Genomic DNA, 216569 nt, shown 5'->3' with positions numbered 1-216569 from the left:
TCAGTTACCCCACATCCCCTTGCCAATGCTTAGCGCTGCCCTGCTATTTATTTCCAGCCATACTCCCTGTCTGAAGGGCTTTGTCATTCGGATTTTAATTTGTATTTCCCTAGAGACTAATGACATGGAGCATCTTTTCATGTGTTTATTGGCCATTTGTACATTTTCTTTGGTGAACTGTCTATTCAAGTCTTTCGGATTTTTGTTTCCCCCCCCACCTCCTAACCCACAGCCCCTCCCCCTGCCATCTACACCCGTAGCACCCTCTTGTTTTAACTCTGTTCTAAATTAAGTCTGCTTCTCTCCAGGGAGGCTACCAGTCAGCCCCAGCCCATGGGGATTCTTTGCTCCTCTGAGCTCCTCTAATACTTGTCCGCCTCTGCTCCTGTTCGACACAGCATTTGCCTCCTTCCAGCACCACTTAGAGGTCCAGAGGGCAGCCCAGGCCTGGAGAGGGGCTTCCTGGTACCAGGAAGTTCCCCAGTCTATAGAATAAAAGCAGTAGGATTCTGCCCTTATAGAATTACAATGTTGCATGTTAATATCAAATATCCTTTTAAAAATTGTAGGTATCGGGCTTCCCTGGTGGCGCAGTGGTTAAGAATCCGCCTGCCAGTGCAGGGAACACGGGTTCTAGCCCTGGTCCAGGAAGATCGCACATGCCGCGGAGCAACTAAGCCTGTGTGCCACAACTACTGAGCCCACGTGCCACAACTACTGAGGCTGCACACTACAACTACTGAAGCCCGTGCTCCTAGAGTCCGTGCTCCACAACAAGAGAAGCCAGCACAATGAGAAGCCTGCACACCGCAACGAAGAGTAGCCCCTGCTTGCCGCAACTAGAGAAAGCCCGCACACAGCAACAAAGACCCAGTGCAGCCAAAAATACAAAAATAAAATTAATTAATTAAAAAACAAATTGTAGGTATCCCCTCCCTGAAAATGCTAGTACGTTTGAGAAGGAAGAATTTCTGATAAAAACAAAAGATGATTGGATTTAGAGGAGACTTCCTGGATTTGAGTGCTAGCTTTGCCATTTAATAACTGTGGGGTGACTGTGGGCAGATCCGGGCCCCCATCAATTAAATGGGGATGACGTCATCCTCACAGAGTTGTGGGGGATACACCAAGCCTAATAAGTACCTGGAAGTCAGTGGTAAACTGTACGGAGCCAGACATGTGTGTGGTGAGAACTGGCCTATTAAATCGTAAGCCCTTTTGAATAGCAACCTGGTAAAGAAATCTTGCCATTTTATAAAACACTGGAGGGATAAACTCATAAGAAATCGTGAAGGAAAACGCCAAGGAAGACCGAGGAATCAAAGTCTTTAAGTGTTCCTGATCCTCTTTCACAGACTTCTCCTCCATCTCTTCCCTCCCGCCACCTTCCCCTCTTCCCCCTCCCCCTCCCCCTCTCCAAAGGTCTCCTGAGGCCATTGCTGCTGCCCTCACCATCCCAGACCTCATTTTTAAAGGGACTTCAATATAAAACCAGGGGGAAAGTTAAACAAAAAAGAAAAAGGAGAAAGGACCCTCAGGAGCCGAGAAGGGTGTTTGCAGAACACAGTGTCTCGTGCTCCTTGGGGCCAAGGCCAGCCTCCAGCAGCGCTGGGTTGGGGCCTCGGCTGATGGGAAGGGCTAGGACGGGTGCTGCTCCCAAGTCTTGGGGGCTGTTTGCCTTGGCCTTCAGACCCGGGCACCGCCCCCGAGTGAGCGGCCCTGCAGAGGGACCCCACCTGGAATGGTGAGCTCGGAACGTGTTTTCCCTATAGCTATCCCTTCTCACCCCCAAAGCCACTGGGCTGGGAAGCCAACCCTCCACGGGTCACCGCTGCTAAAGCCGGATTCAAAGGGGTGCCCCCACTCCCCCACTGGTCTGGGTAGAGTGAGGCCTTGAAGTTTCGGTCCCATGAATTCAAAAATATTTTCGTGCACTGTTTAAAGTACTGGAGATACAGCTTGAGCAAAATCGGCAAAGTGAGGCCTGGTGGCACCAGCGTCCAGTCGGTCGGTGGAGACAGGGAACAAATGTCCGTGTCTTGTGTGGGAGAGTCCGCTAAGTGCTACTGAGAAAAATACTTAAGCTATGGGATAAAAATGGTACCACAAACCCGAGCGGGGTGCGGGGTCCGGGAGAACGCGAGGGAGTTATTTGAGATCAGGCAATCAGGGAAGGCCCTCGGGGGTCTCCCCTGAGGTCTCTGTGCCCCCGCCCCGCCCGCGCCGGGGCCCCTGGACCGCGAGCTGCTTCTGGCTCCGGATGGCCTCCCCACCCCCGCGCATCTGCGCGCTCCTCCTGCGGCGATTCTGGTCCTGCCCGCCGGGAGGGTGGCCCCGGGCCGGGACGCCGCAGCGCGCGGCTGCAGGAGCCCTGGCGCCCGGCACGCGCCCTGACACCAGGGGGCGGGGGATCCCAGCCGCGCGCGTGACTCCGCCCCGCCCCGCCCCGCCCCGGCTCGCGCTCTGCGCCTATAGTCCGCCCGGCGCCGCAGACGCTCCGCGTCTTCGGAGTCCTCCGCGGGCGCCGAGCCCGCCGCTCGGAGCCCATGGAACCGGCGCGGGGCGCGCTCCGTGCGAACGGCGGGGCCGAGGCGCTGCTGGGCGAGCTGGAGGTGCGGGTCCAGGACGTGGTGAGGGTGAGCTCGTGGTGGGAGCGCCACGGCGTGGACTGCGCCATCCTCGCGCTCAGCCTCCTCGCCTTGCCACCCGGTGAGGGACACGGGGCCAGGGCGATCAGGGGTCCGGCTGGGATGGGGGCGGTGGGAGGCGGGGGAGGGAGACGGAGAGGGCTGGGGGGCCCGGGACCCCAGGACAGAGGGTCAACCCCGAAAGTCTAGTCGGGGTGTCCTGCCTGTATCCCCAGAGGAGCCCTGATGGTACGAAGGGCAGTGGAGGAGAAAGTTGAGCCGAGTCAGGGAGAGGCAGGGAAGGATGAGGTGGCCTGGGAAAGGAGAGGATGCTCCAGGGGGACACCAGGGATGGGGTGAGGGGAGTGAGAGGGAGGATGGGAGCGTTCCCTGGACTTCTCCTGGCCTGGACCCCCCACCATGCCCTGCACACCATCACTCCTCTGGCTGGGGCGCAGAAGCAAGACTCCCAGCGTCTCCTTGGTGAGTCAGTGGGGCTGTTTTGTCCCAAATCCGGTAGAGAGAGCCAACCCATGCCCCTCAGGCCATCATGGGACTTGCCCCACCGCTGTCTGTGGCAGTCCTCAGGACTGGGCCCGCTTTGGCATGGGCTCCCAGGGATGCGGGCTGGGTTGTTTGGGCCCAGATCTCCAAGAACCAGAGAAAGGCCCTGTCCTTACCGCTCCCCCTACACCCACTCTCCCTTCTCCATGCAGGGTTCCTGTGCCTGCGCTCTGAGAATCTCCTGGTCTTTGCCCTGGGCATCACCATCCTGGGTGTGTGCCACTACACGCTCACTGTCAAGGGCAGCCACCTTGCCACTCATGGTGCCCTCACCGAGTCCAAACGCTGGAGCAAGATCTTGGTGCTTTTCTTTGTGGAGGTGAGCCTGGGACTGGGTGGGAGCAGCTGCTGGTACTGTGTGTGAGAATCCAGGTGTGTGCAGTTGTGTGTGCCCTCGAGGGCCGGCAGCTACAGCTGTGGTCTGTGGGCCCAAGTGTGCAGCCTTCACTACGGTGGGTGTTCGTGCACGTCCCCAAGCCCTTGAGAGGGTAGAGGGCTGCATGAGGAATGATGAGTATTTGTGGCAGCCGATGTGGTCTGAGCACCCGTTTCTCCTGGGGGCACCGGCTCGCCTCTGCAGCCCTGGGCCAAGGGTGGTAGAGCTTCCTCCTCCCACCAGGATGCCTGTGGTTGGCAGGTCCTGGCTACACCTTCGGGGCCTCCTGGTTTTGCAATCAGGGTTTAGGATGTGAACCACGGACCAAAGGGCAGGGAAGCAGGGGACTGGTGTCACAGCACCCCAGCTCTGCCATCTCCCGACACCTGACAATGGCCAAGCCATCCAGAAGCCCCCTGCTTCCCCAGGGCTGTACCAGGAAGGTGCCTCCTCTCTCCTGACCCTTGGCCCCCCTGCTTCCACCCTCTCCCTCTGCTGCCTCAACCTATGGGCACAGTCAGGAAGGCAAAGGTTTCTGGCCAGGTTGCCCTTCTCTCTGCACTCGTCTCAGGCCTCCCAGTTCTTCTGAGAGCCCCTTCCCTCCTTTCCAGGCGGCCTCTCCTGTGGCCACCCAGGTCCCTTATGAACTAATATGAAAGCTGGTACCAGAAACAGCCCTTTTTTGCCAGGAACTGGTTACCATGACCAGTTAACTCAATTATTAACTTTTTAAAAGAGCTTTTATTTATTTATTGGCCACGCCTCGTGGCATGCGGGATCTTAGTTCCCCGACTAGGGATCAAACCCGTGGCCCCTGCAGTGGAAGTGCGGAGTCTTAACCACTGGACTACCAGGGAAGTCCCTCAGTTATTAACTTTTAATAAAGTTATATAACTTTATAACTTTATAAAACTCTACGTAACTGTACATACACACACACATGACGTTTTATAAAATTATACTGCATCGGTTGGGTGAGAGGAAGCATTTCCTACCCAGAACTCTCCATTGCCCTCATTTTCCCCAAACCCATCTCTCCCACCTGCACACATTTCTTTTTCTTTTCTTTTCTTTTTTTAGTATTTATTTATTTACTTGGCTGCACGGGTCTTAGTTGCCACTTGCAGGATCTTTTTTATTTCAGTTGGGGCGTGGGAACTCCTATCAGTTGTGGCGTGTGGGATCTAGTTCCCTGACCAGGGATTGAACCCAGGCCCCCTGCATTGGGAGTGTGGAGTCTTAGCCACTGAACCACCAGAGAAGTCCCTTGCACACATTTCTAAAGTGCCAAGGACAAGGGGGAACCAGTGGGTCCTCAGGGTCCATTTCAAGACACTCTCCTTCCCGGGGACCCCTGGGCACTGGTCCCAGCCAGACTCTAAGGTGCAGGCCCAACCGTGGAGCCAGGGTCAGATGCCCCCTAAGTTTGTCATTACAGGCAGGGGAGGAACTGGGCATGTTAGGCAGTCACATGGGACACGAGAGGGAGGGTTAGCTCTGTGTGGATTTGACAAAGCTGTACTGAGTTCCAGGGGCCTGGGGGTAGCTGAGAAGGAGGAGTCTTCCCAGGCTCCCCAGCTGGAGGGCTCCAGGCGAACCAGAGCACGTGGCCCACCCTGAAGGACCTAGGCAGCCTGGTGGCTGCACCTCCTCTTGTCCCCGGGGACCCAGGACGGTGGCCTCATCTTTGCCTCTTTGTCCCTTTAGCTCCTGGCACAGGGCTGAACTCAATATTTGTTGATGATGACCCTGCAGGTGATGGGGGGACAAGGTCCAGGGAAGAGCCAGCTGCTGGAAGGTCACAGCCTAGAGGTGGGTGAGCCCCCCCATAGTGGGGGGGGTTTGGCTGTCACCCCCATGTTGTGACAGAGGCTGCTGTGCTGCAATCAGCTGCGGGCAGGTCACAAGTTTCTCAGCTGGCCAACCTGAGTGGGAGGCCTCCACTTTTCCACACCCCCATCAAGGCATGGCTCTGGCCACCCTCTGGGGAAGATCCAGCTCTCAGTGAGGAGGAGGGGTGGCTTCACCTCCTCAGCCCATGGCATGGTGGGGCGAGTGGAGTCCTGGGTCTTGTCCGCCAGGCAGGGGACAGCGTCAGGGGCACTTTGGACACAATGGCTGCCTTTGGACCAGCATCTAAGTGTTAGTTTCCTCACCTAATAAATGAGAATAATGTTACCTCCCTCGTGAAGCCAGCATGAGGATTAAACGAGACATCCTAGATCTTCATTTAGGGTTTGGGCCTGACTCTTCAATGTTTGCTTCGAAGTAACAAGTTTCTTTCTTTTTTTTTCCTCTGGAGGGAACACAGTCAACTGCAAGGAAAGGGTTAGTAATTTAAAAGAAAAAATTACTTACTTATTTAGTTATTTTGGCTGCGCGGGGTCTTAGTTGTGGCACTCAGGATCTTAGCTGAAGCATGCGGACTCTTAGTTGCAGCGTGCAGGATCTAGTTCCCCGACCAGGGATTGAACCCGGGCCCCCTGCATTGGGAGCGCAGAGTCTTATCCACCAGACCACCAGGCTAGTCCCAGGGTTAGTGATTTTTGTTGTTATTTGTTTTGTTTTGTCTGTTAGCAGTTTATTTTTAACTGAAAAGTTGACCAACTTATGCAAAGCTCAGTGGAGCTGTGTGTGTGTGTGTGTGTGTATGTGTTGAGGGGGTTGTTTGTTCAGGCCCTGGACCACCACCTGTCCTTTGCATCACGCAAAGGACTAGCTCTCGATATGCAGGATCTCAGCGGGTGACCTGGGACCCTCTTGGATCCCTGACTCTCCCCGTCCGCCACGTCCTGTTTGTCTCTCTGTAATCCTCCTCTTGTTGGCTGCCTGAGCTCTTCCCGAACCGAGACCCTCGGGAGGCAACATCACTATAGAAGAATCTAGTCCACTAGTTGCAGCCTCAGGTGTCAGCTGAATGTCACTGGCTTTCCTGGGGCACCCAGCCTTTGCCTGGTTTGTCTGAAGGTCTGCTGTCAAGAGCTGGGGGTGAGACAGGTCACTCTGACCCATCAGATCTGAGGGGAGGAGCTGGCAGGATGGAGGCGGTGGCTGACATCCAGGTTGCTGTTGTTTCTCTGCAAAAGTATCCAAAGTCATACACCAGGAGGTTCACCCACACCAGGATGAACTTCCCTCTGAAGACCCATTTCCAGTCTACACCAGAATGTTCCATTTCCTCTACTAGTGTACTTCTGACCCTCTACCTTGCCCACTGATCACCCTGGCCTGGGCTATGTCATAGGGACTACTAGTTATATTCTTGGGGACTGTCAGTCATATCCTTGGGGACTGCCAGTCAAAGGCCACAGGAATGTGGGGGGCAGGCTGGGGCAGGCAGGCCCCCATGGTTTAAGTACTGAAGCTTGGGAAAGATTTTTTTAAAATTTATTTTATTGAAGTATAGTTGATTTACAATGTTGTGTTAATTTCTACTATACAGCAAAGTGATTCAGTTTTCCATATATATATATGTATATATATGTATACATACACACATTCTTTTTCATATTCTTTTCCATTATGGTTTATCACAGGATACTGAATATAGTTCCCAGTGCTATACAGGAGGACCTTGTTGTTTATCCATGCTATGTATAATAGTTTGCAGGTGTTAATCGCTAACTCCCAGTCTATCCTTCCCTCATTTCCCCCTCCCCCTTGGCAACCACAAGTCTGTTCTCTATGTCTGTGAGTCTGTTTCTGTTTCGTAGATAAGTTCATTTGTGTCACAGTTTAGGTTCCACATATAAGTGATATCGTATAGTATTTGTCTTTCTCATTCTGACTTCCTTCACTTAGTATGATAATCTCTAGGTCCATCCACGTGGCTGCAAATGGCATTATTTCATTCTTTTTTATGGCTGAGTAGTATTTCATAGTATGTATATACCACATCTTCTTTATCCATTCATGTGTCACTGGGCATTTAGGTTGTTACCCTGTTTTGACTATTGTAAATAGTGCTGCAATGAACATTGGAGTGCATGTATCTTTTCAAATTATAGTTTTCTCCAGACACATGCCCAGGAATGGGATTGCAGGATCATATGACAACTCTATTTTTAGTTGGGAAAGATTAACTCCTGCAGTCAAGAGGGCTTTAGGGACTCCCTTGCAAGTCACTCACTATCAAGATGTTCCCCTGAGTAGGAGGGAACAGGCTGTACCAGTTACTAAGCTCCACTGTGTCTCAACTTCAAACCCTCCTTCTGAAGTTGGCTTTGTGCTACGGGGGTGGAGTCACAGATGGTCCACAGAGAGCACAGGCCAGCTCTGCCGTGGGGGAGGGGTGTCACCCAGGGAAATGCCGTCACCTTCGTTCCAGTCCCGTGTGGTGGTGGTGGTGGAAACAGAGCCGAGAACCCCCAGCCGGGTCATGATGCTCGAACGTTCTCTTGCCACGAGTTCAGGGTGGCCGTTATCCTCTGATCTTCTGTTCGGCCCCTCCTGCCCCCCGAGGGGTGGTAATCTGAGTTTGCGCCACTGTGATTTTTAAGTTTTTTAATTAAAAGAATTATTTAGCAGGCAAACGCAGATCTGCAGTACAAAATATACTTAAAAAAATAAAACCTTTTTATTTTTGAAAAAATTAGATTCATAGGACATTGCAAAAATAGATCAGAGAGGACAGAGGTCCAGTGGATCCTTCACCCAGTTTCCCCCAATAGTTACATTTATGTAAATGTCATTCAACAGCAAACCCAGGACGTTGACATTGGTGTGTGTGTGTGTGTGTGTGTGTGTGTGTGTTTGTGCCATTTTATCACGTGCAGATTTGCAAAATGTACTTTTAAGGGTTCTCGTGGTGATTCCAACTCCTGAGGGTCTCTAAAAGCCTGCCTCTGGGTGGGCTTGCCCACTGGCCCCCAGAGGCCGAGGACCCAGGAGCAGATCAGGTGGTTGTCTGTGGGTGGCAGCACTTAGTCTGAGGAGTGTCCCTAGGGGGAGGGGCTTGGAGGGAAAAGGGTGGGGCTGCTCCCAGGGGCCCAGTGGCTGCCCAGTTGTGAAGGGAGATTGGAGGGAGACTGGGTTTGCTGCGGAGCTTGGGGGGCTGAGACAGTGTTGGTCCCAAATGTCAATAGTGCTGAGAACCCCTGGTGAGAGTGTCCAGAGGAGACACTGCCAGGACAGGGATCCTGATCCCAGGCCCAGAAGCGGGAAGGTGGCTGCAGGCTGAGCAGAGGTACAGATAAAGGCATGGATCTGGGAAGAGCATAGTGCATGAGGGACCCACAGAAACCTGGAGTCACTAGAATCTCATGGGGACTCTGGAGAAAAGGGGAAAAGGAGGCCCATGGGCCAAGCAGAGGAGCTGGGAGTTTCTAGGGACAAGGCCTGAAAAGGGAAAGAATTTCATGAGAGCCGCTTGATAGGATCAGCCCCGACCACATCCTGCTCCCAGCAGGATGAGGCACTCCAGGCTCCTCTGGCTTCCGCCCTCACCGCGGCCCCTCTGTTATCCAAAGGCGCTAACACATCAGTGTTAGTGGGAGAGCCCGCGTGGTACCTGAGGACTCGCGCTCAGTGACTTGTGTTCTCACTGAGTAGGGCTGCCAGATGTAGCAAATAAAAATCCAGGATGCGGGACTTCCCTGGTGGCGCTGTGGTTAAGAATCTGCCTGCCAATGCAGGGGACCATGGGTTAGAGCCCTGGTCCTGGAAGATCCCACATGCCATGGAGCAACTAAGCCCATGTGCCACAACTACTGAGCCCGCGAGCCACAACTACTGAAGCCTGCGCGCCTAGAGCCCATGCTGTGCAACAAAGAGAAGCCACTACAATGAGAAGCCCGTGCACCTCAACAAAGAGTAGCCCCCATTCGCCACAACTACAGAAAGCCCGTGCACAGCAATGAAGACCCAACATAGCCAAAAAAAAAAAAAAAAAAAAAAAAATCCAGGATGCCCAGTGAACTCTGGTCTTCAGATAAACAAGAAATGCAGGCAGTGTTTGGGATATATGTCTATAAAAAACGGTTGTTTATCTGAGATTCTAATTTATGTGGGTGCACTATACTTTATCTGACAAACCAATTGCTGAGGCCTGTGGAGCCTCAGAAGCACCCCACCACCCCGCAAACGCTGAAGCCAGTGTGAAGGGGTTGCTCAGCCCTGGGATCAGTGAGAGAGGGTCTGGAGGGAGGAATGGAAGCTGGGCAGACTCCAGCCTGGAGTCCCTCCTGCCTGAGGGATGCTGCCGCTGTGACAGCCCCCAGCCCCTCTCTCTCAGCTGGTCCATGCCTGTGGCCCTCTTATCCTGCCCCATCTCTGGAGTGACCCCACCATGCGCCAGGCCTCGAGCTGGAAATTTGGCCCTTTTGTCTTGATGCCTCCTCCTCCGCCCACTCCTCACCCTTCCCCCAGATCCCACCCTCCATCCCTGCTCTCCCACTCCTCACCTCTCCCAGTGGCCACACCTACAGCCTCCGGCCCATCACCTGCCTCGTCCTGCCCCTCCCCTTCCAATCCGGTAAAGTGACCTATTTGAAACCCAACTTCGTGTCATACTCTTAAAATGATGGTTTTTAATCCTGCAAAGTATTGTTTGTGTAAAAAATAAAAGAGGAGAATATTAGATAACTACCTTTGGCTGCTGGCAGAGGTCTGAGGATGCTTAAGTGAAAAAACAACTAAATGAGTGAATGAGAGGTCTGGGGCCTCTGATTTTAGCTGAGAGGGGATGTCCAGAGGAATTATACTGACGTCCGCCCCGCACACACTCTGGCCACTTGCAGAGCCTGAGTGCGGCTAAGAGGCCTAGGCTCTTAAGTCTTCCTGAGGGTACAGAGGGTAGCGATATCAAGAAGCTTCTGGAACTTTCTCTGGGTCTGGATGGGAAATCCTCTTGGGTAAGACCTGTAAATAATCCTGTACGGCAGGATCGTCTGTAGCACGTGGCTACATCCTCCCGCCCCTTGATGGGTGCAAGTGAGACACACCGCAGTCCACGTCCAATCTCTCCTTCTCCCAAACCCCCCGCGTTCCTTCTTCTTCTGGAAAGAACATCTAGCTGGGAGGGAGAATTCCAGTCTTATAGAAACAGCCTCAAATCTCTTCTTAGTTATATAAAAAGGCAAAGCACACAGACTCTGGAAGCCTGTTCTAAGTCCCAAATCATGTGTTATGTCGGACCACACAGGTGGTTCATCCCCGCCCCCGCCCCCCATTCCCGGGTCTGGGCACGTGGCTGAGCACCTGGCCCTACCAGGCCCCTGAGGGTCAAGTTCTTACCAGGCTTGGTAGGGTTCAGGCCCCAGGTCGTTTCTGGCCTTGCTACTCAAACTGCGGTCAGTGAGGAGACGTGGAGCTTGGGCCAGAAGGAAGAGCAGATTGCTGCATTCAGCTGACGTTTCTTGAAGAAAGAAGCAATGCAGACAGGATCAGCCCTCAGAGCAGAAGTACGAGGAAGGAGCAGTTAAAAACAGTCGCTTCTTCTGGTTACAGAACCGTGAGATTCAAAACACACTTGCAGGCCTTGGACAGAGGCAGGCTGGCCTCTGAGGAGGTCCTGGCAGACCCCGGCGGAGGCCCCTCTGTTGAACCAACTGCCTGGCCCTCTTGAGCAGCAGGTCCTTCCAGACCAGCAGGCCTGGAAGAGACATCACTTTAATTGACAGGTTACCTGCCCACCTTCTGCAGCCTCCCCCAGGTTCTGTCCCTTTGCAAGGTTACGAAACCAGAGAGCAGACCCACCCCTCTGTGGGTTACATCATCTGAGAGCGAAGCACCTCTCCTGTTTCTGTGAACTCCACAGGCACACTGTCGCTGAATCAACATTTACCTTCACATCCTCTGCCTTGAGAGGGGCCCGTACAGTGTTGGTTTGACTATCTTCCCCTGTCTGTTGTGAAACTGCCGTTGTGACATCATATCCTACTTTTCGGCTTCATTTCGTTCCAAGGGAGAGAGTCTCTGCAGAGAGTGGGAAGACAGTGTCGTTCGTTATCTGTCTTCTCGCGGTCTTGTCTCTGCTGCCTGGACTCCAAGCCTGGGTTCATACTCTGTTGCAGCGACTCATCCCAGGGGTTTTATGCCTTATCTTGGATGGAACCAGGGTTGAAATCCCACTTCTGCCACCTACTTAGCTGAGTGAGCTGGGGTGGGCACGTGGCCTCTATCTCAGTTTCTGCTTGTGTCAGCTGTGAATAATAACAGCACTGATAATAATAATAATAATAATAATAACCCTCCCCCACCCCACCAGGCTTAAGATTAATGAGTTACATGTATAATGTGCAGAATGCTGAACACTCAACTGAGTGTGTTCTGCTGTCTGTATGGGGCTCACAGTGACTGGCATTGGGAAACCCTTCACGTCCTCCTGGAAACAGGCAGGCAGCACCTTCAGTAAAATTAGCAACATCTTCTGGCTTGGATAAAATATTGGAAGAGGCTGATGGCTGCATGTTCATTTGCATATATTTGCATAAGAAACACCTTAGCACCTCTTTTACATTCAGAATGACTGCTCTTGGAGTCAGAGCTGCTGCTGCTCACTGCCAGCTTCAGAGAATCCCACAGGGGGTCACGCCAGAGAAGAGTCACCCCTAGGAAGAAGTGAACTCTTGGTCCCCACCAGGGCACCCTCATGGACAGTTCAGAAGATGGCCTTTCTTCGCCCCCAGACCACTCCTGCACCCCTCCCCCCACTGCTGTGGGCCCAGAATGCAAAGCAGTGCTATGAAGGTACAGATGTTTCAAAGATAAACACTCACAAAATAATTGGCAACACATGCCAGGAGCTTTACCTGCAGTGTGTCCAATCCTCAGGCTTGCAGGCTGCAATCACGGGGGGCTGTGCCCGCCCACTGCTTTGCACGCCAAGTGGACGCGGTTGCTTTGACTGGCTGCCGCTCTGTGGTCGTGGATCCCTGAGAGTTGATGGTCAAGGCTGACGAGCTGTGGGTGGAAGGCAGGAAGGCCCTGGAAATGCGTGGTCTGGGGAGGGAGGGTGTTTTCAAGGCTCCGAAGATCCTGCTTTGCTCTCCTGTGCCTGATACAGACCCCAGCGCCCTTTCTGGCTCCCTCCTCTAGGTATGCACGTCCTTCACTGCAGAGCACGCCAGGTACGGACACGTCAAGATGCACCATGGCTACACCAACGTGCTGGGCCTGGGGGACTCAAGCACGTGGAAGCTGCCTTGCCTCAACCGCTACGTCTACATGTTCCTCGCTCCTTTCTTGATCCCCATCCTAACCCCGCTGGTGGCTGTCGGTGAGTATGCCAGGGCTGGGCCCTGCAAAGATCTGGTTCCCCCTTTCCTTCCTTCCTTTCCTGGCTTCATGGAAGAAGTGAGAAGCCCTGAGTTAAGACCAGACAGAAACTTTCTGAGACAGCCAGGCAGGGTGGAAAGAACCTTGGTCCTGGGGCCAAGTCTGGCTCTGCCACTTACCGGCTGGTGACCACAGGCAGGTAACTTAACCTCTCTGGACCTCAGGTTCTTACCTGCTCCTCAAAGAGGGTGTGAAACAATTCCACTTATTATATGAGGTATCTAAAGTAGTCAGACTCATTGAAGCAAAGAACAGAATGGTGGTACCAGGGGCTGAGGGGAGGGGAAAATGCAAAGTCCCTGTTCAATGAGCATAAAGTTTCAGTTATGCAAAATGAATAAATTCTAGAGATTTGCTATATAACACTGTGCCCATAGACAACAGTACTGTATCGCACACTTTAAAACCTATGTGGATAAATCTCATGTTAAGTTTTCTTAACCACAGTAAAATAAAATAAAAATTTAAAAAGCTCTGTGGCTATCTGAGAAGACTAGAACGTTGCATGGGAAGGCATCAAATGCCTAAATAAATAAATGAATAACCTTTACTCTTTATATTTGGTATACAAGCCTCATTTACCATCATCTTGTTGTCTATTTAATAATCCCTGATCATGTTATAAACATTCACTTGTGTTACTGTTTATTAAATGTTTTTTTCTAAAAAAAAAAGGATGGTGTGAAGGCATAATGAGATCATAGATGTAAAAATGCTTTCTAAATGCCTCACACTCTATTGCATGTTATGATTTTTAGTATCATAGGAGCAATAGCATACGGTGGAAAGAGCATGGGCTAGGGGACAACCAGACCTGGGCTCAAGTCCCGGGCCGCCACTTACTATCAGACTGACCTTGGTCAGGTTGCTTAATGCTCTGTTTTCTCATCCATTAAATGGGTGAGAACCAAAAAAACCCCCCAAAAACAAAAGGGAATTCCCTGGAGGCCCAGTGCTTAGGACTCGGTGCTTTCACTGCTGGGGCCTGAGTTTGATCCCTGGTCAGGGAACTAAGATCCTGCAAGCCGCGCGGCCAAAAAAATAAGAAAAGAAAAGAAAATGGGTGAACCTACTTTTCAGGGCTGTGTATGGATGAACTGAACACCTAGGTCACCCTAGTTTGCACTATTGAGCCACCAGGGAGCCAACTCATGTTGGATCGGAACCTTGCCAACCCCTCCCTCTATTTCTTGCCTCTTCTGGCAGAACGGCTGAGAGAGGTGGAGCTCAGGACAGCCCTGCGGACGCTTAGCCTGATTTCCCTGGGCCTTTATTCTCACTACTGGCTGCTGCTGAATGTGTCTGGCTTCCAGAGCCCCAGCTCAGCCCTGGTCTGCATGCTCATCACCAGATCCCTGCTGGCCCACCCTTACCTTCATGTCAACATCTTCCAGGTGAGGCCTCCCCCACCCTGAGTGCTGGGGGGCTACAGGGATCACTCTCCAGGGTGCCTGGCGCAGGCTGGACTCTAGGTTCCGGGGGAGAGAGAGGCCACCTGAGGAAGCATCCCTCCACCTCCCCTGCCCACCCTCTCTCTTCCTTTCTCTCTGTGGGTCATCACAGAGAGTTTTGGTCCCAGGTAAGGAGCTCTCTTCAACACTGGCTGCCATTCACACACAGATCAGAGATTTATTAAGAAGCTTCTATGTGTAGGTTACTAGATTAAGCTCTGTGGGGACACAAGTGAATAGGACCCCAGCTCCTACCTCCAGGGCTCTTACTGTGATAAGCCCAAGGGCCATCGCAGAGGTCCCAGCACACACGTGTCGAGGCAGGCGGATGCAGGAGCTGGAGACGAAGGTCTTCATGGGAGGCCAGCAGCTCAGCACTCAGTTCTGGGCCATTTCCAGGGATGGTCACCTCCCTGCTCCCGGCACAAGTGAAGACCCCGGGTTAGAGCATCCTGCATATGACCATCCCAGCACTTACCACACTGCCATTAATGACTGAATCCCATGACATAATCCCATAGTTGTGTCCCATCTGCTTGTCCTGCTAGAGCAGAAGCTCCCGTTCACTTCCACATCCTCTAGACCGAGGACAGTGCCTGGCAGAGCAGGCGTTTATACATCTTTTTTTTTTTTTTAAATACATTTATTTATTTATTTATTTTTGGCTGCATTGGGTCCTCGTTGCTGCGTGTGGGCTTTCTCTAGTTGTGGTGAGCGGGGGCTACTCTTTGTTGTGGTGCATGGGCTTCTCATTGCGGTGGCTTCTCTTGTTGCAGAGCACGAGCTCTAGGCACGCGGGCTCAGTAGTTGTGGCGCACGGGCTTAGTTGCTCCGCGGCATGTGGGATCATCCCGGACCAGGGCTCAAACCCGTGCTCCCTGCATTGGCAGGTGGATTCTTAACCACTGCACCACCAGGGAAGCCCTGTACATCCTTGGTGAATGAAAAAATACACAAGGATGTGCACACTTGATCTTGAACCATGAGCAGGATTTTGACTGGTCAAAAGAAGCAGAGAAGGGTCTCTTTGGGATGCAGGCACAGGGACATGAGGGACAGTGGTGGGCAGTCGTGGGCTTAGAGGACCACGAGATCAGAGAGGCACCCAGGCCAAGCCCTTCATTGCACAGATAGGGAGAGGGACCCAGAGACGGGCGAGACTCAGCGAGGGGCACAGACAGGGTCGCATTGGAGCTGGGTGGAAGACCTCAGCTTCCTCCCGCCTCTACTGGTCCTGCTGGAGTGGGAGGTGAGGAAGGCAGAAGAACCCAAGGGTCCCCGGGTGCTAGCTGAGGATGCCTGAGGCGGGGTGGGGAGGCACAGGGCTGCCCGGCCCAGCCCCAGGGCGTGACCCTTGTGTCTGTCACAGCACATCGGGCTGCCCATGTTCTCCCGGGACAAGAAGCCCCAACGGATCCACATGATGAGCCTGGGGGTGCTTAACCTGCCCCGGCTGCCCGTGCTGGACTGGGCATTCGGCCACTCCCTCATCAGCTGCCACGTGGAGCACCACCTCTTCCCCAGGCTCTCCGACAACATGTGCCTGAAGGTAGATGAGGGTCAGGCTTGGGGGGGCTTGGATGAAGAAACTATCTCAGGGTGGAGGGGGAGTCACCTTCGGGGTTCTCTAACCAACTGGTTAGAGGTTCCCAGGAAGGTCAGTCCAGGGTACAGGCAGCAGTGTGGGTTTGTGATCAGAGACACCTGGTTTTCTTACTAGCCGTGTGGCTCTGGGCAAGTTAACTGAATGTCTCTGAGCCTCGGCTTCCTCATCTGTAAAATGGGACTAAGTAGTGCTTACGTTGACAGGCTTTGAGGATGAAATGAAGAAATGGATCTGAAATGTTGGGCCCACCGTAGGTGCTTGGTGAAAAGGAGCTGTGGTTTATCCCCCTATGCAAAGGAGGACTGTCACAGATTCGGGAGCTCCAGAGAAGGGTGCTGGGGAGAAGCCCTCCCTTTCCCTTGCCTGCTGGAAATGGGAGGCGGGAATTCTCCAAACCCCTCAGCTCCTCCGGAGCATCACGGGACAAAGCAGACAGGAGTGGGGGGCTGGGCAGAGGAAGGGTCCTAGTGGCAATGGGCCTGCCCACAGCCCCGGCTCAGCGGCCCCTCCTCCCGCCCACCTTCTGGCAGGTGAAGCCCGTGGTGTCCCAGTTCCTCCGTGAGAAGCAGCTGCCGTACAACGAGGACTCCTACCTGGCTCGCTTCCGGCTGTTTCTCCACCACTACGAGGAGCTCATGGTGCAGACCCCTCCCATCACAGAGCTGGTGGGGCTGCAGTGAGGGGCGGGCCGGCGCAGTCGCCCCGCTCTCCCTTCCGGGCCCACCCCCCGGCTCTCCTGCTGGCCATCCCTGGGGCTGGGAGGGTGTGGGCCCTTGCCCAGTGGGTGTGGCTCGGTTGCCTGGAGTGTGGAGGCGCGGGGTGGGCAGTGAGACGGGGAGCTCATGCTGGGGGGCCTGGGGGTCACCTGCCCTGCTTGCTTTTCCGGGTTTTGAGGGATATCTGGAGGAAAGGAATAAAGGTGGCTGGGCATTCCGGTCAATCTGGACCTCAGTCAACTTCATCTCAGGACTGAACAGCTGGGTTCCTCCCCTGCTGGCTCTGAGCCTTGGTAGGGCTATGGGACGGGGGTAAGGAGGGGCCCTATGTAGGGGGCAGGCTAGGAGGGGACACCGAGAGAGAAGGGTCCGCTCCCTGGTGCCAGGGAGCCCCACACTCGGCCACTGCTTCTTCCTGTGCCCTTGAGGTTCTGGCCCCTAAGAAGCCCTCTCCCCAGGGACCACAGGGAGAGGTTACCTGTGGCAGACCTTCCTAAGCTTTCAGCCCGGAAGCCTGTGCAAGACACTGGCTCAGCAGCTCCCAAGACGCACAGCATCTGTGAGATCAAAGTGTGTGTTTTGTGGGGAGGGCACTCCAGGCGAAATAAGGGGAGAAAGGGTATAAATAGCTTTGAGCGTGACCTTGGCTAGCTCTAGAAGTCTGCTTTGTTTCATGATGTTTACAAGGGGTGGAAGAATTCTCAATTGGAAGAGAGAGAAAATTACTGGGAGGGTCGCTGAGGCTGGAGAGGGGTTCCGGGAACAGGGTCTGGAGGGCAGATGGCCTTAGAGAGGAGAGGAAGGAGGGGAAGGAGAGTGTGTGGGGGGTGCGGATACAAGAGCTGGGGGTCCAGGGCTCGGCTCGGCTGTGAAACGATGGTCTGCAGCCTGGGAGCGAGGTGGGAATATAAGAGAACTACTGGTGCCAGCCGGAGGAAGAGGTCCAGGTACTGGGGACACCACTGACATTCAGCCCAAAGCGGGCAGCCTTGATTTGAGAGAGGGCTGGGAGCTGCCCTGGCTGGAGGCTGGATTAGAGGGTGGGAGGAGGGGCCCGGCTGGAGGCTGATGGAGAAACAGAGAGGGAGGCCCAGCCTGTGACAGGAGGCCAGAGCAGTTAGTTTAAAACACGGTTTCTCACCTCAGCACCATGACATATTGGCCAGATAGTGCTTTGTCGCTGGGGGCCTGTCCTGTGCATTCTAGGGTGTTTAGCAGCATCCCCAGCTTCTATCCACTAGGTTCCAGGAACCCAAGTTGTGACCATCAAAAATGTCTACAGACACTGCCAAATGTCCCCTGGGGGGCAAAAATCATCTCTGGTCGAAGACATGCAAGTCTATTCTGAGCACACAATTGCCTTGTTTTTCAGTGAAGTCCTTGGACGAGGTGAAGGGTGTGGTGACCCTGAAGATGGGGAGGCTAAATGCCAGCAAATGGGATGGGCTGAGGGGTCAGAGGGCAGGTGAAGGCATTCTCTAAGCCGGGTCCTGTTAGGGAACCCATCTCTGGTGTGGCTTTAGGTGGCTCTGCTGGGTAGCTGCCACTTGCCCGTCCAGAGCCATTACTTTCTCCTCCACCCTGCGCTCCTGTCCCAAAGCCCACACCTCCTGTCCGGCGCCCTCTCCTACAGCTACAATTCTCACTACTTCTGAAACAGTCCCTCCTTTTGCTCCTTCCGGGCCTGAGGTGGTACTGGCTTTCAGCTATTGCTAGCCCTGGAGGTGCTTCACCACATCCTGCATCCTGCTACACCTCTGCACAGAGTTCCTTCATTAAACTCTCTTCAGTCAGACCCTCTAAGCATGCCGTCTGTTTCCTCCTGGAAGGCTGACTGATAGAGCAGAGGTTTGGATCCAAGCAGTCCTCTTGGTATGAGGCTGGCTCTTTTGAAATGCATTAGTGACTCAGACGTGGCCTTAAGAACTGGGAATGCGATTAATCAAACTGCTTATTCTCCATGTGAAAAATGCAACATCAGAAAAGGCCCCATTGCACAGTCCTGGCTAATGATTAAAACCATCCTAGGGCTTCCCTGGTGGTGCAGTGGTTAAGAACCCGCCTGCCAACGCAGGGGACACGGGTTCGAGCCCTGGTCCGGGAAGATCCCACGTGCCGCGGAGCAACTAAGCCCGTGCGCCACAACTACTGAGCCTGCGCTCTAGAGCCCGCGAGCCACAACTACTGAAGCCCGCGCGCCTAGAGCCCGTGCTCCGCAACAAGAGAAGCCACCGCAATGAGAAGCCTGCGCACCGCAACCAAGAGTAGCCCCAGATCTCAGCAACTAGAGAAAACCTGTGTGCAGCAGCGAAGACCCAATGCAGCCAAAAACTAAATAAATGAATAAATAAATTTATTAAAAAAATAAAACCATCCTAATACAACAGTGACTCATTGTTATTGATCTGGGCCTGAGTGGGGAATGTGCTGCAGCTGGAGGCCCTGGTACCAGACTTGGCTGTACGATAAGCACCCAAGAACACTCCATCACTTTGAAGCTTGATTTTCTGTTACGCTGGGATTGTGGCTGGGATTGCTTGGGGCTTGAGAAATGAGGGGAGATGACAGGAGTGAATGAAGCCCTTCTAGGGCTCTGCAGAGACCTATGGTCGAACTAACAGGTGTATCGGAGGTGATGTTTACAATGATGATGATAGCTAACGTCAATTCAGAACTTGCAGCACATTTTTACCTATGCTATCTAACTTTAATCTTTACAAGAAATTGGTACTATTTTCCCCTCACGTTACATATTGTGAAGATAAGCCATAAAGAGATTAAACTTATCAATGTCATATAGCTAGTAAGTGGACGAAGAAAGATTCAAACCTGGTGTGTCCAACTCCAGAATTCCTGCTCTTAACCACCAGACATACTACCTCTGGGTAGGGAGCCCTATAGGGCTTTCTGGGGTGTCAGATCCTGAATCTCCTCTTCCTCCCGTCTTAATAAATGTATCGTTAAGACAAATTCTTTATGAACATCCATTATGTGCCAGGCACTGTGCAAAGCTCTGGGGATAAAAGTGAATGCGATTGGGCCCCAATCTTCTGGAGCTTACCATCTAGTGCAGGAATTGACAAACTTTTTCAGTAAAAGGCAAAATGGTAAATATTTTGGGCTTTGTGGATGATATGGTCTCTGTCACAACTACTCAACTGTGCCATCAGATGCAGGGGACACGGGTTCGTGCCCCGGTCCGGGAGGATCCCGCATGCCGCGGAACAGCTGGGCCCGTGAGCCATGGCCGCTGAGCCTGCGCGTCTGGAGCCTGTGCTCCGCAATGGGAGAGGCCACAACAGTGAGAGGCCCGTGTACCGCAAACAAACAAACAAACTGTGCCATCAAAGTGCAAAAACAGCCAGAGACAATATGTAAAGAAATGAGCATCACTGTGTTTTATATATATATACATATACATATATATATATATATATATATATATATATATATATATATATATATATATATATATGTATATATATATAGGCCATGCCGTGCGGCTTGCAGGATCTTAGTTCCCCAACCAAGGATCGAACCCGGGCCCCGGCAGTGAAAGCTCTGACTCCTAACCACTGGACTGCCAGGGAAGTCCCTAAAAGAATTTTTTTTTTAACTTTATGTAGTTTTCACATGTCGCAGAACATTATTCTTTACAGTTTTAGAAAAACTATTTAAGAATGTAACAGCCATGAACTTGTGGGTTATACAAAAACAGGTGGTGGGCAGGATTTGGGCTGCAAACAGTAGTTTGCCTACTCCTGGTCTAGTGGGATGAGCACAAAACACAATGACTTATTAGAAATCAGAGCAGTATTTACCTCTGAGTACGAGGGAGGGGAAGTGACTAGAAGGGGCACAAGGAACTCCTGGGGGTGCTGGCCATGTTCTACTTGATCTGAGTGGTGATTACATGGTTATATTTTGTGGTGACTCATCAAATAGTACCCTTATGGTTTGTGCACTTTTCTGTTCATTGTACTTTGTAAAGAAAAAAATGTTGCCTGCCATTCCAGTTCTACAAGTATCAAGCCATTAGCTACTGCAGTCACCCACTGACAATGATCCCTAAGGGGAGTTCAGGATGGGGAAAAACAGAAAGCATTCTGTGCTTTGGATATACTGGCCCCTAGATAGTTAATTTATATATCTAAGGAAAAATTTCAGTGACCCCATATTCTTGCATCTTACATGGAAAAGCACTAAAAGCATTAACTCGAGATGTCTGTTCTTTGTGATTAGCGATAATCTTTTTTTGCTTGACTACATGTTTTTCCCAGCAAAAAAAAGTTCATATATATCCTGGCTCCTCCCTTACCTCTTTGGAGCAGTTTCTCAGAGTAATCTGAGAGGCTGTCTCCTGGGCTACAGTCCTTAGTAAGGTCCCGGAATAAAACTGAACTCACGATGTGTACATTGTGCATTTTTCTTTCAGTGGACAACTTCAGTAAAAAAATAATTTAAGAACGATAGGGACTTCCCTGGTGGCGCAGTGATTAAGAATCCGCCTGTTGGGGCCTCCCTGGTGGCGCAGTGGTTGAGAGTCCGCCTGCCGATGCAGGGGATACGGGTTCGTGCCCCGGTCTGGGAGGATCCCATATGCCGCGGAGCGGCTGGGCCCGTGAGCCATGGCCGCTGGGCCTGCGCATCCGGAGCCTGTGCTCCGCAACGGGAGAGGCCACAACAGTGGGAGGCCCGCATACCGCAAAAAGAAAAAAAAAAGAAAAAAAAAAAGAATCCGCCTGCCAATGAAGGGGACACGGGTTCTAGCCCTGGTCCAGGAAGATCCCACATGCCGCGGAGCAACTAAGCCCGTGCGCCACAACTACTGAAGCCCGCGAGCCACAACTACTGAAGCCCACGTGCCTAGAGCCCATGCGCCACAACAAGAGAAGCCACTGCAATGAGAAGCCTGTGCACCGCAACGAATAGTAGCCCCCATTCGCCACAACTAGAGAAAGCCTGCGTGCAGCAACAAAGACCCAACGCAGCCAAAAATAAATAAATAAAATTTAAAAAATTTATTAAAAAAAAAGAATGATAAAGCAGTGTAATAGGTAATGATGGGCTGGAGTGCTGCAGGGACAAAAAGGGGCCCTAACCCAGCTTGGGAGAGGAAGGGGCAGGAAAGGCTTCACCAAGGATGTGCTTCACAAGAAGGCCCTTGGGGGAAGGGTGGGGGAGGCAGCATCAGGATCACTGGGTCAGATGTGACTACGGACCTGTCATTTAAAAATACATCTCGTATTACCATATGGTCCAGCAATCCCACTACTGGGCATATACCCAGAGAAAAACATAATTCAAAAAGACACGTGCACCCCAACGTTCACTGCAGCACTATTTACAATAGCCAGGTCACGGAAGCAACCTAAATGCCCACTGACAGACGAATGGATAAAGAAGATGTGGTACATATATACAATGGAATATTACTCAGCCATAAAAAGGAACGAAATTGGGTCATTTGTAGAGTTGTGGATGGACCTAGACACTGTCATACAGAATGAAGTAAGTCAGAAAGAGAAAAACAAATATCGTATATTAACGCAAGTATGTGGAATCTAGAAAAATGGTACAGAGAAACCAGTTTGCAAGGCAGAAATAGAGACACAGATGTGGAGAACAAACGTATGGACACCAAGGGGGGAAAGTCGAGGGGGAGATAGTGGTGGTGGTGGGATGAATTGGGAGATTGGGATTGACATATATACACTGATATGTATAAAATAGATAATTAATAAGAACCTGCTGTATAAAAAATAAATTAAAAAAATAAAAATACATCGTTTATTGTGGATTTTTTTGCCTTAATTTTGATCTTCTGAAACATTGCATTACAAGATTATTACTTTGATTACTGAGGTTTTTGGCGCCCCCTTAAATTTTGCACTCCAGGCCATTGCCTCATTCGCCTCACCCTATTCCAGCCTGCTGGACAAGGGTGGGAGATCTGGCTCTGCCCTTGGTACAGAGGGCAAGACGCTCCTCTCTGTTCCCTCACCTATGTAAAGGGGAGGACGATTAAGCAACAAGATCTCCAAGGTTTAAAATTCTCTCTGGCCCGACCTGGACAGCATCTTATCGGGGTCAAACCTGTGTAACGCCAGGCGCCGGAGAAAGAAATGCCCGAAGTCCTGCCTGGAGACCCTTTTTCCAGACTTCCGGACTCTTGTGGTTATTACCCAATGGGCCGGGAGGCTCGCTTGAACCTGGCTTGTGATTGGCTGAGACGGAAACGAGCCGGGGTACGCTATCAAATAGGAAAGGCGTCTGCGTCATCAGCGAGCAACGACAGCTTCCGGGGGTGGGGTAAGTAAAGTAAGCTCCTTTCTAATTGGCTCCTTCTTTCAGGCGGCATTGAAACAGCAATGAGGATTTGCTCTCCTCCAACTCTAGGCTCCAGATAATTGGAGGGAGGGTAAAGATTACGGAGCAATTTATTGAGTCACATACGGCCCGGAAGCCCTGGGGGGCGGGCCCTCAGCGGAAGGGGGTGGACCGGGGGGCGGGCTTTTCATTAGGGCGGTGGGATTCTTTTGGGTGTGGGGGTGGAGCCGCCACGCTGTGCTTTCCTGGAGCGTGGAAGGCGGGATTTGGGGCGGGGCCGCGATTATGGGCGGGGTCACAGGAAGGACGGGGGCGGGGCCGGAGCCGGCGCGGGAGATCAGGGCGGGGTCGGGTCCGCTGGCTAGTTGCTCTTTCCAGGCATGGCTCCGCGCTGTTGGCGCTGGTGGCCCTGGTCGGCGTGGCCTCGGACCCGGCCGCCTCCTTCCGAGAGCACCCAGAGTAGGAGCAGGGCACCTGTAGGGCTGAATGGGAGCGCGGGGAGGCCTGCGAGCGCTATGTATAGGAATAGGAGCCAAGCTGGTTGCAGGGCTGGAGAGGGGAGAGAGAGGGGACCAGGGGCGAGACTGGAGGGGTCCACTCATGCAGATGAGATGGGGGTGGTGTACAGGGGCAGATGGCGGCCTGTGCGGTAATATGTGAGGCTCCTGAGGTGAGACAGGGGTCAACAAAAGTGAGAAGGGGAGACCATGATGTGCACAGAAGTGTGAAGGAGTGAATGGGGGTGATAGGAGGTCTGTGGGGCAAGAGGGAAGTCTGAGGCGAAACAGGGGCCTCTATGGGCAATAGAGGGCTCTGTGGAGAGAGAGGTAAGAAGAGGTAAAATGGGGCCTTGTGGGGAGATCCACAGGGGCGATATGGGGTCTGTTGGAAGGATGTGGTATTCTAGCTGGGTGGGTTGGGAACCCGGTGAGAAAAATTTAGAAGTGCTGAGCAGGGAAGCTTCAGGGGTGATGGGGATTGTCGAGTAGGCCATCTTCAGCGGCATAGTAAGTTCATGGGTGAGATGAGGGCTCTGGATGAAGACACAGCCTTTGGGAATTCAGATGAAGTAAGGGACCCTGCAAACGCCAAAGCTTTGAGGAAAAAGAGAAGGAGGGCACAGATGAGGGTGAAGCCTGGGAAACTCCGTTTTCTGTTGGACACTGAAGTTGGGGTTTGGGAGGGGGAGGGAGTCTTTTTTTAATTTTTATTTATTTTATTTTATTTTATTTATTTTTGGCTGCGTTGGGTCTTCGTTGCTGAGTGCAGGCTTTCTCTAAGTCGCGGCTAGTGGGGGCTACTCTTCACTGCAGTGCGCAGGCTTCTCATTGCTGGGGCTTCTCTTGTTGCCGAGCACAGGCTCCAGGTGCACAGGCTTCAGTAGGTGTGGCACATGGGCTCAGTAGTTGTGGCTCGTGAGCTGTAGAGCGCAGGCTCAGTAGTTGTGGCGCACAGGCTTAGATACTCTGCAGCATGTGGGATCTTCCCAGACCAGGGCTCGAACCCGTGTCCCCTGCATTGGCAGGCAGATTCTTAACCACTGTTCCACCAGGGAAGTCCCGGGGAGGGAGTCTTGAACTGACCTTCCTCCCCGGTCCCCCCTGCCCTAGGCTTCCGCCAGCAGTTCTCCACACAGGAGCAGACCCCCCAGATCTGTGTGGTGGGCAGTGGCCCAGCTGGCTTTTACACCGCCCAACACCTGCTAAAGGTAAGCCGCTTCCTCCTGGTTCCTTTTCCCATGATTCACCTGCTGCTCCAATCCTAAGGGCAAGCTCCACTCCTTTGGGTTTTAAAAGCACTCCTGGATCCCTGAAGGGGAAGGGGCTCCCAGCCCATCTAGACGGGACATTTCCTGCATGCTTTGTCACCTGGGGCTCCCCACTCTAGGTCCTCAGCTAGAAGAGAAGTGTGTTTGCCTCATGGGTGATGGTCAGTGGTCTGTGGCGGACGGTCAGCTATGCCTTCTTGGCCAAGTACTCCAGGGAGCTGATGCAGACCTGCGTGATGACTTTGTCCTGCCCCTCATCTTCCCTTCTTTCTCCTCTGTCTCCACTCTGTCCCGAACATCCTGCATCTTGAGGCCACCCCCTCTTCTCAGGCATTTCTGTAACTTTAGGCACCTCACTGCACTCTCCTCGCCAATAGCTCCAGCCCTCCCCATGCCGTGCTGGTGCTGGTGCTGGTCTTCCGGCCTGCTCTCTACCCTCCATTCCACGCCTTCCCCCCCCACCACCCCATGGCTGGGGTCTCAAGGTTTATAGTATAAGCCTTGGCAGGCGGGGCCCCAAGGTTGCTGGTTACCCTTGAAACTTCGGCAGACCTTGGCGGGAGGGAGGAAGGAGGGAGAATCATGGGTTGGCGTGAGTTGGTGGGGGTGGGGGAGGGATGCGGGAGACCTAGGCTGACTGAGACATAGGACAATGACCTTGCTGTGGAGAGAGAGGAGAAAGGATGTATATATTAATTACATGCACACACACACACACACACACATATACGGATATTAATACTTAAAAAGTAGGGTGATCGACCTGCTCATTTTGTCCAGGATGTAAGGCTTTCAGTGTTAAAACTGGGAGGGTCTTGGGGAGGCCAGGATGAGTCGGTCACCCTGCCAAAAAGTGACCTAAGCATGGCTTCCAAGCAGCACAGGGGAAAGAGCTAATTACGATGAAGTGACCAGCTTGAGCCCAGTTGGGTGGAGTCGGTCAGACAGTGCTTCCTGGAGAAGTGAGTTGAAGGAGGCCTCAGGCTCTGGAGAGGGCCTCCTGCACGGGCGCTGGCAGGGAGACCAGGGATCTCCCAGGGGCTGGGGAGGTCCTGGAGGGCTCTGTGTAAGGGGCACTGTGCGAGCTGAGCCTGAAATTTGGAGGGGGAGGAGGGTAGGCCTCCCAGGCAGGATTCTCAATGTCCCCAGTGTGAACAAAGGCTCTAGCCTGCACATACTTTCCCTGGGGGAGGTGCTGGGGGATGGGCACCGAGGCCAGTTACAAGCTGGTCCTGGCCCACTGGGAGCTCCAAGCGACTGGCTGTGCTCCCGTGGCGGGAACACGCGCAGCCCATTTGGGACAGTGGCACTTAGCCGAGTCAGGCACTGTCTGCACAGCATCTCATCGCATCCCCAAGACAAGTTGCGAAGCAGGTGGCATGGCTCTTGCTTCACAGGTGAGAACTGAGCGAGGCTGCCCAAGGCCCCACCTCTGAGCAGGGAAGGCCTGGGTTCTGACCGTGGGCACTCCGATAGCAGAGCCCGCTCTTAAGCTCCACGCTGAGCCATTCAGTAATCAACCACTGGACACTGACATGATCCAGGCACAGCTTGGCACTGGGAACGTGGGTGTGAGCAGGACAGACGTGGTCCCCATGCTCAAGGACCTGACAGTCTATTGTGGGAGTTTGTGGAGTGGTGGGAAGAGGGTTTATGCAGTATTCTAGGGCCCTGATGCCGGGGGCGGCGTACAGGAGGGGTACCTAACCCAGCCTGGAGGAGGTGACGTCCAGATTGCTGTCTCAAGGACAGAAGGAGCAGCCCGGTGGGGCAGGGGAATGGGTAAGAGGCCAGAGGGCCCCAGGCACAGAGAACCATGTGACAAAGACCCAGAGGAAAGAGAATGCGGGTTTGGGGACCGTTGAGTTCAGGAAGGTGGGCGTGTGCAGTGAGGGTGGAGGGGTGAGAGCAGAGGCTGGAGGAGGTAGGTGGGCACAGATCCTTGTGGCTGGGAAGCCACTGACCAGCTTGGACTCAGGCAGTTTCTCTTGGTGCTGGCCACCCCCTTCCCTCCATCAGAGTCCCCTGGGGGACTTGTGAAAATACACATTTCTGGGCCTAGTCCCCACCTAATCAAACTGTGTCTGGGGCCCAGGAATCAACATTTGAAAACAAACCCCTGCCTGCTGCTATAGGTGGTTGGCTTCAGTGAAGGGTTTTAGGCAAGGGTCTGGAAGCACCCGGTTTTTGATCTGGAGCCCTCTCTCTGCCTGCAGGGCAGACAGCAGAGCGAGAGGCAGGGCTGGTGGCCGGAGGAGCAGTGGGGAGGATGGGGGTCTGATTGGACAGGGTAGAGGGGAGTCAGGGAGGAGCCCCAGCTTCTGACCCCGGAGCTGAGAGGGAGAGGTTTGGGGGAGGGGAGGACTGACTTTCATCCCAATGGGTGTGAGGTGTGTGAGGTGAGCTGTTCAGGGGTCTCAGGCTTGGTGGGAGGTCTGGGCAGAAGAGAGAGAGTAGAATGTCATCAGTAAGTCCAAGGGAATTTGAGGTCACAGGAGGGAGCGGATGACAATTCCCCAGAGAATGTGTGCGGGGGCAAGGGAACGGGGGGTCTCAGATTGGAAGAACCTCAGAGAATATTCTTGTTAGAGGGGGGACAGAAAAAGGGGCCTGGAAAAGAGCAGCCAGAGGGATTGGAGGGACCTGTGAGAGCTAGGGAGGAGGGGCATCCTGGAAGATGAGGCCAGTCCTGTGAGAGAACCAGTAAACAGGCCCAGCGGATTGAGCCTTGCGGAGGTGGCCTTGGAGAGAGCCTTGTGAGCTGGAGGGAAGCCTCCACAGCTGGAAAGAAGGGAAGATAAGATGGAAAGGCGGGTAGCGTCCGGTATTGACCTCCAGCCTCAGCAGTTTGAACTTTGCCCCACGGCAGGACAGCCAGGGAAGGTTTGTGAGCCAGGTGGTGACATACAACTACCACGAAAACCACAGTGACGGTAATGACAGCTTTTGATTGAACACTCACAGCAGGTCACTCCCTGGGCTAAGGGTGTAGGCTTTGCTCATTTCATCCAGAACCCCACACCAGAAGGAATGTTCTGTGGTCCAGTAAGGAACATTCCAGCGGCACAGAGTCAGATAGCAGTGGGGCTGGGTTGGCCCCGCGGCTGTTGACTCCAAAGCTGCAGCTCTTCAAGGGCCCAGCGACGTCAGCGGGGCTTGAGGGGGATGGGGAGAGTCGGGAGGCACGATGGGCGCGTGGGGAGCCGGGACTTGGGTGCCCGCAGTGGGATGTGGACAAAGGCGAGGAGCTGAGCGTGAGGCTTTGCTGGCGGGAGGGCTGCTGGAGGGCAGGAGCTCGTTTGCCTCGAGTCCCACTGAATCGGGAGTGTGGAATCGCGCAAGAGCCTGATCGGGGCGCGAGGCAGGGTAGTGTCATCCACGGGAGCCCCATCTGCTTGACCCTGAACCTGCTGGTGGCCCAGAGTCTCACCATCCCGACCTCCGGGATGGTTCCCAACAACCCTGAGAGGGGCGTGTCATCTGTCCCGGTTTACAGAGGAAGAGACTGAGACCCAGGCGGACGCTGGGACTTGCCGGGGCCATGCGGCTGTTCGGTGGCAGAGCTACACCACACTTGTCTGCCCGACCCCCAAACCTGAGCCTTCCCCACGGCCCCTCTGGGTGCCCCGGGGTGAGGGGCAGGCAGTGTGGAACCAACATACGAGTGAGATTGTTTTTTCTACGACTAGGAGTAGGGCCACTTCCATCCCCCTCGGCTCCCCTCATGCCCCAGCTGTGCCTCGAAGTCTCTGTCCTGCTGGTCCGCTTTCCAACAGGATGGTCTTGGAGGCTAGAGCTAAAGCAGGTATGAGTTTCCAAGGGTGGTTCTCAGGTCATGTATGGGCTGGGCATTTCTAGAAGTGTCCGCGGGTTCTAGGGCAGGGCTGTGTGTCACGTCTGTCCCAAGTAGACGAAGAAGCTCCCCTGACACAACTCCAGTGGAGGGAAAGCTGCCGTCTTCCTCGGTTGGCCAGAGTTCTCGCCATCTCAGTGGGCCGGCAGTCCTTGAAGTCTGGCCTCGGCTGCCCTGGCCCCACTCCTCTAGCCCGGCTCTCTAGGCAGATGGGGAGTCGTGGGCCTTTCTCTCTCCTTGCAGAGGGTCAAGGCCACCTTGTTAGCCCACTGAGCTGGGCTCTCCTGCTTTGTCCTGGGAAGGGCAGGACCCACAGGGGCCCGCCTCGGCCCCACCAGCCATTGCCTTCTCCCCCAGCACCACTCCCAGGCCCATGTGGACATCTACGAGAAGCAGCTGGTGCCCTTCGGCCTGGTGCGCTTTGGCGTGGCGCCCGACCACCCCGAGGTGAAGGTGGGTCTCTCTGGGCTCGGAGCAGGGCTTTGGAGACTTTGGTCCAGGTGAGGAGGGAAGGGAGGCTCCCTGACCGCATGGAATGACCCCAGGCCCTCTGGGGGGATGCCACCCCGGACATTGTGGGGTGAGGGTGGCACAGCCACGGGCCCTGGAGCTGCCCCACCCTCTAACCCCTCCCACTCCGGGCCCCGGCAGAATGTCATCAACACTTTTACCCGGACGGCCCACTCTGACCGCTGTGCCTTCCACGGCAACGTGGTGGTGGGCAGGGATGTGACCGTGCAGGAGCTGCGGGACGCCTACCACGCCGTGGTGCTGGTGAGCGCAGACGGCGGGGGGTGGGGGGGGTGGGGCAGGGCTGCCGCAGTGCTTGGTGGCAGCGGGTAGAAGACCTAGGGGTGAGGGCCACAGCGGAGGCTGTGGAGGAGGAGCAGGAAGGAGGCCACTGGGAGCCCGGCGGGGGCTGCCTGGCCCCTTTGCCGCTGCTGAGGCCTCTGGGTCTTTCCTCAGAGCTACGGGGCAGAGGACCATAAGGCCCTGGAGATCCCCGGAGAGGAGCTGCCTGGTGTGTTCTCAGCCCGGGCCTTTGTGGGCTGGTACAATGGGCTTCCTGAGAACCGGGAGGTGAGTTTGGGGAGCACTCCCCCTGCCTCTTCCTCCCCACTCCTCAGCCGGGGCCAGGGGCAGCTCTTGGCTGCCGCAGCTCGGGGAAGAGGGAGCCACAGGCCTGGGAAGCTCGCAGTGAGATGAGATGTGAAACATCAGGCTGACCGAGGCGGGAGGCCTCTGGGAAGAGGGGGTGCTGGGTCGGGGTGGAGGGACCTGAGCTGAAGCTCAGGGCAGGTGGACTTTCCGAGAGTAGGGGAGCCTGAGGGTGCGGCCGGGGACTGGGCATGAGGCTGAGATTAGCCTGACTGGGGCCGAGGTTAGGGGACCCCTATCCAGACCTCTGTCCTCCAGCTGGCGCCGGACCTGAGCTGTGACACGGCCGTGGTTCTGGGGCAGGGGAATGTGGCTCTGGATGTGGCCCGGATCCTGCTGACACCACCTGAGCACCTGGAGGTGAGTGGGTAGGTCAAGGGCTGGAGGGGTGGAGGGCAGGTCACACCAAGGAGAGGGTGCCCCTGCCTGCAGGGTTTGGGCCTCGTCCCTCCACACTGAGCCTCTGTTTCCCCTTGGTGCTGGGCAGAGGCCTTCTAGAAGGCAGCCTGTGAGCTTCGTCTCATACCATTTCCCCCTTCATTTTCTGCAGCTACATAGGCTTTTTTTTTTTTTTTTTTTTTGCATGGTACGCGGGCCTCTCACTGCTGTGGCCTCTCCCTTTGCGGAGCACAGGCTCCGGACGCGCAGGCTCAGCGGCCATGGCTCACGGGCCCAGCCGCTCCGCGGCATGTGGGATCTTCCCGGACCGGGGCACGAACCCGTGTCCCCTGCATCGGCAGGCGGACTCTCAACCACTGCGACACCAGGGAAGCCCCATAGGCTTTTTTAAAAAAAGTTTTCAGTATACAGACACCATTCCTCTTGCTCAGAACCCTCTCAGCTCACCTTCTGCCCGTTAACCTGTTTGCATCTTTTAGTTCTTGGTTCAGTTGTCCCTTCCTCCAGGAAGCCTCCATGGACCTGAATAGGTCCATTTCCCTGTAATACTCTCCTCCCATAGACTTGGCTACTTCTGTTTCAAAGCATGTTGTCACCACTGCAATTTTATACTTTTTATTGAATATTCGATAAGTCTCTTTCTCCATCAGATCAGAAGCTCTGTGAAGGCCGGTACCATGTCTCTTTTGCTCACCATTGACACCCCGCCACCCATGCCCTTTGCACAGTGTCTGGCACGTGGTAAACACTCAGTAGACACTTGTTGAATGAAGAGCGTGGGCCTGGTTTGCTACTACTTGGAGCCATTTGCAGAATTGGCAGCAGTGCTCCATCTGGCCACCGGGGGGGTGGGCAGTGGTGCCATTTCAGGCTGCCAACCTTCTCACGGCCCAGCTAATGGAGAGGTCCCTTCTGCTGTCAGTGTCCAACGACTTTAAGGTCCTCCTTTTGTGCCAGAAAACGGATATCACGGAGGCTGCCCTGGGGGCACTGAGACAGAATCAGGTGAAGACGGTGTGGATAGTGGGCCGACGTGGAGCCCTGCAAGTGGCCTTCACCATTAAGGTGCTGGGGCCTGAGGGAGAGGGGCCAGGGTCCCAAGTAGATGGTCTGCTCCTTGGGGGGGTGTGGCAGGGCAGAGCTGCCTGGGGTGGAAGAGAGAGAGCCAGGCAGGCCCCCCTGGGGCGCAGTGCCTTCCGTGCTGGTGGGAGCTGGTGGTGTCTCCCACCTGGGCTGGGTTCTGGGGTGGGCTCAAGAGTGGACAGCGCTCTGGGCCTGACTCCTCCCCCACTCCCCGCCCACACCGCCAAGGAGCTTCGGGAGATGATTCAGTTACCAGGAACTCGGCCCATTTTGGATCCTGCGGATTTCTTGGGCCTTCAGGACAGAATCAAGGGTGAGGGGCCCTGGCCCGGCCCCCCGGCCCACTAGGGAGGGGATGGTATAGGTCAGAGAGGGCTCGGGGGAGGGCATTAGGGGAGAGGGCTGTAACCCGGACACCGCCCTGAGATGTTCTGTGTTGCTAACAGAGGTCCCTCGCCCGAGGAAGCGGCTGATGGAACTACTGCTTCGAGCAGCCACGGAGAAGCCAGGGGTGGCGGAGGCTGCCCGCTGGGCATCAGCCTCCCGCGCCTGGGGCCTCCGTTTTTTCCGAAGCCCTCAGCAGGTGCTGCCCTCGCCAGATGGGCGGCGAGCGGCAGGCATCCGCCTGGCAGTCACCAGACTGGAGGTGAGTCTCCTGTTACCCAAAGACACCCCCGTTCTCAAATCTCCCCAGCCCCAGCCTGGTGTTTCCCACCCTCTCCCCATAGGGTGTTGGTGAGGCCACCCGGGCAGTGCCCACTGGAGATGTGGAAGACCTCCCCTGTGGGCTGGTGCTGAGCAGCATTGGGTATAAGAGCCGCCCCATCGACCCCAGTGTGCCCTTCGACCCCAAACTTGGGGTCATCCCCAATATGGAGGGCCGGGTTGTGGATGTGCCAGGTGAGAGGGTGTAGTAGGGGACAGGGAGGCTGGTGTCTCCCGGGGCCATTCACATTCATTTATTCATCTGGTGACATGCACTGAGAACCTGCTCTGAGCCAGGCCCTGTCCCAAGACCCTGCCCCTGCCCCAGCCTCCTTCTGGCCCTAGAGGAAGCTCCCAGTCTAGCTGAGATGCCCACACATATATCTGGTTATTAAGTCATTCAATTTACTGAGGCCTGCTCTGGGCTAGGCCTAGTGCTGGGACTGGAGATGAAGCAGCAGCCCCTTGGCCTCAGCGAGCTTCCAGCCTGATTTAATATCCACATACCTGTTTAGTCATTAATTAATTCATTCAGTGTTTACTGAGAGCCTGTTGAAACAAGGTGGGCAGAACCCAGCTCCTACAGGGAGCTCCTGGTCTACAGGGACACTGAGGTGTAAGGGGGGATGGCATGGTAAATACAGGTTGGGAAGCATTGAGGGCAGTGGGCCAGCGGCCAGAGTGGGCCCAGCTGATGGATGCTGGGAGGCCGTGGGGTGTATGGAGGTGTGTGCATATGTGTGTGTACTGAGGCCCAGGCTTTCCAGGGGTGTCCAGCCAACTCCCCATTCCTTACCCCCTTGTTACCCCTCTCCAAGGCCTCTACTGCAGTGGCTGGGTGAAGCGGGGGCCCACAGGTGTCATCACCACTACCATGACTGACAGCTTCGTCACCGGCCAGATTCTGCTGCAGGACCTGAAAGCGGGGCTGCTGCCGTCTGGCCCCAGGCCTGGCTATGCGGCCGTCAAGGCCCTGCTCGGCAGCCGAGGTCTGGGCCCTGTGTGAGCTCCTGGGAGGTGGGGTGGGAGGGGTCCCTGGGCCTTTCACTGTTTGGAAGGGGGCTGCTCTGGGCTGGGGTAGAGGAGGAGGTGAAGGCAGTGACCCGTGTTCCCTCTGCCGCAGGGGTCTGGCCTGTGTCTTTCTCGGACTGGGAGAAGCTGGATGCTGAGGAGGTGTCCCGGGGCCAGGGTGCGGGGAAGCCCAGGGAGAAGCTGCTGGATCCTCAGGAGATGCTGCGGCTGCTGGGACGCTGAGACCAGATCCCAGGCAGGCACGGAGGGGAGGAGTGCTGTGCGGGGGAGAGGGATCGGGGTCAGTCTGAGCAGGACCCTGCACCACAGCTGCATCGCCTGGCCGTCCTGGCATGGGGCCTTGGCTGCCCCTTTTCCAGGGGCCTCTGAGCACTTCCTCGTGCCAGAAGGTCGCTCTTGCCTCTGTGGGTAACTCTCAGCAAGGAGATAACCTTAGTTAGGGATGGGTGCAGGTGCAGGCTGACCTTCCTCCCTCCTGCCTATCTCCTGCTGGACTGTGGAGGGTCACCAGGTCAGAAATATGCTGGAAATAAAACACCTGCAACCGAGGGACAGTGGTTGATGTGCGACTTCTTCTGGGACCCGGGGTCACCTTCCAGCTGCAGCTCCCCTCCAGTCACCAGGTGGCGCTGCAGAGCCAGCTCCCTGCTCAGGGGCCTCTTGGGGGCTTGAGGGGTTTTGGCAGCCAGTCCTGGCACCCACCGTCTTTTTCTCAGCTTGGCCCTGCTGCTGCAGCCTACCTGCCTTCTGCCCACACGGCAGGCACACTGCCTGCTCTGCTGGCTCTACTGCTGGGTCCCCTCCCTGGTTAGTCCCCAGTACAACCCAAACAAGAAAAGAACAAGAGGGAGCTGGGCAGCAGCTTGCCCCATCTGCGCCCTGTGGCCCCTCTGTCTTGTGCGGGTCCCCCACTCTGTCCTTCCCGCCTTTGTTGGTTTCCAGCCAGATTGACAAGCCTTTAAAAAATAGTACCTCAATGTCCCTAGCCTGTTCACCATCTTTTACACCAGGCCCCAAGATGCTGTCCTCACTTTATAGACTGGGGGATTCTCGGAATTAACCGGCCCAAGGTCACACACCCAGTGAGCTTCGGGCTCGAACCCAGGGTTCCGGGCAGCCTGTTTTCTCCGAGGTTGCACTTGGCCCCGAGTATCCTGTCGGGTCTGGGGACACAGTCGTGGAGAGGGGAGAAGGGACGCGAGGGCGGGCAACAAGAGTCCTAGAGCAGCACGGGAGCGGGCGGCGGGGTGGGCCGGCCGAGGCGGGCCGGGGCGGGGCGGAGGCTGCGGGCGGCGGGCCCGCGCGGGTGGCGGCGGCGGCAAGCGCTCCGCCACAGCCGGTTGGTGAGCCCTGGAAGCCTGGGCGCGGCGAGCTGCCCAGCCCGGGACAGAGCCGGGCGCCGAGCGGGCCACTAGAAGGGCACGGGGGGCGGGCCCGGTCCAGCCCGCCAGAGCGCGCCACGGGCACCGGCCCCGCGGCGCCCTAGCTCAGGCGCCCGCCGGGCTAGGACAGCACGCGCCAGCGCGCTGAGCCGAGGCGCGGGGACATGCAGCGCGCGGGAGGCGGCCGGCGCGGGCTCTGGGCGCGGGCGCAGCGCCCCTTCCCCCCGGTGAGTGGCGGGCGCCGAGCCGGGGGCGCCAACTTCGCCGCCAACTTGGGGCTGGGCTCAGGCGCCGCGCGGGCAAGGACGGCGGAGACAGATAGCGCGGCACCGGGGAGAGTCTGGTGGGCGCAGGGAACCCCAGGAAGGGGGCGCCGGGGGACCGGGACCCTCGGGGACCGGGCCTGGGGTTTGGACCCGGGCGGGCGGAGAGGAGGTGAGGGAGAGGCCGAGGTGACAGGCGCGCGGCGGGCGCGAGGGAAGGACGCGGGCGAGGCGCCCAAGACGTTCGTCTCCTGGGTCGCCGAGCCTTCCAGCTCTTTCGCCCGGCACCGCGGCACCGCAGGGGAGGGTGCGGTGCGGGGACGTGGGAGTCTGGGCTGCGGGCCCCGCAACTGTTGCTGCTGGAAGCCGGGCGGGGGCTGGGGAGCGGGGCTGGGTTCGGCCAGAGCGGAGGGGGCTGGAGAGGGCACGGAGCAGAGAGGACGAAAGGGGGCTGTCGGTGGCTCCAGGAGCCCGGCCCCCTGCTCCCGGAGGTCTGCTGAGCACCTACCGCGCGCATCTGCCTTCACACTCCCGCCCCTTCACCGGCTGTAAGTCCTCCAGGTCCTCCCCTCCCAGCTCTTCCTTCGGTAGAGCGCTCCCTCCTCTGACCTCAGGAAATCAGCGTGGGCTTTCACCGGGTGGTGGGCTCTTCCCAAATGCTGGCCCCGCGCCCTGCGGACCCAGGCTCCGAGGAGGGGAAAGGAAGGGTGGGCGAAGAGGACCTGGGAGAGCCGAGAGCCCGGGTGCGCTGGGCCCTGGCTGCCCCACCAGCGTGTTGCTCTGGTCCCCCGGGGCTTCGACCAGGATCCCCGACGGCAGGGAAGGGGAGCCACTGAGCCTCCTGCGGCAGAAGGCGGTTCGTGCCAGGCCTAGGTGAGCAGGGCCAGGGCCAAACGAAGGCAAAAGACCCAGTGGCCAGAAAATCGCCAAGGGTGCGTCCCACGACCCATCCCAAGGTCCTGCTGGGTGAGCGAAGGGGGAATTCCTGCGGGGCCCTGACGCTCACCCCACTTGTCCTAGTCCTGCTCACCCGTCGGGACTTCGGACTCAGTCCCCAGCCCTCTGATAGTGGCACCGCCCTGGCTCGATCCGACCCGGGCTTTGGAGAAACTGAGGAAAGGAACTTGGGCGGGGTGGCGGGGGAGCTCGTCTGCTCAGTCTCAGAGCCCGTCTAGTTTCTGGCTGCGCCAGTCCGTTTCCAACCTGCTCCTAAACCCCGTTAGGAATTCGAAGAGGAACGTGAAGGGGACTGGGTAGGTCGGGAACCGGACTCCTGGGTTCTCCCTAGGGCAGGGCTGGGCTGGTACCCGCCTACAGCCCCGCCTGCCAGGCGAACTCGGCGTCCCCCACCCGCGGGGCTTGGGGTGGCGACGCAGCTTGGGGCAGTGGCTATGGGGGCCTGGGAGCCGGGACCCCCGCAGAGGGTAGCAGCGAGGCGGGGGGGCGCGGAGTGCGTGGTGCCCAGTTTGGCCGCCAGGAGGCGTGGCGCGGGTCCCCGCGCCCGGAGTTGCCGCCGCTGCTGCCGCCGCATGGCGAGTGTCCTTGAGCCGCGGGTGACGGTGGCTCTCGCCGCTCGCGCCCCCTCCTCCCGCGGGGGGAGCCCGATGCCACGTTCCCTATGAATTATTTATCGCTGGCCTAAAAATACCCCGAACTTCACAGCCCGAGTGTAAGAGATTCCCCCGGGGGTTCCGGGAGGAATCAGCTGGGGTGGGGGGGCGGGTTCGTCTTGGAGGAGGGAGACCTCGGTGACCGCGCCAGTGGGGGCAAGGTGGAGGGATGGTCTTCTCCCCTGGCGCCTGGGTTCAGGTTTTAGCTCGGCAAAATGGAGGGAGGGAAACCCGACGGCAAAGCTGAGGCCGCTCACTCGGAGGGCAGTGGATCCAGAGGAGCCGCGCAGCCGGGGTCCCTGGGCGTCCGGGAAACAGCGCGGTTGGTGGGTTAGGCCGACTCCTGGGACCGAGGCTCCCGGCTTAGAAGAGGGGGCGGCCATCAGATGCCTGGAGTGTGAGTGCGTGTGCACGTCCGTGTGCGGGAGCCTGCCTGGGATTGGGGGAGCAGGGGGAAGAGAAGAGCCCTAAGCTCGTGGAGGTGCTCAGGCCGTTCAAGGTGATGCTGAGTGTCCCCACTGCCACTCTCCGCCGGGCTTTTTGGGGGTCCGGGTGTTCATCAAATATTACCAGCACGTTTGTGAAAGGTGCGGGCGGCAAGTGGGTGGGCAGAGGTCCTTAAGATAACAGTCCAGTATGGGGCGGGGGCATCATGGAGTGGGCAAATTCCTGCAACAGGGAGCAGAATGATGAGGGAGACATCGCAGAGGCATAGCCAGGAGCTCCCCAACCCGGGGGGTGGGGGCTGGTGAGGGGGAGAAGGGCAACTGGCCTAGAGCCAGACCCAGACCCTGTGTCTTCTCACCCGTATTTCCAGAGCCGCCAGGCACTAAGGCAGGTGCTCTGTGGGAGAGGGATTTAGGTGGGGCTCTGAAAATTCTGGAATTTGTCCTGTAGACAAGAGAGAGGCAGTGGGAAGAGGACATTGTAACCCGAGGGAACAGCAGAGCAAAGGCCTGGAGATGATGACAGCGGGAGCTGTCTGGCCACCAGACTGGAGGAAGTGTGGGGTGCACGGAGGGGAGGACAGTTAGGGTGCGTGGGGCTCTGTCCACGGGACCCAGGTGTCTGGACTTCATTTGTGGGCACCAGGGAGCAGCTGTGCTCTTTGAGGAGGGGTGCAGTGGCCAGAGGACTGTTTCAGGCCAGTGGGGCAGGCGGGGGTGGGTGGATGGGAGGCGGAGACGGGGGAGGCCAGGGGGAGGCAAGTGGGAGGTTGGATCAGGCCAGGGCTCGGGGATGACCTCCTGCCTTGCGGAGGAGGCTGGATGCCACGTGGTGCTGAGACTCTGGAGCCTGAATCTCTTGGAATCTGCCCATTGCTATTTGAAGCTCAGAGACTGGCCTGATTGAGGCCCCTCCCTCCAGGAGCATTCCGCAATCCCTCCTGGGGAGAGGCAAGACCCGCACCAACTCCCTCTCCTCCTCCTCTCCAGTCCTGGAGGACACCTTCCCAGCAGAGAGAGTTTCTAGGGGCAGTGCCCCCTCAGAGTTGAGGGAGGACCTGGGTCCTTCATCTAGAGTCACGTGGTCCAAAAGGAACAAAACGAGAGCCACAGGTAGGCACATTAGAAAAAGGAAAAAGAAAAGTGAAATGAATTCTAACACTGTTGTTTAACTCAATGTAGCTAAAATATTTCTTCAACATGTAATCCATATAAAAATCTTAGTGAGAGATTTTCTTTTTGTAATACAAAGTCTTCACTCTCCAGCGTGCATGTTACACTTCGCAGCACACCTCAGTTTGGACAAGCCACATTTAAGTGCCCAGTCATCATACGTGACGGGTGGCTGCTGTATTTGACAGCACGGTTCTAGAGCTCAGAGCTGGGAGGCATAAGTGGGGGAAGCTTCGGGCTTCCCAGAGGATGGGGAAGCTACAGAGGTGGGCAGAGATGAGCACAGAGAGGACTCGCAAAGGAAGAAATGAGCCCGACAGTGCTCTTTGCAGGTGTGATTTGAAATCCCTCATTGGAGGTAGAGGTGGGCATGGCACACTTAGCTTCCCACCCTAGAATCACACGCCTCCAAACTGACGTTCTAAGTCAGTGTACTGGGAAACCATACACAGGGGGAGATTTCAAGGGCACAAAAATGAGCACAGTGTGCCCTCCCCTGCCAAAAATCCTGTCTTCTCATTTTGAAATGAGACCAAGCCCAGCCTGGTCACCATTTGGCTCTCCCCTGTTCAGAAGTTTCACTGGGGATGTGATGGAGATGGAGAGGGTGGCAAAGCTGTGGCCGATGGCCAGCCGGGAGGGAGAGCTGCATCCGTGGGCACCACTCACCGGTGTGGCTGTTTGTCCAAAAGCAATGATGTTTGTTTCGCAGGGATACACGTCAGGCCCTTGGGGTAGGTTAAAAAATCCCTCACACCAGCGATGGCCTAGGGTGGCAGGTCATGTGTGAGATAAACCCGAGCCCTGAACAAATCACTGGTGACACACTCCTGCTGTGGAAGAGCTGCTACTAATTGAGGCCACAGAGGGTAGAGTAGGGATATCCAGTGCCCAGGAGGAGGGGGCTTTGTGCCAGGTAGGATTATGAAGAGCAGGGCCCTTGGGGATGTTAGATTCAGTTTAGGATGGAGAAGGGGTGTGTGTGTGTGTGTGTGTGTGTGTGTGTGTGTGTGTTTGTTACAAGAGCTGCCTTCCTTTACCTGGCTGTGGGGCTGTCACCTATAGGATAAGGATACTGACAACAGTGGGTAGCCCTCCCACTGCTGTGAAGTAGGTCCTGTGATTACTGCAGGCAAGAAATCATGGCTCAGAGAGGCTAAGCAACTTCCCCAAGATCACACAGTTAGTAAGTGTCAGAACTGGGACTTGAACTCAGGTCTCTCTGACTCATATCCATGCACTTGGTACCAGGTTAGCATTTAAAAAAAAATAAATTTATTTATTTTTGGCTGCGTTGGGTCTTCATTGCTGTGCCCGGGCTTTCTCTAGTTGTGGCGATCGGGGGCTACTCTTTGTTGTGGTGTGCGGGCTTCTCATTGCGGTGGCTTCTCTTGTTGCGGAGCACAGGCTCTAGGCGCACAGGCTTCAGTAGTTGTGGCTAGCGGGCTCAGAAGTTGTGGCTCACAGGTTCTAGAGCGCAGGCTCAGTAGTTGTGGTGCACGGGCTTAGTTGCTCCACGGCATGTGGGATCTCGCCTGACCAAGGCACGAACCTGTGTCCCCTGCATTGGCAGGCGTATTCCCAACCACTGCGCCACCAGGGAAGTCCCACCAGATTAGCATTTGCTGTGAATCTGCCTGGGGCAGAACCCAGATGGATGAGTTTCCAAAGCTCTGGCCTTTCTAGCCAAGCCTGATGTTCAACAGTAGAATGGAAGTAGTGAGCACCTATTCTGGTCACGTTCTTCCCGGGTCCTGCCCTCTGGGCTGCGCTTGGACGCTCAGCTAACCTCTCTGTCTCTTTCTCTTTGTCTGTCTGTGTCTGTCTGTCTCCCCCTCTCTCTGCCTCTCTTTGTGGAGGGAGGTTTCTCCCTCTTCTCTTTCAGCCTCTGGGTGTGTGTCCCTCTGACTCTGGCCTTTGCCTCCTCTCTGTCATTCATCTTTTCTCTCCGTGCCTCTGTCCCCCTCCCTGTGCCTATCGTGGTCTCTCCGCAGGACCCTCCAGTGGACATGGGTGGGGCCCTGGGGCCGGCCCTGCTGCTCACCTCACTCCTCGGTGCCTGGGCAGGGCTGGGCCTGGGTCAGGGCGAGCAGGCTGTGACGGTGGCCGTGGTGTTTGGCAGCTCGGGGCCACCGCAGGCCCAGGCCCGTACCCGCCTCACCCCCCAGAGCTTCCTGGACCTGCCCATGGAGGTCCAGCCACTCACCGTGCGTGTCAACAACACCAACCCCAGCAGTCTTCTCACCCAGATCTGCGGGCTCCTGGGCACTGCCCGAGTCCATGGCATCGTCTTTGAAGACAACGTGGACACCGAGGCCGTGGCCCAGATCCTCGACTTCATCTCCTTCCAGACCCACGTGCCTATCCTCAGCATCAGTGGGGGCTCTGCTGTGGTCCTCACCCCCAAGGTGCCCATTCAAAGTCATGTCCCTACATCCCATGAGCCTGGAGCCAGGCTGGGGCTGGGGGAGAGGGGCTGAGTCTGGGCCAGGGAGACACTTAGGTCCTGGGAAACTGGGATTGGGTGGGCCCAGCAAGGGGGTGAGGGCTGAGGGAGGCATGGGTGAGGGAGGAGAAGGCTGTGGGAATGATGTTCCTATGTTCTAGAAGATAAACTTTCTGAGCTGCTTTCACATGTGTGTCTGGATGAGGGATGGGCAGGTACCAAACCCACCTCTAGTTCTGGGGCAGCCCTTGCCCACCTTCTCCCTGTTTTTCTGGCCTTCCGTGGTCAGGCTCCAGACCCAGAAGTGCAGGGCCAGGGTGGGTGTGGGATCTGATGTAGCTGGCCTGCAGCGGAGAGCATCCAAGGGCAGGTCATGCCCTTGCTGTCCTGTGGGGAGAAAGTTCTAAACACACATTCACCAGCAATCACAGCTGGGATCCTAGTCCTGAAGGAAAAAGACAGGATGCCCCGAGGGAGTCCAGTAGGACCCCTTCTGGGTCTGGGGTTGGTCAGAGAAGGTCTCCTAAGAAATGACACCTAAGCCGAGACCTGAAGGATGAGGGGGGGTTGACAAGGTATGTGTGTGTGGTGGACTGGGGGAGAGCGTTCCAGGCGGAGGGAGCAGGTGGTGTGAACACCCAGAGGTGAGAAGGAGCACAGAGTGTCTGAGGAACAGACAGGAGCCTGGAGAGGGAGGTGAGGTCCCAACCACACGGGAGGACATTCAGGTTTTACTCAAAGTAAGTGAGGAGCTGAAGAAGGTGTTGAGGGGAGACTGATCTGATTTGCCTTTCTTTTATGATTATATTTTTATTATGGGGAATTTGGAGCATACGTAAAAGTAGAAGAGTATAATGACCCCATGTAGCCCCTATCCATCCCAGGCCAACCCTGCCTCAGCCTTACCCCCACCCACTTCTCCTCTTCTGTTTTTTTTTTTTTTTTTTGCGGTACGCGGGCCTCTCAGTGCTGTGGCCTCTCCCGTTGTGGAGCACAGGCTCCGGACGCGCAGGCTCAGCGGCCATGGCTCACGAGCCCAGCCGCTTCGCGGCATGTGGGATCTTCCCGGACCCGGGCACGAACCCGTGTCCCCTGCATCGGCAGGCGGACTCTCAACCACTGCGCCACCAGGGAAGCCCATCTCTCTCTTTTTTCCTTGCAAATTTGTTTGTTGAAGGAACTGGGTTACTTGTCCTGTAGAGTTTTCTCGGAGTTGCTTTTTTAAAAGATTGGGACAGTCGCAGTGTGGCGAAATCTTGGAGGGGCTGCAGTGGCAGCAGGGAACCCACAGCTAGGAGAGGCTTGCGCTAGCCCAGGCTCGATCTTGCAGTGTCCTGGGCGTTTGTGGTGGCAGAGGCAGTAGAGAGGAAGGACATTCTCATCCCCAGGGCTCCATAGAGGATGGTGCTTTCCCAGTTACCTGTGGGCCTGACATTAGCTCTCAGCACGGTGGTTCTCCACCCTCACAGTGCTTTAGAAAAATACAGACACCCAGTGTACCATTTCTAAGATTCCCATTCAGTTGGTCTGGACTAGTGGGCTCAAGAGTCACCTAAAGAGCTTGTTGAAATACAGATTCCCGGGCGCCATCCTCAGGGATTCTGATCCAGCAGGTGAGCACTGCGCCCGAGAATTTGCATTTCCTACAAGCTCCCAGCTGACGCTGCTGCTGCTGGTTTGCGGTCCAGCCTTGGTCAGGCACGAATATTTAAAAAATCTCTCCAGGGCATTCTAATGGGCGGCAGGGGCTGGGAACCACGTGCGGGGCGGGCGGGAGGGAGGTTATCGCGAGACTAGGGCTCCCGGGACATCCAGCACCTTCCGACGCAAGGGTGTGTGGGGGTTGCCGGAGGGAGTGGAAGTTGGGGCGGGGCGGGACTCGGCTCGCCCTACCCTCCGCTCAGGCCCCACCCCTCCCCCTAGGAGCCGGGCTCCGCCTTCCTGCAGCTGGGCGTGTCCCTGGAGCAGCAGCTGCAGGTGCTGTTCAAGGTGCTGGAGGAGTACGACTGGAGCGCGTTCGCCGTGATCACCAGCCTGCACCCGGGCCACGCCCTCTTCCTCGAGATCGTGCGCGCCGTCGCCGACGCCAGCTACGTGGGCTGGCGGCTGCTGGACGTGCTCACGCTGGAGCTGGACCCCGGCGGGACGCGCGCCCACACCCAGCGCCTGCTGCGCCAGCTCGACGCCCCGGTGCTGGTGGCCTACTGCTCGCGCGAGGAGGCCGAGGTGCTCTTTGCCGAGGCGGCCCAGGCCGGCCTGGTGGGGCCCGGGCACGTGTGGCTGGTGCCCAACCTGGCGCTGGGCAGCACCGACGCGCCCCCTGCCGCCTTCCCCGTGGGCCTCATCAGCGTCGTCACCGAGAGCTGGCGCCTCAGCTTGCGCCAGAAAGTCCGCGACGGCGTGGCCATCCTGGCCCTCGGCGCCCACGGCTACCGGCGCCAGCACGGCGCCCTGCCTGCCCCGGCTGAGGAGTGCCGCGGCCATCCTGGGCCTGTCAGCCCTGCCCGGAAGGCCTTCTACAGGTGGGGACCTGCCCAGGGCATAGGATGGCCACGAGTGGCCGTGAGTTTGGGCTCACTGGTCACACCTCCCACTAGGTGTGTGCCTGGAGCCAAGTGACCTCACCTCTCTGGGCCATTGTTTCTTCATCTGAGAAAAGAGCGGGGTGTGAGGGTGTGGTGAGGATCTCGGGGGTCAACACAGGGAAACAGAACAATAATTACACAAATGCTACCTGCTGCTGGCGGTGATGCGGCAGAAGGTGGGGGAGGGCACATCTGGTCCTGATCGGGGCTAAGGGGACCCTGGCTTCTCCCCCCTCGCAGGCACCTACTGAATGTCACCTGGGAGGGCCGGGACTTCTCCTTCAGCCCTGGTGGGTACCTGGTCCAGCCCACCATGGTGGTGATCGCCCTCAACCGGCACCGCCTCTGGGAGATGGTGAGAAGGGGGTGAGCCCAGGGGCCCTCGGTACCCTTTCATTTTATCCCCCCCTCTTGTCCCACAGCTGAGCAGAGAGGTCCTTCTGTCCCTCATCCAGCCCCTCATCCTTCAGGTCTCAGCTGAAACATTTCCACTGAGAAGCCTTCCAGGTCCCCCAGGGGGTCTGAGGCAGGTCTACTCCGGGCTCCCACAACACCCTTCACTGTAGAACTTATCAAGCACTCTTATTACACAGTCCTGCCCCTGGAGGAGTAACCCACAGCTGTGCTGGCTAGACGGACACGTAAACAAATAGAGTTTGGGGAGGTCAGTGCTTAAGAAAAAATGTTTGCAAAGCATTATGGGAATCGAGAGGAGGGGCAGAAATTAGTTCTGTCTTCAAAGGAGGAAACTGGGGAAGGCTTCACAGAAGTTGGGACATTTGGGCTGGGCTATGGATGGTTGAGTAGGAGCCCGTCGGGAAGGGATAGTAGCCTGGTATAGACTGAGGGGAAGGAGGGTTTAGTTTTTTGGTTTTGGTTTGGTTTTGGTTTTGGTTTTTGCCATGCCACGCAGCTTGTGGGATCTTAGTTCCCTGACCAGGGATTGAACCAGGGCCCATGGCAGTGAAAGCGCCGAGTCTTAACCACCGGACTGCCAGGGAATTCCCCTGGAGCATTTTTAAGTGATGCGTTTGGAGGTGTGGGGACTGGGGAAGAAGGGTAGGGTGATGGAGATAAATTGGACCCGTGAAGGGCCTTGAGTGCTGGGCTAAGGACTTTATGTGAAGCTTGGGGGAATGAGTGCGGTGTGACAGGCTCGGGTCTGGGCTTTAGGAAGAGGCCGTGAGCCAGCAGCAGTGTGGAGGCTGACCTGGAAAGTGCAGGGACCAGAAGCCGGGGAGGCTGCAGGGAGCCCTCCCCTCGCCCAGCCCCTTGCCCCGACGCTCCTGTTCGCCAGATGCTCCCGCCCCAGGCCCTGCTTCGTCCTGCCCCAAGTGACCTTAGGTGTGGTAGGGGGATTCTTGGTCCTGGCAGGCCTCGCGCAGAGGCCCCACCTATAGTGTGGGCTTAGTGGGGCTGAAGGTCCTGGGCTGAGGCCGGTCACCCTCTGCAGGTGGGGCGCTGGGACCATGGTGTCCTCCACATGAAGTACCCGGTATGGCCTCGCTACAGTGCCTCCCTGCAGCCCGTGGTGGACAGCCGGCACCTGACGGTGGCCACGCTGGAAGAGCGACCCTTTGTCATCGTGGAGAGCCCCGACCCTGGCACAGGCGGCTGCGTGCCCAACACTGTGCCCTGCCGCCGGCATGGCAACCACACCTTCAGGTCCGCGAGAACACCCGGGAGGCCCGGTGTGAGCCGTGTGCCGCCGTGCGATGGCGGGCGTTGTGTGTGTCTTATGCTTGGGCATAGGGGTGGGCGTCCACCCACCAGGCTGGGAGGAGCCGCTGGCTCTGACCCCTGCTGGTCTCTTGGTGGCAGCAGTGGTGACACGGCCCCCTACACCAAGCTTTGCTGTAAGGGCTTCTGCATCGACATCCTCAAGAAGCTGGCCAAGGTGGTCAAGTTCTCCTACAACCTGTACCTGGTGACCAACGGCAAGCATGGCAAGAGGGTGCGCGGCGTGTGGAACGGCATGATCGGGGAGGTAGGCCCGCCCCCAGGCCACCTGCGCCCGCCCACCTGCCCGCCTGCTGCCCTGGGCCCCATCCATCCGTCAGCCACGCCCCGATGTTCCTTAGGTGTTTCCTCCTGTTCTGGGGATCAGTCAGGGTGGGACCCAGGCCCAGCTCCTAAGGGTCTCCAAACTGGCAGGGGCACTGTGCTGGCACCAATGATGACCCCTGGGGTCAGTACTGAAAGTGGAGCTCTGAGGACCCAAGTGGGAACAACTGACTCAGCTGGTGGGTGCTGGCTGCGGGGCTGGGAGGGGAGCGGGGGAGTCCTCCAGCCTGCGGGAGCCCCTCCTCTGATCTGGGCCTGACCCCCAGGTGTACTACAAGCGGGCAGACATGGCCATCGGCTCCCTCACCATCAATGAGGAGCGCTCCGAGATCGTGGACTTCTCTGTGCCCTTTGTGGAGACGGGCATCAGCGTGATGGTGGCTCGCAGCAACGGCACCGTCTCCCCCTCGGCCTTCCTGGGTGCGGCTCGGGGTGGGCAGGGATAGCGCAGAGGGGCCCACGAAGTGGACGTGTGGAGCATGGGTGGAGATGGGGAGCTTGGGGTGGACCCCAGAGGGCAGCAATGCAGCCTTGGGTCCTTGGAGGTTAGCCAGAGGCCTGAGCTACAATAGGTGGGTAGACGGAGAGGGAAGAGGTGACGTCCAGGTTCAGTCCTGAGCCCAGGTGCTCGGTAAGGGCGGGGTAAAATGTGGTGCCCTCGTGAGGGACAGGAAAACCAGGAAGGCAGGCTGACTTCAGGAGGTGCCTGGTGGGCTGGGACATTGTTTTTTGTTTCATTTTTTGGCCTCATGGCTTGCGGGATCTTAGTTCCCTGACCAGGGATTGAACCCGCACCCTCAGCAGTGAAAGCACAGAGTCCTAACCACTGGACCGCCTGGGAACTCCTGGGCTGGGACACTGGGACAAAGGGAGAAGATTCACGGGGGGTTGGAGGAGCCAAGCCAGAGCATGGGAAGCCAGGCTAGTTTCTGACTTGATTAGGAATTCAGCTTTTCTTGGGCAGCTCCCTTGTGCCAGGTCCCATGCTAGGTGCTGGGATCCGGCCATAGTCCTGGCCTTCCCAGAGCACCCAGTCAGAAGCTCAGGTGGGACTTGCAGTGTGGGATGGTTCAAAGAGCCCTGAGGACAGGTGAGCCTCTTGACCAGGAGCAGAAGAGGGAATCCCAGGTCTGCCTCTTCCTGCTGTGTGACCTTGGGCAAGTCACTGAACCTCTCTGACCAGGGTTCCTCAGCCACAGGGAAGGCAACAAACTCCACTTCGTAGGATGGGCATTGTATCAAAGGAGCAAATGCTTTGGGCAGTAATGACTTCTCACTCAGGGAGACTGAAATGATTTTGTCAGAAACCTCAGGTCGGTCTCCCCAGCCCCTCAGGCCTCGGTTTCTGTGTCAGTAGGATGAGGGGTAAGACTTGGCTTCAGAGCTCTGATTCCAAGCAGCTCACCCATGCTGGGCCCGGGGGGTGTCGGGGGGTGGAGTTCCAGACCCAGGAGCGTGGGCAGAGGTGCTGGCGGCGAGGAAGGAGAGGAGGAAAGCAGAGGGAATTCCCTGAGCTTGCTCCTGGGGCTTTGAGGGGCCACCCTCAGGGATTTGGCGAAAGGAAGTGGGGGGAAGAGGGAGAATGAGAGCCAGGGGAGATGTGGAATCAAAGGGAGGTTTCCTAGGGTGGGTGGTGGGTGATGGGACCCTGGCCCAGGGCAGATGGAGGAGAGAGACCAAGAATGCTGGGGAGCCTGACCTCCCTGGGGGATGGCGTCTCTCCTGGGGCTCCACTGCTCTGAGAGTCAGAAACCCCTCGGCTCAGTCCACGGGGCTGATGACCACATGGGCCCACCTGTCTGCACCCAGAACTCCTGAGCTGTTGGGGGGACACACAGCGCCGATGCCTCTGAACCTCCTGCCTCTGTTCCCAGAGCCCTACAGCCCTGCCGTGTGGGTGATGATGTTTGTCATGTGCCTCACCGTGGTGGCCATCACCGTCTTCATGTTTGAGTACTTCAGCCCCGTCAGCTACAACCAGAACCTCACCAGCGGCAAGAGTCAGCTTCCCCCTGGGCCTGGGAGCAGGGGCAGGGCTGGAACTTCCAGGAGGGGTGGGTTCAGGGCCAGAGGGGCCTTTCAGAGAATGCCCCGTGGGGGAGGTCCCTGGCCTTCGGACAATATGCAGGGGGCCAATCAGATGCATGAGAGAGAGAGAGAGAAGCAAGGTGAGTTGACGTGCCCTGGGGTGGGGACGGCCAGGGATGGGGTCTCCACCCAGGACAGAGCAGAGACAGGAGCTGTGGAGTGGGGTGGGCTGAACCTGACCCCCTCTGTCCCGGGCAAGAGGAGCACCAGTGTCCTCCCTTTCACCCCCAGAGTCTGGGGGCCCGTCCTTCACCATCGGCAAGTCTGTGTGGCTGCTCTGGGCACTGGTCTTCAACAACTCGGTGCCCATCGAGAACCCCCGGGGCACCACCAGCAAGATCATGGTCCTGGTCTGGGCTTTCTTCGCCGTCATCTTCCTCGCCAGCTACACTGCCAACTTGGCCGCCTTCATGATCCAGGAGCAGTACATCGACACTGTGTCTGGCCTCAGTGACAAGAAGGTTCTGGAGCCCCAGAGGGTGCTGTTGGAGGGTTGTGGGGGATGCTGCAGCCAGGAGCAGGCGTTGGGTGGGACACAGGACAGTTAGAATCAGTGGAATTTGAACTGGAGGCGGGAGCAGGCAGAAGCGGGGGAGCCTGGGGAGGAGGGGGCTGGGGACGGGGACAGGGGGAGATGGCTCAGGTCCACTGACTAAGTGGCCTTGAGTAAGTCTCTCCCTGTCCCGGCCTCAGTTTCCTTGTTTGTAAAACACCGGCGTGGGCTGGACAGTCTCTAAGACCATGCTGCGCTCGCTATTCAAGTCCAGACTAGGGGGATGGGGTCGGGGCCGGGGGCGCCTGGAGGGTTGGAGGAGGGGTTATGAATGGTGGCTGCCCTCTGCGTGCAGTTCCAGCGGCCTCAGGACCAGTACCCGCCCTTCCGCTTCGGCACCGTGCCCAACGGTAGCACGGAGCGGAACATCCGCAGCAACTACCGCGACATGCACACCCACATGGTCAAGTTCAACCAGCGCTCAGTGGAGGATGCGCTTAGCAGCCTCAAGATGGGGTGGGTCCGCAGTTCTGCACCCACCCTCTGACTGTCTCTACCCACGTGTCTCCTCGAGAGACCCAAGGTGGGATGGTGAGACTGGGTTGCCATGTAGGAACCCCGGGGAGGGGGTGAGGAGGTCTTGGGGCAGAGTGAAGCTTGAGGACGCCCACCAGAGCCCAGAGACGCAGCTGTGGTATTGACCAAGGTTCAGCCTTGCCCTCAGGTGTTGGTTGTGACCTTCTTAGGATCTTTAGGGGCCTGGAGGGCAGAGAGGGTGTGTCCTCTGGGAGCAGAGTGTTCCCTGGCCTCTCTGAGGAGGAGGGTAGGTGGGGTTCCGAAGCTGTGGGAGGGGGCTTCTCTGCACCAGGACCCCAGAGATCTAGAGAAGGCTCTGCCCATCCATCCCTCCTGGGTGGTGGTCAGTGGGCTCACGTGGCCCAGACCCCTGTCAGGCCCCAGGTTTGGTGCTCTGAACTCCACTTGATCCCTGGCCTGAGGGCTCAGCCTGTCCCCAGGAAGCTGGATGCCTTCATCTATGACGCTGCTGTCCTCAACTACATGGCGGGCAAGGACGAGGGCTGCAAGCTGGTCACCATTGGCTCTGGCAAGGTCTTTGCCACCACTGGCTATGGCATCGCCATGCAGAAGGACTCCCACTGGAAGCGGGCCATAGACCTGGCGCTCCTGCAGTTCCTGGGGGACGGTGGGTGCAGCCGCTGATGGGGGCTGGGGTGGGTCCCGGGTGGGCCACAGAGCCCGTGGTCGGGACAGCTGCCCGATGGCTGGTCAACATCTCCACCACTGTCCTCTGAGTGCCCAGGGCCCGTGGGCATGGAGAGAGGTTTCTGGGGGTGAGAGGTGGGTGCAGTGGCTGGGTGGGGGGTATTAGGAGCAGCTGGATGGAGACGTGGGGAGGGACTGGTTTGCCGGGAGGGAGCAGGAGATAGCTGGGGAGCCTTTGCAGGATGGGAAGACAGGAAGGAGCTTAGGCCACACAGTGGAGGTTTGGGGGCATCTGGACTCCTTTACTGTTCCCAAGACCCCTCCCCTCCATTGCATCTTGAGATGACCTGGGGTAGCGCCAACAGTCTGCCTAATCCCAGAGCCAGAACCCAGGTTTGCCTTGGTATCCCGGGGGCTCACATGTGTGAGCGGCCCGGCTGGGCTGCCCCAACACCCAGAGAGAGCTTTGAATTTAGAGTCCCAACCCTATTAGATAAATAACTGTCTGGTTTTCCATCAGTGCCATAGAATAATGCGAGTGATAACAATGAAGGTGCTTGCAGCCCCCTTGGGGGCCTAGGCCTTTTGGCTCTGTGTGCCCAGCTCCATGCCTGGCACGTAGGTGATCAATAAGTGTTTGATGAATAAATGAATGATAAAATTTATGCAGTCAACAAGCCTTTGCTGGGCATGTGGAGTGTGGGCTTGTGGGAGGTGGGCATGTCAGAGGCTGGCATTCCCCCACCAGCTCCCACTCTGCTCTCCTTCCTTCCTGCTCATTGACACCCCCCTCCCCCTCCCCCCTCCCCCCTCCCCCCCTGCCGGGCTGGATCCCTGTGTGGTCCTACAGGGGAGGGGTACCCTGGCCCCAGACCCCTCCTCACTCCAGGCTTGGGTGAGCACTGGAAGGGTCTTTCCTGAGCCAGGTGTGCCTCGCCCCCACCAGGGGAGACCCAGAAGCTGGAGCGGCTGTGGCTCTCGGGGATCTGCCAGAATGAGAAGAACGAGGTGGTGAGCAGCAAGCTGGACATCGACAACATGGCCGGCGTCTTCTACATGCTGCTCGTGGCCATGGGGCTGGCCCTGCTGGTCTTCGCCTGGGAGCACCTGGTCTACCGGAAGCTGCGCCACTCGGTGCCCAACGCGTCCCGGCTGGACTTCCTGCTGGCCTTCAGCAGGGTGGGTGCCCACTCCACCCTAGACAGGCCCCAGCTTTAGGGGCAGCAACCCAGCTAAGTCAGAGCTGGCCATGGCCCCATTTACAGATGTAAAAACTGAGGTCTGGAGAGGTGGCATGGCCTGCCAGCATCACACAGCAGGTGAGAAGCAGAGCCCTTTTCCAACAGGCAGGGCAGGACTTTGGAGCCGGGCTGACCGGGGTTCGAGTCCTCACTGCCATTTAGAAGCTGTGTGACTTTAGGAGAAGGAGTTACCCTCTTGGTGCCTCAGAGAGCTCCACTGTAAGCTCTCCCAGCAGCACACAGTAGGAGCTTAACAAATGTTAGTTATGTCCTGGGACTTAGAGACGCCTGGGCTGATGCTTCCCACCTGGGCGTGGGGCGTGGGGCGTGGGGCGTGGGGCGTGGGGCGTGGGGCGGTCCCGGAAGGGCGGGCGCCGCTCACGGCACGTCGGTCTCCTGCCTCCCGCCCAGGGCATCTACAGCTGCTTTAGCGGGGTGCAGAGCCTGGCCAGCCCAGCGCGGCCGCCCAGCCCGGACCTCACCGCCGGCTCGGCCCAGGTCAGCGTGCTCAAGATGCTGCAGGCGGCGCGCGACATGGTGACCACGGCGGGCGTGAGCAGCTCCCTGGACCGCGCCACGCGCACCATCGAGAGCTGGGGCGGCGGCCGCCGTGCGCCCCCGCCGCCCGCCTGCCCCAGTCCGCGGCCGCCCACCCCCGGCCCGCCCCCCGAGCCGAGCCCCACGGGCTGCGGGTCGCCGGGCGGGGGCCGCACCGCGCTGGGGCGTAGGGCCCCGCAAACCCCGGGCCGCCCCCCGACGCCCGGGTCCTCCCTACCCGACTTTTCCCGGGTGTCTGGCCGGCCGGCCTGGGAGGCGCGGTGGCTGTCGCTGGCCGGGCGCGGCAGGCGGCACCTCTCGGCCTCCGAACGGCGCGCGCTCCCGCAGCGCCCTCAGTCGCCCGAGCGCTTTCACTACAGCTCCTTCCCTCGAGCCAACCGGTCAGGGTGCCCCTTCCTTCCGCTCTTCCCGGAGCCCCCCGAGCCCGAGGACCTGCCGCTGCTTGGGCCGGAGCAGCTGGCCCGGCGGGAGGCTCTCCTGCGCGCGGCCTGGGCCCGAGGTTCGCTCCCGCGCCACGCTTCCCTGCCCAGCTCAGTGACCGAGGCCTTCGCCTGGCCCAACCCGGAGCCCTCCCGGTGTGCCCGCCCGGCCTGCGGGCGCTGGACGCAGGCGCAGTCGATGCGGCTGCCGTCCTACCGGGAGGCCTGCCAGGAGGGGGTGTGGGCAGGGCCCCCACCCTGGCCGCACGGACAGCACGCCTGCCTCCACGCCCATGCCCACCTGCCGCTTTGCTGGGGGGCTGTCTGCCCTCACCTCCCACCCTGTGCAAGCCACGGCCCCTGGCTTCCTGGGGCTTGGGGGCCTCCGGGGCACAGGGGCAGGACTCGGGGGCTGAGCACAGAATACAGGGACACTGGGGGGCTGGAAGAGTTCAGCAGGGTGGCCTGTGGGATGCACGGCTTCCCCCGACCTTGCACCTGGAGGCGGATCTCCAGCCTGGAATCAGAAGTGTGAGGTGTCAGCTATTCTGGTTGTTGTTCAGCTGGATTCTCCGCCTGGCACTGCCAGCGTTAGGGGGTAGGTGGGCTCGGGCTTTTCTGGCTTCTGCCATGAAATCCTGGCCATGGGAACCCAGTGACAGATGATGTCTTCCACGGTCAGCTCAGCGACCTCAGCAGTCTCAGGTCCTGGTGTGGGCTGGGCTTTTGCTATCTTCTTATGCAAATCCCTTCCCACCTGGCATGGAGTCACAGGGAGTAGTGGGGTCTCCCTGCCCTGCTGTGAGCCAGTCCCTGGTCATGGCTTCTGGGGGCTTGGTGTGGGAGCATGGAGGCTGGAGCTCGGTGTTGGGGCAGGGCGGTCCTGCTCCTGGCTCCAGCTGGCTGGAGTTTCTTCTCCTCAGAGTGCTGGGACATTAAACAAACCTTTTACAGCCCACTGGTCCTGGCTGCCTCATTCTGCATCCCTGGAGGGGGCACACCAGAGCTGGTAGGCAACAGGAGCATCATGGGAGTATCCCAGATGGGGTGTCTGCCTAGAGCAGGTGGGCAGCTCCCTTTGTGGAGCATCCGGGAGGTAAGGCTGAGAGAGGGCTCCAGGCAGCAGAAGCCACTTGGTATTCAGTGCCAGCTCCTGCCCGCCCTGGTGCCAAATGAGACAAATGTGCTCAGCACGGGGGCTCTGGTGGTGATGGATGGAGCTCATCCTTCAATCTCCTTGTAAAGAAGGGCTCATGCCAGGGGCTCTGGGGGTTCTGCCCTGCCAGGGGCCCCCATGGGAGCCTGACAATGTTATGGTGGAAACGGCGGAGGGAGGTCTGTTGTGGGGAACCTGCTGGGCTCTCCTGGGCCCTGGCCAGCTGTGTTCGCCCCGTGGTGGCTGTGCAGGGCTCGGACTGCCTGCTGGCTCTGGAAGCCTGGCGTGGGTGGCTTCCGGGGTCAGGCGCGGCTCAGCCTTGGGAGGGAAAGACCTCCAGGTCAGAGAATCTGTCCCACATCTCAGTTCTCTGTCCTCCCTCTGGGGCTCTCAGGCACGGCTCATCCTTGGGAGGGAAAGACCTCCAGGTCAGAGAATCTGTCCCACATCTCAGTTCTCTGTCCTCCCTCTGGGGCTCTCAGCCCCGTCTCCTTCCTCTGTCACATGTCACTGGCTGTGAACCATCTAAAAAGATGGCTCTAGCTTACCAATTTCAGTGCTTTCACTCCTGTGATTACATTTAGCCCCACAATGACTAAAGCCAGCCAGCACTCCTTCCATCCGTTCTGCAAACACGGTGAGCACAGTTGGTGCCGTTAGAGCCTTTTCTGACTGTGAGCCTGTGAAGTCCAAGGCCTTGTTGTCCCCGGCAATTTGGGTGAAGCAGGGCAGAAACTTAACTCCATGTAGTAGGGAGGGGGCTGGGGAGGGCAGTGCTGGATGCCAGTACCACATGCGGCCACGGCCCAGTGCCCTTACCCACACGGCTCCTTGCTGGCTCCCAGGAGGCTGGGTCCCCTCTCCAGTCTCCAAATATTCCACTGCTGGGGCTGGAGCCATGAAAACTGGAAGTTTTTTTGTTTGGTTTTAGGGGCGAGAGCCGCTGAAATGGTAGAGTGGTGGAAATTGCCAGTACCCCTCCGTTCCTGGCTGGAGGGCCTGACAACCACAAGAATGTGTGCCCCCCGAGCCCATTATAGTCATTTCACATTCTCTGCCCCATGGATTTTCACGGATCCAGGTCCAGGATCGGGGTGGGGGCTCAAAAACAGGCTGTGAGTGTGAGTCTAGGGCGGTGCTAGAGGCCAGTGCCGCGGAAGGGAGCTTGACCTTGGTTGCAGCCACTGGAGGTGAGAGGGTTAACCGCTGGCCCCCAGCCCCTGGACCTGAGCTCCCTGGGTCAGGGTCTGCGCGCAGCGCCGGCTGGAAGGCTGCAGCAGGTGACGCCTGGAGGAGTTGCGAGGTCCAGGCTGCTCTCTGCTCACTCTCCAAGATCATTACTAACCAAGAACTGGAAAGATAATTAAGAACCACATGTGGAGCTGAGCCTGCTGCCGACTGGCTCTAAGGAGGGGCCGGGCTCCTGGCTGCCTTGCTCCTTCTCTTCTAGGAATGTATTCTGAGGAGAAGCGAGTCCCATGGGGAGTGGGGGCAGGAAGGATGCCTCCTGCCCCTCTGCGGGAGGACCGAGGAAGGGTCCTGCATTATCAAGGGGAGGACAGAAAGCCTGGCAGGGGAGGAGGGAGCCGGCTGTGTGGGAGAGTGAAGCCACAGATGTCAGGCATCACACACAAGGGTGTGACAGTGTAGCACAGCCAGCTGAACCCAGACACCAGACACCCAAATGCTGTTTTCTTTGTTTTTTTGGTGGGACACAGGGAGAGGCCTTTGGTCACATCTCAGCAGTAGAAATTCCTACTATCTTCCCCCGTTTCCTCCTGCTGCTGCCATCGCTGTGTTTCTTCCTCTGTCTTTACTGAGTGGCTCATATGGTCCACACCACCTCTTTCCTGGGGCCCGTGTGTGGGGAGGGGGCACGATGCCCTCACTTACGATACTTGAGCTTCAGTCTTGGCTCCAAAACTCCCCAGCCTGGCCTGAGTCTGGCTCTGTGATGGGGGAAGGCTGTCCTTCAGTTTCCTGGGGGAGTTGGGGAACCAGAGACCACCCCCTCCCCAAAGCCCTAAAGAATTCAAGTCCATTTCCCGCTTCTGAATTGTGGCAGGCAGTTGCTAACAAGAAGCCACTTGACTCATCAGGAGGCTATGAAACCAGTTAGGTGCCTGAGGACCCAAACCAGGGTCTTCAACGAGTCTAGAGGTATGCGGTACACGTGCAGTGTGGCTGGCAAGGGACAAGGGAGCTGGGCATCAGTACCTAAGAGCTTTATGGAACACTTCGGTGTCAGGTACTCAGGACTTTAGCCCCATACGGATCAGTGATGCAGGTACTATCCTCCCCATGTTACAAAGGACAGGAGGAGAAAGCACGGGGTTTGCTGCCTGCAAGTGGCAGGTCCGACTTCTCGGTCTACGCTCTTAACCCGCAAGTTATGCCACCAAGGTCCACGTGGAAAGTGCCCAGCACTGTGCCCGCACACACCAGGCAGGCACTAGTAGATGTCACTTTCCCCTTTCTCCAGTCGACACCATGAGCCCCAGGCCCCGGGGAGAAGGGATCGTGAAGCTCCCTCCTGCAGCTCTGCATCCTGGTTGCACAAGAGCCAGGTGTCAGCCCTGATCAGGGATCCGGTCCCTAGACAGGCATGGCCTCAGCCTTCGTTGGCTCAGTGTCACACACACACCAGGCTCTTCCCCTGGGCTGGTTCCCCATGAGGTAGGGGCAGCCCCTGCCCTCCCCCGACTCTGACTTTAGCCTCTGCCCATTGCTGAGGCCGCTCCTGGCCCCCATCTGGCGGGAACAGGTGTGTGTCTGAGGGCCTGGCGAGGTGCCCGCTGCCCACCTCCCACCACTCGGCAGTGCCTCCCGGCCTGTCACCCGCCATCTGTCCCATCCATAAGCCCGCAGTCATCTCTCTGGCCTCAGGTGAGGGAACAGCCAGGAGCCGCTGGCGCGATGGCACAAGGCTCCAGTGCCTCGGCAGGGAACGAGACAGAGAAGGCTGCCTCCCACCTTGACCTGGCCTGCCCTCGGGGCCAGTCTGGGGCAGTGCGGGTGAATGGCGTCGGGTAGAGCCTGCTGAGTTTATGTTCTCCTCCACAGCGACACTTGTACCTGGGCCAGGTTGGGCTGGCATCCTCTTCTGGCTTCCCCACCACAGACCACGGGGCCCATCGGTAGAACGGAAACCATGACCCAACTGGCCCACCTCTGCAAGCTGATGTAAAAACTCACAGGCGAATGTGCTGCGTGGGCAAGGTGAACAAGCATCACCTGGGAACGTCTAGCTGTCAGGGTCCCCGCGCCCCCTCCCCCAGGCCATCAGCAGTAGAGAGGAAGCTGACCCCATCTGACCTCTAGCACGACAGACAGCAGGCAAACACCAAGGAGCAAAGGAACCCAGAGACGTGGTCACCTCCGGCCAATTCCTTCCAGGACTGTGGTTGCCCGGCTCGGAGGTGGAGGGGAATGCAGCCATCCGGCTCCACTGCTGTGTGGCTCCAGACTGCCACATAAATCAAACTGGCTTTACCATGCTAGTAAATTTGTGTCCAAAATTTGGATTGGAGCCTGAGGCGGCGGGATGATTTAACTTGCTTTGTCCTTAAGCAAGAGGGAATGTAATTGGAGAAGGGTAAGTACAGATGTTTTAATTTTCAGCAAACAGCCCGGTAACTTCCGGCGGGGCCGGTGCCACGGGGGGCGGGGCCTCGTGGAGGGCCCCGGCCCCGCCCATCCCGCAAGGCCTCCTGGGAATCAGCCACGATGGCAAATGGGGAAGGGGCGTCCTTCTTTCACGAGGATGGAAAATAACAATACGCCGGATGAGCTGTGAGAACTGAAGATGTGCAGCAAAAGAGACAGAAGATCACGGCCGATTATGACACGGGACTCTCACAGGCCGGGGCTGCCAGGGGGCCATAGGGGAGGGCTGGGGCCGCCTGCAGACTCCCCATGTTCTTGCAAATCCCATGTCCCCCTGCCTTGAGGCCACCGTGGGCCCCAGGAGACCTGGCGTCCTCGCTCTGTCCAAAGTTCGATGACGGTGAGATGCAGGGGGGAGGCTGCAAGGGGTTCCCTGGAGAGCTGAGCAAGGCACTGAAATCAACGGAGGGAGGGGGAAGGGCCGAGACCCCACCCCAGAGGCTGCTCCTGGTCCAGCTGCTCTGGGCTCCAGGACAAGTGGGATTAGGCCCAGGGCGGGGGCCACACGAGGGAGGGTCAGGAGGAGCCCCCAGGCCCTGAAGCAGAAGGCACATTGAAAATGCAGAGTTCTTTAGGGTCCCCTGTGTCTCCGAGGAAGGCTGGCCCAGCAGGTGCATGCATGTTTTTTTTTGGGGGGGGGGAGGGGAGTACGTGGAGCTGGTGAGGTGCCCGGGAACCTGGCCCTCCTTCCATGGGAATGGTGGCCGGGGCCCCGTCTCACCCCACAGCGCCCACGGGACATGGAGAGTGTGAACGCTGAGCACCCACAGCTCGGCTCCAAAGGGAGCCACCGTTAGTGTTGGAGCGGGGGCAGGGCCGGGGCACTCCCACAGCTGCGCTTTATTCAGACTGAAATGTAAATGGTTAGGGTTTTGCTAGAGTCTGTGTGTGCGTTTCTAAGGGTTTTTTCTGTAAGGTAAGAGCTTCTGCTCCATGTGCTGGGGGGGGGCGGTGGGCAGGCCCGACCTCTCTCACAGGGTGGGAACCACGGGCTCCATGCCCGGGGCGCTCCCAGGCCACTGTGGTGACAGCTGGGGGTAGCTCCCCTCTGGTGGCCCTTGTACGCTGCTCCCCCACCTCCCCCCGGCAGGAAGCCTGAGGCTCCCTTTCAGGGGTTGAGAGCTCTGGGCTTTAAACCCCGTGTGTGGGCTGCTGTGCCCGTGCGGAAAGGCTGCTCCCACCCACTGCTCCGGAGTCATCATGGGCTCCGGAGCCCAGGACAGGAGCTGGCGCCCACAGCAGGGCCCTTCCAGCTCTGGTCTGGGGACCCTGGTGCCAATTAGCACTTACAGCCCTTGTCGTCAGCTGGCCAGGCACTCCCCTAGGAGAGGCACTCGGCACCTCCAGGCCGGGTGGGAAGGTGAGCCCTGCCAGGCCCAGTGGAGAGGAGGGGTAGGGCCTGGGGTTGCCCTAATGGAGATTTCCCAGACAAGGATGCGGGAGGGACTGGGAGAGCGGGGTAAGGGGTGGGGGGACACGTGCCTGGCATAAAGAGTGGCAGTGCCAGCACTGCGTCTCCACCCTTCCGGGGGAAGAGCGCGCCCTGGTGGTGGGGCGTGTGAAAGCAGAGGGCTCCATCCCAGTAACCAGTCCTAGAATCTAGGAGCAGCCGTGTGCCCGGTTGTGGGACTCGGCTGGCTGGGGGCAGCCCCAGCAGGAGGACCTGGGGGAGGGTGACTCCGGCGAGTGAGGCGAGGTGCAGACTGTGCGGAATCCTGGGTGTGGGGGTCCCCCCAGCTGGAGGCGTGGAGGGTACCCTCCAAGAGCCCGGGCCTTGCCTGCCCCATGGAGACCTGGGAGGCGACTAGCTCTTGGCTCTGCCAGCGGGGAGGGCGGGTGGGCCCCACCCCCACCCCTCTCGTCACCAGACTTGTCCTGCCATCAGAGCTTAGTCTCGCTGAGGACGATGTTGGCGGTGACAAAGAAGAAGCAGGAGAAAGCCCAGAGCAGCACAAAGCCCACCCAGAAGGTGTGGCGGAAAGGGGACCCGTGCTTGTTGACGGTCCCGTAGCCGAAGGCCAGCTGGGTGTCCTTGCGGCAGAGGTACACCAGGAAGGCGGGGATGACGTACTGGATACCCGTGCCTGCGTAGGCCCCCGTGATGCCCACCAGGGACTCCAGGTCATGAGTGCAGAAGGCCACCACCACAGGGGGCAACAGGGTGATGGTGGGGAACACCACGCGGTCCACCACCCAGGGGTACGTGCCCCCCTCTCGGTGGAAAAGCGTCTTCCAGTTGTTGCGCAGGGTCACGGCGATGATGGGGAAGTTGGTGCTGATGGTGAAGACGGGGAAGAGGCCCAGGAAGAAGCGCACGGCGGCCAGGCCCACGACATCGCAGCGCGCAAAGTTGAGGGTGTACATGTCCAGGAGGCTGTCACCGCGGAAGCAGAAGATGGCGGTGAAGGAGAGGAGGCCGTAGAAGGCCAGGATCAGCACGTAGTCCAGGAAGACCAGGCGCGTGAGGTGGCGCTTGGAGGAGACGGGGGTGACGAGGGACGGCAGGGAGTGCTGGCACATGAATGAGTAGACGCACACGCCGAGCAGGTTCCGGACCCCGGAGAAGTCGGCCAGCGGCGGACGGCCCTCCCCACGCCCATGCCCGATGCGCACCAGGGCCAGCACGATCATGATGGCGAAAGCTGGAAAACAGGAGGGGAGGGAGTCAGCCAGGGAAGGAGGGGCAGCCCTACCTGGGACAGTCTCTGGTCTGGGGGCGCCTGCCCAGGGACCCGAGCCCCATGAGAAAGAACCATTAAATTCCTGTGGCCGTGGGCTTCCCTGGTGACGCAGTGGTTGAGAGTCCGCCTGCCGATGCAGGGGACACGGGTTCGTGCCCCAGTCTGGGAAGATCCCACATGCCGCAGAGCAGCTTGGCCCGTCAGCCATGGCCGCTGAGCCTGCACGTCTGGAGCCTGTGCTCCACAACGGGAGAGGCCACAGCAGTGAGAGGCCCGCGTACCGCAAAAAAAAAAAAAAAAAAAAATTCCTGTGGCCGTGAGGGTCACACTCTGGGGCAGGTCAGCAGTGGCCGCTGCTGCCGGGGACATGCCGTGCACGCCCCACGCCAGGTGAGGGAAGGTGTCTGGGGCTGAGGGCTGGGCATGACGGGGGCTGCACGGGGGCATCGGCAGTGGAGCCCCGCGCTGTCTTCTCAGAGGAGTGCAGGCCCCTGGCCAGGCGCTTCCCGGCTCCCTTACCGGCCCCAGGGGTCTGGGGGTTGGGGGGCTTCCTGCCAGCTTCCTGACTCTCCTTTGGTTTAAAGAATGTGTGTCTGAGGAGCAGGGGTGGAGGGGTAAGGGGCACAGAGCACTTGGGAGGAGGTGTCCTCCTGGGCCAGGGCATCTGCTAGGGACAGCTAAGGGGCGACAGTGATGAGTGCGGGCAGCCCTGAGCGGAGGCAGGCACTCAGGGGCCGACACCGGGAAGGAAGGTACCTGGGGTCACTCGAGGGAAGAAATGGCACCAAAGCTCAAGGCTGGTGGGAGCTGAGCCCACGGCTGGAGGCCAAGGGCATGTGGCTCTGTTCTCCTGGGCCTGGTGGCACGGGTAGGAGGCACAGAAGTACAGGGTGTAACTCTGACCTGGGTTTGCTGCAGGAGCGGTAGGGGACCCACGATCTATCTGTTCAGAGCAGAGCTCGAGGCTGGCTGCACCTCTTACAGCGGCCCTCCTGTGGGTCTCAGACCCAGAGCCGGGCTTCCCAGCTGGTGCTCCCAGCAGACAGACATACTTCCAGATCCAGCAGTCTCTCTCTGAGTCTCTGGCTTCTTGCATCTGTTATCCAGATCTCCCAGAACTGCCACCCTTAGCCACTCGGCACACCCAGGGACCACTAGTGTCCCTGTCTCCAGTGTTGGAGTCCATAAACCGCTGCTGTCTCTGTTCAGACCAGACCTGACAGCCCCTCCCGCCTGGGCCCCCATCGCTCAGGTAAAGCCCACGATGACACCTGACATTTCTCGGGGAGTGACGCAGGCGAGCGTGAAGGAACAGTGGCTGAAGAGACTGCCTGCCAGCTGCGCAGCTCCTGCCTGCCAGCCCATGGGAAGCTCAGGGCTCCTCCCGAGAGGCTGGGGATCTCCCCACTGTCCCCTCGGGCCACGTCATACCCTCCCCGCTCCCTGGAAGGAAGAGGCCTTTCTTCCAGGATTCACAGGAAGCCAGACCAATGTTTTCCCACAATGACACTTGGAAGTGGGCTCAACGGAAATGTCGTCTGTTACTTTTCATCAGAGCTGCGGACACTGCTGGGGACAGGATCGGGGGAGGGGAGCCAGGGAACAGGCCTGTGAAAATTGCCAATAAACACGATGATTTGTTTCTGATGCTCTCATCCGACTCTGGCCCTGCCGCTCCTGATTCCGAGGGCCCCACGACTGAGGGGGCATCACAAATCCCAACAGCTCTGGTCAGTCAAGGGGCAAGCGGTGACCCAGTCCCTCCCTTGAGGTCTCAGTCCAGGAGCTGCCTCTGGCTGAACCCTCTCGGGGCTGGGACAGGACACCCTGTGAGGGCCTCCCTGTTTCCTTGGGGACACCCAGGACCCTGGCAGTCTGGCTCGTCACATTTCTCAGGGTGGGTGCAGGAGGGGTGTGCGGGCCAGAGATCTGTGTGGCAGAACCGCACCCAGGAAGTGCACTGGGGCAGGATGTGAGGGGAGCACCCAGGGGAGAGGGTGGACGGGTGGAGGCGGAGTCTCCCGTGTGCCAGGGAGTCTGTCCTGGGCCGGAAAGGGTTACGAAGCAGAGCTGAGCGGGTGGGCCGCCTGCTGATTAAGCTGTTCACGAGGCTGCAGCTGATACTTCTGCCAGCAGAGGTGGGCCACCAGGGTCGGGGCAAAGGGGGCAGCTGCTGTAAGACAAGAGCTCAATCCTGTCGTCCCACTAGCGGAGTGTCCCCTGGTGACCCGGTGCTACTCCTGGCCCAGGCCGAGGCCAGCACGGACTGGCAAAGAGGCAAGTGGGGAAATCCTCTGTCTGTTGCTCAGCCACGGGGCCCTGGGTCTGGTGGGCATGGAGGAGGCAGGGAGAAGTTGGCTGTTGGGATGTGAGCTCATCGCTGCTCCCTGCAGCTGGAATGCTGGCTGGTGCTTCTCTGCTCATCTTCCTCTTCAGCCCTACATCTCCAAGAGGCTGTAAGAAACTGGCAGAAACTGGCTCGCTGACTTCAAGGTGAGCTGTCTGGACAGCCCTGACTGGCGGCTCTGACCTTGAGGGGTCCTGGCACCAGGGCCGCCCGGCTCTGCCCTCTGGACCACACTCCCCTGCTCCCGGCCCTTCCCTCCCCTCATTGCCGGGGAAGCAGAGTTCAACAGCCATCTCCTAGATTGATCGTCCCGTCCCTGGGAGATAGCTGCTCCAAAAACTCATTAGGTCTGATAATAAAGCAAGATGAAATGAGGATGACAGGTTGTGAGCGACAAACGCGGCCAGGAAGTTCAGCGGAGAGCAGGGCTCTCTGTGCACACAGGATGCCCAGGGCTCGGGCGCAGCCACTGGCAGCTCGCGCCACCTGGTCGCGGCTGCGTGGGAGGCAGGGGTGGCTGCTTGGGAGAGGGGGACAGGGCGCGAGCGGTCCTGACGTGTGGGTGAGCAGGCCTCACAGTTCCCCGAGGGCAGGGCGGGCTGGTCTTCTCTCCGAGCCTCACAGGCCGTGCTCAGGGAGCCCACGTGATGGACAGGGTAGCAGTCCGCATTCACCTGCATCCACCCGCATCCCGCACAGGAGTCATTCTCCAAGGGGTGAGGAGGTGCAGCCAGTTGCCGGGAAGGATGCTGTCGGGGGAGGAGTTGAGGGCCTGACACATGTCACACGAGGAGTGGCTGACGGCCTCGGAAGATGCAGCTACCAGGTGACGTGGGGGATCAGGAGACTTCTTTTTTAATACCGGCGGTAAGAGCCCATGTAAGAACAACTGTGCTTGTTTTCTGTGGCTCAAGGGGCTCACCAGGACCATTCATTCATTCATTCATTCATTCGTTCGTTCATTCAGCAAAGATGTACTACTGAGAGCCCACTGTGCTGATACTATTCTGGCCATCTGGGGATGGTGCTCTGAGCCAGCAGTTATGGTCCTGGTCCTCTGGAGCCTACAGTCCAGGGGGCCCACCGGGTGGAACTTACAGGACACAAATTACTACAAAAGAAAGAACTGGCTAACAGCCACGTGAGCTGCGGAGGGGCAGGGGCGTAGATGGGGAGATCCCTGTCTCGGGATGTCCAAGCCCAGGGAAGAAGACCATCTGGGGGCCACAGGGGAACCGGGCGCCAGAGCCGATCTGGAAGAACCTGTCGGCTGTCCCCCTCGCGGTGCAGGAGGGAAGGAGCAGCCCGATGAGGGCGGTGACGGGGGGTCGGGGCCCCGGGACTTCACCGCTTCTGCCGCAGTGTCCCGCCCTCAGCATATTGACCCACCTGGAGCTGCTCTCCGCTCTCCCCACATGCGCTGCCTTGGGAGGGAGGGAGAGAGACAGGAGCGGGAAGCAAGTCCTAATCTCGGTACAAATCCTGAGCCCTGAGAGCACAGCTTAGAGGAGACATCTTTCCGCCTCCTTTTCTGAGGAGGTCAGGTTAGAAGTAAAATTGACACCAGGAATGGCCCTCCAGCGCAGGCACGTCCGGGGTGACAGTATCAGGATGGTGGCAGGTCAGTGGGGTCACGTCAGTACTAGCTTTCTGTTCTGGGGGCGTCAGCAGCCTCAAGTATGGAGGTCAAGGTAATATTTCATGTCAAGATGCATTCTCACGACATTTAACAAGTCACGCATGAGTTCCCTTGAGTGGTCAGAGGAGAAGCACCGCTGTCCACGGAGGCCCCCTGTTCCTCCTCCCTTCTTTGTGAGCAAGAGTCAGACGAGGAGCCCCAGCTGGGAGCTGTCTTGCCTCACGGCTGTCTGTCTATCTGACCTCAGAGCCTCTCTCCTCTGCAGAGAGTTGGGCCGGTGAGCCGACCCCCTCTGAACTCCTGCCAAAGGGTAAAGGTGGTCCAGACTTATAAGGGGATGAGAGTGAAAAAACAGACGACCCCGAATCTGGACTGCTCAGCCTCTCCTGGTTCCTCCCTTTGCTCTCCCGGACCCCCCTCCACCCTGGGGCCTCGGCTGCATAAAGAGGTGAACTGGCCCAGACCTCACAGGAGTCGGAGTTGACTCGTTCTTGGGGCCAAATGGAGATAAGCAGGGGTCTGAGGTCTGGGTCCGGGGCTCTGGGAGTCCAACCAGTGGCCCCAGTATGCCTGTCTGGGGGCTGTGGGTTAAGGCAGAGATCAGAGTGGTCAGAAGCCAGTTCCAGCCTTCGTGCACTGGAACCCACCCTTGGGTGGGTTGAGCTGGCGCTGGAGAGGGGTGAGTTCCTTCCGGGCCTCTGCCTTGGCCTCTGGGCCGTGGTGGGGCTCTCCCAGGCACTTGGGGTGGCGGTGAGGCTGTGCAGAGCTCCGCCTTCCTTACAGAATTCTGGGGTCTGTGTGGGGCTGGCATGAGCCGGGCCACCTGCCTGAGCATCACGGGAGTTGGGGAGCTCAGGCCAAGACTCTCCCTGCCTGGAGGAGGGCAGAGCAGAGCTCTCCCAGGAGTCCCCTGCGGCCCCCCCCCATTAGGCTGTCACTCTGAAAGTGTGATGATGGGACATGGGACCCCTCACGATGGTTTTACCGTTCTGCTCCTTCTCCAAGACTGGCTTTGGAATTATGCATGGGCTACCTCTGGGCATGCTGAATGCTTCTGAGGGCCCTCCTAGCAGGTGGCAGTCAAACCCTCGAGCTCTGAAAGAGAAGCACGTGCAGCTGTGCTGTCCACCATGGCAGCCATGAGCCACATGAGGCTCCAGAGTGCTTGAATGTGGCCGGCCCAAAAGGAGCCATGCTGAAGTCTGAAACACACATTGGATTTCAAAGACTCAGTGTGAAAAAGGAATGTAAACTAGCTCATTCATCATTTTCTCATATTGGTTCCATGTTGAAAAGGTATTTTTGATATCTTAGGTTGGATAAGCATATTATTAAAATTAATTAAATGTTCAGATGTGACTACCGCAAAATTGAAAATTCCCCAGTTGGCTCGCATTATATTTTGATGGGGCAACGTGGGTTTACTGTGACCGTGTGCTCCGTGGCGGTGCGTGAGTGAAGCACCTGACCTGTTGGGAATCAGAAAGATCTCTGCCCTCTGCCCCCAGCCTCAGCCCAGGCCTCCTCACTGTAACCCTCGGTCACCTGCCCTGATCTGCACGAGACACTTGAAACCTAGGCCTGAGGCGTGATACTGGGCCAGTCTTCAAAAAGCTAAAGGAAAAATAGGTTATCAGTTCCCCGGGCTGTACCCACCAGGGCGACCTGCCCTGCAGAGGGAAGGCACTGCTGGGCGGCGCTGGGGAAGTGGCCTGTGGTCCTGGGTCATCGAGTCAGAGGGACATTCTCGTGGAAGTTCCAGCTGGAACAGAGCTTCTCTGGAATGCAGGAGGGCTCTGCCCAGTGGCCCGTGCCCGGCCCTGACCCCTGCTGGGTCCTCTGCAGGCACTGGAAGGAACACAGCTGTCACGGAGGAGGGGGACACATGTCCACTAAGGCCAGATCCCTCATCCTTAATCCCTGAGGGCCCTGGAGCACACATATATGTGAAGCTGTGATTAAGAGCCAAAGGCGAAGCTGACGGACTCCTCCCAGTGGAGTCCCGGGGCACGTGTCAGCAGCTGCGGGCCCTCCCCACAAGCCAGCCCTGCAGCGTGCCTCGCCCGGGTGGGCCTGCCTCCTGGGGAGCCGCCTAACCCCCTGAGCTCTGGACCAGCCCTGATGCTGCCCCCAGACAGACAGGGCTGTTCTCTGAGCCCTGTAAGCGGCTCTGCTCTGACACGTGCAAGGTGGAGGCCATCTGTCAAGGCGGCTGTCAGGAGGACGGCGCTCTCTTCTCCAAGAGGGGGATCAACATGCCAGGCCTGATGCTGACGAATGGCCGTGGATGCCCATCCCAGCTCGGGCACTGGCGCTCCAGGCTGGGAGCTGGATCCGGGGGAGGATCCGGCACCAGCTTCCTTCTTCACCACTGCACTGCCCTCAGAGGTGCTGGGGCATGCATGTGTCTCTCCTTAGGCTGGGTCATCAGAGCTGGGCCAGGGCCTCCCGAGATTCAGGAGAGCTGGGAGGAACTGACAGGGTAACGTCAGCCTGAGCTGAGAATCACTGAAGACCAAGCAGTTGCTCGGCCCTAAAAGTGGGCGCAGGCGGCTGTGTAACCGTTCCTTAAAGAATAGGACCGACTGTGAACGGAGAGCCATTGGGCAGGCTCACAAGACCCACAGGCCAGGGGTGTGAGTGGCAGCTCACCGTGCGAAGCTCTAACCCCTTGGAAAGAGCAGGAGAGAGGGAGAGAGGTGGCCACTGCCCTTCTTCTAAACAAGCTTAAGTTCTCAAGTTACTCTGGGTTCAACTCCCGATTCTGCTCGCGAACTGTGTGATCGTGGGGCAGTCACTTAACTTCTCAGTACCTCTGTTCCGTCACCTTTAAAAAGGGGGATGCTCATGGGTGCGGGGGGGAGGGAATAAGATGGTGCAATAAAGAACAGGGGCAGGGCCTGGCCCACAGCAGTTGCTCAAAAAAGTGTCAGTCCCTTATACTGTCGCAGAAACCTGACTTCCCACCCGGAAAGCCCAGGCAAGCAGGAAAACTTGTCAATACCGAGTTCTCTCCTAATTCTCCTTTTGCTCCAAGGAGGGTACTGGGGTCATCCTTGTGACCCCAGCCTGGTCGAGCCACAGTCATGACCCTTCCCTGCTGAGCGTCTCTAGCTCAGGGGTCAGCTAATCTTTGGGGCTCTGGGGGTCAGGAGGACCCCGGGCAGGCTGCTCATATCTGTTCTGTGAATCAGAGACACCTCCTCTCCCTCCACGGAAGGCCACACAAAGCTAAGCTGTCCCCTCCACCTGTCATCTGGGGGGAGTCAGCACGTGCTCTCTGCAGGGGGCTGGGCGAGACTGGAAAGGAATTCTGTTCGGGTTCTTTGGTGCTCGCGTTCGTCCATCCTTCCTCTGTCATCACCCTCCCACCTGAGCACAGTCTGTGGTCGGGGTGGGGCCTCCTTTCATGCTCCGAGAAGACAGGACACACTCCATCTCTGGCTGGGAGGGGTTCCCTCTGGGGAGAAGGGGAAGCTCCCCGTGTAGACGCACTCGGCTCCAGAAACATCTTGGCCCTGGGTGGGATTTCATGTCAGGTGGATGAGACATTCTGTGATTGCTGCCCTTGCAAAAAAAAGTCACCTGGGTTTCCACTGAAGGGAGGGATTTAAAGCCAATCAGACTACCTTCCCATGCAGGATCAGCCCCCGTGGTTTCTGGAGGATTCTAGCTCTGTAGTTGTCATTGTCGTCGTCATCGTCATCATCATCATCATCATCATCATCATCACGGAGGCAGAAGAGAATGATGTTTACATAATCAACTTACGGGACTGAGATCCTACTCCAGAAGGACTCAGGGTAAAGCCTCCCCGCCTCCAAGTGTGTCAGGAGGCGCAGGTCGTTGATAAAGGGCAGCTATGTGAGTCTCTGAAGCAATCAAGTCTTAAGACCGAAATCAAGAGTTCTGGCCTTTTCATCCTTCAACTTTCCACACTCTCAAGGCATGGCAGGTGGCGCCTGGGACGGCAGGCTCTCAATTCTTCATTCTTAAGCTGTCAGGGCCAGCTCCATTTGTAATCGCTGGGAAAGCGCAGCCGAGGGGCCTCTGGCTGCTGGTGGACTAATCTCCTTCCCAGAGACTGGACGTATAAAACCTCCACACCGTCACCTTTCCTGAAGGCCGCTCAGTCCTTTCTTAACCCTTTCTTCTTGCCACTGTCCCCCGCTTCTGATTTGTAGGTTGAAGCCCTAATCCTCAGTGTGACTGTATTTGGGGACAGGGCCTCTAAAGAGGTATTACAGGTTAGATGAAGTCATAAGGGCGGACCCTAATCTGATGGGATTCGTGCGCTTTTAAGAAGAGAAAGAGACACCAGGGTACGTGCTCTCTCTCTGCACACACAGAGGAAAAGCCACGTGAGATCATGGTGAGAAGGTGGCCGTCTACAAGCCAGGGAGGGAGGCCTCACCAGAAACCAACCCTGACAGCACCTTGATCTTGGGCTCCTAGCCCCCAGCACTGAAAAAATAAATTTCTGCCGTTTAAGCCGCCCAGCCCATGGTATTGTTACAGTAGCCTGAGCTAAGACAGCTGTTAAGCAGTGGCTGGATGCAGAGAGAAAACAGGAAGGCGAGGAAGAGGAGAGGCAGTACTGTGACAAGGGCATTGGGTTGCCCTGGTCTGAATGTAAACCCCGGAGCTCCAGGGTTGCCCTGGGCCACATTAGCTCTGTAGACGGATATGGCGGCCTGACCTGGCTGCCTGCCTGGGGTTTACCCTGGCTTGTGTGCAGCCTGATTCTGAGCAGAGGTGAGCCTGTAACCATCAGTGTCCGTCAGACACCTCGCCCCGCCTGGGCCTCACCCTCCCTTCCCTTGGCAGAGTCCAGGCAGCTGGCCTGCTAACCTCCTGGTGGAATAGGAGTCCCTGCCTGATGGCTGGGCCAGCACACATGTCAGCCACACGCAGAGTACAGCTGCTGATAACAGAGGCCGCTCAGAGGGGAGGTGCGGCCGGGAGAGCCATGGCCTCTGCTTGGGGCCAAGCGGAGCTCTCAGGTCAGTCCTGCCGCTAATGAAAGGGGTCATTTGGCGACACGTGGCTGGCCCTTCAGCAAACTTTGATTAAGTGTCCACTCTACCCTAAAAGCCTTAAGACAGAACCCTCCAGTTCCTCTTTCAACTGACCTTTGCATCTGCAGAGAGAACTTCTAGAAAACCAAGAATAAAATTAAGACTGAAATGAAATGTACATAAAAAGGTTTTCCTTGGTTCTCTCCACTGGCTGTGTAACAAGGGAAAGCCGGACCCTTAATGGCCCAGGAGAGCCCTGGACGGTGGCCCAGAGAGAGGGTAGGCAGGGCAGCAGCAAAGGCTCAGGACAAAGGCTGGCTGGAAGGTCAGAGGGGGCCCATGTGCTACCTTCATTAGGGAGCGGGGGTCCTCTCTGGCCCCCCGAGAAGCACCAGTTGAGAGTGAGGGGACAGCAGTGAGTGACCACGAAGGAATTCAAACGCTGAGCTGGCATGCTGAGCCAACGGGATGTGGGGAACAGATGGCTCAGACGTACAAGACCCCAGGCTGCTGGTGGTGACAGACCAGAGGAGGCCCACCAGGAGACACTCAGCTGAGATCAGTCATAGATCTGCGGGGGAGGAGGCCATGCAGCCACAGATAATTCTGGGGACAGGTAAAGCCAGAGCCCTTATGTTCCCAGGTGATGGTCTCCTCCTGGGGACCTTCTGCCACTTGGGCTACCACCACCGGGTCCCACCTCTCCCTGCTGGCTCGCTCTGGAAGACAAATCTGGGGCACCAGCCAGGGGAGGTGGGGCGAGCAGGGCCAAGAAAATTCATGAGGCAGGCTCAAGTTTATCCACCAACAGTCGGGGAGGACGGCGCCTGACCCACTTTGAAGGGAGCACAGAGACGGGAATAACGCGCGTGGTGCTCTGAATACACAATCAGAGGGAAGGCAGCCCTGTGGGTCCCTGACAACCCAGACCGAAGAGGGCTGCCCTGAGCCAGAGCTGCCTTTATTAGAAAGAATTGTTTTTTTAACACCACCAAATGGGGAGCCCCGAGCCGAGCCAGCTGTTCGTGTCCCCGAGTGGGAGGTGTCTGCGTGGGTGGTGGGGGTGAGGGGCTGGTAACGGGAGTGAAGTCATGGTGCTGCTGCAGCCCCTTCCAGTCTGAGAGCTGCCTGCTGGGCGGCCCAGGTAGAACAGTTCACAGTGGTCCATTTCGTGGTTTAGGGCTCCAGGCTCTGGTGCCACAGCTGCTGGGCCTGTGGACATGAAGGACAGCACTGTCGTCAGCATCTCCTAAGTGTCCCTGGTCGACCTACGGCTGACAGTGAGAGCCGGAAGTCAGGAGGAAGCCCAGCCTCTCTGTGAGGTGGGCCTGTGTCTCATTTCTCTTGGGCTCAGGCTTCCTTGAAGACGATGTGGGTGGAGGCTGGTGGGGGCAGGGAGGCTCCCCGCCCGGTGTTCCCCAGGTACACCCAGCGCTGGGGTGGGGCCGAGGGGAGGCCATACGGAGGCAGCCAGCGATGCTCCGAGGTCTCTCCGGGGACCATCCAGCGACACAGCTCTTTCTGCGGGTGGCTTGGGCCACGTCTCTGATCTCCGGGCCAGCCCCAAGGGAGGCTCACTCTGAGGCTGCTCCCAGGACGCGGTGGCCGGAGACGCCAATGGCAGGGACACACACGGGGCTGACGTCTGGATGCTGACCCGCTGCTGAGCGCTCTGCCAACAGTGCTTTCCACACAGTCCCAATTCATCTTCCAGCCTTCGCCACCGCCCGACAGGGAGCCTGGCCCGTCAGTGCACACCGGCGACGGACGCCGGCCGACCTGCGCACCCAGGCCAGAGCCGAGTGTTCAGGAGCCAGTAGACGGCACAGTGGGCAGGTCAGGGAGTCTGCTGAAGCCTGAACAAGTTTCACCTGCCGGGACGGCAACCGATCGCTCTCGTCCACACAAATTCAGGGGCATTTGCAAACCGGGTCTCCCAGACTCAGCAGCCTGGTCTCTCCAGAACTTATTTGAGCAGGAAAAGACACGAATCGATGCTGGCGCGTGTCACAACATGTTCTGACATCTTCCCGACAAGCGGCTATTTGCAAAGGCCATCCAACCTTTAGATCCCGTCCTGGCAGCACCAGGGGCTTCTGGCGGAGGGCATGGTGAACACCCTGGAGGAACCAGCTGAAAGGCTTCCCCGTTTGTCTGGAGCTCCGGGGGCCCCTGCTCGGGGTGGGGGGCCCCTGCAAGTCTGCCCCAGCCTCATTTCAACAGATGGCAGAACAAATTCCTAATTACGCACAAGAACGCTTCCGGCTCAGCACGTTTATTTTTGATTTTCCGGTCCCTTTGGTGCTCATTCTTCCCTTTTGTCTTCCTAGAACCTGAGCCAGCTTATTGCCACCCTGAGCTCCCCGCTCGGCTCCCTTGGACAGTCTGGGCCCTAATCTGGGCGGCTGGAAGAGGCAGGGTGCGTGGGAAGGAGGGAGGTCGGGGGTGCACGGCCGCACAGCTGCCGTTCAGAAGCAAAATGAAGAGGGAGCTCACTGCAAACTGACAATTTGGCGCAAACTTGAGAGGACTAATGGGGCCTTGGTGCTCACTGCCTTTGGAGGAGTTCTAGAAAAATCACCTGAGGTCAGCTGGGGCCAGAGGACACAACCCCCTGGGACATCCCGTGGGCAGGGCGCGCTCCCTCCCACAGCGGGGCTGCCTGGGGGCTCCCCGGATTCCACAATCTCTGCTCCCTGCCCCCCCCCCACTTCTGCCCGCTGCCTGGGGTCAGGACCAGGGAAACTCCTTCTACCACGTCTACAAAGGAAAACGTCCAGGCTGGGAACTGAACCCCGGGTTCAACTACATGTTAGAGAGTTGACTTCACTGGCCGATTTGTCCTCCACCTGAGAGGGCTTTGTGTCAGAGACGGGTCTACTTCTCAAGCCCAGAGGCCTGAGTCCCTCACGGAGACAAACGACTGGTCTGTGCCGTCGTCACCCACAGCAGCGCCTCGGGGAGAAGGTCCGCGGAGAGGCTGCTGCCGCTTGATTATCTCAAGGATCAGAGGGAGAAAAGAGGCGAGTGGCTTGCAGAGACAGCCATGTCACCACCAAAACACGAGCGCGGACGACCTTCACGGGCTGGTCTCCACCTGGCGCCCTCTCTCAAGGCCACGGCCGCCTGACTCTGTCGCACTGCAAGGGCTGCCACCGAGGGCCCAGGAAGTTGCAGGTGGGAGACCAGAGGTGTCGCCCTGCAGTCCCCTTGCTGCCCTGTGGGAGGGGGGCTCTGGCTGGGAGGAGAGGCAGGATGGGGTCACCGGGGGCCCGGGTGGCCTGTGCCATGGGAAAGAGCAGCTGAGTTTCTAAAGCAACTGAGCCGCAGGTGACACTCCGTGAGCCCGGTTCTGGAGGACAAGGAAGAGAACTCCCACCACAGAAGCAGGAGGGGCCACTCGAGGGGCCTGAGGACGCTGTGGCCAGCTAGCAACGGGAGCTCGGTGCCACCTCTGTGGGTGGGAGCTGGGTCTGACCTGAGCCTGGGGGCACCTGGCGTCCTGTGCCCAGACAGTCGCTCTCTATTTACCGTCAGCCTCCTCCTCTCCCTCTTACAACCTTCTCCCTTTTAACAAATGCATCGCTCACCAGACGTGAGAGGACCTCGTCATGCTAAACAGGCCCCAGGTGCTATGGAAGCCATTAACTGTCATTATCCAGGCGGCTCCCCGCGTGGCCGTCATGTCAGCTACAGCACGTCGTCCCCTCCACCCCCCGCACCCCGCTCTGTCCCCCCGACGACGGAACCAGCGCTTAATGAGCCCCTTCCACCGCTGATGCGGCAGGTCAATGACAGCCAACCCTGAGCCGGGCAGGGGCCAGGGAGCGAGGAGGGAGAACGTTTTTCTCCAAATACAGCTTACCGAGAGAAAACTTTTCCTTCTGGAGGTCACCGGGGCTTTCAAATACTTCCTCTAAGCGGACTTACAAGGAGAAGATTGGACGGCCAGTCATTGTGATCCCAGTTTTGGGGCACAACCCCTCCTGGTACCCACGGAGGCTCCCTTCCAGCTTCTTACCCCGGAGCTAGCGTGATCCTTATGTTCTAAGGAAGGAGCTTGCGTTTTTTCCCCAGGTGGTCATGTTAGTTTAACCCAGGGCTTTGGAGCTTGTGAATGAAATCTGGGAAGAGCAGCCTATAGGGTCAGAGCAACTGGGTGGGGTCGACAAGGACTCCTGCCCCATCCAGGTGTTCCCTCGTCTCAGCTGGACGGTGAAGGGCAGCTCATCGAGCTACAGAGGCCCCAGAGCTCACACACCGGACGGCTCAGTCCTGCCCTCATCTCCTTGCAGGAAGGACCAAGAGTGGGAAGAAGCTACAGGCTGGCGAGTCTGGCTCAAGACAAGGCACTGGCAGACGTCCCCTCAGGGTGGAGCAGGGCCCTTCCCCCTTCCTGAGCTCCTGGGTTGGAGGCTGCCCACCCCGTCCTCGAGCTGCAGCGCCTGCCTCTGCAGGGGAGGGGCTGGGCTGGATGACCTGGCACCTTCCAAATGGAGATGCACCAGGACTCCTGGGACGCAGTGGCTCCTTACACTGGGATCTTGGAATCCTGGAGTGAGGGGAGCCAGGGGCCTGAAGGTGCCAGACTTGCTGGAGACCATCTGGATCAGAAACTGTCCTGAGCTCGTCACGATCTAGTGCCGAGTGCCAGCATGGAATAAGGAGCGATGTGCACCCCGAGTCCTGATCAGGGCGGGCGTGGCAGTGACGAGAGCTGGGCCAGAGGGTCAGGAGGAAGGCCACCCAACCTCGGGTTCCTTGGGAACCTCTGTGCTGATGGGCAGTGGGGATCCTGGGGAGCACCCCGCGGGGGTCCTGGAGGCTGGGCAGACCCCCTCTGCCAGGCCCGTCAGACAGAACAGCAACAGCATCTTTGTTTTTAGACCAAAACAGGCGTGCAACTGATCCCAGAGCGCCTGCCAGTGGAGGGGGTGGTGGCAGCAGTGACTGCACACCCTCCGGTCATGGGTCCAGGTGGGTCAGCAGCCTGGCCCTTCCGGGTGGCTGGTAGGACAGTGTTGGAGGTGACCAAGCTCCCGGCCGCAGACCTGGTATGGGGGAGAAACCCCCAAGCTCCCCTGAGGATGGTGGCGCTCTCGCTCAGCAGGGCGTCAGACAGTTGTAAGGTACTGCAGATGGGGTGTCTCTTCCCGCCCTGGTGGTCGGGGACACAGAGGTGGCCGCCATGGCCCATGGGGCTCTTTGGCTGTGCCACACGGTGCACCCATGAGAGCAAAGAGCAGGCTTCTCCCCCGCCCTGAAGGGGGCTGAGCCCGACCCAGGGCCCCAGGAGCCCCGGAGCCCACCTGTGGGTTGCAGGGGGACCCAGCACAGTTGGAATCAGCAGTCCAGGGCTGAGCCCCGCCTCTGCCCGCATCACGGGACCTTGAAGTGACTTCTCTTTTTTGGTACTAGATTTCCCCACCAGTAAAGAGGCACAGAGCACCTGCCGCCTCCTGGCCCGCGGGAGTGCACGGAAGCCCTTGCCACGTTGCAGCCCTGGCTGTGAGCTCGTGTGGCCGTGGCCCACGTGGTTGAGGACAGGAGGAGGGGAGAAAGGGCGTCAGACCCGAGGTGTTTCTCAGACTCACCGATCCATCTCATCAGCGACGTCAGGATCTGCAGGTACTTGGTCTTCTGGACGTCAAAGAAGGTGAAGGGTCCGAGGAGGAGAGTGAAGACAGCCTGGTGATGAAAACAAGAGTGAGAGGGCACAGAGGCTGGGCGCACACGGCACATCGTGCGTGTGGGGAGGGCACACCGTTCACGCAGCCCCTGGCCACCCCAGGGCCGGTCCTAACCCGGGTGTGCACCTGGAACGGCAGAGGCTCCCTGGGGTCAGACAGCATCACCTGGCGAGCTCCCAGGGCCAGGGGTGCAATAGAAACTCAGAGCTGTGCTTCTCTGCTGTTCCTCACACTTACTGCCCTGAGGCTACTTTCTAGGCAAATCCGAGGTGACATCCTAGGGACATGGCCCCGCTTGCTTCTCTTCAGCAAGCACTGACTGAAGGGTCGAGGGCCCGGCACTGAGCTGGTGCAAGCATGAGTTAGGAAGATGAGGCTCCAAAACAAACACCAGGCACACCCTGGACCCTCTCGGTTTACTGGAAAGAAAGGACCAGGGGTGGGGTGGGGGACGCAGGGCCCTGATGACATGGCACAGTGGGAAGGACACTGTCCTGAGGGGTTCAGAGGAAAGGATGAATCAGGATGTCGTTCATCAGCAACGTCCTGGACTTCGAGAGAAGGGAGAGCCTGGAGAACCACAGCCAGTGGCTCCCAGGGCAAACCCATCAGAGAAACATCCCAGACTGGGAAAAGCAGGGGCTACCCCAGGGAGCTGGGAGTGGGCAGGGGTAGGGGTGGGAGCCTGGCCAGAGGAGTGGGAGCTGCTGGCACCGGGCCCCTCCCTACTCTTCCTCTCTGGAGAACGGGGGAAAGCGAGTGTTTACTTAGGAGGAAAAAAGAGAATCCAAACCCTGCCTTAGAGAATTGGTCTGTGGGAAATCTGAACCCGCTTTGCAAAGGAAAACGGGGGTAAATGTGGCACTGTAGAAACTGGGGTTGGGAACCAAGGGAAGGTGAGGACCTCCATGCCAAATCAGCTGCTTAGAGAGCAGAGGAATTAGAAGCTGCTGGTTGGAGTTACGACGATGGTACCATTTCCGATCTGCCACTCGGAAGCAGCGGAGGCGTCAGACCTTATTAACATTTACACTGTGCCATTTTATCACGTTACTGCTAATGACACTCGCCAGAGATGCGGCTGACTGCGCGAAAGTGGGGAGTGGGGCCCACTTCGGGGAGTTGGGTCTGGCCCTGTGATGCGGGTGAACACCTCCTGGCTGCTCGGCCTGGTGGCAGTCCCTGGCTCCCCCGAGGGGGGCTGAGCCCGTCCCTCCCTTCCCTGCCTGCAAGGAAAGCAGGATGTGGGAGAGGCTGTGACCTCTCATCCAAGTCCATTATCACCGTGAGAATGAATGACAGGAGAGACTAAAGTGCTGCTTAAGGAGAGGTTCTAATTAGCTGGGGTGGGCAAGGCCTCCTGGCAGGCGACTTCGGGAAAAAGCTTTCTCCTGGGGGCTGACAACCAGCCCTGCTTCTGCTCTGGAAGGAGCAGCATCTCCATCAGGCGGGGGTGACGGGGGAGGCAGAGGCAAGGGGCTCTCTGGCAGCCCTCGCCAGTGCCCCTCTGGCCCGAGGACACAGTGAGGTACGGGATCAGAAGCCCTTGGCTGAGCAAGTCTGTATGCAGCACCATCAGCAAGTCATTTAGGAAAATTACCACTTAAGGGAAACTTTCCACGGATGAATTTCTCTTTTGAAGGATGGGAGAGGGACACGTCATGTGGAAGAACACGTACAAAGCCGCTTGTCACAAACATTCCCAAACGGCCCTGGCCTGCTAGAAACTGGACCCTGGGGCACCCGGGCCAGAGGTTGGGGTGTTTCACCTCTGACCTGCGATGCCCCCTGCTGAAAACACGGTGCTCCAGCTGTGGGTGCTGGACATTTTCTTGGTGGGTGGCTTATGCAGGAGGTCAGATCTGACCTTGGAACCCTCAAGACTGGGTTTTAGAAGGTTCCATTGCTTAAACCCAGGGAGATCACAGAACCAGCCTCAGAGGCAGGCAGGGAATTCTGCTGCTGCTGGTTGCATGGGGCCTCCTCGCCACGAGGGAATCCATCTTCATCCTCCTCCTCGGCAGACGTTTATCAACGTCCTATTATGCATGGGGCCCCATTTTATATGACCCTGTAGGATGGGACCCCACTGAGAGCACCCCTCGTTTAAAGGGACTGAGCACACAGACACACTGCCCAGGGTAGAGTCGGAAGCGTATGCGAGGTGCCCACTGAGTGCCGGGGAGCGTGAGTCGAGCTGAGAACGAGGGTCCGCTGCCCTCTTTCAGGTCCAGCTCCGGGACAGCAGGTCTGTCCTCAGGGTGGGGACCGCCAGCGAAGGACTCTTTTGGAAGATTTGGACAACAGGCTGTGACATCTGTGGCTGGACGGCAGCTGGGACGTGCTTTCTTTTTTTCCACTCAGGAGCCCAGACTGAACACAGGGCCCGGGAAGGCGCAGGGCTGACAGCCAAACAGCAGCCCTCGCGCGGGGCAGAGCTCACGCAGCGCAGGGAACCCAGCCCGAGACACGGCACAAGCTGGGCCAGTTAAGGAACAGGCGTCCTCTGCAAGTTAGTTCCTGCCAGTCTCAGCATCCAGGGTGGCGGAGGACAGAGGATTCGGCGCGGCGGCACGTCTGGCCCCACCGCGGTGTGGATGCGGGGTCTGGGGGACGAAACGGCCCCGGTGGCCCGATGGTTCAGCGGGACCAGTGCTCATCTCTGAATGCTGACCAGCCAAGCTGGGCACCTTCTGTTTTCCCTTTTCTTTTACAAAAAGAAGAAATTAAAAGCCGAGAGACAGCCTGTCCTCCTGGGTCTTCTCGTCCAGCCTGTATGACACTATAAATCACCTGGCTCCTGAACAATTTCCCAACAACCAAATGCCATTGATCAGTTCAAGCTCGGTCTCTGTTCAAGTACTCTGCGAGCCCGACACATGACAGGAGGTAGGGACACCAACTGCTGTAGCCGAGTGTGCTTCTTTTTTTCTATAAATTTATTTATTTTATTTTATTTATTTATTTTTGGCTGCATTGGGTCTTCGTTGCTGCATGCGGGCTTTCTCTAGTTGCGGTGAGTGGGGGCTACTCTTTGTTGCGGTGCGTGGGCTTCTCATTGCAGTGACTTCTCTTGTTGCGGAGCACGGGCTCTAGACGTGCGGGCTTCAGTGGTTGTGGCATGCAGGCTTCAGTAGTTGTGGTTCACCGGCTCTAGAGCTCAGGATCAGTAGTCATGGTGCATAGGCTTAGTTGCTCCGCGGCATGTGGGATCTTCCCGGACCAGGGCTCGAACCCGTGTCCCTTGCACTGGCAGGCGGATTCTTAACCACTGTGTCACCAGGGAAGCCCAGGACCATTAGAACTTAAACTTGGATGAAATTCAACAACACCCATAAGTCCATCTCACTCCCCTCGAAAAAGGGGTGGGGAGAGGAGATAGAGGGCACGCTCTTCTTCGAGGAAAGGGAAGCAGGAGAGAACGATGTGCTCAAGTGATGGCCACCGTACAGGACAAGCGTCCTAAGAGCCTCTGGGCAACTCCAGGGGACAAAGGGCGATACACCAATCACCTCCCCTAACAAGTGACAGTGAGAAAACATCCTAGAAGAGCAGCGGAACAGGCAGCCGACTGCTGACCCAACAGGGCAGGGTCCCTCCCAGCCCTGCCCCCGACGTTGGCGTGAGCAAAGGGATAGGATCCGGGGGCGGGGGGAACAAAGGCCAGATGGTCAGGGAAGCCAGCAGTGGCCCTCAAAGCACCAAGGCAACGCTTCTGTGGTGTCCCATCGTTCCCGGGCCGAGAGAGGGCTTGGAACTGAAGGAGGTAACACCCTGCCTGGCTGGGTAACTGGCTGGACAGCCAGTCCTTGGAGTGCCTGCTTACCTACTTATTTCCCTCTAAAAATAAGCATCTTTTTGGTTTGTCTGTGGCTCCCATGGTGTAGTGACATGGGGCTTCCCAGAGACAAGAATTCAGGCATCATCAGCTTTCTCTCACTTCAGCTGAAAGTCAGTTCCTGACTTTCAACATAAAAGAGCAGCAGAGCCTTCTTGTACTAGGGCTCTGGGAGGACTCCGACTTCTCCTGTTAATCTAGCAGGGGTGACGAAGCAAAAAGTCTTGCAAGGGTGAATGGCGCTATGCTGCCTGATCTACCTAAACACACAGGGACCTGTGGGGCTGACGACCCAGTACACAGGGCCCCAGGGAGCCAGTTCACTCAGAGGTGGCCACACACCGAGGGCATGGCTGAGCTCTGTGGACTGGTCCTGGAGGTTACTTCAAACGACAAAGGAAACGGACGCCCTGCTGACAGGGCTGTCCTTGTTGGGCGCTAAGGGTTAAGAGTTAATTGGGGTTAAAGGAAACAGCACGAACCCGTCCGGAAATGGGAGCTCAACTTTCAACGCGTCCTTGAAGTGCAGTGAAGAAATGTTCAAGGATTCTATTTTTATTTCTCAAGTGGCTGTGAACGTTTTGGTTTGGGAGTTTGTATTTTCCCAACTTGAATGACAATGTCTGGTGATCCAGCCATGAGAAGGAGGTGCGTCCTGAGGCAGTGAGGGACAGCAGAGGGACCAGAGGCTTCGGGGTCACACGCTCAGGGCGGGGCTCTGAATCCTAATGCTGTCCCAGCTAACAGCGAGACCCTGGAGCACTTGTGAACTTCCCAGAGCACGTTACGTGTGCAGAGAAGGTACTCAATAAACATCAGCCCTGGTCGTGTGACCCCCAACAAGGATCAGCACGCCCTCGCGTTATCACAGCCCACCTGTCCTCCCAACATCCCGGGAGGGGGAATTCGGAACAACTGAAGCCAAGTGACGACCTCCGGCCACAGAATGTTAGGTCAGTACTATTCCTATTGGACTTACAGCACCTCCACCCCAAGCTCTCTTCAGGGGGAGTTCAAGTTCTCCCCACCAAGCATGAAGGATCAGTCGTCATGCAGATGCAATGCATGACATGAGGGAACGAGAACAGGGGGTAGGCCTGAAGCGGCATCAGCAGCTTGTGCACTGGACCCAGTGAACCATCCATCAGCACAGCCTCTCTGCCAAAACCCTGAGACAAGAGGCATCGTGCCACCTAGAGGAGGTCACCTGAATCCTGCAGGAGGACCGGCACACTCATAGGAAGCTCTGAGAATGAGGTTTCAGAAATGACAGCTTTCCCTGACAGGGCAGGGAGGGGCTGACCCCGAGAGCGTGAAGAGCCCTGCTGTGGGAGGGGGCTCCTGCCAGGACAGACTGCTGGGCTTCAGACGACCAAGCCAGCCACGATGGGGGCGCTGCCAACCTCTTACTCACCGAACCCTCCAATACGCTTACCTGGTGGAGAAGGAGTGATGGAGACGGATGGAGGCTGGACGCCTCTCCAGCCTTGCGGCTGTGGCCCGTCTGAGCGGCACCCTCCCCGGATGCGCTGCTTAGGGCGAGTCACCCTGTCTTAGTGTCCCTGGGTCCCTCCCCAGCTTCCCCAAACCTCACCTAGAAGGTACTTTGGAGATGCTTGCTGAATGGGTTGAAAGACTGTAAGATTCAGGTGATGCCTGAAGATGAAAGTGGAGGAGGGCTAGGACTTCCCTGGTGGCGCAGTGGTTGGGAATCTGCCTGCTGGTGCGGGGGACACGGGTTCGATCCCTGGTCCGGGAAGATCCCACATGCCGCAGAGCAACTAGGTCCATGAGCCACAACTACTGAGCCTGCGCGCCTAGAGCCTGTGCTCCACAAAAAGAGAAGCCACTGCAATCAGAAGTACGTGCACCGCAACGAAGAGTAGCCCCCGCTCGCCACAACTAGAGAAAGCCCGCACGCAGCAACGAAGACCCAACGCAGCCAAAAATAAATAAATTTAAAAGAAATTTAAAGTAAATAAATAAAGAAAGTTGAGAGTTGACGCCCAGATATTCTTTTTGTTTGTTTGTTTTGTTTTGTTGTTATGTTTTTTTGTTTTGCAGTACGCAGGCCTCTCACTGTTGTGGCCTCTCCCGTTGCGGAGCACAGGCTCCAGATGCTCCAGACGCGCAGGCTCAGCGGCCATGGCTCACAGGCCTAGCTGCTCCGCGGCATGTGGGATCTTCCCGGACGGGGGCACGAACCCGCGTCCCCTGCATCGGCAGGCAGACTCTCAACCACTGCGCCACCAGGGAAGCCCGACGCCCAGATATTCTAAAGCAGCGTGTGATTCTGGAGCATAGACGTCAACTCTATAAACCCAGCCGTTATCTCATGACGCCCTTCAGCAGAAAACAAAGTCCACTCCTGTCAAACAATTCAGCCCCATTCGGACTGAGTGAGCTCCGAGAGACTCGTAACATCTGTAGCGCTCATCAAAAGGTGAGCGCGTGCTGCCGGCAGACACTAAGCCCAGGAGAGCAAGGCGCAGAGCCCCAGGCCGAGGCAATAAAGACCCAGAAGTTAGATTCCCCAGGGAGTTAAGTAGCCACTGAGCTATAGAACAGAGGCAAGAAACCAAACCCACACGGCAGGAACTCGACCGCCTGTCAGACCCGGGGATCAGGGCGCTGGTCGGGAGAAAAGACCTCTCCCCACGCACAATTCACCGAGAAGAGGATGAAACGCTGGGGCACCTTCCCGGCAGCAACACGGACTGGCCAGGGCGGGGGTGCCTGAACAACCTCTGCCAAGGTACTGGTGAACATGGTCTTTGTCTCTGATACCGGGGAGCCTGGGAGTGATTTCGGGGAGGGACCACAGAAGGGGTGGCTGCTCCCAACCCCATGCACACGGGCAGCTCTGGCTGTCGAAGCCCAGAGCGCTGCCTCCTACAGGGTGTGAGTTCAGTCGCTTTGTGGCTGGGGAGGGGGCAGCCTGGAAGACAACGGCGGAGAGCCCCCCGGACTGAGCCGATGCGGCAACTGCACAGGATGAGGGTTCCAGCTCTGAGAGGGGAGGGCGGGACACAGGATGGTCCAGGCCCCCCGCGCATCGCTCCCCAGCACTCAAGGAGCCTGGGTGATGCGATCTCAGCCCTGTCAGCTCGGAGACAACCATGCACGCAGAGGGCAGGTCTCGGGCTCGCTCTGTGACTCCCCAGACACTGACTAAAAGGCTGCCTGGACTGTTTGACAGTTGAAAACATCCCCAGATACCTCTCTCAAAGCTGCCTGCTTCCCTTTCTTTCCAGGCAGCTGGAAACAGAACAGACCTAGGAAAGAACCCAAATAACTATAACTTCCTCTTCCGAGCCCCCTTCTCTAAACAACCCCCCACCTTACTCAGATGAGATAGAAAATCTCTACTTAGGGACCTGAGGTTTGTATCCAGCTTTATGGTTTTTGCTCTGGGAGGAAAAAAAAAAAAAAAAAGAGCATATCTCCTCCCTAACCCATAGATGGTGAAAAAGATAGGTTGGGAAATTCATCCCAAACTTCTATTATCAAGCACCGTGATGTCCTACCAAGGAGCCTGGCTGCTTCACGCAGTTTTAGAGATGGTGGGAGGAGCGACCTGGGAGGGGGTGAAATGTCACAGCCTACGGGAGGCTCCTCCAGTGCAGGGTGGCCTGGCATGTGCTGTGACCACTGCTGGAGGGAGCCCGGGTCTTTCCAGAACATACACTGTGGCTCCCAGCCAGTGGTCTCCACCATCACATCACAGTCCCCTCCCGGCCTCTGAAGTCAGGCGGCGTCCCACGCACCTGGCCCAGGTGTCATGCCCACAACATCTCCCACCTGGTCCAGGTGTCATGCCCACATCACCTCCAAGCCCCAGTTCTGAGGGGATGCTGTTGGCAGAGAGGGAGGGCTCTGCCCCCGACCAGGCCACTCTTACGCCCAGAGCCTTCTCCTGCTTCCCAACACTCCCCAGGAGACTAAGCCACCTCTCAGAGAAGGCAGGCTCTGTGCGGGGGTGGGGAAGGAGGAGGCTCAGAGAACCAATGGGCAAGTGAACCAACATTACCGTGCACCTACTGAGTGCCCAGACACAACAGCATCTTCCATCTAAGATCGCTTTTTAAACCTGACACCCTACAAGTTGGTTATTGTCTCCATCTTAAAAAAAACTGAGGTTGAGGGGGATTAATGAACTTGTCTAAGATCTCATAATAACCAAAACACAGCTGAGATCAGAGCTCAGGTTGTCTGTATCCAAGGCCCAGTCCTCCTTTGGAGCACTTGACTGCCTCCCTCGATTACGTCCTCGAGAAAGAGTCTCTCCAACACCCCCTCCATGTCCCTTCCAGGCTGGCTCCCAGGGCCGGGCCAGGAGGGCTGGTCTGATGGCATTAGCCTGGCACGGCTGCTGCCGTCCTTGCCCTCTTATTGGAGGACAAGCCTGGGTGCCTGTGTTGTCTCTTTCTCAGCTGAAAAGCCAGATGGTAACCAGTGGTGGGCAGAGTTCCAAGGATTTGACGCCAGAGCTGCAACCCTTGTGATTTGGGGAGAAAAGATAAATATTGTGGAAAACCCACGCAGTCACTCACTCAATGATGATAAGCCCTCAGGGTTTAAAAAGGACGGCCTGGCTTCTCACAGGTGTGAAAGAGACCGGGGTGGGGAGGAGGGGTCCACTCCCCCCTACATCCAGGTGAAAGCCCAAGGGGCTTGATCTTGAACTAGGTGGGCTTTAAGGACATTATGACAAGGAGCTGGGGAGGGACAGGGGGTGTGTGAGGTTGTGGGAAGTGGGGTGAAACAGGTGGAAGGCTGGGGGCTCTTCCTGGGGAAAAAGGCTGGACGTTGGAGCTGGCACCTATTCTAATACTTCACTTCTCACACTCCAGGTGCCAAGAGGTGGCAGAGAAGGAGATGGGTGGTGAGCCATCCTCTACCTCCTGGCACCCGGATGGCTTTGGACCGCTGCCTGCTATCTTCAGCTGCCAAAGATAGGGGGCCCCTAAGCCCTCGCTGAGGGGCAGCTTCTGTCCCAGCACCAAGGAGCAGAGGACGGCCACGCCTCTGGGGAAGGAGGGGTCGGCTGGACGGGGAGGTTTCCTGGCCGGAGCAGTGGCCGCCAGCTGTGGTGAGCCCTGGGCGTCAGCAGGCCCAAGGGCTGATGGAGGGTCTCGCACCCGTGCCCGGCCGCAGACCCCGTGGCAGTGGCCCACCTGAAGGGTCTCGTCCACTCAGATGCTCATGGAGCAACCCCCCTGCGTGCAGCCCCATGCTGGCTCTGGACTGAAAGGTGGATAAGGCATGGCCCTAACCTCGAGGAGCTCACGGTGAGGCCAAGGAACTGAACACGGATAGGAGTCCGATTACCGCCATGTGTGGGTGAGGGGCGGGGGTCCCTGAGCTCAGTCTGGAATGAGTGAGTGCTTGTCGGGCTCTGAAGCGAGGGAAAGGCACGTGAAGGGCACAGAGCCGTGAAAGTACCCAGCGTCTGTGGAGGACAGTGGCCAGTGAGGGTGGGGCAGTGGTGAGAAAGTTCCAGAAGGAGATTAGAGCAGACCACGCCCCGTGAAGGAGTTTAGAGCTGCCTTGCAGAGGGGAGTTTCTAAAGGATTTTAAGTACGGAGACGGCAGTCAGATTTACCTAAAACCAGGCTGAAAGAATGAAATACCAGAAACAGAAAAGCCTCATGACCCTGGGGCAATCCTCATGCTGGGAGGAGGCACCTCTCCATGGACAAGCAGCCCAGACGCCGGGGGCTCCAAGGCCCTCCTCGGAATCCCCCCGGGGGGAGTCCTCTCTGTTCTCACGGGAGGAGATCTGAAAGGGACTTGGAACGTTAGAACTGTAAGTTCTGGGTGGGGGCCGGAGGAGAGGAGGCACGGCTGGGACGCCCCATCCAGCTGGGTGCAGTGACAGATGCATGAAACTGTTGACCCAGGGCCTGGCGGGGAGCCCGAGCAAGGAGGTGCACAAGCCCAGGGCAGGCTCCGAAGCAACCCTCTACGGCAAGAAGAAAACAGGTCTCATGGGGGAGGCGGGACTCTGCTAACGGGCAGCAGAGTTTGAAAGCTCCAGAAGATTGTGGGAACTTCTCGGGCTCAGTGAACAGATGCACAGATGACAACTTCTTGGGCACCGCAGGCTTGGTTTACCCCTTCCCACTTTTTAGCCACTGAAATCTGTCTGCAGAGAATCAAACCCAGCTCTGTGTCCTGGTCTATTTCTGCTGGCTGTCAAGCAAGGGGAGAGGATGGGTACCTGGCGTTCCTCCCCCCGGGTCAGGTGAACTTACACGCTGCCTCACAGACACGAGGAAGCTGGAGCTATTGACCACGTGATCCAGGGGCTGGGGAACAGCTGTCGGGGCCAGACTAGAGATCAACTGGGCCTTACAGGTCCTCAGAACAGGAGGACTTGAGGAGAACAGGTGGGCAGGTCACACTCTATATCGTGGACTGTGTTATGAGTAACAGGGGGTGGGGAGCCTCTGGGCCATCAGCTCCCTCAGAAAAAAGCACCCACACCCCCAACCGCCGGATCTTGTCAAGAACGAAGCTGCTCAGATACCCTGGGTGCTGGGCGGGACGTGAGCCCCGTGGACCCTTAGGACCCGCAGGGCTGTTAGCGTCTCCAGTAACCAGCTGGAATCTGACTGCTGGCCCCGCCCCGGGGACACGAGGAGGCAGAGCCATTGCCCTCTGTCACCTCCACTGCCTGATGCCTGCGTGATGCTCAGGAGAGGTGCCAGATAATCACTGCGGATGCTCCGGCACCGCCCCCCCCAACTCTTCCCGCTCATCTCTGCGCAGGGAGAGAGGGGCCAGGGCTGGAGCGGAAGGAGGGAAGGAAGTCGGGGGTCTGGGACGCGGGAGCCCTGCAGAGAGCACGGGCGGGCTGGCTCCACCCCTCCCCCGCTGACCCCCGACCTCAAAATAGACGGAAAGCAGCAGGATTCTTTGCTGGGTACCGAGTAACCTTGGAGGTGGGGAGGGAGGGGAGCCGGCAAGGCAAGGGGGCTGATTAACAAGCTCCGTGGAGTCGGGTATAAGAAATCACGCTAATGACCCCCGCCTCCCTCCCTAGTGGATGGTCAGAGGCCGACGTCTCTCTGTGGGGCTGGCACGCTGTGGGCTCCAGGAGGAAGGGACCAGGCGGGACCTGTTGGCCACAGGTAACAAAGCAGCCGCTGGCAAAGGGGTACTGCTGGAGGCCCTCTTCTCCTGGGGACACTCAGAGTCTGAAACCAGTCTGGTCAGAGCAGGAGTGCAGCTGCTCCCTGTCTGCACTGACGGGTCGAAGGCAGCAGCTTCAGGCTGTTACTCGTGACTCCAGGCTGGAGACCTGCGGTGCCTGCCCCCGTCTTTCCCTGCAGGAAGCTCGGCAGGGCCCTGACCGCTGCCTCTTCAGCTGCAGCCTGGGGAGCAGATCCCAGGGAGACCAGAGCAGGCCTCTCCCTGGGAGGCTGGGTGTCAGCAAGACCACTTATCGCTGCGAGAGGGCCTCGGCCAGCAGACTTTCTCAAAGGGCAGAGGACACAGAATCACCCTCAGAACAGGTGGAAAATGCAGATTCCTGGGTCTTGCAGTCCTAGGTGCTGCTACATTAGGCCTGGGGTGCAACCCAGGGATCTATATTTTTAATAAGTGCCAGTGGTCCTGGAACCAAGCTCTGAGACCCAGTTGAGGCTATTGTTCCTGACCGGGGGTGGGGAGAGGGCTGGGCAGTGTCCCTGGAGGCTGGTGACCCAGCCCTCGGGTGGAGCACAGCCTCCTGAAATAGCAGTGAGAAGTTCTCTTGCCAGAACTGCTTGGGGGTCACAAACTGTGGGGGGCCTTCCAGCCCTGGTCAGCATCCAACCTGGCCCGGCAGCCTCTTCCCTCCTCCTGTCCAGGTTTCCAGAGAGCGTCTCAATCCGCGGCTAAAGGAAGTTCTTCCTGTAGCTCAACTCAACATGCCCTGCTGTGCTCTGTGACCCTTCCTTCTGGCTTCACACAGCATCTGCTCAGCAATGCCCTCTGCGGTACCTCCCTTTGCACGCGAAGGCTTATTAAAATGTACCTTGGCCTACTCTTGGCTAATTCACGAGACATCCCAAGCTCGTGCTAATTAATCGGATGTCGTCATTGATATGCACCCTAATTGTTCAGCTCTGCTTAAGCACATCCGTGTCCCAGGCACCCTTCTGCTAGCTGAGAACACTTTGGGGTTCTTTGGCTGCTGCTTTCTCCTCGGGGCCAGCCTGCAGGCTGGGGAACGTGCCCATGGATACTTTTAGTCTCCACACAGTTTGCTGGGCCTCTGGTTGGGACACCAGCCACACGGAGTAGCACGCTTATTACTTTAGAATGAGCGCTTTATTTAATTAAACAACTACTGCCAGGGCCCTGGGACACTATTTAGAAAGACAGCAGATTCTGTTTATAACAGACACCCTGTAACAGAGAGTAAGCATCATTCAGGGGGTAGCACAGCCTCACAGAAGTCAGCAGGGCCGTCGCAAGGACCACGGATTCAGCTATGGAATGAAAGCAACAGAGAGACATGGAGCTGAAGGAGGAACATGGTTTAACGTAAACAGTTTTGATCCTCGTTAGCACAAGATATTTAAGAACGTTCCATATTACTCTTAAAACAACTGGAAGGCTGCTGCATTTCCTATGCTTTTCGGGAAATGAAGCCAAAAAAAAGAGCAGGGGAGAGTAAGGATCTGAAATTGACAACTGGGACATTTCCTTAAAGAATAAAAGCCTTTTTTTTTTTTTTTTTTTGCTGTACGCGTGCCTCTCACTGCTGTGGCCTCTCCCGTTGCGGAGCACAGGCTCCGGACACACAGGCTCCGCGGCCATGGCTCGCGGGCCCAGCCGCTCCGCGGCATGTGGGATCTTCCGGGATAGGGGCACGAACCCGTGTCCCCTGCATCGGCAGGCGGACTCTCAACCACTGCGCCACCAGGGAAGCCCAAAAGCCTTTTTTTTTTTAGCTCTTTGCCCAGAAATGGGAGGTCTGCAAGTAGAGGGGATGCAGAGTCTGGAGATGGCCTCAGCTGTAGCATTTTGGGAGTTTGCCTAGAGCAGCTTCTGAGGGGACTGACTAAAAACACACAGACATGGACACACACACCTGGGTCAGTGGCCAGGACCAGCCCGGGGAGCTCATGAAGCAAGGAACAGCAGCTTTTCACCCCGATCACGCTGCACACAAATAAAGAAGCCTCCAGCTTAGGGCGTGCCCGGGATCAGTGTGAAGTGTGGGTAAAAATGGTCCTGAAAGAGCACAGCGCAGAAGGTCCCCAGCAGGGATGAACACTCCCCAAGGAGACTTATTTGGAAGTTTCCCAACCAAATTGGCCTGTGCATGAGTGTGGGTCGTGGGTATATTCTTAACAAGCTCCGTGACGCTTTCCCGGCTTGGGGCCCTGTGTGTGTGCACGTGCGTGTGTGTGTGTATCCGTCTGTCTGTGATGTCCACGCCAACCCCATGTCGGCCTATTTCTCCGTGAAATGGGCTCAGTTCCTGCACTTTACATACAAACATGTGGATACGCTTTACCCAAGAGATGGGCCTCTAAAAGTTCTATTTATAAATACTTAATTTCCACAGAATAACGTTTTAAGCGCACTAGGGAAAGTAAGTACTCAAGAGAAACCTGCAGCGAGCCCTTCTGTAAAGTATCAAATTGTTTTGTAACAATTACCCGCTGAGTTCGTTTTATTCATTGGGATTTTCATATCATGGGGCTTCTTACAAGCCGAGTCTGCTTGCGGGGGTGGTCCGGTTGTGGCGCACAGATAACTTTCCCCATCGCAGTGCCCTCCCCTGAGTGAACTGGGGAAGAGGGCAGGGAGAAAGGACGAGACACCAGACAAGCCAAACTGACAGCTTCCCACGTGCCCAGGGTAAAAGTGCCTCGTGCCCTGGGCAAGTCCTATTTGTAAGGAGGTACTCATTACTTTCCAGACAACGGAGATGGGGGTAGAGATCGGGGACATTCTAACAGGGTCAGAGAGACACTCAAGCTGCCACTGTGAAAAGGGGGTCTGGGCAGTTCACCTGGCTCAGGACCCTTCATCCACTAGGACGGAAGAAAGGCCAGAGGACTCGAGCTCAGCCAGTGAGCAGCTTCCAGGGCTCGGGGAGGGGGTGGTGGGGACTGTCTTGTGATCCTGATGCCCGTCACCTGCTATCTTTACCAGGAGCTCGGAGCGGATGGCACAGGGGAGTCAGCGCCGTCCTCTAAGCTGGTGTGTCAGGCATCAGCCATCGCAGAGGCAGGACGTGGGGCGTGATGGATGGCGAGCTTAACGCTGGCGGACAGAACCCATGTCCCCGAGAGCCGCGTTAAAAATAAAAACAGTCCTCTCACTGAGCTGGAGGGAGCTCGGGCCAAACACCCCAAGGCACTGGGGGTCAGGGAGGAGGGGTCACCGTGGTCCAGCGAGGCGCTACCCAGGTCTCCTCGGAAAGGTGAGGGCTGGTCCTGAGCAATGCTGGGCAGCAGCTGGGCTGGCACTGGGGACGGACCGGAGGCTGTGCCCAGACACCAGTAGCAGTGGGGGGGCGGTGATGGGGGTGCCCCTGGGGTCCCTTGGCAGGAGCTGGAGAGACAAGCCATAGTGTCAGAGTGAGTGACAGCGTGATCTGAACTTCATTTAGAAAGGGCTGGGGGGGATGCAAAGCACAACAAAACACAAGCAGCCATTCCCTGGATGAGCCATAGAGACAGCTTCCTAGGAAAGGGAGGGAGGGAGGGAGGAAAGGAGGGAGGAAGGGAGGGAGGAAGGAAGGGAGGAAGGAAGAAAAATGCAGGCCTGTCCCTGTATTGTTGATACCCTTGAAAAAGAAGAGACAAGCTAATTCTTTAAAGTCGGTCATTTCAACCTGAGTGCCGGGCACTGTCTGAAGTTAGAATTTGCTCAGCATGAGCGCCTGCCAGTCTGCGAAGTGGGTACATGCAGTTTTAGGGTGTTGGGCAGAAATTCTTTCTTCCTTGAGACCCAGGATCGTGGGCTGAAAGCAGAGGTCCGGCACTTGGGGGGCTAGCACCCTGAGACACAAGGGCTCCCGGGGGGCCAGATGAGCTGGTAGACGACCGCAGACCCCCACCAAGTCGGGGTGGGACCGGCCTGGGTCAGGAGAGCTACCCTGCTCGCTGCATCTGCAGGGGGTTGCCCAGCATGACCGGCATCTTCCCACCGGCAAGCGGCGAGGAAAGGGTGAGGCAGAACAAAACTGACCTTCTGGGAGCCTCCAGAACCAAATGAGGAGCTGATATCGGGGTAGGAAGGAAGGAAAGGAAGGGAAAGAAGACGGGCTTCCCCGGTAGCCCAGGTGGGTCCCCAAACAGTCCCCATCCTATGAGGGAGGCGCCTTGATGTCCCAGACCCTGTAAGCAACCCCCTTCTTGCCCAGGTGGCCGGGAACCTCCTCCTGGCTTGTTCCGCTTTGGTGCTGGGCTAGGTCCCAACCCACAGGAGTCAGACAGGAGGGCGATGTCCCCAAAGAAGGGAAACTGCCACTGGTCCGTTGAGTGTGCTTAGGGCCCTGCTCTCCATCTGCAGATGGAGCCAACCCATGAGACTCCTCCATGAAGATGGCCCATCCTGGGAGCACTGCGCTTGCCCTCCAGGACCACCCTTCCTGTCTCTCTATGGCCTCTGCTTCCTTCCAGGTTCCCCACGTTGTGCAAATCCAGGGGCAGCGCTCACACTGTCTCCTACTGGGGCTGTGCTCTAGGGGCACAGGCTGGTGCCCCTGGGGGTGTCCCCGAGAGTCCCCAGGTCCCGTGAAGTCACTGCTGCCACTGAACCTTGTTGCTTCACACTAACTTCCCCTCCTCACTGGTCCCGAAGGCCTCTAGACCACCTCCTGCCCCAGAATCGGTAAGAATAAATATTCAAGCAATGGCAGTGGTGACCCACTTATTAGCAGATGCCACAGCTCCAGGGTACTGTGGTTGCTATTGAAAGAACAGAGAGAGAGACCGTGGCAGGGAAGGGAGACGTCCTTGGGCAGACGCTCTGAGTTCCAGCGCTACTCGAGTGAACGGAAGAAGCCCATCTCGCTACCCAGGAGTGAGGGGCGGCAGGAAGACAGCAGGCAGATGGGCAGGATGCGCAGACACAGGTCACTGAGCCGATGCCATCCTGGGGCAGCGTCGCCCCAACCTCTGCAAACGTCAGGCTCCCAGGGCTGACGAGCAGGCGTGACCTGCCCCCTCGTTTCTGGGCTCTCATCTCTGCCTCAGCTCAGAGACCCTGGGGAAGTCATGGTCTCCAAGTCTCAGTTTTCTCTGCTGTGAAATGGGATGAGGCCACAGACCTTACTGTTTGGCTGGTAGGACCAAAGCGGAAATGAGAAAGTAATGGGTAACTTGCTACAGTGACGCAAACCACGCAGCAGGAAGGACCTGGCAGTGCTCGGCCTGGAGCCCCCACTCGGGTATGTCACTCCGTTCTCCACCCCACAACACAAAGGATGTTTCTTCCCCTGAATGGTACCGTTCTAGAAAGAGACTGTTTGGTTTTAAAAAGGGGATCGTGTGGGACTTCCCTGGTGATCCAGTGGTTAGGACTCTGTGCTCCCGATGCAGGGGGCCCGGGTTTGAGCCCTGGTCAGGGAACTAGATCCTGCATGCCCGCATTCTGCAACTAAGACCCGGAGCAGCCAAAAAAATAAGTAAACAAATAAAAATAAAAAGGGAATCGCGTGCTGTTTTAAACGTTGCCAGTGGCAGAGGCAAGCGTTGCCGTGTAAGACTGAGACGAGATGGATTCAGAAAACAGCCTCCTGCCAGAGAAGGAGAGACCAGGACCCTGGGTGAAGGCCCAAAAGGACCCTTCACTGCTAACCTGAGCCCAAATCAGACTGACCTGCTCCTTTAGGAAGAGAGTTCAGCAGACAGAACCCCCCCTGCAACCCCCAACACATACCCTGTTCCTTCAAGGGGTGTCCGCAGGGAGAGGCCCCTCTGTCCGGCAGCGGGTGGCAGGTCAGCTGCCAGGCACCTGCAGGCTGCACCTCTCTCCCAGCTCCCCCCCCAGACCCCGGAGGTGGATCTCACAGCTCCTGCGTTCAAGGCAGCATGGCAAGCCAGAGTGACCTTGTCCTGTCTCAAAGCAGCCCACGAGGGGTCCCCTGCCCAACACTGCCGGTTTGCGGCCGGTTCTCCAGCCAGGATGAGCTCCGCTCTGCCATCTGCGGGCCCAGCTCTGCCCGGCCGGGGCCTGCTGGGCCGCCGGCACCGCAGCGGCACCTGTCCACCTGTAAGCTGTGGAGGCCGCTCCAGCCAGCAGTGAGGAGGCTTCAGCACTGGGGGAGTCCCGCTGTCCCCCCAGGACTTCCCTCTGACACTCTCCAGGAGGCGGTACTGACAGGCCCCGGGGCGCAAATGAGGCCAGACGGCCCTGCAGGAATGAGGAAAGAGAACAAGAGCGCCGGGCAGTGCCCTTGACTCAAGGGGACAGCGACACACGTCCTGCTTCCCAGACACTCGGGACGGTCTGATTCCTGGACGGAACTCATTTCCATATAACCCTGCCGTTCACCAGCAGCTCCTGACTCTTCCTCAGCACGTAGGAAAATGAAATGCTAAATTCTGACTTTGTTTCCTACTCAAGCCAGAGATGCTCTGCAGAGAGAATCCCAGGACGTTCCCCAGCCTGGAGGCAAGGTTGCAGGTCTGAAAGCGCTGGGGCATCAACACTGTCCCATTTGATACTTCAAAGGAGCATGAGGGGTGGGCGGTGGGGCTTGGAAGATCAGATCCTGATGTTAATTCTCACGGGCCCTCATGACGGGGCCCAGGTCACTGCTGGCTCCAGCTGTGGCGTCTTGCTGGGATGCCCTGGGGGCACGTGTGACTCACGGGACCACCCCCACCTCACAGCGCCCTGCTCTGCGGCTACTCCAAGGAGGGAGAGAGAGAAATTGACTCATATCAGCTGCACCTGAATCACAGGATGTGGACGGAGGTCACAGGCTATGGGAGGGGAGGAGGAATTTTCCACTCATTAAGGTCAAGGGCTTTGGGAGGCGACCGGTAGCTGGTGGTAGAGAAAGCTCCCTTCTGACAAGTAATCATGATGCCACACAGGCTGGCCCCTGGAGATAGTTAATATCCCAAATATTCTCATTCTGTGTGTGCATCTCAGCAGCACTCCCGGGAAGACACAGAAGAGACTGCTTCCAGAGGACTTTCTAAAAATTAAACCGTAAAGTTAAAGACAGAAAATACTGTCCTGGAATAGAAAAGAAGTGGCTATTAGAGGTCCTTTTGAACATGCAGGCCGGATAGGTGTATCGTTTACCTGAGACAAAGAAGTGGCTGTGCCTGGGGTGGGAAGGGGGCTTTAAACCCGCCCACCTCCGTGGCCAAAGCTGCAGCAGCAAAACAGCTGGTAGAAAGAGGCGCGACGGGAATCTCTAGGCGGGATGGACAATCCTCCAAACATGAATGACTGGGGGGTGAGGGGAAAGGATGCCCCTCTTCTCCCATGATCTGAAGGGGCCACTTGGTGGAACAAGGATGCAGGGATGAGCCCCGCGGGCCGGACTTGGAAGGGGAAGATGCTGTTAGCACCTGTCACAGAGCGCCCAGGATGGAGGAAGGAATCCCACGTCTGCCAACCCCCTCCTTCAGTCGCTAGGCCGCTTCCAACTCACTAAGAGGTGGTGGCCTGCAGAGGGACAGAGCCCCCCCGGTACTTAGGGTCAGGGGGCACAGCTCTGCGGAAGCCGCGGACCCCGGGAGCCACATGCAAAGTTGTAAAGTAACTTCTGAGACAACGCGAAGGTCCACCTGCCCTGAATTTCTCCAAACCAGACAGAAGAGCACGTCTGAACCGAAAACCTTCTGAGCAAACTGAAGTCCCCGGCAGTGGGAGGTTGTCAACAACCCAGAGAGAACGGGCTGTTTCTGCTCAGCCCCATCCCCTCCTATTTCGTGCAGCTTTTGTGGGCCTGGTGGCAATTAGCTTTATGAGCTCTAAGTGCAATATCTGGGAGACGAAGGCAGTAATTAATGCCTGTCTGCTTTCCTGAAGGGTTCCTTCTGTTCGGTCAGACAGTTATTGAAATTCGGGCAGGGAGGCTTCCATCATGTGAAAGGTTTATAGGAATGAGAGGAAGAACAATTTAATAAGGCAGTAATGATGCTGCTAAATAATTCATCGGGCCAATGGCAGCAGCAATATTCCCAGCACTCCATGTCTGTTCTGCCGATGGGCGGAGGAACGAGCCAGGCAGGTCCTGCACAGCCTCCAGCAGCGCCCCCGGTAAAGACCTGCCTGAGGGGCTCTGCTGCTGACCCTCCATCCTGGACCTGCTCCTGGGTCTGTGCTGAGCCCCTTGGACCCTTTCTTCAACCTCCTCCTTCTGCCTGACTGTGCCGGTTAGAGATCCAGATGGATCCTTACAATTACCAACACTTTTATTAATTGTATCAATCACAGTTTGTTGAAATGCTGAGAGGCTAACAGGCCTCCGCTCTCCTGGGTTCTCCTGGTGGCCCTGCTGAGTTCTCTGCCTGCCCCCAAAGCTGGGGAAGTGGGGAAGGGGCCGGGAAATTAATCTGCCACCGAAGTCCCATCGGACCTTGGCTAAGATACAGTCCTCCTAGAAGACACCCTCCTGGCCGTAGCTGACCACCCGACTGCTCCAGAAACGCACAGAGGAAAACAAATCTCTCCCGGGGCTGGGGCCACAGGACTCCTGGAGTAGGTCGATAGGATGGGACTGGGAAGGCGAAACCACCATTCGGCTGTCCTTGGGGTTAACAAACTCAGAGCCGAATAACACAGGTGGCGGGGCCGCGGGAAGCTCTGCCAGGACAGGGATGATTAAGTCAAGAGGCGGATCCCTGAGACCCCCTGAGAGGCTGGCTCTCTCGCATCCCGCGTCCCGCTCCACATCAGCTAAGTGGCCGCGTGTCAAGCTGTGTGTCGCCTCATGTACCTAAATCTGTGTCAGGGTTGAGGAGGGCCAGGAGGAAGCAGAGAGTATTAACAGACACCGCACAGGCGAAAGGGAACCATTTCTGAGTCGCGCCTGCAAAGCAGGCAGAGACAGACACCTGCCTCTGGTTTTGCGTCTTATTCCCCGAGACCCATGGGACGCGTTATTCAGCTCCAGTTCCCTCCTTCGCCCACCCCCAGCCTGCCCCCAGCACAAAGCACTCAAGACGGAGCCTGAACATTCGTCTTCTTCCCTCGTCTGTGAGGAGCAGGGGAGACTGGGAGCGAGCTGGGCTGATCCCTCCTGATCTGGAGAGCTGTCTGTACCTGGGGTCAGCCGTGAGATGGCTCAGTCCCGCCTGCCCAGCCAGCAACCCCGGCATCCACTCACGCGCTCCTGGGCTGGCCGGGAGTGAGGTCAAAACAGGGAAAGTTTCCGGAAAGCCAGCCCTGGCCCTCTTACAGGGCTTTGATAAGCATGCCCCTCAAACCCCGAGATGAGTTTATAAGAGTTCACGGCCCTGGAGCTGGCGCCAACCCCAATGCCAACTCCAAACCACATACGATGGAAGCCCGGTGGCCGGGACACTCTGGAGTTGTCACTGTAGCCACATGATCCACTTTCTGCCTGGGACCAAAGCCCCAGTAATTAGCCAGGCTGTGGGGCTGTGTAGACTCTCCGCTCTGGGGAAAGTTCTAGCCGAGAGTGCAGGCGGCTTCCCAGGTCCCTGGTCCCCCAGGCCAGCCTGGCCGACCACTCACCAGGTAGATGCGGTAGGCGTCCACGCGGTGCAGGGGCCCCCAGCACAGGTCCGTGTCGTTGTACTTGGCCTCGGCCTCCACTCCGCAGGAGTCGTTGCCCACGGAGCTGCTGATAGAGAGAACAATGGCTCAGTGTGGGCCTCCCTGCCTGGCCGGAAGCAGACAGAACCTGCCCTTACTGACCAGGGGCAACTGCCGCGCCCCACTCCTCCACCCCCCAGCTGCAGCTTCAGGTCCCACGCTCTGACTCTCCACAAGCCATGTTCTTCTGTCTCTGGGGGCAGGCACCTTATTCCTTATTCCTGCTGCACTGTTTCCCGGCAACTGGTGGGAATTCCAGTCACCTTCCCAGCGGGGCAGGGATGGGGTCAGCAGTGAGCTGTGTGTCTCCGAAGGCCAGGACGCACAGCTGGCTGTGATGCGTGCAGAAAAGGGCCTCAGACATGATGGACTCGCTTGGTGTTGGGCTTCTACCCTGAGAAAACACTGCCCCGACTGCCCAAGGAAGCCCCTCTGGCTGCAGCTGGTGTGGGGGGCAGGGGGGACACTCACCAGGTCACCTGCATCAGAGAGAAGGGCACGGCGGCAGCATAGATGGCCAGGTCCCCATACAGGTAGATGATGATGCAGAAATAGAACAGGTTGACCCCCACTGAAAGCAACAAAGCCATCGGTCAGGAAGCCACAGGGAGACGCCGGCCTGCTTTTTTTTTTTTTTTTTTGCGGTATGCGGGCCTCTCACTGTTGTGGCCTCTCCCGTTGCGGAGCACAGGCTCCAGACTTGCAGGCTCAGCGGCCATGTGGGATCCTCCCGGACCGGGGCACGAACCCACGTCCCCTGCATCGGCAGGCGGACCCTCAACCACCGTGCCACCAGGGAAGCCTCGGCCTGCTTTTTTGATGACTACAGCTCTACCTCATCCACGGCTTTCGTTCTCCAAGTGGAGTGGGAAAACAACCCCCAAGTCCTGTTTCTCATTCTGGCTACCGACACTGAGATGCTGGTGGGAGACACATCTGCTTGTGACTGTCGCCCGGTGGTAAGCGGGACTGGATCAGAGAGGTTCTGCATCCAGGGTGAATGTGGGGCATGGACTGGCCAGGGAGGACCTGGAGGCGTCTTCGCGCTCCGGACAGGCTGCCCAGAGGGGAGAAGGAGGGATGGCCTGAATCAGGGTCTGAACCCCCGGGCTCGCCTGGACCAGGGCCTCCTTCGCAGCCGCACACAGGGCTCTAAGATGAAAGACTGAGGGATTGAAAAGAAGAGAACAGGAAGTGGCCCAGCTCCGGAAGCTGAAATCAGGAGGGTGAAAAGCCCTTGATTTCCAAAGACCAAGTGCCTCATTCTGAATGTGGCCCATCACCAAGCACCCAAGAGGAAGAAGGGTGGCCTGGGTGCGCTGGGGAGGGAGAGAGTGGCAGGAGTGGGACGGCTCACTTCCCTCCTTACAGGAAGCGTCTGCAGGGGAGGATGCTGACTTTGGAAGGGACGGGACGTCGAAGCTCCCTCTGCAGAGGCAAACCTTGGTCCCCTCTCCCTCCAGGAGGGGCCTGGACTAGCAGGCGGGAACTCAGGCTCTGGTCATCCCATCAGCCTCTTCTCCTGACCCTGGCAAGTCCCTGACCGTCTCTAATCCTGTGCAGTGAAAAGAATTCAGCCAGTGCTAAATTCCATACGTGATTCCAGCTACAAAGATCAGGCGTAAAAGTGCTGAAAAAAGCATCCGGGCCCTACAACCTCAGGGTCGTGGCCCCAGAAGGCCAGTCTCAAACTCCCATTCAGACTGATTACTTGTTTTTGGTTTCACCGATCTTAAGCTGCTGGATTCTCCGAGAACAGAAAGAAAAATGAAGTGACGGTTCCCTTCTAATCCAGGTGGCTCAGATGAGCCTCTAGGTCCCGGGGTAAAGCCAGGGACATGTTACTCCTGGGCTATTTGAGGTTGGTTCTGCTCCTAGGAGCCTAAGTGGAAAAGACTCGGAAGATATTGTTCTTGAAAGAACCCTGGATGTCCAAGCTCAGTGGCCCCTGGGGTAGCTGCCACTCACCCCCAGGCTCCGAGCCCTCGCTCCTGCAGGGAGGCACCGCCCCTCCCTACTCCCAGCCTTTTCTCCACCTGCCGTGGACTCATGTCCGCTGTTTATAAAACTGTCACTGGCCCTCCCTGATCAATAAATTTCATTACGAGACACAAAGTGGGAGGATCAATGAACTTCCTTGAGGACAGCAATGACCAGGACTGGCATTTCTTATTACAAGGACTGAGTCTGGACCCCAAGGAAGCCTTGTGTGGAGTGTCGCAGCCCTCCCAAAGGTGAAGGTGACGGTCTATGAATTACGATAGAGCCAAGCAGTGGTTTCAACTGGGGGTGATTTTGCCCCCCACCCCCTACTGGGGACATTTGGCAAAGTCTGAGGACATTTTTGATTGTCACGACTGGGCGGTGCTACCGACGACTAGTGGGTAGAAGCCAGGGATGCTACTCAACATCCTACAACACACAGGGCAGGCCCTGCAATGAAGAAGGACCCAGCCACACAGCTATAGTGGCGAGCTTGAGAAACCCAGGAGCAGGTGGGAAGAGAGCATCCTTTAAGTCTGAGCTGCTCTTGTACGAAAGTGTTTATTTTCTATCAGATTTGGGTAAACTAGGAGTCTAGTCTGTGGGGCACACACACACACACACACACACACACACACACAAAGACAAAACAAAACCAGGGCTTCCCTGGTGGCGCAGGGGTTAGGAATCCTCCTGCCAATGCAGGGGACACGGGTTTGAGCCCTGGTCCGGGAAGACCCCACATGCCGCGGAGCAACTAAGCCCGTGCGCCACGACTACTGAGCCTGCGCTCTAGAGCCTGCAAGCCACAACTACTGAGCCCGTGCGCCTAGAGCCCGTGCTCCACAACAAGAGAAGCCACCGCAATGAGAAGCCCGTGCACCGCAACTAAGAGTAGCCCCCGCTCGCCACAACTAGAGAAAGCCTGCACGTAGCAATGAAGACCCAACACAGCCAAAAATAAATAAATAAAATAAATAAATTAAAAAACAAAACAAAACCACAAGTTCCTAGAATTCTTAAAGAAATCAGGGCGGACTGTGAAACATGAAAATTAGGAAGGACGTTTAAGAGGTATGTGTCCCCCCTCCAACGTGCATTTTATTTCAGAAGCTTGCATTTGGGAGGAGGCTGTGCAGCAGCCAGAAGGAAAGGCTTGCCTCTCTGATCTGAGTCTAATGAGATGGGGAGAGATAGAAATGGAACAAAGGAAAAGCACAGAAGTGGGCCAGACACAACCAATCTGTTTTTTTTTTTTTTTTTTTTGTGGTACGCGGGCCTCTCACTGTTGTGGCCTCTCCCGTTGCGGAGCACAGGCTCCGGACGTGCAGGCTCAGCGGCCATGGCTCACAGGCCCAGCCGCTCCACAGCATGTGGGATCTTCCCGGACCGGGGCACGAACCTGTGTCCCCTGCATCGGCAGGCGGACTCTCAACTACTGCACCACCAGGGAAGCCCCAATCTGGTTTTTTAAAATAAATATATTCATTTTTATTTATTTGTTTTTAGCTGTGTTGGGTTTTTGTTGCTGCGCGCAGGCTTTCTCTAATTGCGGCGAGTGGGGGCTACTCTTCATTGTGGTACATGGGCCTCTCACTGTGGTGGCTTCTCTTGTTGCGGAGCATGGGCTCTAGGCACACGGGCTCCAGTAGTTGTGGCTTGTGGGCTCTAGAGCGCAGGCTCAGTAGTTGGGGCGCACGGGCTTAGATGCTCCGCGGCATGTGGGATCTTCCCGGACCAGGGCTCAAACCCGTGTCCCCTGCATTGGCAGGCGGATTCTTAACCACTGCGCCACCAGGGAAGCCCCCAATCTGGTTTTGATAAATTCTGAGAACCCTCAGTGAGGCTAGTCTGGTGGGGAGCACGGAGGGAGGCAGACCCCGAGGCAACCTCAGTCAGGATCTTCCGTCACATCACACCATGGTGATAGACGGACCACCGGGTGTCCTAAGAAGCCACTGAAAATATTCCAGATTCTAGTTTCCACAATCTCTCTCGGCTCTAACTTAGTGCGGCCACATTCAAGACAGGAAAGAACCAAGGGAGACGCTCCCCTCTGCAAACAGGGGCTTTGACAAAGGGGCACAAAATCTCCCAAGGTAACTGAAAGGTCAAGGACTTTTTGAGATGTGTCTGACTTTCTGTGAAAGATCGAACATTTCACAAAACTAAACCCCAAATAGCTCATCTTCCAAAAGAACAAGATTTGGAACAGAGGTCTAAGCTACTGTTGCTGGAACCAACAAGGCAGCACCTGAGCTGGGTGCTAATCTTCCAACCCCAACAAGCCGCAGGTGGAGCACGCGGAGAGGTCACGATTAGGTGCGCAGAGTCCAGACAGCAGTCCTGAGCGTGGGCTCCCAGCGCCCTCTGCTGGCCACCAGGAAGACACACAGACAGACACACAGACACACAGACACACACACACACAACTCTACTGTCAGGATTAGATGCACAGAGTCCAGACAGCAGTCCTGAGCGTGGGCTCCTAGTTCCCTCTGCTGGCCACCAGGAAGACACACAGACACACACACACAGAGACAGACAGACAGACACAGACAGACAGACACACACACACACACACACACACACACACCCCTACTGTCAGGATTAGATGTGCAGAGTCCAGATAGCAGTCCTGAGCGTGGGTTCCTAGCGCCCTCTGCTGGCCACCAGGAAGACACACAGACACACACAGACACACAAACAGACACATACACACACCCCTACTGTCACAAGGTGGTTGCTCTGTCCTGTCCTAAATAGAACAGTCCAGAAGAAAAGAGAAGACAAGTCAGAAGTAATCAAGCAAGAGGCACAGAACCGCCAGCTGCCTCCACTGGCTTCCTTCCTTGGAAAGCTGCTTGGGACTCTCAACCTGTATGAGCTGTAGTCACTAAGTAGCTGCTGCTTTATTCCTGATGCGCTGATGAACGGGGAGGAATCCAGGAAAACACCCTGAAGTGGGTCAGGCCTCTCAGCAAGGCGGTTTTGCAGGTTGAGGATCTGCCCCTCCCCCTCGCCTGCCCCGTCCCTAGTTGAGGCGGAACCCCCGCTCCGGCTGCCCCGGCCCCCAGGAAGGCACCAGCTCTCCGCCTGCCCTTGCCCCGCCTGGAGAAAGCACTCCCACCTTTACTGAAGAACATGGAGGCCATCTGCCCCATCTCCACCCGGTCTGTGATCTCAAAAAGGTTCGGGGATCCGTGCCTCTCTGTGGAGCCAAGAAGAAAGAGGAAGTGTTTTGTTTTGTTTTGTTTTTCTCATGAGGAAAAGCTCTTAGAAGGGGTGCTGAGTTCACTGAATTCTCCAGAATAATGACATCCCAATGGGTTCGAACTCTTGGGAAAAAGTTTTCCTAATGTTTCCTGCTTGAAACATTTTGAAATATCTAGAGGGACTTCCCTGGCGGTCCAGTGGTTAGGACTCCACACTTGCACTGCAGGGGGTGTGGGTTTGATCCCTGGTTGGGGAACTAAGATCCTGCATGCCATGCAGCACGGCCATAAATAAACAGACTAAATTAAATAAGTAAATAAATATATAAATAAGTAAATAAATAAATCGTCTATAGAAAGGGATCCCAGGGGTGCTCACTGTGGGGTGAGAGGGAAGGCTGGGATGCTTCGCCCTGGTGCAACTGGAGTGTGTGCGTGTGTGAGTGTGGGTGTGTGGTTGAGTGTGTGTGAGAGTGTGTGAGCGTGTGTGTGCATGTGTGAGTTGTGTGTGGGTGTGTGGTTGACTGTGTGTGTATCTGTGAGTGTGTGTGTTAGTGAGACTGTGTCTGAGTGAGACTGTGTGAGCGTGCGAGCGTGTGTGAGCGTGTGCGTACGCACGTGTGTGCATGTGAGTGTGGTGTTTGTGCATGTGTATGAGTGTGTGTGTGCATGTGTGCGCGTGTGTGTGTGTGTGTGTGTTGGGATAGGAGGAAGGACAGAAGTCAGAGACCTGGCATTTCCTTGAGCTTCCGGGGGCCGAGGTGAAGGGCCCTCCGCAAGCTGCACACGCCAGTTAGCAGTGGAGATAGCAGGGCCGGTGCTGTGCTCTACTGTTCCACGGCGCCTTCCGCGGCTCAACCCTCAGGTGGTAAATGCCAGAGCGTCTCTGTAGGGAGTCCCCTGGGCCCTCTCCACGAGTAAGGGAAAGCCCGCGGACCAGAGGAAAGCACGGGCCAGCCCAGAGCCCCAAGACTTACGCACAGACAGGATGGGCCGTTTCTCTGCCCGCTCGTCGTTGTCCCGGGTGAGAACATCACTGTCGGAGGCCGTGGAGGAGTCATCGTCTTCCTCCTCCTGGGGCGGGGGACGGGGAGGATGAGAACACACGAGGAAACAGAGGGCACACAGCTCTACAGCAAACCCCTGGGGCAGCCAATGGAGAGCCTGCTTCCTTTGTAATTTCCTTCTAGAAGGTGTCTGATTAGGAAGCTTTCAACACTTCCCTGCTGTCACATTAGAGGGTCAGACACACTGGGAGGGAGAAGCTGCGGCACAGTTCCTGGGTACAAAGGTTCAGAATGACTGAGCCAGCTCAAGGCTGGGGGTAGGAGGGACCAACAAGGGGACGTTAAAAGAGCAGAGACTGCAGTTTGTTCTGTAAGCTGACGAGGCTGTGAACTTCAGCTCTGGGCTGGGGTCCTGGAGCAGCGCTGTGGTCAGGAGCCCTCCAGGTGTCGGGAGGGAGAGGACTGGCTGCTGAGGGCCACCTCCTTGCACACGACTGCCTGGGCGCACTGCCAGGAGCCAAGAGCAGCACACACACCTGATGGGTTTCCATTCTCTTCCAGCGGAGCTGAGCGTTGGCTGCCGCCATGGCCTCCACCACAAAGGTAGTTGTCACAAAACTGCAAGGGAAGGCCACATGTTAACTGCAAAAGGCGGGGAGGAGTTTGGGGAAGGTACAAAATAAAAGGAAAAGCCATTTAAGACCTGACCCGACCAGTAAGCCCAAAGCATTCTCTCTCCTGAGGAAGGGATGGCAACTTCTGAGATGGGTCTGACCTGATAAAAAAGCATGTGTGAATACGTGGTGCCTCTCATGGTCTCCCTGACGTCTGTCTATATTTAGAATGTATTTCCAGGGCACTGGAAAGAAGGGTGTGAAATAAGCTGACGGGAAGGAGAGAGAGTGAGCCTGGGGGAGAGGTGCTCCTTCGCCTGGGGGGCCAAGGAGGTACTGCTCCCCAGAAGGGGCCTGTCGGGGGGCAGAGGTGGGAGAGGTGGGAGGACGGACACCAGGTCATGCTCTAAGCTGGGAAGAGGAGGCTGCTCCACAAGGCGGCCCTCGCAGAGCTTCTGGGAGGGGCAGCAGGCAGCTCTCAGCTCTCCTCGCTAGCCAAGCGGTCAAGCCCCAGCTACACACACTAATGGACGGAGCACAGGTGTGGATGTAATTGAAAAGGGGGACTTCCCTGGTGGCGCAGTGGTTAAGAATCCGCCTGCCAATGCAGGGGACACGCGTTCAAGTCCTGGTCCGGGAAGGTCCCACATGCCGCGGAGCAGCTAAACCCGTGCACCACAACTACTGAGCCTGTGCTCTAGAGCCCGCGAGCCACAACTACTGAGCCCACGCGCCTAGAGCCCATGCTCCAAAAAAAGAAGCCACCGCAATGAGAAGCCCATGCACCACAACGAAGAGTAGCCCCCGCTCACCGCAACTAGAGAAAACCCGCACGCAGCAACGAAGACCCAATGCAGCCAAAAATAAAATAAATTAATTTAAAAAAATAATAATAATGGAAAAGGACACTTGGCTCTGGAATCATCCTCTTCTTCTTTTTTTGGGGGGGTACCTTTACTTTCCTAATAATCTGGTTAGTATTAAAATAACTGTTACTTCAATATTAGTTATTAAAATAAACTACAATATATTAGTGCATAATGTATTTTTTAAAATATTAATTGATTAATTATTTTGGTTGCGCTGGGTCTTCGTTGCAGCAGGTGGGCTCCTTAGTTGCAGCTCGTGGGCTCCTTAGTTGTGGCAGGCGAACTCTTAGTTGTGGCATGCATGTGGGATCTAGTCCCCTGACCAAGGATCAAACCCGGGTCCCCTGCATTGTGAGTGCGGAGTCTTAACCACTGCGCCACCAGGGAAGTCCCAATAAACAATGTATTAATAAGTTAAAATATACCAATAAATTAATATATTTAATAAATAAAAACATATTAATAAATTAAAATACGTTCACATTCTAATTTCCTAATAATCTGGTCCGAATCAAAAGGGAAATTGGGAGGTGGCACCAGACGTTTGCTGAGAAGTCAGACTAGAGTGAAAAATCGTCTTTACTTAAGGAAATGGGAGAGACACGGATGACAGCGGGAGGGCTCTCCTCAGCAGCCAGTAGTACAGGGAGGGCCGCTTTCCTGCTGATAAAACCTGAGGAATGACTCCGTCCTTGCTGAAACGACCCGGGATGGAACATGCATCTCCCTGTTTCTTGAAGCCACCCGGCAGGCTGTGCCGCCAGACTCGACCCCAAGCCCCTGCCCCGGGCGCTGTCACCTGCTGCAGGCTGGCTGCCTGGCCCAGCAGTCAGGTGGCTGCGGGGGTTGGAACGACAGAGGTTAACCCACACCCACTCCATCTCCGTATGGGTGGGGCAGCCGTCTCTGAAACTCCCACTCCGGCCACCGCAGCACCTCCTGGAAAGGTTTCTCACTGCCTTGCCTAAGTGACCGTTTTAAGGGCTTTAGATTTCCCCTTCTTTTGGGAAGTAAAACTAAAATCAATCTTAAGGCATAAAGAGGCTTCTCCAGGCTGCACAAAGCCATGTCTGAATGCAGATGGGTTGAGCGGGGTTGGGGCGTGGTGGCCCCGAGCTGTGGGCCCCCAAAAATCACTTCCCGTTCAGGTGGCTGCCTGCACTGAAGGTCCTTTGAAGGGGACTGCAGGGTCACAGAAAGACAAGGACTTCTGGGGCTCTCGGTCACCAGGGCTCGCAGTATGTAATGAGCCAACAGTCCCTCGAGGCTGGCTGCAAACCCCCCCAGAAGAAAATGTGGGGAGAAACTGAAAAACACGGGTGCTTTCCCATCCTGTGCAGCCTCCTCTAGGTCTTAACTCACTTCAGCTACTAAACTGTTTCATTCCTCCACTAGTGCCCCCTCCTTCCTCCTTCCAGTCTGCTGCCCTCCATGGCCACGGACCACCTACTTCAAACCGTGGCCACCCCAGGCTCCTGAACCCCTCACCTCACTGTACGTTTCCCCTTATCACTCATCGCCTAACGTGCTCTACACTTGTTATCTTCACTACTGATTGTCCGTCTCCCTGGAGAAGAGAGGTAAGTCTGCGAGGGCGGGGATCTCTGCTCCGTGCAGTGCAGCAGAACCCCAAGCACCGAAGCACAGGACCTGCTGCTGCTTCTCTAGGGGATGGCGCCCCTTAGGGGTGGTTCCAGGTGTTTCCTCCCCCCTCTTTTTTTGCAGCTTTCGGATTCCTACCAGCTTGAGGGGGCTGGAAACGCTCAGTCCTAAATCCCTTCCTAGCCTGGGGCACCTGACTGTGAGAGCCCCGAGGAGCCGTCCGTAGAAGCACCAGCTGGTGGATCCCAGGTGAGTCCCACACACCTGCGCAAGGTGCGGGCGCCCCTGAAGGCTGAGGCAGGCGCTGGCCTCCTATTTGCTGCCGAGGACAAAGCCAGGCAAGATTGACACCTAACTGCGCAGCATTTATCGCTGACTCTGTGGAACTATCTTAGACAAGTTCTAAATTCCAAACTGATTTCCCGTTATCTCCTGAAACATTCGTGAGATTCTCTTCTGTGGTTAGGTGGGACTTTCTCAGGGAACAAACGTCGATGGTAACATTAAGAAAGGTACAACAGCGGAGGCAAAGCAGCTGGGTAAGAGACACACGAGCACCACGGTGAGACACCCCACAGCCCAACTGGAGGTCTTCACTTCTCAGTGATTGGGGTTGGAGAACCGCTCCATCAGAGCGAGCCCCTGAGACCTCTGGGCCTCCTTTCCTGGCTCCGGGCACCTGTTAGGACTCCCTCACCACAGACGTCTTCCCCCACACTGATGGAGAGAGTTCGGGCTTCCTGGGTAGACTCCCCCAGCTCTGCCCCCAGCCCCCCGGGGGTGGCCTCTTACCTCATGAAGCCCAGGAACACCAGCAGGACCAGGCTGACAAGCCACCCAGCCGTGGCAAAGGCCTTGGGCATGGTGAGCGCACCAGTGCCCACGATGAGGTTAAACATATACACCAGTCCGACCTGGAAGCAAGAGAGGTGACATTCGAGCCCAGAAATTTATGAGCCTCACCCCCGAACGGCTCCCAAGGGTGACCCTGGTCAACGGCAAAACCGTGGAGGCCAGGAGGCCAGGCCTTAGCCAGGCGAGCGGGTAAGCAGGGAGGGCTCCACCCAGGTTCCAGGGAGGCGGGATCTGCAGCCGGCTGCTGGGAGCCAAACGTGAACACCTGGAAGACTGAGGCCCCGGCTTCCATCAGTCTTTTCAAAATGTCTCTGGTGATGGGTGTGATTCTCCACTTCGGCTGTCATCAGCCCCATCACCTCATCAGTGCATACGGTTCAGAGCCGTGTCTCAGGTGACAGCTCTGTGCTCAACCGGACTGCAGGTTTCCTGAGGATGGGCCAGCACGTCTGGGGTACCCGGCACACGGATCAACCCATAGTGCTGACCCCCCAAAAAAACTCCCACTTTTTCAAGGCCACTGAGCACGTGACCCAATCCTCCTCTCCGCCCATTCCTGCCAATGCCCTTTGGGACGTCGACGTTCACGATGCTTCCCTTTGCCTGCCCTCTTCCCCGTACTAACTTCAGGGATTAAAAGAAAAAAAAAGATAATTCACGTGCCATAAAATTCACCCTTTTAAAGTACACAGGCTTTCAGTATATTCAACAAGTTCTGTAACCAGCATCACCATCTAATTCCATTTCATTACCCCACAGAGAAACCCCCTACTCACCAGCAGCCCCTCCCCCTCTCCCCTGGCAACCAGCCTCCCAGTGGAATTGCTGGGTCACTGACTTCAGGTTTTGTTTTGTTTTGTTTTAATTGTCATACGCGGGCCTGTCTCTGCTGTGGCCTCTCCTGCTGCAGAGCACAGGCTCCAGACGCGCAGGCTCAGCGGCCATGGCTCACGGGCCCAGCTGCTCCGCGGCATGTGGGATCTTCCCGGACCGGGGCACGAACCCGTATTCCCTGAATCGGCAGGCGGACTCCCAATCACTGAGTCACCAGGAAGCCCCTGACTTAACTCACACCAACTTGACTCTAGCTCAGCTAATTACAATTATTCCCTTCTCGGGCTCTCGATCATGAAATCCCTTTCTCTGACCTGAAGCCCCTGCCGCCTACAACCCTGTGCACTCCCACTGACCCGCCTTTGTCCTCATCATGATGTCCAGTTCCCCCAAACCCTCCCTACCCTGGCCACCACCTCCACGGTGGCCTCACTGACAATCGGCCAGTTGCTCAAAGCTCACACTGCCCCGAGCTCCCCACACCTTCCCCGTTCTAACCTCTCCGGCCCCCAGCCTCAGAGACGACCCGGCACCCGCTTCCTCGACTCCCTAATAGGAAGCTGCTAAAGGCTCCTGGAATTTTAAAAAAATTCTAACCATGAGTCCCCTAACAGATGGTCTCTTCACCTGCGGGCCGGCAGCAACAGATTTTCTTTACTCCTCCCTGTGGACTTGCGAGTATTTCCCATGCACGTAAAGGCTCCAAACCTCAATCTCCAAGTCCCAGACTCACGGCTCCCATCTCTCCCAGATGAAGGCTGCACCTCCAACGCTACGGAGGGGACGGAGACCATCTGACACGCGCTCCCCAAGCCTCGCTCCTTCCAAGCTCAGAAGTCAGTATCGGCATCCCCTCTGCCCCCCTCCCCATGTCTGGGGGAGCACAGGTGCTTCCTCTTCCCTGACAGGCTCAGCCCTGCACCTGAGCTGGGCTCGGCTCTTTCTGGAATCCTCTCCTCCTCCTAGCTCTCTTCCCCTCTGACTGCGAACGCTCTCGACACCTTTAAAACGTTGCCCTCTCACTTTCCCTCAACCCGACTCCTTGAAGGAGCAACCTATATCCTCTGCCTTCATTTCCAACTTCCTGTAGTTTGTGGTTTCCATCCCCAGAACTCTTTTGAAACTGCATTCTTAAAAATCACCAATGGGCCTCCCTGGTGGCGCAGTGGTTGAGAGTCCGCCTGCCGATGCAGGGGATACGGGTTCGTGCCCCGGTCTGGGAGGATCCCATATGCCGCGGAGCGGCTGGGCCCGTGAGCCATGGCCTCTGGGCCTGCGCGTCTGGAGCCTGTGCTCCGCAACGGGAGAGGCCACAACAGTGAGAGGCCCGCATACCGCAAAAAGAAAAAAAAAAAAAAAAAAAAAAAATCACCAATGACCTCCTATTTGCCAAATCCAACGGCTTTCTTAGACTTAATCTTTCTTGCACTTCTGACGTTAGCGGTCTCTTTTTCTCTCTACGTTTCTTTTCCTCAGCAACATCATTCAATCCCAAGGCTTTAACCATTGTGGCGGACTGTATTTCTCTTAGTGCAAGCCTTTCTGCAGACCTCAAATCCAACTGCCTGCTGGTCACCTCCACCTGGACACCCCAGCGTGGCCTCAGCTCCCCATTTCCCCTCCATATCCTAGTGCTAGTGGTTTTATTTTTGAAGAGTCTTTTGTGGGTGCCTCTGGCTCCTATTCCATTTACAATTCAAGTGAACCATTTCTGGCCTGGCCTATGACAGTAGGTTCCTAACTGGTCTCCCTGTACTCCACTAAATTGGCTAACTTACAGTTTGCTTTACCACTTGTTTCTGGTCATGAGAAGACAAACACCAGAAACACCTATCCATCGCTCGTTTTCACTTCCCCTTTCTGAGAAATACACACTTTTCTGTATTTAAATTTTTTTCCAAGATAACCATGTGCCACATTCTGAATCAGAAACACACAAATTAGGGCCCATTCTCAGAGCAGCCTCAGTCAGATCTAAAAAACAAGACGAAACAGAGACAGGGAAGCATCAGCTACCATTCTGGGGCCCTTGACAGGGAGGTACAGGATTCCGGGCAGGTGCTGACTGGCCGTGTGAGTGCTGGACAAACGGGAGGGCGTCCTGTAGGGAGGAAACAGCTCTGCCCAGGGCCCATGTACACTTGACACAGGGCACCAAGCCCTTGTGCCTCCCACCCAGCCCCTCAACTCCCACCCACCATGAGGGGCCCATTCAAACGTTTGTCCCACTATAAAGCCCTTCCCAGTCTCCCACACCCATCTTGCTCCCTCTCTCAAAGCCCTGGAGCAAGAACACTTCTTACGCCCTAGTTTGAGTATTTGATGTTGATGTGTTTATCTTTTCCCCACTATTAAATCTGAGGCTCTGCATTTCTCGGGGTGCCTGGCACACGGCCTCCATATGGGGGTCCTCAACGGCTCTGGCTCAGGTCCTCTCTGCCGTGAACCTGACAGTCTTCGTCCCCTTTTAAACGTCAGGGTCTCACTCTGATCCCCCAGGCAGATCCCAGAAGGATTAAGACAAGTTTGAATCATCTTCCTCTAGCTCCTGATTGGATCACAAAGCCATGATGTGGTTGCCCTGCCAGGAGTCTTGGCCCAGGGTGATGTTATGAGAATAAATGTGAGGGTGACAGCTGGCCTTCTGAATTGACTTTTCACAAATGGGAATGTCTACAAACTTTGACTTTTGTTGGGTTTAACTTCAAGCACCGGCGCTCTGAGGTGGGTACATCCAGGTGTGGGCTCGTTTGCTCACTTACTCCACAGTTACCGAGAGCCTTCCACGGTCCTGGCCCTGTGCTCGGAGCCCAGAGAATGACAGCGAGCAAGATGGACAGGAGGACACAGACAAGAAAACAAACGATGATTACCGCCTCAGAGAAGCGTTTTGAAGGAAAGAAGGGGCTCCGTGACAAAGAACAGTGGGTCAGCCCTTCAAGTAGAGGACGGCCTCATGGTGACATTCAAGCCGGGACCTGAAGGCCGAGCAGGAACCACCCAGGCAAAGGGCCAGGGAAGACACTGGCAGGTAGGAAGGCCTAAGGTGGGAGAGGGAGAGGGGTGTTTCAGGGACTGAGGCGAGCATGGCTGCAGGCAGACTCCCGGGCCCTGGCGCACGGGACAGGGAGTTCAACGTCACAGGCAGGGTTGTAAGCAGGACGCTAAGAGACCAGGCCCTGGTCAATGATCTAACGTCTGATCTCCCGGCAGCTTTGTTCTCTGCGTATTGCTTTTATAAGCTCTAACACTTTGAAGGGCAGAACCTTATTTCTTTACGGAAAACAGCCCTGGTGGGCTTCCCTGGTGGCGCAGTGGTTGAGAGTCCGCCTGCCGATGCAGGGGACATGGGTTCGTGCCCTGGTCCGGGAAGATCCCACATGCTGCGGAGCAACTGGGCCCGTGAGCCACAGCTCTTGAGCCTGCGCGTCCGGAGCCTGTGCTCCGCAACATGAGAGGCTGTGACAATGAGAGGCCCACGCACCGCGATGAAGAGTGGCCCCTGCTCGCCACAACTAGAGAAAGCCCTCACACAGAAATGAAGACCCAACACAGCAAAAATAAATAAATAAATATATAAATTAAAAAAAAAAAAAAAGAGAAAGCAAAGAGGCCTAAGAAAGTGATGGTTCTCAGCCAAAAGTTTTATGGGGATGGGACTTCCCTGGTGGTCCAGTGGTTAGGACTCTGTGCTTTCACTGCATGGGGCACGGGTTCGATCCCCGGTCGGGGAACTAAGTTCCCGCAAGCCACGGGGCGCGGCCAAAAAAAAAAAAGTTTTATGGGGAAATTAAGTAGTACAAGAAGCATTTGTGAATTCAGGGATGCCTGAAGGTCTTGGGATGTAAAAGTCAAGGGTCTACTGTCAAGCAGTGTTTCTCAGCCTGAGTGCTGCTGACATTTGGGACCAGATCACTCTTTGCTGTGGGCCTGTTCTGTGGATTGTAGGACGTTTAGCAGCATCCCTGGCCTGTACCCACTAGATTCCAGTACCCCCCACCTTGACCTTGTGTTGCGATGGTCACAACGTCTACCAGACATTGCCAAATGTCCCCTGGGAGGCAAGACTGCCACCAGCTGAGAACCACCGCTGATAAAGATGCAGTGAAATAAACACACTCCCAATGGAAACTTCAAATAAACCTCAGTGAAACAGACCCTTTACAAACTTGACAAGGAAGTTAATTAGGGGTCAACTATTGGCAGTTAGGAGCAGAAATGAGTCATCACACTTGTCTTGGGTTGTTGCTCTTTTTTAGTTCTGAGGCAAGCACTCCGGGCCTGGTGGTGCTGCAGGGAATCCCACAGGGAAACATACAGCTTCTCCACCTTCCTGGCCAGAGTGAAACCCTCCTTACTTCCGGTAACGGGGATCAGTAGGGACCAATCCCAAGGAGGAGAGCACGACACAGGAAGCAAACCTAAGCTGAGCCACAGGCCGGGTGGAAGGCAGTTGTGAAGCAGATGGAAACGGGGGAGTGAATTGGTCTTCTGCTTGTTAGGTGACAGTTCTGTGGGGACAGCCTCCAGGGAGGCATGACCAAAAGTGGTGAAATAGAGCCCTGCTGTGGTCTCAATAAAGAAGGCTATGCAAACCGAGCTTCCTCCTGTTCTGGATTCTTCCTTTGTGGCTGAAGTGGAGAAGGCACAGTCCCTGTCCCTTGGGGGTGGCTGACCCGCTCCCCTGCGCTCGAGGGGGTTCAGTGCAGCGTTCCCGCGGCCTCACCCACAGGTGTGCATGAGGCAGGGGTCACGGGCATCTTTCAACGGCTTCCCCAACGACAGCCGTCAAAGGAAACAGAAGGTGGCAGAGATGCGGAAGCAACAACTAGGGTTTCAGGCCAGGAGACAAGCCCTCTTTCCTTCGAAAGCACCCGCATCGATCTTCCGCGAGACCGGCCGGCGGAAGGCAGCATCAGCAGTTATCCTTACGTAGGCAGTGACCCTCTTCCTCTATTTTGATCACACGATCCCTTCAGTCCAGAGCCACTCGTGGTCCCCATAAATGGGGAAACAGACACGCCTGTTCTGAGATCACTTATGGGGGGGATGCATGGGCCTAAACCATGCTCCTGCATCCAGCACTATCCTTGAGAGGGTTTGTCATCCGAGTCCCCCGTGAGGCTCGTCTGCCCATTACACACAGTTTATGCAGAAGAATGCAGGCTAAGGCAAACACCCCTGACACCCAGGAGGGGCAAGAACTCACAACAGGGCACTGCAGAGGTAGGGAGAGGCTTGGTGCTGGGAATGACTGGGTCATGGGCTGATGCACCGCTCAGGGTCACGGTCTCCCAAGGCAGGCGGAGCAGGTCCCCCCCACGTCGTGCTGAGCAGAATCTGCGGTGAAGTCCATTCCGCAGCCTCTCTGGGCTCAGTGGGTGGTGCACCCCACACCCTTCTCCTGGTCTCACAGGGGATCAAGAACCATTCTCGCAGGATGGCAGAGTTAAGGAAACCTCAGGCAGAAGGTGTGTTCTCGGCTCAAACCGAGACCACTAATCCTGGTTAACGCCACCTCATCCTCAGCACCATCCACCTTCCCCCGCCTCTCTCTTCACCGGCAGGATAAGAGAATATGAGCAGCTGTTTACCGCCAGTGCCCAGAGTCGGCCCTTGAACACATGCCTCAGACAAAACACATAGGAAATGGAGGAAAAAATTTAAAAAAAAGAAGAACCCACTGAGACTTTTAGGTCTCACTGCTCCATTTCCTGTGGGCACATGCTGACATGTGAAATGATTACTGGACAGCTGGAGGCACGAGAAAAGTGGGCAAATCAAAGGTTTTCCTTCCCAACACTCAGCTATAGAAATAACTCATTTCCTCGCCTCTAAGCTTACAGATATTGTAAGTTGACGCAAGAACCGTGGTGACTTTCATGGACAGTGTGGACATGTCGTTGCTGATACCAAGAGGAGGCTGTGAGCTGTTACGCAATTCCACTAATGAGAGGGGCATGACCTGATTCATTCCAAGGTTCATGAAAGACTGCCCCGGGGCTACCCTGGTGGCGCAGTGGTTAAGAATCCATCTACTAATGCAGGGGACACGGGTTCGAGCCCTGGTCCGGGAGGATCCCACATGCCGCCGAGCAACTAAGCCCGTGCACCACGACTACTGAGCCTGTGCTCTAGAGCCCTCAAGCCACAACTACTGAAGCCCATGCGCCTGAAGCCCGTGCTCTGCAACAAGAGAAGCCACCGCAGTGAGAAGCCCGTGCACCGCAACGAAGAGTAGCTCCCGCTCACCACCACTAGAGAAAGCCCGTGCACAGCAACGAAGACCCAACGCAGCCAAAAATAAATACATTTATTTAAAAAAAAAAAAAGAAAGACTTCCCTGATAAATTATTGAGGTGTAAGAGGCTCCCTTGGAGCCACACACAAATGGCACAGACCCAGCAGGAGGACCCTAGTGTGAGGGGTTTTGTCAGCTGTTCTCAGAGGTGCTTCTTTATGCATCACACCACAGCTCTAGAGTCTATGAAGCTGGCAGAAACAGAGCATGGATCCCCAGACAAGTGCAGAGCAGGGCAGCTGTTGAAGGTTAAGTACTTTCTAGAAAGAGGCCTCTTGCTACTTAAGGCAGTGCTGCCTTTCTCTGGTATACTTGGTAGCAACATGAACCAAACATTTGATTATTTCAGTCCTCCAGCTACTCATCCAAGCAAGAGGATTCCGTGATGTAACCATGACCAATCTTATATTACACAAAGAAGATAAACTGAGTGTACGTGAGAGGGGTGGGGGTAAAGCAGACCCAAGACAGTGAGAAATCAATCATTCTAGTTGTCCTAGTTACAGACTCCACCCAACGGCAATTGAAGGTCTCCGTATGCTTTCTCCGCCTCTTACGCCATCCAAGACTATAAAAGTTGTGCAACTTAAAAATTCAGCTGAGAACCGAAGTGGTTTCAAACTGCTGAGGGGAGCAGAACCCAGAGTCAACAGCCGACAGCCTTCATCCATCTGAACTGGCCTCAGTTTGCACGTGCTAGCAGCCCTGAGACAAAAATAACGAGCGAGCAAGTCCGGTTTCCTTTCTTGACCACACTCTGATCAACAGGTGAAGAGTGAACAAACCTGACTCTCATCATACATTCACCGTGGCTGCTGCTGAATGGGGTTCCCAGATCGCGGCTATGAAAGCCGCTGGACTCACAAGTACAGTCCACAGGAAGCAGTGTGCTTCTCCAGAAGCCAAGGGCACTGATGTGGGCAAAACAGCTCCAAAAGTAAAACTCACATAGGGAGAATAGAGCTCCCCGGTCTCTGTGATTTCACCCGCCATTTCCAAAAGCGAGGAAGGGTCCGTCGGCTGCCAAGGTTCCTTCCGTGCGGGGGCGGCGGCGGCGGCGGCTCCCTAGGAAAAGAACAGACCTCAGCTTTCTGATGGATCTAGACGCGGGCGGAGGGATGTCTACAGAGCCACTCCCTCCCTGTCCTTTAATCACAGCCACTTATGGCCTTATCTGTCAAAAGAGAGCCCGGAGGGAAGGACCTCCCTGTATGATGACACCTGGGTGGTTTCTTCTAACTTTTTCCTGTCTGTGCAGGGCATGTATTCATTGCCGCTCAGACTCCAAGTGATTTAAGGGCCTCAGACGCCACAAAGAGTCACCCACCACAAGGGTCCCCTTTACACACTCTGGTTATCCCCCATTTAATGCCAAGAACAGCGAGCTCACTACCACACAGGGAAGCCAAGTAACTGCCTCCTCCGCCTAGAGCAAGGGGCTGGGGGCTTTCCTAGGTCGCCCCCCCAACCCAACTCCTTGCCCCAGAGTCTCTCCTTTTTAATGGGGCCTCCACGTCTCCCAACCTGCCTTAGGGCTCTCCACCCTCCAGCCTCCCCCTCTTCCCAAGAGGCCCTCTCCGAGCCTCCCCCCCATTTCTTCCTCCCTCTTGGAGGAGCCTCGAGTCTCGCACGACCCCATTCCATCCCACCCTCCCGCTTCGACACCTGCAGCAAAGCTTGCTCCCGCTGCCGCGGCCGCTGTCAACGACCCGGGGCTGCTGCCGGCGCCAGCTGTCCCGCACCAGCGCCGGCAGCACGCATGCGCTCGCGCCGGGAGCCCACCTTTTTTGTGCGCGCCTCGGGCGGGGCGCACGGCGCTGATTGGGCGCCTCGCGGAGGCGGGACCGGGATTGGGCCCCGGCGGCTGCCGTCTGCGTGGCGGAAGTGGGGGGGGGTGCGCTCCCACGCGCATGCGGGAGGGGCGGCCGCCTGCCAGGTGGGAAAGCGGGGCTGGTTGGAAGGGGTGGATCACACCTGCTGGGGACACGTTCGTCGGCGAGGAGTGGGTGTGAACTTGGCCGTCGCGCGACCCCAGTGGTTGTGGGGGTTCGAGAAGAGTAGCCTGTAACTACTCACAAAGAGGAGGGGATTGAGGCCTTTAAGCCTGCCTCACCCAAGAGTGGCCAGGGAGGCCCCGATGGCTTGGGGGGCAGGAAGAGGGAGGGCCCGAGCCCAGTGGGGTGGTCGCTGGGAAAAGGGGTTGGAAATAGGTTTAAGACAGGGCTGAGAAGTAACCGTGGGGCGGAGTCTCAGAACTGGGGCGAGTGATGGGAGTTTTGGTGATGAGTCTTGGTGCTTGAGTGTAGGGCATCGAGGTTCCGGGTGATGGGGCTGAAGGGACTGGCAGAAAAGGCAGCCCATATTTAGTCCCTTGAGATGCGAGCCCAGGATTGTTTAATCATCTTTCACCAGCCGGGTTCCCTTTCTTGCAAAGGGTTTAAAGTCCGTGTTCTCTGAAGTGTTTGGAAAGGAAGGACAGAGGCTCTTCTGACAACTTAGCCCCAGGAGGCATTTAGCGAACTGAGAGCCGGGGCTCCCACCCTAAGTGGGAGGAAACTCAGGTGCTGAAATCTTTGCCCTCCCACCCGCAGGTTGCTACCATGAGGTTAAATCAGAACATCTTGCTGCTGGGAAAGAAGGTGGTGCTGGTACCCTACACCCCAGAGCATGTGCCTAGGTAACCATTCCCCTGACATGGGGTGCAAGCCAGCTCTCCAAGGTGCAGCGAGGAGGGTGAGCCTGTCTTAACCCAAATCTCAGAGGCTGTTTTCTCTGAGAAGGAGAAACATTGGTGTGAGAAGTAATTGCTTACAGGAAAAAGTGAAAACTGAAACAGAGGGCTATGACCTCCCTGGAAGAACTCATCCATTCCCCCGTTTCTCCCTTCCATCCCCTCAGCTTCCTTTTTGGCCTTTCAGCCAGGAATTCTTTTATGTAAACTACATGTGTGCAAGAAAAAAAAGATACTGTCTTCTAATTATAAATGAGTGCCATTCCTCTGGTGCCAGTAAATAGGCTCAGTTTTTGGAAACTAAATGTTAGCTTGTCATAAAACTGAGCAGGTGGGTTGTTGTGGGCCCACCTACTGCTTGGAAAGGCCAGGACTGAGTCACAGGGTGGGACTGTTGTGGGCCAGGTGATGAATGTCTGGTAGACAGGGATGCTGGTACTGTAGGCGTGTATTCTCTACTTGTGGTTTTCCTTTTGGGGGTTCCTGGTGCATGGCCTTTGTGGAGATCTGTCCAGCCTTCTTTGCTGAGTTTGGCTTGCCATGACTTCCACTCGGGAATTTGAGGAATGTTTAGCTTCAGGCTGCTCCCCCGCACTGACCCCTGAGACAGGAGAAGAGGCTGGATGGATAGAACTGCCTCCTGCTGTTCTCTTTAGGACTAGCCTGCCTCTAGTTCTTGGGCCTGTGGCCTTCTGCCATAGGAACCATTATAACTCTTTCTTGGGGGTTCTTCTCTATCCCTCTGTTAGCCCTGGGGGTGGGGTTCTCCTTTCAGCCATCCATTTCTTCAACTCATAAAGCGTCAGACTTAGGCTTCTGAATTTGTCCTGCCTGCCAAAGGCCGACCCTCCGTCCCTGCAGGTACCACGAGTGGATGAAATCAGAGGAGCTGCGGCGTTTGACAGCCTCCGAGCCGCTGACCCTGGAGCAGGAGTATGTGATGCAGCACAGCTGGCGGGAAGATGCAGACAGTGAGAAGTGGAGGCCCCGGGCTGTGCCGGTCATGGGAGGGCTGATTCCAGAGGCCTTACCGGCTTCCCACCCTTTCCTGTTCCCAGCTGTAGCCCCGCTGGGGCCACAGAAAGTTTGCAAAAAACACTTCGTGAAAAGCTTGGGAGGTGCCTGAAGCCCTCAGGCTGTGATGCCCCCTGAAGCCCTCAGGCTGTGATGCCCCCTGAAGCCCTCAGGCTGTGATGCCCCCTGAAGCAAGTCCCTGTGGCTGACGCTTCTGTCCTCTTCCCCACTCACTGCACCAGGCGTGAAGGGATTTAGAGAAAGGAAAGCATGTGGGGCTCTGGCTGTAACTCGAGGCCCTGCCCCTTGTTCCCCTTGCTGCAAGCCCCGTGTGGTTCGTGATCTCTGAGAATACAGTTGCTGTTTGCAGAAGGCCATTGTTTCCTGCATGAGGCCGATTTAGGCTTTGTAATCAGCTGAAGGAAGTGCTGGCTCCCTTTTTCTACCAGACTCAGAGACAGTGGTAGTTCTCTGCCATTCTCTGGCTCGGGTAGGAAGACTGGCCTCCCTGCACTCCTTTGGGGAGTGTAGGTGATAATCCCGTCACCTCCTTCCTCAGAGTGTACCTTCATCTTGCTGGATGCAGAGAAGTGGCAGGCCCAGCCAGGCACCAGCGAAGAAAGCTGCATGGCGGGAGATGTGAACCTCTTCCTCACGGATCTAGGGGACCCCTCCTTGGGGGAGATTGAGGTCATGATTGCAGGTTTGTTCCACCTGGCCCTGCCCTCCATCCCTCTGGTCCTCAGATCCGCTGACCCTGAAGCCACCGAGGCTGTGTAGGGCACTCAGAGGGCTCCATGGGCAGCTCCGGCCTTGGTGAGCCTAGCACCTGGCTGGGCAGACTGTCACTTGGCACCCTGTTAGCCCTGTGGCTCACCCCTGGTAGTTCATTTTATTATTATTATTATTATTATTTATTTTGTGGTACGCGGGCCTCTCACTGTTGTGGCCTCTCCCATTGCGGAGCACAGGCTCCGGACGCGCAGGCTCAGCGGCCATGACTCACGGGCCCAGCCGCTCCACGGCATGTGGGATCTTCCCGGACCGGGGCACAAACCCGTGTCCCCTGCATCGGCAGGCAGACTCTCAACCACTGCGCCACCAGGGAAGCCCTGGTAGTTCATTTTATTCTCGTCTCGTGCTTAGGTGTGAAGTTAACCTTTGGTCTTAGGGTCTTCAGACTGCAGTCTGCCCCATCCTTGGGGTGGACTGGGGACCCTCCAAAAATAAACGATCTTCCCTGGAGCATCTCCCCATGCTGTGGGAGGAGCCCCTCCAGTTTCTGTGTCTATCAGGGTCCTCGGCCTCTTTCTAAGGGGCCGTGTGACTGTCCTCGTGAGGCAGCACACTGAGCCGAAGGGGTCAGTTTTGGGGTCAGCTTGCTGGGTGCCTCTAAGCTGTGTGACCCCGGGCAAGTCATTTAACTTCTCTGGGCCTCTGTCTGCTCATCTGCAGAATGGTACCCATATCTGCGAACTTCCTAGGGTTGTGAGGATGACGTGAGCCGGGCATGCACTGGCAGTGACTGTTGTCATTCCTCCTAGAGCCCAGCTGCAGGGGCCAGGGCTTGGGCACCGAGGCCGTCCTCATGATGATGTCTTATGGTAAGGAAGGCCTAGCAGGCCTTGTTGGGGAGAAGTGGCCAGGCCCCAGGAGAAGGCGAGGGCGTGTTGGGAGGGAGCCTTCAGGCCTGAGGGTGGGAGCCGTGGTGACAGGCATTTCCATCGCAGGCTGGGACGGGAGGGGCCGAGGGTGCTGGGGAGGTGGGGGAGAGCTGCATCCTGCAGCTCATCCCTCTCTAATCTCTTCTGGGAGGAGTGACCAAGCTAGGTCTGACCAAGTTTGAGGCTAAAATTGGGCAAGGAAATGAACCGAGCATCCAGATGTTCCGAAAGCTTCACTTTGAGCAGGTGAGGATGGTGCCAGCGAGAGGGTGAGGCCTGGGTCTGGGCGGGCCCAGTGGTGCTCGGACTTGGGCCTGTAACTTAGTCGGCCCTGCTCTGTCTGGATCACGTAGGTGGCTGTGAGCAGTGTCTTCCAGGAGGTGACACTCAGACTGACGATGAGTGAGCCGGAGCGGCAGTGGCTTCTCAAGCAGACCAGCCACGTGGAAGAGAAGCCCTACAGAGCTGGGGCGTCGGAGCCCCGCTGACAGCCGGCCTTGCGGACCAGCCACCCTGTGTGGCTGGGGGTGTGAGACCAGAGCCCTGCAGCAGGCACACAGAGGGGGCCTATGGGGCAGAGCGCTCTGGCCTTGCTCCAGCCTGGGACTGTCCTCTTGGGGCCCTTCAGACTCCGCGCTGGACTTGCCTTGGCCTCCCTCTGTCTGGCCTTGTGGCTGAGCCACTCCAGGGCCAGCCCCTCCTCTTGGCCAAACCTGGACTCAGACTCTTGGAATCTGGGGTGGACGGCATGAATCCACAGGAAGAGGCAGGGTGGAGGTGGAGACGAGGGGGCGCCTGGTGAATGGGCAGGACCTCCCTTTCCCCTGGAGGGCCAGAGGGGCCACTGAGGCTCTGGCTGGGAGTAAAGCGCACTGCACGCAGCTTGCCCTGTTCTCTCATTGGGCCCGTGTGGAGGTGAGCTGCCAGGAGGGCCAGCCTGCGGCATCTGGTCCGGCGTCGTAGGGACAGGGGAGGGTAGCTCAGTCCTCTCATCCAGCAGAAGCAGGTGGGTGTGACCCCGGGAGGTCTGGAAATGAATGAGTTCGGCCCTGAAGGACAGACAGGTGGCTTGGAAAGTGGGCGAGTGTCCTTGCTCCTTTCTCTTTGGAGCCAGTTTTGAGGGTGGAGTAAGTTAGTTTTGGATGCAGCTCCATGTGGCTGGAGTACCCACCCTGCTGATGAAGCTTTAGGTCTCCTGCTCAGTTGCAGGGTCTTCCAAAGGAAGCGGAGGCCACTGAGCGGTGTCCTCCTGAGGGCACCTGTGTCCTCGCTCTCCACGCCTCATCCCTTCGCCTCTGGGAGCAGCTGCGCCTGTGAAGGCCACTGGGGGGTGCCAGAGGCACAGGTTCGGATGATTAGGCTGCTTGGCAACCGGGGCTTAACAGGCAGAGCCGGGCCAGGGCTCCCCACCTCAGAGCGAGGGGGGACACCCTTTGACTTCTAACCCCGTCTCATGCCCTGTTGTAATCTGGGGTGGCCATCAAGAAAAGTCAGGCATGTTTCAAAACACAGTTGGAGAAGAGACTCTTGAGGGCACCTGGGACATTTTCAAGGGGAGGAAATGGTCCCAGGCAAGTTGAGGCACTCACCCAAGGCCCCAGAGCTTTTGATGGCAGAGCCAGAACTGTGGCTGACGACTCCCAGCTCCCAGGCCTCTCACACCAGATGACGCATGTGGAAAACTAGAATCTGAAACGTGCCTGAAACTAATACACAAACTTGGCTTGCTGGGGCCCCCAGCCCCTCAGCGACAGTTCCCTCTGAGCCACGTGTTCCATTCCACCTGTCCCCAGCTTAATCAAAGTCAAAAGTCCTTAGGACTTCCCCACCCAACAGGTGAGATAGGGAGGGGCCCCTCCTCAGTCCTGCTAACCTGCAGGGGGCCTCCATCAGGGGCCAAAGGGCACGGGCTGGGGGCAGGCCAGGCTCAGCCTAACTACTGCCAGTGGTGTTGTGATTAGGGTTTTGGAAGGTTTCTCTTAACAATAGTGGGATTCAAACCTTAACAGGTCAGATAGTGATGGCCAGAGAGTGACCTGCCCTTCGCTCAACCCCAGGGGCTCCACAGGTCCCCTCCCTGGTCCGCTGTCTCCCTACTCCGTCTCCTCAGTCCCAGGAACCTGGCTTTTCTGAGTGGTCTCCTGGTTGGGTAGAGAATAGCCCAGGGCCAGCTTCCCTTCCGAGCACCTGCCCAGGAACCTGGCCCTGGCAGGCCACCCTGGCAGATCTCCAGGATGTGGCCTCAGGGGCCAGAGGTATCAGGGACCTGGGTCTCTTATGGAGGAGCAGGGCATTTTGCTCTTGGAGAGTCCCCTCCCTGCCACCTGCCACAGGCAGATCCCAGGGCTCGGTGGGCCAGGTTTGTTTTCCCCCAGTCCCTCCAGTCAGGTCCACGGCCAGTTGAGAGTATCTGGGACCAGCTCAGGCCACTCCTGGGACTCCTGTACCTCGCTGGCTGTGGGTGGAAAGATGAAAGCCAAAAGCCTTCTCTTTCCAAGTCTGGCTCCATGGTGAATTCACAGTTTGAACGCTCCTGGAATCCGAGGTGCCTTCTTGGCGCCCTCCGAGCACGTGGGTTTAGCTCCCACTTTCCCTGATGAAAGTTGCTCTAGGGCAGCCCCAGTGAGCCAAGCACATGGGGTGGGGGTGGGGGGCCGGCAGGGCCACCCACGGAGCAGCTACAGGTTCAAGGCCCTGGGGATAAAGCCACCCCACCTCCGGCTCTGGGCTCGGGATCACAAGGACCCCTGGGCCATCCCCTCCCTCCAGCGGTTCCCTACCCTCTCCGCCAGAGGCCACGCCGGGAACACCCATGGACAGAGCTCCAAAGGAAAACACAGAGGCCAAGGCAGTTTGGAGAAACCAGTTGAATTTCGATAGCGTTTCCTTACAACTGTGCCTGGCTCAGGGCTGGGCAGCAGGTGGCCAAACCCTCCCCGTGTTGCCCAGGTCTCTGGGGGGGTGGGAGCAGAAACAACAAAGTTCTAGGCTAAGGCCGCTGCTATGTCCTGGATGCAACAACCTGGAAAATCACGTTAATCAAGGAAACGAAAGTCCAGCTAAAGTCTGTGGTACTGCACTCTTAAAAAAAAAAAAAAAAAAATCAAACAAAAAAAAAGATGCCCAAGCCACAGCTTAGGATGATGGCCCCCTGTCCACTCCGAGATGTTGCTGTGATCTGAGTCCTCGATCAATCCTGGACCCAGCCATCACTTGGGGTCATGTGGGAAGGTGACCTCTCGCCCAGTCCCACGATCCTTGCTCAGTGGAGGTCCCGGTGATGTCCCAGGAGGGTGGCATCGGGACACCTGGTAGGCTGAAGCACCCAGTGGGGGACAGTCTGCTTTCTGATTGGGGCCAGGACGGAAAAACAGTCACCTTCCCCGAAGTAAGGGAAGAACACAGTTCTCTAGAAAAAGTCAGATTTGCCAAGAGAGGAGATGCTGGTGCTGATTTGTATGTCGATTTGGGGGTAAGTGGGGAAGAGGGAAAAGGAGTCGGGTCGGGGTGTGGGGCTGGCCCGGCCCTGCCAGCCTTCCTGGTGGCTGGGGCACTCAGAGGTTGCTGAAGAGTTCGTTTTTCTTGCTCCAGTCCATCTGCGGGGCCCGTTTGCTGCTGCGCTTCTGGTGGGCCCTCTCTTTGGCCACGGCCAGGGAGATGTTGAAGTCCAGGATGGGGTCGGAGGAGGAGGAGGAGGTAGATGAGGGTGCCGTGCAGTCCTGTTTCTTGAGGCTGTCTTGGGAATTCAGCTGTAAAGAGGAGGGGGCGGCAGAGCGGGGGAGTTAGTGCCTTGGCGAGGTGGCTCCCTTGGGGCGGTGCCCAGGGAAGCCAGGTCACAAGAACTGAACGTGGCTCAGCATGTGACCTCCACACAGGCTGGTGTGCCAGGATCAAGTGTGGCCTGGGAATGGACTTCCTGTCACCCAGTGCCACCCCCCTCCGCCCAGCCTACCTCCTCACTGGTGTCACTGGAGGTGGATCTTGCCAGGGCTGGCCTGGGGCTCTCGGAGGCTGTCTCCACCAGGGCTTCACGACTGTTCTCCTGGCACAGAGAAGAGGCGTGTGGGTGGGCAAGGCATGGGGTGGGCAGTCCTGGGCGAGGAAGGACATTCCCAGGGAAGACAGGCTCCTCGGTCTGAGAAGTTCCACTTAAGCCCTTGCTATCCACCCCAGAACCCCACTGCCTGAGTCTGCCAGGGCCCCTCGAGGATTTACATTTTCACATTCTTCCAAGGATCAGAGGGTAGCCCGGTTCCACCACCCAGGCAGGAGGAACCATCCATCCTGGGATTAGCTGAGTTACCCGCCCCAGTCCTCCCAATGCAGCCTTTGGGGCTGACTCGCCTTTTGGGACGGCGACCTAGGAGGGGCCTCCTGGAGTGTGGGGACACTGGGAGCATCTTTGCTTGGCGTGGGGAACGCCCGTGATGCTCCCTGAATCTCCTGCAGCCCATCTGACTGTTTACTTGGACTTGACCCCGGGATTCTTGAAATCTTAACCCCAAAGCAGCCAAGAAGGGCTCTGAAGGAAGGCGGTGGATGAGAGTTCTAGACCCACAGGTAGAGTGACAGAAGGCTCAGGTGGTCCAGGGCCAGCCCCTTGCTGTGTCTGTCCCCCAGCAGGAGCCCCCGGGGAAGGGAAGCCTTTGAGCAGACCCTGCAGAGAGCTCTCGTTCTGTGGTCCGTCAGCGAGTCGGCCCATCCTAGAGCCAAGGCCTTGACCAGGGCTGTGGCTTGGTGCTCAGCTCCTGCCTGGGTTCCTCTGTGGCCCCAGCTGGCACCGGGCTCTGCCATCTCTCCCCCAGCCTCCGCTGCCTTCTCTTCCCTTCTGTCCGGGGAGGAGAGGCTTTGTTCTTCCAACCCAGACTGGAAGTAGCAGGGGCCGGGAAGCGCGCGGCCAGACACTGCAGCTCTGTTCTTGGGGGGAAGAATGGCCTCCTCTGTGCGGTGGGTAGCTAGAGGCGGAGCTTGTCACCCAGGATGGCGGGCTGCAGACGGGGCTGGCCAGGCCCCTCTCCCTCCCCACTGCCTTGGCCCCAGGCGGGGGCTGAGGGATAAATGGGCAGTTATGTAGCTTGGGGCTCAGGAGGGAGCAGCCTGGAAACTCGTAGTTTCCACCTGAGCCAGATGCTGTCCACCCCCCACCTCCTCCTGCACCCCAGGACTGAGCGCCAGAGAAGCAATTAGGGGTCTGCCTTTACCTTCCGGATCTCTCCATTGGTGAAGGGCTCAGGCAAGGGACCTAGGCGAAGGAGAAAAGAGCGGAGGTGAGTCAGAGGCTCTGGGGAATGCCGATGGAGTGGGGCATGGAAGGCAGTGGAAGTTGTGGGGTTTGGGCAGATAAGCAGATCTTGTTCCCCAAGGTCAGTGTTTAAAAGTCCCTTGACTGCCACCCACTGTGAGTCCCTTTGACATTTTGACAACCCAGCACCCACATAGACTATGCGTGTGTGTGACAAAAGTTTAACAAAACAACTTGCCCTTACTACATCGCAATACTTTTTGATATTTTCTATTCAGTTTCATAAAAAAAAAAAAAAAAGATGCTGGCCTCTGCCTACTCGATTAATCCCAAGAACCACTGATGAGTAAGGAGCTGTTTGAAAAAAAGCACTGTCCTAGAGGGAGCTGAAATTCCAGGCTGGCTGCCTACCAGCCACCCGGGAAGCTTGTTAGAAATACAGATTCCTGGGCTTTGGCATCAGAGTTTCTGTTTCAGTGGGTCTGGGACAGGCCTAGGAACCAATATCTTTCATATGCTTCCTAGGTGACGGTGGCGTCACCAGAACTGGGACCACACCCTGGTTATGATTAGTACCTGCATCAGCTGAAAGAAAAGAACCCCAACTCCTACTGGCCAGTGTGGGGAATCGGGGTGGGGTGGGGGGACCAGAGGGCTCAGGGCAGAGTCCTGGGTGTGCCCTCCCCCAGCCAATGGGAAACCTGGTGGTGGCAGAAGGGGTCAGAGGGAGAGAAACCGGGCCTGGGGTCACCCTCCCTGGGCTCACTCAGGGTAGACACCCCACCTGGCTGCAAGGGGGGCTGTTCCATCTCTGGGGACTGGTCAGCCTGGGTGGGTTTCTTCTGAACTCTTAGCTTAAGATCAGCGTTGTGTCTTTCTCCTCCCCTGGACCGGGGCCCCGGCACAAGGCAGGCATACCTGACACTCACCCAGCCTTCCCAAGGTGGCTGGGCAGGGGATTGCTGGGACACAGGGACACTCACTCCCATCCCCCTGCAAGCAGCCCCTCACCCATGAGCTGTAGGCTGTCTCACTGTGGTAGGGAGGCAGCCGCTGGGAGGGGGCATTCCTCTCCACAGGGAGAGTTACATCCAGCTGGGAGCAGGGTCACCCGGGGAGGGTACCCACCCCCAGGTCTCCCTGTGCAGGTCCTCTGGCCAGAGGCTGCAGTCACTGAGGTTCCCAGGGCGTTTCCACCCAGCCAGACGGGGACAGAGGAGGGAGGAATGTCTGAGGGTTGATGACTTGGGGGTGGGGGGCGGAGAAGGATGCTGGGGGAGGCCGGGGGAGGTATTTGAGCAGCTGAGGGGAATCCAGATTTCAGCTGTGTCTTCCCACACCATGTTGCCAAGAACAAGCCTGGGGGCCTCTCTTGGCTTCAGTTTCCCCCTTAATGAGAAAGGGGATTATCTGAGTTACCTGGTTTCCATGAACTTGGGAGCCAAGGGTAAAGGGGTACCCACCTCCCATGCCCAGGGTCTGCTAGTGACTTCTAACTCACCCATCCCCGCCTCCAGGAACCCCCAGGACCCACTGGGCCCCTCCAGCTGGGGATCTAAGTTTGTGGCAGGACCTTTGTGTGGACCCATCTGCTATAAATATGACCCTCAGGGAGGCCCCACCCATTGCAAAGTCCAAAGATTTACCACCCAGCCCCCCACCCCTCCAGGAGCCATCTTTCCAGGGAGAAAAGTCCAGACCAGGGAGCAGATCGCTGCTCAACTCCTCCCTGCCCTGGTGCAGCAGCCCTGCCCCATTTGGCTTGGGCTAGGGCGGGGGAGGTGCCAGGCTTGGCAGGGTGATGCGGGGGATGGGGAGGGCAGGGGCCCAGGGACCCACTGCTCTCTAGAGCCAGCGAGCCTGGGTTTCCAAGACAACCTGAGAGAAGGGAAGGGGAGGTCCTGGGCCCTGTCATTGGACTCTGATCTGACCAAGCTAAGGCTGGAAGCCTCTCCAGACTTAACCCTTTCCTTGCAACTGCACTGCCCTGAGAGCTTGCTGGGGGGAGAGGGGTGGGGGCCCAGGCCTCCCTCTGGAGCTGCAGCTTTGGCCTGGGAATCAGCAGCTCGCTTCCATCTCGCCATCCCTCGTGCCAGCTTCCCCCCGTCATACATATGCCACCCTCAGAAACCCACTGTCAGCGCCGGCGTCCTCTCCCTGACCCTCTCTCCCAACCTACACCGTCTGCCTCCCGTCCCGCGGGACACAGTAGACTCTAGAGCACCGGCCCACATCCCTGACCTGGGGGCCTCGGGCCGCCCTGCCCAGCTCACCATGCAGGTGCTCCTGAGACGGGATCACTTTGCATTTCTTGAAGAACTCATCGGTCTCCTTGTCCACCACCAGCAGCTTGGCCTCGTCCCCGCCAGCCTTGATGGCAGATACCACATCCCCGTGCTGCTTGCCCTCCACGCAGACCCCGTTCACCTGTGGGTGGTGGCAGGGGTTACTGGCACAGGTCTCAGTTCCGGGGTGGGCGGGGGCAGCTGGAAGCAGTACAAGGGGTCCTCTTTGTCCTCGGCCAGTTGGCAATTGGGGGACACTCAGCCCCCCCTTGCCTGTGGAGTCCTGAACCAGGCCAAGTGATCCTCCCACCTGATGGCCAGATGGGGAGGCAGGACACGTGGGAAAAGCCAAAGAAAATACCCGGCCAAGACTGAACAAACACAGCTGTGACATGGGACGGGAAAGATCTGGGAGGCCTGGGTTGGGCCCCAGCTTTTCTAGGTACTTCCCTCCCTGGGCCTTGGTTTGCTCACATGTAAAATGAGACGTCTTGGGAGAGCTGATCTTCCAGCTCTAAGGTTCTAAGACTGAGATTCTGGGACCGGCCCCAAGACACTTGGTTCACGTTTCCTCTCCCAATGAGCATAGCACAAGAGTGTAAGAGTGTGCCTGAGAGCCCTACTTGGGAGAAGGATTTCATCCTCCCGCCCCCATCCTTGTGCCTGGCATGGAGGCCTCAGGCAGAGGGAAGCTCTGGCGGTGGCCCCAGATGTCTAGCTGGATGGATGCGTGAATCGTGGACAGCTGAGTGTGTCTGCTCGGTGAAGAAGAGCCCAGGGGAGATCCAGGCAGGAGAGAAGTCAGTCCATCTCTCCATCTGTCCACCACCCATCTTTCCTTCCTTTTTTTTTTAATCTTTTTTTTTTTTTTTTTTGCCACGCCGCATGGCTTGTGGATCTCAGTTCCCCGACCAGGGATTGAACCCAGGCTCCAGGAGTGGAAGCGCACAGTCCTAACCACTGGACCGCCAGGGAAGTCCCCCATCTTTCCTTCCTTTTGTCCTTCCTTCCTTCCCTCCTGCCCACTCCCCCACCATCCTCCCCCCTCTCCCATCCATCCATCCGTCTGGTATCTCTGGGCTGCCCGAGCCTCACGGGCTAACGAAGGAGCAATGATGTGACGCCTGCCGCAGGGGAGGCCTCCTGCAGTCAGGAAGGAAGAGCCTGGGAGGAGAGCAAGAAGCGTTACCTCCACGATGCGGTCCTGGGCCCGGAGCCCCGAGGCCTCAGCAGGCGAGTCTGGGTCCACTGCCCGGATGAACTGGCCTGGCTTGGACTTGTCGCTGTGCAGGTTGAAGCCGTAGCCGTTGGGACCCTTCTTCATGGCGCAGAGCCGAGGCCGGAGGTCGTGCTGCGGGGACAAAGGAGGGGCCACGGTCATCCCACAGCATCCGGGGTTCCGCCCTCCCTGCTCCACGCCTGACCCCACCTCCCCACCAAGGAAGACTGGGGGAGGATGCAACCTTGCTGAGATCCTACACAGCAACGAGGGAGAATGCTGGCCTGGGACTCAGAAGGCCTGAGACCCCGCACTGCAGCAACCTGGCTGGGTGACCCTGGGCAGGCCACCGTTCCCTCTTCTGGCAAATGAGGGGTGGGAGCAGATTAGCTCAAGTCTCTCCCCTTTTGACATTCTAAGGGTAATCACGTTTTTTTGATCACTACCTCATCTCTCAGGGGGTAGCATCCCTGCCAGCCTGGCTGGGTACCTGGGACAGTGACTGGGGACCCCCAGCCCTTTTGTACCCTATTGTCTGCAGCGGGGGAAGCAAGGGCAGCTGGTTACACAAAGCTGGTCAGCATGTTTACAGTAAAGCCTTTCCTCGCCCACACAGACTCCTGTCTCGTCCCCACCAAGCAAGGTGGCCCAGCCAGAAGGGAGCTGGGGGCCCGATGACCACAGACCGGAGGGAGGCACAGCCAGGGGTACCGGACAGGACAGGCACGGATATCCCACCAGCAGAACCAAGGCTGAGGGCAAAGGCAGCAACAGAACCCCAAAGACCGTGTGGGTCCCCAGGGAGCCTGAATGGGGAGGGGAGCGGTGAGAAGCAGGGCTGGGCTGAAGGGAGCCCCGTGTGGCTGTGTCCACGGCCTGGAGAGGGGGACCCACGGAAAAGGCACAGGAAGACTGCTCTTCAACACTCAGACCCTCCGCGGAAAACACTTTTCACCAGCCTAAGCAGCTTAGCTTAGAAGCTGCAGCCCTATGGTCCGTTTACATGACAGGGGGAACACAGTGTGAGGGGGCCAGAGGCCTGAGCCCATGACCGACTTGGGGTCCCTCTCTCCTTTCTCCCAGGCCTGCTAGCTCTGGGTTATCACCCGGCTGCCAGGCAAGGAGCAAAAGCTGAAGTCAGGGCCCTGGCCCAGGTTCCAGCTTCTCCCGCTTATGAGCTATGTGACCTGGGGCAAGTAATTTCCTTCTCAGAGCCTTGGGTTCATTGTTTGTAGACCATTCTTAGTGCCAGGGTTGCTAGGAGGTCCAGGGGGTAATTAACACATGTGGGAACACCTGACCACGCTAAAATCCCTGTGCACGGTTTGCCATCATTGTTAATATCAATACTAATGAATAGTCACAAGAAGCTGAGAAGTGAGATTCTGAGGGTGGGGTGCCCGGTAGCTCTGAGACCTCACTCTCCAGCTGGGAGAGGAGAAGGCAAGGGAGGGGTGGGGAGGGAGGGGAGGGCTTACAGGCCTCCTGCCCCAACTCGCTGGCCCCAGGAGGCAGCTGCCATCTGCAGTGAAGACTCAGTCCCCACCCCTCTGCTCTGGGAGGGGCAGGGAGGTGGCCGGAGGAGGGTGACTCTGCTTTCCTTTATATATGCCTGGGTGGGCCTTTGTGTGTTTCAGGATGTTGGTAGGGGGTGTGGAGGGGCCAAGGCAGGAAGGAGGGCTGAGGTGCCCTTTAGGCCTGGGTTTACCCTAATCTGGGCTAGAGCCCCCGTGCGCTCTCACTTCACCCCAGACAACAGCTGAGACAGTTGAGGGAGCATAAAAATGTGGGGGGCGCCCACGGAGGCACCCTCTTTTCTCCAGTTCTCCTCATCCCCCTTCTGGTCCTCACTGCAGGCCCACTCCCCCGCTGATGCACCCCCCCCCCGCTGCTTCCCCTGGGGTGGGGTGGGGGGAGGCCCTCCCGCAGCCTGCGGCCCTGCCCCCCACCGGGATCTAGTTCCGGAAATGAGGCTCTTTTCCCCTCAAGCTATTCCCTCCACGGAGCTGCCAGCCCAGCCCTCCCCCAGGCCCAGGGGAGCAGGAACAGGTCCGACCAGTTGCTACCACGGGGCAGGCTCAGCTTTCTGCCCCCCTGAGAAAGCGGGGAGGGTGAATCACGGGGAAGGGAGAGGGCAGCTCTGATGTCTCTGCTCCCCCCACCCCCCGCCCCTCACTCCGGAGAGCCTGGCCCCCATCCTCGAGATAGGGTTGGGGTAGGGTGAGGGTTAAGCCTGACCCCTATCCTCGAGATGGGGAAACTGAGACAGGAAGCCCACTGCCTGATGTCAGAGCTTCACGGTGGAGGAGCCGGGACGCCACCCCGGGCTCTGCCTCGGGACCTGTGCTCCTGCCACCATCCCTGGAAGGACCCAAGCCCAGGCTGGGAGGAGGCCCACTTGGAGCTGGGGAGTTGCAAACACCGCTTGCAGCCTCCGCTGGGAGGGGCGAGGAGATGATGAAACCGCAGGCTTCCTTCCGAGGCTCAGGCTCGCGGCCTCTCGCGGGGCGACACGTTGGTGAGCAGGCCCGGCGGCTTCGGATGTCCTCCTGGCTGGCGGGGCGGCACTGGCTGCCCCCGTGATGGGTCTCTGTGCCCTGGGCTTCCCTCACTGATCCTCAGCACCTTTCACCCCGGGGACCCTTGCCTGGTGACCTGTCGTATGCACCTCACTCCCTTCTGCCGGCGCCAAGCCATGAGGATCTCAGGAAATGGTAGACGCACCTGCAGGGCCCAGGCCCCCGCTGCTCCCTTCCCCCTGCACTGGGACCTGTTCCGTTGCTTTCTGGGGGTGGCTGGGGCGGGGGACAAGGAAACCCCAGGCGTTTTCCGAAGCGCTCAGACAAGTATAGAGCCCCACCCAGCTCCCATCTTCCCCAGTCCCCAGAGGCTCCCTCCCTTCCCAGGGGACTGGGGTGGGGGTGGGGGGCTTCCCATTCTTCCCTCGTTGCTCTCCACCCTTCCCCCAGCTGCCCCCAGGAGGTGTCATTGCCAGCTGCTGAGTCAGCCCATCAAAGGAGCCCATCCCAGCCTGGTGGAGGCTGGTGCTGTCAGGAGTCCTGGGAGCAGCTCCCTAGGGGTGTGTGGTCTCCAGGCCCAGCACTGAGAAGAGAAGATGGGGAGGGGAGGGGTCAGGTGCCGGCCGGAGCTTGGCCGCCATTGCTCTGGGCCCACACCCCCAGAGCTGGGGCAAGGGGAATAAATGGAACATCTGGGACATCTTGGGGGTGGTATGCAGCTCCCAGGAGCTCAGGAGGGGACTTGTGCCATGGTGGCAGCTCCGGAGGGGAACATGGCCCCAGCGTGTTCAGAGATTCAGGTGGGTCTTCCAGTGAGGATGACAGCTCGGAAGTAAAAATCAGGATCTGCTCAGTGGGGAGACTGGCAGAGAAGTGAGAGGAAGGACCAGGAGGCAATGGTGGCCGACGGGCTGTGCAAATGGGCTGGGGCGGCTGGGGGCTGGATGAGTCTCTCCCTTCCAGACAATGCCAGACCTGCCTTCCAGAATAGACCCAGTCAGGAGAGCTGCCTCTAGACTCTTCCCATGGGGGCTTCTCCCACCCTCCGGGTCTCAGGCTGTCCCGAGCCTTGCACAGGCCTGCCCCGGCTGCTCGCTCCATTCCCTCCTCCTCACCCAGGGAGCCCAGTCACCTCCACCCACTCAGCCCAGGGAGCGGATGTTGGGCACGGAATTCAATAGGCACCACCAGCAGCCACCTGGAAAGCTGGGGAAAGTCGATACCCTAATCCTGGTGACCGTCTCTGGGGAGCAGGCCCAGGGCCGTTCCCTGCTCCTCCTCGGGGAGGGCGGCTGGGGGCCAACGCCCCACAGGGCCCAGCCCCTCCCTGGCCGGTGCCATGGTGATGGGCCCTATAGAAAACAGCCAGGCTGATTCTCACAGGCCAGCCAGCTCTGGGCCCCAGAAGGGGCGGCTGCAGGAGCAGCAAGACGCAAGACCACCGGGGTGGCTAGGGGAACAACAGAGGTGACTCGTCACCTCCCAAGGCTGCCCTTCCCCCCAGCCCGGCCGAGGGCTCTTGTTTATGCAAATAAGATAAGAATGATACCCTGCCCCCACGCAGGGGAATCAGCCCCAACAAGGGAGGAGGGGTGGGGAGGTGGGGAGATGGAGCCCTGGCTGTTCTGGTGGGGGAGGGGTGGGGTATACAGGGTGTAAGGAGCTAGGGCTGCTCTGGGATGCAGCTCAGGCCGCTCCACGGGGCTCTGGAGACATAGGCCTGGGTCTGGTGCCAACCCTTCAAGGAAACCAGGATGGAGCGAGCTGCCTCTGCCTGGGGATGACGTGTGACTGAGCAGCATGGGGGCACTGTCCTTAGGGCAGGCTGGGAAGTGACCAGGAGCTCAGACTGCTGGCCAGTGTCCAGGCTCTAGGCTGAAGGCATCCTCTCCTCACCCAAAGGCAGGTTAACCAAGGGCTTGGCCGTCACTGACCCATGATCTCTGGCCCTGATGTGGCTTCATTTATTTCTCCGTAGAAGACACCCCAGCCCAAGGTCTGTGCACACTGAGGAATGCTGGACACCTCCCTCTGCAAAAAAGGAGCGACTCTAGGCCTTGATCTTGTGCTTGCTGTTTCTCAGTGGGAAGGCCCTTCTCCGGAGACCCGCAGGGTGGGATCCAGGAGGGAGCCAGATGATAAAGTGGGGGCTGCTTCTCTGACACCCCCACGCAGGGATCCTGAGCCAGGTTCTCCCTCTGGCTCCTTTCTCCCGGTGCTGGCCAGAGACCCACCCGATGGAGAGTTTGGCTCAGTTCTCCCCAGGCCTGGGCAAGCCTGGGATGGAGCAGGCTGGTACCTGGGCTGCGGCCTGGCTGGACACGATCCAGGCTGGCCGCCCCATGCCCGCCTGCCCCTGCAGGCTCTCTACCATCATCCCTCCTCACCCCTCACCCTCCTTCCAGAAGTTGCTGGATTTAACTCCTGTGGGCTGTCCCAAGAGGCTCTGTAAGGACCTTCTCGGAGCTTGTGAAATCCGGGCTCTATTGAAATAACAAAAAGCAGCTGCCCTTTAGTGAGCACTTACTAAGTGCCAAGCACCCAAGCACCCCACCAGGGCTTTATAAGTGTATATTCTCGTTAGGACCCAACTGTAACCCTTTGGGAGGAGGGTATTATTGCCCTCACTTCACAGATGAGGAAACTCAGGTTCAAACAGGTGGCATAAACTGCTCAAGTACACACAGCTGATAGAAAAGGGTCGGCTTTGAGCTCAGATCTAGAGCAGCACTGCCCCATAGAAACAGAATGCCAGTCGCGTAGGTAACTTAAACGTTTCTAGTAGCCAAATTAAAACGTAAAAAGAAACAAGAGAAATCAATTTTAATATCTTATTTAACACAACATACCCAAAATATTATCATTCTAACACGTCATCTATTTAAAAGTTATTAATGGGATATTTTACATCCTTTTTTCTGTACTAAGTTTTCAAAATCTGGTGTGCATTTTATTTTTCACTTACAGCACATCTCAATTTCAACCAGCACATTTCAAGCTCTAAGAGCCACACGTGGCCAGTGGCTTCCAAAAAGGCCCATACAGACCCTAGAGGTCTCACTCTCAACTATTAGGCTGTCCCCTACATCCCCATGGCCTTTGCTGTTTCAACTGGGCATGACGACCTTATAACAAGCACAGGGAGAGGCCGGAGCCTTTGTCCCTGGAAAGTCAGAGCTCCGGCCTCAGTCCCCCAGCCTTGAGTGGCACTAGAACCCAGGCCTAGAGGCATCAGCACCACTTGTCCTTTTCAGGGCGCAGGAAGCTAAACATGGTCTGGGGTCGGGGGACGTGGTGAACTGTCCTACCCTGAGGGGTGGGGGAGGAAGGCCAAGGCCAACAGTCAAGGTCAGCCTCTCAGGGGGGGTCCTTTGTGCTACAGGGGAGCCCCAGAGCCAGCAAGGACAGTTCTCAGGCCCTGGGGATGAGGGTAGAGACTTGGTCACCAGACTCCCCGCTGGGCCCATCATGTGAGAAGGGATGGGGCCTGGAGCCTGCCCCTTCTGGGCTGAGGCCTTCTATCAGGGCTGACACTTTTCCTGATGGTGTCCCCTGGGGACAGAAGCACCTGGGAGCCCGGGATCCTTGCAGGGAGCTAGTTCTAGAAGCCTGAATTTATGCTGCTGTGATGGCCCTGGTATGGCCCAGAATGTGATGGGCAGAGACACCCAGCTAGAGAGGGTCAGGCCCTTAAAGCACAACGCAAGCTGGATGGACGTGCAGACACTGGAGTCAGAGTGAGTGGGGTTCTCAGACACAGCCCTGCTACAGGGTAAGGGCTCCCTGCTGAGAACCGTGGGGCCACACCCCTGGCACTGATGGAGCCTCAGTCTCCACATATGGACAATGGGGCTAGTATCTACCCCGTAGGGCGGTCATGTGGATTAACTGAGATAAGGCATGTTTAGTACACAGCACATTGCCAGACACATATAATAACTACCATTTACTTATTATTTATCAACTTACAAAATGGAGAAAATAATACCTGATTTGCAGGGTTGTGGTGAGGGAAGAAAAAAAAATTCAATGAAGTGTGTATCACTATCTTTAGGGCACAGGGCCGGGCAACTAGTAGGCTTAGAGTAGCTCCCATTATCAGGGTCTAGAGCTCTGGTTTCTCTCTGTAAGAGGTTCACAGCACCCTCAAGACCTTAGCCAGGCCCCTTCCCCTAATTCCTAAGCACTCCCCCACTTCCTCAGGGATCCATGGGATGGCAAGCCTGGGAAGGAAGAGAAGGGCCCCCCCATGGAGACATGACGGGGTTCCTTGAGAAAAAAGCCTCTTTCTCTTTCCAAGAGAATCATCTCCAGGACTGAACAGGAACCAGAAGGTCAGAACCAGGGGCTATCCCAGGGGAGAAAGAAATCCCAAGTATGTGGCTTAAGAGGAGGAACCAGCACACAAGCGTCACACCCTGTCCATTTCCAATCCAAACATCCTGCAGCTCAAGCCCTGCTCTGCCCTCGCAGACTCCAGCTCGGTCCGTGTGAAACGGGAACGGGAACGTGGGAAAGAGGTTGGAGGCTGCCAGCTAATTGTGCCCACCCCCGACTCTGCCACCTGGGGTACCTCTGGGATCAAGGTCAGGCGTGGCGGGAACCCACCCCACGCTGGGCACTTACACACACACACCTTCCGCATCATCTCATCAAATCTCTCCCACAGCCCTGCAGGGTGGGGTCGGAGTCCCCATTTCACAGAGGTAGAACCTGAGGCTCGTGGGGAACGCTGAACAATCAGGGTCCCAGAGCCAGAGGGCAACAGGGCTGGGATTCACAGACTTTTGGCTCTCTAGTTTTAAAATGGAAGCTGCTAGTAGGCAAGAAAAAGGAGCGAGAGTAAGCTCTATCTGGAATTCCAATCTCCAGGTGTGCTCTCGAGGCATGAACAGGCCCAGGTGGGTTGGGCTGAGATGAATTAGGACAAAGGTCCCCCATGGCTGTTTCGCATTCATCCATTCATGCAAAAATTATTTATTGAGCCCCTCCCTGCTCGGTCCCTGGGACACTGCTGGGGATATAAACATAAATAAGCCACAGCTGTTGCCCTTGGGACTCAGCACGGGCTGGTGGAGGAGATATGAACAGATGATTTGGATATTGCGTGTTCAGTGTGAGAAAAGGTGGAAGGACAGGGCAGGAGGTGAGGAAAGAGTTCATGATGCCTGTGGGGTCGAGGAAAGGTTTCCAGGGAGGTGAGTGGTCTTGGGGAGCGTGCTTGGCGCAGAAGGGGACTGAGGGTTCCCATGTGCAAATATCACGTGCGAAGGCTCAAAGCACATGCATGCTGGGAGGGAATTCGGACCCTCGGTGTGGTTTGGTAGGCTGGTGGGGACAAGAGGGGTGGTGGCGAGAGAAGGCTGCCAGATTGTGAAGGGCTGATTCTTCAATGACAGCGACCCCAGATGGAGCACTTTTGGATGCCAGGCTTGGCCATGGCTGCACGTGTCCAGTGGGAGAGGCAGATCCAGGGCTAGCTGCCCCCTGGGTGGGCGTGTAATCATCACTGTGAATATGTATTAATTCAGATCTCAGCAACCAATGTTCACTGAGCACTTACTTAGTGGAGGCTCTGAGCTACTGGCTCAACAGGCATCCTCATGTAACTCCGCCAACGCCACGAGGCCCCTGCTGTCACCCCCAATTTACACGAGAGGAAATGGAAGCTTAGAGAAACTTGGCTCACGGTGGCCCAGCGAGAACAGCTGAGCTGGCTCAGGCCTGCCCAGCCCCAGCCGTGCCGGCTGCCCAGCTCAAGGATTTAGGCCTCATCCTGTGACTGCGGGGGGCCGTGGGCAGGGGTGCTGCTTCTCTTCCCTCCCCGTGGGTGGAGGTGTGCCGAGCTGGAAGCACCCCGCCACCTCCTCCGAGATCAGTACTACGGGCACCCCTTGCCCTCTGCCCTGTATCCCCTTGCCCTCTGCCCTGTATCGTTCTCGACCCAGGCTGCTCTTCCCAGTGAGATGTCACCCGCCACCCACTCTGCATGACACTTTCCCACTAACACCTTTTTCACTTCTGAGAACTAACGGGGATGTCATTAACAGCCCCCACTTTGCAAACGAATTCAGACTCAAACTAATCAGTAACATTCAAACGCTGGGTATATCCCTTACATAGACATCCCTTGTCTTTTCGGGGAACAATTAACTCTTACGATGTCTATTAACTTTTTTTTTTCTTTTTTTGCAAGGACAGGGCGGGTCATCTTCAGGCCTACCAGAAGGACTTAACACTGCTCAGTGGCTATGCAGAGGCTAAGAGAGACCCTGCTCACAGCTGGGATTCAAATGCCTGGGCGTACAAGATGCTCAGTCCAGCACACTAGGGGCTCAACTACTTTCCATTATTTGTAAAATTCTAGAGCAGGCAGGTGTCACTGGAATCCAATGCCTTCATTTTATTGATGGGAGAACCAAGGCTCAGAGAAGTTCTGACTTGCTCGTTGACCTGAAACCCCAAGAGGCCTGGTGATGGTGTCCCTGGGACTGGCTGGAGGGTTCTGTTCCCTTCCACTGGCCCAACAAAGCATATACACAAATGCAAGTGTCACACCACTACCTGGGGCAACCCCATTCTGCGCTCACCCAGAGAGCAGAAGCCAACCTCTGCTGCTTCTCAGGTGGCTCGGTGGGGAGCACATGTGCTAGGTCAAGCCTCCATCCTGGCCTCTGTGCCCCCCAGCTCCCCGCAGGCCCTCCTGCACCCAGCAGCAAAACCAAAAGGGCTCCGGGAGGAGCTGAACATGACTGCAACCTGAGGGGTGGCGGGTGGGGGGTGGCGGGTTACTTGTGCCAGTGCCCAAGTCCAAAAAAAAAAAAAAAAAACAGGAATGGTCAATCGATGCCCCCGGCACAAAGTCCTAACTGGATTTCTGCCTGGGACCAGAGGTCATGGGTTCCAACTCCCCAGTGTCAAACCCTTGCCAGGGGTGCTCCGACCCCACCCCCACCCTTGCCAATGCCAGCTTGGCAGCGGCAGGAAGCAGGAGCCTGGTGGCCCTGGCGTTCTCGGCACCCAGCTCTGGCTGGACAGGGCTCCTGGTGACTTCACCTCCACCAAACCAACTGGCCCTCTCCGGCTCCACCTACTACCCTTAAAGGCTGAACTGTGCCCTTTCTCTGTCAAGGGAGGCTCCTACTGGCACCACGGACACCCCCTGCCAGCAGGTGGAGAGCTGGTGAAGCCAAACGGGCCCAGGGGACGCCCTGGCCCTGCTCCCCACAACCCCACCCTGAGGCCCCCCTTCACTCTCCGGGGAACAGCAGGCTCAGTACAACTTCCCTTTTGCCTCCGCCCCTCCTACGGCCGACCCAAACTGGGGTCATGAGAGGAAACACCAAACGTGGGCAAAAAGCAACCAGCCTGCTTTTGCTGTCCAGGGACTGAAGTGAGACAGCTGATGCCAGGGCAAGACCACCTGCCCGTGGTGACCTGCTGTCCGCTGTCCAGCCCAGGAACGCTGGACCACTCCCGCCGTCGTTTCTCCTCCTCCAAGGTCTTCCCTCCCGCTCCCAGATACTAGCCAGCGCTTACTCCTCACATTCCTGAGAATCATAAATCCCCCTGGGTGGCAGAGCTGCCACCATCCTCCAGACCAGGCGCCTCTGCGCCTCCTCCCTGAGCCCCACCCCCATACATCGCCTTGGGACGGTGGAGCTTCTTTCTTAGAAGTCACACCGGACTTCAGGAGGATGAAGTCCAGCCAGGCTGAAGTTAATGATACACACGCCAGCCAGCGGGCTGTGGGGAAGGGGGGAAGTGCCTGAGAACCCAGCGTGTGACCCCCTCCCCTCCCCTCCCAGCGCTAAAGCTCCACACAGAAAGAGCGTAGTTATTCCTCTAGCTTTTTGAAGTCGGGGCCGCTCTAGCCTCACCCAGCTTCATTTACCACCCCCAGAGGCCGTGGAGGAAGCTGGTCACTTGCACCAGGAGGGGCGGGATTGGGAGTCCCAAGGGACCGGAGCAGACACCACCGACAGTGTCGAGGAAAAGGGGACTGGGCTCCCTGGAGCTGCTCGCCCTCACCCTCACTCCCAAAGGCGCTCAGGGTCCCAGCTCAGTCTGGGGAGAGGGAGTAGGGGTCGCGGGACGCAGCCTCAAGGCTGTAACTGCCAGTTCGCCCGGTCAGAGGGCGGAAGCAGTCTCCCCCGTGAGGATCCAGTTTCAGAAAGACAAGGCAGCGGCAGGGCTGGGCGTCCGGGACGCCTGGGTCTCTTGACTATTCTCCCTCCCACCCGGTTCCAGCCTCGCCGTCCGGCCCGGGCCCGCACTTACCCGCTCCTGATGGCTCTTCTCGGCCTCGTGCGGCTCCGGCGCTGCGGCGGGCGGCTCATTTTCGCCGCCAGCCCCCTGCTCCTCGGCGGCGGCGGGCGGCTCGGCCTGCCCGGATCCTTCCTGGGGGCGCAGCATCTCTTCCCGGACCTGGACGCCCAACTTCTGCAGCCGCTCGTCGGTCTCGGGGTCGACCACCAGCAGGCGCACGGAGTTGAGTGCGGCGCGGATGCGGCTCACCACCTGCTGGTGGGTCTCTTTCTCCACGTTCTCGCCATTCACCTCCACTAGCCGGTCTCCGGCCAGCAGTCCCGACTTCTCGGCCGGCGAGCCGGGCTCCACCAGCCGGATGAACTGGCCTACCTTGCCCTTTTCCCCGTGCAGGTGGAAGCCGTAGCCGTTCGGACCCTTCTCCAGGCAGCAGAGCCGGGGTAGAGGCGCCCCGGCCGCCGCGTCCGTGCTCATCTCGCCCTGCAACGGCTCAGTGGCGTCCGGTCGGGGTCCGGAGACGGGACGGTCCACCCCTTCTTCTCACCCTGCGGGCCGGGAGACGAGGACGAGGACGAGAGCGAGAGCGGCAGGGAAAGCCCGCGCCGCCGGACTGGCCGAGCGAGCAGGTGTCGTGGGAGCGGCGGAGGCGAACTGCGAGGAACCGAAGCCGAAGCTCACGGACCAATCCCCGCAGTGCGCGGCGTCTGAGCGTTCCAGAGCCCGCCCAGGCTGCTTATTCCGGGGGGCGGGGCCGCGCGGAGGGTGTGGACCACCGAGGGCCAATCAGACACCACGGAGAGGGGGCGCTCTGGCAGGGTGAACAACACCGGCCAATGGGAGCGCGCAGGGGTGAGTTTCTGCTCTCAGCGCGGCGCCCCGCGGCGGGAGAAGAAAGAGGGCTCAGGAAGTGGAAGTGTCTGTTACCAAGTGGCTGGTTGAGGCGCGGTGAGAGGGAGGCGGTGCGGGCGGGGGCGAGTTCCTGGTACTGGGCGGAGCGGCCCGCAGGATCTGTTCTGATTTCCCTCCACCTGTGTCGGGGATTGAGAGCCAACCCTCGGGTAAAGGACCCTAACATTTCAACAGCCTTCAGCCAAAGTGTGCAACTCCATTTGGGGGTGGGTGTAGGGGCTACTGTTGCCAGGAAAATCAATGCCGCTCCGGTGCTGCGAGCGGTCTTACGAATAAGAACGAGGTCCACCTCGGACCCAACAGAGTAGTTTGAATAACGAGATTTTCCCATTTGTGGGGCCACTTTGCTTTGTCCCAGGAACTGCTAATAGGGGTGCGGGCTCTGATCCTTGCTGGGACAGTGTGAGGGTCCAGCAGAGAGCCCACGGCTTCACGGGGCTGCCCATCCAAGACAGGCCACCTAGGGGCAATGGCGTGGGAGTTGGCGTCAGCCTTTGGCTAGGGAGGTGGGGTTGGGGAGAGGCAGATCAGAGTCAGGTAACCAACCTCTGGGTACATTACATAGGAAAAGGAGCCCTGGCTTTTTTCAATAGAGAAGGAAAAATGATTAGGACCGTAAGATAAACCTTCTTTCAGCTCCTACTTTCAGATGAGAGGCTGGTCACAGAGGCTGGGGGCAGTCTGTTAGGGGTGAGGTGACCAGTTGGGGACATTGAAGGGTGAGGAGCAAATGATTTTGGCAATCAGTGACAAGCAACGACAATCCTTTCAACATGATCCGTCCCCGCACCCTGCCGCCGACCCCCGCATCATGTGCACCTCAAAGAAGCAATGGACAGGGTGTACTTTCCAAAATACTGCCATTTACTTCTGAAAAACACAAATGCTAAAGGTCCAGAGCAGCCCATGTGATTGGATTGCCTGCGACCTGCCTTGGGCCCCAGAAGAACCCGGCAAGGTCAGGCTCCTCCCTGCTCTGCCTGGGAGAGGCCTGGAGAGCTTCCTTATCGTGCTGACTCTGCTCTGGGAGCAAGATTTCTGCCTTGAAAGCAAATGCAGCAGCCGCAGAATTGTACAGTGCATACCTTTCTCACCCCTCTCCCCACCCCTGGTGAACAGAGCTGGAGTAAAGGTGCCTCTAGGTCATAATCTGCACGTCTCCTGCCCTCTTCCCATTGTTGGGGTCAGGGCTTTGGGAGACATGTGACCTTGGCCCCATGTAAACTCCTTGCTGCTCGTCTCCCCACCCAAGCCTCACCCACATGACCTTGTTTTGCATACAATGCGTTGATTTTCCCAGAAATGGATGACCTCTCATTCCCTAACCTGGCTCAGTATGAAGGGAGATAAAGCAGTTTGGGCCCTAATGTCCGTCTGAGAAGAAAAGGATGTGGCTGATCGGGGAGGAGATGGCCCTTGGGTTTAGGGGTCACACAATGGGGTGAGGTTTGCTCACTTCTACCTCCCACCTACTCCAGGAGTCAGGGCTTTCTTTTTATCTGGCTCTTTATCCAGTGGAAGCGCTACAGCTGCTTGAAGAAGTACCCTGTGGGCTGCATACCTGCCAAAGGCTTGGGACAGAAGAATAACCTTTCCCTATCAGTAACTGTAGGTGTCTGGGGACACAGGCAGAAAGGTAGGAAGATAAGGCCAGGGATTCAGGGAGGAGGGGCTCCCCTGGGATCTGAGGTCCAGCGAATAGGAACCAGATGCTGCCAGGTGCCCTAATGTGCTTGTGGGCTGGGGGAAATGGGGTGCACCTCCTAGACAGGGGCTAGTAAGGCCAGAGGTAGCCTAACAGACAGACCTAATCTCTGTTAGTCCTCTCCCCCCCTCCCCCCAGGGAGCTGGGTCCTTGCCCAATCTCCACATCTCTTATCTTCCTGAGGCTTTGGTCTAGCTCCCGGCACAAGGGCCCTGTCTTATTGGAGAAGATTGTTCTCTGGGGAGCCAGAGGAAATGAAGGCCTGGGGTTGCTCAGCCTCTTGCCAGCTGAAGGGTGGGAATGGGGTCACTCCCTGCCTCATACCCCAGAAGTGCATCAGTGCCCCCTGGTGCTGAGCTGGAGCAATATCACCCTCATCGTGGTTAGGTGGGAAGCCCAGGCCCCTGAGTCCTAGCACTAGAAGGCAAAAGGGGCACCGGCTCCCTTCCTCCGTTTTCTGGTGCCCTTTTGATTAGATTATGCATCATTAAAATGAAATAAAAATATTTTACCCTCCTCCGGGGATGCAGGGAAGCTACAGGAGCTAGAATAGGGGCAGGAGTACGGAGGGGCTGTGCACTGGGTCTCCCAACTCTCTCCTCATTGGCTCAGCCAATGAGAATAGACCAGGTCTGAGGGAGAAGGCTGCATCCTTGTGCGTCTCTGGAGCTTCGTCTCAGCCCCTTGGGATTCACAAGAAAGAGCAGCAGCTGGGCCGCTTCTTCTGGGATTCCACATAGTCTCGGATCTGGAAGCTGGGTTCATTAGCCTGCCGCCCGGCTCTGTATTTCAGCTCCCTTGAAGAGGAAGAAGAAATGGGCTGGGCAGGCAGTGAGGAACTGAGCCATCACCCACTCCCACGGCCTGGGGCCAGGGGGCCTCCGAATGCAGAATATACTTGGGCCTGGGGACTGGGCCAAGGGCCAGGCCCTACTGAATTCCCAGATGGTGCCACCCTGCCCTGCACGTTCCCTTCCCGGCTCAGCGCTCACTTGGCAATGGCCAGAAAGGCTAACTCCACGTTCATGCCCGTCTTGGCGCTGGTCTCCATGAAGGGAACTCCAAACTCCTGCCAGGGTGAGATTATCCTCAGTGGCCAGTCTCCGGCTGCCACCCCCTCCGCCCTCCCCCCAGGCAGTCACTTACCCTGGCCAGCATCTCTCCATCCTCTGAACGGATCATCCTTTCACTGCTCACATCCGCCTGTCAAGCCCAGGTGGGTCACTCTGGGGAAGGAAGCCTTGACCCCAGATGGCCCCTCTCCTGCCCCGCTGCCCTGGGAGCAGGCACTTCCCGCCCTCTGCTGGTAGCCTGCGGGACTGCAGGTGGTATGATCCACCTGGGGCCAGGGCTTCTGCCTTCTTCAAGTTCTTACCCAGCTCCCAGCAGGGGGATCTCATCCCAACTCAGGGAGGTGGGTAACTCTGCTTGGCAAGGGGGTAGTGGCCAGCCTCGAAGGGCTGACAGTATTTGAGGTTAACCCTTTCCACACACAGCTCTTAATCCGGGTATCTAGTCCCTAGGATCTAATAGGGGCTGAGCAGCTGGTCATTTCTGGATCTCTCAGGAAGCAGCTTGACCTTTCCCTGCAGGGGGCCATTTCCAAAGCTTTAAGAGGGCAGATACGATGGGCTGAAGCCTCCAGATAGGTCAGACTCCTGAACTGGAGGCTGTAAATAGTGCTTTGCTGGAAGGATGTCCAGCTAATACTCTTGGGGCAGTGGGAGAAGGGTGGGCTGACCCTGCCCTGGAGCCACTCACCTTGTTGCCTAGGAGCATGATCACCACATCCCCTTGGGCGTACTCGTGAATCTCAGCGAGCCAAGCCTGTGGGAGAGGGTGCGCTGAGCCCCGGTGATTCCCCTCCTCCCTCTTGCCTTTCCTTCTTCTGCCCTGTGGATTATCCTGGACTACTCACTGCACCTGAACACCGATCAGAATGCCCTGTGCATTCTCTCATCTCCATCTTTGTTTGGGCCTCTCCAGTCCTGAGTAGCTCTAAACCCCTTGCAGTGTAGCTCTCAGTTCTATGAAAGACAGAGGTGACAGAGGCTTTATCTCATAAATCAGCTGGTAGTCACCAGCAGTCTCCTCGAGTGCCCTGTTGAGGATTCTAAGGCCCCATAAGGGCTCAGTGATCAAAAATACTGTGATTGATTAGTGATGTCTGCCCTGAGCATGGGGTTGGAGGTGGCAGTAGGAGTGCCATGGATTCCATCCAGTTTATAAGCAGTTTTATATCTGTATGTCTTGTTCCCCCAGTTTGCTTGTCAACCCCTTGAGGTCAGGGAGCATGTGAAATCGTCACCATGCTGTGCACAGAGTCAGTGTTTGTCTTTGTTGAATTACTGTCTCGACTATTTAATAGTTTGCTTGTGAGGAGAGAGCCACTCACTTTGTCTGCCTGAGTCACCTTCTTGAAAGTTGGGGTGGATGTATGGGTAGACTTTTCTGCTTGGGCTCTCCCCTTGGTCTCTGTGGGTAATTGTCCAGGGTGGAGCTGGGCACTTTCTGAACATTTTGTCATGAAATGCTCCATGAATCACAGTCAGGGATAAGCAGGTGGCACACAGCCTGCTTGGCCTTTATGCCCACATGCCGATCAACTACCCAGGAGTAGTTTATTACTTCTGAGTCACAGCTCCAGTGTTTTTAACAAGGCAGCAGTATTCCATGCTCCACCCATCCCCACAAAGCAGGAAGCAGCCCCGGCCTGCACAGGCCCTGCCCTGCCTGCTCGTGAGTGGTGGGTGGGGAGGACCTACCCGGATGTTGTCGAAGGAAGATTTGTTGGTGATGTCATACAGCAGGAGCAAGGCTGGAGGGGGAGAGAGAGGTCACACGTGGAACCTGGGGCAGAAGGGTGGATGCTACAAGTGGGCTGGGGGGGTGGAGGTGGAGCGCGTGAGGGACCTACCCTGGGCATCTCGGTAATAAGCGTGGGTGACACTGCGGAACCGCTCCTGCCCTGCGGTGTCCCAGATCTAGGAAGGGATGGACAAATGGTCAGAAGGGGGCAGGGACTGTGCTGGGCAGAGGAAAGCCATGTTGTGGTACGAGAGATGGGTGGGGAGGTGAGAGGTTTCCTTCTTTAGTTCCTCACGGGCTTGTGAACACCTGACGATGTCCCGGATGGTGGTAGCTAATGAGTTCTCAAGCTCGTTCGGTGCTGTTGCCTCTTGCCCAGCCCAGGGATTAGAGGTGTCCAACCTCCTAGAGCAGATGAGGTCTGGGAAACTGGGGAGGATTTGGAGCGAGCCTAAGCTTGTCTGAAGGCACTTAGAGCTGCTGCCTTTGACAGAAGGGAGGGTGCCTGGGAACGGCTTTTTCTGCAGACATCAAACAAACAAAAGCCGTTTCCTCTCCTGGCCCCCACAGGAAGTGAGCCCAGGCTGAGCGCAGGGCCGCAGGCCTCCTGTGGTTGGGTGCAGAGCTTGGGCAGGCTCCCCCATCCTCTCGCCCACACCCCAGCCCTCCCAGCCGCTGGTCTCACCTGCAGCTTCACCCTCATACCATCCACGGTCACCACCTTGTTCTGAAAGAGAAAAGGGCAGAGGGAGAGGTGGGCGTGGAGGGCAGGGGAGTCTTGGTTTCTGCCTTCTGCTGAATCCTACAGAACAGCAAACATCCTGTCTGGTTGCTCCCCAGGGCCACGGGGGTCTGGTGAGCCCCGGAGACGTCTCCAGCCAGATCGCCCCATCAGGGCAGTGGGACTCTGTCCCCAGGTACCCCTACTTTGGAGTCCTCTCTTCTGGGGACTCCGTCTGCCCTTCTCACAACACGCCAAGGCAGGGAGAGCCTGAGAACCTGCCTGACCGCACCCCTCCTCTCGCCCCAGCCCGGGCTCAGCAAGGTGCACGGGCGGAGCCCAGCCTCCAAGCTCTTAGAGATGAGACGCCCACCAGCATCTCGGGGACCACAGAGGCTGGATCTGCAGGGCCGTCTTTCCCCTGGCTGTCCACTAGTTCTCCTAAGTGAAGCTTCCCCTCGCACTGGGAGGGAGGCACCTGGCCTTTGAGAGCACCCCTGCCAGGGTTAGACCCTCACACTCCTGGCCCCTGCGCATGTGCAGTGCTCAGAGCCCTCGGCATCCGGGATGCCGATTTGTAAAGACAGGTTCATCGAGGTGAGAGGGAGGGATGCTGGCAAGCTGCTCTCTCCCCACAGGGCCAGCCCAGCTCCTCGACCTAGAGCCGGGCTGTGCTTTCCGGGACTCCAGAAAGACTGGCTGACCTCAGGTCTTGCCGGGGCGCCCAGCTAGCACGGTGGGATATGTCTGCCTGGCTGGGGGCAGGATTTTAAGACTCAGTCTCTCATTTCTCATCCTGTAGGGGAGCCAGGAGCCTCCCCAAGCCCAGACTCCTCTAAGCTGGCCACCTCTGCGGTCCCTAGGGGAGCATCCTGTGCCCTAGGGTGAGCCACAGCAGTCCTGAGAAGCCAGCGCAGGTGAGGAGAGGACCGCCCCCCGTGCCTGAGCCATAGCCCCTGGCTCGTTGCTGGGAGGAGGAGCCTGCAGCCACCTCACCCTGAAGTCTATGCCGACAGTGGCTATGAAGGTCCCGGACAGGAAGACCCCATCTTTGAATTGGATCAGGAAACAGGTTTTGCCGACGCCTGAGTCTCCCAGAAGCATCACCTAGGAGATGGGGGCAGAGGCAGTTAGTGGGGAGCTGGGGCAAGTTTCTGGGCTTCCAGGGAGAGCCAGGGAAGGATGCCGACTGCCCCGAGGGCACGTGCTTCTGGAAAAGCCTGCTGCTGCCTTCACCCTGCCTCTCCTCTCCACACTCCCTGGCTCCGGCTGCCTCTCAGGCTCTCCCTCTGACCCTCCTGTCCTCATCTGGTTTTCTGGAAGCCTGAGTTGCCACCTTAGCACTAACAGGACCCCAAACGTGCTCGGTGGCCCCAGAGAACAACCACATGCATGTGGTCTCGACTCTGCACCGTGCTAGGATCCCTTCCCTCTCTGTGTGTGTTCCACGCATGTGTGCACACGTGGGCGGGGCTATGGTGCCAGAAAGAGAAGTGTTAATACCTCAGACAGGGATTCCCACCCAAGGGAGTGCATCAGAATCTGATGGGGGCACGGCTCTGTCATTTGCAAAGCCATATTCTAAACTTACTTTTGTTCGGGTGTTTTACTTTTGGTTACATTTATTTGGAAGTTCCTAATGACATTTTACGTTTATAAAAGCGTTGCGTGAATTAGGGAAGGTTGAAATTTATACTGAAGTGGAGAGACATTTAGTCTGAAGTTCTTTCCGCAGAAACCCCCCACGTGGGACAAATGGCTGAAAATTGGCATCCCTGGTCACTGTGGGCGGCAGAGCAGGAGGGAGTGTGGGGAGGGTATGTTTGTCCCTTTCCTGTCTGTCCAGTCTCTGCTCATCTTCTCTGGGGACCATGGGCAGGGAGGGGACCCCTCTGTCCAGTCACTCCTCAATCTTGGAGAACAGAGGTCCAGACCTGATGCTGGAACTTTCCCAACAGGCCGAGTCGATACTTAATGGGCTGAGCAGGGACTAGGTTTGAGTTATTTTTGAGGCTCTGACCTTGACAATGGAGCCCAAGGGCTTTCCTGCTGTGGGCATGGGGTATGGGATTAGCTAACTTTGGTGGAGAGGTGGGCGGCTGAGCCAAAGGTGTATGAAGGCTGGGGTCCTGGCTTGGACGTGGGTTACTGGGGGACTTCGGGAAGATTTCTTAACCCTTCTGTGGGAGTTTCCACAGTGGTTAGAAGGAGAGAGGGATAATTTCTTTGAGGCCTTTCTAGACTCTGTTAATGTCTAGGGTCAACAATTTTGGCATGAACCACCTGACTCCAGAAGAGTGGCCTGGGGTGAGTGCTGCCTGTCTGTGGCCCCATCCCCTCTAATCCTCCCCAAGGAGCTCCCGCCAGGCTCTTCCCAGACCATCCTGGACTCAGTCTCCTAGGCAGGCCTTGGGCACGAGGGCTGGTGGGGGCCAGAGGCCAACTCTCCACAAATGCCGCTTGGCCCAGGGGACAGATGGCAGGCTGGGGGCTAAGGAGCCCTCTGGAGCCTGTATTGCTCCATGGCTCCTGGGTCCCAGTACCCAATGGGGAAGGAGGGAGAGAGAGAGGGAGGGCAAGCACCTGTGTACTTTACAGATGACGGCTGCCTTGAGCAAATGATGCCACCCACCCAGCCAGGCAAGTCCACCAAACAAACAGCTGCCCAGCCTTGCCACCCCCTAGACAAACACCCAGCTGGCTTGTCAGGCAAAGAGATCAGGCAGTTCCCAGTGGCCTGCAGCTGGCCCTCAGCAGCTCCCCTCCCCTGAACACACTGGGGGCCGACTTCCTGCCTGGAGCCCACAGAGGACGCTTATCACAACGGCTCTGGGTGGGTGACTTGCAGAGTAGCTTCCCCTGAAACAAGGGGGGTTGCAGGAGGAATCCAAGGCGCAGAAAGAAGCAGGTCTCCTTCAAGGCCATGTAGCATGAGATGGGCGGCCCCTTCCCTAGTCTATCCCCAACCCTACAGAGGAAGAGTGGAGGCTCTGGGCTCTCTCAGCACCTCTTTCAGAGTTCCTGGTACCTGCCTGCTCCAAGGGCATGGAGGGAGGGCAGACAGACCAGTGTCCACCACCAGCCCCACCTGCTTCCGTTCAGGGCCACCCGCAGAGTGAACCAGCCCCAGACAGCTGACTTAAGAAAGATCTTGTGCCTAACGCCCCAGATCTTTCTCAGGTTCTAAAAATTCCCATGTGGGCCTGCATTCTGGCTAGCAACATCCTCCCAGAAGAAGGTGTGGGCAGTGACTGCAGGGGTGGAAAGGGAAGGGGTAGCGCCTGCGGGCAGCTGGGGTCCTAAAGATGTTCAGTCCTGAAGCCTGGAAACTGGGAGAAAGGCATTAACTGCAAGTTCCCCCGCCGCCAGGGGGCGTCCTTTCTGAGTCGCCAGGCAGCCCTATTTCCCAGCGCTTCGGGTGCCTGTACCCTGGAGGGTTGTGCGCTCAAACCCTACCTAGAAGCATGGGATTCCCGGGGCTCGTATTGGCCGGAGTGTGGCAGAAGAAAATGGGATTGGGGTCCTCTGGGTGGGGAGTCATTCGCTCCTTCCGACCTTCCTCTCCCTTCTCCCACGGAGCCAGCCCAGATCCCTGGACGCTGGCATGGGCCCAGGGCTCTGTCTCGACCCTCCTTCCTTATTCTGGGAGACCCGGCTGCCTGGGGGGAAGGGATGAGTCCAACGCAGACGCAGCCAGAAAGGGTCTTGGGCGGGGAGGGCCGGGGTCTCAGGACGAAGAGCGCGGGGAGGGGTGACCCCCAGAGCCGGCACCGAGTCCCCAGCGCTGGGTGCAGTGCCCACCCACCTTGCCCATAAGATCGTAGCTCGGACTGCAGGGCGGGGAGCGCTCGGGGGCCTCGCCGTTCCGGGTGGCAGCGGCGCCAGGGGTGCCCGTCATGTCCCTGGACCAGAGGTGAGCTGGGGCAGGCGGAGGGCGAGGGACGGTGCAGGAACCGCCTCGCCTTAGGCTCCACCCACTCCTCCCCTCCACCGCCCCGGCCCGGACCCCGACAGGCTCCTCCCTCCGTGCGCCACCTGAAAGACACTGGCGGGGAGCTGGCTGTCCCGCGGGGGCGCGCAGGACGGCAGGGTCAGCTCCCGAGGGGCAGGAGGGCCCCCCTGAGCCACACTGTCCTGAGAGCGTGGGCCAAGTCCAGCCCTAGGACCGACCGGTCCCCAGGGTTGCCAGCTGCCGGGGTTAGGTTCCCACCGGGAGCTGCCCCTGGAGACCCCGCTTTCCGGGGAAGGTCTGGCCTCGCTGGGACCCGCGGACCCGCGCCCGGGTTGCCACTGCGCAGCGTGGCCAGGAGGCGGCGCCCGGGCTCCATCCAGCTGGCGGGCAACAGGTGGCTCCGGGAGCGGGGGCGGGGGAGGCTGGAGCCGCCCCTGGGCAGAGCTGCGCGGGGTTCGCGAGGAGGCGTGCGTTCCGAGCGCAGCTCTCAGGCAGTTTCGCTTTTGCTAATGCACCCCAGCTCGACATCATCTGAATGTAATTATGTTTACCGACCTATGGATATTCACCTTGCAGCACATTTGCACTTCGGGGCCCCTGGCCGGTGCTTGGACTTTGACACCTCCCATTTCCGCCTGCCCTGTTGGGCTGCGCCCAGAATGTGCCCACCCCGGAGAGCCTTCCGAGGTGGGCTTCCCTGCACACCTCCCAATCCAGGCGCTCCCGAAGGCAGAGCTGACCCCTGGCACCGAGTAGGCCTTAAACGTTGGTATCAAAAGAATTCATGAAGTCCTGAATCTTTTTTTTTTTTGGCTCCACCGCGCTGGCACGTGGGATCTTAGTTCCCGCACCAGGGATCAAACCCACGCTCCCAGCAATGGAAGCGCAGAGTCTTAACCACTGGACCTCCAGGGAAGTCCCTGTGGTGAATCATTTTGAGCAGAGTCTCCAGGACATCCAAGGAACCCTGCAGCTCCTGGTGACAGAGGGTGAGAGTATGTCCGGGGTTGTCCATAGCGAAGTTCAGGGGCCCTGGCTTGGGCTAACCATTCAATTACGCTGTCCCAGCATCTTATATAAGTGAGGTCAGGTTCCGGTGGAACAGGGTGGGTGCATTACAAAGGAACTGTGTGAAGGGTGTGAGGAGAGGCAGGGGCTCTGCACCTCTTTACCTACATGTTGGGGTGAGGGGCAAGGGGCAGGCATGGCTTATGGGTGACCATAGGCCCCGAGGGGACTGTGTGCACACCCGCCTCCTACCATGTAACTTTTGGCAGCAGCTGGAGCTGTTTGCCGGAAGTGGTGGGCCGTAACCTCATCTGCACAGAGGGAGGGACTCAAACGGGGCGCCATACCTGGGCAAGGAGCAGCTCTACACAACCCTGCAGGTGTGCGTTCTTGCCTGCTGTTTGGGTGCCAGAGGCTCTGGCTGCACATAACGCCCCAGTCCATTCAATGCCGTGGGTTCTGGGCTCCTGAGGGCTCATCCAGGAACCCTGCAGGGGAGAGGGTTTCAGCGCAAGTGGGTAATGACCAAGGAGGAAGCAGAGAGGGGACCTGGCCTGGTCCTCCCTGGCCTTACACTGCCAACCAGGCTGATACGGGTTGCATTATGCTCCCCCCACTCCCCAAAGAGATGCTGAAGTCCTAAACCCCAGTAACTCAGAATGTGACCTTATTTGGAAGTAGGGTCATTGCGTTGTAATTATTTAAGATGAAGTCATAGAGGGTAGGGTGGGCCCTTAATCCAATACGACTGGTGTCCTTATAAGAAGAGGACACACAGGGAGAAAATGGCCATGTGGAGACAGAGGCAGAGGTGGGAGTGTTGCAGCTACAAGCCAAGGAATGCCAAGGATTTCCGGGAGCCACCAGAAACTGGAAGAGGCAAGGAAGGACCCTCCCTTTGAGCCTTCAGAGGGAGCGTGGCCCTGCCGATGCCTTGATTTCTGGCCTCCGGCTGTGGTTTATATTGGCTCCACCAAGACCCTCTTTGTCCTGTGGCACACAGGTTTGGGATGGAGACGGTTGCCCATCAGTGTGAACGCTCCAGAAGTAGTGGAGAAATACAAACACTGTCTTGCTGTACGCTGGACCAGAGTCCGAGTGGGCTGGTGGCACTGGGGGAGGCCCGGCTGCCCTCTTCTGGGCCATGCCTGTGTGGCCCGCTGGGTCTGGGGCCTGTGGGCTGTGTTGTATGCAGAGTGTTACACACGGTCCTCTGGGACACTGCAGCATCAGGCGGGGTGTTCAAGGGCAGCAGCCAGTGAGGCAGAAGTGAGAGGGGGTCAGGGGTGTTCAGAATTGGGGGTGCAGGAGAGGCAGGTTTTGCCCCAAAAGGAGGGAGCACAACCCACTCAGGGATGGGGGCTCTTTAGACGGGTGTCCTGGGGAGCACAACCTCTGGGAGGTCCAGGCCTCCCGACAGCCTCTTTAGTGCTGTGTACACGCTGGGGCAGCCTGCATCTCCCCAAGTACTCACACCAGGCATATGTCACCCCACCCATACCTCACACCCCACACAGACACACACAGCTCACACCACACCACAAACAGACACCTTACATCATGTACACAACTCACACACACACCTCAAATCTCACATACACCCAGCATCACAGAAACACATACGCCTCACACCATGCACACAACTCACACACACACCTCAAATCTCACATACACCCAGCATCACAGAAACACATACCCCTCGCACCATGCACACCTCAAATCAAGCCACATACACCGTCTTGTATCAGCTACAATCACACACACATACCTCATGACACACCACAACCACACATACCCTACATCATCCCACAAACACACATGTCACATTATGAACACAGGCACACCTCATATCATACCATAAACACACAATGCCTTACACGGCCACCCCCAAACACGCATCTTAAATGACCACCCCTCCCCAAACCCACACCTCACGTCCCCCTACACACCTCTCACCACATCACAGTTACAGACACAGCTCATCCCACACCACCAACACACACCCCTAACTGGCCCTCCTCTCTCACGCCGTCCCCAGATGTACAAATCACCCTCCAAATAAAGCCCCTCTTTTTTTTTTTTTTTTGGTCGTGCCATGGGGCTTGCAGGATCTTAGTTCCCCTACCAGGGCTCGAACCCGCGCCCTCGGCAGTGAAAGCGAGGAGTCCTAACCACTGGACCGCCAAGGAATTCCTGGAAAGCGCCGCTTAAATGATCCCAGCCCCTCTTATCACCTCCAAATCCAGAAGGCACATACACCCCACATTACCCCTAACAGATCTCCCTGCCCTCCTGTGCACAAGTAACCCCACACACCCACACCCCTTCCTGATACAGGAGGCGATGATGCCTCATGAAATCTCATGGTTGTTCAGAGGGGGGCCTTTGTGTGCAGCCGAGGAGATCGGGGAGCGAGCAGAGGGGGCTGGAAGAGACCCCCAGAGCTGGGGGGAAAGGTGCACAGCCCTGTGAGTGCAGGGTCAGGATGTGGAGGGGAGACCAAGACAGAGGCTGGGGGGCTGAGGCACATGGAGCATCTGCATCAGAGTCCGTGGCGGCTGACAACATGCAAATCCTGGTCCCCACGTGTGCATGGGTGAGTTTGGGATCTGCACTGCAGACAAAATGGAGGTTTTTATGTGCATTACATGAGTGTTTGAAAAACCACCAGGCTAAATTGTGCAAGACTTCAGCTGGCAGATGAGGGGTTTTGACTTTATTGGAAGGTGGTAGTGAGACTGATGGTGCTTGGTCGTGGGGCGCGGGGGCAAGGCTTTTGGAAGATGAACTTTACAGCAGTGTTCAGGCAAGACTGGAGAGTCTGGGGCACACCAAGGCAAGAGGTAGCCAGGAGGACCTGAACTGGCATGGTGGAGGGGCCAGCTGGAGCAACTACAGTGTGAGCCCGGTCGGTGTCAGCACCCCAGTAAACCCATCCGCAGGACTCAGCAGCCAGGTTGATGGAGGTGATGATGGAGTAGTTGGGGAAGATATTGGTTTGAGAGGCATCTACCCAGGACCTGGGCTGGTCCCACTTCCGGAAGCAATGGGCTCCAGAGGCTCTGAGAAGTGGCCTGAGGGCAGACCCCAGGTGGTCCCCCCACTTACCTCTGTCTCCTTTATTTTTTAGTATTATTATTATTTTTTTGGCCTCATGGCATGCGGGATCGAACCCGTGACCCCTGCTGTCCTGCAGTGGAAGTGCAGAGTCCTAACCCCTGGACCACCAGGGAATTCCCCACCTGTGTCTCCTTTAAAGTGAAGATCAAGGACTCCTCCCCTCTCCTGCTGCCCAGGCTGCACTCAGCCTTATGAGTTAGGCCAGCAGGACCTCAGTTACCAGGAATTCAGCCACAACCAGGGCTGGCCACAGGGCACTTGCACATGGCCAGCTGTCGGCAGTGTTACAAACCTCTGTGCAAATGACAGACAGACAAATGAGTGTCCTGCAGCCCAGCTCTCTGGGGCTCCCCAGACCACTGATATTGGAAGGAGACCCCAATGCCCTCCAGCCCCTTTGTCAGACAACACAGGAGACTTCAGCTGCTCCACAAAGATCGAGCTGCTCTGAGCAGAGGGTTGGAAAGAGACCTGTCTCTGGAAAGGAAAGGAATTGAGGGTCCTTAGTGCTAGATGAGGGGTGGGAAGGGGGCTTGGGGAGGAGACAGACATTTTCTCAGCGAGAGCTGCAGACCTCTTTGTAGATAACTGGGCAGTATGTCTAGGCCCAGGGTCAGTCACTTGTCCTTGGTGTGGTCCCCATCATGGGCTGTTGTTCCTGCCCTCTACCACCAGTATGGGGGTTCCCCTAGGTTTGTGTCCCAGCTGAGGGGTAGACTATGTACCCGTTTTGCTCCCAGGTCATGTGCTTGACCCAGGAGAGCCCAGGTTCAGGCCTGAGTTGGGCCCTCAGGCCCTCACTCAACATAAGCTGCCCACGGGTTTGTCCTGAGGTGCTGACCAGTGCCAGGCAAGCAGCCGAGGCTCTGGAAGGCCCTGGCCCAGGAGAGGGGAAGAGCCCGGCCTGCCCTGTTGACCACACACTTTCTTCCTTCTCACAGGCAAGTTGCCTCACTTTTCTTATCAGGCTGGTGGCAGAATTTGGAGGTCCCACCCCTGTGCCTCTGTGGAGTGTGAATCAGACTCCCCACCCTACTCTCTGCCTCCTGTCCTCTGACAGGCGGAAGGACGGGGGTGGAGTGAGTGAGGAGTGTGACTGTGGGGACACCGTGTGCCCTGGGTGCCGAGGGGCAGGTGACGTGGGCCCGCGGTGGAGGACGCCTGACACCGCCATCCTGGTTCATTTCATGGCAGCCTGGTCCAAGGCTTGGGGGTTGCCAGGATGGCCACACTCTCCTGGAAATCAGCCCCGCCCCCATGGACTCGGCCCCGCCCTCCGGGGGCTCGGCCCCGCCCCTCACTCCAGGCTCTGGCGCACACCCTGGCCAGCCTCTCATTTCTGCTCCATCGTGGGCCCTTGCCTTCTGCACTGTGACCCAGTGGGCAGGCCCAGATTCTGGGGGTCCCCTCTCTCTTCCCACCAGCATGGCTCTGCTGTGTCCCAGCACCTCGCAGGCCTGGTGCTCTGTTTGGTCCCGGGGGCTGGCCTTTCAAATACACATGCTGCCCAAGAAATGACATTTGCTCTCCTGCATCTCTGGAGACTAGGATTCTGGAGACCCCAAAAGAGGGTCCTGCTGCTCCTGCCACTGTCCAAGAGAGGGCCGAGACCCTTCCAAAGGCCTCCCCAGGGTTCAAGGTCTTCTGACAGCAGCCGGTGGCCATGGTGAAAGTGGAGAGAAATGGGGATGTGAGCTAGAGCAAGGGCTTCGTGGCCCACAGAAGGACTGGGAATAGAGGAAACTTGAGGCTGTGTCCAGGGAGAGACAGAGTGCTACAACCTGAACTTTAACCCTTGACCTGCCAGCGCCCTAGGACCCACATGACAATGCCAAGTTTGGATTGTGCTTAAACTTTTTTTTTTTTTTTGGCGGTACGCGGGCCTCTCACTGTTGTGGCCTCTCCCGCTGCGGAGCACAGGCTCCGGACGTGCAGGCTCAGTGGCCATGGCTCGTGGGCCCAGCCGCTCCGCGGCATGTGGGATCTTCCCGGACCGGGGCACGAACTCATGTCCCCTGCATCGGCAGGTGGACTCTCAACCACTGCGCCACCAGGGAAGCCCTGTGCTTAAACTTTTAAGGCATCCCTTTGGCTCTCCAGGCTCTTCTTGCCCTGTGTCTATATCAAGATATCCCCTTGCTTACTAGTTGTCTTCAGCCATGCTGAGCCCAGGAAGAAGATGGAGGGGAAGCAGGGGAGAGCACCACGGGAGGGCGGCCGACTTATTGCACTGGTTGCTCCGTTCCACCACCGAGGGTGACAGCTCCTCCCAGCCCTGCCCACGCAGACCTCTTTGTCCCTGGTTCTGGTGACGGTGCCCTCCTCACTGTTTTTCAGGCTCGGGGTGGGATGGACGCCTTGAAACTGCCCAAGGGCCCTGGGCCATCCCTCCTGGTTTCGCCACCCATGGCCTGCATCTTGGTAAATAGCCTTTCTATTAAACCTCCTGAATGATCCAATGTGAACATCCACCTGTTTCCTGCCGGGACCCTGTCAGAGGCCCAGCAGGGCCCCCGAGCCCAGAGGTACTTACTGTGAATCCGATGCCCAAGGTGGCTGAGAAGGATCCCGGGATGAACTTGCCCTGGTCGAACTGAACGAGCAGAGATGTCTTCCCCACGCCGCTGTCGCCCACCAGGATGGTCTGAAAGGGAGCAGCAGAGGGGTTTGAGGGCCTGCTGTGTAGATTAGGCTGCTGAGAGTTCCTGGTGGCTGCAGGAGTGGGTTCTCTAAATACACATATATGTGTGTTCACACATATCCACCCCCGCACACACACGTCCTTCTACCCTGCCATCTTGAACTCTGTTCTCTCTTCTTAAGTCATTTTGTTTATGCCCGTTTTTGTGCCTCATCCACATCCAAAAGGGATTTGAGGTGATTTGCCACAAAACCCACTATAAAAAATGGCAGTTAATGATGCTGCCCGAGGAATTTCTGCCCCAGAGTGAGGCTGGGTTTTTCCTGCATTTGAGAATTACATTTGATTCTGGATTTCCTGGCAGTCAAGACAAAATGGGAAACCAGGTGGGGTGTGTGGTACTTGAGTCCTGTCAATCAATGAGTATTTTCTCTTGGCATGAGCTGCTGAGAGGAATCTCTTATGTAGACTCTTATACAAGAGGTCTTGAATGACAAAATGGGCATTTGTAGGGCTTCCTTGGTGGCACAGTGGTTGAGAATCCGCCTGCCAATGCAGGGGACACGGGTTCGATCCCTGGTCTGGGAAGATCCCACGTGCCGCGGAGCAACTAAGCCTGTGTGCCACAACTACTGAGCTTGCGCTCTAGAGCCTGCAAGCCAGAACTACTGAGCCCTCGAGCCACAACTACTGAAGCCCGCGTGCCGAGAGCCGGTGCTCCGCAACAAGAGAAGCCACCGCAATGAGAAGCCCATGTACCCCAACGAAAAGTAACCCCCGCTCGCCGCAACTAGAGAAAGCTCGCACGTAGCAATGAAGACCCAACATAGCCAAAAATAAATAAATAAATTTTTTAAAAATGGGCATTTATAATTTTGCAGAAGATGCAAAGTTTTTCCTATAGTTTTTGTATCGACCCTTGCTAAAAGCCAGGGCCTAACATTAAATCACATTTCCATAGAGGCCTCTCAACGGGAGCTAGGCTAATGCTGTCTAAATACATTGCTTTCCTGTGACTTCATGATTCAGGGGAACATTTAGAAAGCAAGATGAATGTGGTGGTTACCATGGCTCTTACAGTGGCTCTGAGCGAACTTTTTTTTTTTTTTTTAACATTAGTGTGTTAGTTTCTGCTTTATAACCAAGTGAATCAGCTATACATATACATATATACCCATATCTCCTCCCTCTTGCGTCTCCCTCCCATCCTCCCTATCCCACCCCAGCGACCTTTTTTAACAAGACAGGAAATTTAGATGCCATAAAGAAAAAGATAAATAGATCTGATTGTATAGAAAAAAATACTCTGGTTTACAGAAGATACCAGCAACAAAATCAAAAGACAGAGGGGGACATATATACACTACCAAATGTAGAATAGATAGCTAGTGGGAAGCAGCCGCATAGCACAGGGAGATCAGCTCGGTGCTTTGTGACCACCTAGAAGGATGGGATAGGGAGGGTGGGAGGGAGACGCAAGAGGGAAGAGATATGGGGATATATGTATATGTATAGCTGATTCACTTTGTTATAAAGCAGAAACTAACACGCCATTGTAAAGCAATTATACTCCAATAAAGATGTTTAAAAAAAAAAGAAATAAAAATGCAGTTACAAACCAAAAAAGAAAAAAAAAGAAAAAGAAAAGAAAGAGGGAAAATATTGGCAAGACGTATGACAAAGGGTTAAAACACCAAGTAATATAAAGAGCTCTCAAAAGAAAGTCTCAATAGAAAAATGAACAAAGGTTATGAATAGATATATTTTATGTGTTTGTATATACGGTTAGTTTTATGTGTCAACGTGGCCAGGCTATAATCCCAGTTATTCAATTAAACACTAATCTAGAGATTGCTGTGAAGGCATATTTTCGATGTGATTAACATCTACAATCAGCTGACTTGTAAGTCTTCAGTAATCTGCATTTGCTTTATCCAGTTAATTGAAAGACCTTAAGAGCAAAGCTGAGATTTCCCTGAGAAAGAAAAAATTATGCCTCAAGATTGTAGTATTGGCTCCTGCCTGAGAATTTCCAATCTGCTGGCCATCCCTACAGAGTTTACTTGCCAACTCCCACGGCTGTGTAAGCCAACTCCTTGAATGAAATCTCTCTTGGGGCTTCCCTGGTGGCGCAGTGGTTGAGAATCTGCCTGCTAATGCAGGGGACACGGGTTCGAGCCCTGGTCTGGGAAGATCCCACATGCCGCAGAGCAACTAGGCCCGTGAGCCACAAGTACTGAGCCTGCGCGTCTGGAGCCTGCGCTCCGCAAAAAGAGAGGCCGCGATAGTGAGAGGCCTGCGCACCGCGATGAAGAGTGGCCCCCGCTTGCCACAACTAGAGAAAGCCCTCGCACAGAAACGAAGACCCAACACAGCAAAAATAAATAAATAAATCAATAAACTCCTACCCCCAACATCTTCTTTAAAAAATAAAAAAAATAAAAAAATCTCTCTTTATAGATATATTTCCTACTGGTTCTGTTTTTCTGGAAAACCCTGACTGATACAAAATAATATACAAAGGTTCGATAAAACTTTGATAATGGTCAATATTGGCTGAGACTTGGGGAAGCAGGTACTCACACATACATCATGGGTGGGGCATTTTGGAGAGCAGTTGACAATAGCAGAGTTACAAAAGCAAATTCCTTTGACTCAGCAATTCTATGGCTTTGCTTGCAAAAGTACACCAAGATATGTGTACAAGGCTGCTCGTTGTAGCATTTGTAGGAACAAATAATTAAGCAGTTGGTACAGGTGAAATAAACTCTAGAATGTACATGCTATGCAATATTGGGAATGGTAAAAGAATGAGGAAGATCTATATGTGCTGTTTGGGAAAAACTATATTATTAAGCAAAAATAGAAGGGGCAGAGATGTCTGCTTGTATGATGACCTATGTGCACTTCACTTAGGTGTATATGCTGGTTTTGCATAAGTTTTTAAATTTATTTATTTATTTTGCCCACGGCTCACACAGCATGCGGGATCTTAGTTCCCTGACCAAGGATCGAACCCATGCCCCTGTAGTGGAAGCACGGAGTCTTAACCACTGGACCATCAGGGAAGTCCCACACATTACTTTTGTAATCTGAAAGTCTTGTGTCTGTGTTGGGGAAGCATGGTGAGCTAGGACAACTCTGGTAAAAGCCAAGAAGAATGCCAATGTTCAGCCTAACTGTTGCTTAAAAATACTTGATTTTATTTTTGCAAATAAATCTAGCACACTGAAATGTGCTTAAAAAAGGATCAGGCTCTTTGGGCCAAGGGAGCCTGAATAGCAGCTATTCCGTTTCATCAATTTCAGCAGGTGTTGCGTACCTTGGATACCCAAGGAGCAGACAGCAGAGATGACAGACACTCTGTTCTGAAAATCAAAGAACCTTTTCATCTTCTGATCCTAGTAGGGGGTAAACTCACTCTCTGGAGACCTATGTTTTTCTCAAAAAGAAGTTTTGCCTCTGCCTGAATTCCTGGACAAGAGCTTGGTTGAGACTCAGTTTCGCATTCCATAGACTGCAGACTAGAGGGGCATTAGACCTGGAAGATGTTCAACGCCGGTGTTATCAGTCACTTGCTTTGTTAAATCAGTTTCCAGTTCATGATAATACATTCTTTCACTTTTGCAGAAGGTTTTTTGTCTTTACTCAGACAAAACTATAATTCGAAAAGATACCTGCACCCCTATGTTCATAGAAGCACTATTTACAATAGCCAAGACATGGTAACAACCTAAATGTCCATTGACACATGAATGGATAAAGAAGATGTGGTACATATACACAATGGAATATTACTCAGCCATTAAAAAGAATGAAATAGGGGCTTCCCTGGTGGCACAGTGGTTGAGAGTCTGCCTGCTAGTGCAGGGGACGCGGGTTCGAGCCCTGGTCTGGGAGGATCCCACATGCCACGGAGCGACTGGGCCCGTGAGCCACAACTACTGAGCCTGTGCATCTGGAGCCTGTGCTCTGCAACAGGAGAGGCCACAACACTGAGAGGCCTGCACACTGCGATGAAGAGTGGACCCCACTCGCCACAACTAGAGAAAGCCCTCACACAGAAACGAAGACCCAACACAGCCAAAGATAATAAATAAAATGTGACACCTTTATAAAAAAAAAAAAAAAAAAAAAAAAGAATGAAATAATGCCATTTGCAGCAACATGGATGGACTTAGAGATTATCACACTAAGCGAAGTAAGTCAGAAAAAGAAAAATACCATATGATAACACATATGTGGAATCTAAAACATGACACAAAAGAACACATCTACGAAACAGAAACAGACTCACAGACATAGAGAACAGACTTGTGGTTGCCAAGTGTGGGGGGCAGGGAAAGATTGAGAGTTTGGGATTAGTAGATGCAAACTATTATATATAGGATGGAAAAACAACAAGGTCCTACTGAATAGCAGAGGGAACTATATTCAGTCCTGTGATAAACCATAATGGAAAAGAATATGTATATGAATAACTGAATCACTTTGCTGTACAGCAGAAATTAACACAACACTGTAAATCAACTACACTTCAATAAAATAAAAAAAACCGGTGTTGGAGTGGATACCCTGAAGACAAGCAGCTCAAGGGATGCTCTGTTTCACTAACTCTTTGATGCTGACCTTCTTCTTCATTGTCAGCACTGAACGGGATCAAAGGGCAGCTGGCTTCTTTCTCAACCTCTCCAGCAGGAAGCAGGATGGCATGCTTTTACGAGCCAGACCTGGGGCTGAATCCTGGGTTTGCTAGTTATTAGCCGTGTGACCTTGGACAAGGTACTTGCTCTCTGAGCCTTAATTTCTTTACCTGAAAAATAGGAATAACATCACCTTTCCCCTAGATTTGTAGTGAGGGTTCAATACGGTAACTATATGAAATATGGAGCGTAGCACATAGTGGGTAGAAAAGATGGAGTGAGGTTGGGTCCAAGGTGAACCGAAAGGGGTTGGGGACAGTTGCTGAGAACAATTATGGTTTATGACTGGTTCCTAGGTGCTAGACAGAGTTTCTTAGCAGAGGTTACATGGCTAGGGGAAGAATGACAATGCAGTAAAAATGGTTCATTCGTTTATTCCTTTTCCACCAATTACTTTATTGAGAATCTACTAAGTGTCAAATGTGGTTTTAGCCACTGGGGATACAGCCCTCACAGATCTTCTAATCCAGAGTGGGAGAGACCCAACGAACCTGGTGCTTTCAGTACAGGAGCTCTTTCACCTGTGAACAAGTTAGGTTCTGAAAAGACTGTAGTTTGCAAGTCCAACGTGACGAAGAGGAATTTGTGGTCATAGTCGCTGGAGGCATTTCCACCAAAAAGAAATGTGAACTGGTTCTACTCTCCAAAGCTTTAAAACCATCCTTCTTCTTCTTTTTTTTTTTTTTTTTTTTGGCCGTGCCACGCTTCTTGCGGGATCTTAGTTCCTTGACCAGGGGTTGAACCCCAGCCCATAGCAGTGAAAGCACCAAGTCCTAACCACTGGACCACCAGGGAATTCCCTAAAACCATCCTTCTTGATGATATTTGTTTTATAGGACATCTTTCCCCAAAGGAGATAGTGTTGTTTGTGCTGGAAATCTGTTGAGCAGTGAGTGACATGAACTCATACATTAGTGACTCCACATAATTTCTGGAATAACATTGCATTTCTGCAGGAAGAGATAAAAAAGATGGGTGAAGTATAAACCTTAATGTTAACCGTGATTATCTCTTAAAAGTGAAGCAGTTAAATCCTTTTTTTTTTTTTTACCTTATCTGTATTTCACAATTTACTTTCCTGAAATGAACATGTATTGCTTTCGTAATTTAGACCAATTTATTGTTTTGAATCATAAGCCACGGATGACTCTAGTGGTCCAAAGGCTGTTCTGATCTGAACCACATCGGGAAAGAGGTGAGGGTGAGAGTCTTGAGACAGGAGGGCCAGGACAGGCCATCCTTGAGGAGCTGCGAGGAAAAGTCAGAAGGGCAGAGAGGATTGGAGTGAACAGAAACCATGGGGCAGCTAAAACCATGGAGTGGAGGATGAGGCAGCTGCTGGCAGGGCGGGTCTGGATTTTGTGGGGTCTTCTTTTAGCTTTCGATTGCTACAATAATGCCGCAATGGACTGTCCCAAACTCAGTGGCATGCAATAAGTTTGTGAATTGGCAGTTTAATCTGGGTGGTCCTTCTGGCCTCAGGTGGGCTCCCTTGCGTGTCTGGGGGTCAGCTGGCTGTTGGCTAGGGCTGCCTGGCTCCGTTCCACCTGTCTCTCAATCCAGCCACTGGTTAGCCTGGCGAGTTCTCACAGCAGAAGCAGAAGAGGATGAGAATAAGAAGAAGTGCAGAAGCCTCCACAGGCTGGGGTTTGGAAATGGTGCAGCATCACTTTTTTCTTTTTCTCTTTCTTTCTTTCTTTCTTTCTTTCTTTCTTTCTTTCTTTCTTTCTTTCTTTCTTTCTTTCTTTCTTTCTTCCTTCCTTCCTTCCTTCCTTCCTCTCTCTCTCTCTCTCTCTCTCTCTCTCTTTCTTTCTTATTTTTGGCTGCGTTGGGTCTTCATTGTTGCACGCCAGCTTTCTCTAGTTGCGGCCAGCGGGGGCTACTCTTCATTGGCTGTGCGGGCTTCTCATTGCAGTGGCTTCTCTTGTTGCAGAGCACGGGCTCTAGGCGCGTGGGCTTCAGTAGTTGTGGCTCGTGGGCTCTGGAGTGCGGCTCAGTAGTTGTGGTGCACGGGCTTAGTTGCTCTGCGGCATGTGGGATCTTCACGGACCAGGGATCGAACCCGTGTCCCCTGCATTGGCAGATGGATTCTAAACACTGCACCACCAGGGGAGTCCCAGCATCAGTTTTGCTGCATTTTCTTGGGCAAAGTAGATCCTAAGTCTGGTCCAGACTCGAGTGGAGGCGGGAGAGACTCTGCCTTTTTGTGAGAAGGACTAGGGGGTCAAAGGGTAGATATCCAGGGCGGGGCCATCTATCACAGGCCTGAAGCTTATACAATGTTCGGGGCCCTTTTTAAGAAAAAAAGGATCCCCAAATTATGAATACAAAATTTGATAAAGGGGTCTGGTCAAGTGAGGGGTGCTGACACCATCAGATTCGTGGCAAATTCACCTCTTCCTCACTTTCACAAAGAAATGAGAATCTAGCCACCCCAGTGAGCAGAGCTGAGAACGGGAGCACAGCAGAGCCACTGCCATGCTGGTGGCAGAACCCAGAGTGAGGCTCCTTCAGCCCAGGGGTGCCTGGATTCTGGACACCCATCTGCTCTGGTCCCGGTGAAGTCTGGCTGTTTCTTGTTGTTCCTCCATGGAGAGGCTTAGTTCCTTGGTTTTCTTCAGTTCCACCTGGTTTAGACTTTGGTTTTGTAATTCTCCAGTGGGTCTTGGAGCGGACATCTCGTGGGCCTTCTATTCCAGAGTGGGAGAGACTCAACGAAACCGGCCCTTTCAATACAGGAGCTCCTCCCCCTGAGAAAAGATTGGGTTCTGAAAAGATTGTAGTTTGTAAGTCCAATATGACCTATAGAAGTAGCTTGAGCAAGCTACTTGCTCCTTGTCACCAGGAGAACCTGATGATTGCATCAACACACACACAAAACACACTACATATGTGCACACACAGCACTAGCACGCACAATGCATTATACACTTGTAACACAGCTCCCACACATGGGCCCACATACAAACAGGAACACACCACATGTGCTCATACATGCACGTGCATGTGTGCACACATACACATATTCACGCACAGGCACACAGGTGCCTCGGGGCAGGGGAATCTCAGACGACCCGTCCAATTCCTTCCTTCGCAGATGGGGATATTGGAGGCCATTGAAGGTAACTGCTCATGCAGACGTCAATGGCCAAGCCAGGATGAGGACCTCAAATGGGTCTTTGAGGACACAGGGCCCCCAGAATAGCCTGACGCTCCCCTAGTGCCCAGAGGCATTTGTTTAGAGGAACAGACTTGCTATCACTTAGAGATGCTCAGAGAATTCTCTTTTCTTGATTCAAAGGAGAATTTCTGTTCTTGATCCAGAAGGGCCCAGGAGCAGAAGGGTCAAGCCACAGGCAGAGTTTTGGGTAGTTCAGAGGCTGTTTACTCCTACTGCCTGCTCCCAAGAAAGGAAAGATTACCCCACATCCCTCAAAGCACCTGTCCCTTATTTTTCAGGGTGCTCCAAATTGCTTAATTCCTTGGTCATTTCCCCCGGAAGCCAAATGGTGTTCCTGTTTGCTGGGGCCCAATGTCTCTTGGCATAGCTGTTCAGTGCCACAGGCCAAGGATGGCTTTGCTCAGCAGCGGGGACCAAGGGCTGACCGAGCCCTCACCCTGTATTGTTGACCTTATTTTACGGTCTGGAGGTATGTAAAGTAAGAGGCCAATTCTGGCCACATCCTAGCTTATTAGCTGCTGCGTTTTTCTGTGCAGATAACCCTCCTGATGACTACTCATTCCTGATGAGCCTGTGAGGGCTTATATCTCTCCTTGGGATTCACTCGCTCCTCAAGATGTCACAAGGTCTGTGTGACACACAGCAAAAGTGGCTCTAGGAACAAAATATGAGAAAGGTCCAATCCTTTCCTAATTTCTGTGCTTAACCCCAGGTCTTGCTGGGATTCTGATGGGGGAGAGGGGTGGGAGATGGGCACAAAATTGTCAAGAAAGGGAGTCAGACAGGTGAAGCTGGTGCATCCTTTCTTCCCACTGCAACGGATAGTTATTCCAAGGTGTGTGTCAGGGGATGAGGAGCTAGGGGGTAATAGCCACGAACAATGAGCTGGTTTCTTCAGGAAGGTATAATTGACAAGTTTCTGGAGGATTCAGCCTGGAATCGATATCCATAGATTCTCACCTTGTAAGCTGGGGCACAGCAACAAGAGTTCCTGGTATGTTCTCAGGACAGAGGCCCCTCTTGCCCATTGGACCAGTAGTTCCCTGCTCACTTGTCCCTACTCTGTTTTTTAGTTCTCCGACCAGGGATCGAACCCGTGCCCACTGTAGTGGAAGAAGTGCGGAGCCGTAACCACTGGACCCCCAGGGAATACCCGCGTCCCTACTCTTTGAGCCCCTTTCTTTTAGTCGGTAGTCTGGGTTTTGTTACCCCCTCACCCCCTCATTCCAATCTCTGGTCTAGATGGGAATCTACAATCTCTTCTCTGACTTTGGCTCAAGCCCCCCGTGATACAGTGGAACTCCTGACCTTCCAGCCTCCCGAGAATTTGGCTACGCTTGAAATTCCACATTTAGGACATTGTGTGCATCAGCCTTAGCTCCCCACTACTTCTCCAGTGGGGCTGGTTTCCCCCATCCCAGGCTTCCCACCAACGGAGAAGGACTGAGTAAGAGCTGCTCAGAACTGGTGGGTCTGCAAACTTCAAGGCCAAGAAGGAGCCAAGTTCTCCTTTTAGAGAACCCATCATGGCTCCGGACAGGGAGGTATTTCTCAAAAGCTTATTTATGATCACTTCTTGCATTGCTAACTGCCTGGAAATTTCACCCATTCTACCTCCTTCCTCTTTGAGTCTCATTCGCCAGTGGGAAGGGCCTGAAGGAGGAAGTACAAGAATGAGAATAAGTGAAAGCAGAAGGGCTGGAAGATGAAGCAGACTGCAGTTGGTTCTCGCTGACACGCTCCACCAAGGAGGACCCGTGTGAGGAGAAAATGCACCTGCTGCTGCTGTTCTTCCTCCTCCGCTGGCGTGCAGGTGAGCTGGGCCTGGGTCTGTTCTCTTGGGAAAAGCCTATGGGGCAGGAGGAAGTGGCTGGCAGAGGGAAGAGGGAGCCCAGCAAGGTGTCCTGCTGAGAAACCAACCCCCTTTCTAAGTAGTTCCTCCCAGTTGTGAGCCTGTGTGTTTCATCCACTCAATCCCTCACCCTGTGTTGCGGTGCCCACAACGTCCAATGCAGAAATACGGAGCACGGTCTTCATAATGAACCCAGAACCAGGCATAACTCCTGACCACCCAGGGGCTGGTCATTCAAAATGGACAGACTGATGGCCCCCACTGGTCACAGAAAAGCAGAGGCACCCTAGTTGCTCAGGAGAGCTGGTGAATATTTGCTCCTGCACTGTCACCTTCCAGAAAGCTTTATGAGCAAGGGAAGGCTCTGGGGAAGGGGTGAGGGTGAAGGGGGCCTGGAAGGGAAGCGGGAGTTTGCCAGATGGAGAGGGAGAGGCAGTTCTAGGCTTTTGGGGAAGGAAATAGTAGAATGGAAATGTCAAGAGGAGGTTAGCTTGGTAGAATGAAGAGGAAAAGGGGACAGGGATGTGAGCAGAGACAGAGGGTTGAAGGCAACTTGAAGTTGATGGATACCATTTTTTTTTTTGGCCACGCCGTGCGGCATGTGGGATCTTAGTTCCCCGACCAGGGATCGAAACCACACCCCCTGAATTGGAAACTTGGAGTCTTAACCACTGGACCGCCAGGGAAGTCCCATGGATACCATTTTGATTAAAAGTCAAGGGGATTTTCCTGACTTTGAAATGTTGGGGGACCTCAGAGCTCAGTGTTTGAACCTTCTCTATCTAGAGTCATCCTCTTGTTGATCTCACCTCCTCTCTTGGCTTTAAATACCATCTCCGTACAGATGATTCCCGTTTTTATATCCCTAGCCTGGACATCTCCTGAACTCAAGAATATTCTATCCAGCTGCCCATTCGACATCTTCACTCAGATGTTGACATTTCAAATGTGACCTGACCACATCTTCTCCCCTCGAATTCCTTTCTCTCCTATCTTTGTGTTTGACAACTCCAACTTTTCAGGTGCTCAGGCAGAACCCCGGGGGCATTCATCTCTTCTCCCATATCTCACAATGATTCTTTGAAAATGTAAGCCAGATCCTGTCTCTCCTCTGGCCAAAACCCTCCAATGACCTCCATGTTACTCAGAGTAAAAATCCAGAGTCCTTACAGAGGCTACGAGGTGACACCGTCTGGGTCCCGCGCCATATCATCTCCCTGGTCCCTGGTCTCCTCTTCTACTCTGCTCCCGCACTCCAGCCACACTGGCCTCTTAGATGTGCTTTGAACATGCCAGGCGCACTCCTGCCTCAGGGCCTTTGCACTTGCTGTTCAATCTGCTCAGAGTGCTCTTCTTCAGATAGCCACAGGCTCAAGTCCTCACATCCTTCACGTCTCTGCTTCTCACTGAAGCCTTCATTGATGACCCTAATTAAAACAGCAATTCCCAGGACTTCCCTGGTGGTCCAGTGGTTAAGACTGTGCTTCCACGGCAGGGGGCATGGGTTCGACCCCTCCACATGCTGTGCGGTGAGGCCAAAGGAAATAAAAAAAGCAATTCCTGCATTATTTTTCTCCATGGTTTGTCCTCTCCCTTCCCCCACCTTGATAGAATGTAAGCTTCAGGAGGGCCAGGATTTTTGTGCCTACAACCATGGCAGGTGCAGATTAGACAAATAGTAAGTATTAGTTGAATGAGTGAATACATCTAACGGACAGGGAACAATATGATTGCTGTAACACGCACCACCCCCCAGACCAAATCTTTCTCCTTCTAGTTTCATAGAATTAAATAATTGAGACTCGTAACATTACCTGGAGAGGACATTGCTCGTGGGATTGTAAAATGGTGCAGCCACTTTGGAAAACAATTTGACATTCTTGAAAATGTTAAACAGGTAGTTACTGCATGACCCAGCAATTCCACTCCTAGGTATGTATCCCAGAGAATGGAAGACATATGCCCATGTAAAAAACTTGTATGCCTGGTGGCGCAGTGGTTAACAATCCTCCTGCCAATGCAGGGGTCACGGGTTCGAGCCCTGGTCTGGGAAGATCCCACAAGCCATGGAGCAACTAAACCTGTGCGCCACAACTACTGAGCCTGCGCTCTAGAGCCCACGAGCCACAACTACTGCAGCCTAAGCACCTAGCGCCTGTGCTCCGCAACAAGAGAAGCCACCGCAGTGAGAAGCCCGCGCACCGCAACAAAGAGTAGCACTTGCTCGCCGCAACTAGAGAAAGCCTGCGCACAGCAACGAAGACCCAACGCAGCCAATAAATAAATAAATAAATAAATAAATTTATTTATTTATTTAAAAGAACATACAAAAAACTGTTATGCAAATGTTCAGGGCAACATAGTCCATAATAGCTAAAAAGTGGAAACAATGTAAATGCACATCAACTGATGGATGGATAAATAAAACGTGGTATACTCATACCATGGTATACTACTAGTCATAAAAAGGAATGAGGTACTGACACTTGCTACAACCTGGATTAAGCTCAGTGAAAGAATCCAAACACAAAAGGCTGTACTTTGTATGATTCCATTCATATGAAAAGTCTAGAATATATAAATGCATAGAGACCGAAAGTAGATTAGTGGTTGCCAGGGACTGGCGGAGGGAGTAAGGGGAAGGGACTCCTAATGAGTATGGGGCTTTTTTTTTTTTTTTTTCTTTTTGCGGTATGCGGGCCTCTCACTGTTGTGGCCTCTCCCGTTGCGGAGCACAGGCTCCGGACGCGCAGGCCCAGAGGCCATGGCTCACGGGCCCAGCCGCTCCGCGGCATATGGGATCCTCCCAGACCGGGGCACGAACCCGTATCCCCTGCATCGGCAGGCGGACTCTCAACCACTGCGCCACCAGGGAGGCCCTCTTTTTTTTTTTTTTGCGGTACGCGGGCCTCTCACTGTCGTGGCCTCTCCCGTTGCGGAGCACAGGCTCCGGACGCGCGGGCTCAGCGGCCATGGCTCACGGGCCCAGCCGCTCCGCGGCATGTGGGATCCTCCCGGACCGGGGCACAAACCCGTGTCCCCTGCATCGGCAGGCGGACTCTCAACCACTGCGCCACCAGGGAAGCCCTGGGGTTTCTTTTTTGAGATGATGACGATGTTCTGGAGTTAGTGATGATGTTGCACAGCTTTGTGAGTATCTTACAAAAGCCCTGAGCTGTACCCTTTAAAAGGGTGAATTACATGGTATGTGAATTATATCTCCATAAGAAAATAATTAAGGAGCAGAGAGAAGAATTAGGAGCAGTCGTGTTCTCCTGAGCAAAGTTTCTGTGGTTGCATTTGGATCTGAGTCTCCAGAGGGCATGACAACCGGACATCCCTTTGTGACCCGTGACTCTTTTATGCGGTCTGATTGGATCATCCATTCCATCAGGCATAGAAATGAAAATGATGCTTCCAAGCAGGGACACGTGCTATGAACAGAGCTGAGCTAGATGCCCTGGCTCAGGGGGTGGTGGCTGTGCTTTCGATAGGGTGGGCTTAGAAGGGGCCCTCTGAGGAGGAGCCGCCTGAGCTGAGACCTGGAAGACGAGAAGGAACAGGCACTTCAGATCAGGGACGTCTTTTCAAGCACAGGGCACAGCAAGGCTCTGATGCGGAAATGAGCTTGGCCGTGGTACGTTTGAGGAACAGAAAGGCCTTGTGGCTTCCTTACACACTTCACAACAGCCTGCTGGGGCCGATTGGGAGGATACTATTATCTCTTTGGGGGAAAGGTCTCTGGGGAGGAGAGAGATGTGTGGCTCTCCTCCTCCTGGCAGCTGTGGGTGGCTTGTGGATGCTCAGCCTTGAGTTTCGGTGTAGAAACAGAGAAGATAGATTTTGGGTGAGAAGTCAGGGGACAAATTGACAAGCAAGGCAGGGAATGCACATAAAGGATTGCTTTTTTTCCCTGACGTCTGGGAACAGGGGAACTTGATGGTGGGCAAATGTGAGAGTAGTGTGTGTGTGTGTGTGCGTGCGCGTGTGTGTATATGGTTTAGGAGTGATTGAGGCAGAGAGGGAATATCTGTCTGAAGTGGAACAGGCTCAGCTGTGCACTAACAGGAAGCCAGTCTCCAGTGGGAACCTCTGTGCCATCTGTCACCAGCCTTTCCCATAGAACTTCCGATTGCAAGTAACACATTTAACCAGCACTACTTCCCTCTTCGCAAGAGTTCATTGTTTTAAAAGCACACAAGAAAAAACCCCAGAAAGTTCCCACCAGGCTTTATAGCATTCATTTTCTGGGAGAAAAGAGAGTTTTAATGACCCTATTTTTTTCAGAGAAAAATTAGCTGTCTTGTCCAACTTAAGCCTCACCGTAAGTGGTGGCAGAGGTGGACAAGACCCCAGACGTGCTGACCCAGAGTGGAAATTAGCTGATGTCCCCTGCTGAGCCGGAGGCGGGGTCCAGCCCCAACTGTCACTCACTGACGGTGAGCCACTCACCTCCCCCTGGGGCTCAGCTTCCACCTGATCTAGGATTATTCCTGATCATCTAGGCTGTGAGTAACCATGCCCGGGGAGGATGCTGCTTCTTGGAGTTCCAGGCTGCCTCTGTGCCAGGAGGGTTCCCACAGCAGAGCCAGTGCTCTGCTGAGGATGATGGGGAGTGGGCACCTGGAAGAGGGGTCCGAGAAGTGAGTGGAACAGATGGTCCAAGGGTCAGATCTGATACTAAATGCTCAGTCGAGTTCAAGGGTCAGATCTGATACTAAATGCTCAAACTAAAGATGGAATGGCCATCCGCGTTAGAATCCTAGGGTTGCTGGGACAAATGACCACAAACTTAGTGGCTTAGAACAGCACAAATTTATAATGTTACAGTCTAGAGATCAGAAGTCTAAAATGAGTCAACAGGGCAGCGTTCCTTCTGGTGGCTCTAGGAGGAGAATTTGATTCCTTGACTTCCAGAGGCTGCCTGCCACACCCTGTGGCATGCGGAACTTCCCCGACCACCAGGGGTCCAACCTGCGGCCCCTGAAGTGGAAGCGCGGAGTCTTAACCACTGGACCGCCAGGGAAGTCCAGAGGCTGCCTGCTTTCCTTGGCGTGTGGTCCCACATCACTTCCGCCCCCGCTCCATTGTCATCACTCCTTCCCTGGCTCAGATTCTCCCACATCCCTCGGTTAAGGACCTTTCTGATTATATTGGGCCACCGGGATAATCCAGGATAATCTCTCCATCTCAAGATCCCTAATTTAATGACATCTGCAAAGTCCTTTTTGGAAGGGTGAACATATTCACAGATTCAGGGGGTGAGGACACAGACATGTTTAGGGGCCATTGCTCTGCCTACCGCACTATTAAGCAGCCCTGTCCAGGCATTTGTTTTTCCTATGATTTTGAAAGTAGTAAATGCTCATTGCTGACACTTGGGAAAGTACAGGAAACAAATGAAGAATTAGGAAAAATAAAAAAAACCTTATGTCTGGGGCTTCCCTGGTGGTGCAGTGGTTGAGAATCTGCCTGCTAATGAAGGGGACACGGGTTCGAGTCCTGGTCTGGGAAGATCCCACATGCCACGGAGCAACTAGGCCCGTGAGCCACAACTACTGAGCCCGCGCGTCTGGAGCCTGTGCTCTGCAACAAGAGAGGCCCCGACAGTGAGAGGCCCGCACACCGCGATGAAGAGTAGCCCCCGCTCGCCGCAACTAGAGAAAGCCTGCGCGCGGCAGCAAAGACCCAACGCAACCAGAAATAAATAAATAAATAAATAAAAATTAAACAAAAACAAAAACAAAAACAAACCTTATGTCTGTCTTAATGCCCGAGGTGACCAGTTCTTAAGATTTTGGTTTATTTATGTTTAATCTTTGTTTTCTATGCATATTTTAAAAGTTCATTGGTATTATACTGCATACGATTTTTTTTTTTTTTTTTTTTTTTTTTTTTTTCTTTTTGCGGTATGCGGGCCTCTCACTGTTGTGGCCTCTCCCGTTGCGGAGCACAGGCTCCGGACGCGCAGGCCCAGCGGCCATGGCTCACGGGCCCAGCCGCTCCGCGGCATATGGGATCCTCCCAGACCGGGGCACGAACCCGTATCCCCTGCATCGGCAGGCGGACTCTCAACCACTGCGCCACCAGGGAGGCCCTGCATACGATTTTTTAACAACCTTATTTTCACTTCATCTGAGAATTTTCCACATAATTAAAAATATTTCTAAGCATAATTAGCAGTGTTTGCATTATATTTCATTATATACTTATTTCCCTAATTGATGGAAGTTAACTTTGTTTCCTTTATTTTTGCTAATTATGTGATGAATCTTTGTGCACACGCTTTTTTTTTTTTGCTGTACGCGGGCCTCTCACTGTTGTGGCCTCTCCCGTTGTGGAGCACAGTCTCCGGACGTGCAGGCTCAGCGGCCATGGCTCACGGGCCCAGCCGCTCCATGGCATGTGGGATCTTCCCGGACCAGGGCACGAACCCGTGTCCCCTGCATCGGCAGGCGGACTCTCAACCACTGTGCCACCAGGGAAGCCCTGTGCACACCCTTTTTGTTAGCCTCTCTGATTATTTCCTGAGAACCAAATCCTAGATGTAGCATTACTGGAGCAAAGGGCATGACTATGTTTGATACATATGACTGCCATATGGCTTTCTGTATGGCTGAACCAGCTACATTCCTTCCAGCATATTCTCACAGTGCCTGGACCACCTGGCCCCAGTCAGCAAAAAGTGAGTCATCAAAACTTGTTTGGTTTGTTATGTGAAAAATGGTGTTGTCTTCCACATTTCTTATTTGCTAGATTATTTAAATGAAACATTTGAATTTTATTAGCCACTGAGTTTCCTCTTTGTGACTTGCCTCTTATCTCTCATCAGTTTTCCAAATGGGGTATTAATGTTTTTCTTCTATACACTCTTTTTTTTTTTTTTTTTGCGGTACGCAGGCCTCTCACTGTTGTGGCCTCTCCCGTTGTGGAGCACAGGCTCCCGACGCGCAGGCTCAGCGGCCATGGCTCACGGGCCCAGCCGCTCCGCGGCATGTGGGATCCTCCCAGACCGGGGCACGAACCTGTGTCCCCTGCATTGGCAGGCGGACTCTCAACCACTGCGCCACCAGGGAAGCCCTGAGGCTTTTAATAGATAATCTTTATCAGATAAAGAAAGTTCTACTCTTAATTTGCTAAGAATGTTTAGAAAATCATGAAGGGGTGTTGACCTCGCGGCATGTGGGATCTTAGTGTAAAGTGGGAAAAACAAACGTTGTGAACTGATGAATGGATATACAAAATGTGGCAGATCCATGGAATAGTGATCAGCCATAAAAAGGAATGAAATACTGACACATGTTATAACATGCATGAAACTTAAAAAGATTCCCTGGATTCAGCTTGCTGATTTTTCATTTCAGACTTTGGCACTTATATTCATGAGTGATATTTACTTATAATATTTCTTTCTTGCACTGCCCTTGTCAGGGTTTGGCATCAAGATTATGCCAGTCTCGTTAAATGGGTTTGGGATTGCATCCTCCTTTCCTTTGTTTCAGAATCCTTTTGTGTAAGGTAGACATTATTTCTTCCTTCAATGCTTAGTAAATAGATATCTCCATTGAAGCTGTATAAGTCTCGAGTTTTCTTTTTTTTTTTTTAATAAATTTTATTTACTTATTTATTTTGGCTGCGTTGGGTCTTCGTTGCTGCGTACGGGCTTTCTCTAGTTGTGGCGAACGGGAGCTACTCTTTGTTGACGTGTGCGGGCTTCTCATTGCAGTGGCTTCTCCCGCTGCAGAGCACAGACTCTAGGCACACGGCCTTCAGTAGCGATGGCATGTGGCCTCAGTAGTTGTGGCACACGGGCCCTAGAGCACAGGCTCAGTAGTTGTGGCGCATGGGCTCAGTTGCTCCACGGCATGTGGGATCTTCCCGGACCAGGGCTCGAACCCGTGTCTCCTGCATGGGCAGGCGGATTCTTAACCACTGCGCCACCAGGGAAGCCCTCGAGTTTTCTTTTGGAGAGGTTTTTAATAATGGATTTAAGTTACTTAAATAGTTGTAAGATTATTCAGATTTCTATTTCTTTTTGTGTTGTTTTAGCACATTGTATTATTTTTGCTAGGCATCTGTTTATTCCTAAAAATTTCAAATTTATTGCCATAATCTTATCTAGATATCTTTTTATTATCCTATCCTATTATTGCCTTATCCTCTTGTTAGCTTTGTATTTTTTTTTTGGCTGCGTTGGGTCTTTGTTGCTGCGCACGGGCTTTCTCTAGTTGTGGCGAGCGGGGGCTACTCTTCATCGCGGTGCGCGGGCTTCTCATTGTGGTGGCTTCTCTTGTTGCAGAGCACAGGCTCTAGGCGCACGGGCTTCAGTAGTTGTGGCACACGCTCCGCGGCACGTGGGGTCTTCCCGGACCAGGGATCGATCCCGTGTCCCCTGCATTGGCAGGTGGATTCTTAACCACTGTGCCACCAGGGAAGTCCTTATTATCCTTTTAATGTGTGCAGGATATGTACTGATGTCCCCATTTTCATTCCTGATATTCATTATTTAGACCTCTCTCTTTCTGTAATGAATATCTAATTAGGGTTATTTAGTTATTTATTTTTAACCAACTCTAGGCTTTGTTGATTTCCTTATTATATGATTTTTTCCACTTCATTCATTTTTATTAACGTCATTATTTCCTTTCTTCTACTTTCTTCTTTCCTCCTACTCCTCCTTCTGTTTTTTGTTTAACTTCTGAAATATATGTTTATTAAATTTAAGTCCTTTTTACTTTTCTAATAGATACATTTAACGTTATAAAATGTCCTTAAGCATAACTCCAGATGCATCCCATAAGAGTCTTTTAAATTAAGGCATAATTTACATATAGTGAAATGTATAGATCTTTTTTTTTTTTTTTTTGTCGTATGCAGGCCTCTCACTGCTGTGGCCTCTCCCGTTGTGGAGCACAGGCTCTGGATGCACAGGCCCAGTGGCCATGGCTTACGGGCCTAGCTGCTCCACGGCATGTGGAATCTTCCCAGACCGGGGCACGAACCCGTGTCCCCTGCATCGGCAGGCAGACTCTCAACCACTGCGCCACCAGGGAAGCCCTGTATAGATCTTAAGTGTATAATTCTATGAGTTTTTACAAATTCGTTTAACTTGTATCACCTATCAAGATACAGAACATTCCCATCACCTGGAGTTCCTTAGTGTCCCTCCCAATCTTTCCCCCACCCATGAATCACTGGTGTAATTTCTATCACCAAAGGTTATTTTGCCTAATGTAGAACTTTGCATAAACGGGATCATGAAGTTTATTCTCTTTTGATCTTTCACTCAGTGTGTTTTTGAGATTCATCCATGTTGTTTTGTGTGTCACTAATTCACTCCTTCTTATTATTCTGTACTATGCTGTTACTATGAATATGCTACTATTTGTTTATCTGTTCCCCTGTTGGTGAACATTTGAGTTTCTTTTTTCTCTTTCTTTCTTTCTTTCTTTCTTTCTTTCTCTCTTTCTTTCTTTCTTCTTTCTTTCTCTCTTTCTTTCAAGTATAGTTGATTTACAGTGTTGTGTTAATTACTGCTATACAGCAAAGTGACTCAGTTATACATATATATACGTTCTTTTAAAATATATTCTTTTCCATGAGGGTTTATCATGGGATATTGACTATAGTTCCCTGTGCTGCACAGTAGGACCTTGCTGTTTCTTTTCCATGAGGGTTTATCATGGGATATTGACAATAGTTCCCTGTGCTGCACAGTAGGACCTTGCTGTTTCTTTTCCATGAGGGTTTATCATGGGATATTGACTATAGTTCCCTGTGCTGCATAGTAGGACCGTGCTGTCTCTCCATCCTCTATATAAAAGCTCACATCTGCTCACCCCAACCTCCCACTCCATTGAGTTACTTCTAATATGTTGTTATTATAAATAAAGCTGTGATAAAAATTCTTTTTTGTGGACATTTGTTTTTAACTTCTCTTAGATAAATATCTAGAAGTGAAATTGCTAGGTCATAGGATAGATTCATGCTTTGTTTTATAAGAAAAGCACTTTTACAGTGTTCCAAAGTGATGTATAAAGTGGAAACAACCCAAATGTCATGAACTGATGAATGGATATACAAAATGTGGCAGATCCACACCATGGAATAATGTTCAGCCAGAAAAAGGAATGAAATATTGACACATGTTATAACATGGATGAATCTTAAAAAGATTATGCTAAGTAAAAGAAGTTAGACAAAAAAGATCATATATTGTATGCTTCCATTTATATGAAATGTCCAGAAAGGCAAGTCCATAGAGACAGAAAGAAGAATGAAATGTCCAGAAAGGCAAGTCCATAGAGACAGAAAGAAGAATGAAATGTCCAGAAAGGCAAGTCCATAGAGATGGAAAGATTAGTGGTCTCCAGAGGCTTCAGGGAAGGGGGAGGTAAGGAGTCACTACTAATGGGTACAGGGCTTCTTTCTGGGGTGATGAAAACATTCTGGAATTGGATAGAGTTGATGGTTGTACAACTTTGTGAATATCCTAAAACCCACCGAAGTATACATTTTCAGAGCGTAAAATGTATGATATGTGAATTATATCTTAACTTTAAAAGTGGACAGAAGTAAATTCTTAGTCTTCAACATGCTTTATTTAACTTTAGAAAGGAAGAAAATTATCCCAGCTTTAAACTTAGCAAATTAGGGCTTCCCTGGTGGCGCAGTGGTTGAGAGTCAGCCTGCCGATGCAGGGGACACGGGTTCGTGCCCCGGTCTGGGAGGATCCCACATGCCGCGGAGCGGCTGGGCCCATGAGCCATGGCCGCTGAGCCTGCGCGTCCGGGGCCTGTGCTCCGCAACGGGAGAGGCCACAACAGTGAGAGGCCCGCGTACCGCAAATCTTAGCAAATTAGAAAAAGATACGTGGTAATCTCAAGGATATAAAATTATATCTATGAGAAATTAGTAATTTAAAACTAAAAACAGTAACATTTACCAACTAAATCTCAAAATGGTTTAACGCAGGAAAAAAGAAAGAGGAAGAGGGGGAGGAAAAACATGAAGGAGGAAATCTTGTGGCACATGTAATCAATAAAATAAAACAGCACATCATCAAAATGTGTCATTATAATAGGTATGAAAATTTTAATTATTAAAGGATACTTTATATTTGCAGAACTTTATGCTAATACACTGTAAAATAGATAACTTTTGGGGAAAAACAAAACAAAAGAACAGAATTTATTAAAGAACAAGAAAAAAACTTAAATAGGTCAATATTCATGGAGAAAAAAATTTAAGTAATCAAAGAATTTGCCCCAATGAAGAATTTGCCAGATAGTTTTTTATCCAATTTTTTAAGATCCTAAAGAAACCAAAATTCCTTTGCTCTATTTATGTTCTGTTCTCAGAGCACAAAAAAATGGAAATCTGCCAGATCAATTGTGTGAAAGTAGCATATCTCTACTACCAACGCTGACAAAGACACACAAGGAAAATGACAGAAAGAACCTCCCTTATGAGTATGGATCTGAGTTGGGCCCAGACAGCAGGCTCTGCCGGCAGACGGGTTTGGGTGGCCCAGGCTGGATTGCTGTTGTTTCTAAATAAGCCAGAGTTTTAAAATTGAGGGGTTCCGGGCTTCCCTGGTGGCGCAGTGGTTGAGAGTCCACCTGCCGATGCAGGGGACACGGGTTCGTGCCCCTGTCCGAGAGGATCCCACATACCGTGGAGTGGTTGGGCCCGTGAGCCATGGCCGCTGAGCCTGCACGTCCGGAGCCTGTGCTCCACAATGGGAGAGGCCACAACAGTGAGAGGCCCGCATACCGCAAAAAAAAAAAAAAAATTGAGAGGTTCCATCCCAAACCCAGAATTTGGACTACTCCAGAAAAAATGAAAAGATCTTAAATTACACTGCCTGCTTCTTGCATGAGGACAGTGGGCTGAGTAGGAGGGGGGTCACGCCTCTGCGGGGGGCGTTTGCTCTCCAGATTGCCCTGGTCCTCACTACCTCCCAGGGTCTGACATTGATGCCATTCTTCATCATGCTTGAAGTGTTGTTTTTCTTATAATAAAGATACATTTCTCTGTATCTTGAATCTTTCAAAGGTGAGAAAATGAAAGAAAGAGCAAGAACATATATATCGGAAAATGCTGCTTACTCTATGATACCTGCCTTACTGCAGAGCTATAGTATTCAAGACAGTATGGATTGGCAAAAGGACAGACAAATGGATCAATGGAATGGAATGGAAAATCCATATTTGCTTTTTGACAAAGGAACCAAAGCAATTCAATGGGAAGAAATGGGATCTGGGCGTTATAGATTCCATAGCATGGGGAGACTGATTGGCATCACTCTTTTGGTCAATTTCAAAGGTGTTCCTTCCAGGGTGGTTTACAGTAGAACCACTCGAAACAATTAGAACCGTTAGGAAGTTTCTCGGGGCTAGGTGATGGGGGTGTTTCAGCTAAACCTCCTGAGGTCCTCAGTACAAAGTCATCTTCTGTGGAAATGGGTCCTCTGGTCTTTCCTCCCCATGAGACCAGTATAACACAGAGATGGTTGCAAAAGGACATTGCTGGAACTAGAAAGACTTACTGGCCAGAGAAGGGGAGAGGGGTGAACTACAGGAAGCTATTATTGTTCTGTGTCAATGTTTTTGTTTCTTTAAGATCTGTAGTTGTGCTTTTATTGGATCTTCCTGGTGGCTTTGATCTGATAGAATTTTGAAGAACAAAAGGTCTTTATGTGTAAGGTATATTCCTTTCTTGACTGCTATTTAACTCATGAGGACCCCGGGTTTATTGGAACTATTCACGATGCAGGAGGCTGTGGCCCTGCCCTCAGGATGGGAGGTGACAGGTACATGGATTCGTGCTTTCCAGGCTCATCTGCCATCACTGGCCCCAAAGCAATGAGCAGCCTAGAGGGGGGCTCGTTGACTGTGCAGTGTCGATACAGCCCTGTGTGGGAGACCCATGTGAAGTGGTGGTGCCGAGGAGCTTCTTGGGCTGGCTGCCAGTTCGTCGTTAAAACCACTGAATCAGAGAAGGAGGTGAAGAAGGACCGCGTGTCCATCAGGGACAATAGGAAAGACTGCACCATCACCGTGACCATGGAGAAGCTCAGGCTAAACGATGCAGACACTTACTGGTGTGGGATTGAGAAATTTGGAGCTGACCTTGGGGTCCAAGTTAAAGTGACCATTGACCCAGGTAAGCGTATGTGTATGTGTAGATGTGTCTCTTCAAGGCCTGCTCTGTCCTGGTCCCTGGGGTCCCTCTTTAGTGACCTGTCACTCAGAGTGAACTGTCACAGAGGGTGGGGGAGTCCTGAGGTCTCATGGAACCCACACTGACCACCTGGGATTGGGAGGGGCAGGGCTTCCCTTAGAGGCTCTCATGGTGATCAAGATCAAGGTGATGGTCTCACCCGGAGACCCTAATTTCTGCTAATGTTTTCCTGGGACCCCTGTTGCCCAGGTGTTCCTGCTCTTTCTGGAATTTGGGGCTGGGTCTTCAGAGCTGCAGCTCCCACCCCCTGGTCCATATCCCATCTCAGGGGGAAAGACCCAGCACAGTGGGGCTGCTGCGGTTAATTCCTGGGGTCTGGAAAGGCCTCCACAGTCAAAGGGCTGCACTCCCAGGTGCCTGAAATCCCATCATGAGCCATTTACACATTTGGGATTAATGATGTTCTCTTCCTAAGTCCTTTTAGAATGCAAACACTCTGGGCGTGTCGGCTCAGGGGTCTCAGTGCCTTGGTTTGACCGAGTTTATCTGTTGGGCTCTGCCTCTGCTTACCCTCGGACAGGTGACACCAGCTCATTGGGCACCTGTGGCAACGGGGGTGGGCGCACAGTCAACGGAGCCTCCACCACACCGGGAATGTGTGAGGCTTGTTATACTTGCAAAGCGCAGCATCATTTCATTCAGTCTTGACAACGTTCCTGAGATGTAACCATCCCCACTGTGAAAGCTTTGTAACTTGCCCCAAGTAAAGGCTCTTCCTGAACCTTAGAATTTTGCTCAGGGCTGGTCCTGATCTTTGAAGTCACAGATTTGGGGTATGTCAGCCACCTGAGAGCCCCCATTCTGTTGCTGTCCTTGTGGATAAATAAAGTGAGAGGCACTGGCCACTGGCCGAGGCCCTGTCATAAGCAGCCGGAGTGTTTGAATTCCAGCTGAACTCCAGCTGCCCTTGTCCTGAGGCAAGCCTGGCCCCCTCTAACCTTCCAAGTTCTGCTTGATGTCCTCCCTGGACCTGTGCCAGCTCCACCTGCCTCTGAGGCTCTGAGTCTCCTAGCGGCCAGGGAGATATGAGCAGTCCAGGCTATAGGCCCTCTCCCTTGGCCCTGCTCCAGATTCCTTAGGCAGCCCATGATCCCCACCACTCCTCCTCTACCCCCACCCCACCCCGGCTCAGAGCCACGTTTAAGGCTGTGGGTGAGTGAACAGGCAGAGCAGTGTGTAACCCGGTCTGTATGCCAAGCACCAACCGCAGTGCCGGCCACCACTCCTGCCACCTCTGCTATCAACATGTTCACAGCGCCAGTCAGCTTGGAAGAGACCAGTGGCTCCCCGGCTGTGACCAGCCCCGGCTCCAGCAGCGGGTAAGCCAGCTCCGATGCTGCTGTTCCCTGTGGCCCACTTGGCCCAAACTCTCCCAAAGGGGGGACTTTTGTAGTCCCAGGTCCCAGCCAGAGCTTGTTTCCGGACCCTCAAGCTCAAGGATTCTGGGGCCTCCTCTCACTTACTCTCACAGCTCAGGAGGCCAGAAATGAAATCAAGGTGTCGGCAGGGTTGGCTCCTTCTTTGGGCTCAAAAGTAGACTCTGTCCCGGGCCTCTCTCCTAGCTTCTGGTGGTTGCCAGTAAGCCAAGCACTCCTTGGTTTATGGTAGCATCACTCCAATCTCAGCCTCTGTCATCACGTGGCCTTTTCCCTCTGTGTCTGTGTGCCCCCATTTCCCTTTTATAAGGACACCAGTCGTTGGATTCAGGCCCATCCTAATCCAGTATGACCTCATCTTAACTTGATGACCTCCGCAAAGATCTTATTTCCCAGTGGGTCACCTTCTCCAGTTCTGAATGAATATGAATTACTGGATGAGGGACACTGCTCAGCCTGTACAGGGGGCAAGCTTAGAAGCAGAGAGGCCTTTGCAGAGCCTTTGCCATACAATTTCTGTTTGACTTCTAGACCCACTGAGACACCTTGTGGGACCCTCCTCTCTTTTTTTTTTAAAAAACCATCTTTGAGGGCACCCGGGAGTAGGGGTTCCCAGACTGGAAACCTCAGGCCTGTAGGTCGAAAGGTTTCAAGGCATGTGGTCATCCCTGCTCCCAGGTGGGTGGGATAAGGCCCAAGACAGGAGGTGAGCCTGGGTGCCTGGGGCATCCTCTGTCGTTTCCAGCAGTGTCTTCTTGGAGGCCAGCATCATCCTTCCCCTCATCTCTGCTGTGTTGATTCTTCTCTTGATGGTGGCCTCACTTGTGGTTTGGAGAATGGTGAAACAACAGAAGAAAGGTGAGGGGACCTGGCTGACACCGGGCTGGAGCTGGGCTGGGTGGAAGTGTGTGGGATTGATGGCCAGCATGGTCATCCGGGAACCATCAGTCCAAGGGAATACCTGCACAGTCTGGAAGGGGTGCCGTCCCAAAGGCCACAGCAGCTGGCAGTTAGAGGCGCTGGAGCTTGGAGGTGAACCCAGGAGGTTTTGGACTCAGTTCTGCCTGGTTCACCCCTCTTTGCTCTTCTTGCCTCTCTGCTCTCCCTCTCTATCTGTTTCTTGGTTTGGTTCCTGGTGGCAGAGATGGCAATGGCCTTAGGCAGGCAGCCTTCCTAGGGTACCCAGACACTTTAGTAGAATTCCTGTGGCTGTCAAGGAGGTACTGAATAGACATGGGGGCATGGAGAAACACACACACACGCACACGCACGCATGCACACGCACGGATGTATACACACATGCCCGAACACATGTTCATGCATGCACACACAACATAGCCCGCACACGAATGCGCACATGTGCACACTCATACACGGTTCTCTGTGTTTTCTCAAGAATGTTGGTGGCCACTCCTATTTTTGCTCTTCCTCTCTTCAGCCCTTTCTCAGGCTACCCTACTTGTTCTGTGTATATTTGCCCTTTAGGGAAGGGCCTCTGCTCACGAGTCTGCACTTGTCGATCACGAGGTCTGGCCTCGGCCAAACACTTTTCCTGTCTGGCTCCACTTCCACATTCTCACATTAACTGCACCTCCTCCCTTTCTCAGAACCCACTGGGATCTGGGCGCTCACGGGACCCTCTTCAACACAGCTCCCTCCCCTCAGCCTGAGGAATCTTGTAGTTTGGAAAGACGGGAGCCTGACTCCTGTTCATCACACTTTCCCCCCAATGTATTGTCCGTGACCTAAGTTAAAAATACTTTCTGTCCCCCTCAGTATCTAAAAAACATAGGGAAAATCTTCTTGTTTCTTTGTTGTCTCCGAAGCTGGGGGCGTGATGGTGGCAGGGGGAGGGCAGGGAGAGGAAGAAACAGGAACCAGAGGGCACCTGAGAGCTGGTCCAGACAGTGATGACCCAGCTCGGGTACTCCACTCAGAGGGCAGCTTAGAGCAATCCCATCACGTGGACAGCTTGTACTGATGGAGCCCCTCTTGTGCCTGGTTCAGTCCGCACCCGGAAGGCATGGGAGGGACAGGCTCAGCTGTCCAGCAGCCCGCATCCCACCTGAAGACCAACCAGAATTCAGTGGGACAAGGGTGATGAGACAGACATAAATCAAATGCCCTGGGAGCAAGGGAGGGAGGGAGTCGACAGCCGGGATAGCTGGAGAAGGTAGGTGTGACTTTGAGTTGACCCCTGCAGGTGGAGAAATGGTGGCGTCACAGGCAGAATCCCAGCAGAAGTTTTAGGTTGAGCCTAATTGGCAGGGCCACCTGAGCAGCTGACTGCACAGTTCTGTGATGTGGGGAATAGACGGGCTGAGGTCTCCTTAGTTCTCATCTGAGAGATCAGAATTAGAACCAGGTCTCTCCTCTCTGAGCCCGAAGCCTAATTCACCTCTTTTCTTTCCCAGACCTGAGGGCGCCTGTGAGCCTCTGGGTGGGCTTTCTAACTCTGATTGTTTTTGTCTTTTAGCTGCTGGGATATCCCCAGAGCAGGTAAGAGAGTCCCCGAGGTCAGAGCAGAGACATCAGACACCTTTCCCTCACTTCCTTATTTTCCATCTCCCAGGAGCACCAAGGTCCAAATGTATCAGACAAGCCCTGTGCCCAAACGTCCATATACTCATGGCCCAGCTGCAAGGGCTGGGGAAGGGGCCCCGTTGTATGCTGGAATCAGCTAGGGAGGAGGGCTTGGGAGGGGGAGGTGTGGGAGACTAAGAGGAGATGGGGGTTGCAGAGGGAGCTGGGAGAGGGGGGTCCCAGGGGAGCAGAGAGCCATGCGTCCCTCCGTGGAAGAGGAACCTGTGTTTCCTCTCCTAGGTGCTTCAGCCCCTGGAGGGCGATATCTGCTATACAAACTTGAGCCTGCAGCAGACTGAAAACTCTGGGTCTTCCCGGAAGAAGGCTTTCACGAGGTCCTCTTCCTCTGCCCAGGGCAACGCGGAGGGAGTGGAGTATGTCACCATGGTATGTGCTTGGTGGGGCTGCTATGGGGCTCAGACCGGACCCACTGTTGCCCTTCCTTTGAGGACCGGCTTTCTCCTGCCCACGTGGGAGGGTGGGTGCTGGGCAAAGATGCAGCCACTGAAAGACTTGCTGGCAGAGCTCCTGCGCGCTTTTGGCATCTGAAGTGACTCAACATCAGGTCTTAGCATTGGGAGACTCAGAGCCCGGTCAGACACGGTCCTCATGCTGGGCAGGGGAGACCCAGACAGGCTGAGGGACCCTGGGATTCCATGCAAAATGTGCTGCCCTGACATGGAATTGAGGGAGAGTATCTTCTGCCATGGCCAGAGCTAAAGGTGCCTGGCAGAGTGGAGCGGGGAGGAACTGGGGGGCCTGGGAGAAGACTCCAGAAGCCCTGGAGGGTCTGTCTCCCCAGGCTTCTCCAAGGTCTCCTCCGTCCATGGGCACAGCCTCCTGCCAGCCTCTCTAACCCCAAGGACGTCTTCATTGCAGGCTGCCTTTCCCAGGGAGGACATTGCCTACGCAGCTCTGTCTTTGGAAACCTCAGATCAAGAGCCAACCTATAGCAACATGGGGCACCTCATCACCCACATTCCCAACAGGGTCCATGAGGAACCCACGGAATACAGCACCATCAGGAAGCCTTAGCCTGTGCTCCAGGGGCCCCTCTCAGACCCACTCGAGGCCTCTGAGTACATTCCTACTTCATCTGCTTTCTGCCTGCCCCCCAGTCCCCTCATGGGACCGCCAGTTCCTGAGGCCTCTGTCTGATGCAGTCAGCATCATGGCCAGCTATGCTTTGGGCTCGGGGCCTAGTCTCAGGGAGCTTCTGGGAGTTAGACAGGGGTCTTTCCACATCCCTTTCTCTCCCACACAGCTTGGGAGTGGGCTAGGGATATGCTCTGGAGCTGCTGAGGGAGAAATCACAATGATAACGATAATAATAGTAATTCACTTTTTTTTTTTTTTTTTGCGGTACGCGGGCCTCTCACTGTTGTGGCCTCTCCCGTTGCGGAGCACAGGCTCCGGACGCGCAGGCTCAGCGGCCATGGCTCACAGGCCCAGCCGCTCCGCGGCATGTGGGATCCTCCTGGACCAGGGCTCGAACCCGTGTCCCCTGCATCGGCAGGCGGACTCTCAACCACTGCGCCACCAGGGCAGCCCTGTAATTCACTTTTATTTACTGCTTATCATGAGTGGTGGACTGAATAATGGTCCTAAAAGTTATTGGCATCTGAACCCTCAGAACCTGTGAATGTTACCTTCTGTGGCATAAGGGACTGTGCAGCTGTAACAGAGTTGAGGATTTGTGGATGGGGAGATTAGTCTGGATTATCCAGCTGGGCCCTGAATATAAGCTCAAGCGTTCTTATAGGAGGGAGGCAAGAAGGTCACGGAGGAGAAGACAGTGTGATGGTGGGAGCAAAGGTCGGAGTGATGCCGCCAGGATCCACAGAACGCCGCAGCCTCCAGGAACTGAAAAGGCAGGAACGGATCCTCCCCAGAGCCCCCAGAAGGAACCAGCCCGGCTGACATCTTGACTTTAGCCCAGTGAAACTGATTTCATACTTCTGGCCTCCAGAATTGTAGGAGAATAAATTTGTATTGTGTTAATGAAGCCATTACATTTGTGGTAATTTGTTACAGCAGTAATAGGAAAAAATATGCTATGTAACAAGTACCCTTCCCTAAATGCTTTACCTACAGTAACTAATTTAATCCTCACCACAACCCTAAGAGGACGCCTTTATTATTGTCCCCATTTTACAGAGGAGGAATCTGGGTACAGAGAGGTTCAGTGACTTACCAAATTTTACTGCTACCAAGTGGATAGGTTAGAATTTGAACTTGGGCATTTTGGCCCCAGAGTCTGGAGTCTGGGCCACCACCCTGGACTGTGTGTATAAGGAGGTTAATGTGTGTTAGTGTGTGTGTGTGTGTGTGTCTATACACAGCTACTCACACAGGGACAGTCATCGAGTATATACAGACGCTAGACTTGCTGTCTTTATTCTAGGGTCCTGGCAGCTCTCCCGGAATCCTGAATCTCATCCCAGCTTGCCATCTCCATGGTTACCAAACTAGTCCAGTCCCCGGCCTGGAGTCCCTCTTGTTCTCTGCTCCTGAGTCCATTCTCCTCCCAGCAGCCAGAGGGATCTTTTTATTTTTATTTTTTTTGCGGTACGCGGGCCTCTCACTGTTGTGGCCTCTCCCATTGCGGAGCACAGGCTCCGGACGCGCAGGCTCAGCGGCCATGGCTCACGGGCCCAGCTGCTCCGCGGCATGTGGGATCTTCCCGGATCGGGGCACGAACCCGTGTCCCCTGCATCGGCAGGCAGACTCTCAACCACTGCGCCACCAGGGAAGCCCCAGAGGGATCTTTTTAAAGCACAGACCTGATCACTCCCTGCTTGTAACCTTTCAGTGGCTTCTTCCACAGCCCAGGAGGCCCCCAGGGTCCATGGGTCCCTGCCTGCCCCTAAGACCCCCTCTCTGGCTACTCTCTCTCTCACTTGCCCTGCTCTGCCCACACTGGACTTTCTTCCATCCTTCTAACAAGATAATACGTGGTCCCTTCTCAGGGCATTGGCACTTGCTATTCCTTCTTTCTGGAATGGCCTTCCTACGGATATGTGAATAGTTAGGTTTGCCAAAGAAAGAGAAAGGCAGGGAGAGAGGGAGGGAGAGAGGGAGGGAGAAAAGGAGAAAAGGGAATTCCCTGGTGGTCCAGTGGTTAGGACTCGGCACTTTCACTGCCGGGTGCCCGTGTTCAATCCCTGGTTGGGGGACTAAGATCCCACAAGCCACGTGGTGTGGCCAAAAAAAAAAAAAAAAAAGCTTATTTTTATTATCACAACTCAGCTCAAATGTTCCTTCCCAGACCCCCCTAACAGCAGTGGCCCCTGCTACACCTCTGATTCCTCTCTGTCACATTGCCCTAAGTAAAAGTAGTACTTACTACTTTATGAGCTAACTTGTTTATGGGCACATGGGTTTACTGATTGCCCCCTCTCCACCAGGCTGTAGGCTGCCCAGACATGGGGAATTTGTCCTACTCACTGCTGTATCCCCCGTGCCTAGTTTAGTGTCAGGTGCAGGGTGGGTTCTTGAATATTTATATGTTGACCGAATGAATAAGTAACGTGATGGTTCAGACTTGGGAACTCAGGGTGAGCTTTCAGGAGCAGGGACGCCCGTGTCCATCATGTGAGGAAGGGACCCCTGGGTCACCTGGGCAACCAGAGAGATTTCAGGATCCCCTTCCCAGCAGCATGCAGTGGAGAGACATTTTTTTCCCCTCCCGAAATGAGAGCGTTGAGGAGCCATGATTCCCCTTGACTGGAGAACAAAGGTCTATTCCTTTGCTTGGGTTTCTTTTGTTTGGGGCTGGAGGGAAGTGTCAGGGAAGGGAGCCATGACTTGGGAAGAAAGGACCAGCTCTGCCTGGGGCTCACAGGCAAGTGCCCCAGCAGGTACTGGGGCTGTAGGGATGTTTAGTGGGCCATTATCAGTGTGTCCTGGGGTTTCCCTAACTTCTCACAGCTCTGGACATCCCAAGTAGTCTGGCGGAGGTGGCCTTAGTGGATGGCCATGTCATCTCAGCATGGGATGCTCTTTGTTCTTGCCCCCACGCCCTGAAAGATGATTCCCTAGAATCTCAAGAGCTTTATCATCCTGGGGGAGCTTATGGAGCCCAAGCAAGCTTAAATATTCTTGAGCTGGTCACTTGAGCTGAGTGGGTCAGAGTAAGAGTGTTTTTGACCCAGGCTGTTTTAAGATTTACAGAGCAAGAAGTGACTGTAGAGAGACCTTTAAATGAAAAAGTTCAAAGCAGAACAAAATGAGAGTGAATTGAGCTCTATGAATAAGTCATAACAGACAGTCACTTTCTGAAAGGCGTCACTGTGCCATTTTAACTGTTGTGTGTAAAGTGCCTTTATTGCTGAGTTTTTAAGCAGCCTACACAAAATAGAATCCCTCAGTACAAGCTTCCGTTGGATTGTAAGGAACTCATCTTCTCTGGAATCTACCACAGATACTAGTAAAGATTTACTGTGGTGAAACTTGTGACATATCTAGGAACACAGACTAGTATTCAGCTCAGTTTGATTTGGCTGGAGGAGTCTGGTTGCTTCTTCTTCTTCTTCTTCTTTTTTTTTTTTTTTATTGGAGCATAATTGCTCCACGACGTTGTGTGAGGTTCTGCTGTACAATGAAGTGAATCAGCTCTATGTATACCTATATCCCCTCCCTCTTGGACTTCCCTCCCGCCAGCCCCCCAACCCTGACTTTGTCTGGATGGTGGATATGGGCTGGATGTGGAAGGTTCTGGCTGCCTGGCTGAGCCGAGGAAAGGTAAATCAGCCTAGAAGACAGATTCACTCTGATTCACACTTTTAATTGCTTCATTCAAGCTTTAAAAAAGTGTCTACCAGATATATCACTGGATATAATGTTTTTATCCCAGATTCCAACCATCTGGATGGGTGGCTGTCTGAAAAGAGACCTTTTCATGTCCTTAGAGATGTAGTTGAGTAGCCCATGATATTTGTGAAATTTGTCCAGTCCATTCTATAGCTGGATGGAGCAGATTTCTGACTGGTGGTCCTCACAGGAGGCATTTAGGTTCTTTAGGTTTTGGGTCATGACTACAGGACTCTGCCCTGAATCCAGCCCTATTTGTTCAGTCCTGAGGGCGCTGGGGAAGTAGTCAGGGTGGGGTTTGAAGGGAGGTTTGAAGAGGTTTGAAGGGAAATTGTTTCATAATGTTTATAGACTGGCATCTGGGTGTTGTCTCAACCGTATCCGGCTGCTCCATAAAGATTCTGCTAAGGCAGACTTTGGGCTGTGGACTGGCACCTTTATTTCAAGAGAGAGAAAGTTCAGATAAGGTCCTGCTGATATGAGTGAGGGTGGCATTTACCACTTTCCAGGAAAGCACATTCTGTTAAGACAAACTCCAAGATATTTAACCACTCAGTTCTGGTTGAGTGCCCGATTATTTATAACCTGACTAAAGTTTCCAGGGTTTCCTTCCTTTGCTTTTTGAATTATTAATATTTAAAGATTCTACTTTATAAAAATTGGAGGGTTTGGATAGTCTCCTTTTGAGAACTATGTGTATATTGCTGGCTTTCAGAAGACAGAGCCCTTTTTAAAAAATTGAAGTGTAGGTGATTTCTGCTGTACAACAAAGTGATTCAGTTATACATATTATATATATATATATATATACACATATATATATCTTCTTTTTTAATATTCTTTTCCATTATGGTTTATCACAGGATATTGAATATAGTTCCCTGTGCTAGACAGTAGGACCTTGTGGTTTACCCATTCTATATATAATAGTTTGCATCTGCTAACCCCAAACTCCCAATCCTTCCCTCTCCCACCCTCCCTCCCCTTTGGCAAACAAGTCCGTTCTCTATGGGCAGAGCCCTTTTGAGAGTCAGTTGAGGGAGAAAAATATACTGCACTGGCGATCTTCAAAACACATGGCCTTTAGCAGGAAGGGCCAGGCAGCTAACATCAGTTGATTTCATGTATCAACAATTTTTTAGATCAGGAGGGACTGATATAGTAGTCAGCCTTTTATTTTATCAAGTAGGTGCATTCTTACCCGATGTAGATGGAATTGTTATTGGTCAGTTCATTGGAAAAGTTGGTTAAATCAAGGAATCACACAAAAGATACATTCTTTCTCTAAATGCTTTCTTTGGCTCAAAATATCTAAATGTGTCATCATTTGCTAGTATTTGGATGTAGCTCTAAGCCTCTTTTTCGCTGATGGGTCTGCTGAAAGAGGGACTCATTGCCTTTTCTGCACAAATCACACACACTGTCTCATCCTGGAGTTTCTAGTTCCAGTTTCCCTAACGTGGAGCAAGACATTCTAGATACTTACGAAGCCATCTGATTGCAAAACCTCTTTTCATTTTTATGTTTTCACTGTGACTATTTTACAGTCCTCTCCCTCATTCCTAATTTGATGTTTTTTTTAAAAAAAAATGGCATGCTTTGAGTTTTTCTAAAGCATTCAATTTAGTTTTTGTAGAAATAACCCTTCTCTTTGTTTACATTTCCTGTCATTGGTCAATATCCTTTTTGTTTACACTCTTAATTGGGTAGTTTATGGATGAATTCATTAAATTGCATAATTATAATTAACATGTTTGACCAGCCTAAACAAGTTTGGGCCTGAATGCAGTTGACTCTTGTTAAACACGTATCTCAACGGGTGAGAGCAGAAGCAAGGGGATCTTCAAGAGAATCTGCCCATTGCCACAAGCATAAAGATAGTATGTTTCACCAAGAGACTGAAGGGTGTTGGTTGATCTAATAAGTTGGTTAAGAAAGGGATTGATTGGGCTTCCCTGGTGGCGCAGTGGTTGAGAGTCCGCCTGCCGATGCAGGGGACACGGGTTCGGGCCCCGGTCCGGAAATATCCCACATGCCGCAGAGCGGCTGGGCCCATGAGCCATGGCCGCTGAGCCTGCACGTCCGGAGCCTGTGCTCCACAACGGGAGAGGCCACAACAGTGAGTGGCCTGAGTACCGCAAAGAAAAAAAAAAAAAAAAAAAGAAAGGGATTCGTTAAGACAGTTTCTACTAAGCCATCGAGTTTCATAAAAGAAAGGACATTTAAGCACCCCAAGTCAGAATAATAGGCAGTGTTTCCCAAGAAGGACAGTTGGCGACTTTATGCCAATATGGATTTCTGTTGTGTGTGTATATAATCTCCTACAAATTTGTTGATACTTTGTCAAGGGCTGGTGCTCACATATGGACTAAGGATTGGCAGCTACTGAGCTTGTCTACACTGTTCTCTAGACATGGATTCTCTCCTCTAGGTCCAGCTAGTGTGGTCTGGTGTCCCCCTAAAGCCTTCTAGTAATCTTATTAATTGAAACTCTGAGGCTTTCACTCATGAGGGCCCCGTGACCCTACCTCAGTTGGGAAAAAGGCCCCTTTAATCCCTTAGATTCCCCCGCCCAGCATAAGCTCTCCCTCAAATAATCCACTGTGATCGCAAACTCACATGGTCTTGTCCTGAAGGGGTGCGGTTCTAGCAACAAGGAAGGGTGACCCACCCACTGGTTTTGCTGAGGAACCTCTGAGGAGCGGTTCAGAATTAAGGAAGGGGTAAGACTCTGTTTCTAAGGGTCCAAAATAGAGAAGAGACATTCTGAATGCTTGTGTGGTAGAAAATCCACTCTTAGCAGAAAGGAGGGATGTCTACTCTATGTTCCAGAATAAAAATTCCATCCTGGGGAGTTTCTGAAGCCTCCCACATCCTCCCTATCACCCTTTCCATCTGCAGTGCTGCAAACCCAGATATCCCCAATCCTGTTTTTTATTAGCTTATTAATTGTTTCATTTTAAGTTATAAGATATTTGGTGCATACTATATGTTTATATAGGATGCAGATATGTTATAAACGATAGGGAAGCAAACACCTCATGTTCACAACCTTAATGAAGAAATGGAACATTACCAAATCCGCTGAAGCCACCCACTCATTGTTTGTCTTTGTTTTCTTCCAAGGAAGAATGTGCTGCTTGCTTAAGGTGGCTCTAAGGGCCCATCTCAATACTTGGCCCATTCTCCTTCCCTTCATGTTAACTACCAAAGCCATCAGATAGCTGGTCTACATTATGCAGCATTCGTACTAAATTAACAAATCTATGCAACTCTTCCTCTATTAATACGACTTTTCTCCCCCAGTCAACCTACAAGCCAATGCTTAACTGTGCCTATGTGCTCTTTAAAGATCTGGTGATGGGTTTGTCACTGGGGGAGCAAACACATTGAGATTCCTTCTGGCATCCCCATGCAGAATGCTCCCCTCTGTCAAGGATGGTGAGGGTTTCTGTGACAAGGAAGCACCAGGTCACTACCCTTGGTCTCAGCCACACTGCCCAGTGCCAGCCCTCTGGTCATTGGAAGGAGCTGCAAAGTTCAGACGATGTACTCATTTCAAAATTTCACACAGCCTTTGCAAGATTTGTAATAAGCCACAAAAGCAGAAGGACTAAACGCCAGAGACCCCTGTCCTCCCACTGAAACACCCTGATGTCTGTCGGATGGCAAATGAAAGCAGAACCAGCAGAGAAGTATTTTACCTAAAAATATCTGAGACATGAGAACAGCTGTGAAAGTGGAGGTAAAATGAAGGAGATTCTTCCCTGGAGCTGTCTTGGTGTCAGTAAATCTTGGCTTTCTTTCCTGGGGTTGTTATCTTGCAGTCGGTTTAAAAATTTTTTTTTAATTTAAATTTAAATTTATTTTTATTTTTTGCGGTACATGGGACTCTCACTGCTGTGGCCTCTCCCGTTGCGGAGCACAGGCTCCAGACGCGCAGGCTCAGCGGCCACGGCTCACGGGCCCAACCGCTCCGCGACATGTGGGATCCTCCCGGACCGGGGCACGAACCCGTGTCCCCTGCATCGGCAGGCGGACTCTCAACCACTGCGCCACCAGGGAAGCCCAGGAAGTGAGCTCTTTTTTTTTTTGGCGGGGGCGGGGGCCTGCCCCACGTGGCCTGCGGGATCTTAGTTCCCTGACCAGGGATTGCACCTGTGTCTCCTGCAGTGAAAGCGCCAAGTCTTAACCACTGGACTGCCAGGGAAGTCCAGGAAGTGAGCTATTGAACTCACTTTGTCCTGATTCACTAGCATCTGGGGCAAAAGCTGCCCCCATTCTGTACTTCATTTGCTCGGAATTCACAGTCAGGACCAGACACAGCAAGAACCCACCACAGAGTGTTTCTGAGCCCCTAACTCACATCATTGCCTTTGATGGCTTATGAGATTGTACTGGCAGCAAAAGAGGGCTGGGAGTACTCTAAGGGAAAGAGCCGCAAGGTTGTTCACATGTTTTAAATTATTTAGTTGCATCAAATATTCAGATTTGTGAGAACATCAGCAACTCTATTTAAAAACTCCAAGCATGTCATGGATGAACTCAGTGTTTCCAGACAGTTCCCAGCTTCCAGCCCACACTCAAAGAATATTCTAAGAGTTACTCAGGCTCATTTGGGTCAGCCTCCACCTCTTGGGATGAGCTAAAGTGCAAGTGCCATCCAAGGTTGATGATACTTGGTGTATGTTTTTCAGATAAGTGAATTTTAATGAGAGGTCTCATTGCACCCCCTACCTCACCTCCCAGAGAAAAGAGCTATTCAACTTAGGAAATCAGGGTTGCAAGGTTCACACAGTCATGATTTTTGTGTAGGTGGGTGTGTGAGCTTAATCCCTTGGGATTGTGCCTGTGAAATATGTGTGTTTTTCTGCGTATGAAGTTGCTGCTCTTCTCACAAAGCTTCATTATTTTAGGTGAGACCCAATGTGACACCTATTGAAGTGGTTCTGGAGCTCAAGATGTGTGTCCTAATAACAACCATTTATTGAAAGTTTCCTATACACCCAGGAAAGAAAGAAAGAAAGAAAGAAAGAAAGAAAGAAAGAAATTACATTACGTTATCTAACATTTTCACTCAAAAAACCCCAATAAGCCAGGTATTATTATTCCTATTTTATAGTTAAGAAAAGAAAGGCTCACAGATATCATTCAAAGTCACATCAAGGTCTGATTCCAAGCCTGGGGTTTCTTTCCATCATACAGCAATATCTCTTTTCTGGCAGGTTTCTAAGACTATCCTACATAAAATCTGGTAGCCTTGTCAAAACATTAAATAACACTTCCCCCTCTATAAGGGTGACCTCTGGGGAGGAGAATAGGAAGTGTGTGTGGAAGGGGGTATGTGGGGCATGGTTTCTGGGAAGCTGGTAAGGGTCTACGTTTATTTTGATAGTGGCTGCACAGAGCTGCTCTCTTTGTGATATCCCATCAGGCTATACCCCATCAGGGTATACACATATGCTTTGGGCTTTTCTTGTGTTTGTTATACTTCAATAAAATGTTTATTTAAAAAATCCTTTCTAGCAACTAATGTTGGAGGGGAGCCCTGCCTCCCATGGTCAATATGTTCTAATTAATCAACAGGATTCCCTGGACTCTATTACACAGCAAATTTAAAAATAATACAGATATGACCAGAACTTCTGCTGCCAGTGTCCTTGTCCTCATGGTGAGCCATGGCCACCCCCCGCCTCTGCAGGAGACCCTCCAACGCTAGCAGGTTTACTCGATATATATGGAAGGAAGGAGAAGGACATGCCTGCCATTTTATGGATTAAGAAGAATGCCTGGAGTTATGCTGGGAAAATCATCATTTCTTACTCTATCAACTGGAGATCTTTTACAGTTTTGTGCTAATTAGTAAGATTATTGATCTATCATTAATTCAAATCTGAGTTTCAATTAATTTAATCAGACTATCAGATGGAAATCTAGGTAACTTGAGGTTTTGATTTAGTGAGAAGATAAAAGAAAGAAGGAAAACAAGGAATAAGGCATCAGACTCTGTGTGGGCCAATATTATATGCTGGTTGTATCACACTGCCATTTTAATTTTAAGACTTTTTAAAATTTGGATATACACAAGTAATGTGATGTAATTAGCTTTATCAAGTAAAATGTATACAGTAAGCAATATAATGTATACATGACCCGTGAGGAATGTTTGATCTTAAGACTAATGTCCCCTCCAGGGGCTTCCCTGGTGGCACAGTGGTTGAGAATCTGCCTGCCAATGCAGGGGACACGGGTTCGAGCCCTGGTCCGGGAAGATCCCACATGCCACGGAGCATCTGGGCCCGCGAGCCACAACTACTGAGCCCGTGCGCCACAACTACTGAAGCCTGCACACCTAGAGCTCGTGCTCCACAACAAGAGAAGCCACCACAATGAGAAGCCCGCACAATGCAACAAAGAGTAGCCCCTGATCGCCACAACTAGAGAAAGCCTGCGTGCAGCACCAAAGACCCAACACAGCCAAAAATAAATAAACAAAATAAATTAATAAAAAAATACAGGGCTTCCCTGGTGGCGCAGTGGTTGAGAGTCCGCCTGCCGATGCAGGGGACACGGGTTCGTGCCCCGGTCTGGGAAGATCCCACATGCCGCGGAGTGGCTGGGCCCGTGAGCCATGGCTGCTGAGCCTGCGCGTCCAGAGCCTGTGCTTCGCAACGGGAGAGGCCACAACAATGAGAGGCCCACATACCGCAAAAAAAAAAAAATAAATAAATAAAATAAAAAAATACAAATATGTTGATACCTTGCCCCTTTACAAAAAGGTTTCTAAGCGTATCATAATAAAAAGTCATGTACAAAAGTAAAATAATATTAGGAGGAGGTGACCAGTATTATAGGAAAAGGAAAATTGCTACACACATATGTTACTCTGTTGAGCATCACAGAAGTTTTAAGGCCAGCTTCTGCTCTCAAGATGCTTACAACCAAGCTGAATATACTGAGTATTTATTAGTGGTAGGTAGACACCTGTCTTCAAATATACTGGAACTCGTAGGAAAAGGCTCTCTTCCAATTTGGTAATCAATAAACCCAAAGGAAGTGAAGGTTCTCATGGGCTACATCCTACATTTCATGCGTGGGTAATTGAGGTGGGAAAGACCACACTTGATCAATAATTTTAAATCTTTGACCACCAAATCTTAAAGCTTTTAAAATGAATATATATATCTTTATAAGATGGTTTAAACTTGGAGAGACCCATGTATCTAGTCACCAGGATGCTTTTGTAATTGATTTGTAATTATGTTCCCTTTTGTTTGCATGTATTTTCTACTGAGGCTAGATTCACCACTTCAAAGAACACAGATCTTATTCTAGTTTACTTCAAACTGTAGTGGTTTTTAAACTTCCTGACTGGGGAAGTTACACACTTTTCTCCTTCTTTATACCCTAGGGGCTTAGGGACCTGGAGGGAGAAGTCACTGGGCTATTCAAATCTATAGCCCACTTCCTTTAGTAGTTGGTTTTCTGCAATTTGTGTTAGAAATAGCCAGCGTGGCACACGGCTGTGTTTCTGAAACTTTAATGTGCATATTTATTTTCTAAGGATTGTGTTAAAACACAGATTTAGATTCAGCAGGTCTGGGGTGCAGCTTGAGATTTCACATTTCTAACAAGCTCTGAGGTAATGCCGACGCTGCTGGTCTATGGACCAAACTCGTAGAGGGAAAGGAATATTAGGCTTTGAATCATAATTCCTGGCCTTGTTTTCTTGAACAAGTCACTTTCCCTCTCCGGATTTGAGTTTCCTCAAATGTCAACTGTATAATAGGGGACCAAAGTGGATGCAATTACTTCGAAGCTTACATTCATGGAATTTGCAGAGTGATACTTTGATTTTTAAAAATCTCCACTTATAGGACCATGTACAGCCTTTCAGGGGACTAATAGATAAACCAGTATTAGCAAAGTGGGAAATATAAGGGCTGAATGAGGAGGGCAGAGAAAGGGATGAGGTGCAATAACGACTTCTTATGGCAAATATAAGGTTCTGATGCTTCAGAGTGATGGATGTTGGATCAATAAGTGTTGCCTAGAGAGAGGCTGCTACTTTCTCCCAACAACCACTTCGAGAGGACGTTTTTGATAATTTACATTATTGATAATTTAGTTATAATCTAGTTATGTTACTGATAACTTAGTTGTATAAAAAAACTTGAATGAGGGAAGCAAGGGATGAGCGCCAGCAATGAAATAAGCAAACACTTTCAGGAGGTTATGAGTGAGTCATGGCTGGAGGGCAGCTTTCTGGAGGCACAAGGGAGTCTGGTTTGAAAACAACAGTTTATTTCTGCTGCAGATCATTTCTATGTTTAATTTCAGCCAAACTGGCCAGGAATTCAGATATTTGACCACAGCTACCAGACTTACCGGGTCCGGAGCTTGTGAGCTAAGGGTGGGAGGACACATGTAGCCTCCCACAAGGGTTACGGAGGGCAAAGGTGTTCGAGGTTCACAGGGCTGAGAGGCAGGAAGAGTGAGTGAGAAAGGGACACAGGTGATTTAAATGCATGAACCAAGATCCTGACCATCTGAACCACTGGGGGCGTCCCCTCCCCTGCGTTCAAGCATTTGTTTTGAGCAGCAAACAGGATCACACAGAAAGCGTTCTCCAGGCTCACAGATACAGGCTAGTTTCTCTTTAAGTTCCAAAGCCAAGCGAGGGGAACGGAAAGAACTGGTGACGGCGCCCTCTCCCAGGATTGAGATGGGAGCGGGGGACTAGAGATCCTTACCTTATACAGGACGTGCTCATGGAAGTCAGGGCCAGCTCCCCTCTGGTAGGAGTCGAGTCTCTGCAGATCCATGCCTGGCTTGGAGCCCGCTGCTCCCCACTCTCCGAGCGCTCTGCGTCAGTGCTCCCAGAAGCTCTGTCCGGGCTCTGCGGGGTGCAGCCGGCTCGGGTCTAAGCCCCGCGGACCGGGCCGCATCCGGTTCAGCACTGGACAGCTGCCGCAGCCGCTGCGGCGCGGTACCCTGAGAGCAGGCGGCTGCTGCCCTCCGCAACCGCGGCGTTTCAGCACCAGGAACAGCGATACAGTCCCTGCGCGCCTGGGACCAGAGTTCAGTCCTAGTCCCCTGTCTCGTGACTCCAGGATGCTGGGAGGGACACAAGATTTCAATCTAGCCGGTGGCCCGTGCGTATCTCATTCAGCTAACCGGATTCCGGAGCCTCAGAGACCCAGCTGCGTTCTCAGGGTATTGCGATCCCGGGAGCTCACCGTTCCTGATTCTTAGTGACCGAGCATGCCCGTCACACCACGCGGCTCAACTCTCCTCCCGCGGTTGCAGAGGCAAGGCCCTGCGGCGCTGGAGCCACTTCTCTTTTGGTCTCTGGACAGTTTCCTCCAGTATGTATGAGGTCGACAGATGATGGCCCAGAGGGGTCCCTGACGTTTCTGAAATATTTTTCAAAATCTTGCTTAAGTGCATTTTCCTAGAGGCGGGATCCAGAGCTTAAATTACACTCTCTAGGATGCATATGTCCCCCCAAAGTTAAGAACAATTGTCTTGGGAAAGTCAGAAGGGTTGTTTGGTTAAGAGCACAGGCTCCAGAGTTCAAATCATGACTCTGAAAATTATAAGTTGTGTAACCTTGGGCAAGTTACTTAACCTCCCCTAAGTGTCCGCAAAATGGAAATAATAATAGTACCTACACCATGGTGTTGTTCTGAGGATTTAATGAGCTTATTTATGTAAAGACCTAGTACGGTGCCTGACGTACATTAGGAACTCAAAAAATGTTAGCCATTGTGCCCTCTGGGCAAGGGGATGGGAGCTCTGTCTACCTCCCCTAAACACCAGGAGAGTCCTGCTGCTGGGACCATCAATTTGCAGAGTTGTATTACTACCGGGAAAGGTGAGCATGAAGATGACCACCATGGAAACTGGGAGCTGAGACTGTGGTCTCAGAGGTTTTCCTAATATGATGACCTTGGCATTCAGCAGGCAGCTACCTCATTAGACACAAGTCCTATCACCACTGGCCTCTAGAGTCAATATGAATATGGAGGGAAAGGGCCAGGCCTAAGTTTAAAAGGGTGCATTTTACTTCTGGGCTTCAATTCCTTTTCTGGCTGGGTAGCTTTAACCAAATCACTTAAGTTCTCTGGGATTGCTAACATTTTCTCATCTGTAAACTAGGTAGAGCTATGTGTGCCTACTTCATTGGGTTTTTATGAGGAGTAAATGAGACAATTATGTGAACATCTTACTTTCTTTTTTTAAACAGTAAAACAAGTTTCACTTACCAGGTGTTAGTATTACTGGAATCTCTATACTATAGATACTCGATAAGTATTAATTAAATGAACAAAGCCAGGGAAACTGTGTTTGTATGTATGAGATTCTCAGTAGTCCTATGGTTGGGGTTCTTAACCTGAGGTGAATAGATGGACTTTAGGTGAACTGTGAAACATTGTTTGATGGAACAATGTTATGAAAAGTTTTGCTTATGTGGATTTTTATGGAGAGAAGTCTCATAGATTTCATTATGTTTTCAAAGTTGTCTATTCAAAAAAAAATGTAAGGGCTTCCCTGGTGGCGCAGTGGTTGGGGGTCTGCCTGCAATGCAGGGGACACGGGGTTGTGCCCCGGTCCGGGAGGATCCCACATGCCACGGAGCGGCTGGGCCCATGAGCCATGGCTGCTGAGCCTGCGCGTCCGGAGCCTCCGCAACGGGAGAGGCCACAGCAGTGAGAGGCCCGTGTACAGCAAAAAAAAAAAAAAAAAAATAGTTCCTATCAGTTCATGGCTCCAGTGTCTTCTGCTCCAGGGAAGCAGATCTCGGCCGTGACTTTCTGGATCCATCTCTCTCTCCAGATTTCAGGGTAGCAGTTTTCCCTGCAGACTCAGTTCTCTGATGAGTCTAAGAAAAGCAGTTGATTTTTAGTTTGTCCTGCTTTTTCCTGTAAGGATGGGAGTGATGACTTCCAACTCTTACCTATCAGAGTTAAAACCACGAGTCCTTCATTTAGAATTAGAGTATCATCTTTCCTGGGAAAAATACCAAAAGACAAAACAAAATAAATACAAAAATCAACCAGCCAACCAACCAACCAAACAAACAAACAGAAGTTTGATTTCCAATCTCTTTTTCTGGGCTTCATGCCTTCTGGACCTTTTTGTAACATTTTAAGTCAACATAATAATTTTCAAAAAAAAAAGACACCTTATTCTCACAGTAATTATATTTTGGATTGGTACGTTTTTAATATTTGGAGCTGCTCAAGTGTCATTGGAAAGTACATTTGTTACTTGAAAACTGGGTTTGCCTCTTGAGGGGGTGTCTAAAAAAAGACACAACCAAGCCAAAGTGTGGGAGAAGGAAGGATTTATTACTTGCAGCAACTAAGGAGAACACTGGGGATCTTTCCCAAAGCAGTGTCTCTCCGAACAGCAAAATTGGGAAAATTTTAAGCTAAGAGTGCATGCATGTTCATGAAGGGGCTTGAGCAGAGGAGAATTCAGCCTAGAATTGGGTCGACAGAGTCCAGGCTCTAGTTGACTGAAGTCATGATGGTCAGCAATGCTTAGCACCATCATTCCTTAGGTTCCAGTTAGTCTGGTGGTTGATTGCTTAAGGGGGTTTGGATCTTGCAAAACAACTCAAGAAGTGCTTTAGGCTAATCTTTACCTTCAAATCAGAACTGGGAGTCTTTGTAACTGATACAGTGCCTCCGATATGGTTAAGTTATCTCTCTGGGCCTCCAATATGGTTAAGTTATCTCTCTGGGCTGGTAATAGCTGTTTGTTCTTACATTCTTTATTCCTCTTAAAATCATTAACTACTGAGACCTATTCTGCCAGGGTGAGCATTGTGGTCAAGCTTAGGTCACAAAATGGCTTAGGCCTAAGATGCCTTTTTTTTTTTTTGGTACGCGGGTCTCTCACTGTTGTGGCCTCTCCCGTTGCGGAGCACAGGCTCCGGATGCGCAGGCTCAGCGGCCATGGCTCACGGGCCCAGCCGCTCCGCGGCATGTGGGATCTTCCCGGACTGGGGCACGAACCCGTGTCCCCTGCATTGGCAGGCGGACTCTCAACCACTGCGCCACCAGGGAAGCCCAAAGATGCCTTTTTTATGTCAAGAAAGCTATGTCTGGTTCTCTTCCTCTGGGGACCCCCAACCCTATCTGCCTACACATTAGCAGACCTATCTCAGGATAGTGATTCATTTTATGGAGATTTTTAAAGTGACATTTTCTTACACTGCAATGAAATAAAATTCATATTTTATGGCAAGATAAGAAAAATTCAAATCTAACATATTTCTCTGCCTGTTTGGGTCTCCTCCCTCCCTTTTAGTGTGTATCATGCATCTGCATTACCCAGACCTCCTTAGACGATAACATTCCTTCTTAATCTTGTAAGTGGTCACTGATGACCCATTACTCGCTTTGTACGTGCAGATCTGGATTGTGTAAACTATCAATACTTCATCTGATATATAACCCTTTGTCTCAGAAACATATATAGTAGTCCACAGAGCTTTCTGAAAGACTGTCTCCCAGGTTATAATCCTTAGATTGTCTTGAATAAATTATCTGTTCCTTTCTTAGATCAATTAAGTCCGTGTGCAGCAACGAAGACCCAACGCAGCCAAAAAAAAATTTTTTTAAGTTTTTTTTTTTTTTTTTTTTTTTTTTTTTTTGCGATACGTGGGCCTCTCACTGTTGTGGCCTCTCCCATTGCAGAGCACAGGCTCCGGATGCACAGGCTCAGCAACCATGGCTCACGGGCCCAGCCGCTCTGCGGCATGTGGGATCTTCCCGGACCGGGGCACGAACCCATGTCTCCCGCATCGGCAGGCGGACTCTCAACCACTGCGCCACCAGGGAAGCCCTAAGTTTTTTTTTAATCCAGTTTTTTGTCGACAATTGTCTCCATGTGCTGAGGAGGTAATTTATTTGCACATGGACTCTCTGACGCCATGTTTCCTTGAAGAGGCAGAGAGGCAACTACATTGCAAATCCAGCTTTGTTGCCAACTGTTTATTCCCCGTTGTGGGGTCTGCCTCTTGGTCCAGCTCCCTCTGTTGGGAAATGGAGTTAGAATTCTACTAGGGCATGTGGTTCTCAGAGTCTCTTCTTTAAGCCCTTGATTTCAGGGTCAGTGAGTATGTGAATTTTCTGTGCTCAATTTCCTTTCCTTATCTCTGCACAACTCCAGTGATCAGCGGTGTTGGGTTATGTGGGTTCAGTTGCCTTTGCTTTTGTGGTTTGCAATCCACATTTTTATATTAATGGCAGGTTATGTCCACCCTGAGAAATTTATCTCTATCAGCAACTCCCTGTTAGATGGGATTCTTACGAGCACTCATTTACATTTTAATAGGAAGCTTTCAGTCCTTTGTCTGGGAAAGGCAATCACTTTTGGTGGATTCCCTTTCCATATCTGTCATGACTGAACTAACGACATTAAAGAATTTTATTTTTTTCACTTCATTTTGAAAGTTTTAAACAAAGCAATAGGGACTTCCAGTGGTTAAGACGCCATGCTTCCAATGCAGGGAGCGTGGGTTCGAACCCTGGTCAGGGAACTAAGATCCCACATGCCATGTGGCGTGGCCCAAAAACCCAAAAACCACAAAACAAAGCAATAAATGCCTATAGCCAAAACCAGAATGGTATATTAAAGAAAAAAATAAGAATAAAAAGGAAAATAAAATGGTGAGAAAGGGCTCTTCTCTCCACTACCAGTCTCTCTCCTTTAAGGCAAACCCTTTTTAGCTCTTTCTCGTTTTTAGTTCCTGTGATGTCAATTTTGTTTACCAACTACGGACACTCGCTGTTGGCTTGTACCCCTATATTTCCCCGCTCATCCTTCTTCAAATAGCTATGCCACTGTCTTCCGTTCTTTCATTAGTTAACTCCGCCATTTCGTGTAACAGACTGAAACCTCCATTTCTTGCTACATTAATCATAGATTGTATCTTTTTAGTCCCCAAGATGTAAGATGAATAATTAACACCCCCATCCTTCCTTTCACTTCCCTTCCCCTTACATTTCCCAACCTCTCTCAGATATACTTTACAAAATAGCCTTTTAGAATTAATTTATGCTTATAGAAGAGCTACACAAATAGTATAGAAAGTTCTTATATACTCCATACCCAGTTTCCCCTACTATTAACCTTTGCACATTTCTCTTACTGTGGCGAGCAGGGACTGCTCTTTGTTGTGGTGCGTGGGCTTCTCATTGCAGTGGCTTCTCTTCTTGCGGAGCACGGGCTCTAGGCCCGTGGGCTTCCGTAGTTGTGGCTCACGGGCTCTAGAGCGCAGGCTCAGTAGTTGTGGCGCACGGGCTTAGTTGCTCCGTGGCATGTGGGATCTTCCCGGACCAGGGCTCAAACCTGTGTCCCCTGCACTGGCAGGGGGGTTCTTAACCCCTGCACCACCAGGGAAGTCCTTGTCAGGTGTACTTTTGCTTTTAAAGTTTCACAACTGATAGAAAGAATGTGTTTTATGTAATCATAGTAATATAATATGTAACTATACTATAATCTTTTGTGATTCTTTATAGACTTATTCTAAAATTTGAATCCTTTTCCAAACGCTGGTATTTAAACTGCTATAGGTAGGCAAATACAGTTTACTCGCAGAAGCAAGTAGTACATTATGATTATGTTTTCATTTCATTTTCAAAGGCTTATATCATCAAGCTCAAAAAAGATTATTCTTATAATACCCCCATTGCTCAAAATCATGCATTGTTTTAATATGTACTTGGGGTTTTTTTTGTATATTTGTTGTCTTTTCTCTGATGTTTATGATTACGTTTCTTTATGCTTGTTGGAAGAGGAGATACATTCTTTTTTCTTATTATATCTCCCAGATTTTCCATCTTTTTTGCTTTTCTTTTTATGTGGTATTCATTCCATTCCTTTTTTGAATCTCAGTGACTTCTGGGTCTGATATGGACTGGTTTCTTTGTATTTAGATAATGACTTTCTTATATTTATTTCCTTTTCCTTGAGTGTTTAATTGCTTTTAAAAATTGAATTCTGGGCCTTCGTCACATGCTCAAGGCTCGTTTTCCAAGTTCACTTCTATGATCTCTCATAACCTCTCCACTCTAGGACTTTATTTTCCTGCTCCAATCTGAGCTGGCTGCTTTCTGGGCCTGCTGCATAGCTGTCACTCGGGTGTTTTCTTTCGGTTTTATTCCCATGTGGATTCTGTATTCCCCGTGATTCATACCTTCCTCCTCTTTCTTTGTTTGCCCCCTCATGAACTTGGCTTACTTTTCTTGATTTACTTCTCGTGAATAAGTATTTGAAGAAGTCACTTGAGAATGTACTCAAATAACTTCTTAAGAAAGGGAGTATGGGAGGTGAACTTCCTGAGTCTTGACACGTCTGAAAATGTGCTTGTTCTCCTCTTACTCAATTTCAGCTGAATTTGGAATTCCAGGTTGAAGACTATTTCCCCCAAGTTTGAAGACATTACTGCAGTGTCTTCAGGTACACTAACCGGAGTTAGCATTGCTAATTGGAAGTGTTGCCAACAGAAAGTCTGTTGCCAGACTAATTCCTCAGCTTTGGAAATGAGCTGTTTTATTATTTGTTTTTCTTTGGCAGCTTTTAGGATCTTGTCTTGATCCATGGCTTTCTGAAATTTCACATTAATTTATCTAATTGTATACCTTTTAAAAAATATATTTATTTATTTGGTTACACTGGGTCTTGATTGCGGCACGTGGGCTCCTGAGCTGCGGCAGGAGAGCTCCGTAGTTGAAACATGTGAACTCCCAGTTGCTGGATACACATGGGATCATACTCCTAGGCAAGGAATCAAACCCGGAACCCCTGCATCGGGAGCACTGGGTCCCACAAACTGGACTAGCAGGGAAGTCCATCGCTAGATCTATTTTTATCACAGAAATATCAGCCTTGTTTATTCCCACAAGGCCTCAAAAATTGAGGCAACAGTCATGCTTTTCCCTCCCTATATGAATCTTTAGTAAAAAGCAAAAGATTCATTCAATTATGAAGAGAAGCATGAGTATAGATTGTATACCTTTTTATATCTAGTGTGCTAGGTACTCTGCAGACCCTTTCAGTTTGAAGATGTGTGTCTCCTTTTTTGGGGGGTAATTCTCTTGATTTAACCTTTTTCTCCCTTTAACTATTGATATCCAGAATCAACTCCATGATGATTTAATGCTGCAAAAAGTTGTGAAAGGAGGAGATGGGATGGTCTTTGTAGCATTAAAGATGCAGCAATGTCTCTCCCCTAGCGAAGGGCTTGGCTCAGTTCCCGTGACCAAGCTCTGGGCTCTTGGCGTGAGTGAGAAATGCGCTATAGGAAGGAGCAGCCTGTATATGCAGCCACCTGTCCTTTCCCCCCAATCCACCCTCTCCCCCAGTAAGCCCGGATGAGGATGCAGGTTGTGAGTCATATTGATCTATAGGAGGAGCAATGGTGCGGTCTCCTTCCTTGGGGCTTTGGAGAAGATCATTCATTCATTCTTAGCCAGGCACTGTGCTAAGTGCTGGGGATAAATAGATAAAAGAGCCTCTCAGTTTCCGCCTCTGAAGAGCTGGCAGTCTCCTAGGTGTGACTAACACATACAGAAAGAACATACCATGTGATAAGGGCCATGCTGGGATGTCAGCGAGACAGTGTAGCACTGAGGTCAGCAGTCTGAACCCCAGCTCTGCCTTGTGTTATCTGGACGACTCTATTATTTCACTTTGCTAATCTTCACTTTCCTCTTTCATGGGGTTGTCATGAGGATTAAATGAAATAAGGCTTGGGAAATGCTCATCTCAGTACCTGGTAAATATTGAGAAGAATAATATTGAGAATAACATGTGCTGCTGGTCTGGAGAAGATGGTGATCAGCCCTCTGCCTGGAGATGAGGAGGAGGGTGGGAGTCAGGGAGGGTTTCATCCAGGAAGGGATCTCCAAGCACTGACACTTCCTTCCTGAGAAAGACCCCCAGGGACTTCCCTGGCAGTCCGGTGGTTAAGACTTTGCCTTCCAATGCAGGGGGTGCAGGTTTGATCCCTGGTCGGGGAACTAGATCCCACATGCCTCGTGGCCAAAATACCAAAAAACATAAATCAGAAGCAATATTGTAACAAATTCAATAAAGACTAAAAATGGTCCATATCAAAAAAAAATCTTAAAAAAATAAAAAAGGCCCCCAGATGGTATCTTCCCTCGTCCCAGAACTCCAAGGAGTCACATTTTTGACCATTGACAAGAGCCTCCAATGAGGGAAATTCACTCTAAGACCACTGGGGTAACAACCATGGTACCAGATTTCTGCTGCCTTGGCTTCTTTATTGGGTGCTTTCTGGGAGATGAAGGGTGAATAATGAATGAACCTGTATTATGATCACCATCTGCCAGACTCTTTTTCAGGTATTTTTCAGGTATCTAGTTTAATCTAACCCAATAATCCTCTGGAGGAGGCTACTCTTCTTCCGGTTTTATGGATGGTGGAAGTGAGCTCAGTCCAGGGACATTAAATTAATCACCGAGATCATGCAGATCGCAGACAGAACTGAGATTTGGTCCCTGCAGTGTGGCTGCAGGCTGATATGCATTTCACATCCTGCAACTGCCTCATTTGCATAGAATCATCAGCCAAGAATTGTGGGGACTTCCCCGGTGGCGCAGTGGTTACGAATCTGCCTGTCAATGCAGGGGACATGAGTTCGAGCCCTGGTCCGGGAAGATCCCACATGCCACGGAGCAAATAAGCCCGTGCACCACAAGTCCTGAGCCTGCACTCTAGGGCCCACGAACCACAACTACTGAGCCCACGAGCCATAACTACTGAAGCCAATGTGCCACAACTACTGAAGCCCGCGCACCTAGAGCCCATATTCCACAACAAGAGAAGCCACTGCAGTGAGAAGCCCGCGCACTGCAATAAAGAGTAACCCCCGTTCTCCACAACTAGAGAAAGCCCGCGCGCAGCAACGAAGACCTAGCACAGCCATAAATAAATAAATAAATAAATAAAATTTATGAAAAAGAAAAAAAAGAATTGTGGTTTTCTTTTTCTACAGAAGGGACTATAGAGATTTACTCAGTGCTTTAAGCTCCATCACTGGGAACACTCTCTGACATACACTACTTTTTCTAAGTTCCAACCTTTCCTGCCACTCAGTCAGGGTCGGGGGAGGAAAAGCTAAGGGGGTCTGCCTCTCTAGAGGCACAGAAGTGCTGGTGGTCTTGGCGCATCTGCTCCAGCACCCCCATTCCTGGCACATACAGGGGATTGCCACAAAGTTGTGAGCAGTGTCCCAGTGCCTTTCTTACCTGGAATCTGCACAAGTGTGATAACCCCCATGGCTGGGACCCACAAACCGGTGGTCCTTCTACGGGTCATCAGTACTGGGGTGCTGTCCTGTCTCGTGCACAGTACAGCTGCACAGACCACTGGACCCACGGAGCATCCAGGCAGGCTCCCTACTGAGCTCAAAATCTTCTGTAACTTACTGTCTCCTCCTTGTGGACATTTGTCCCCAGCGGGCTCACAGAAGCTGGCAGCTGTGCTGTTGGAGGACTGTAAGGTCAGAAGCCCTGGGGGAGATCGGGGGGAGATGGGCTGCGTTTGCCCAATCGTCAGGCAAGCCCAGACAAGATGATGAAGTGGGCAAAGTTTACCTGCGCTTCTCTTGGCTACCCTTTCCGCTCCATCCCTTCCTGCTTGTGGAACTTAGGCCCCTTTACACATAAGAAATATACTTTTAGGAAGTGAAGGTACCTGTCATTTACATCTTAATATGCTTTTCAGTACACAAATCACCTTTTGGGAAGGGATTTGTTCTTTAGGCTTCAGCCTTGGCTGTGAGAATTAACAAAAGATTTTATCCATAGTTAGCAGCAGGTGTGTGTTGTACATCTCTGTGTAGGAGGCATCATATTTTTTTGAGGGTCTTTCTTTGCTGAAATCACACACCACCTGGCCATGATCCTATGCCAGCAGGCCCTCTTATGCAGCTTGCCACCTGCTTGCAGGGATCAGCAGATTCAGTTTCAGGTATTTTTCAGAAGAGGCAGAAGGTACTCTGGGCTCCTATGTGCTCCCGCTCCTTTGTGATTTTCTCCTCAAGGCACACAACTGAACGTCAAAACTGGGAAGAGGAGAATTCAATCCCTCCTTCCAAGAGCTGATAATGCAAGGATCTCAAGCTATTTATTCACCTATTAACCTATTTTTTCTTTCAATTGAACTTCAGGGTGCACAGAATTGGGATAATCAAAATAATTGAATTCTAGCACATTCATCATTCATCCATGAATGATTCCCTCCCTCCCTCCCTCCCTTTCTTCCTTTCTTCCTCACTCCCTCCCTCCCTCCCTTCCTTCCTTCCTTCCTTCTTTCATTATAATGCAATAAGAACCTGTAAACCCAAACCAAAAGCTAGGACCTTGACAATGACCTATATTTAATCATATTCCCTCTACCCACCCCACCCATACTTTTGTCTCCTGCACCTGAGGTTATGATCATTCTGATTCCTGTGTCCATCACTTCCTTCTTTCCCTTTTAAAGATAGTTTTGTCGCATCTATACGCATTTCTCAAAATACATTTTTTATTTTAGTTTATTTTTGACTTAAGATTATATTGCTAAGATTCTTCTACATTTTTGCTTTTTGCTGTCGTTTGTTGTTTTGATTGCTGTGTATGTTTGGTTGAATGAATAGACCACATTTTTAAAAATCTGTTCTCCTACTGAAGGACACTTGGGCTGTTCCTGGTTTTTATCTGTTGTGTGCAACGCTGCTGTAAACTCTCATAAATGTCTCTTGTTGTACATGTGCAAGCGTTTCTCTTTATTTCTCCATCTGAGAAGTATTTATTCAGACCCACTGCATGTACTGCCCTGGTCATCGTGGAGAGCGTGGCATTCCTCACATCAAACCTTGTTGGGGAGATGGAGCTGCAGGGCGCTCTGCTGGAAAGGGCTGTGACATATTGAGACAAACCTGGGATTTTGGTTCAGGCAGACTTGATCCAAGGTCCACCTGGGTCACTTACTAGGTATGTGACATGGAGTATTTCTTGACCTCTTTGGATTTCAGTGTTCCCGTTTTTAAAATAAGGAGCAATAATATTGCCTCACAGGGTTGTGAGGAATAAATGGGATAAGCACTGCCTAGCACATAGTAGGTACTCTCTATATGCTTATTCTTTCATTCTTCATTTATATCAACCCCCAGGTGCTATCATTATTCCTATACAGTACCATATATACTGTACATCTACTATAATACTATGTTGTTATACCTAGTATCAGAATAACAGAAATAAAACATGCAATTCTCAATTTAGAGGAATTTATGATATATCTGAGGATTAAAAATAACATGCAAGAAACAGTGAGACATAAAAGCATAGCTGGAGATGCAGAGCTGCCTGAGAGTAAGTACGCCCCCTTGAGGTAACACGTCAGAGTTCTCACTGCGCTAGCCCACTCCACTTACCTGCTTATGACCTCAGGAACCTTACTTTGCTTTTGGAGTCTCTGCTTCCCTGTGGGGGTTAGGAATTACCCTGAGCTTTGAGGCTTCTGTGTGACTGAGATAATCCGTAAATCCCTGTGCCGGTGCCTGGCTCACAGTAGGTGCTGTTATTAACCTGGGGTGTAGTGTGAGCTCCTTACATAGAACGAGTGTCCACTGGGCGGAGACTCTGCAGAGGAGATTCAAATCCTGGATTTGGAGGGAGGGAGTCTACTAATAGTTCTCAATACAGACTTCAGATGAGTTCCCTTGGAACTGGGGGGACGGTTGGATGCCCTTATCAAAAATACAGATTTCCCCAGACTGTCTGAATCAGGATCTCTTGGGGGGTAAGGCTTGGGAATTTGCATTATTATAAAGTTCTATGATGACTCTAATGTGAAGACAAGTTTAGGAACTACTGGATGGGGTTGGGTGGAGAGGAATTAAAGGAGAAGAAAGGCAGAGAGGAAAGGGAAAAGGAGAGTCAGGGGTAACCTTCAAGTTAATGGTCAACGTGGAGTATTTTTGATTCAGAGAGAATATTTCTTTACACCTGATATTTTAGAAGTGGGAACAGACAGGAGGTCTTATTTCATCTACCTGCTCTAAAAACCAGGCATAGACGGGGACAAAAATACTGCACTCAACAGGGAGCTTGTGACAAAGGACAGGGACTTGTGACAGTCAGGTAAGTATCAGCAACCTGACACCTCTCAGCCATGTTTGAAGTGAGGTCACCAGGCAATGGCCGTGGCTGAACTAGAGGGGGAACCTATTTCCAAGACAAGCTCTGAGGATGGGACTTTGGTCTCATGTTCTTCCCACCTCCAGGAGGCCAATGCAGGTGTCAGAGCTATTTTGTCCTGTTCTATCACCTACGGCATCAGAGTCTGCCAGGTGATCATGGGCTGTGAGACACACTAAATAAAGTCAGCCTGGAATAATCTCCCAGAGTCTGGTACTGTCTATGTCTGTTATATATCAAGTCATTACATGACCTCATTGGCAGCCCTGCAGTTTTCCCATAGCACAGGCATGGAAAAGGGGAGATCCAGACGCCAGGGACGGGTCATGGGGACCAGGGGCAGCCAACTGGACGTTGCAGTTGTCTGGAATTGCTGCTTGATCCAAGCAATGATTGTGCCTAAAAACAATTCAGATAGAGCTTTGTTTCCTTCGGTGAGCTGGGAGAGAGTCTTGGTGGGAATGGAGGTAGATGGTGGTAGCCATAGAAGCAGAGAGCTTTTCTTTGTGGAAGGTCCTAAGAAAGGGGCTGGCTGAGGGGGGCTGGCTTCTGTGACTCTGTCATCTCCTTCTGGATAATTTACATCTTTATATTGCTTCCACCAGTGGGGAGGTAGTAGAAAGAATGGGTGAGAATATGAGTTTTGGGTCAGATCTGTGCAATTTATGATAATATTAGCTATTATTATTAGAAATAGTTTATTATATGGCACAGCATAAGCATTTCATATGGTGGCTGATTTCATAATGGGAAGTTGCCCGCAAAGGGTTTAGTGTCAAGGGGTATCGATTCCATAAGCCCACGTGGTTCAGGTGGAGGGGACTGTCCCCTCACCTCTGCCACTTCATCTCTCACTGCTTTTTCACCCTTCCTTTCTAAGTCCCCCACGAACTACACTCATGGTCTGCATTGCCTCATCGACAACTGGCTTCCACTCCTACACCTCCACTCAATGGCATTTGGATAAATCACAAATGACTCTTATGTTGCTAGATCCCAAGGCCGTTCTTTGCATATTTTTTTGGACTCCATGCTGTTGGTTTTGCTGTCCTCCTTCAAACCCTAGTCTGCTTGGCTCCTGTGACCCTGGGCTGTCCTGGTCCCCCACCTAGCTGCTTTGTCACTCACTTCCTTCCCTTCCTTTTGTCACTCATTCCCTCTTTCCCTTCCTTCCTTCCACTCTTTACATTCCATTTCCCTGCTGGGTTCTGTCCTCCCTTTCTTCTTTTCTTTCTGTACACTCACTGGGTGATCTCAGCCACTGTCGTGATTCAAATCCCACTGCTCCTGGCCCCAGGTATCCCCCATGGCTATAATGGAGGAAACATGGCATCACTTATTTATTTCTTTATTTTTTGTGGCATCACTTTTTTTTTTTTTTTTTTTTTTTTTTTTTTTTTTTGCGGTACGCGGGCCTCTCACTGTTGTGGCCTCTCCCGTTGTGGAGCACAGGCTCCGGACGCGCAGGCTCAACAGTCATGGCTCACGGGCCCGGCCGCTCCACGGCATGTGGGATCTTCCCAGACCGGGGCACGAACCCGTGTCCCCTGCATCGGCAGGCGGACTCCCAACCACTGCGCCACCAGGGAAGCCCCATCACTTTTAAAGGACCCTGCCCACTTGGCCACACTGGAACAGTCCAGGATGTGCACCTGATGAAATCTCAGCCAATCTCAGTTCTTCCCAGGATTTCTTATTTTCTTTTAACTGAGATTCAGTAAGGGAGTAAGACTCTCTCTGGGAGTAAAACCCATAAGATGGTAAAGTTGGGAGAGGTCAGTGGCTGTATTTTCCTTCTCTTGGAGGAAGCCAACTGTGCGCTTCAGAAGAGGCTCTGGAGCTCCCCTCCTCCACCTCCTCCCCCTTCCTCCTCCTCCTCGGCTCACCCCTTCCTCCTCCTCTAAAGTCCGCTAGGGGGCGCGCTCTCCCGTTCTCCTCTCCCGGGTGCGACTTGGAGGGCGGGTGAGTCAGAACTCGAATGCACCGTCCACGCGGCGGAGCTTCTGCGGGCTGGGTCACGGAGTATTGCTTCCCCTGCCGTCAGTCATCCTGGAGTTTCGGTTCTCAATGCAACCGAATCAAGAAAAATGATAGCCATGACTTCGTCTGCTGACTTGCAGGATTCTGGCCTAACCCGGGACACACACCAGGCTCCGACATGTGGCTTTGGCTCCCGGCGTCTGCAGGCCTAGATGTACGGGGGTAGTAAGGAGTCTGTCCCAGGGCTCTTTTCGCCACTTTCCCCCACAGACGGCAGTTTGGAGCTGTGGGCCAGGCTTTGTGGGCCCCTCTGTGGGCTTCCAAGAGGGAAAGGTGGTCTCCAACATCCTGGGGACTCGCGGACTCTGCGTCTGGATGCCAGGCCCCGTGTGGCCGACCCTCTGGAGGCTGACACTTGGCTGGTGGAAGGAGGTGATGAGAGAGACTCGGAGAATGGGGGATGGAACTGTCTGGCAGGCATTTGAAAGGGTTTTCTGTGGGATCGGAGATTTCAACCTGGAGAGGTTTAGAAAGGCGTTCCAGGTGGTGGTGGACCTCCCAGGAAGATCCAGGAATGTGAGATGGTGACATATCTGGGCTAAGAAGTGGACTTACCAGGACAGAGTCATATGGGCTTGGGTGGGAAAAGAGAGAGGCCTGGGGAGTTGGGAGATTGGGAGGTGGCGGAAGGTTCCAGGAACAGGCTTCTGCTGGTGAAAGGGTCAGTGGGAGGGAGACTGGGACAGACCCAGGAAGACGGCCACGTCCTGTCACAAGGGACTGGACCACCCGCACATGCCTCTTACCAGCTGTGAGTTCCTGGGCAGCTCATAAAGCTCTCTGTGCCTCAGTTTCCACATCTGAAAAACGGGGATAGTACCTACTTTATTTGACTGGCATGGGCGATTATATGAGGTAATACATTTAAAAGATTTTAAGTTGTCGTTGGCACAAACACAGCAGTTGTTAGCAATTTTATGTCTCCAGCCATGACCGGTGGACCCTGGGCCTGAACCCAAGTGGCACATGTCACACCACCCTGATATGCTGTTCTTTGATATTGTGTCTGGGTACAGAGCAGACACAGGATGACTGCTTCTAGCAGAGCCCCGATAGAAAAAGAAGGCTGGACTTAGCAAATTGTAGAATTGTGTATATGTTTGTGTGTGTGTGTGCTTTTTTCTTTGTTTTGGTATTTGTTCATTCATTCACCAAAATTGTATAGAGCATCTGTTATGAGCACTGGGTGTTGGAGATGCCATGGTGAGCAAAGAAACCCCATTCCTGCCTCTCTGAGGCTCACAGCCCAGTAGGGGGAATCAAATGTGCACAAATAAATGTCCAGTTACAACTGCCATAGATGAAGGAGGTGCTCTGGGAACTTACAAGCAGGAGCATTGGTGTATCTGGGGTCCAGTGACTTCTCGCCCCCTCCGTGGCCCCCACCTGGTCCAGGCCACCATCACCTCACACCTGGAATGCTACCATTGCCTCTTCACGGTCTCCCCTGTTCCACCCTTGCCTCTACCATTTGTTTTTCCTCACAGCAGCCAGTGTGATCCTTACAAAGTCAGATCATGTCATTCTCCAGTGACTCCCTACATCATTCAGAGAAAAACCCACACTCCCCACAAAGGCCTACAGGTCCTTAAATGACGACTCTCCATTTGCTGTCTGATCTCATCTCCTTCCACTCCTGCCCTCACTTCCTCTCTTTCAGCCTCTTTGCTCCTGCCTCAGGACCTTTGCACTTGCTGTGCTCGCTGCCTTGGATCCTTTACCCCCAGCTCTTAGCACGACTCCTTCACTTCTTTCAGGTCTCTGCTAAAATATCACCTTATCATAGAGACCTTCCTGATGTATAACCACACTTGTGTCCCCTTGTCACCCTCTGCTCTCTTTTTCTTCAGGGCACTTGGAACCACCTGGCATATTTTATGTCTCCCCTCCCCCTCCCACCAGAAGAATGTAAGCTTCTTGAGAATGGGAACTTGATTTGTTTTGTTCATTGATCCCAGCACCTAGCACAGTGCCTGACATGTAATGCATGTTCAATAAATATTTGTTGAATGAATGAATGACTGTTTAAGATCTGAAGGAAGAGTATGGGTTAACCAAGCAAAGGGAAGAAAGGAGCATCTTAGGCCCAGGAAACAGAACATGAAAAGTTCCAGCAGCCAAGGGGATGTGCACTCTATGAGGAATTGAAACCCTGTGATTGTCACTTGGGGAAGGAAGAGGAAGGAGGTTGTTGTGGACCAAGGCCTGGGGAGTTGGCAGGGTCTAAACTGAGGTCTGGTGGAGGAGTTTGGCCTTTATCCTAAAAGCCTTGGGAGGCTGTTGAATGTCTTACAGAGTAGTGACAAGGTCGGATTTGTTTTTCAAAAAGCGTATTCTGGCTGCAGGATGGTAAACAACCAAGAGTGGACGTGGGCAGACCAGCTTGGAGGCTATTGAAAGTTGATATGATGGTAGCTTGTGCTAAATTGGCAGGGATGGAGACAGAGAGATGGACAAACTTGAGAGCCTTTAGGAGGCAGCATTGAATGGAATACAAGCAGGACAGGATGTAGGTGTGAAGACACAGATGGGTCAGGGATGACAACTAGGAAATGGCGGAAGAGGGTGAGGCTCCCTTTTCAGAGGGGCATAATCATGAGTTTAGTTTTGGACTTGTTGAGTTGGATGCATCTTTGAGACAGTCCAAGGGGAGAGATCAAGGGCATGACTGGTATAGAGGTCTCAGATTGGAAGGAAGTTAGGACTACAGGTTGTGAGATATCCAGGGATCTGCTCATAATTGAGGTCCTGGGGGGGTCCCTGGGGGTTCTTATGGTGAAGTCTGTAATCCATTTTGAGTTAATTTTTTGTGAGTTATGTAAGATAGGGATCCAGTTTTTATTTATCTGCATGTGGTTTTCCAGTTTTCCCAAAATCGTTTGTTGAAGAGACTATCCTTTCCCCACTGAGTGCTCTTGGCTCCCTTGTCAAATATTAGTTGACTGTATATGCAGGGATTTATTTTGGGGCTTTCTATTTTGTTATGTTGGTCTTTGTGTCTGTTTTTATGCCAGTACCATACCGTTTTAATTACTATACCTTTGTATATAATAGTATTGAAATCAGGAAGTGTGAAGCCTCTGGCTTTGTTCTTCTCATGATTGCTTTGGCTATTCAAAGTCTTTTGTGTTTTTTTACAAATTTTAGGATTTTTTTTTGATTTCTTCAAAAAATGCTATGGAATTTTAATAGGGATTGTAATGAATCAATAGACGGCTCTAGGTAGTATGGACATTTTAACAATATTAATTCTTCTGATCCATGAACATGGGATATTGTTCCATTTGTATCTTTTTCAGTTTCTCTCATCAAAGTGTTGTAGTTTTCATTGTACAGATTTTTTACTTATTTGGTAAAATTTATTCCTAAATATTTTTGGGGGGCCAATGTTGAATGAGATTGTTTTCTTTATTTCTCTTTCAAATATTTCATTGTTATTGTAGAGGAACAAACTTTTCTGTATGTTAATTTTATATCCTGCAACTTTACTGAATTTGTTGATTAGTTCTAATAGTTTTTTGGTTGACTCTTTAGGATTTTCTATATGTAAGATCATATCTTCTGCAAGAAGTGACAGCTTTACTTCTTCCTTTTCTATTTGAAACCTTTTTGTTTATTTATCTTGCCTGATTGATCTAGCTAGGTTTTCTAGTAAGTACTATGTTGAATAAGAATGGTGAGAGTGAGCATCCTTGTCTTGTTCCTGATCATAGAGGAAAAGCTTTCAGAATTTCATCACTGAGTGTAATGTTAGTTATAGGTTTGTTGTATACTATCTTTATTATGTTAAGGTATGTTTCTTCTATACCCAATTTGTTGAGGGTATTTTTTTTATATGAAAAGATGTTGTATTTTTTCAAGTGCTTTTTCTGCATCTATTGAGATAATTATAAGATTTTGATCTTTCATTCTGTTAATGAGTGGTGTATCACATTTATTGATTTGTGTATGTTGAACTATTCTTGCATCCCAGGGATGAATCCCATTTGATCATGGTGTATGATCCTTTTAATGTGCTATTGACTTTGATTTGCTAATATTTTGTTGAGAATCTGTGCATCCTTAAAGCTGAACTGAGTGTCTTGTAGACAGCAAATAGTTGGGTCTTGTTTTCAGCCACCGTATGCCTTGTGATTGGAGAATTCAATCCATTTACATTTAGAGTAATTATTGATATGTAAGGACTTACTAATACCATCTTGTTAATTGCTTTCTGGCTTTTTTGTGCTTCCATTGTTCTATTTTCCTCTCTTTTTGCCTATCTTTATGAATTGATGATTTTCCATGGTGGTATCCTCGACTTCCCTTCTCTTTATCTTTTCGGAATCTACTATAGTTTTTTGCTTTGTGGTTACCATGAGGCTTTCATAAAACACCTTATAGAGAAGACAGTCCATTTTAAGCTGATAGGAACTTAACTTCAGTCTCATACAAAAGCTCTGCCCTTTTACTTGCCTCGTTTATATCTTTGATGTCACACTTTACCTGTTTTTATATTGTGTATTTGTTAACAAATTATAGCAGCTATAGTTATTTTTAATCCTCTTTTCCTTTAACATTTACATAACTATAGTTATATAACATTTATATAAGTTATGTAACTGTTTATAACTACATATAACTATTTATATAACTATGGTTAAGTGGTTAACATGCCATCATATTACAGATTTAGAGTTTTCTAAATCTGACTGTATATTTACCTTTACTAGTATATTTTCATATGTTTTCACGTTACTAATTAGAATCTTTTCATTTCAGCTTGAAGAACTCCTCTCGGCATTTCTCGTAAGGCAGATCTAGTGGTGATGGACTGCCTCAGGGTTTCTTTGAAGGGATGTCTTTATTTCTCCTTTATTTCTGAAGGCTAACTGCCAGATAGAATATTCTTGGCTGGCGTTATTTTTCTATAAATTTATTTATTTATTTTTGGCTGCGTTGGGTCTTCGTTGCTGCGCGCAGGCTTTTCTCTAGTTGTAGCCAGCAGGGGCTACTCTTCATTGCGGTGGCTTCTCTTGTTGCGGAGCACGGGCTTTAGGCACTCGGGCTTCAGTAGTTGTGGCTCGTGGGCTCTAGAGCGCAGGCTCAGTAGTTGTGGCGCACGGGCTTAGCTGCTGTGCGGCATGTGAGATTTTCCCGGACCAGGGCTCAAACCCGTGTCCCCTGCACTGGCAGGCGGATTCTTAACCACTGCGCCATCAGGGAAGTCCCAGCTGGCAATATTTTTCTTTCAACACTTTGAATATGTCATTCCACTCTCTCCTGGCCTGTAGAGTTTCTGCTGAGAAATCCTCTGATAGCCTAATGGAGCTTCCTTTGTAAGTTACAGTCTTTTTTACTCTTGCACTGTAAGATGTGCACACAGGCTTCTTGGTGGCTGCAGCAGCGGCCTTAGCATCTCATGCCCGTCTCTGGGGTCCACGCTGTTAGCTGCGGCTCGCGCCCGCCTCTGGAGCTCATTTAGGTGGTGCTCTGAATCCCCTCTCCTCGCGCACCCCGAAACAATGGTCTCTTGCCTCTTAGTCAGTTCCAGACATTTTCCCGGCTCCTTCCCTGGCTCCGCTGCAGAAGAGATGGTCATGAGGTCCTCAGGGTCAGTCACAGGGATGGGGCACCCACAGCGGCAGGGGCGTGGACGGCTCCCCAAGGCCGTTCCTTCATCCTCAGCCTCCGCCACGCCTGCCACTCTCTTTCACAGCCATACCCAGCCATCTTCTCAGAAGACCCCCTCCTTCCTCCGGCCTCTCTGAGCCCCCTCCTTCACCTCCGTGCCCTGCAATGCCTCTTTCTGTATTTGATCACCTATGCCCAGGTGTCACCGCGTGCCCTCCTTTTCATGGAAAGACTGTGAGACCTCACGAAAACAGGGACCACACGGGGCCCCCATCGCCCCAGGCTCACATGCCCACCGCACGTCCTGGGGAAGGGAAACCGGACTGGAGATCAATCCAGAGAAGGCCAGGGCACCGGGGTCTCTCTCTCGTCCTCTTACCAAACTCTACCCCCAGGGAGAAGAAAGGGATAGAACTTAAAATGGTGCGAGCATGTTAAATCCATCCAACCGAGCATGTAAGACGTGCACTTCACCTAAGTCACATCTCAAACTAGGTTCAAGCAGAGGCCAGTGGTCTGCACACCTGGAAGGGAAAGCACCGGCAGCACCATGGACAAACAGCCCCCTCCCAACTGCCCAGGGATGCACAAAGGGACAGGGGTCTAAGGGGGCAGCCTTCTCCCAGCGCTGGCTTCCAGCGTCTCTGCTGAATCACAGGTAATAATCTGAGATCTCTCCAGGGAGCAGGACTGAAAGTGTGGGGTGGGTGAGGGGAGCCGGCCTCTGGGGGACCCCTGACTGTGACAATGGGGACAGGACAGCGAGGAGGGTCCAACCTTTGTGTCCCGGCCCTGAGCTGCATTCCGGCTTTTTGGGTATCCTTGTTCCGTCAGTTTCCCCTTCTGTGAAATGGGAACACTACTCCTCGCCCTGCCCCCTTCACGGGAGGCTTAAAATGAGATCAGAGACGTGAATGGGCTGGTCCATCACTTACTCTCCTGTTTCCTCAACACACATCATGCACATGTGTTCACTTCTACTCCTTACAACCCAGAAAGATGAGATAACTTACTTGTAAGAACCCACGTCTGTCCATAGCAGTCCCCAAACTTCTGTGCACCAGACCATGACCCATGACTCAAAGGGGGGTGACTGCACAGGGCAGGGCAGGGTAGGGCAAGAATGGCTTTGAGAAGGCAGTGGAAGCTGCCCAAACTGCTGACCCAGGAGCACAGTGGGGAACAGGATGATGAGGCCACGGGAACCAAACTGATGAACTTGCCAGGGAGTACCCGTCCCCCTCCGGCCTCCCCATCACCACCACCACCTTCTGCTTCCTCCTCCTTCCCAAGGGCCGCCCCAGGCAAAGACAAAACTGTCCCTGGCGGCCCTTGCCCCTGCGCTGAGGAAGAGTAGGGGTGAGATGAAACAGCAGGTGGTCCATTAAAAAACTGCTAATATTTGACTTTGAGGGGCACGCTTGGCCTTGAGCTTGAATGTGTGAGTTTCACGCTGAAGACCCCAGCTCCCAAGGCCTCAGGAAGGTCAGAAGCTTCCTTCCCACCCCCAGCACCCCTGTAACCATCCTGACCCCACTGCTCATCTGTCTCACACCACAGCGACCTTCTCGCAGACATTTCCAGAAGCTGGTAGCATGTGTGTGTTTCAAAGGACCACTGCAGGCAAGCCAGGCGTTAACAGCACTTCATTATAGGGGGGCACTAACTATAGAAAAGCCTGTCTCTGCATTCGTGTTCCAAGGCAGCAGGCTGAGTATTATACGTGCCGCCTGTTAGGAAAGAGAGAGCCAGAAGCGCTGATTCACTTTGCCCCGAGTCCTGTGTGTTCCCTTCACCTTTCTGTTTTCCTGTGCTGCCCTGAGACCCGGGAGGTCTAGCCCACTTCTGTTTTTTGAGCCTCTCAGTACTTTACACAAAGAAGAGATTCCAAAAAAAGGATTAATGAAAATTACAGCATTTAACATATCAAGGCTTTTGATATGCAACACACACACACACACACACACACACACACACACAGCAAGAAATTGGACTATTCTTTAGACAGCTGCAAGATTTATAAAAATATTAATTCATGGTGTGGGCTGGTAACGGGACCCCGGTGTCAAGTTATGGGAAAGGTACCTTCTCTCCTTCCCAGAAGGGGAAGTCCCATAAATTCTGGGCCTTTAAGGAGAAATGATGTCAATATTAAGTTTGAGGAAATGTTCTGAAATTTGGTTCTGGTAATGGTTGTATAACTCTGTAAATGGACTAGAAATTATTGAATTATACACTTAAAAGGAGTAAACTTTATGGAAGGTAAGTTATACCTAAATTTTTAAAAAGCAAAGTTGAAGCCCGTTGTGAAGATGAACCAGAGACCCTCTCTCTACCCCACCCTGACCCCATCCATCGTCTTGACCCCCGCCTGCCTTTCTCCTTGGGGTTTTCCACCCCCTCAGCTGCCCCTCCCCCACTTCCTGATCAAATGCTTCTACATCAAAGAGCTGATTGCCTCCTTCCTGCAAAACTGAAAGGAAACAGGAGAGGCTGTCAACGTGCCAGAGATAAAGTCATCAAAAAACTTTTAACAGAGGGGATGGGTGTCTGTACCTCGCTCTCCCTGGGGAGCGAGGAATTAAGTGCAGGGGTGTGGTTGCTGTTTGTCAGTAGAGCTGCAGGCAAGATCTACTTGATGCCTTGGCCTGGCCTCGACCCTCCGTGCGCCCAAACCATGCCTATCCGCTCCATCACACTCTGAATTCCAGTGCCTTCTGTGCTTCAACTCCTGTCTGCCCACCTGGCTCCATCTCTGCTTGTCTGTCCCATCTCTGGTTGGCCCCAAGGGGACACACGAGGGCCCCCGGAGACTCAGGGTGACAGGGAGGGGAGTGAGCAGGGGCTGGACAGTGGAACTGGGGTGGACCAGATGACCAAACCTAGCCTTGGAACAGGCAGGTTATGGGGCAGTTCTGGGAGGTCCAACAGGCCTGGTCCTAATTCCCAAGGCGGCCGGAACCAGGGAATACCAGTCAGTCAGCCAAGAAGCAGTGCAGCAGGGACTAGAGAAGTTGCTTTCCTTAGAACCTCGGCAAAGACGCAGCTGGCCAGCCATGGGCAGCCCCTGTCGCCATCTGTCGGTGATTGCCAGAACTGCCGGCTTTCTGGGGCAG

The 216569-nt window shown here is 54.1% G+C and overlaps 8 protein-coding genes and 1 long non-coding RNA gene across 20 annotated transcripts; 5 read left to right on the top strand and 4 right to left on the bottom strand.

Annotated features, from left to right (window-relative positions):
- The first annotated feature begins 2500 nt into the window (after window positions 1–2500).
- Window positions 2501–17406, top strand: FADS6 (fatty acid desaturase 6). The gene is made up of 6 exons (XM_081217952.1): window positions 2501–2709; window positions 3344–3510; window positions 12604–12784; window positions 14050–14237; window positions 15664–15843; window positions 16431–17406. Exons 1-6 carry the CDS (start codon window positions 2547–2549, stop codon window positions 16578–16580), a joined length of 1029 nt encoding a protein of 342 aa, XP_081074078.1. The 5' UTR covers window positions 2501–2546; the 3' UTR covers window positions 16581–17406.
- LOC308607440 lies at window positions 10049–12451 on the bottom strand. The gene is made up of 4 exons (XR_014014012.1): window positions 12318–12451; window positions 11351–11481; window positions 10801–11158; window positions 10049–10575 (listed from the first exon to the last, which is right to left on the bottom strand). It is a non-coding gene; the product is annotated as an uncharacterized lncRNA (long non-coding RNA).
- A 5891-nt stretch (window positions 17407–23297) lies between the features above and the next one.
- FDXR (ferredoxin reductase) lies at window positions 23298–33492 on the top strand. Of its 2 annotated transcripts, XM_081219074.1 has the most exons (13): window positions 23298–23405; window positions 23996–24114; window positions 24583–24654; window positions 28925–29020; window positions 29219–29341; window positions 29534–29647; window positions 29984–30085; window positions 31082–31189; window positions 31436–31520; window positions 31654–31853; window positions 31936–32107; window positions 32731–32901; window positions 33036–33492. In XM_081219074.1, the coding sequence occupies exons 1-13, from the start codon at window positions 23327–23329 to the stop codon at window positions 33164–33166; spliced, it is 1572 nt and encodes a 523-aa protein (XP_081075200.1). In that variant the 5' UTR covers window positions 23298–23326; the 3' UTR covers window positions 33167–33492. The 2 variants fall into 2 exon arrangements, with proteins under 2 accessions (XP_081075200.1, XP_081075199.1); XM_081219073.1 differs by lacking the exon at window positions 23996–24114 and having other exon boundaries at window positions 24557–24654.
- A 6320-nt stretch (window positions 33493–39812) lies between these two features.
- GRIN2C (glutamate ionotropic receptor NMDA type subunit 2C) lies at window positions 39813–51471 on the top strand (the record flags this gene model as incomplete). Its single annotated transcript, XM_081219813.1, has 12 exons — window positions 39813–40226; window positions 42188–42786; window positions 43090–43204; window positions 44303–44514; window positions 44671–44836; window positions 45180–45333; window positions 46788–46913; window positions 47233–47462; window positions 47850–48010; window positions 48511–48698; window positions 49665–49897; window positions 50371–51471. Exons 1-12 carry the CDS (start codon window positions 39828–39830, stop codon window positions 51469–51471), a joined length of 3684 nt encoding a protein of 1227 aa, XP_081075939.1. The 5' UTR covers window positions 39813–39827.
- Window positions 51472–55610: 4139 nt separating this feature from the next.
- Window positions 55611–112768, bottom strand: TMEM104 (transmembrane protein 104). 2 transcript variants are annotated; one of them, XM_081218025.1, is made up of 10 exons: window positions 112675–112768; window positions 111958–112074; window positions 103812–103933; window positions 100471–100552; window positions 99905–100001; window positions 98843–98923; window positions 94201–94300; window positions 93649–93757; window positions 73038–73131; window positions 55611–58400 (listed from the first exon to the last, which is right to left on the bottom strand). In XM_081218025.1, the coding sequence occupies exons 2-10, from the start codon at window positions 112000–112002 to the stop codon at window positions 57640–57642; spliced, it is 1491 nt and encodes a 496-aa protein (XP_081074151.1). In that variant the 5' UTR covers window positions 112003–112074; window positions 112675–112768; the 3' UTR covers window positions 55611–57639. The 2 variants fall into 2 exon arrangements, with proteins under 2 accessions (XP_081074151.1, XP_081074152.1); XM_081218026.1 differs by having other exon boundaries at window positions 93649–93754.
- A 192-nt stretch (window positions 112769–112960) lies between these two features.
- On the top strand, window positions 112961–119008 carry NAT9 (N-acetyltransferase 9). 3 transcript variants are annotated; one of them, XM_081219070.1, is made up of 7 exons: window positions 112961–113011; window positions 113601–113686; window positions 114602–114711; window positions 115314–115457; window positions 116299–116358; window positions 116570–116664; window positions 116772–119008. In XM_081219070.1, the coding sequence occupies exons 2-7, from the start codon at window positions 113610–113612 to the stop codon at window positions 116904–116906; spliced, it is 621 nt and encodes a 206-aa protein (XP_081075196.1). In that variant the 5' UTR covers window positions 112961–113011; window positions 113601–113609; the 3' UTR covers window positions 116907–119008. The 3 variants fall into 3 exon arrangements, with proteins under 3 accessions (XP_081075196.1, XP_081075197.1, XP_081075198.1); XM_081219071.1 differs by having other exon boundaries at window positions 112985–113015; XM_081219072.1 differs by lacking the exon at window positions 112961–113011 and having other exon boundaries at window positions 113621–113742.
- Window positions 119009–119270: 262 nt separating this feature from the next.
- On the bottom strand, window positions 119271–136631 carry NHERF1 (NHERF family PDZ scaffold protein 1). 2 transcript variants are annotated; one of them, XM_081220354.1, is made up of 6 exons: window positions 135964–136622; window positions 125135–125296; window positions 123934–124087; window positions 121620–121660; window positions 120371–120460; window positions 119271–120167 (listed from the first exon to the last, which is right to left on the bottom strand). In XM_081220354.1, the coding sequence occupies exons 1-6, from the start codon at window positions 136423–136425 to the stop codon at window positions 119973–119975; spliced, it is 1104 nt and encodes a 367-aa protein (XP_081076480.1). In that variant the 5' UTR covers window positions 136426–136622; the 3' UTR covers window positions 119271–119972. The 2 variants fall into 2 exon arrangements, with proteins under 2 accessions (XP_081076480.1, XP_081076479.1); XM_081220353.1 differs by lacking the exons at window positions 119271–120167; window positions 120371–120460 and adding an exon at window positions 120491–121335 and having other exon boundaries at window positions 135964–136631.
- Window positions 136632–136794: 163 nt separating this feature from the next.
- On the bottom strand, window positions 136795–146007 carry RAB37 (RAB37, member RAS oncogene family). 3 transcript variants are annotated; one of them, XR_014014063.1, is made up of 10 exons: window positions 145900–146006; window positions 143091–143201; window positions 142059–142100; window positions 141483–141549; window positions 141331–141383; window positions 140327–140392; window positions 139712–139768; window positions 139558–139634; window positions 139078–139362; window positions 136795–136979 (listed from the first exon to the last, which is right to left on the bottom strand). XR_014014063.1 is itself a non-coding variant. In XM_081220355.1 (9 exons), exons 1-9 carry the CDS (start codon window positions 145990–145992, stop codon window positions 139257–139259), a joined length of 672 nt encoding a protein of 223 aa, XP_081076481.1. In that variant the 5' UTR covers window positions 145993–146006; the 3' UTR covers window positions 138372–139256. The 3 variants fall into 3 exon arrangements, 1 of the variants encoding a protein (XP_081076481.1); XR_014014062.1 differs by lacking the exon at window positions 143091–143201 and having other exon boundaries at window positions 145900–146007; XM_081220355.1 differs by lacking the exon at window positions 136795–136979 and having other exon boundaries at window positions 138372–139362.
- A 16394-nt stretch (window positions 146008–162401) lies between these two features.
- Window positions 162402–181760, top strand: CD300LF (CD300 molecule like family member f). 5 transcript variants are annotated; one of them, XM_081218024.1, is made up of 8 exons: window positions 162402–162512; window positions 175389–175718; window positions 177052–177115; window positions 177921–178030; window positions 179649–179671; window positions 179996–180142; window positions 180635–181307; window positions 181518–181760. In XM_081218024.1, exons 1-7 carry the CDS (start codon window positions 162470–162472, stop codon window positions 180788–180790), a joined length of 873 nt encoding a protein of 290 aa, XP_081074150.1. In that variant the 5' UTR covers window positions 162402–162469; the 3' UTR covers window positions 180791–181307; window positions 181518–181760. The 5 variants fall into 5 exon arrangements, with proteins under 5 accessions (XP_081074150.1, XP_081074149.1, XP_081074148.1 ...); XM_081218023.1 differs by having other exon boundaries at window positions 177918–178030; XM_081218022.1 differs by having other exon boundaries at window positions 176995–177115; window positions 177918–178030.
- Window positions 181761–216569: the final 34809 nt, after the last annotated feature.

The sequence above is a fragment of the Mesoplodon bidens genome, assembly GCF_964165515.1.
Source record: "Mesoplodon bidens genome assembly, chromosome: 19".
Classification (NCBI taxonomy): domain Eukaryota; kingdom Metazoa; phylum Chordata; class Mammalia; order Artiodactyla; family Ziphiidae; genus Mesoplodon; species Mesoplodon bidens.
The sequence above is the reverse complement of the archived record's forward strand: the minus strand, read 5'-3'. Positions and strand labels throughout refer to the sequence as shown.

Coding starts and splice junctions, on each gene's coding strand:
- FADS6 (XM_081217952.1), top strand. CDS start 2,547: ATGGAACCGGCGCGGGGCGCGCTCCGTGCGAACGGCGGGGCCGAGGCG. Junction 3,511..12,603: donor TGGTGCTTTTCTTTGTGGAG/GTGAGCCTGGGA, acceptor TCCCTCCTCTAG/GTATGCACGTCCTTCACTGC. Junction 12,785..14,049: donor AACCCCGCTGGTGGCTGTCG/GTGAGTATGCCA, acceptor CTCTTCTGGCAG/AACGGCTGAGAGAGGTGGAG.
- FDXR (XM_081219074.1), top strand. CDS start 23,327: ATGGCTCCGCGCTGTTGGCGCTGGTGGCCCTGGTCGGCGTGGCCTCGG. Junction 29,342..29,533: donor CCTACCACGCCGTGGTGCTG/GTGAGCGCAGAC, acceptor GTCTTTCCTCAG/AGCTACGGGGCAGAGGACCA. Junction 31,190..31,435: donor AAGTGGCCTTCACCATTAAG/GTGCTGGGGCCT, acceptor CACACCGCCAAG/GAGCTTCGGGAGATGATTCA.
- TMEM104 (XM_081218025.1), bottom strand. CDS start 112,002: ATGGCGGGTGAAATCACAGAGACCGGGGAGCTCTATTCTCCCTAT. Junction 100,553..103,811: donor GTGTTCCTGGGCTTCATGAG/GTAAGAGGCCAC, acceptor CTTCCCTTGCAG/TTTTGTGACAACTACCTTTG. Junction 100,002..100,470: donor AGAGAATGGAAACCCATCAG/GTGTGTGTGCTG, acceptor CCCCCGCCCCAG/GAGGAGGAAGACGATGACTC.
- NAT9 (XM_081219070.1), top strand. CDS start 113,610: ATGAGGTTAAATCAGAACATCTTGCTGCTGGGAAAGAAGGTGGTGCTG. Junction 115,458..116,298: donor GATTGAGGTCATGATTGCAG/GTTTGTTCCACC, acceptor CATTCCTCCTAG/AGCCCAGCTGCAGGGGCCAG. Junction 116,665..116,771: donor GAAAGCTTCACTTTGAGCAG/GTGAGGATGGTG, acceptor TGGATCACGTAG/GTGGCTGTGAGCAGTGTCTT.
- NHERF1 (XM_081220353.1), bottom strand. CDS start 136,425: ATGAGCACGGACGCGGCGGCCGGGGCGCCTCTACCCCGGCTCTGCTGC. Junction 125,297..135,963: donor AGAAGAGCCATCAGGAGCGG/GTAAGTGCGGGC, acceptor TTGTCCCCGCAG/CACGACCTCCGGCCTCGGCT. Junction 124,088..125,134: donor CCCAGGACCGCATCGTGGAG/GTAACGCTTCTT, acceptor CACCACCCACAG/GTGAACGGGGTCTGCGTGGA.
- RAB37 (XM_081220355.1), bottom strand. CDS start 145,992: ATGACGGGCACCCCTGGCGCCGCTGCCACCCGGAACGGCGAGGCCCCC. Junction 141,550..142,058: donor GTATGAGGGTGAAGCTGCAG/GTGAGACCAGCG, acceptor ATCCCTTCCTAG/ATCTGGGACACCGCAGGGCA. Junction 141,384..141,482: donor TTATTACCGAGATGCCCAGG/GTAGGTCCCTCA, acceptor CTCCCCCTCCAG/CCTTGCTCCTGCTGTATGAC.
- CD300LF (XM_081218020.1), top strand. CDS start 162,470: ATGCACCTGCTGCTGCTGTTCTTCCTCCTCCGCTGGCGTGCAG. Junction 177,116..177,917: donor AGCCCCGGCTCCAGCAGCGG/GTAAGCCAGCTC, acceptor TGTCGTTTCCAG/CAGTGTCTTCTTGGAGGCCA. Junction 179,672..179,995: donor CTGGGATATCCCCAGAGCAG/GTAAGAGAGTCC, acceptor TTCCTCTCCTAG/GTGCTTCAGCCCCTGGAGGG.